The sequence below is a fragment of the Aquila chrysaetos genome, chromosome 17 (assembly GCF_900496995.4).
Source record: "Aquila chrysaetos chrysaetos chromosome 17, bAquChr1.4, whole genome shotgun sequence".
In the NCBI taxonomy this organism is placed as follows: domain Eukaryota; kingdom Metazoa; phylum Chordata; class Aves; order Accipitriformes; family Accipitridae; genus Aquila; species Aquila chrysaetos.
Window position 1 is genome coordinate 395,606 of NC_044020.1, and position 269,351 is coordinate 664,956.

Here is a 269,351-nt window from a genome sequence, read left to right on the forward strand (position 1 = left end):
GCAGCCCAGCATTGGGAAGACCCCCTTGGTCCCTGTACCCAACCCGGCGGTCAGTCAAGGGCTGCGGAGCAATCCAGCAGCAAGCCTTGCAAGATATGTCAAGCTGGCCCACTGCAGAACCAGCAACCACCTTTTCCACGGCAGCTCTCAGCCAAGGCATGGGAGCTGTGCTCATCACTCCGTGGCAAATTCCACCACCATCACCTCCCACGCTGACAGCCAGTTCGCCCACCCACTCTCTGCTGGTGGTGGGTGCTGGGAGAATGGAGAGGATGAGTCCCAGACCACAGGGTCTCATCCTGCACCCATGCACCTGGGACAGCCTGGCTCATCTCCCTGAGTGGATCAGGTCACAATGCATTTCACAGGGTGTCTTGCTGAAAGGCGCTGGTGGGCTAAGAATAGCTCTGCCCGGAGGCAAAGGAAATTCAGGTGTGTTTTCCCCTGAGATGACAGCATGGCACCTGGAGCAGCTCAGACCAGGGAGGTGAGCGGAGCCCCAGGATCTGTCCCTCTGGCCACCACAGCCCACGCAGGGATGCAGCCCCAACAGGGTGAGCAGCATGGTCACAGGCATTTTGGCAGCAGCACGGTGACCTGCACGGCCAGGGTCTGTGGGGAACATGTCCTTGTGTGATGCTTTCCTGCTTTTTTTGGCAGTAAAGGAGAGCCACCGCTTTTGGGGGGGATTTTCCGATTGCTCCATCCCCAGGGAAGGAAAGGAAGGGCATAAGGGAGCCAGCTCTTGGGATTGCACATGGCAGGAGACTCTGAGCCCCTGATGTTCTTGTGTTTGCTGTGAGAGGCACTGGGGGACTCCACCTTTGGGATTGCAAAACACTGGGTGACCCCAACGGCTCACTGGAGAGGTGGTAGCACCCCTACTTCTGTCCTTGGCCTCCTAAGGAACATGTGGGAGGTATTTTTATCCTCCTGCCGGCTCCCTTAGTCACCGGTGCTTGCTTTAAATGGGTCAAGAGGGAATAAAGATGCTGCAGCCCTTGCTCCCTGTCTAGGAGCACATTTACCAGCAGCACCAACACTCCCTCCTCTTGTTCTCCATCCCCGCCAAAAGTGCCGTTGTGGACTTGGAGATCCAGGATAGGTCTCCTCCACTTGGGCAGTGCCACCTGCAATTAACTCCTCATTAAAAGCCTGGTGGCAAGGCAGCCCCGCTGCAGAGGTGCCACACATCAGGACAACATGGGCTCTCTCCCGGGATGGCGGAGAGGAAAGTGGCCACCCTGATGGTGGCAGAGACAGCATGCTGGGGTGGAGGCATGCATGGAGGAAAGGGGCAGCAGGAGAGAATCCAGAGAGTCCCAGACATGTGGGTACAGGGCAGCAGGGCTGGCCCTGGAGCATCAGGGGCAAGTATAGCCCCACTGAGTTGTTTCAGGAAGGGGATGAGGTACACTGGGAGAGCCCACAAGATTTGCATCTGTTACCAGCAAGGCCGTAACAGCATTTGACACCAATGACCCCAAAACGACGGCGATCTTCCTGGGACATGGTGCCACTCACTGCTGCAAGTCCCAGTGTGCTCTGCTGCATGCTTTTGCACATCTCGTGATCGTCGTGCTGGCATGGCTTGGGCGAGCCTGCCTGAGCACGGCGTTTCATGGGCTTGTGTCCGGATACACCTCCCGCTTCCACCTGGGAACCACAGGAAACCTCGGAGGGTTTGGAGCCAGGGCTCTGCCTGAGCATCTCCCCCTGCCCTGGCTCCAGCCCCGCTGCCCTGGCACAGCCCCGCTGGCCCGGCGAGCAGTGCATCCCTCTTCTAGCGGCGACGCTAGCTGGCTGCTGGGCCAGGACATTTTAAAGGGTTTGCTCATGAAGGGTGACAGCAGAGCTGCATGTCCGCCTGCACCCGGCATTTCGAGGGTGTGATTTCCACTACGGTCGCCTTTGCAGCTGACACCCGGTTTGGAGGGGACAGAGCGAGTCTCCAAGGTGACCTCAAGAGATGAGCAGGGGGTGAGCCGCAGCACCCAGGGGAGATTTGGGCCTAATCCTTGTGACATCTTATACCCAGAGAGAGAGAAAAACAGCAGAAGACAAGCTGGGTGCGGGGGGCGGGAGCGATGGCTGACAGAACCAGGCAGTCGTCTCCATCACATTTAAGGGAGTTCGTTTTCCTCCTGTCTCCTCAGATCTGTCCTCCCGCCGCACTTGCACGGAGACACACGGCACGGCCGCCCCGGGGAAAAGGCGAGAGGAGGGGGATCAGCTCATCAGGAGACATCCCGGACAGGAGCTGCAGCTCCAGGCAGGCCGTGCAGATGGGGATGCATCCCCTGGTGTGAGCCAGATGGAGAGCGGGGGGGCAACAGCCTGCCCGGGACCCCCGCCACACGCAGGGAGGGTGGGATGGGTGCTGGCAGCCTGGCTCGCCCACTCAGGTGGGAAAGCATCTTTGATGCAGGAGGAGACTGCAAACTCCTCCCAGGCCACCAGCATCTGTCCCGGGGGGGCCTGGCATAGTGCTACCCTCGGACACCTCGAGGCAGGAGCCCAGACTGTGGAAAGCCAAAAGCTGGCATAAAGATGGTGAGTTAAAAAAAAAAAAAATAAGGAAAAAAGTGAAGTTCAGGGACTTTTCTTATTTCATCTCCAGCTCCTGAGCCTCCAGGCTACACTCATTTTACCTTTGCAAGGCTTTTCTCTCTGAGCCAGGGGACTAGAAACCCACGTCTTGCTTATGAAGGCAGAGCTCCACAGGCACTTGTGTGGGTGGGGAACCTGGCAGGGCTTTTGGAGCTCCAGCCCCTTCAGTTTCTAAAGCCACTGAGCCCCCCTCACACAGCTGGGGAGGGGTGGAGTGGCACGAGAGCAGCAGTGAGGACAGCGTGGCTGGCGGAGGTAGACCTGGCACAATGGGAAAATGTCTCTGGCTATGATGTGGAAGACAGCGGAAGGGCCGCTCAGGTGTTGCTAATTTTTAAGACTGAGCTTTTTTTGCCTTTGCAGTTTGGCTGCTCGGCAAGGCATGACATTTCGCCGCCGCTGCTGTCCCGGCCACCCTTCTCCCACTGGTCCTGCTGCCTGCCGAGGGCAGGCTGGTGGTGGCCGCTGTCACCATGCAGCCAGCAAGCTCCTGTTCAGAGCTGAAGGACAACCTGGAAATGTGAGCTAAACATCTAAACATGAGCTCAGTGCTAAAACGTCCCCTGCCCTTCCAAAGAGCCCTTTGGTACGAGGCATCTCTGATGCATGTACCACTTTCCTGCTGCAGGATGGTGCAAGTGTCTGCGATTTTTCTCCTTCACCTAGAGTATTGAAAACACTTTAGCTAGAGCAGCCTCGAGCTATCAGCCCTCCCCATGAAACGGGGGCTCCAACCTTCACTAAGAGGGGCAAACTGGAGCAAGAGAGCTCCCACATTTCTAAACGCTTAGCACTCTGCATCCTCCATGCCTCCCAAAATCAGGGGCCTAAGGTCTTGTCTCAGGCTCCTAAACACCAAGGGAGCAGAAATGAAGAGATGCTTCTGGCTGTGCTGTGCTCAGCAACATGCCTGTGATACCGTGGCAGCTCTGGGGCACACCGGGGAGCAGCTTCCTGAGCCAGCTTTGCTCTGCCCAGGGTCCGCTTCCCCCTTCCCACACTCCAGGCAGGACGCTGGCGAAGGGACCCTCCGGCCGAGCTCTTCTCCCAGCGCCCAGCTTGGCACGTGGCAGCCTCCCCTTCCCCAGCGGTGCAGGAGCCAGCTGCTCCATCCTTAAAAAGGATGGCAGACGGGAGTTTTTACACCTATTTCGGACCTGGCCCAAGACTGCTGGGCTCTCCGTGCTACTGGCGGTACAGGGGAAACTCATTGCTGGTGGATGCCAAGTGCTTATTTTTCTCCTTGCGTTTGCAATTACCTCTGTTGGTTGTGACAAATATTGGCAAGCTTTAAAAATTAGCAGGGCAGCTGCAACCCTGCATTTACACCCCTTGCTCCGGCAGCCACAGCCCTGCCTTTAAGCCCATTGCCAGCCAGGGCGTGAGCATCATCCCTCCGCCTGCAAAAGGCCGATGGCACGTCGTGAAACACAGCGCGGGGACAGAAAAAGGGCGAGACCAACGGCAGCACCAGCGGGCGACTGCGCGGGGTGGCCGTGGGCTCTCGTCACACGATGGACATCCATCAGCGAGAGCCCCGTTTGGGGGGGACGTCAGGGACTTGTCTCTCCGCAGCACCCATTAGACTCTGAACTAGTCCTCCAAGAGGAGCGATGGGCGAGGGTTAGCACCTGCCCCGCGCAGGGCCTGGGAGGCTCGGAGGCAGCTCTCCCTGCCGGGTCGCGCGCCTTCCCTGCCCGCGGTACATGAGCCGGCACGCGGGCGGCTTCAGCGTCCCCTCCGCCACACCCCGCCGGCGGGATCCCACGTGCGTGGGCGCGTGCCCCGGCCGATGCGCTCGGGCGGTTGCAGAAGTGAGAGCAGACCTGTCACATCCTCCTCCCTGAGTCCGCTCTGCTGCTTTGGCACGTTTTTAATGTTGCATGGCTTGCTCCAGCCTGAGAGGATCCTGTAGCCGCATATGTCTCGCTGTCTGGATTTTCAGGTTTTCTGCTGTTCTTAATTTAGTCCTAGTCCTCCCATTGCACATTTGCCCTCTTACCCTGTCCTTCATGGAGCTGCAGGTAGTTACCGAGCCCCTCATCTGGCCTCAGCACTTCACAAACCTCACATAGATCTTCAGAACAGTATCTTGCCTTCCTTTCCTTCCCTTCTTTTCTCCAAGATTTTCCACGGATCCTCCTGCATCCCTGGTCACAGGAGTTTCTGCTGTCACCTGTCTCCCAGTCCCTTGCCTCCCCGGGGTGGGTGCACCCACCCGATGCCCTTCTGTTTGTCTCAAAGCCACTTGCTAATTCGCTCTTCTCACCTCTAGACCGCACTGAGCCATGCCAGCCTCCCCCCTTCCTCACATTATACAGGATTTTTTTATCCCCAGAAATATTTGCTTAAGCTGAATCTCATCCCTCCACCTTGCAATGGCCTTATGCTCTATGTGGTGGCTTCACAAGTGTCAAGGGACAGTCCCTCACCTCCTGATGAGACAGGGAGGCAGGAGGGGTGCGAGATCTCTGAGGCACAGGGACAACCCAGCCCCCATGCCGAGGCTCTTCTGCTGTCATTCTGTTAGAAATAGTGGCAATGCCGGCAGCAAGCAAATTGCATTTTTAAATGAGTATCAGGAAGTAGAGTGAATATTTTGCATTTTCCTGGGCTGCAGCCATGAGGAGTGGGATGGAGCGGGTGTCTGAGGCTCAGCAGCAGAGACTTTACACCCCTAACTATCGCAGGTGATGAGCACTTACTTGGGTTCAAGGGAAACCCAGACAAGCTCAAGAAGTAGAAACCCTTTGAGACATACCAAACCCAAGAAACGACCCCTGCATCAGGAGTCCCCCAGGCTGCTGGAGGCGAGGAGATGGCCTGGGGAAAGTCTCATTAAATACTTGCCCTCCTACTATCTCCTCAGCATCTCCCTTTGGTTGGTGTCAGAGATGCTTCCCAGGGCTGGACAACCCCTTGGTCTGACGCTGCCTGCTCTTACCCTTCCTCCTGAGGGGCTCAAAGCCACAATGGCTTTGGCTGGCATCCCTGGGTGACAAACACAGGACTCGTTTCACCCAGAGCCCTGCTGCTGCTGGCATCTGTCCTGTCCCTGGGCTGGGATTTGGGAGGCGGAAGGAAAATGCCGTATCTGGTGGGAACACCAAGGTGACTCCCAACTGCCGCAGCAAGGCTCCTGCCGGTACGGTGCAGGGACGGTTCCTACAGGGAAAAGCAGCACACTTGATTTTTATTCTCCCAAAAGACAGAGGCTTATTGCCCAGCAAAATGTCATTGGGTTAATGACAGTAGACCTGAAGCAAATCCCTGATGCTAATAGGATTGGGCCATCTTCAGCAGGTCTCACTCACAAAGGCGGATCAGGCCAAAAAGAAGCTGGCTCGAGAGCCCGTAGGGTCCCAGTGGGCGAGGGAGCTCTGCCCGCAGCCAGCCCTCTGATAGCAAAGCCTTCTCCCTCCGCTCTAATCTGGGGAAAAGAGACATCAAAGGGCAAGTTCATCCGCCCTGGGACCGCTCTTGGGAAGCCAAGGGCAAACAGAGCCTACCGTCTGCCGACAGAGAGGGGAAGAACTCGGCACATGCCCAGGGAAGGGCCACCAGGGAAGGTGATGGTCCCAAAGGCAGCACGCTGCTCCGTGTGGAGGCGATGCAAGGGGGCAACACGTCCGCACCTCCACGTTTTCTTTAGCTTCTCGTTCACCCTCGTCCTCTGCTATGTGAAAAGCAAACCTGATCTGCTGAGAGCCTCTTCCCTTCCCTGGTATTGGTGAAGGACCTTCCCTGCCCAGTTCTGTTCATGAGCCTTCCCCAATGCCTGCCTGAAGTCCCTCTTTCTCAGGACACATCCGATTGCTTTTTCACCCCTTTGCACCTCAAGCAAGGGCAGGAGTGGGAAATCTGGGGCCAGCCTTTGCTGGAAAAGGGTTATTATAAGAGAAGGGAGGTGCTAAGCCCCTCCACGTCCCTGCTGGAGGAGCCCATACCCCAGCACGGGGCAGAGCAGGTGGAGGAGGAGGTGGATGCTCTCCTGCTGCCAATGTCCCCCTAGCCAGCCTCTGTTTCTATGTTGAAACGTTGTCCTTGTAGAAGAAAAGGAGATTTCATCCATTTGCTGTGAGGTTTGAGGCACCGGGCAGCCCTGCTCGGATGCCTGCCGGCTGCCCTGGCCAGCCTGCCCGGCACGCAGACTCTAGCGGTAAATTGGCCGCTCCGGCTGCTCCGGCTGCCTCACTCCCCAGGGCTGCCCTGGCCATGGCATGTCCACCGACCCTCCCAGAGATGGCCGCCAGCACGGGGCTGCACAGCACACACCTGCACCCTTCCGCCACACATTGATACACGCACGCACCGCTACACCGGGCACTTATATGTATGCACGTGCCCACACATGTGCAGCCTCCCACCATGCATACACATGCACATACGTGCACACCCCCCCACATACATGTGCACCCACATCCCTTACCACACGCTCGGACACGCACCCCCCCACACACACATTTACATGGCTGTGTCCCCGCTTCCACGGCCTGTATTCCCTGTGCCCATCCGGCTCATCGGCACTTACACCGCGCGACAACCGCACGCACGGTTATACCTGCCTGGCCCAAACCCGTGCCGGGCAGGGGGTGATGAGCCCCCACACGTCCCCTGGTGCCCCGGGGATGAGGAGGGGCAGCCGGTTTGCATGGAGGCGTCCCACCGTGCCGCCCCGTGGGCTCTAAGCCTCCTGCAGCACCTGAGCATACCTGGCAGCCGGCCGGTGCCTGTGCCAGAGCCCGCGCTTGGCACGGCCACCCTTCCCGAGGAGAGGCTCTGCCGGCTGCTGCCGGTCTGCTGCCGGGATGGCACACCGCACGCTGCTCCCGGCCATATGGCCGCCTCCCGCCAACCCTGCCTTGGCCACCGGAACAGGCGCCCTAAATCCACCCGCCCCGGCAAACGCCAACAGCTCGCTCTGCCACCACGGCCATCTCGGGTCCTGAAGCGCGGGAGGGAAAGCTTTGGGTCCCTTTTGCTGGCGCAGCCTGGTTTTTATTGCTCCACAGCTGGAAAAAGCAGCCCGGGGCTGGCCCCTCTGCCTCCCGCCCGCTCTGCGGCGGACCCCCCCTTTACACACAGCAGTGTCCCCCAGCCCCGGGGATGGCCTGCATGGGGACGGCTGCTCTCATCCCTTTTCCGTTTGGGTGTGTTTTGCCCTAAATGATTGCGGTTTGAATCAGCGCCTTGCATAGGGGTGGTCAGGGATGAGAGCGTCCAGGGGAGGGGGGGGGGGGAGGGGGAACGCAGCCAGGGATGCTGCAGCACTGCGGGGTAAGCTGGGCTGTGCACCACCACCTCTGGGTGTGCTTATATGGCCTTTTAACGCTCGAAAACACTGGTGGAAACTTGCTTTGAACAGGAAAGCAGAGGATGCTCGGGCTCCCGCCAGGATAGAGGCAGGGACTGGCCGCACAAGCCCGGCATGGGAGGGAGGTTTGGGGCTGGGCTGTCCCTGCTCTGCTTGCAGGCACCGGTGAGAGGATGGGTTTGGATCCAATGTCCTGCCAGCTGCCCTGAAGCTCAGATAAGTGTAAAGGGGGCTGCAAAGACCCCGCACCCATCCACAACATGAGCTCCAGGCCACGCCAGCAAAGCCCCTGGGGCCAGCAAGCTGCTGGGTACCAAGTGTCTGCACAGAGGGAGCATTTACCAGCATGGCCCCCGTCACCAGCACGGTCTCCGGGATTAATCCTAAATGCAAAGTCCATATGCAGCCAGCCCCACCGGCACCCTGGGGGTCACAGCTGATGCTTGGGGGCCTCTGCGGCTGTATCTAGGGGCACAGCTGCCCTCTACCAGCGGCAGCTGGGGGAGCTCGGGCTGCCAGCCTGGATCCTGCTTGCCCATACCGCAGTGTAAATTACAAATAAGCCCTTGCTTTTTGCTGATTTTCCCCTGATTCCTCTGGATGTCATTTGGGTTCGAATCCAGCCACCTTTGGGAAGCTGGGAGCTTGCAAATCTCGACTTTTGAATGTTTGCAATTATGATCGTAATGGTAAAGGCACATATGCTTCTGTGTTCTCTATAAGCCATTACGAGGCACAGTTGCTCTTTTACAGCCGTTTTACAGCCAGAGCATCAAGCACAGGCAGGGCAATAAAACCCGTGTGCACATTGGGCTGGAAGTAGAGTGGCTGGGGGCTGCTCTGGGCTCTGCCACTGTGTCTCTGTGCCCCTCCAGTGCATTTAACTTCCCCCTGCTTTAGCTCTCCATCACCAACACCAGACACCCAAGATCTCCTTTGGGTTCCCTTATCTGCTGAGCCCATGAGGACATGTGGAGGGGAGCAGCATCTTACTGTGTGTTAGCCCAGCACCCAACCCCGCGGATCCCTTATCCCAGTCCTAGACAGTGGGTCCAGGAAAACTCAAGACTTGCCAGTGGAATGCTGATGTCCAAAGAAATTTCCTCCATAGTGAAGACAAATGCAAGGAAAGCCTCTTCCCTGGTTCTATGCCTGGCTGGAACAGCATCAGCTTCAGTAGCTGAAGTTTTGGAGGGGAGCAAGTTTTTTTGGGGTGTCCTGGGGAATGGTGGGAGGTGTGGGGGAGTGCTCCTGCCCTGGCACAGCCCTTCGGTGTGGGGCATCCACCCCACAGCAGCATCCTTTTCTCCCTTCACCTCTTGGCCCAGGGGCCAGCTTGGTCCTGCATGGCAAAAATCACTTTTTGGGGCAAATGTCTCAAATAATCCCTGGCTCTAGGAGGGGCTCCCTGAGTAGCTTTGGTGCTCTGACCACCAACCGCCAGCTTTCCCCAGGAGCTGATTGCACCCCAAAGCCTCCTGCGCTCAGGGAGGCTCCCGTGGCTTTGCTTCACATTGGTGATGGCTCCCTCCTTCTCCTCCTCCTCCTTTGGCAGGGGCCTGGCAGCTCTGCCTGGCTTGCACCTCCATGATCAGCAGGGACCTGGGTCTGTTGGGCTCTCTGGCTGCGACAGAGAGGATCTCCTCCAGATCACCATGCCGTGCCAGAAACAATCTGTTTATAGTATCAGCACTCAGCGTATCTCTCCCCTCTCGGTGTTGAACCGCCTGTATCCTATTTCTGCAGGTGCAGAGACACCCTTACACCCTTCTGTAGTCCGGGTGGTGTTGTCACTGCAGGGGATATTTCTGTGACATCCTCCAAGGCTCGTGGCCAAAGCCTACCGGAGCTCCCCTCCCAAATCCCCATCCCCAGAAGTGCCTGCGGATGTTGCAAGCACATCCTTTGCTTTTTCTCCGGAGGTCCCTGCTGACCTCAATTTTCCTATGGGTCCTGCTGCTCATTCCCGGGGATGTGAGAGGTGTGGGTGCCAGGCTACAGGATTTCCCTCCCACAGCCCCCTCCCTTTTGTGATGCAGCTAGTGGCTGGGTTGCTTATTTGACGAAGACGAGCTGACGGCTCAGCGGGGCTGTGGGCTGCAGCCCCTGGTGCCAGCACCGCACGGAGCCAGCCCCTGCAGGGTCTTGCCCTGCGCACCAGGGACATGCCGGGGGCAGGGGGTGGGTGGTCCTCCACACCGTGCCCTTGGGTTTGCTTTCCTTCTGGGTTGATGCACGCAGCTAACACCTGCTAATGAGCGGCTCTCCCTCCCTCCCTCCCTCTCGCTCCGAGAGACCCTTTAAATTGGCTGCTTCACACTTGGTGAACATCTTCTCCCCCTTAAAACGATTCCCTTTCTCCCAGGTCATGCCAGGCAACCATTTTCCAGCAAACTCCCTGGTTTTGGCCAGTTTTTCACTCTGCCTGCTAACAGCCTGCTAAAGCCTCCGGGCCCCCGGGGCAGCTTTGTGTGCACACACGTCGGGACCGATCGCCCGGCGCCTGGGAAATGATTGCTGGCACTACCTGGGCAGCCAGCAAACTTTGCTTGCGCAGCTTCTGCTGTCGGCTATTAGCGCTAACGACCCCCACGTCTGCAACTTCCAGCTGATGGGGCCTTTCATGAGAGAGCCCCTCTGAGATTCGGGGAAAGCGAGGCTTTTGGAGATGCACGGTTTTCTTCCACCTCACTGGCTTTTTATCTCTTTCGTGAAGCTCTGGAGGCTGTAAGCTACCTTACCTAATGGATCTCTATTAGGTTGCGGCAGTGGAGGCCGATTGGACATGTCCCGGGCTCCAGCTGCTCTCCTTAGCCACGTTTTCAAAGACTTTGGCTTTTGCCAGCTTCCAGATGGGAAGTGGTTGGGGGCCTGCCAGGGTCCAGGCTTGGTGACCAGGGAGAGGCTATTTTATCCCTTAAATTCCTCCCGCAGCAAAACACAGCAGCGTTTCACCCTCGCTGTGGGGGAAGCTGTTTGCGCAAAGCTCTGGCCCGAAACATCATGTCGCCATGATGTGCGGGGAGGATGACGGTGTGTTTCCTCCCCCTGTGCGGCACATAGCGCGGCGTTCTCCCACCTGAGCAGCTCGCGATGGTGTCACGTCCCACCTATGGCGAGGGGGGAGTGACTCACTCAGATTCGCAAATCCCCTCAGTGTGGATTAAAGTGAAATAGCACTCAAGGTTCGTGCATAAACATCAACTTTAATGGGAAACTTCTATAGCAACAAATATTCCACAAACGATGGCACTTTCACAACTAGATCTACCTAAGCTATGCCACTTTATGGGAGATCAAGGTCGGCCTTTCATTACTTAACCATTTAAACTATAACTTAGAGACTATTTAGAAGAGGGGCGAGAGAGAGACAGAGACAGAGAGAGAGATCATCAGTCCTGGATCCAGCGTTGGACCTGCCAATGGGGGTGTTCGCTGGGGAGAGCCCCCCCGAGAACTCGTCCTTCCTTCTTTTATACCTAAAGTGTCTGCCCCTGTAGATGGGGATTTTTCATCATTGAGCAGGCGCAGTGTGTGCTCAGGAATGTTCCAGAAATGAGTCGGTGGTCTTGACATGCACAGTTCATGTCTCTGGAAATGGGTCGATGGGTTGTCAGGGAGTTGCTTCTCCTTCCCTGTAGGCATGACTGCTACCTGAGCCTTCTTCCTGGCACGTGCGTCATGCCTCTTCTCATGGTTGCTTAAAGTAGGGAAGTGTGACTTTGGAGAAGCGCGGTCCCACCCCCGTGGGGCCCTCTCCTCCAGACATATCCTCCTGTTTACGCAACTCCAGTGCTTTTACAGAGGCCATTTTTCTCCGCCAAAGTTTTTTAATGAATGTTTGAGACATTGGCTATAATTTGTCAGACTGTCACAGATGGCCAGCTCTGGCGCTGCGTGCCCATGGGAGGCTGCCCAAGCCCCCAGCCGGGGCAGTTGTCTCTGCAGGAGCTCCACGTCAGTGTGAGACCCTCAGCCTGCCACCCATGGTGGGGCAGGTAAGGGATGGGTCCTGGGGACAGGCTGGGCCATGGGCATTCAGCGCTGGCCTGAAGGAGGCACCCATTGGAGGGAGCTGAGCCTCCCTGACCCATTTAATCCCACCTCCATCATTACAATGTCTTTTTGTACCACCACTTGCCTGGGGGCTGGGGTCTCCTGTGCAGGCACTGTGCAGCCCAGAGGCAGCCCCATCCCCCAGGTCAGGGTACCAACAAGGCAAGGCAGGATGAGGCAGAATCCAGCCTCTCTTTCCTGGAACATGGAGGGAACAATTGCCCGAGGAGACCCTGGTGGTTCTGGATTTGCTGCCCTTCCCTGGGGCAGGACGCGGGACTGTCCGGAGAGGACGAGGCTGCAGCCGCAGCTCCCACATGTCGCTGCCCCTCGCCCCAGCCGCCCTTGTCCCAGGCTGCACAGCATGCCAGTGCTGGGCAAGGGGCTCGATGGCGCCTCAGTTTCCCCCACCCTGCTCTTGCCACAACAGCCCCCGAGCGGGGAAAGCAAATCCTGCCCTTCTGGGGAGAGGACCCGGCAGTGAGGATTAATATCATCTTTATGGGCGGCACCGGCCAGAGCGCAGAGCGGGGGGGGCACGTCACCCAGAGAAACCCAGACTTTGAAGCCCGAACAAGGGGCCGTTTAGCAGCTTGCTAAAAATCACCATGGCTCTGAGGAGGACGTGTTTCTGGGGGTGCCCCAGCAGCCCCCTGCTTCACCCATCTGGCATCTCCCCTGTGCACGTCTCCCCTCGGGGGGTGCCCCGATGCTGAAACAGGGCTGGGGCTGCCGCTCCTCTCCCTCCCCAGCTGTGGGGCTGCCGGGGGGGGGCATCCCACCGCCCCGGGGGCCGTGTCGTCCCCCCCCAGCACCCCGAAGGGCCAGCCTGCTGCCCCGCAGCTCCCTCCCGGGAGGGGGGGGGGGTCTCGCAGCGGGGGCGGGGGTTCGCTCAGGGGGCGGGCGGGTGCCCGCGGCGGCAGCCCGACGGGGAGGGCGGGCGTCCTGCCGCCCGGTGCTGGCGGGGGAGCCTGGCAGAGGACTCGGTGAAGGACCTTCTCCGGTTTCCTCGGGAGGCTGTCAGGCGGCGAGGGAGCCGAGCCCCCCGCGCCTCGCTGGCCGCGCCGGCTCCCTCCCCCCGCCCTCCTCCTCCTCCTCCTGCTGCTCCTGCTCCCGCTCCTCCCGCCCGGGTGCGAAGGGCTTTCGCTGCTTTTCCCTTTCCTTCCCCCCCCCTCCCCTCCGCCGAGCGCGGTGCCGGCAGCCGCGGGGATGGGGCGGCCGCCGCTCCCCCGCCCGCCCGCCCGCTCCCGCCCGCCGCCGCCCGCCCTCCCCGGCCGGCGGGAGGTGGCGGCTCTGCCCGGCCGCCCGCCTCGCCCCCTGCTCTGAATCGCTGCCCCTCGGCCGAGCTGGGGAGAGGCGGGGAGGGGGTACGTCCCCTCGCACTTCCCCCCCACCTTTCTCTTCCCCCCCTTTTTTGCCCTCCCCCCCCATCACCCCCTCCCCAGCCCGTTTCTCCTCCGCCGGGGCTCTTCGGCGGCCATGCGGCCGGTCCCGGGCGGGCGGCTCTAACTCGCCCCCTCGCCCGGATGGCCCCCCGGAGCCGCGGGCGGATGGAGCCGAGCTACGTCGTGGGCATCTGCTGCCTGGTGCTGCTGGAGCCGGGCCGGGTGTGGAGCGGCGAGCGCAGCACCGGGCGGCCCGGCGAGAGCGGGAACGGCAGCCAGGCACCGGCGGCGGAGCCCACGGCCCCCGCGCCCACCGGGGCGGCACCGCCGGCGGGGGACCGCTGCCGCGGTTACTACGACGTGATGGGGCAGTGGGACCCGCCGTTCAACTGCAACGCCGGCATCTACCAGTACTGCTGCGGGACCTGCGGGTACCGCTTCTGCTGCCAGTTCAAGCCCGGGCGGCTGGACCAGAGCGGCTGCTCCAACTACGACACCCCCAACTGGGTCAACACGGGCCAGCCGCCCGCCCGGGTGGACGAGACCCCCGAGGACCCCACTCGCGACAAGACCAACATGATCGTCTACATCATCTGCGGCGTGGTGGCCATCATGGTGCTGGTGGGCATCTTCACCAAGCTGGGCCTGGAGAAGGCGCAGGGTCCCCAGACGGAGATGACTGTCTCCAGGTAAAGGGGTCCGGTCCCCCCCACCTGCCCCGCTCGATTCCCCCGTGGGTGGCAGCCCACATCCCCAGCCCCTTGCATAGGGCGAGCCCCCGCTTCACCCTAGGGCTGCCAGGAGGGTGAGGTGATCCCCAAAACCCCCGTCCTGGCATGCTGAGACACCAGGGGGGTGGGTTGGCTGCAGCCCCCCAACCTGTCCCGGCAGGGAGGGCTGCCAGCCAGGACAGCCTCCATGAGAAGGGGTGATCGTACACCCATCCCCTCTCAAAGTGACCTGCTCCGTCCCTTGGGGAAGCCTGTCCCTGCCTCCCGAGGGCCATCCCCATCGGCCAGCAGGGTGGGCAACATGTGAGCTGTAGGATGTGGCTTCTGTCCCCCCCAAAACAAAGCCGTGGTTCCCAATGTGCAAGGGAGGCAAGACTGGGTCTGACTGTGCGTGGGGTGACTCGGGACCGCAGTCCCCTTGGGCTCAGCCTCGCTGGCAGTGCGGGGGGAGAGGAGACGGCAAAGACAGCTCGGCTGTAGCTGCCTCGTTGTGCGTGTGCATACGCGTGTGTGTGTACATGGGTGTGCACAGGTGCCTGCCTCTGTGCACTGGGGTGGGACATCACCCTTGCGGGGGGGGGGGGACTGTGCTGTGCACCCCTGGGGCGCAGCCTCCAGCGTAAAGTTGGGCAGCCTCCCCCTGGCCGCCGCGCCCTGTGGCTCCAGCCCCTGGCTTTTCAGCCCACTCCTGGGGCTGAGTGTGGGGCTGGTGGGTGGGAGGTTGGGGTGTCATGCACACTTCAGCATCGGGGACCCCTTGCGCGTCCCCCTGCTCCCGCGGCTGTTGGTGCATCTTCCCCTCTCCCTCCCGTACCAGTCTTGGCTCCAGATACACGCTTCTCACCCGTTTTGGCCCACCCCCCCCTTGCCACACAGCCTCCCCCCCATCTCCCAGCACTGAGGTGTCACGAGCGGCCCGGCCTCAGCCCCGCCAGCTTCCCTGGGGGCAGCGGGGTCCTGTGCCTGATGCTGGCGCACGTGGGGACAGGCAGGAGCGGCAGGTGACACCCCCACCCCGGCGTGGGGTGGGGCAGGGCGAGGCAGGGCAGGGCAGGATGCGCAGGCAAGGCCAGGCAGGGCTGGTGGCCCCAGCCCCAGCCACGGCTCTGTGGCCTCGCTTTCCCGTCAGTGTTGGGTTGTACAGCTCCTTCACTTAAGTAGGTTTTTTTCCTCCCTCCTTTTTTTTTAATGTATTTCTTTTTTTTTTTTTACCAATCACATTCAATGAGTTTAACACTTCGAAGCGGCTGCCGGCAGTTCCAGCCTCCCTGGCACAGCTCTGCCCCTGCGGCTCTGACTCAGAGCTGGCCCTCCTCAGCCTCCCCCCCCCCAGCGCACATGCGATGCACACATGTGCACACACACGTGTGTGCACACACACACACAGAGGAGCAGAGCCGGGGCAGGTTCACCAAGGTGGCTGTGCCGTGGTCATACCATGGGTGCCCTGAATCAAAGAGGGAGGGATGGAGATGGGACCCAGCAAGGGCTGCAAGTGCAGAGAGAGGGGCTGGCGGCTGAGCCAAATCCAGCACCTTGTCGAGCAGCGGGATGCACGCGCTACTTCGCGTCTTCCCAGTGAGGACATTGAGCCTGGCGATAAACCTGTTTTTATGCCATTTTGTTCAGGGATTTTAGCTTTTTAAAAAAAAAAAAAAAGGCAGGGCTGGAGGAAATTATTTCACCAGGACAATCAGGGAGCCGCCCTGATTGTACCTCCCCAGCACAGGCACCCTCTCTCCTTCCCCTGGGGCACCAACCTCCCCCTGCCCGCCTGGGGCTTGGGCAGCCACTGGGTGCTACACCCCAACTCCGAACCTGCTGCACCCCATCCCCAGACCCACCCTGCTCCTTGCACCCACCCGGGGGAGCAGAGGCTGACCCCCCTGCTTGGAGGAGGGTCGTATCCGGGCATGGGTGGGGGTCACAGGGCCCTACTGAGCCACGCGAGGCAGTTTTGGGGGGATCCATGCTGCAGTTCCCCCGCCTTGGCAGGGAGCCTGGCTGGGTGCTGCTGCGAGCCCATGCCTCCCCACCCCGCATCGCCTGAGGAAGCGCTGGCACCTTGACAGGATCAATACAGCCTCTGCCAGCCTCCCTGCCTCTCGACTCCCTTTCCACTTGCCCGCCGCTGCATCTTTTTTTGGTCTCCCCCCCACCTCCTGGGAAGGAGATACTGTGCTTGGGGAGGGGTTGGCCCCCGGGACGCCAGGACCTGGGTCCTCATGCCCTGCCGGTGGGTCTTGCCTTCTCCCATCACCAGCAGCTGGCAGGACTGCTGCCACTCACCGGGCGGTGTTTTCTGTGGTTAGCCTCAATTCTGTGCCGCTGGAGCCTTGTGTTTCCCCAAAGCTGCACATCTTTTGGGCATTGACATATGGACTGGGAGAAGGCAAGTTTTCCTTGCCTGCCTTTGTGGGACAAAATCAGAAGGGCACCTACATCACTGCAGAAGTCAGGAAAGGTCTCACCATCTCCCATGCCCTGTGTCCTTCTGCATAAGCCATGAGCAGCTCCCGGTCCACGGGGATGGTGACCACCAAGCCACGGCAGGGCAGGAGCAGCGCATCGGGTACAGAGCCCCGGGCAACAGGCAAGGCACCAGGCCGGCGCAGCCTTTTGGGTGCCGGGCTGATGGAGACAGTGCCAGGGGCTGGGTACATGGCACGGGCATCTGAAAAGGGATGCTGTCACCTCCATCCCGCTGTGCGCCCCGTCAGCCTGGGCAATACGTTTCGTCACGGTGCCTCTGAGAGAGCAGGGCTATTTCTAGCTGCCTTGCCCCCATACCCACGCATGGCCCGAGGCATGGGCAGTGCCACCTCGCCTCCCTCCCGGCGCCTCAGGTAGGAGCTTCTCATTTGCTCCTCGGGCACCGCATCGTGGCCTCAGGCCAGCTCCCTGTTGCACGGCTGACTTGGTTTCCATTCCCATCCCTCCCTCCCCCCAGGGTTTTTCCGCTCCTGGGGAGCGCTGCCTGCTGCCCCGGGATGGCTCCTGCTGCCGCTGCTTGCAAGCTTCCCCCTTGCAGGGGGGGGAGGTCAACCACTTCTGCACTTCCAGGCATCGTTTGTCATGGTCATGGTCCTGGTCCTGGTCCGAGCCCAGGAAGAGCTACCAGGCACAGAAACCTCACCAGCTCCTCCCAGATGGAGATACCTGAGCTGCCCGCTCAGTCCTGGCTCGCTGCAGCCCTCGTCCAGCTTGTCCTGAGACCCCCACGCCACAGCCACATCCAACACGGCTTCTCCTCCCAGCTTTGCCTGCTGGTCCACCCAGGGCAGCGGGCGCACAAGCGGCTGCAGCTACCTGGCGTGTCCCCCCTCCCCATCCGCCTTCTTCCCGCAGGGCCTTATGGCAGCTCCCGCAAACCCCTCTCCTTCCTGCTCGGCTCACGCTTGGCAGCCATCCCTGGCACTTGCTCAGCCTGGCCAAACCCCGCATTGAGTCAGGAACACCTGCCCATGTTTTTCTTCAGGGCCCGGATCTCCGGGGACGTCGGGTCCTCGGGGGCCGCCGGGATCTGGCTGTGCCCATTGCACGAGAGCACGCACGCGCCCCGGACCTCTTCCCAAAACCTCCTGGGGGGGCGTTGCGGGTTATGGCTGGGGTGACCATCCTTATGGGACGAGTTGGGTGAGGAGCAGCCTCCTGGGGGGCAGCGAGGATGCTGGAGGGGGCAAAACAGCCAGTGGGAGTGGGTGCCCTGGCAGCCACAGTAGCCGAGCCCCTGATGCTGGCTTTTCACTCTCTGGGTCCCCCCGTGCTATTTGAGATCCCAAAACCCAGCCCTGCTGTGCATTCAACCGCCCCGGGTGTTTGGCAATGCTCCAGTCTGCGGCCAGGCCTGCGGTCAATGCCCATGGTACCAGGTGGCTAGACCTGAAATGGTGTTTGCAGGCAGCATGGCGAGTCGTCATGTGCCACCCTGGCTCTCCAGGGGACGAGAGAGGAGACCCAGCTCTTTCAGGGAGTGACATCCAGACCCCTGTCCCCAGACCGGACGCGATGTCCAGCCAGGCTCACTCCCACCGCCCAGTGCTTTGCCCAAGCTCCGTTACCCCTTGCTGCAACTCCAGTTTTGCAAAGGTGCCTTGCTAACCCCAAGCCTTCCTGAGCATCCCTGAGTGTCCCAGCCCTGCTGGGCGGGTGTCCCACGCTGCCCGCACTGCTCAGTTGCACGGATGGGCACCCCCTGCCCTGAGCAGATGCACCATAAGCAGTGGGAAATGTCCCCCCCCGGGATGCAAAGGTGACACTCTCGCTGGGCGTGGAGGGGGCATGGCCGGCCACGGTGCCAGCCCACCTGCAGCCGCAGTATGCCCTGTGCCTCCTTCACCACCGTGCCTCTGCTCCAAACTTCACTGTCCCGCTCAGCAGGCAGCTGCCACCTTCTGTGTCCCCTCCAAGGGTTATTCACTCCAGCTCGGGGCAATGTCGCTTTGCCTGTCACTCCATCATCTCTCCTCTCCTCTGGAGGCTGTGCTCCTGTCTCCTCCCCGTCCCCTTGCCCAGGACTTGCAGCCGCTCTCCTGTTGGGCTTGCCGGGTGTGGGGCTTGGGCCTCCCAAAAGTGGGTCACCACCCCTGGGCTGGGGTGCTCTGCCAGGCCCTGGGTCCCGCTCCCACATGGGCACCTCCATTTCACGTGGCGGTGGCTCCCCTGAGGATGGCTTGGGAGCACGGAGCACTGCGTACAGCTCCTGCCGTGGAGCTGTCTTGGCCTCTGTCATCACTGCTCCTGGATCTGCCTCTCTGCTTGGTCTCAGGGCTTGCGCCAAGCTGGTTTGGGGAACCTTGGTTGCACCCATTGGCAGAACCAGGCTTGCTGCGGAGGTGGCTGCACGCCTGGTCTGTCAGCGGCTGTGCTCGGGCAAGCTGGCGGGCAAGCGACCACACGTGGCCTCAAGCGCTCAGCATCCATGGCCATGGTGGTGGATGGAGGCCTCGGTGGTGCTGCTCCTTAGCGTTTTGTTGCAGATGAGCAGTGCAGGTTTAAAGGTGCATCTGCCCCGTGTACCCCACTTCCATCTGCACCCTGGAGCCGTCTTGGTGCCACAGACCGCCAGGTGACCTAGGGAGATGTGGCCTGACCTTCCCCAAGCTCCCCAGCCATGGGACTAGGCTGGAGCTCATAAAACCCCCCAAAACATGTACAATGAGACAGCAGCTCCTCAGCACGGTGTCACCCTTCAGATCCACCTCCCCTGCACTGCACTGCCTGGGGACAGGGACAGGAGGGGGGTGCAGCCCCCGGGGCCCTGCTGGCAGCCCCGGCCGGCGGCATGATACAAGGTGGGGGGGTGGGTCCGGGTATTGCCGGCACTGAGGGCTCGTGCATGCTTCTCACCTTAGCAAAATAGCTCGTTAAGAGCTGCTCCTGCCATTATTGTTAATTGTTATCGTCCACACACCCCGGGCAGTCAGCACGGAGGGCAGGCTTATGAGAAAGAGCAGTGATGGATTTATGTGGAGAGGAAGTCACAGATAAAGGATTGCTCAAGCTTCATAAACAGACCCGAGGAAAAAAAAAAACCCCAGAATTTAAAAAAATAGGTCAAATCACATTGAACTTCCTGGTGAAACGCCTGTTTGAGCGCTGGGCCCCAGGGACAGGCGAGAGCAGGCAGTGGCCAGTGGGGAGGGGGCTGGCGAGCAGTGCACCCCGGGGAAGGTGGGAGCTGATGGGGCGGCAGCTCCCCGGGTTGACAGCCCGTGCCCACGGCCTCGGGGGACCTGCCTCCCCCCTGCCCTGCCCGGCCACAGCCCGCTGCCCCCCCCCCCGGCTTGTGCCCAGAGCTTTTCTGGGTGCAGCACCCGTGGCCAAAGGAGCCTGGCTGGGCCCAGAGCTGGGGTCAAGTCGGCTGCAGGAGGGCTCCCGGGGAGGTGTGGGGTTTGAATAGCTGCAGGATGGAGGTGCCACAGCCTCCCCAGGCAGCCTGGCCCAGCGTTTGACCACCCTCACCAGCAAGTTGTTTATTCTGTTTAAACAGAATTTCCTGCGTTTTGGTTTGCGCCCGTTGCCTCTTGTGAGCCTGGCGCTGTCCTCATTGCATCCTCCCTTTGGATATTCACATGCATTGATAAGATCCCCCTGAGCCTTCTCTTCACACTGAACAGTCCTGGCTCTCTCAGCCTCTCCTTGCAAGAGAGATGCTTCACTCCCTTCATCGTCTTTGTGGCCTTTTGCTGGACCCTCTCCAGTATGTCCATGTCTCTCCTGTACTGGGGAGCCCGGAGCCAGAGCCAGCACTCCAGGTGTGGCCTCCCCAGTGCCGAGCAGAGGGGAAGGATCACCTCCCTCGGACCTGCTGGCAATGCTTTGCTTAATGCAGCCTAGGAGACCATTTTGACGCCTTTGCCCCAAGGGCACATTGCTGGCTCATCTCCAACTTGGTGTTCACCAGGAGCCTCAGGCCCTTTTCTGCCAAGCTGCCTTCCAGCTGGTCAGCCCCCAGTATATACTGGTGCCAGGTGTTATTCCTCCCTCATTTCAATTTCTTCAGCTCCATGAGGGTCCTGTTGGCCCATTTGGAGATTAAGTGATCCCGGTGGGGGGAGTGTTACCCAAAGCTCCCCAAGAAGAATGTGAAACGAACCCAAAGGGCAAGCAGCCCTCCCTTGTAGCTTTGCTCTTGCCATCGCCCTGTGATTGTGACTGGATCCAAACTGGGAGGGAAAATGTCCCAGGAACAGCCCTTGGGGCCCCTGGAGCATGCACACCCCGAGGCATAACATATTGCTTTCGCTGTTGTTCTTGCTGCCTTCCCTGGCAATTCCCTGCACCGGGTTCACTAGGCTTTTGAGTGCTCCAGCGCCATGAGCTGACATATCCACCAAGCCAGGATTATTCCCCCCTTCCTCTCCAATTTGCATTTATGCACATTGAGTTTAATCTGCTGTTTTATCGTCCAGCCACTTGCTAACCATGAACTCCTGCTGCAGCTCCCGGTGTGTGTCTATGAGCCAGCCAGAGCCTTCGAGGCGCGAGGCATGCTGACAGTGAGCCGGGGATTAGGGAGCCAAAAAAAGCCCCGAGTGGACACCCCTGCACCCTTGCAGTCATGCAGGGCCGGTCTCTGCAGGGGGAATGGTGGGTCCTTTCATGGTGAAGCACCACGCCAGCAGGAGCATCCCATCCTGCCCTGGGACTTGCTGCCGAAGGCTGCAACGCCACAGGGGCATGCCCTGCTCCGGCACTGCTGATGTGCCCCGCTCTGGCACTGATGGTGTGCCCTGCTCCGGCACTGCCGGTGTGCCCCGCTCTGGCACTGATGGTGTGCCCTGCTCCGGCACTGCTGGTGTGCCCTGCTGTGGCACTGCTGTTGTGCCATAGTGGGACTGCGGCATCTCTGTCCATGAATGTTAAACACAATAGGGCTTTATCTTATGTAATGGTGTTTAATGTTTAATGCTGTTACTTATAAGGAGGGCGTTATGCAGGGACAGCGTGTGTGCCAGTGGCTGCTGCTAGTTCATCCTCCTCCCCAAAGAGGTGCAAGCGGCCTCTCTAATCCCTTCCTCGGGGTCTCCTCTGCTTTGAAGGAACTCGAGTGGAAGTGTTGCCTCCTGTGTCGTCCCCCCCGCCATCAGGCTCTCACTCCGGGGGAGCATCCCCGAGGTGTTGCTCCAGCTGCCGGCAGTTTGGGTTCCTCCAGCTCAGTGGGTCGTACCCTTGCAGCCTGCTCAGAGCCTGCATCTCCCTCGCTGCCCTCACCCGCTGACGCTCCCAGCCCTGGGAGGGCTCAGACCCAAATTCACTGCTGGCAGGGGCTCGCCAGCCCCCTTGCAAAAGCTGCGTTGGGAGTCTGGGTGCGCTCCTTGCTCCCAGCAGCCATTTCCTAGCCACAGGCTGCCTGGCTCTGCCTCCAAAGAGGGGGGGGGTTCAGGGCTGGGACGCATTGGTGGGGCCAGGGGAGCGGGGTATCGCCCTAATGGCCCTTTGCCCCCTCCCCAGGACACTGACGGACCTGCTGAAGCAGCCGGGCCATGGCCCCTCTGAGCACATGGATGGCCTCATGGGGGGTGTGCAGGTCCCTGTGGGTGAGGGGCTGGCCCGGGGGCCCCCCAGGAACGGCACAGGTAAGGCGCTGGCGCGGTGGGGAAGAATAAGCTCCCTCGGGTGAATAAAGGTGGCTGGAGGGCGCTGCCCGTGGCTGAGCCCCCCTGCCCGCCTGCCTCTGCCCCCCCAGACAAGCCGCCCCTGAACAACATGGTGGCCATCGCCCCCCCGCTGGGGCGGCCCCACAGCCACAGCAAGCGCCTGCCGCTGGCCAGCAGCCTGGCCCTGCCGACCCCTGCCTACACCGCCTACGCCGCCCTCAAGGCTGGAGGTGAGTGCTGCTGCCGCGTGGGCCGGGATGGCGGCCGTGGTGGGATGCGCTCCGTGGAGCCCGCGGGCGGGTGGGGAGGGGCGGTGGGCTCGCAGAGGGGCACGGGCAGGACCAGCACCCCGTCCCCCAGGGCGGCTGCTCACGGCAGAGGCTCTGCACTGCCCCGCCGGCCAGCTGCACTGCTCAGCCAACCAGCAACCAGGATCCCCCGTGGACCCGCTGCACTCCCCAGCCAATCAGAGCTCAGGATACCCCCACGGATCTGCTGTACTCCCCAGCCAGTCAGAGCTCAGGATCCCCCTGTGGACCCGCTGCACTCCCCAGCCAATCAGAGCTCAGGATCCCCCTGTGGACCCGCTGCACTCCCCAGCCAATCAGAGCTCAGGATACCCCCACGGATCTGCTGTACTCCCCAGCCAGTCAGAGCTCAGGATCCCCCTGTGGATCCACTGTACTCCCCGGCCAATCAGAGCTCAGGATCCCCCCACAGACCCGCTGTACTCCCCAGCCAGTCAGAGCTCAGGATCCTGCACGGACACACTGCATCGATCTCCCCAAACCCTACGGCACTGCCCATCCGATCGGTGCCCAGGATCTCCCCGAACCCTACGGCACTGCCCGGCCAACCCGCGGCCGAGATCCCCCCCTGCTCCCCAGCCAATCGGCACCCGGGATCCCCCCACGCCGGTGTCCCCGGGGGGTGACGCCCCACCCCTGTCCCCACAGAACGTGGCCCCGAGGACGCCTGCAGGCGGTTCGGGGGGCCGGAGGTGCCCCCCGCCGGCACCCTGCCCTTCCCGCCCGCCGAGCCCCCCGAGGGCTGCCCCCCGCCCGCCGCCAAGGCCAAGGGCCCCAAGCTGCCGGGGGGCCCGGCCTTCCCGGGGGGCTGGGAGGGGGGCCCCCCCCGCGGCCCCCGCCGGCCCGGCCTGGCCGCCCTGCGCCCTGAGGGGCCGCCCGAGGCCTTCGGCCCTGCCGCCCCGCTGTACGGCCAGCCCGTCCGGCACCTCGCCACCAACAGCAAGACCGAGGTCACCGTCTGACGGCCGGCGCCATCGGGGGACAGGGGCCGTCCACTCGCCCGAGCGTCGCTGACGGCCTCCCCCCGGAGCAAAGCATCGAGACGGATGGCCGTGGCTGGAGACGCGCCGTCCTTCCTCTCCCGGGGATGGGGGCTGCTGGCTACGCTCCGCCGTCAAGGAGGCACCGTGGGCCAGGCCGTCCCTCTCATCTGGGCAACAAGTTTCAGCCGTTCTCGGCCCATCCCGTGGTAGAGGCTGAGCCGGGGGCATGTCGGCTGAGCAGCACGCTGCTCGGGGGACGGGGGCCGACGCTGGACAGACTACAGCTCCCAGGGATGGGGGAAACATCCTGCTGGGGCCAGGCACCCCCACCTAGCTCCCGGGACCAGGTGGGGGAAGAGCAACAGACTCAAAGCACCGTCCGGGCGCTGCCGGCAGAGTCCCAGCAGCCTCTTTCCCTCCCCAGCCTCCCTTTCCCCACTGCCCCGGCCTCCACCTTGTCAATAAATAATACGTTAAACTGTACGGCCTGGGTATGGATTGGCTGGGGGACCCCACGCTGCTCCCAAAACCCCAGCTGCTTCCCCGGGCAGCAGAGCCCGTTCCCACAGGGCCCGGGGAACCCCCCCAATGGGGGAAGTGGTGGGAACACAGCTTCCAGGGCCAACGGCAGACCCCTTGGAGCAGCTACGCAAAAACCAAACAGATCTCCTCTGTCTGAGGTTTAATGGTTCTGACAGTTTTACCAGGGGGAGCAGAGAAACAAAGAGATGGAACGAAAGGACATTGTTCCGAGCAAGGTCGGGTAAAAGTTTTCCTCCCGTATAGATGCTCCTAAAATTGCAGGCTTCTGGCCCAGCTCTGCCTCGCTTGGCTCTGCTTGAGCCATCAGCCCCTTGAGTTGCTTCCAAAGGAGCACAGAGACACCGCACACGCTCCACCAAGGTACCATCTTCCATTACCAGCCATACAGCTCCATTTTCCAGGTTATCTGGACAAAGCACTGACAGCTTCCTGAGGCGCTTGCAGGGTTGGATGTCTCCAAAAGACGTTTCAGGCTCACCTATGCGTAAGAGCAGCTGCTGGGTGGGATGGAGAGGGCTGAGAAAGAGGGCAGGCAGGAGGTGGTGGCAACGTTCGCCTTTATTAGGTAACAGATGCTCAGGAGCCCTGGAACAGGGTTTTCAGACAGCAGATATGTTCCCTGGGGAACCTCCCCACCACCAGCTGCACCTCGTATCACAAAGCACCCCTACTCCAAACTCCATGGGGATAAATAGACTTTCTTCACATAATCCATAAAACAATTTCCTCCAACCCGCAAACAAAAAAAAGTTACAGTATATACACACACATATAAAAAAAGTTGTAGGGACAGATGGGCAGCAAATTTATAAACAGTGTAGAAAAAAACAGGGCAAAGATCCCTTGCCCTGGAAGGGAGAGAAGTACCATCCGTGGGTGATGCCGTTAGCTACCAGGGTTTCAGCCCAGCAGCCTCCCACCCCCAGCCCAGCCTGTACTCCCTGCAGCCTATCCCCCAGGACTTGGTCCACCGTTAGTGACAAAGTGAAGCCTCAGCATCTCCCTTTTCCAATTACTAAAGCACAAAACTTCCCACGCGTTGGACGCGACGCACATCTGGGGAAACGCAAAATAACTCTGAGGTTGTCACAGGTAAGGAGTTTCTGTGTTTTAGGAAAAACCCATGAGCAGGAAGACAGTGTGAGAGCCACTTAAGAGGAGAAAAAATAGGAGGGTGTGATCACACCACCACCCCCCCACTCCCCCCCCAAATAGGATCCCCGATAAGCTCGGAAACTTGGGATGGGCAATCCAAACCCCCCAAACCCAAGAGCTGTTCTGCACACTTGGGATCCCTGCTCAAAGCAGACGTGGCTGCCACCAGAGCATCCCCTAGGCTGATCGAAGACAGGCAAGAGCATCCTCAGAGGATGAGCTCGCCTCCAACTGGCAGCGGGAAGCAAGGGACCCCCCCCTGCCTGCCAGTGGGGCGAGCAGCACAGGCTGCCGGCCATCGCGGCTGGGTGTGCACCAGCTATTTCCCAAATAAAGCGGGGGAGAGAGGGAAGCATCTTCTGGTCCCCACGCTGTTGTTTGCAGCTATAGCCCACGGCTGCTGGGAATGGGCTTTGCTGAGAGACAGGTTTCTCCTGGCCCCTGTTTCCATCTTGTTGAAGCCAGGCAACTCCAGGACTAGCACTGTGTTCAATTCCCACAGCACATGAAATCCCCCTCCCAGATGCCAAAAGACCCCACGCAAAGTGAGGCAACAAGCCCCCATCTTTTTCCCCTCATTTTGGAAGGAGCTCAAGCTCCCATGCTCCTCTGCAAAGCCAGATACATGTAGAAGCTTCTTGCAAAACAGCCTGAATTCTGATTTTGCGGGAGTCAGGCTGCAAGGGCCTGACTGGGACAGGATAGGATTGGGCTGCTGCCCTTATCTAAATGCTTCTAGCTGCCGACACGGAGCACACGCCAGTTATGCACAGGGAGAAGCAGTGATGCCCGCCTGCCAAGGGCTGGTTTCCACATTTGCATGAGGGGGCAACTGCTTTGCACTTCTTTGGAGAGATGCAACAGGAAAGGCAGAGAGAAAGAGGGCAAACTGTTCCCTCCCTGTCCCCAATCCGCCTCCCCCTCTTTAAAAGTCACAGGCAATTCAACACCTGCAAGTCAAACTGCTCTGAATAGCAATGGTAACAGAGCTGGGAGACTCACACCCTGAACCAGTGCCTCCCAGTCCCTGGAGCTGCTCAGGAGCTGTTGAGCAGTTGGAGAAGGGAAGGAGAAACACCTGAAGACAAGTTCTGGGACTGGGAGTTGAGTAAAATAAAAAACTGTTTCTAAAAAATTGTTTCTGCATCAACAACAAGGCACCAGAGCAGCATTCACCCTTCGCGCCGAGTGCAGGGTGCTGCACGTCCACCTCTGCTGCCACCCAGCACCGGATGACCAGGGATGCCCTGGCCTTCTATGAGGCTCCGCTTGTTGTAGGCTGCCACAAACCCAGCCCCCTGCCAAAAACCAGAGGCAGCTATCACAGAAAGGAGGCGCATAAAGTGGAGAGAAAGGGAAATCTGCTGCATCGTTCTCTATGTTTTTGTAAAGCCACAAACACTCCTATAAAAAAACCTGTATAAAAACCGTAGAGAAATTTGCCGGGCAGTATTGGCCCCACGTAATACTCCCAGAGCACCTCTGTAAGTTGGGTCTAGGGGCCTTCGGTTTCCTGACACACAGCTCAAGGAAAGCTGGTGCCTTCCTCCCCCTCACCTCGGGAACAGCCCCAGAGCCCAGTAGCCCCATGGGGCAAGGCTTGAGCAGATCCTCTGTCCCCCCAAAGGTTCCTTTCCGCAGAGGTGTTTGGGAAGAGAACAAGAGGCCCCTGAGGACAGACACAGGGTGTGCCACTTCTCTATGCCTTGGGCTTGTGGGCTTCTCCCCTAGCAGGGATGGGGGCTCCAGGTCAGGGCAGCGCTTCCCAACAGCCCCGGGCACGGTCGCAAAAACCACAACTAGACAGATTCCTGCTGCAGTGCCTGAGAACAAGCAAGGGGGCTAATTAAGCTAAACCTGGGGCAAGGTAAAAAAAAAAACAAAACCAAAACACAACCAAAACCCTCCCTCCCTCTCCCACCCCATCGCGATCCCACCGGCACGGCCCTAACCTAGCACTTTTTTTTTTTTTTTTTTTTTTTTTTTTCCCCTTTTAAGCTCCAGAAGGGAAGTCTAGGCTGACGGTCAGCCAGGCTGCCTTTAAATGAGGCAGCCCCACGCTGGCGTTAGGAGGCAGCGATGGCCGTGCCCCCGCTCAGCTTGACAATCATCTGCTGGCAGTCGTTGCAGGAGCGCTTGTCCCCGACCTTCTCCAAGGTGCGGGCGGCCTCAGCCAGCAGCACCGCTCGCTGGCCTGGGGAGGAGAGGAAGGAGAGGGGGAGATGGCGGCAGGCCAACAGGATGGCTGTGGCTCGCTCCCTCTGGCCCGGCAGGGTGTCCAGTTCACCTACATGCAAAGAGGAGGGAAAAAGCTCACCGTGAAGCTACCACCTGCATGACAAAACCCCGCCATGCAGGCCCTCGACTGGCACCAGGTAGCACAGGCATCCCTGGCTGGCATCCCCCAGCTGTGCCAAGATTGAGGGGCTCCCTGCAGATCCCCAGGCAGCTGCTTTAGGCTGGCAGGGGAGAACAGTCTGAGCTGGAGTCAGGCAGGGACTGGCAATCCTGTCTTCTACAGAGACAGTCCCTTTCACTTCACTTCCTAGGGCTCATCCCAGCACTGGCACACACATCTGCCCATTTCCTTAAACCCCCAAGGAATTTTATAACCAGCAGCATGTCTCTTGGCTCTCCCCTTTAGGATTCCTGGCTTCTGCCTGTCCACTGACCGCCCTGAACTTTGCCAAGTTTTGTGCATGCGTGGCTGCATGAAAGTGAATGTTTTCTAGCCTGTTCGCCGACACCTCCAGCCAAGGGGTTGGCAGCTCACATTAGCCGGCTTGTAGAGAGCACGGCAGAAGCATTGCCGTGAGCCGCAGGGAGCTCGTTATCCTGAGCCTCAGACATGGGGAAGACGCTGCGCATCGCAGCCATGCCCCCCCACCTTGCCCGAGTGCTGCCCCCTCCCAGCCCCACAGGCAGTGGGTTGCTGCCGCGGCCCCAGAGCCCACCTTGCTTGCTGCTCTGGGGGGTGCGTCGCCTCAAGCTGTGCTCCAGCAGCTGGTGGGTGCGGGTAGGGCTGGCACCCGCCATCAGGCGCACGGTGGCCTCGTGGAGGAAGACCTGGAAGGGAAGGCGGGATAGCGGGGAGAGGTGGGCTGGCACGGCTCGCGCTGCGGCTGAACTCGCGTCATCCGTCAGCCACTGCCATGTCAAGAGCGGAGCACTGACAGCTTGACAACAACAGAGACCCACTTCCCTGCTTCTCCCTGATCTTCCCACCTGTCTCTGGGGAATTTGCAGGTCAGGGCAACTGCGAAAAGGGGGAAAAAAGCTTTTGACACGTAACTAAGTGGCCTGGAAAGGGGGAAGAATGAGAGCAGGGAACAGGGCGGAAAACAGGAGAGCAAACCCTGGCACTGTGGCCTAGGTGGGCGTCTCACACCAGGCTGCTAGTGCAGCACTCTGACAACAACATCAAACTTTGATATCCAGAGTTTGGACAATACCAGGACAACTCTCTTGTCCAAGTATTAGACTACACTTCCTCCACAGAGGCTTAAAGCTAGATGGTCTAAACAGAAGGGGGGAAACCCCCCAAAGAATCACCTGGTACTCTACAGGTGCAGAAGGCGTCTGACCCCCCAGCTACCTGCAGAGCCAACATGGCCAAGGAAGCCTCCTTCCACACTCCCTGGAGGGACTGACCAGGTCTGAAGCCACATTAAAGGACAGGACACCATAGTATTTGCTTGGCAATACACCCCTGCTGATGGTTTTCTAGGCAGAAACTAAAGCGGGCACCTCCCCACACACACCGGGGTCCCACGGGAGCCCCCTTATCACCCACCAAGAGAAAGTATGGAGGTCGCTGGTGGCAGACCATCCCACCCCAGGTGTCCAAACTGCTCAAGCCCATGCACACCCCATGTTTCCAAGGGCTGCTTCCCTGTTGCCCCCCAGGAAGGGCTATAGCTAAGCTGAAGCAGGCAAAGGATGCAAGCCGTCACCTTGCGATAGGCGGGCCTGAAGCCATGGGCCAGCTTGCGCAGGCTGCCGAGGTCTCGCTGGAAGCCTGTCAGCTCGGGGGCCGAGGCGTGGTAGGTCTCACCCAGGGCCTGGCTGGCGTTCGCCTGCTTCTGCCACAGGCTGGTGCGGAGAGAGAGCAGCAAGTCACAGGCCAGCAGCTGGATCATCTGCAAGAGCCAGGGGGCCCAGGCACACATGCCAATTAACACAACCCATCAGGTGAGTAACAGGTCATTTGCTACGCAGCTGCTGACATGGCCCACGGTAGGACGGCTGCAGCACCCCTGGCCCTCCCAGCCAAGTCGCCCCACCATGACACACCAAAAGGCACAGGACTTTGCCTTTTGCCCAAGAAGCATCTCTGGGGCTCGGCACCGAGAAGTCTAGCCTAAGGAACAAGTGCCAGGCTGTCCCCTCCAGGAGGGATGGTATCTCCAAAGGCTGACACCGACCCCACTCCAGACAAGGCGTGCCAAGGCGATATCGCACCAGCAATGCCCCAGCTTTCTGCAAAGGCTTTCCTGCCCAAACGACGATACTAACTAATGGGAAAGAGCAAAGACAGCCTTGCTACCTGCAGAGGAGGAAAAAAAAAAAAAAAAAAAAAAGAAAAAAGGCAAAAAAAAAAAGGCAGCCCTGATACAGCCCACAGCAGCTGCCCAAATCCCTTCTCCCCATTTGCTGCTGCCCCCCAGCACCACTCGCTGTCCTGGCTGTTCTTAGCAGACCCTACCCGCACTGGCGAAGCGGCGAGTGCCTCTGTACTGCACTGCAGAAACATTGCACAGTTACTGCCACAACATGCAATGCAACTACAATGCACGACAGCTGCCACCCAGGAGCAACAGAAGGGACCAGAACAGTGTCCCATACACTGTGAAGGGAAGCTCCAGCTCTAGGCAATCCTGGAAAGAAGAGAAACAAGCCCCATACAAACTCAGGAATAGCATGGCAGTCCCACTTCTGCAGTAGAGGGTTCAAACACTCATGAGTGCTGCCTGAAACAGAGCAGACTCGACTTAATGATGTCCTGCTTTACAGGTGTCAGCAACTTTCTTTGGAGGATGGAGATGGATGCTTTCCATGGGCCAAATTTGAAGTGGTCAAAGCACCAGAAGGGGGTGACAGCTACTGGCAGGAGAGGAGCGAGAGCTCAGCTATCTGAGATCATGCCCAGGGAAACGATGTTGTACTTGCAGCTCTGCTCCTCCAGACAGCAGAGGCAGAAAGATGTTAATGCCCTTTGCAAGGAAAGAGAGGAAGTTTCCCCTCTGCTCCCATGAGACAGAGGCTGGATGGAGAATGCAGATACAAGGAGGAAGTGATATACCTGCAGCAAGACCAACCTTACAACCAAGACAGACCATGTGTTATCCTGGGGCTTATAGCTCTTACATTGCTGAGGACAGTGCTGGAGACGCCACTGCTCATGTTGAGGCTGTTCCATAAGTGACTGCTGGCCCTCTCACAGTGACCCAGGGAGCTCTGCTGTCCATCTGCCTTCCCAGACAGTGAGGCCTGCATGGCTTTACAGACGTAGAAGGTGGCTTTCACTAGGGCATTCCTGAAAGAGAAAGAGCGCGCTGCTTTCGAGCAGTACCATGTCATGCTGCCACAGGGCAGCCCCAGGAGCTGAGCTCAAGCAGCAACCAGCATCAGCTTTCACCCTCCCATCTTCAAGAGCAGAGATATTGTCATTTCTTAGACAGAAAAAAGATGGAAATTGTTCCTCACCTACACAGACTGCACAGAGAAATGGAAGGAAACTGGCAAAGATGCTTTAGTGCATAAGAACCAAGATGATGACACCAGCCTTTCCGTCAGTGCGTGAGTATTGTTTGATTTTGGAAGGCGGGAGGCTGTGCAATTAGAACAAAGCCAGAAGACATCTCTAAACAAGCAATTCTGACACTTCCAGTCCACAGCTCTAATATCAGCCTGCAAGCCTTGACCTACACATGAACCGCTGAGCACATTCACACGTCATGTTTTTGTGTCCCAGAGCACAAGAGGCATACGACTCCAAAGCACAGGTCGGGGTAGCCCTACAGGACAGCGTTAGGGGAAGAGCCACCCCCGTTTAGAAGGAGCAAGTACGTGAAAGTCATACAAGGCCTACGCACTCTGACATCTCCAGGGATTTTGGCATGCGCTCCACTTCTGCAAAATGTGACCTCACAGCCGTGTCGTCCCCTCTGAGCCAACCGATCGCCATAGCCACCGCTGCTGACCACCATCTGCACACCACATCAGGGCCTGTGAAACAGAATCATAAGCTGCAGCCCAGGAGAGGACACCCGGCTCCTTCCCCCTCAGAGAAGCGAGCAGGTGTCACATGCCCTTGCCAGTGCCTTCCGCTGAGATCAATGCTAACAAGCCCAAACTGATCCCACGGGAACGCAGCCATCCAGGTAAATGCTGAAATGTGCTGTAGGAACACAAAGGAACTTGGCAGCAGGCAAACCCCCTACATCTGACTGCAAGCAGAATTTTGGATGCCGAGTTTGTATTTTGTCAACAGGAACTTACCCCATCTACTTGTCTAGAAATCTGTTGACTTCCTTCTCAACAAGGATCTCCACTCACCACCCCAAAATAACAACTCCACTCGTATACACTGTGCCTTGACACTAATCACCATCAAGCCAGTAAATCAGGTTACCTATGTAATTTTCTTCATCACTTTACATCCCCTCAAAAACTTCCCAAAGCCTACCTAGGGCCAAAGGACATATGCTCTGCTACTCTGACCTGCTTTTAAATTTCATGACAATATTGACCCAAGTATAGACTTCCCTTTATAACAAAACATAATCCCTAGAAAAAGAAATATCTAGTTTTCCTTCTATGTTTGCTCTACACATTTTAGGTACAGCACAGTTAGTCTGTGTCTAAAACTCCAGCAGCAGTCCGGTCAGCTGCCAGGTGCTGCCTGTACCAACACCAAGCAAGATGAATGCTCCAGCAGCCTGCTACCACCCAAGCCCAGATGAGCACACCGCTCAGAGGGAGTCTACAGCTCTCGTTGTCCCACTAAATATACACCAAGGGACCAAACCAAGCGCCTCCCAATATATGCCTAGAGCTTGCCTACAGCAGGGGCTTCAGGTCTCTGGAGATTGAGGAATATGTGACAGCTGCTGTGAAATTGAGGTCAACCTGTATTTGGTACAATAGGTAATTAAGTGGAAAAAACCTTCCTGTACCTCAACTGCAACACTGCTATGCTTGTTTATACGCTACACCCTTCCTCTTGCTTTGCATTGCCAGGAGGAAGCTCTCAGGTGAGGGCATGGGGTTCAGCTTGGAATGTGCCCGGCAATATAAACAACAGCAGTCCCACCTGGGCACGCAGCATTATGATACACAGCCAAATTTACAAGCCTTCCCAACCACCCTCTTCCAGTCTGAGCTGCTGTACCACATTGTGGTGTGCTGCTGCTCAGCAATCGAGTCTCGCTCCAACGACTGCATTTCTCCTTGCCTGCAGTTTGAGAGGTGGTGGGGAGAGAGAGAACTCATATCAGCAGTAGTTCCTGCAGCTGGGAGAGCTTCGGTTCTGCAGACTTACCCAGGGCAGACTTGAGTACAGAATTGCTGGCAAAGGGTGGGGCTCCGCTCCCCATCGAGTCCAAGAAAGAGTTGAGCAATTTCAGGTACTCCATGGCACCGGAGAACTCACTGAAACAAGAAGTAAGGCAGACCTTCACTATGCTGTCAAACAGGAGATACCAAAGCCTGAAGGCATTTCTCATCAGTCACAAGGCATTTTTAAACAACATTGACCCCTTAAGCCAGCAGTAAGTTCAAGCTCTACAAGTAACACAACTCTGCCGGACTGAAGAGACGGCCCCGAGAGTGGAAGCGCACAGACAGATGCTCAGGGAGGAGCAGCCTCACATCTCCCCATGCAAGGAGACCAGCACAGAACTAGAGACGACCTGGGAGTCTCAGCTCAACTACAGAGATGCTGGACATGACATACATTACAAGTTGATGACAGGCTCTTTTTCAATCACTGCCTCCAAAAGAGGCTGAACTACACTGGTGCAAGTGACTATTTGCATATATGCAAATATGCATGAATACAAGTGACAACACGTTCATAGCATTGGTCAGAGAAAGTCACATGTGCAGCAATGATCTAATTTCCTGGGACATGCTACAGAGGAAGATCTTGAGCTCCTACCCCTAGAGGGGGACAAAAAGGCTTGCTCTATTACTCAAGCTAATCCTTCCCATGAGGAGACAGGACTCCCACAAGTATACTGACAGTCCACCTTACACAAATCCTGCTACCTTCTCTCATCAACAGCAGCATCTGATCACAAGCATTTTTGTATTGTGCAAGCAATTAGATGGAACTGCTGCTCATTCTCTGCAACGATGCTAGAAAACAGACACGAGATTGAAAAAAAAAAAAAAAGGCTGAACATGCAATATTTCCCCTACACAGGTAGGGAAACTGGGTTACCTTCCCACTTGAGGTTTTTACCCACACTTTTTGGGGACAGGATCCTTACAGAGCTTCCCATATATTTATGTACCTTTTGCCTGGCACCAGCACATGTGGAGATCAACTAGAAACAGTGCAGAATTGCTGGCAAAGGCTGGGGGTCCACTTCTTGTGGAGTCCAGGAAAGAGCTGGGCATGGGTGAGTACAAAAAGCTGCTCCGACTCCCACCTATCAGTCCCTTTCATTTGGTCACAGAGCTTAGAGGCAATGACAATTTTGGCTGACATCATCTCTCACCCTCTTGCCACACGTCAGTTTGATTTTTCACTGCTGGTAAATGCGGCACTTCAGGAGAATACTCACACACAAGGTAGCGAGCTGGTGCGGTCACTCTCTGACATGCCAGACCTTCACGCTCTCAGGGCCCTGAACATATGTTCTGGTCTATAGAAGTGGTAGGTGCATGCTACTTTTAGTGCTCCTGAACATTAAACTTTGTCACAGCAGAGAAAGTGCCATCCATCCAGTCCAGGAATCAACCAGTACTATGCCAGCCAACACCAGAAATCCTTACCACACCTGGGTTCACCTGTGACTTCAGAGGTTTTAACATGAAGAGGCAGAGCTCGCCCTTCTAATAAGCTGCGGTGGTCAGACTTAACGTTGTCATTTCAAGTCTTTAATAAGGACTAACCACTCAATTTGCCCCAGAGCGCTCAGTCAACAGTTATGAGCTCTGCCTCAGAGCCTGCAGCTGCAGTGAGCAGTTCCCAACGCAGCACACAAGCTTACCATGGCTCCTCCTCCTCTTGTCCCACTATCTCTTTCCTGGTCTGAGGCTTCATGAGTGAATCCACTGCTCGCTCTAGTAGGTTCTCACAAAACGCTTGATGAACTTGTGCAATAGGATCCGCTAGAGAGGAAGAAAAAAACCAAACCATTTCACTTGCATACTGTGATAGCCACCTCCCAATACAACCAAAAAGAAGAATCAAATTGCAGGAGCAAGAGGAAGAACAACAGAGGGAAATTCTTGAGGAATTAATTCTAAGTTCTAAATAAGTTCTAAAGACTAAGTTTTGAGGGCTTTTTTAATCCTTTAATCCATTTATAAAGCTGCAGCCCTTGGCCAAACATCCCTCTGGCACTTCAGCCACTCAGCAAAACGGTGATGACACTGCTCTAAGCAGGATAAACCTTGGTCACCCCAAAGTCACCCCTGACATTCAGGGCCACATCCAGGTTGTGTTCCAGCATATAAAGACACAAGCAGGATGACACAGCACAGTATCCAAAGGGAACAGAACCAGCTCCTGCAGGCTGAGGAGACGTTTCTTAGCTCCACAGCCCCTCTCGCCCATCAAGACCACAAGCAGGGCACCCATACAAGAGCACACTCTCAAACAAGACACCTGCTTTTGTCCCAGAGGTGCACAGACTTCCAAGCACTCAGGACACATGTGGCTCTCACCGGGGTTTCTTTGGGTGCAGTACAGGCTCTCCTTCGCAGCAGACTTCACCGTCCAGCTTCGCTCCACAAAAAACTTCTGTCCCAGGGGGTGGCACAGCCAACGCAACGAGTCAGGAATGGCGCTCCGCTCTGAGCTGCACAGGCTTTGAGCCTGGCTTAGAAAGTAGCTCTGGGGAAAGGAGAGGCTAAGATTGAGAACAGCATCCAGGGAAAGAGACACACCACTGAGGACAACGGTCATATCATAATTACAGCTCATATCATAATTGCAGGCCACAGTGTAATCGTAGTGCTAGCAGATGCCCTGAGCTACGGCAATGCCAGCTTGCAGGTCTTCCTAGAGCTCTGCTTGGAGGTGTGATAGGAGAGGAGACAACTCACCGCTAGGAAGCCAAGCTTGCCTCCACAGCGGGTTTTCAAGCCAACCGCAGCCGTCAGGTGGATTTCTGCCATTGTGCTGGGTGGGATCTTTTCTTCTGCGCACTCGGCCAGATTCACTGCACACAGGGCCATGTGCAAGCCTGAGTAAGCTGAGCTGGAGGGAAGTTTACCTGCACCAGGAGGGAAAGGAAAAGTGTTCAACTTTTAATGCAGTAGTACCAGCTACTAAACCACTACCGTGATTTGCAGGGCTGCTATCCTAAAGAGACAATGAGAACCTGCTGACGTGAGTTTACAACATCGTATGCCTACTTTGTATTCAGACAACAGAACAACCATAACCGAGCGTTCCCTCCACAGATACCAAGGTTGGCATCCACAGCTTCGCTTCTGTGAGAAAGCCCTGTGTAGCTAAACCAGTTAGGATAAAGTCATCAGCAAATTTTGTCTTGCTATATTCATCACCATCTTAAAACTAAACTCCTTTGCAGTCCACACCTGTACCTACACAGATAATATTAAGGACAAGTACTTATCCCTGGTGGCATGGCTGCAATTCACACAGCATGATTAGGCAGAAGGAAGTTGAGCTTGGATTTCTGATGTGCTCAGAGCCTATTAACATTGCAAATTGGCTTGCCAAGGAAACGGCAAAAACAACCGTTCACAAGGAACATTCAAGCACTTCCTCAGTACATGTGCACACACCCAGGTTTTCAAAGCATATCAACACCAAGTGGCAATCTGCACTCTACACAGATTCAGAAATTTAAATTCTTCCAGCAATTAACCCCAGCCCCTGCTTCCACATCACGTTCCCAAGTGATAGGGATGAAACAAGCCCTTAACAGCAGCAAAAAGGGACTGCACTCAATCAACGGCTCCTTGGGACAGACTCTCAGCCACCTCTGCAGACTCAGGAACACGTTACTCAAGGCACTGCTGTTGCTTTGGTCATTCTTACAGAATTTTTTAACTTTATTGCATGAACCTGTTGTGTTTTAGTAAGTGGCTCCTGGAATTTGTCAGGCTCATTCCCAACAGCAGCCCTCCCAGAGGAGGGAGGCTGTAGTGCTCTGCCTGTATCCCCCAGGATTGGCCCTGAGCCTCCTCATTTGGCAAAACAAGGACAGCAGATCTGCCACCTCAGCTCCTACCTGTTATGTGGAGCTGATGGAGCTTATGATATGCTAGAGCTGCATCCCGAGCGCTGGTCTTGGCCTCGTCCTCAAAGCCTGCAGTGGCCTCCCTTGCCCGCCACTGGTGAGAAGTCCTCTTCAGCAGCCACCGCACCAGTGCCAGCTTCTGCAGGCTATAGCGGATCACGTTCCAGGACAGGCTGCAGGCCAAGTCCAGGCGGGAAGTCGGCAGCGCTCGGCCGAGTACTGACAGGCAAGTCTGCAGGTTTGACGCAGCTGCAGCAAAATCCCCCTGCAAATAACATGACAAAAGGTTCGACGACCAAAAGCACCATCACAGAGACACTTTGGGATCTCCTTGGCATTGGGAGGAAGACAAACTGACGTGCAAGCTAGGACAAGATCTTTAGCTGAGGGAAGTCAACACAGTCCCAGTAAACACGAAGACAATTTACACCAGCTTCAAATCTGGCCCTACACGTCTCTTTGCACACATGGCTCTGATCCTGCACTGCCTGCAAGACATCGGCACTAGGCGAAAGGAGCTTCCTGCCTTCTCAAACAACCTGGAAGTTTCAGAGTCCCCATATCAAAAGCCAAATGCTGCCTCAACAATGGAGAAGACTTCCAAGAGGCTGGAGGACAGCAGACAGACAGACACAGCAGAGGCCAGATTATGGACAAAACCCAAGACCTTGCTGCCAGAGATTGCTACAAGATGCAGCAGCAAGGAACAAGGACAGAAGTTAAGAGCCTCTTCCAATGCTGACGTTCATGCGTCACTAATTTAGGCTGAGGGAGGAGGGCAATCCACTCAAGACAACCTAGCACCGCCTTCTCTGAAATCAGACAGGATAATCCGCTCGAGTGATACCATGCTCTTGCAAGTGCCAAGCCACTGCCTCACTAGGCCGCATCCCTCCCCAGAAGACGCATTTGATGCAAAACAACAAGTCAACTTTACCCGTGCCAAATCCAGGTCCGCTTGCTTGCGATGCCTCCAGAACGTGACCGATGACCTTGAGTGCAGACGGGTCACTGGCTCTCCATGCACAAGGAGCTTTACGAACACACTCAGTACAATCACTCCATTCACGAGCCACAGGATCAGCGTGGGCATCATCCAGCCGAACCAGCTACCCGCATCTGCGATGGACATCCCAAAAGGAAAGTTAAAAGTTAATCTGGACACCAAAAGCCTAGCAACAGGATGAGCACAGACCCAGAAATATGTCTTGCTATGCTTGCCACATGTGGTATCAACTTTTGCAAAGACTAAATTTTAATCAGGAAACACCTGTATCAACAGCTCTTCATCCAAACTCCAAGCCACAATATTCCCAACTAAATCAAAATAGTTATTTTTACAAGACTGATCTATACAAAAATACGAGTCAGCACTTAGTTTTCATTGAGTACCTTGTATTCTGATTTTTCTATCGGATACACCCATGGGTACACTCATTACTTCAGTGTCATTTTCTGGTCACAAAGCAACTCCGAGGAAGCGTATTTACCAGTCACGGAAATGACAGCATGCCTACAGAATGCCCTGCCCTCCCCTAAGCTGCTGTACTCTAAACTGTAAATATTATGGAATAAGTGTATTGAACAAGCCAGTTGCAAGACCCTACAGCAACAGTGTTTCTGAAGTAACTCTTCACCTATTATTTATTACTAAGTTACAAAAATCAGTTACCTTAAAAACAAATATAAAGTGACCATGCCTCTAAGACTGGTGAGGACAGGAGGACGCCCCTTACTCTGAACTCCTTTTCAAGGGTCTATCCCGAGAGCTCAGGCTGCTGGGCTACAAACGGGTGCCCCCTCTACCTCACCACGCTGAGCAACAGCTGGTTTTGCGCAAGAATGCTGGATGTGGATGTAAACTGGAACCGTGTCCAAGCACTCTCGCCTGGCTCTCCTTCCATGCCCAGCCCTGCAGTTACTACCCCTCCCCAACCATTAAACAAAGGTTGTACAACTCCCTGAACACACAAAACCATCCTACTGAATCACACCCACAGTCCACCTTGTGACCTGCAGCAGCCACAGATAGAGATGGTTTTTAGGGAGACCATGTGTAAGCCTGGCCACTTTCTGTGGTCCAAACTACTCTAGTTGTTACCTGACTCAATGGTCAGCACGTTCCTGCCAGAGCCGTGGCGCACCAGGCTGTCAGACTCCGGCGTTCCTCGGGCATCCAGGAGGGATGTCAGAGGATTGAAGGAAAGGCAAAGGAACGTGAGAGCACAGAGGAGTATTCGAGAGCGATCCACCATACCAAGGGCCACAGGAGGAGAGTCAGGCTCATCTTTAACCTTTAAAAGGAAGAGAAGTGGAGAGAAAAGTAAGAGGAGAAAAAAAAACCTGCTTACCATTCTGTAGAATAAAACCACTTTCTGCCAAGGGAGGTGTAGGGAAGGAGAAACAGAACACATTTTAAAATTTGCTTTTAAGATCAAGATCAGCAAGAACGCCAGTGAAGCTTTCCCTAGCTTAGTAAGATAAGGCTGAAGTATTTGAGTGCCTCCACCTTCCTTCTGTTCCCAGTCATTTCAGTTATCATTAACTGGATTCCTGGTTTATGCTAGGATTAACCTTTGCTGCCCTTACTCTTTTGAGGATCTCCCAGAAGACCCACTTCTTCTGTGATATCCACAGAACAAACCTGTCAGCCAAAGACAGCTAACAGCCTTCTGTTGCTGTGGTTACTTACTGTCTCATTAATCACAGCTGATGTCATCATCTGTTTCCAAGTTCTCCTGCTTTATTCACTGGACATGCATATCCCTGGAAAGCCAGGGGCTCTTTGGGTCATAAACATTCACTGTAAGTCCACAGAGACTCTACAGGGGGTGAAGGCTACATACAGTTCTTCTAGCAGCTGGGGTATGGCTCAGATAAACTATTGAGACTACTTCCTGAGCTGTATTAAGAAAAAAACACAACACACCCATGCACCTTCCTCATCCTTACAAAGGATCTGCGACCCCTACGGACCTGCTTGCCAGACATCCGCGGGTTCCACTCTTGAGAATTAGGAGAATTTAAATTCTGGCCCTTACGTACCCCTGAAACAGATGCCTTCAATTTGACAACTGAAGTCACAAATACCTTTGCATCATCAAGGAGTGGGCTTCCTGGCTCTGAATCAATGGAATAGGGAGAGAAGCCAGCCTGGGATCCTGAGTCAGAGGCTGGAGGAGACATCAGCAGCACGTTCTGGTTGAAGTCATCTATCTTCAGATCCACATCGTTGTCAACCAGACTGCTTAGGTCAATGCCCTTCAACAGCTCTGCAAAAAATCAGAGTGCACTATGTACATGCTTCTCGATCCTGCACCCTGCCAGTGTCGCTCAGGTTGGCTCTGTCACCTGCAGTAACACTGGCCACTATCGATGCCACGTGCATGTTACCTACCTCTGTCAAGGATAACAAACTGCAAGAGGCATCCTACGTTCCTGCTGACTGCCTCCCCCCTGCCGCACAGCCTCCACAACTTACTGTTTTTTTGGTTAGCCAGCTTCAGAACCATGTTCTCCTGCCTCAGTTTATGATTGGCCTGCTGCAGGTATTTAATGTAATCAATGGCTTTCCTCAGGACTCCAGACTTGTGCATCTGCGAGGAATTAAGACATACAGAAAGCAGTTTGTTTGAAGAGTGTCAAAGGGTCACTCCTGCTTGTAGGGATACCACAACCCATTGTATCGTGCAGCAGCAGAAAGAAAAGTGTGTAAAGGACCACTCAGCAGCTCCAAAGACACTAATAGTGGGGCATGCTCTGTGGGCAAGGTATCAGACTTTGAAAGACACACAAGGACTGGTGTCTCTCAAAGATCTTATAAAAATAGTACAAGGGAAACAGAATAACATCCAAATTACAACAGAGTTCACATCTGGGTTTCAGCCAGAAATAGTCCTTTGAAAGTACCATAGTTTTGAAATGAAGTGGCTCTCTTCTGGGATGGAACAAGCTGCTGTCTGTTAACCATCATTCACTGTTTAATTCCTAGATAAGTGGTTCTCTCCTTGCCTCACTCCCTTGGCCATCCCCATGAAAACACTTGCTTCCAGCAGCAGCAGACAAGTTTAGCTTGTAAACACAAGCCCAAAGTACTATGAAGCCACTGCACATGTAAGCTTCCAATTCCACCCAGCAATAGGACGTGACTTCACTAGTGCACGTATTTGTACAGACCATGCAAGGTATCAAGAATACTACTCCCTGCTCTGCCAGCATGAGGCAAAGTGAATAGGACAACCCTGAACACATGGTGCGAGAAAGCTTCTAATACTTGAGAAAGCAGGAGTTTTTACAACTCAGTATCTAAAGGAAACAAATTGGAAAGCTCTGTAAACCCTCATCCCTCCTGCAGTCACATGGAAGAGGAAACTTAAATTAAGCAAGCTCTGGTTTGGCAGTTATCAAAACATCCCCTTGGATATTCTACCTAGAGGGCCTATTTAAGTTAGACCTAAGAACAAACGCATAAGGTATAGCTTATTTTCAAGAAACAGTACCACTAGCATAGTAAAATAAACATCTTACAGGTGACCCTTCCTGAGTACAATTATCAAGCTTTCCATCGCACAAGTGTTTCTCACCAGTCTTAAGCCAATACACACATGCATACTACTAACAGTCGTATGTACCCAACTAATTCATTTGGTAGAGCAACAAGCACCTGAAGAGAAAGTGTTTATGATGCTATATTTGCTCTTATTCCACATCTTTACCTTGGCATCTGTCCCCATGACAAGGTCCTTCAGCTCAATGATCTTGTCATTTATGGATGACCGGTAACGCTTTTCAATGATGTTGTGAGTTGTTCTTCTCTCTCCTTCTTTAGGTGGTTCTGGTTGCTTGACACCCCCAGGAACTTGTTTGATAGGCACCTTTTCTTGTCCCACCATCACTGGCATTGTGGTCAAAATGGTCCCATTGCTCCCAACAAGGGTCTACAAAGACCGTGCGTAACAAGCGTCACGAGCAATCAGCCAATTTAGATAAGGTTTATGATGGTAAAAGAAAAAGGAATAAACAAAAAAAGCATCAGGAGAAGTTTGTACAGGTCAGAAAAGAAGATATGCCAGTTCCTCCCGTCTTCCTTAGCTGGCACGAGCATTGGCACAGCAGCACAGGAAGAATCTGCCACTCTGCCTCCCACACTGGTCACCGTGGAGTAAGAACATCTCTTGTTCTCCAAGAGCACCAACACTCTTCCGCCAATACCATGATCTGTTCATCCACTAAATAGAGGAACGGACCAAGGCTCCTCCTTGCTCCTACAATCCTTATGCCCCAAGTGTCCAAATCCACCTTTTCTGTGGACAAATAAAGTCATCACATCAGCAACAGGCAATGCTGCTTCCAAACTGGTAATGGCAATGTTAGAAAGGACCCAACTATGGAAAAAACAAACCTTGGCTTGAGCAATGCAGTTGATCTGAATTCGATTAAATGGAAAAAAATAGCTCCATAAGCTATAAAAATGCCTTAAGATGAGGAACTAAGGCAATGAGTGATATACACTGGCGTGAAATGCTCCAACTTGGACATCTAGATTTAGGACAGACCACCTACACCAAATTAAAGCAGTACCTACTCTGCGATAAAAGATGATGAATCCCACAGAACAGTTGCACAGAGGGGCTTCTAGGACAGTGGGAGTAAAGAAAGCTTAGACTGCTTAACCCAGCAAAACAAGAATAAGAAGGGTACACATGTTCTCTGAAGTACCCCAAGGATCAGAGAAGTGGTTATGGAGAGGAAGAGTTATTTCTGTCAAAAGACAGGCTAGCATAAATGAGAATAAACTAGCCGTGAGCAAGTTCAGGAACAATTTCAACTCTGAAATAGTCTTCTAATTGGGATATTAGAAACTAATTTAGTTTCATTTCAAGCTGGAACTTGACAAATAAGTGAATTTAAGTCCTACACCTTCCCTTGGCTAATTTTCACCTATTTTCAATGTATTCAAAATGCTTTACGGATTGCGTCTCAGACGGACACAATCACATAAACCTCACCTCTGTGTGAAAAGGTCACCTAAAAGCAAGCAGGCTAAAATATTCAACTAACCTGGCTGCTAACAAGTACGTAAGAAGCCTACCATGCTATGTAAAAGAAGTCAAAACTTAAGTCCCGACTTGCAAGTTTATCTCCCCCAGTAAATATCTGAACAGAGATATCTGTTCAGAATGTACAAGATCGTAATAAACACGTCTTTGGGGCCACAAGTTTCTCAGAGTTGATAAGAAGTGGAGCCCATGAAGCACAGCTGCCACCTCCAATCCGTGTACTGAATCCTCACTGCAAATGCCCCCCGAAAAGTAGCTTAATTAGTTTTCACATTCAACATACTGCTATTAGACACTACTGAGGGGGAAAAGAAAGTTCCACAGGTATTCTGAGTGAGCTAGCTTTCAGTTTCAAGTACCTTCCAAAGGTTAAAAACTGGATGGAATTTTTAGGTCATATTCCTCTCCTTGTAATACCAAAAAAAGGTAAACAGAAACATGCCCTTGGTCTTTGCTTACTGGCCATGGGAGGCTGCCAAAAAAGTACAATCTGTGTGTTTAGCCTTGGCAGAAACAGGGCATTACTCACTGCGGACGTGTCTAGAGCAGCCCTCAAACCCCCTCCCGTTCGCACCACTGCAGAATACTAAAGCCCAAATCTCTTCCTCGGGTTAAGAGGAAAGGACGTCAGTGAGGAGCGGGAAGGAAGAATGTCATCCGTGTGGTACCTGCAGAGCTGTGGTCTGAATGGGAGCAGCAAGTGCTGTCAGCGCTGGGTTCTGTACTGCGGCCATAACAGGATTACCGTCCGCTTTCAGGGTAGTCAAGACAAGGGAGTCCGTTTTTATGATCTGAGGCTGGACCAGAACCTAGGTGGAAGAGAGTTACAGGTGAAGGGGAGAGCAGGCACATATTTCTCTGCCGATCTCAGTAGCCAGACATAAGCGATGACATAGTTGTAACTTTACATCTCAGTTGATGGCAAAAGAGCAGGGTGAGTATTTCTTTCACCTTGTGCCCTGCATCACCTGGATGGTTTTTGTCGGCCCCGGATGCAAACTCTGACCATGAGACAGTCTGAACAGCACTGGAGGGAGGGGAGCAGAGGAACCACCAGGATGTTGGTTTCCAAATCAGTCACCAGAGCTAAACGAGTATGTCAAAACACAAAAGAGCTGATGGAAAAGCTCCCTTCCCCTCTCCAATTACACCTATAATTAGCTCGCTCCATTAACTGGTTGAGTACTCAGAGTCTAACATGGCTAGGACAGCCTGCTTTGGCAGATACCTGTAGTAGCTTCCCCCCCTCCAATTTCACCACAAGGATCTGTACCATGAATATCAAGCAGATCAAAACCAACTGTAAGTTATTTTGCCATAACACAGCTTGCTCTTATTTTTTGAAATACCTTGTTGACTCTCAGAGAGCACTACAGATGGCACAGTACAACTGAACCAGAGCAACCTTGTCATATTGAGAGAGTCCCCTAGCCATAAACATTTTTATATAATACAAAGACACACAAGACTTTCACTCTTGTGTATGTTTTAAAACAAAATCACATGACACTGTAGCAGGAAAAAGATCAAAGAAACTGTGACAGAAGAATTGGAAGAAAACATTCCAGTATCAGCTGGCCCTTACAAGACATGGTAGAGATGGTGGACTTGCAAAGAAGCAGGCAAAAGTCAAAGCAAGCTTGTTCAAGTAAGGTTTCAAATCCAGTTTGGCAGCACCAAGTTACAAAAATATTTCAGACCAAGCTTAGTTATGCAGGTGTTTTAGTGAAAACTGTTTCTGAACATTGCCCACTACTTGAAGTCACATCACGGCTCACAACAGGGACTCACACATGACTTCCATGAAGTAAAAAGCTTCTGGAACACGGCTTGGCTAGAAATACCTCTCAAGGAAGACTTGCCTTTCCCCTGGCAAGCCAGGAGACCAGACCCTCAAAAGCAATTTCTTCTTCTGCCGGATCCCTGGATCACTCCACATTTTTACTTACCGGAACTTGCTGGACCTGTGGTGCAGCAACCGTCTGGACCGTGGCTGGTGTTAATGTCTGGATGGTGCCGTTGGCAGCCTGCGTCAGCACTCGCTGGGCCTGCACAGTCTGCACTTGCTGCTGAATGGTAACCGGCTGAACCTGGGAGGACGTCACCAGGCTCTGGACTTGAGGCTGGAGAACTGAAAAGCAGAAGAGATGTCAGGAATAGTCCAGAGACGCAGGTCTCCATTCTGGAGCCTGCAGATGCTCCTAGCTTGACTCCTTCCCAGAGCTTCTCAGTAGGCAGTGTTCATCTAACACATCCCACACGTTGGGAAGATTCCAGCTCCTTTGGTGCCTCATGCAAGAGGACACTGCACCTAGAATAGCAGCTTTCCAGGAGGCACAGAGGATCAGCTAAGAGAACAAAGTCAAAAACCTTTGGTCTGATAGCACAGGACTCATGACTTCAGCGACATTACGCAGGACACCCAATCAGCACCTGCCCACTCCTGTTGAGCATGGTGGGCCCTAGGATCCTATCTATCATGTAAGGAATCAACACCTACTGAAGAGGATCAAGACAACTGGCATTCACAAAGGAAGATCCAGTCATCATTAAATATCCCTAGAAGTGTCTCTGCTCAACACAAACTCAAGAGTTTGGTAGTTAAAAGGCACCTTCATTCCGGACTGCCACGTGGGACAGACTGGAGCTTCAGGGCTGGATCTGCCTCCTGCACCCATCAGTGGGAGGACAGGGTTGCCAACAACCATTTTTTTAGACATGTTTTTCTCAAGCCTCCTAAGAGCCGTAGGAGAGAAGGCCATAACAGAGGAGAGCAGCAAGACGACAAGTATTGCTGGAAGTCACACAAAAAGACTTAAGATTTCATTTATGATGGTTTCTCATGCTCCCCCAACTCCAAAGCAACGTAGGCAGAAGGGACGCCACACAGGCAGCACCGTAAGAAAAGGATTGTCAGGCTTGTTGTGGCTGAGGATGCTTTTGGAGTTTGAACACCGACACCATTTATTGGGAGTGCACCAGGCACACCCATAGCCCGAGCACCCCAAAACGGTGATCTCGCCAGGCACACCCATAGCCCGAGCACCCCAAAACGGCAACCGCACCAGGCACACCCGTAGCCCGAGCACCCCAAAACGGCAACAGCACCAGGCACACCCGTAGCCCGAGCACCCCAAAACGGCGACCGCACCAGGCACACCCGTAGCCCGAGCACCCCAAAACGGCGACCGCACCAGGCACACCCGTAGCCCGAGCACCCCAAAACGGCAACCGCACCAGGCACACCCGTAGCCCGAGCACCCCAAAACGGCAACCGCACCAGGCACACCCGTAGCCCGAGCACCCCAAAACGGCGACCGCACCAGGCACACCCGTAGCCCGAGCACCCCAACCGCTACCTTGGAAACTCGTGGCTGCGTTCTGGTAGATCACCGGCTGCTGGATAATCCTGGTCTGGGGAGCAGAGCTGAACGTCGGCGTAATCATCACGGCCTGCTGCTGGAGCTGCGGCTGGAGCGGGGGCCGGGGCTGAAGGAGCGGGGCCGACCGCGGAGGGGCCGGCGGTGCTGCCTGCGCCCCTTTGACCGGCAGGCTCTGGAGCTGGGGGGACGCGGCGGGCGGCGGGAAGGGCTGGAGCTGCACCTGGCTGTACGGCCGCTGCAACTGCGGCTCCAGGGTCCCACTGCTGCCGCCACCGCTGCCGCTGCCCTGGAAGGTGCCACACAGGTGATCCGAAAACAGATCCGGAAAGTCTCCCGCCTGGTTACTGACGAACTGCAGCATCTCTGTAAAACAGAGGAAAACGCGTTCAATGCCGCTTTATTGCCCGGGCACTTTGAGGCCCGCCGTTAAGTCAGGATCGAAGAACGGTGTGCGTGCACAGAAGGGAGCTCTGGGTCCTTCAAAACCTCCAGAGAACATACCACACCAACCTAACACCTCCAGAGAGAAACCAAGAGGTGGCCAGCAGTGGGGCACTGCTGCCGCTGTTCAGGGGAAAGGCAGGACTCTCCGACAACACTTTCCCAGGCTACAGGGTCCGAGCGCAGACTAGAACTTAAAGCCATCTCCAATACATCTAAAACATTAGAGTCTTGTTCCATCACTGCTTCAGTCTAGTCCTTGCAGAAGGAAGAAACCAAGCACCTCCGCAATTCCAGCACTAACCGTTCTCCCACCCAACTTCTAGGGTGCTTTCAAGCCCCCTATCCCTCCTGCCCCACTGAGTTATCTGGAAAATGAAGAAATGGGATAAGCATTCACTTTAACTTTGCTGTATTTTCAAACGTACTGGAAATTGGGGAAAAAACACTAGGGGAAACAACACTTTATAGAACTGTAGTAGGAGAAATCCATGCATGGGCTTAAACCACCAGAATAACTTTTTGCTGCTGTTTTTTCGCCTATTTATCCCCTGCCTGCAATCACTGCACAGCAGTTTCTCTCCATCCCACCTTCTCCAGGATTTTATCAGCCCACATCACGAGGCTCCTACCGCAACGCTATAGCTCTCCCTCACAGAGGAAAAAATTTCACAACCAAGAGATCATTGTTCATAAGTGAAGCTTCCTCTTCCATCTAATCCAACTTAATGCAATTATGCATCCTAAGCTACCTGAACGCTTCCCCTGGTCTGTGTGTGGGCGGTGGCATGAGGAGTCAGACATCCTTCCCCACCCCAGGATCTGCCCGTGCTGCTCTGGCTCTTCCACAGCTTTCTGAAAGTAGGAAGAAAGGGAGGGGACCCACAAACATAACAGAGAGTTTATAACTAAATAATAAATCTGGGTTTAGAAAGTAGAAAATAGATTTCTGATTTATAGGAAAAAATACGGCAAAGGGCCCCTTACACCAGGAGCTTTCTCGTCCACAAACCTGAAGGACGTTGCTGCTGTGGTTTATGAAGGGGGTTCAAAGAAGTAAACTTTTCACAAAATGTTTCCGTGGAAATTGTCCCAGCAATAAGAGGGCTATTAATTTGCTTCTCCAAAATGCTACCCACACACATTATCCCATTAATCTGTCTGACACTCCTGAGACAGAGCAAAGGGATCATCCCCCAAGCTTCTTGCTCCCTCAACAAATGTTTTGCCATATTTCTATATTTCTACAATACTACTCTTCTTCCCCTCCGACAGCAATCACTCCGCATCCTTATACACATTTAAGCATTGCCCACGACCATTGCTCTTCAGAGCTCGAGTCTGTTGGATGGAGGAGATGTGTCCTCCTGACCTATTTACAACCTGACACTAAGTGGGGACACGCAGTTCCCTCGGCACGGAGTGGCAGCTGCCCTCCGGGACCGGCCGGACCAAACCTTTGTCTCCAATTTTAACTAGAAGAATGAAAGTTTTTTTTTATGCAATGCCTCAGTAAACTTTCACAAAACATTACCGGAGCAAGGAGGGCTGTTTAAAGATTAACACTTCTGCATAACATCTAGATGGACATTAAGCAGCTTTTCACCCTCCAACCGACCGCAGCTAAGACCATCGCAAATAACCCTCAATGTGATAAACTTGATAATCCAACTACGTACTTCTCAAACTTTTCATTTGATGGCACTGCTATTTCACTATCAGCACTACTGCAATAAACATAAATCGGACACGATTTGCTCTGGAAGAGTAAATTCCAGTGCGAGAGCCAAATTTCAAGTACTGTGTTTTAAAGAACATTGTGTTCAACACCGCAGATTTAATATCTTATTAAAAAAACCCACTCTTGCTCTCACAAGTTAAATCACATCTTTATCACAGACATAACTTTGACTAAACGCAAAAGGTCTAAAGATTAATTTTAAAGAATTAGACTGCCAGGGGATCCAACCCACCTCTTTTAAAGTGCCCAAGAGCTTTCCTAGTAGCAACACAAGAAAAATAAAAAGCAGGAGAGACAGCAACATCCAAAATCCAAACCTCTGCCTTTTAAAACATCTTTACCCACACAGAGAACAGAGTGAGTGTCCACACTAACTGTTAGGAAGCTCGGGTGCTTTTGGAGGACAGCTATGGGTGCTAAACACATCACTGCCAGATCACCCACACCCTCTGCGCCGAAGCATTCTCGGCCCCTAACGCAGAGCAAGATGTTTCTGCAAAAAACCATCCCAGCCCAACCCAAGGCTAACCAACACAAAGGAGGTATTACAAAACCGAGCCCACCGACAACTTCTGCTGTTCTCACGCGCCCAGCGCCCGAATACCTGGCCGAGAGGCAAGGGCTGGGCTTTGGCTGCCTCTCCCAGGCGGTGGCTCGGCTCTGCCGCACGCTCCTGGAGACGCCGTGCTTTGAGGAACGGAAAGCAGTGGAGATCCCAACCTTGACGGAAACAACCCCTCTGCCCCAAACCCAGACCTGCTTCGCGTCCACGACCGACTCAGGCCTCGCTCTCCGGCGTTATCCAGCGGCACCCCGCTAGCAGGAAGGTGCCCGCGTCCAGCGGAGGAGCTTGCGCCAGGGCAGGAGGCAGAACCAGAAGCCTTCGGCTCAGTGCCGGGACCCCCCCACCTGGAGCACGACCCCGGTGAATGCCAACATCCCAGAGCAGTCGCCACACCTGCCTGACCGACCGGCATTGTCCCTCCTCCACCGCCGAAGCCGTGCAGCCGGCAGTGAGGGTCCCTCAGCCTGAACGGGAGAGGAACGCCGAGACCTGCCAACAAGATGACTTTGAAACCAAACCAAAACCCTTGCAGAACTTCCAACCCTGAGCTGAACCCATGTCAGAGCACAACAAAAGCAGGGTTGTCGTACGCTCTCCCCTCCGCCAGAAAATCCAGACCAAGAGCTGGGGAGGAAGGTGAAGCTCTTTCTCCAAAGTTACTCATCGCTCTGAATCACACTTCCCCGGGCACACTGCAGTTCAGAGCTGGCTCCAGGTTCATCGGGATTCATCTCTGTTTCCGTACGGATCCTGAGAAATCATTACGAGGTGCCAAAACAAGAGCAAACATCACCTTCGATTTGCACCGGCAGCTTTATGAGGAATAGCTAAGCCCCTTACATTCACATAAGGTATAGTCTTCTTTTACATGCGATAAAGAAAAAAAACAAAAGGGGGCTATAAATTTTGCTCCTAGGTACACTGCAAATCAATCGCAATTATAAGCTTAAAAGCACTCGTTTAATTTTATCCCCCAGCTGCTAAACAAGAACACTTTAGGCATCACCCCCCAGAGCCGAGCCCTGTTCGGGATTACAGCCGAGCAGAGCGGGGCAGCCCAGCCAGGTCCCCGTCACCAGCCGACAGCAGAGCTCATCCAGAAATCATATTTTTAAAGGCTTTTTCAGGAGCTGTTTGGGAAGCACTAAAGGCAGTGTCGCACGCAGGTGCTTCCTTTTGCTGCACTTGGGTGGAAAACGGGGATTTTCTCGTGGGTCTGAGCTCTGGCCTCGATGCGGTGAAGTTTTAGGATGACACGGGGGGGGGGGGGGGGGAAGCTGAAGCGGTTGGAGCCTTTCGGCGGAGGAGGCCTCGGCGGCACGGCCCCCCCCCCCGGCAGGTAGCCCCGGGGACACGCGAGGGGAGCCCCGGCAGCCCCCCCAGCCCGCGCAGAGAGGCCAGGCCGCTACTTTCTCCAGCCCCCCCCCGCCCCGCGCCGGCAGCGGCCACGGGTGGGAGGAAGGGCCCGGCGGCTGCGGGGGCTCGGACACCCCCCCCCCCGGGGGCTCCTCGCGGTGACCGCCCCGGCGTGGCTCAGCCCCACGGCAGCCCTCCCCAGGCGGGGCTGGCCAGCGGCTGCCGCCCCCCCCCCCCCCCCGCCGCCGCCTCTACCCACGCGGGACGGGGGGCTCCCGCGCGCTGGAAGCCCACACCGCGTGGGACGCGCACCCCACGCGGCGGGGCAAGGCGGTGCGGCCCCCCACGCACCGAGACCCGAGAACCACCCCACCCACGCACCCTACCCCCCCCCCCCGCCCCGGGCGGCACCAGCAGCCCCGGACCCTCGCGGACACGCGGGGAGGCAGGAGAGCCCCCCACCACCCCGCGTGGGGGAGCCCACGCGCGCCGCCTTCCCCCCCCCCCCTTTTCCCCGGCACCCACCGTCGATGTCGCCCAGGGTGAGCTCGTCGCCCAGCTCGGTCAGGCTCTCCATGTTCTCCACGCCCAGCTCGCCGCCCTCCATCGCGCAGGGGCCCGCCGCGGCCGGGCACACCGGCGCATGAACCCCGCCGCCGCCCCGGCCGCTCAAGCGGAGGCTACCGGCGAGCGCCGCCGACCCCGCGCCATCTTGGGCCGCCCCGGCCGGCCGGCGGCCCCGCCCACCCCCCCGCCCCGGCACGCCCCGCCCGCCGCCACGGCGGCGGCGCGCGCGCCCCCCGCGGTTTGTTGTCAATGAGACCAGGTCGCCCCCGACCAATCGGCGGCCGCGGCGGCGCGTGGTGTGATGGCGCGTCAGCGATCAGCAGCTGCGATTAGCATAGGCCGCCCCGCCCCGCGCTCCCCCGCCCTCCTGATTAGAATATGCATAGCGGGGGGGCGGGGCCGGCGGACACGCGTGGGAGCGGGCGGAGTGCTGGCGGCTCCCCCACCCGCTCCAGCAAGGGCGGCAGGGGCACAGCCGGCAGCCCCGGGCCCCCAGGCCGGCCGAGGTGGGGGGAAAGGCCGGGCGGAGGGCGGCGGTGGAGGCCAGAGGAAGGGGTTTGTGTCCATCCCCCCGCAGCTCCCCACGGACCCTCGCCTCCTGAGGGGCCAGACCCGACGCCCGTTCCCCCCAGGAACAGGAGCAAGAGCCAGGCTTCTTTTACGTAAAAAAAAAAAAAAAAAAAGAAAAAAGTCAATTTTATTCCAGAAAAACAAAACGTGCCCATTGCCACCCCCACCCCCCCCCACCCCCGCCCAGACAGACCTGGCTCTGCAGTGAAAAATTCAGGACATTTCCCCTTGCCCGAAGGCCACAGTGCTCCCAGCCCGGCACAGAGACCCCGCTCCTGGCAACGGTCCCTCCACAAGAGCCTCCTCTAGTCTGAGTCCGGCAGCAGCCATGACAAAAAGCAGGGTGGTTGTGCCGGGGCCGCAGCCGGCCCCTCGCCTCCGCTCCCGCTGCAGCCCAGAGGCCCCACAGAGGGTCGCGGCACCCCCCCGAGGATCATGGCACCCACGGAGGGTCACAGCACCCGCAGAGGGTCACGGCGTGTCGGCTGTCTCCCTCCCTGCTTCAGGCCCGCTGTCCCCACGTGCCTGTAGCTGGCTGTCCCCCTGAGGAGGGGTTTTGGGGGACTAAACTAGAGGGGATCAGCCCCACACCAGAGGGATGGGGGCAGGACGGTATGGGGTGCAGGACCCCCTCACAGGGGCTCAGGGCTGGCTCCCCAGCACCTTCAGTGCTTGCATTGCGGGCCCATCGGCTCCAAAGAGGGCCAAGAGCCGAAATCCTGCCTTCCCAAAAACTGACTGCGTGTGTGCCTGCCTGCGGCAGCTGCCCAGGAGATCGGGACGCGGTCGGGCCGGGAACCGGCACCGTCGGCCTTTTCAGCTACGGCTGACCGATGAAACTCACACATGCTGCTTGGTAAAACAGCCGCTGGAAAGAGGGGAGAGCTGATCCAGCAGAGGTAGCGGCTGGGCAGAGACCGGGTCTAGCCAGGCAGGGGGTGCCAATGAGATCACCGGCTTAAAACAGAAAGAAAAAACAACCCCAAAACTGAGAGAAGCAGCATTGCTCATGAGGCTGTTTGGCGTGACACGCTCCCCAGCCCACCCACGACGGAGGAGGCACGTTCAGCGTGGGGCACGCTGTGCTGCGGAGGGGAGGGCTCCCGGGGCTCTCCACGGGGCTCAGCAGCAGCATGTCCCCCTTGCCCGCCCCCACCACGGGTGACAGCCCCCCACCAGCCCAGGGGACAGCCCCGCTGCCTTCCCGTCTGTGCTTTGGCTCTGGGGAAGGGGTACCCCACTTCAGCTCCCCCCAGCCCCGTTGGGGCAGCCCACCGGCACCGCCGCCCGGCCCCCGCCGAACGAAAGGGAAAGGCAACAAAACAAAACCCACGGCACAAACGGAAAGGGGACCGCCGGGCACCGGCCCGAGGCCGCCGAGAGGGAGCGAGCCGCTCCCCGTCCCGTCGGCATCGCCCCCGCCGCGAGGCGCGAGCCCCGGCACGCTACAGCTCCGACTGCGAGCGGGAGATGCGCGGGCCCTTGCGGATCTCCTTCCGCTTCTCCTCCTTCTTCCTCCGCTTCTCCTCCTCCCGCAGCGCCTTCTGGAAGGTGTCGGCACTGGGGAAAAACTGCGGGGTGACGGCAGGGGGTCAGCATGGGGGAGCCCCCGCAGCCTCCCAGAGGCACGACCTCCCCCAAACCCATCGCACAAGCCCCGCGATGCCAGAGGGCTGGAGGCTGGATGCGGCACCAGGCGAATGGGGTCCCGATGCTTCCATGGGGCAGGTGGCCACAGGCGGGGGGAGATGGCACCAGGCACCCAAAACCAACTGCAGCCCAGCTGGGGAATTCAATGCACACGTTTTGGCCAAGCTCCCTCTGTGCTGGGGGGGGTTGGCCGCTCCCCACCAAGCCACTCATTCCCTTTCCCAGCCAGCTGCCTGGAGCCACAACGGGGATGGGGAAGCCCACGGGGTGAGCCGGCGGCATTACCATCTTACCTCAGAGTGGTCCGTTTTAAAGGGATTGCGGTAATCGGGTGATTTCTCGCTGATTCCCAGCTCCTGAGCCATCTGTGGAGCAGAGCGGAGACCGCGTCGGGGAGCGGTGCCTCTCCCCTGTGACCAGGGTCCCCTCCTCCCCACCAGCCCCCTTCATGCTCTTCCCCCACCCCTCAGCCCAAGGACACCCCTCAGAGATGGGGTACACTCCCCCTGCCCTCCTTTTACCCCCAAAACCTCACTCCCCAACCCCAGCAGCAGAGTGGGGATGCGGCAGGGGGGAACCGGGAGCCGTACCAGCCCCAGGACCTGGGAGTGGGGTCCCTGCTCGAACACGCCTGTCAGGTTGCAGAAGCCGATGCCCCAGCGGATGAGGCTGTTCCAGTTGGAGTTGCGGTCGAAGTAGTGGTGCACGATCTTGGGGAAGCGCAGGACGACGTCCCCGAAGAAGGCGGTGTTCTCCACCACGTGGGAGTATGCTGTGGGGACAGCCACCAGCCCCGTCAGCACACATGCCCCATTCCTCTGGCGCCTACGTCCCCACCGGGAGGTGGAGAGGCTGAGGGCGAATGGGTAGGCTCCCCAGTACAAACTGGTCAGAGAGGCAGCAACAGGATCCCTGACAGACAGGGACCAGCCCAGGTCTGGTCTGGGTACATGGGGGTTTTGGACCTACCCCAGTGCCGGTCCCGGGAGGAACGCTGGCGATGCCCCAGAGCACTAGGAAAGGGAGGGGGTAAGGACCGGAGAGGACTCACCATCCTTTATCTTCTCGTCCCGAGGGAAAGGCCCGTCTGGAGGCACATCGGCAGCGATGAGCACAGCACGGGAGTCCTCCAGCACCTGCCAGAGCCCTCGGTTACTGCCCCGTCCTGCTGGCCCTTCCCCGAACCCCGGGGGTGCTGCCCCAGCCGCCCCGTGTTGAAGCCCCACGGCGTCCCACCCTCAAGTCCTAAAGCCCACTGCCCACCCAGCTCTTCTCTTTGACCCCATGGAGGCCCCTCGGCCCTCCCTGCTTCTCCTGCCCACCCTCCCCAGCCCCACGGCACACCGAGCCCGGAGGGTGGCCCGTGCCGTGGCTCACTTTGAAGAGTCCCTTGAGCATGATGTCAATGATTTTGTACTGCTGGTTGATGTCATTGAGCTCGATCAGGTTCTTCAGCGCGTTCATCTGGTCCTTGCGCTTCACCTCAAACAGCTTCTTATCTGCACCACCGTCAAGGACGCTGTCGGTACGCTCCCACCACGCTCCTGCTCTCCCTCTCCGCCGGGCACCCGGCACCATGCCAGCCCCCCCAGGTCTCCACAGGGTGCCTGAGGGCTGGGGGGCAGCGCCTAAGCCAGGATGACACATGGGTTTCCAGCGAGCCCCTTTGCCCAGACACCCCAGCGGGGCACTTAAGGATGCTGGGCACTTGTAGGGAGCTTTCTACCTGCCAGCCCCTGCTCCAGCTGACGGGCTGGAGGATGAGCGTGAACTCCCACCTTCCCCATACACGTCTCCACAAGCACACATATTAAATACCTTTTAATAATTTGCCTGTTCACTAGGGCATGCTGCTGTGTGCTAGGAAGGGCTTGCATTAGCCCACTTCCTTGTGGGTGATAAATGCCCACGGCACAGAGGAGACCGAGTGCCTCTCCCATCATCCCAGCCAGCAATCCCAAAGCACTGCGACCCACAGGCGTGCTCTGCCACCCGGGTGACCACACCGCTCCCGAGAGCAGACTGGGAGACGTGCTCGACGCCCAGCATGCTGGAGCAGAAAGGAAAAGCACCACGCTTGGGAGGATGCCAGGCACTGCTGGAAAACCCACCTCCACTCCTGCACCGAGCTGGGCGCTTGGTTAGCAAACCTGGGAGCTCGGCTAAAACCCTTCTGCAGAAGAGCAGAGAGGCAACTGCCCAGCGGTTCTGGGTCCTCTCTCTTCCACCCCCCTGCGCCCCTTTCCGTGGTCTCTGACCCTTTCCCTGCGCGCGAGCTCCTTCCAGCCTCAGCAGGCGTGGGTGCGTACGCCGGGACACGAGGGGCAGGCTGCAGAGAAGGATACAGATTTCCAAGCCGGAGTCCACCCTCTGTCTTTCCAGGTCTGCGAAGCTGCCCCGGGACAGCAGCAGCGCCAGCAGAACGGGGCAGATGAAGAGAAAATCCATGTTGGCCGCCACAGCCTGGAACAAAATGGACCAACAAAACCAATTACCAGCGAGGAGACTTACCAAAGGGAAAAGTCACAGGAGCCTCTCAGGACCGACAGCACATCGCCCTCAGCAGCAGGGTCCTTGCCCGCCTCTCCCTTGTCCCCACGAGGGGTTTGCGGGAGATGGTGGCCAGAGCAGGGCCATGGGGCGATGCTGCAGCCGGCCCGCTCTCCCCTGCGAGGGAAGCCCTGGTCTCCCCCTCCTCTCTACCTGCCTCCACTGCTGGCTGGGCACCGGCTAGGCCCCCAGGGATCTGACTGAGCACTGACCCAGCAGAAAAAATTAAGTCCTACCCCTTCTCCCAAAAATAACAGCTAGCTTTTTGCTGGGTATGCGAGTTAGAGCAGCCAGCAACCGAAGCAGCAGGGCCGAAGGGAGGAGGAGGATGGCCAAGGGGATGAAGTCCACCTCTCCTTCGAGCACCAGGCTCGACCATCTCACTTCACCTCTTGGGGTGCTGCTGGTACCTGGACCCTTCCCCTGGCTACAAGCCGAGTGCCAGCTGTGTGCCCCATGCTGAAAAGCAGCAGCTGGGTGACCTGGTGGTAACTCCCCCCTCGCCCCAAGCGCGTCCCTCCCCAGATGGTGCCTGAGGCTCTGCAGGGACGTGGTCAGGCTGCTCCTGGCCACGAGGGTCCCTCAGACAGAGCCAACGTGGAGAAGAGAGGCTGGAGGAGGTGGTCCTTGAGAACGAGGACCCTGGCCCCTGGGACAGCCTAGACCTCGGACAAGGAGAGCAGTACCTCGGCCTCCAGGCACCGGGATTCAAGGTGGCCTGTCCGCAGGGATGAGGTTTCTGCAGGACTGAGCAGCGGCCCGCGGCAATTACGGAAGCAGCAGCTGCTTCAGAGGCATCCCCTGAGCCGCCTCCTGCTCCGGAGGGAAAGGCAGATGTGTGAGGCCACCAGAGCTGCCCTCACCCCGTCCCCCCGCTCTCCCCCTGCGTCTGAGCTCGCCCGCCCAGCCGAGCCTCTCCCTGCAATGCCCTAACTGGAACAGAAACAAATCTCTTCTTTGCACCAAATCTAGGGTTGGTTTTTTTCTTGTTGTTTTTCTTTTTTAAACAAATACAATTTGTTCAAGCTCAGGCCCATGAGCAAGGCAAAGCGGGCAGCACCGGCAGCTCTCCCAGCCCTGCAAGGAGCAGCAGCAGCTCCCACGGAGGCTGAGCCAAGTGCCCTCGCACCCCCGGCACGGGCAGGGAAACAGCATCAGGCAAACTCGAGAAACCCTCTGCATCATTTTCCTGTTGTGCTTCGCAAAAGGCAGCACCCCTGGAAGGGAACGGATCAGAGTAACTACAACCAGCGTTACAGAGGAAGAGACGGCTGCCCCCGGTGTGGGCTCAGCATCACGCTCTGCATTTCGGATGCGATGCAGAGCCAGGACAGCAGCACAAGCCTCCCACGCAGGGCCCGGGGTCAGTCCCCTCTGCCCGCTGTGGCATGAGGCTTAAGGCATATTCCAGCCACCCTGAAAGGCCACAAAGGACACCAATAAGCTGAGGCTATAAGGAGAAATTCTCCAGCCCAGGCAAGCAGATGCTCTGCTGGACCCGCCAGCCTGGTGGGCTTCCAAGAGACTGCTTCACCCTGCCAAAAACCACGACCCAAGGACCCCAGGCCTGGTTCAGTGAGGGGGTGTGGGTCCACCCTCTGCAGAGCCCTCCGCAGATGCTCCCTCCCTCCCAGGCTCTCGGGGAGGCGGAAGAGCAGCAACTCAAAAGCACAAACTGTGACTGCCCTGGGACCCGGGCCCTTGTTTGCCCCTCGGATCAGACGTGCAGCCGTAAGGACCAGGCTGGCTATTTGCCGTGCTTGTGGAGAATCAGAGAGAAACCTTGGAGGCAGCCGGTGGCCCCCAGACCAGGCTGAAAGGCAAAGAGCAGAAATGCTCCCCACAACAGCTCTGCCACGCTGCCCACAGCAGTCCCGGCACTCCTGGTCAGGGCAGGGGCTCCCACATCCCCCCTTTCCGACACGGGAGCCGGGTGGCTGGTGGATGCCCCGCGGCCGCTCCAAGGAGGAAGACATTGAGCTGCAAAAAAACCCGCTCAGGCAGCAGCAGAGCAAGGCACGGCTCTCGGCCGAAGCAGTTGCCGGCCAGCTGGTTGCTGCAGCAGAGAGCCCACCAGCCTGCCTGGCTGCCCCCGAGTCTCAGAACGGAGATGGGCTTTTCCACAGACACGACAGCAGATGCTGCAGCATAGATGGCTAGTGTTTTCAATGAAAACGTTTTCAATGACTTTACAAATCCTCCTGCAGCAGTTCTACAGATTGTGCCATGGGACAAGGTCAGAAGAGGACTGGAGAACCACGCCATACCAGAAGCCCATCACCTTTTCATCTGACCCCTTCCCTGCTGACACTCATTCTCACATCGAAGCTACTGACCGTTGTTGTCCATCAGGCTGAAACACCCCCGTGAAAATGAAGCAGGAGCCAGTTGTTGCCCTCACCCGCAGGGAAAGTGAGGCTGCTGGTGCCACGTGGGACCAGCCTGAGCTTATTTCCCTTTGCTGCCCTGCCCTTTTCACCCCGTTTTAATAGCAGAGGACATTCCCTCCTCTCCAGGCCGGACTGTGTAAGCGCAGGGATGCCAAAGCTTCTTGCAGATGTTCCTCCATGCTTTCCCCACGAACCCTCCCTCGTGTCTTCACACCCACTGAGGGACGAGATGAGACAGAAACACCGCAGAGCTGCTCCTCTCTTCCCTCCCTGCTCCTCCCTGAACTGATCCTTGCCAAAGCCAGCTCTGCCCGGCGCTCCCAGAGCGGTCCGGGGAGCCAGGGCCTGGCCTGATGCTACAGATGGGAAGGAGTTTCCACCAACATTCCCTTGCAGCCCCGGCCAGCTGGTTGTTTCAGCAGAAAGCCCACCAGTCTGTCTCGCTGTCTCCCGTTCTCTTAATTTAGACATGTTTTTCCAAAGACACGACAACAGATGCTGTGTTATAGATGGTTAGTACTTTCCATTAAAATGTTTTTAATGACTTTATAAATTCTCCTGCAAGAGCCCCATCTGAACTGAGCATCCCCGGGATTTATGCGCTTAATGAGCTCGCGAGGCAGAGCCACGCTGCCACGCTTCGGTTCCCAGGAGGGACTTTCGCAGGACCCCCCTTCCCCTCCGCAGGGCACTGAAACGCAGGGGCAGAGCATCACCAGCCCGTTTGCCCCGAAACAAGGAACGAAAACTCCCCGCCCCACGAATCCATCCCCGAGCCGCTCCTCCGACAACCAGATGAGGATTAATCTCTTGTCGCAGCTGAACCAAAAGCTTCTGAAGCAAAACACAGGCTGCTCAGACTTCTTCTGCCAGGACGTTTCTCCACAGGGCTGACATGATCAGTGGCACGGCAAGGGCCGTTCGCACCAGCTTGCCTCCGAAGTCCCTCAACCCCCAAACCCAGAGCTGGCCCACCGCGGGGACGGACAGCCCTGACGGAAGGCAGGGAGCTGCTGCGACTTCCAGCAGGAACGGGTCCGTCCCAGCCCACCCCCGTGGCTCCCATCCTGCGGGAGGGGGTCGGCAGCCCCCCGAGGGGCTGGGGCGGCGGCGGGCACGGAGAGAGAGGCGGAGGGGTGGGGGGGGTGTCTCCCTCAAGCACCGCCGAAAGTGATGGCAGGCGCAGGGGGACCGCAACAGCCGAGACCAGCCCGGCCACGCCGCGGGAAACCCACGCAGAGCCGCGGGCGCGGCAGGCAGCACCGGGGGGTGCGCACCCACGGCTGCCGGGCCGGTGCTGCCGGCGGGCGGCTCCCCACACGGCTCCCACGGGGGGGGTGGCCCCTCGGGCAAAACCCCTGTAACCGAAGCTCCAGCCAGGCAGCCCCGGGGCCGCGCCGCCCGCCCCGCTCACCGGCCACCCCGGCTGCGGGGGCTTCCCTCCGTCCCGGGTCTCCCTCGGGGGGGGGGGGGCGCAGCGGCCACCCGCTCCCCGCCACGACCCCCCGGGGAGGGGAAGGGAGGGCTCCCAGGTCCCCGTCCCCGTCCCCCCCCCGGCCCGTCTCCCGCAGGCTGCCCCCTCACCTGCGGGCCGGGTACCGGGTACCGGGGTGGGCGCTCACTCCCGCCGCGCTGCCATGCCGCCGCCGCCGCCGCTTCCCCGCCCCGCCGTGTCACTTCCTGAGCTACCGCCCCGCCCCGGGCCCGGCCCGGCCCCGCCGGCGCTGACCGCGCTCCCGCGGCCGGGGGGGACCGGTCCCCGCGATCCCCACCACCACCCCCGGCCCGGGGGTCTGCTCCCGCCGCGGGCGGGCTTCCCCCGGCTCCGCGAACGGCGCTCGGGGAGAAGCGGCAGGCGGAGGGGTCGGGGCCGCAGCCCACGGGCTCACTCTGCCACCGCGGAGAAGCCGCCTCTGCCCGGTGGGCCCAGCGGCACCGCTGCTTCCCCGGGGGTCCCGGCCGAGCCCCCCCCCCGCACCCCGCCGGCCCCGAGGAAAGGGCCAGCCCGCAGCACGGCCAGCTAAGGCGGGGGAGCAGAGCCGCCTCCGCAGCCCCGGCCCGCCCGGGGCGACGGCGTCCCCGCCAGGCAGGGCTGTTCGTGAGAACCGAGGAGCATCAACCGGGCTTCGCCCCACACAGAAAAGGAAAGGAGCCCCGTCTCAGTAACCAGGCTTTATAAACGATTCTCAACAAACCTTTCTCCGAAAATGAGCTACAGACGACTTCCTTCGCCCTTCTTCCCTCTACTACTCACTGGGAATAAAGGGCAGGATGGGTTCTCCTGATCCATCCCCGCTCCTCTGCTGCGTGCACCCCATCTTCTCATTTCAGTCTCCAATGTGCGAGAGGGACACTGCCACGCTTCCCAGACATCTGTCGTGGCTGGCATGAGTGGAAACCGCAGGGAAGGCATGGCTGACACTCCAGCGCGCTACGGGAATTCCCACATTTGACACACTGCTGGCGGGAGGTTTTCATTACTGAACCAGCCCTCCCCCAAGCCGTGGAAACCCCACCAACAGATGTAAAAAACACCAGCGTGGGCAAACCTGAAGAAAGTTCTTTTTTGACAAAACTGATGTCAAAACTTGGTTTTGACCAGAGGGTTTTGTCTTCTGCGTTCATGACTCTCCCATTCAGGCAGCCACCACTGCTGCTCTTTGAGTGTACCCAAAGCCTTCCTAACAACCAAGATTTGAAGGCTTCTTTGTATGTGGAAAAGCCAGAAATGAGGAGCCACTTCAGCAATGTAACAAGACCTCCTGTCCCCCTTCCCTCGCCCCTGTACAGACGGGCAAAGGCAGTGCAGAGGAACTTCATGGGGCTGGGTGGTCTCCACCCGGACAACTTGCGCTCCAAGCGTCCCACCACAGCGCAGTAGTATCACAGTGGGGGCAAGCACGAGGACAGGCTACTTCTCAGAGGTAGCAAACGCCTCACCCAGGCCATGCCCTGCACGTGGCCGATGACAGTGTCCCACAATGGAGGAAGTCCCCACCCCAACAGGAAATCACTGCTGGGGCCGCTTCCATCACTGCTACCTGTCTGAGGCAATGCGGCGTGATGAAAACAGGAAGGCAAAAGCAGTTGGTTTGAGAAATAAACAAACACTGCGTCAGGCTCCCTCCTTCTCCACAAGTAATCTGGGAGCGGCCCCCACCTCCCGTCCATGAAGAGGAGGATTCAGCTCTCAGGAAGGGACTCTAAGGCCGAGCAGAACAAAATTCAGTAACTCCACTCGGCAGCTTCCGAATGCTCACTGCACTCTGAAAGTGCTCGAGTCATCTTCGGGTTTCCACGACTTCATGGGCGTACTGGTGCTAGTTAGCACGCAGACAGAGGTTAAGTGATTTCTCATCCTCCAGGGAGACCAATACAGGGATCATTACTGCTTTGAAGTCACAGGCTCCCCGGCCTGCTCCCCTTTCATCAGACCACCCCTGCCATATAGATGAATGCAACCCCAGCACAGAGACCCACCCATCTTTCGTCCCAAATGTCTCCTCATTTCCCAAATGTCTTCTCAAATTTGGGGATGACAAAGCCTTTCATCCCAAAGTTAGCCAAGTGTAGCAACCACTCCGAGTTTTTGCAATTGTGTTCGCCTTCAGCTGGAACAAGGGAAGGAGTATCCCTTCCACCTCTGTTACACCTACCACTCTCAACATCACCTATCAAAGGCGTCTGCCCAGCAAAGGATACACAATGTCCTGATGTTTTACACATGCGGTCCTCTGTCCCACGAGGCGCTCCAGCAAGGTCTGAATGGTCCTCAACTGCACTGGCTCCACCTGGCAATGACTGCTCTGAATCTGAGCAGTCAGAAGAAAGAACGATTTCCAGACCAGCAGGAAACTGTTGGGCTTGCTCCTCATAACCTCCCTCCCTCATCTCCACACAGAGCAATGGGACGTTCAAACTTTGATCCAGGAGGGAATCAAGGGCATGCCCAATATGACGACACAGTTTAGGCAGCTGCTGGCATCACTCCCTTTCTGATTTCAGTGTACACCCCTCAAGGCAGTAGGCCAAGCTAGCAGCTGTGGGATTCCTCTTCATCTTACTATAACCGCCTCAAAGGAAGTTTACGGCTCCCCATCAAAGGCTAAAGCAAACCCCTAGGGATTCCATTCCCATTCTCCTAGGCAGTCACCATGCTCTTACCTGACAAAGGAAGAGGTGAAGAGCACGAGAGGTGGCCTCAGGCAGCTCTGCTAAGTTGGCTTCTGCTGCCTCCTGGAGAATCTGGCTAATTTCTTTTTGAGAAATAATATTGCTGCTCTGATATTTCAGAAACTTGACCAAAGGAAAAAAATAGAGGCATTAAATAGTGAAAGACCCACAGACTCCAACAGTGACTCATCTCCTGGAAAGGCCTCTTCTATGTAACGGCATGCTGCAGCACCTTAAGCACAGGCCTGATTTTTATACCACTTCTAATAGAACCAGTGCAAATATCTGTGTTGATGGTGCTCTGGTTTATAACCAGACTTATTTTGGTTTAGGTCAGAGGGAACTAAAATAAACCAGGTAACCTTTTAAAAGTGAAGTAAGAATAGCAAATATTCACAGACACATCTTGTATTTGGAGGAGGAAGGTTCACATTAAACGCCTTCCTCTCATCCACTGCCACGAGGGCTTTGTCTGCAGTGTTTCTGCTGGGTAGGACCACATCCCCTCTCTTGCTCGCAGGGCCCACCTACAGCAGGGCAGGAGGTTGCAGTAACTCCCCCCCCCCCCGAAAAGTCAGGTCTGTAAGGTCAAAGACAGGGAGACAAGCTGTGATGCCAAGCAGAGCTCTGTTCTCCAGAGCACTGCAGCACGCTCCCTGACTGGTAACAGCAGTTGCATGTTCTCTGCAGGTTTCCCCTCTCCTCCCCAGCGGTCCTAGATGATGTAAATAAATGCTACGAACACCAGAAGAACAGGAGGTGCTCACTAACAGCAGTCAGTTTCTGCAGGGTGTGGAAGGGAAGTTCACTTGAAAGTATCATTATTATAGGGCACAAATATAGTGCCAGACGAAGCCACGGCAGTATCTGAGATTGTGTGTGCATAGGGTGTAAGTTCCAATAACTGCACTGTACCAACATACTGGTAAACATGGCCAACAGCCTGCCCTTCCCCTGCTCACCAAAGTCACCAGCCTGAGAACTCCTGGCTGCAGAAGGGACTTCTGGCCCCCATTGAGTAGTGCGAAGAGCAGGAATCGGTGCCAGGGCTGTGAAGCAACATGTAGAGCTGGGAGAGAAGGAGAAGCCAATCAAAGACAGCTTTAAAACTGGCCAAGTGACAGGCTGGACCCGGATAAGGACAGTCTTCAATACTGACCCCAAGTTTTCTCTTCTAGACCCCACGCTGTGAAACACTAAGGGGATATTTTGCTCTGTTCTTACTTGCTTTTTAATCTGTCACTCTTTGGGCAAGAGTTTAGTCATGAGGACAAAAGCTTAATAGCTTTTTAAAGCAGAAAATACATTTTGTCCATCTTTGTGCTGGTACAGGAAGAGAAACCTTCTCCTGGGGTGCGCGTCATAAAATAGTAAGGGGATATCTTTAGCTCAGGGTTTTAAAAATAATACCCTCTGGTTTCAATATGAGGACAAGTTTCCTAACCACAGTTTTATTCAGCTGCAGAATACCCTTTGGGGAATGAAGAAAGCCCTATAACATAAGCTGCAGAAACCAAGCCTGGATCTGCAGCAGAGAGCGTACTATGGGGACCAGCCAGGCTGGTGGCAGCAATGCAAACAATCAGTAGAGAACATTTTCTTAGTAAGGAACATATACGATAAACAAAGTTAAGGCTCAAGGTCACTGTCTGTGACAGCATGAAGTCTCTCACTGAATGCTGAAGGTAAGTGTTGTTACCTGGTATTTATTGCAGGTTAGGAGCATGGGATGGACAACTACAACAGGTCAGCTGATATAACTTGTTACAGCATGGTAACTCACCAGAGTTTTAGAAAGGTCCCTTTTCCACTGGCAGTCATGTAACCTCCCTATTGCCACTACAAGAATCTTTTCTATGGGAAAACAACACTAAAAAATCATGTGAAAATGTTTGGGGGGCATCTTTTAGCTGGTGGAAATGAGAAAGTACCAGCACTGTGCACTGAGCCTGCTCTGCGCATCTGGAAAACCCTCTGGATCAAGAGAGAGTTTTAGAAAGCCTCAAATGAGACAACTCCTGGAGTCAGAGTCCAGGCCACACTCTTGGCAGTGTTCTCACATCTTTCAGTCTAACATAGCTATGACTCTCATTCTGCCTGGAATAAGGAGACTCCTGTTATCGCTGTTGTGAACTTCTGCACCACAGCAAGAATTCGGGCAGCCAAAGTGACAGGTTCAGCTGTTGCTGAAGCAGCATTTCATTAGCTTAATCCCAAATCAGCGGAACCTCCCCATAACATGCCACCTTTTTTTTTGGTTAACCTAGCCTTTTAATAGTCTCCCTTCAGCTACTGGCTGTCATTTATCTGCAGTATTACATCTTCATTCAACCGCTTCCTTTCTCCCACCAGCGTCCCTTTTGTCTGGTGTTCATTCACTCCATCCCCTTCTCTTAAGTGTTTAAATGACTGAATTGAACAGGTCAGGGTACAGAGAACTTTGTGTCTGTTGTAAGATCAGAGCCAGCACCTGGACTTTGTGGCAGGAGGCTGACAAGAAGCAGAAGGGTCTGTTCTTCCCCCCAACTGTACAACACTGTCGTATTAGGTTATATTGCTAACATGGTATACATAAGGTCTGACATGGACTCTGGAAACCAAGGTCTGCGTTCGCCCCTGGAAATCTAGAATTTCCAGCTTCCATTCCCTAAGGCTGCCTAGTACCCTGTTCTCCCTTTCCCTCCCTCAGGGCCAAACTGTGACCAATGCTGTCCGTGTGGAAGACATCATATTCAGATCCTCCCTCCCCTATATTTATGGTCTAAAGGTTTGCTACAAATTGGCCTGGAAGTGAAAGACTATTGCTACACTCCTTCCACTCCTAAACCTCTCACTCTAACCATATGGGGGGGTGGGGAATGACTTTTTTCCTTCTGGAAAGCATCTTGGTGTCCAGAGCCAAAGTGAGGGCTCATGCCTGCAGGGGAGCCTGGCACTGTGATTTCATCCCATAAAGCACATGATTAACTTTAGGCATACAAATAATTTTTCTTATTGGGCATAAACTCATTAAGCATCTGCTCCAGGGCGCTACTGGATGGAGATCAAAGAGCTCAAAATCACTGCAGGAGGGAAACCCAGGAGAAGAAAGAGCAGGAAGACTTTACCAACATCCTGGTTCTTCACATACAGGTATTCCACTAAGGTTTCCAGGCAGGCAGCCACGGCTTGAGAGAGCAGCAAGTCTTTCTGGAATACCAAGAGGGGGAAGAAAAGAAGAAAAAAAACCCCAACCCAGTCAACAGCTATTACAAGAGGAAAATTCATAAAGTGGCAGGATCTGAAGAGCATGCAGGACAGGAAAATAACACCCTTCATCTCCTTCACAGGATGCAACGTGCTGCAAATTATCTGTCACGTCAAGGAGCCAGACAAAGGCACGACTACTTATTCTGAAACTAAAAAAAAATTAAGTAACAGCCTCCAAAGAATAAAGATGGGAGCCCAATGTCACTTGAGAGAGTTAAATGTAAACCAACGTACCACCCCTGGAGCCCAACATCACTTGAGCAAGTTAAATGTACACTGATGTATTACGCCCCAAAGCACCTTGCCAGGGGCCCTGGGGGAGGGACTGGGATTTGTTACACTTGTCCCACCTCTGTCCCTATGCATGTGGCATCCCTGCAGAGCAGGAGATGGGAAAACGGAGATCATCATTAGCGCGCAGAATTTCAGCTATCCAGTTCAGCGGCAGGGAGTACCGCATAGCTTGATTTACCTTCTTTCTCACTGCGCCATGCTGCAGCAAGAGCATTTTCCCTCCTCCTTATCACATGTCTGTAAGGGGTGGAAAATGCAGGCAGAAGGAAAAAAAAAAGGCAGCCCCTTAGGTCCTGCAACAGGGTAGTTTCTCCTCAGGTTAGTGTACCTGCTTGAAGCCCAACACTTGTGTTGTTCCAAAAGTCGTATTTTATATACCTGCAACTCGATGTGCACCATAAGGTTCTGCAGACTGACAACGAGCGAGAAGACCTGCCACGTGGCAAGGGGGTGCAAGGCAGCATCCTGCAGTGATGATGGCTGTGGTGGCGTAGCACCTTGGGCTGTGTTTTGGCCAACGATCACCAACAGAGAGGAGGAGAAGTTCTGTCGCAGGACAGCTCTCAGGAACTGCATGATGCTTACTAGACAGGGAGTCACTTATTAGTGTGCGTCAGTGTTTTCCTCTCCCCTGCCCTGTGTGTTGGTGCGTGTGCAATAGCATGGGAGAGGGTGAGGAGAGAAAATTTGGGCTTAAGGGCCCGCTGGAGTTGCCCACCAGCTGCTGACAGCTGCAGGCAGGAATGGCAACACAAGTTCCCTTGTTCATCTCCTCTCTGTGAGACACTATCCCAGTTCACGCTCAGTTCCAGATGTCACTACCAACCCCCAAGGAAGATTTGCCCAAACACAGCAGAACTCCAGACAGTTCCCTTTTGCCCTTTCTCACTCCCAGTTACGTACTCCCAAAGCCAAATGGACCAAAGCTTCCAGATTCCCACCAGCACCTCCACCATCCCTCTCCATAGTCACCAGTTCTCCCTTGTTGCCTGTAACATGGTAGTAGCAGCTGCTTCCAGTCAAATCCCTGTAACAGATGCAAAATACCTAACAGCAGGACTGGCTGCTTCTTCCTGAAGATGACTGCATTCAGGACTGCCGTTAAGTCTAGAGAGAGTGTCTGGTGAACCTAGAGGAGAATGAAATAGAAGAGAAAAAACGGTGCTGGTTCAGACCAGGTAAAAAGCTCACTTACATACTTTCAGTCCTTAGACACTACCCCACAACGACCACTGAAAAACAAGGGAACAGCAACAGGGTTTCAGGAGTCTGACCCAGAAGGGAGAGTCACATCACTGGGCCCTCAGGTTTCACTCACCACCAGCTGCCAGCCTCGCACAGCTTCCAAACCACGGTGCAGCTCGTTCGCCTGTCTCGCTCTCACCACTCCCTGCGGGCCCTCCGGCACATGGCTGTCAGAGTGCTGAGCACAGGGAGCAGCAAGAACAGCCATTGCCAAACACGGCTCTACCTTTGCCACACAGCTGGTCAGCAAGACTGGAGCCAGGCAGCCAAAAGCCAGCAGTGGCAAGAATCCGTCCCTGACTGCTGGAGCTGGGAAGCCTGCAGAGAGCCCGGGGCTAGGAACTACGGCATGGGTGAAGGAGGCAGAGGAGGTTAGGGACTTGGGAACCAGGGGAAGCAGGAAAGGTGGGCTTGAGAGGGCAGCCAGCAACACTCCGTTTCCCTCACGGAGCAGCCACCCAGCAGCGATGGCATGAAGCCTCACAGAGCCCCAGAAGGGTTCAAGCTCTTCAGTAAGGCAGAGAGTTGGCATGGGAGGGCAGGCATGAGGACCACAAGACTGATTCCTTCAAACCGTCTTCTGAAGAGAGAAATGTTCAACAGGAGAGTTAGGAGTACCTCCTGCAACAGGGTGGCAGTGGTCACTTGCCTAATAAACTGACAAGCCAAAGCCTTTAACAGCCCACCATCCATGACCCATGTTTATCCACAGGCTTCTGCTAAAGCCAGTTAAATAATCTTAACACAGTTAAGATGCAAGCTTGCTATGGCCAGACAAGTCCTCACTATTAACATCAGCCCAAGATGAATGTGGCCATTTCTCGGAGCCATTGCTCCCCTCTAAAAAGCTGCAAGCTTAGGGAGACAGCCTGGCATCAGCTCACATCCACAGCCACAAAGGCTCTCTTACAAGGGTCCCCAGGATGCTTTGTGCAGCTTCAGCTATACTGAGCAGCAGAAAGCAGCAAGAGAGGTGAGTCTTCCTCTTATCCCCTCTCCATCCCCCTCAGCAGAAGATTAGAAAACCTGAAGCTTAGAAATGCTGAAGATTAGAAACACTGAAACAGCCTTGAACCACTTCCATTTGCCACCTGTTTCTGTAGTTTCTTTCCCCATCTCTGGTGTGAGAAGGATTCTGGATTGCACGTCATAGCACATCAAGCCAATAAAGTATCGATGAAGCCAAACAACAGGTTTATAAGCCACTAAATGATTGTACTTCAAGGATCAATGCGAGCTGAGAGAGTCACTCCCAGAAGATGAAGCTCAACACTAGCCACTAGAATTGAATCCCTTTTGGGACTGGCAGAACACCAGAACACTGACCACCCAGACACAGCCCTGACTTGGAAACTGAGAAGGTAAATTGTGCTCAGCAGTTAACAGAGCAGGGACAGGCGGGTCTTGCTATGCATTCACACAGCTGACAGTCCATACAAGTCCCATGCTGTAAGACCTAGGCAGAGGCAGTACACCCGTGAAGTAACAGCTGCAGATGTGGTCTGGGTTGGCCTTTTGGAAAACATCTTCCCTCAGCATTAGAAAACCAACCCTTGCTTCTCTGTTTAGATGCACGCATGCCCTTAATGTGATTTTACCATCTGCGAATAGGTGCACCGAATCCCAAACAACATATTCTGCTGGGCATAACTGCAAGAGCAGAGCTCACAACTCACGACATGCTGTTTAACTCCCTATCAAGAGAGGAAGAGAGGCCTGGGCAGATACTTCAAAAGGAAACATTATCCCCTTGTGTTGGCATTAGAAAGTGCTTTCCTTGAAGCTGTAATTCCAGTATCAGCTGACAACTCCAGCTTAGCTCTCTTGTCAGACCGCAAAGCATCAAATACAATGACAACTGCCCACATTCGTATGAGCTTGCTAATATTGAACACTTACTTGCCAGTAATAGGTTTGGATTTTGTGCAGGTTCCATTATTGATCATTTTAGTATCAAAAAAGCAGTTTACAGCATGGGAGCTGTGTCTCCCACCCCCAGCCTTCCCCTGAGAAAGGCCTTAAAATGTGTTTTACTCTGTCCTGAAGAGGAAAGTGATTTGGACCAGGAGGGCTGGATATGCATTTTTTCCCCCAGGATTTCTGCCGCTCTCTACCTCTCCAATGATTCGTGTCTCAGCCTTCAGCAACATGCTAGCTTCCAGTCCTGCTGGAGAAGTGCAGCAGCAAATAACTTGTGGACAATAACAAAAGAGCAACCAAGGCAAGCAGATTCCAGGCCAGAGCAAATCACTTTCCTCTGCTAATGAAGATTTTTTTTTTTTTCAATTTTTCTTTTTTAAGGTTTAGCCATTCCCTGGATCTGAACACTAGAGTGGTTCTAACCTCAGTATTGTAGCGATCCTGATAAAGTAAGAGGGATGCAACCAGCAGCCATCCAGAGCAGAGCAATGCATCCTCAGATGATAGGTAAGCAGGTTCAGAAGGAGGGGACCGCAACCAGGTGTATTCCAAAACCTTCTGCAGGAGCTCTAGCAAGGACACGTTGGAAAGCAGCACAGCCACTGCTGTGTGGGAGAAACATAATCGGAGAGGCTGATGGGATGGCACAGGTTAAACCAGCTTGACAAGCAGAAGAGAAGTGCAGAGCACACCTCTGCTGCAGTGAGGCAGCCCCCGCTGCCACGGCTCATCAGAGTAAGGCTGTCCAGCTACGCTAGTATTCATCTCCCACAGTGCAAGCGACCATTCAGCCAGCTAATAAAATGACCAGCCTTCAGCTAACACAGCTGGAAGGTTGGTTAGAGCTGTTCTCTATTATTGTTTAATTTTTTGAACCATGGCAATACCAGGACATTTCAAACAAGGCACCAGAGCCCCACTGCTGTGTTTTATGAACAAGAAAAATACAGTGGTTCTGACTCTCAGCAGCCAATTCCTGCATCATCAGAAGGCAGCAAAACCAAACCAAACCAAACCCCTCAACCTAAAAAAACTCATCCCAAATACAAAATGGTCTTTGTTAACTGTAATGCTGCGTCTGGAAGGGGAAAAATCCACCTTACCTGCTGAGACAGTTAGAATACCATCTCTAATGGCCAAGCTACAACCTCGCTGAGACTAACTTAGCAATCAATACAATCTTGCCTCACCTCTCTGTTGACTACAAGGTGTTGTCTGATGAAGGCTCCAGTACAGAAAATTCAAGGATGGCTGCAGGAGGTCACTGTCCCTCGGCCTGCATTTCCCGCAGAGATTACTGACTGGAAACAAAAGAACTTGCGTAACACAGACACCAATAGAACAGAGCACCTCAGCACAAGAGAGAAGTCAGCCAGTGGAGAGAGAATTCGGACAAGAGCGACACAACCTGAAGTGAAAATAAACAGAGCATCGTACAGACAAAGCAATAGACACCTGCCCTAGAGTGTTTGCTTTAGACCGGACAGTGCAGTGGAGGACGATAATGGGGAGGGGGGAATAGAAAAGGGTATATTAAAGGGCATGTATCACATTGGGCAGTAATGAATCCAAGAGCAACAGACTTAAGCGACCTGTTTCCACAGAGTGAGTTTGATCCTAATACCATGAACAGCCATGTGCCTGTCTCACATGGTGACCAGACTGGGGAATGGCACGGAGAGCTGTGCTCCTCCACTCTCACCAACTCTGTTCACACAAGGAATAAACACGCCACGTTTGTTGTAAGCACCAAACCCTGAGGAACAATGTTTAGCAAGAGTTTGGGAGGGAAATCCAGGACTGCAGGGCCCAGCAAAACTGTCACAGAAGATCTTCTAGAACAGCTTAAAGTCTGAGTAAGCACTTCTCAAAAAACACACATCAACACGCCTCCCCACACACCGTCCATCTATGAGCTGACTTCACGTAGGCCTCGTCAGAGGAGAGTGCCCTGCACACCCACCCCTAAAGAACATAGCCTGGGGAGCCAAGCAGGGAATGAAGGGGGTGGCTGGGGCAGGGAGAGAGCTGTGTTGAAAAATACAGAGCAGAAAGCAAGAGCAGAAGGAGCTTGTGACTCCTGGGAGCAGCTGAGCTGTGCTCTGAAACCACAGCAGCTAAAAAAGGGCTGGCATAAAGAGGACATGCTTCTTCCACACCCCTGGTTCCCTGGGCTAATGAATGTCTTGAGAAACGCTGCTTCTTTACAAGGGCAACACAGGCAGCCCCGAGACATGCAACCTTTCAAATTGAAGGGGATAGTCCTTCAAAGTCTGCTGGAGAGATCAATTTGTCAGAGCAGGGAAGAGATGACAGGATGGATCAGCTGAACTTCCCTCTAGTATCTATTCTTTTTTCACAGCCTGCATGAACCTCCAAGAGCCAAGCAAGAAGGGAGAAGTCGCCAAGTAAGGATGACCAGCCAAGAGAGCAGGTCACGGTATGGTGAGCGAACAAACACAGCCTGCTCTTCTGTGTCTCTGGGGTGCAGTGGGCAAGTCCCACAGCTGGCTGGGACTCGTACACTCTGGACTCACGCTCCAGGGAGAGCCCAGGTTCACTAGGCTGCTGGTCCCTGATGGCTGGTTCGTCACAGGGCACCCCTGTGGCCTGAACCCCACAGGAGTGTTTTAGCAAGTGTGGATGGGGAAGGATGTTTCAGGAGGCTCATCAGCAATACTGTCACGTGCCAAGTCCACAACAGTCACAGACCCTGAAATCATGTCACGGCCAGGAGAATACTTTGGCCACCTTGTGAGGTTTCAGACAACAAACATATTGTAAAAGCAAGAGGCAGAGAACCTGGGTTTTGTTGACTGAACTGATAACCAGGGGTCTTTACCACGCTCTGGCTATGAAAGTATCTCAAAGCAACCATAACTGTAATGCAAGGCACACCTTCTCTCAAAGGACAAAGAGACAGCCCCTAATCATCTTATGGAACAATTATCAAGCACAAATCAAAGTCCCCCGGGGAGAAGATGGATGCATGGACTCACCCTGATGAAGCAGCTTGAAGTCTGTGCTGTCCAGCTCCCTCACACCTTTGCTCCGCAGCTGCACCAGGAAAAGGAGGCTCAGCAAAACAGGCAGGTTCCTGTTAGCTAAGAAAGGCGCAGACAGCTTAGCTTGTCAGTGAACTCTAAACTGTTGTACCTTAAAGCATGCCAAAAATTGTTGATTTTCCGACTCAGGAATGAGGGTGGGTGAGGGGACAAAGTATTCCCCCTTTACATACACACACACACGCTCCTAACTTAATTCTCATCTCTACAATCCCCGCTGGATCTGGCTCCCTTTCTGCCACTGTGGGTTGGCCTGAGTTACACGCCAGATCCTGCCAACACCATTCTAGGAACAACTAGAAAAGAGGGCGAAAAAGGAGGCTAGGGTCTTTTACACTCTTAGTGAACCATCTAAGGGGCATGGTCACTGCACATTCAAACTGAAACCTCATAAGCCCTTTGCAGACTGCCCTTTTCCCATCTACTGGGCCACCACTGGCAGCCTGCACTTTGACAGCAGCCCAGCACCTCAGAGCGCTTGGCTGCACAGCATTTGTTCTCCTCCACCTTGTGAGGCCGGGAAATGCTGTCCATCCCACCCCATAGGGCAGAGCAGAGACAGTAGAAGTGAGAGGCCCACACGGCAGATCTATACGTAAGGAGAATGGAGCTGCTTAGACCACCAACTCCCCAGGGCAACCCCCTCCCTCATATACTCACTCTTCTGCAGCGCTGTGAAGAGGTAAAGATTTTGTATTGTATACAGCCATACCCACAGCAAGCAACTATCGCCTCCAGGAAATGTCTTCACAAAGGCTCAGGAGTTTTCAGTTTTGAGGAGGAAACATTTATGGGTGTCTTTAATGTTCATGTAGTCTTGACAAACTCCCACTGTTGGGCCGCCTTCTTGTCTGAGAGCAGGCTACTGTTTGAACAGGGATGCAGATCCCCTGGACTTATCTGCCCCAGACCTCACAGAGAGCTGCCTGCGTGCTGGGAGACAAGTCGTGTCTCCAGAGTACATCTGGTGTTTGACTTTCTGGATGGGGCTGCCAGGAACTCAGTTAATGAGTTCAAGATGCAGTATGAAGAGGAGCTGGGGATATTAGTGGCAGCAGAAGGGCTGGAATCTTGCAAAAGCCTCTCTAGCCCAGTGTCCTGTCTCCATCACCAGCGGTTTGGAGGAACAGGTCTGACTCCCACAATAGGAAATGGACAATCTGCCTCCCCACAGCCGCTAGCACCCCTGGATCAGCAACAGAGGGACACCACAAGTCCAAATGTGCACAGTTCCAAACAAGATCAGATCTAGCAGATGCCAACATTGCCTTCTTTATCCATAATCTTGCAGCCTCGTGCTCCCCCATGCTCCTGCTTTCAGCACCCCCCCTTCTCCAGCCTACTGACTTTGCTGGAGGTAAGGCAAAAACACTTTCCCTCTTGTTGCTTCCATCCCAACTGCTGCACAGAAAAAGACCCCAAACAGAGCAGGGCTGTTACCAGTGTCAGCGACCCCTCAGGAACAAGTAAAAGCTGTGCTGGGCCCCTATCCTAGGGGAGCCAAGGACATCCTAGCACTGCTCCCTCTTTCAGTTCAAGCTCACAGGCTGCTTTGCACAGCGACTTTCATGATGGGACAACGGTCCCAACTCCACAGCCAGGGCTAGTAAGGAAAACAGAAGGATATCCCCCAGTCACAACCCTGCTAAATCTTTGAGAGATTTAATAGAATTATGAGATCTGGTGATACCACAGTTCCTGTTTGGGGATCAGTATCATGAATTATTCGGATGACCTCTGCTCCCAGATTCTGTGCCCTGGGAACTGAGGGTACTCAGGCACACCAAGCTGTTCTGCACAGAGAAGAGGCAAAAAGGAGGATGTCTTTCAGTCACCAGTGCTCAACCGGTTCAAGCTGGAAGATTTACCAGCACAGCTCTCCACTTGAACACTTACGGCAGCGTAAGAGAACCTTGCCTTGGTTTAACAACCACAGTTTGAAGCCAGAACAACCTAAAATAGAAAGAGACTCTCTCACTTCAAAACAAGAATCTCTGGAGAAGGAAACTAAATCAGCACGGTTCTGTCTGTAAATTTCCTCATGCAGGTAAGTACTGAAGCTACATCAGCAGTTCAAAAACACTTTATCCCAGATTGCACCCCCTCAGCCATCTACCCTGCCAGTTATCTTATGGCAAGACCAAGTCACAGCGGGGAGTCACCTTGTATGGAGGCTGAGCTGCTCTCTACCAGCAGCTGCTGCAGAATCTGTAGGAACTGACTCCGGAGGAGGTCACAGACAAGGACATCCCCATTTCTTTCCAGGAAGGTCCTTAGAGTCATCAACACCTTCCAAGCCACCTCCACAGAGCTTGAGCAGACCAGGTCCTGCAAGGGAAGAAGCACACACATTACCTTTCTGCCCTGATTAGGCAGAAGTCACTGCTATTTAATACCATTATGCTAATCTGGTGCCTTGGGAAACAGCCTAATAAAGCACTGTTCAGATTAAGTATGTCCTGATTATATAGAAAACTGTATAAAGCAGACGGACCCTCGTTTGATAGGCACCTCTGAGTAATATCCCGTTTAAAGAATGCATTTGGCTAAGTAACTCCCATCCAGCACACAAGTGTAGGGGTAACATACATTTAAGGTCAAGGTTTTAGACAAGTGAGATCCTAAAGCCCGGGCCCTGCTTCTAAGAGCACAGAGCCTCTGACACTTCTGCTCTCCTTGTTGTTTTGAAAAATCAGGTTGCATATTAAGGATGCTTACCTAAAAATCAAGCTTATGAGTCAGTCCATAGTTACTCATTTTCAAAAGGCTGGCAGCCTTGTATCTGCAGCAGCAACATAACAGCTAAACTGCATCAAACGTACATAAACCAGACAAACAATCACTCAATCACGGAAAATGGAAGAGTCGTGTACACAGCATTCAGCCCACAAGCTTGTTCCTTGAATATAGATCTCTGTCTGGAGTCTCTGAGCTGAATCCCACAGCCAGTAGCCTTAATTTGGGTGTAGTTTTGTTGTTAAGGTGTCTAACATTAAATTCACCTGCACAGCATGTACAGATGCAGTTCCATAAAGACCAGGCAGAAAATGCCTGGTAGTGTTGACATAATATGATCATCTCAACACGTATTATGTCAGCACTGCCTTTCCTCTCCTCCTGCAGTAGTCCTAACTACTGCATTGCAAACGGTACAGCTGAAAGAGGTAAAGAGAAAACTGGTCTCAGCAACCCAGCCTACAGCCTGCCAGGACAGCCTACTGCCTTTTCCAGCTGCCTTCCCCTATCACACTGTAGTCGTGCATCCAGACTGGGGTGATGGAGAGGAAACAGCTGTGGGACCCCATACCCAAGGAAAGCAGTTAAGGTAAGAACAGGCTGCCTGAGCCAGAGAAACCTCTCTAGTTCTGAGCCTGATTCCTGCCCCTATCTGAGGCCTTCAGGAACAAGGGGCTGGGAGCTGTCTGCACAATCAGCTCTGCTGACATAGATCTGCTCCATATGACATTCAGGAATGTAATCTAACATCAGTCAGCCTATCTCCATTCTCTGAGAGAGCAGCTCAGATCTGGAGCATGGAGAAGACAAGTGGGACACAGTGTGTGATCACGACCAGGTTCACCCCCAGATGAACACACGCAGCACAAAAAGGCACTAACCAAGGACCACAGCCTTCCTGGTCCTGGTAAATGCATCACTGTGTGAACATCTTCCTACTCAGGAGCTCAAGGTCTCAGATGAAGCCACTAACCATCTGTTCTATCTAATGCAGACAATTATTAAAAGCTGATAAGCAAATAAATCATCCTTGGAAGGACATTCATTTTTGTTTCACTGTACCATGCAAAGGCCTTTCCATTTCAGTAGTGCATTCTCAGGCTAAGGTTATTCACCTCATAAGTTTTGTTTACATCTGACAGTATATTTACCCCAGGATATTGCACTGTTTTATTAGCCCATCTAAATTCAGATTGATTATGCTTTTCCCCAACTGAAAGGTGCATTGTCAAAGCCTATGATTTATTACAACTCACTTTTAAGACCAGGGCAGAGCTAAATTAATTTATTTCTGCAAGAGCACATGGCAAGACTGAAAAGGGACAGCAGGAACATAGTACCATTCAGGGAAGGAGCCGCTGTTTCTCTTTTGCTTATTGATAGAACTGTGATGTATACATCTGCTTTAGTTTATGGAGTGATAGGTTCCAGAACTACTGCTAACAGCGTAGGCAAGTCTCATGGGACACTTCTCCTTAATTTGTACTGATATGTCAACTCATTTATCACTTTTACTAATGCTCTGCAATGGTATCAAATGTCTGGATGTTGCTACCTACCCTGCAATACCACCCTAACTGTGAAAGAACTGCCCTACGCGACAGTCCTCCTGTCAGTCGTTTCAGTAACGTGTGATATTAAAATTTACTTCATAGCCTCTTAGATCAGAATAAATACACGCCAGTCTGCAATGCCCAATAGGTGCCCACTCAGAATCAAACCTTGCTTCTTCACTGTCTGCTGACATGGGTTTCTATTCTCAATGATACATACTTTTAATGTCTCTAACAGGCGGGAGAAGAAACATCACAGCTCTTAGCTTTTGGCCTTACAGGCAAATCTCATGTTCTTGTGTGGAAATGTTAGCAAGTATTTACTATGTGACTGGCTGAACAGTCATGGGACAAGTGGTCACTTGATGGGGAGGGGTGACAGGGCAGGTGGGAGAGGTGGAGGTGAGAGAAGGCTTCTGAGCAGCCATCAGGACCTGGATTCTGTCGTGATTACATAGGTTAACAGAGCTCATTATGCCAGCTAAAGACAAACACACTAGTCCTGCTACTTCAAGGCCTCTTTCACCTCTGCACCGATTTATTTTCCCTGTCCCAAGATTTTTATTTTATCTTTTAAAAGCAATAACACATACTATTTGCAGTCCTGAAAACTCAAGAGTACTGCAAAATTCTCTGACAAAGACTCTCCAGTTAAAAACAAACAAAATTAAACCCCCAAGCAAACAGAAAGCCATGCCCTCAAGACCTGTTCTCTGCACCACTGCTTTTTCAAAGTTCTTTGTCCCTCATACCTTTCTCATCTATCAGTAGCAAACCATTGCTCCTAAATTAGCAAAACAGCTTCTTGAAAGGCTGCCACAGAAGAATCTGGAGTACCCAGCTGTATATCTGGATAGAGATGGGAATGGGGTTTTTCATGGCATACATCGGCGGCACCCTTCAGATCCCATCCTAGCCAGCTCCCAAAAGATGCCCTTCCATCACAGTGGAGGGATGACAGAGAAAGAGCTAACGTGCGTACACACTCCCATTTTCCATATCAGGCTTTCCTGGGAGGTGGAAGCCTGTGTATACACACAGGGGCCCTTCCAGCAGAATCCTTGGCCTCATAACAGCACTAAGAGCTTTAACAACCAAAGAGCCCCCTAAATCAGGGCCAGGATAGCAGCCTGACCTTGCCAAAGTCACATACCAGTAAAATAAGTAAAATGCTGGAATTGCTCTTCAGAATGGGAAGTAACGGGTTAGCACTGTTCAGCTGATCAGACATGCCAAAACCAGCTTCTGCAGTCTCAGTTTGCTTGCAGTCTCTCCAGGAAAACCAGAGTTGGAGGACTTGGTGTCCAAATCTCCCCATAAGTTCAGGGTAGCGCAGGAAGAATTTCAGCAGGAGAGGACAATGGACATAGACCAAGCTCAGATCTGGAAGATTATCCAGGATCTTCTTTATGGTAGACAATGACCTCTGGTAAGTGTGTAGGAGGGAGAGGGGGAAGGGGAGAGAGAACAAAATAATCACTAGATACTGAATATCGAAAAGCTGAAGGGATGAGAGTTTACTGTGAGAAACAGTCACACTGCCTTTTAAGTAGACAATCAAATATATCAGTTAAACATCATTCTCTGAAGCCCATTTGCATCACAAAGGCTAAGAAACTTGTAGGATTTATACAGTGCTCAAAGCTGTGCAGCAGCAAAGAGCCATATGGGAACACTAGAAAGCCTGCTGCAGAGGCTGTAGATGTGTTCAGGAGACTGAAGCTATGAAATTTATTATATTCCATATGTGAGTTCACAGCCTATCCAACGCATTTACACATCCCACACATACACAAGTTTATTCAGTCAAATCTATATTCCCTAGTGGCTTTTCACAGTTAACTTTCCAGAGTGTAGATGCACTGCACACTCTTCACTCACTCACCGCTCACCACCTATGTCAAAAGACTTTCTGCAAGAGGGTTGATGAGAGTGGGGAGAAACCTTAGTTTCAACAAAAAGGGTCCAAGAGGTAGGAATGAAATATTCTTTTACCAAGTCCAGGGCTTTGCCTTTGTCCTGACAGACAGCAAGGAGGTAAAGTGCAGCTCTGAGTATGTATGGAGGGGGACAGTCTCCATGGTCCTGTGCTGATACGAGGAAATTTCTTACAGCTAAAAACAATTCTGCTTCTGGGACAAACCTGCATTCAAGGAGATTGGAATGGAAACAATAATATTCAACATGGCTTACCGACCAATACATGGTATGTAATGGCCAAAAAAACACTTGCCTTGTATACTCTTGGCTTACCTGTCCCCAAGGGTGTAGGCAAAGTATAAGAGTAGTATGAGGCAGTGTTGGTGGCTGCAAAGAGACTGATCCAAAGAGAAAGGCTCAGGGGTTTCAGCCAGGAGGAGAAGGCTTTCAGCAGTGGTGTAGTTTAATTGAGGCAGACCCTTCTGCAGGAGCTCAGACATCTCTTGCTCTAGAAATAAAACTAATATGAGCAGGCAGGCAGTGATGAGGAATGTCTGCGATGAAGCAGAGTGGCATAGGGGGATGGAAGCATCTGCCTGCCCTAACTCAAGCACATTAAATTAGGGAAGCTCCTGATGTAAGAAATATCAAAGCCAACCTACTACCCCACAGCCTGCATACAGCAAGCACACTTCTATGATTTGGCACGAATAGAGGTGTGAGACCCGATTTAATGGAGCTGGCTTTGAGGATGAAAAGACACTTCTGTTTGAGGTGCCCAGCTCTTTGCTGATGCCGCCTGTATGGTGACCAACCACTGCCTGTGGGAAAAGTGGCTTTTGTGATGTGGAAACTTTCGTCTCATTTATTTGGGACTTACCTATTACGGAAAGTTACTGTATAGACAGGAAAAGCTTTACAGAATATACCAGAGGAAAAAATGACCTTAATCTGCAGATATGGGTGACTATGTGGCAAGTAATATTGTTTCAATTAAGCCATGCACAGTTGTGCTAATAAACGTCATCATGAAAACAAAACCATAGGCAGATGAAACGCATTCTTTCAGGTAGGGTTCCAAACTCTTCAAAAGGCGTTCTCTGACTGTTATCCCCTTGCTGGACCAGCTTAAAAAAAAAGCAGGGGAAAAAAAAAAATATCTCTGAATAGAGCTTATATGTGTCCTCCCTTCCCTCCTCCTTTGTATTTTTTATTATTATTGTTGTTGTTGTTGTTATTACACCTATTGCCTAAATAGAGGGTAGCAGGGCCTCAAACTAAATGAAGCAATTTGTCTCTTTCCCCAAACTTGCCGTCCTGAGAAGAAGTTCTCTCCTTCTCTGTGGCAGAGTAAAGGCTTAGGCACAAGCTGCAGAGGAAGCTGGAACAAGCCTGATTCAAGGCAGGATTACTGTGAAGAAGAGCAGAAAGACACAGTGAAGAAGGCTAGAAACATCCCCTTCATGCTTCTAATACCACATGTTGCCTGCCAGAACCTCAGCTTACTGAATGATGACATACAAGCACCTGCCCCATTCACAACAGGACTCCAGGAGCCAACCTGGGCTTCCAGGAAAATGAGGAGTTCCCAAAGGACAGTCAGCTCACAGATGTGGCGGGTGTGCATGGTGACAACAGTGAACGTGGTCACATACCTTGGGACAACATGAATGCAGTGGGGTACTCTCACAATCATCATACCTGGTATACACAGGGAGTCCTGTAAGGACAGGACCCCTAACACAGAGAACAGTGGGAGGTGTTTGAGAGTGGCTCCTGATTCCACTGGCAAACACCAATAAGGAGATTTTGTAGCAATGCTCTTTCCAGGGATGAACAATGAAGAATGCCAAAATGTTAACTAAAAGGATGAGAACAGCTCTATTTCCAGGTATTTCTCTCTCTCCAATTATTCCCTTGCAGAATAGGACATAACCAAACATCTTTGCACTGTAACGCACCATCCTTGGTGCCCCACACTACTGTTATTCAGGGGCTTAGATCACTCCCCGCTCACACCATTCACAGGCACAAACATCCTCACTCTAAGTTCCACAGTGGTAACCTGGACTAGGGGTGCAGTGTATTTTGTTTACTCTTTTAATGAGATGCAGTCACAGGAAAGAGGATGTAAAACATCTCTGCAGATCCACAGAGAGTCTGCCCAAGTGCTCCTTAACCTAGAAATCATAGCCTCTGCTACAGAAGACCCTTTGTGATGTCTGCTGTTGAAGTCTTCCTCCTCCCTCCCATTTCATATACATTATCACACCACGAGGAACAAAGATATTGGTAGTATGTGCCTAGGAAGCCAGAGCTCCGATGGAACTGATCCTACTGTTACTTTTTTTCAAAACACCCACTGATTTGACTACTCCAAAGTCAGGCTGCTTTACCTCTATCTGCGCAGCTCACAACGGAGCACAGAATTCTCACAACAGTGTGTAAATCCATCCGCTCCCTACCTGGCTGCTTCTCCCCTCTCCCACATCCAGCTTTTCCATTGTCAGTTACCATTTACATTTTCCAATAAGATACAACCACTCTTGAGGCTTTCAGCCTCCCGTCTTGCCTAATCAGATGCATTAGATTAGGCATGATCTGCTTTCCCATCCAGAAATTTTTGACTTGCTCACAATACACACATCACAATACCTTTGTACAGAGCAAAATCTGGCCTTCAGCTCCAGTGTCAGTCGGATGAAGGAGGAGGATGCTAGACAGAAAGCAAGACAAAAATGTCGAAGGAGTACAGAACGTGTACAATAAGGGAAAAGATTAGGCAGGTCCCATAACCATCCCCACATCTCCACGCAAACCTGGTGAACAGGGCAGGCCATCGCAGTAAGAATACATTTGTTAGGCTTTCTCTCCCAAAGCAAACTACTCCAAGTTTGGTTTGGAGGGAAGTATCTGAGATTCATTTGTTTTCTCAGGAGAAGAAGGGAAGATTTTCCAGCTTCACATGTTTAGAAAAGAGGAATTCTCTACATCACCTCTCTGATGTGCAAAGAGTAAGGAATATACTGAGTAAATAGGATTTCTACATAGTAAAATCCCACCAACAATTCCAGCATAATCCCTGCCTACAGGAACAGCCAATTCTGAATATTCCAGAGGAAAGGCTAAAGCTGACACAACTTACTTATCTAAAATAAAATCTGTCCCATCATCATTGCTAGACCAAATAACTTTTTCATCCTGCTGAACATGACTGCACACTCTGTTCTTACTCATATAAACATGTAATATAATCCTCCACATAAAGTCTCGTTAAGCTCATTGCCTCAGTAATATGCAGTAGCAGCAAGTTCCATCAGTTAAGTTAAGAGCACAGAGAACATGATCCCACACTACCCCCATACCCAGCTTTTTGGAGAACTTATTCTGCATGTTTGGCACCACTGTAAAGAGGGTATTAAGTGTTGAGATGAAAACTTCCATCACTGACGGGCTGACAGGCCCTTCCAGGTAGTTCTGCGGAAAGAAGAAAAGATCAGGTGCATGATATGCAATAAACACTGAAAGCAGCAGCTTTCCTCCTGCCTCCCGCCCACCCAGAAAGTTAGATTTCTAAATCCAAACAAGTGGAGTAACAGTTCTTCTACCAAAATGCCTGGCAGCAAGTACACAGGCCTACAAAGCACTTTGAAAGCAACTAACGCTCCCCTCTGCCAACGTTACGAGCTGCTAACTCTGCAAGACATTACATCAAACAAGAAACTTCTTCCCGATTCCAGCTGGCAACCAGTTAGGCCTTAATGCACAGCAACTGACATTACTGCCCATACTGCCCTGGAAGTAACTGCTCTTACAGGTCAGATGGCTATTCTCCAGCGTGGCATACAACATAGGACATATGCTTAAGAGCAGCTGACTTCAGTAATACTTAACACCTGTGCTTCAGCACTTTATTGAGTAGTGGCAAACACAGGCTTTTAAGCTCTCTACAGAGTCCAGTCCTAAACTGTTTAGAACAGAATGACTCGACTTACTCTTGTAGAAGGTCACTGGACAATTTTCTCACAGTCCGTTGATTTTTACCCAAGTTCAGTGAGCAAGAAAGTGAGCACACTGACTCCAGCTTTGCCAAAATGCGCATGCACTGCACCCTCCCTTCACGGAGGGGAACAGCAATGCCACTACAGCTGCCTACCAAGAGATTGGTTAAAAAAATGCAAAACAAAACACCTCCAAGCTCCCAACAACGGCAAGAATCCATACAGCTGAACCTGTGACCTTTGCACAAGCAAAATGTACTCAACATTTAGAACCACAAGCAGAGTCCCATTGCTTTGACAACTCTCCTCAAAGTGTCTTAGTAACAGGTCTGTATGGAGCACTAAAGCACACATGACCCTCCACGGCTGCTTTTTAAACCATGTCCCTGGCCTTACTAAAGGACAATGCTTAGTACTGCCTTTGCTGTGTAGACAGTGCAGCCTCCTCAATACCTTCTGGAAAGAAGTGTGAAAATGAAACTGCAGGTGCAAAATACCACTGCTTTCCAGGACACAGGCAAGTTTTGAAAAAGTGGCAGAAGGAGAAACAACAGTTCAAGCACTCTTTCATTTTCTGCAACATCAAGAGCTGCCATGGATTAGACAGCATGGCAGGTAGGCTATGGTGATTGCACAGTCTGAAGAAAGGCACTGCCACCTACATGGAAGCTTTATGAATTTCTCCACCCTCTGAGACGGTAAGCTCCCATTTTGCATGAACTGTACAATGCCACATTTGGCTCTGGAGAGGTGGCATGCTCTCTTCCCCCAAAACCACTTGTGCAACCCATTCTTGGTGCTTTCAAGCACCTTTCTAGGTACCCAAGGAATAGACCAAGTTCAAAAGAAACCAAACCATGACCATGGGGATGCAGAGACTGTCACAAATCCTTAACAGGAACTCAGAGAAGTTGCTCAGCGTGTCCTTGCTCTTGGAGTTGGGGGCAGTGAAAGCGTTCTCCTGGGCCATGGGGTCACTCTGGAATTCCACTGCTAACCTACAAACACACAGCAGATACCAGAGGAAAGAGGAATCCTCCTCGCTCTGTAAAGGAAGTCAAGAGATACTACATTTCCATCACAACTTTCACCATTAAGGACCGCACAAACACTTGATGGGTTGGAAATACAGGAATCTGGCGATCGCACAGAGTTACCTTTTGAGTGAAGCTATTAAAAGTCAGCAATGTTGCACAACAGTACAAGTTGGGAAAGGAAGACTTAGCTTCTGTGAAGAAAATATCTGCTGTGGGAAGCCCTAGCGTGGCAAGATTAAAGATTATCAGCCAGGCCAGAATGCTTGGAGCACCACAGAGCAAACCTTGTGAAAATCAGCCGGGGACCATTCAGCTGATCTAAAAACAATGACAGAATCTGAGTGCCCTCTAACACCACCCCAAAACACTGGGTCAGTGCAGACAGGGACACCTGCTTCTGACTGAATTATCTCAGCCAAGCCAAATACAAGTGATGCAAGGCAAAATAACTAAGCTGGCCAGACTTCCCTAACAACAGATGCAGACTCATACACAAACTCATCTACCACAGTCTGCTGTGCAGCTAAGGGCGACAGGTAGCTCTCATCCAGCAAAACAGGAAAAGTTGGTGCCTATAAACCGACTTGCAGTAACAGGTCACAGACATAAGCAAATCCAAGGCCAGCATCTGGAGCAGATATACATTTGTTAAATGGTTAATCCCCTCCAGCAGTGAGACCACATACCCCAAGGCACAGGAATATGGTTTCACACATACCTTCCAACCGTTCTTGCATGGTCAGTAGTTTTGGCCAATTTTCAAGCAGTTCCTCAAAGGCCAAAGACATTAAATAAACTGATAGGTCCCAGGCAAATTTCTTGGGAGACACATACAGGTGTCACAAAATTTTCACTATCACTACATATCCCTCCTTCTGTTGTTTCACTGACAAGTGCCATGCATTGAACTCCCCTGTGATATTTCAGTGGTGGGGTTGGGTAGAAGAACTCAGTTACATGGACAGAAGGATGGAAGGACATGGACACACACACCACCACCCCGCCCACGCCCCCCAACTTGTCCTCACCTGCAAGCATTTCTGAAACTTTCCAGGGTGTTTAGCAACAACTGGCCCTGCCTCTGAGGAACTCTGCTAAGATGTCTGTTTGCTGGGTGACTTTGAGACACTGAGAATAGGAGATCACCCTGTTAAAGGAGAGAAGTCTTTAAAAGCTTATGTTCACTGTCTGAAAAAATAGCTTTCTTCTCTGATACCAGCAGCTGGAGGAACAACAGATTGCATTTCACTCACTTCTTTCACATAACTGTTTTTTTTACTATTGTGCTTTCCCCAGGGAGGGCAGAGCCTTTGTGCTCTTCATAGGGAGGACAGAGTTACAGAGCTACTAGTTCTGCACTGCCCTGTCTTTACAGTCTGTATTGCCAAGGTTTGGTCTAATCTGAGTTTTAAACAGCTCAGCTAATGGAGCTTCAAAAACTTCTGGGAAAACTTGGTATTTTTCTACATTTTGTTTCTTCCAATTATTCTTCAGACAACGCTGAACATTTCCTCTCCTTGGTCAGCAGTGAAATCTTAGAAGTTCTCCACCTTGGCTCAGATTTGTAAGCAACTACCCACGTACTAGCTCTTGCTCCCACACAGCATCCTACCAAGTTCAGCCAGAAGCCAACTGCAGCATCAGAGTTAATCATTTGCCCAAACTTGGAACCACTTGGAACTTGAAATCTGCCTTTAAGCCTTAACCTGTTGTGGTGGTGTTCTCCGAAAACTACCAGAGGAGGGCACAGCAACACACTGGTGCCTGGCAGTTAAGAACTCCTCCTCCTTCTCCAACTGAGGCTGAGATACCTTAGTACAGGTACAATCATTTCCTCTTTTCTCCCTTTAAAGACAGCCTGGATATCCTTACGATCTGCCTAATTTCCTTCCTGTGAAGCTCCTTATTCTGAATGGGACACCAAGCTCCGTGTGTGTGTAAATGACTGACCAACATCTGCCTATGGGGCAGAAAGGAGTTCTGCCTTCTCCAGGCAGAGAAGACAGACATCTGATAGCACAGAACTTGGGCCTAAAGATAGTTCATCAGGCACTTGGAGTGCTGGTGCTCCAGCAAGATGCTCTTGCCACTACAGACATGCAATCTAAAGCTACATGGCTCTAAGCCTAGAGCACGAAGGCTCAGCCCCTGTCTTTTCACTACCCATCTGTAATGGGGGCTCTCCTCAGAAGTGCGTAGGTCCCAGCAGCGCATCACACTAACTACGTATTCCAGGAACAGGAAAGGATTTGCAGTTCAAAGAGTGGCTAACAGCTCCCTTGCTGAGGGATCACAGTGCATATATGTTGTCCCTCTTGGTCTGAAGGCACAGCAAGAGATGTTCATTGGCGAAAAACATACATTGACCGACGCAGCCTACAAGGTGGGGGCCTGAAGAAGGGGAAGTTCAAATGACTTTGGAGTACTGGACTTGTTAAGAGAGCAGCGTGCTCAGGTGGTGCCCCGCAAATCTTCATTGATTTAGAAAGACAACATTCACCAGCATCCATCTTCAGCTACTTCAAAGACAAAGATTGGTACCATCTCGAGGCACGAGGATCAAAAGAAACACCAGAGAACCCAACAGCCATAGGGCAACGGGACAACAAAGATTGGTACCGTCTCGAGGCACGAAGATCAAAAGAAACACCAGAGAACCCAACAGCCATAGGGCAACGGGACAACAAAGATTGGTACCGTCTCGAGGCACGAGGATCAAAAGAAACACCAGAGAACCCAACAGCCATAGGGCAACAGGACAAAACATATATACAACAGCCACACAGTGTGCTAGGAGGATCACTCCTGTCCTGCTTGGTCCTACCAACAAGCAACAACAACTTTTGACTTACTGCATGCCTCTTGCTACCCTGTGGTGGGGAAAGGTCAGCACATCGTTTCAGCACTGCCTCCAGCAGCTTCTGCAGCTCTTCGTATGGGACTGGAGGGGAGCTCAGATGGTCCTTCCTGGACAAGCAGAGAGAAAGACAGCATGCACATTCCCTGCTGGGGACATTCCACCTGGGAAGGCAACACCAGCAGAAAAACTGGTCTTCTGACAGCAATATGCCATTGCCACTTCTCTCTAGCACACCATACTAAGGTCACAATATCTGAACAGTGCCTTCATCCACATGCACGCCCAAATACAGCCTCACTGCATTCACTGCCCGCTCCCACTACAGTCAGGAAGCATATGACTGTACAGTCTTATGCTTGCTCTTACCTATCTGGATGGGGCACAGAGTGACGAAGCCACAGCAGCCACAGTCCAAGCCTGCCTGGGATGCTAGGTCCTTGCTGCAGCGACTTGCTGCCTACCACAGCAGCCTTGTGAGCCGGGTGGGAAGCTCTGCTGTACCCACGCCTGTCTCAGCCAGAAGTCCCACTGCAGAGCACACTCACCCACACAGCCACAGGGGAGGCACAGAGACCAACATGATATCAGCAGATCTATCTGAAGAAAAGCCTGCAAATACTTTCCTGCCTACCTCAGGAAAGCTGCCACCGCTCTCGCAGCCTCCACTACCACCTCCAGCACCGGGCAGTTCACTGTCTCCATCAAAACATCAATGGCTTCTATACATACACCTCGGTTTGTGAATAATTTGATTTCCACTGGTTGCCTGTGAAGAGGAAACAGTAAGCAAGGGGCATATTGTCAGTTAAGTAACTGTAGTGCCTTCTTCTCATTTCACCAAATGGACAGCTGAGCCGTGTGGTTCCAGCCATGCTTCAGCATTCAGAGCCAGCTGCTCTCAAGGAGGTAGTCTCAGACTTGAGCAGGTGGAGGGTTTGCTACAAAGAGTGAACTTCAGCAGGTCTGGAGCCCTACTATGATGAAAAAAACCCACAGCCTGGATAACCGTGTGACTGCACCAGTGAACACTGACACGAAAAGCACAAGAAAAACAGGCTTTGCAAAATATGGTGATTCCTCTGCCTAGGACTTTATGCTGAGGCCATCTGCTCTGGCATTTGCGGGTTCATCTGGCAAATCATATTTCTGTGTAAACAAGCAAACACCACCATCCTAGAACAAGGATGATGCCATGAGAATAGCTTCTTTCACAGTCCTATAGCACTTCTAAGGCCAGATGCTGTCAGAAGGACAGGGACTTCTGTGAACCTGAAAAGCAATCAGGAAAATAAACACAATCCAACTGTTTTGACAATTCTTGACAGTGAGCATTTTGGTCATCTGATTACCTTGTGGCCCAGCACCTTTGAGCATTCAGCACAACAGCACGGAGGGATGACAAGCCATTAATCCCATTATCGGACAGAGCTGTGTAAATGGCAGACTGTGCTCATTTGGCTCCTGGCAAGTCAGGTACAGGCAGGCAGCTACATGCGGACAAGAGGCACTAACAGCCTGCCAGAGGGCCTCTCCGAAGTGAAGCAAGAAAAGCAGCACAGCATGACAGGAGCCAGACTTGGGAGCCAAAAGTATTCCCTGTTACTCAGTTTTCACAGACATGCCCGACTAAAGCAAGCCAGGAGCACATGCTTCCATGCACAAAGAGGAGAGGAAAGTGAACTTCCGCAAAAATTACACCAGTAGCCCAGCTACAGGGCAAAAAGTGAGCAGAGGCAGAACCACTCTTTTTAGCCACTCAGTGGAATGAAACCCACCTTGGCAACCACCTCACGTTCTGCTGCTGTGAGAAAAAGCTGTGAGGTGGGCAAGGTGAGGAAAAGGCTTTGTGGAACTTGGGCACCAGCAGCAGCCTCTCTCCCAAGCCTTAAGCGATGTGCTGAACTGCCAAATTGTTTCTACTTATACTGTAATTCTATTAATGCTCCATATTCCCTTTCTCTAATCACTGACCTTCTGCAGTAAACCACATCAGGAAAAAAAAAAAGTCTTCACTGACTCATGCAGGGAGGAAGGGATGGAGGAGTATTGCTGACTCATTCAAGAGGCACAAACCCACTTGCAATATGGTGCACTATGAAGTCTTCAGGGCCTGGGAGAAAAGTGTGAAGGACAGCACTCTTGCAGCTTCCTGCAGCCTCTCTCTTGTCTTTGGGCCCCAAACTGTGCCTGCCACTCTGTCTGTGCTGGGAGAGACAAGGGGCACTCCAGGGACAGCTACCCACCATTCCTGACAGGCTGCCAAGGGGACCAATATGTCCTGCTTGGACAACACCAGAGTATGGGGCTCGCTTACACAAGAGAATCCAGCTGCAAGGGAGAACCAAGAGGAGAGGTTCCAGGGTGAGACCCTTTTCCCCACTATGAGATAGTTTTAAATTAAACATAATTGCTAAGGCAAAGCTCAGAGAAACAGAATGGGTGTGCTAGTAAATGAGAGTAATTGCACAGAGCGTTCTCTTTGTTTTACAAGCATAAAAGCTGTAATTAGTGTTTCCCGCATCCTGGTTTCTCTTTTTGACAGATACCACACTGGCATCATCACACTGTTCTAGCGCTGCTGCTTTTCCTTCTCCATTTTACCCTGCCACTTGCTACAGAATTGACTACGACATTTCCAAAAATCAGCTCAAGGGCTTTCTCGGGGGAACTAAGTGGCAAAAACAAGACCCTGTCACTAGCATGACAGGATGGGAACGAGATCATAGAGGCAAGAACAGGAAGCACAGAAGAGAAACAAGCCAGGGTATGTTATTCCTTAGCAGAAAACAAGAGCGAAAAAGTGATAGAAGACATCAGTATTTCAGCCTAGAATTTGTTTCTGCTGTTTGAATTTAGCTTAGGTGACAATACAAGACTAGAAGCCATGGAATTTGCACGCTCTTTTGTCACAGAAGCCCAGTTAGCAGGAGCTGGCCTGCTCACATACACCTGAACCTTCCTAGCCTTCCCTCCTGCTCGATCTACAGCTGAAAGGAGATTTCACCTCCCAGACTGGCAAGGAAGCAGGAAGAGGCAGATATACTGGTGGATGCATGCACAAAGAGGACAAGCTGGGAGGTTTGGAAACAACCATCTGGCTCTTCTTCACAAGAATAAGGGAGGTGCATTTGTTCAGCAACATCTTTCAAACACGAAGGCTCTGGGGGTGTAGATATTTGGTCTCGGGCAAAAACCTTAGAACACAAAAGCACCGCAGCCTCCATTTTGGGGCACCAAACTCCGCCTGTGCAAGCCTGATGGGGGTACTCCCTTACCGTTTCAGTATTTCAGTGAAGAGCAGGAGCCCTTGTTTGTGCAACTCCACATTGTTCAGCTGCAGGACATCTTGGAGACTCCTCACCAGAGATTCAATGCCTGCACATGTTCAAGACAAGTCACAGAGAGGGCTTTTAACACCCCAAATTCAAGGATGGAAGCAAAATTAATTTTTAAAAGGAAGGAAGATTTAAACAATTATTCTTCTGAGCCACTGACAGAAACAACTGCCCCAAACTACTTAGCATTCACCCAGCTCCCTGAAAACAGGCCCCAGCCTCCACTGCTGCAGGTAAGTCCAGAAGAACAGAAGGGAATTAGCCTTTCTTCCTAGATCCACTCTTGGCACGTGCACAGAAACACCTAATAGTAACTTAGGTAGTGTCAGTCAGGATAACTAGTTATTATAATGAATGCATACTCACCAGGAACTCATTAGAACAGTGACACTGTAATTCAAGCTATGTTGGACATCACAAACGTGTCTGATGGTTACTCATTTTCAGTCCTTCATCCACCCTGACTGGAAATTGTGATTGTGTGTAAAGTGCTGAAAATTCAGCTAGAGACACAGCAAATGCCCACCATATTACTGCAGTCGCTCTGTCAGAAAGGTTGATGACTCACCATAGACTGTGTGACACTTGGAGAAGAAAAGGCGCTCTTCAGTTAGGAGGAGCAGGCAGCAATACACTGACCAGATGAGAATTTCACTGTTGCACGAGAGACACTCAAACAGGAATTCTGCAAACACACATACACACACAAATAAGGTCACCCCGGTTTGAGGCAGTTCTGCTCACAGCATGGCACAGCTGCTCCTAAAACAGAGCAGAGGGAGGAGGAGGAAACGAGGAAGCATAGCAACAGCCACAGGGAGAACGGCTGTATTATGAAATGGCAGGAATGGAGAACAGAGCAGATCCTTGGGGGTACGCTAGTCTTCAAAACAAGGTGACAGGAGAGCAGAGTCCCGCAGGCAGGCATCTTCCCAGCACAAACTCAGCAGGCAGGAGCTGAATTGTGGCTCTAGCCTTTGGCACAAACGAAAAGCCACAAAACAAGCTTTACCACAGAGGCAGTGATCTTTTTTTTCCCTCAGAACTTTTACATCTCCCAAAGAATTTGTAAAATGAAAGCATTTCTGTCTTTTGGGATTACAGAGAAATAACAAACCATCTCCTACAGCCATATTCTAAACCTAAATCCTAGACCAAATTCTGTGCAAACTCACAATACTTAGTGGGATAAGATGGAATCCCAGTCTGTTTAGGCTTGTATCTAAGGTCCTGCACAAAGGGCCTTGACCTCAAGGACTTGTCCAAATTCTTGCTGTGGAAACTCCATTCTGCCTGCTGAGATCTGCTTCTACACTTTCTTTCGAAAACTTACTCCCTCCTTCTATTCCTAAAATCACACTAGCCATTTTTACTGGTATAAAATGGTCAGCGCACACATTGTGCCATCTGTGGATTTCATGGAGCCAGACTGATTCCTAAAACAAACAGCCAGGGAGTGCTTTGATACTGGGAGATCATTTCTTCACCTGGGACATCTGCGTGGATAAAAGCAGGAGCATATCTGTTGGGAGAGTGAACCAGCACTGCAGCCACACAGTGAGAACTTGCTGCCTGTAACATCTCATCTCTAGTCAACAAAAGCTGTTGGGAAACAAAAGTCAAAATGAGAGAGGAAGTCAACCATGCAGATATGAGTAGGAAACAGTTTCCTCTATATTTTAAAATTAAAACATAAATGAAGATCTCACGTTTAGCATGTATTCCACAGATTAAACTTGCTAAGGCAAGATAAAACACTGGACCAAACACACTCAAAAAAAACGCAAAATGAGAACCATAACAGAGCAAACTATGAGTAAGAATAGCTCTGCCCCTGTGCTTAGTCATGCCGGCACTACGAGCACTGTATCAGACCTCAAGTGTGAGTGAGTAAAATCAACTGAGGCCAGGAGTAAAACTTCCCTCCCGCCCTCGACCCCCAGGATGCAGGAATGAACAATGAGGCGATCTGCGGGGGTGCCCCCATTTCCCACTGCAGCCTCTATTGCTGCTGTTGGCAACAGCATACTCCAAGTGCCTCAGATAAAAGGTTCAATACAGGGCAGCAAATTCTTTACGTTTACCGACGGCTCACTACTACTTCAGCAGTCACCTTTTTGAGAACAAGTGGCAGTGGATTTTCCCCTTCTAAAAAGTCAGGGTTCTCAGACTCCTCCTCTGCTTTTGAATTATTCATAAGAATGGATACAAAATGGTCAGATTTCAGCAGCTCCTTTAGCAAACCTGCAAAAGGGTGAGCAAGAGTGAGCACCATACTGGGGATAGCAAGGATTACGTTAACACAGGAGTATTTACAGCCTAAGACTTGTTGCCAGCTTCCTTCCCTTTCCTGCACTCCTAACAAAGCCCTCACCTCCAGTTTAGGGAGCTTCTTCTCACTGTATCCCCAGATACTGCCATGAGCCCCATGTCTTGCAACCCCTTGGTTGCTGATGCTTTTTGCGGGGTCTGATCTGCTCCCTGTTCCTTCTCAAGAGCTGTGCATGTGCACTGGTATATGCTCTCAGGAGCTCTCAACTCCCATCATCTTCTGTGCGCTAGTACCCACCCCTTAAGCTGTTTCTCAAGAGAGCTCTTGACTCACATTCTCCTCCAAGCTACAGTCAGTGACCCAACAATAACTAGACATTTTCCGTGGAACACTTCCTCGAGAACTGGCATTTATCTTCCCCTTCTACTTTCACAGGCTCTTACTGAAACAGCTGTGTTTAGCTAAAGGATATCCACACACACACACAAAAGCCCTCAGTATAAAAGTATAGAGTACTGCTACAGGTATTGATGCAAGTCATCAGTACATGTCAGTACAAATTCACAAGGGGCATCATCTGAGCTAAAGAATTCTATTTTCAAAGGAATCATCACCCATTTCTAGTAGCCGAGTAGATGATCTGAGGAGCAATCCAGTTCCTGCATACCTCCTACAAGAAAAAGGAATTCCCCAGGTGGTTTACAAACAAGCAATGTCAGAAAGGCTGAAACTGTGCTCCTCAGCAACAGCTGATACATGTGGTTGGAAACATAAATGCAAGAAAGCACCACTTACACATTAGCTTTCCAACCTAAATAACAGGATGCCCCACATCTGAAGACCATATTTGTTAGACTCCATCCCACTGCTCTACAAAACCTGCCTGTCCGTGCATAGTGTTTGCATTCAGACACCTTGAGGGATGGTCTGTTCCTAGGATGAAACATCAAATTGAGACAGGACAGGCCACAGTGCAAGTTCTGAGGAGACTCCAAAGATTTATCAGTGCTAGGCAAATGTGGGGCTCGAGGGACAATGGAGGGCTGGGGGACATCAGCAACAGGTCTGGGCCATTTGATTGCAATGGAGCAATGGAAAGGATTGACTGCTTCACAGGAGCAGCAAAAACCTCCTCTGGGGAACAACCCACACGAGAGCGTCTAAACCAGCCAAGGATTTCTTCCTCATTCTAAGCCTTCCCTTGCACCTTGCAGTTTCTCTCAGCAATGCCTTACCCAAACAATTAAGCTGCAGCTCCTTTGTCTGCGCACGCCCCAAGGTATTCAAGAAGAGACCACACAGCCTTTCTTCGAAGTGTGCCGAGAGCCGTTCTGTGCCAACAGGAGAGGAGTACAGCTTGCCATACAAGTAGCAGACAGCAGCCTTTATACCTTCATTTGGGTATGCCAATCCCATCAGCAGATGATCCACCAAATTACCTCATGTGAGGAACAGAAACCGCAAACATTCACACCAATGAACTGACTTTTTAAACACACCGACCTGTTTCCCTTGAAAACTTGCAAAAGCCCACTGGACCAAACGTTGTATGCAGATTAATGAATGCCACAATTAGGTGATGTGCTCACCACCATCTGTCCCTCTGAGCAGAGGTACAGTAATAAATGGCTAGAGAAGCTTGCTGTTCACCATATGAAGATCCATCATCCCAACTACTTCCACAAACAGCTAAGCTTGCTCACCAGACCTGCAGGGGCTGGACCAAGGAAAGAAAAACTGAATGTATGTTGCCTGTGAGGCAGACCCACAAACCCCAGTTCACAGAGGCGGGTTTTGCCAGGCTGGCTAAGAGCACAATGACAAGCCTGCCACGAAGGTACTGACCTGCAACCCCGGAGGCCTGAATGCCACTCCGACTTCTGCACAGGCTTCTTGTGTGACCTTCGTGAATTCACACAGGGGACGGGAGCGCATGCATGCCTACGTGTACTAGGGCTGCGAATACTACCCTTCAGTGGGGCACGACACATTACTCACTGTGCTCTACTACCAGTATATCAGCAAAGCCCGGGATGGCATCTGCCAGCTTGCCCAAGAGAGTGAATGTAGGCAGGCTGCCTCTCATGGTAGTTGCTTTGCACAGCTGTAGAGGAGACAGAGAAAGCAAATGCTTCACTGGTGAGGACACAGTCCAGAGGCAGAAATGCACCCAAACCAGCAAGCTCTCGGTGATGCATAACCCCCCGGAATAGGATCTTTTCCTAAGCTGGGTCCTCTTCACCACTTAGGATAAACCACAGGAAAACCCTGAACACACTGCTAAGTCTCCAAAATGTCTTTTAATTAATCCAAGAAATCTCTTGCTTGTTGCTCCTTTTCCTCTCTCTCCCCTCCAGCTCTTACATGAGCAGATGAACCAGCTGAATTTCTCCCCACTTTTGCTACTTCCCAATTTTTTGTACCCCATGGGATCGTCACAAACTTAGGAATGAAGAGAGCAAGAACCCATGGCACAGGCTGGGAAAGCTCCTCATATCACTGAAACAGGAAAGTAGGAAAAGAAGAATCTGAAGAAGCCACACAGCTTCACAAGAGCACCACGAAGCCATATGGCTGCAAGGCACCATGGGAGCAAGAGGAAAACTCCAGGGTAGACACCAACACTGCCAAAATCACAGCTGGGGAGCTGGCACTAGGACACCCCGCTTGCAGCAGAGGCTGCATCCCAGCGCAGCAGCTGCAGTCTTGCAGGGCCCCTCGTTCCCAGCTCTTCAACCTCTGAAGGATTGAAAGGAAGGGCAGGGAATTCATCTTCACTGACCTCTTTCTGGCTTTCATCCAAAATGCAGCATAAGTACTGTTCTGACTTCAGCTCCACTACAAGCTGCACCAGAACTAGGCAGAAGAAACAGAATCAGTAATTCACACCCAACAGCACTCACAATCCATCAACCACGGGGCTTCAGCAGACCAGTGAGCAAAGAGCTTAGAAATTAAATGAGCACAGAGGTGCTGAGAGAGCAGGGTAGCATCGGCATTCCCAGTGCTATTACTTCTGATAGCCCAGCCCGAGCTCTCTGCAGCAACATTACAGCAGTCCTGTTCCAGCTGCACTACAAACCATGCATAGAAATGAACTGCAAGCAACAACCTGAGCATCAGGACACCAAGTAAAGGCAAGGAACCAGGAAGGGAAGGAAACAAAGCCCTAGCTTAAAAGCATAAAAATTTCTGGTAATTGAATAGAATTTCCTACAGTATGAAAATTTGCCTTTAAAAACACATCTTTCCAGAGAAGATATCAGAACTGAAACTGCTGAGTGTCCTTAGATGCAGACTGAGAGCTCTTCCTCCAGCTCGTGCTGTCCCTGAGGTAACATTGCAGTCTATCAGCCATTCCTCCCCACTGCAGTCATCCCACACACCTTGGCAGAAAGCAAAGCCTCAGTCACCTTTGTGGTACCATTCACCTCCTCAGCCCTGAGGAAGCGCTGTTATTCTGGGTTCACTGCAACTTTAAGAACTCTGCCCGCCCTGTCCAAGTAAGAGGAATCAACAAGAAACCACGCTTACCAGGCACTGGCTGCACATCACCTGGGGTTTCCCTAACAAAATCACAAGGGAGCTGCCTGATGCTGGCAGGTTGCCTCTGCCTCCACACATACACCAGTGGACCAGTTTCAGGAAGCAAAGTTCCTCTTCTGGTATTTTTTAGAACTTGGGCACCTGAATGTTCAGCAGATAAAGTTTTGACAATAGCCCCCTTACCGAGACACTGTGCAGAGCATTGTTCCACAGGATTTGCTAAGGCTGTCTTGGATGTATCTTCCTGTCATGGCATGACTCATTTGAAAAACACACTCTTTTGATTTGTATTCTAGGAAAGCATCATTAAAAAAAAAAATACCAGAGACTTCTAGGTTCACCATCTCTTGGTATATCCAGGGCAATACTGGAGGTTTATCTAGGAGACCTACGTTAGCTGAAGAGCTACGCATCTCAGCAGAGGCGTATCTTGAGGCAGGCGATTTATAGATGTTTTAATGGCCCTTTCTTGCCCTGAACTCTCAGAATCTCTAAAAACTTTCAAGAGTTAGGTAACACTAAGTTAAAATTCCTCTGTTCGAGAGCATCCATCTCTCAACAGTCTGGTAACATGTCAGAAAGACTTCTCACCTTTTCAAGACCATTCCAAGCAAGTGCCTGAAAACCAAAACACCTCTGGAAGGAGCTGGTCAAACCTCCCTTCATCTTCCTTGGCTGGACAGGAGGAAATCGTTCCATTGCTAATACCACTAGACTCAGCAGAGACGCCCAAGGTTAACTGGCCTGCTGCTTTGTCAGCCCTGCAGGTGTTTCCTTCAGATTTCAAATGAAGGACTGCTCACAAAGAGAATCTGCAGCCTGTGCAGGTAAATCCCAAATACTGTCTGTCCTGAGGAGAAAGCAGTGGATCCCAAAGCTCACTGAAGCCTATGGGAAGATTGCCATTTGCTTTGAGACTTCGGTCAGGTCCCAAGATGAGGCATTGTTTACCACTGTTACCCATCTGACACTAAATTCATGGCACACACAGAACCTGTGAGAGAAATGCTAAATATTTAAATCTGCATGCACTGCCCTGCCCCCAAATATTGGAACAGTCTGCTCGTCACCGTTGCATTTACAGAAAATAGATGCTCTTTCCAATTCGAGCTGTGTAGAAACTGAGCATCTCACTATAGTTATCAGACAAGACAGAGCCTCCATTCACAAACTGTCAGTAATTGAGACGTGGTATCTGCCTCTCACCTTCTATGAATAAGTCCAGGGTACTGCTGTCCTCCACAGTATGCAACATTCCTAAAAGATAAACAACAATCAGTTATGGAACCCACTCCTGCTTGTGCTCATCAGTGCTGTAATGCCTTCTAAAAAGAGCTGCAAATTTTTTTCAGAACTGTTTTGTTTTCCCCACTTCACATGACACCAGTCTGACGTTGTCAGAGGAAGGTGGATGCTCTCAGGGAGTATCGCAAAAGGCGCCTCCATAAGCAGGATGCAGGGACATGAAGGCATTCGGTTCTTTTGCAAATTTTTTAGGTACTTTACAGTTTAAGTCAATGGCTCCACCTATGTAAGTAAATATGTAACTGCTACCGTCGCTACATCTCGCTGCCTGTATCCAATGTTATATATCTGAAACAACACTCCAGAATGACAGAAGTTAGAGCCCAGCTGTGAGTTGTCCCTTCTGTCTTCCATTCATACCCAATACCATGAACAGTCTTCTCCATAGTACTGAAAATCTCGAGACCAAATCTGAACACCAGGTTTAAAGCATCTGGAAACTATTCCAACATTAAACTGAACCTGAAGGCACCACTTCACAAGTCATTTGTACAATGAGAGCGTAGGATTTGATATATTAAAATAAGCCACTGTCTCACTCCACTACACCATGGCAGATGAGAAACTCTACCTACCAGCTCCTTCCGACTTCAGGTACCTACAGCATCAGGCATCTGGTTCAGACCCCCACTTCTGCCACACCAAACCACTTGTTTCAACATATCCAATCCAATTACCTCCTCTCTGGAGACTCCACGACCCCTCAGAAATTTGACCAACTAAAGCAATGTTATGACATTGCAGGTGAAGAAATTACTTATTTCCTCCCTCATCTGCCCAGTCTTCAGTAAATTCCTTACCCTTTGGAAAAGATTTGCATACAGCACTAGTGAACATTGCAACATAAGCTGCATGAAATTCTGGCTTACCTGAAATTCACCATCTCGTCATATGCAACACGCCACACTACACCTCTGTTCTCTTAACCCTCTTTCTTCTATCTGTGCTTACCCTAATATTCTCCCTCCGAAAAATGAATGTATTTTCCTGAATTTACTATTAATTCTTCCTCCACAGCACTGCTCAAACCTTTGGGGGGGTCCCTCTTACTCTCTTGCACCAGACGAGCCCCAGTTCATCCAAGTTCTATCCAAAACGTACATGTCATTGCTTGTAGCCCCAAGCTTAGACTGGGATTCCAACTGCTCTAGGGGTTACACCAAGTACAGTAAAATCCCAAAGCTGTCCTCAAACCACCCAAATGTGAAGTTTCTCAAAGAGAGGGAGAATTATTATTTAAAAGCAGACAAGAGCATTGAAATACAAGCACAGCTCCCCTGTCTTCTGGGGTATTTTGTGTTAGTGTCATACAGCGTAGGACTGAACTGGCCCTAAGGACCACTCCCTCCACATCTGTATAGGATTATGTGCGCAGATGGCACTCAATAAAAATTTGTGCAACAGAGAGAACTAAACCTGCACAAAGTTCCATTTCTAACAAAGCTGCTTCCAAAACATGCACAATGCAGTTTGTGCTAGGAAATCAACTGGGAAAACGCTGTTTGAATTATTCAGGCATGGAAAGGGGCTTGTAAGTCACTTTCCCCCAAAGAACAAGAATTATCTGTGATGTGCAAATGAGATCATGGAATTAAAGGAATCCAGTATATTTGCTCTTTGAAGGCACTCGCATTCATACCCTCCACCCTTCTCTTTCTGCCTTGCTGTTCCCTCATTTAGACCCTTGTTTCTTCTCCATCAAGATTTTAGACGACGTTTCAGAGACCTTTCCCATGGCAAACAGCAAACCAGTAAGAGATGCTCAAGATCACCGAGGCCGTTACTGGAAAGGCACCTTCTGGCGTCCTGCAGAACACTCTCCTGCTGTGAGGCTGACCCACCAGTAAGAAGCAGGTATTACAGTCCTACGCCTACAAGGATTTCTACAAATGTAAAGCAACGGTGTGAAAAAACCGCTATGTATCTTGCACCTTTGGTCTTAAATCCTGCAGCACCTTCTCATGGTCACGCTTCCATTTCTGCGTGAGTCTCCCTGTAAGGCCACAGCCCAGCCGGAGCAGAAAGCACTGATGCAGGCGAGCAGAAGGGGGGGTGTTCAGGGGAGGGCCGTACACCAGCGCTCCCTGTTCTCCAGAGAGGCTTTACAGATATGCCGAGATACTCTGGGAGATTGCAAGAGCTTTCAGAACATGCCAGTCCCGCTCCTTGGGGGATACGGAGATTAATTAACCGATTCCTAATCAAATGTCAGGCGGTTCTCCACAGGGAGTGAAACCGCACCTAGCGCAGAACGCTGGAAGTACGGCATTAGGCACCTCGGTGTTCTTTTGCTGGCTTTTTTTTTTTTTTTTTGGCTTCCCAGGCAGAGAAGCTTCACGGGTACACGTCTGCCGGGGAGAAGGACCCGTCCTTCCCCCCGCGGCTGCACCGGGCCGCGGCAGAGCTCTTACCGGAGAGAGCCGCCACCAAAGGCGCGCACAGCCTCTCCTCGGCCGCCAGCAGCTGCACGGCGGGCCCCGCCGGCCGGGCCAGGGCGTCGCGGAGCCGGGCGAGGACGTGCCTCCTGCGCACCAGCTGCGGGGCGGACAGAGGGACAAAGAACCCGTCAGCGCTCCGCTGCGCGCCGGGATCGGGGCGGGGGTCTGGGGGGACCGCCGCGGGGCCCGGCGGCGGAGGCCGGCCCTCCCCGGCAGGCGCTGCCCACCGAGGCGCCGCCGTCGCCCAGGGTCTCCACAGCGCAGGCGAGGCAGAGCGGCGGGCGGAGCGGCAGGACCCAGCGCGGCCCGTGCCCGCCGCCGGGCACCGCGCACCCACCCGCCGCCGCCGCCGCCGCCATCGCCCGCCCCGTCCTGCGCATGCGCGGGGCCGCCACAGCCTAGGGGGCGGGGCGGCAACTCCTCGTGCTCCCTCCGCACACACGTCACACTCTGCGCAGCAGCCCCGGGGAAGCGGCTTCGCGCCGATACTCCCCGCCGGGGCGGGCCCAGAGCCGGGCCCCGCCTCCGCGCCCCGCCCCCTGACTTCCGGCGGCGCGGCGCGCAGCAGCGCTCTCGCCTCCTCCCTCCCTCCCCTTGAAGGCGATCGGGCCGGGAGCGGCGACCGGGCCGGGCCAGGCCGCGGCCATGGTGAGCGGGGCCGGCCGCCGCCACTTCCTTCTCCTCGGGGCGCGCCGGGGGGGCCCTGGGGCGGGGGGACGCTTCCCTGCCCTCCCCGGCCCAGGCTGCGGGGGAGCACGTGGAGGCCGGGCGCCGCGGCCGAGTCGCGGAGCTGGGGGGGGGAATGCCCGGGGTTGGGAGGGGTCCGGCGGTCCTGGGGGCACCTAACGGCGGGGGGACTGGGCGGCCTGGCCCCGTAGCGGGGAGCGGGAGCACGTGCTGGCAGCGCTGCCGTTCGGCCGGCGCCGGTCGTTAACGCCGGTCGTGACCTCGTCGGTGTTCCGGTACGCCATTGCCGTTAACAGCCGAGAAGCCACTCGTGATTCGCAGAAGAGGAGCTGGCGGGGATTGCCGTACCGTTCCTGCCTGAGCGCGGAAACGCTTCCTTTGGCGGAGAGTCCCTGCAGCGAGCTCCCAGCCCGCTTGCTGCTGCTAGTTTGTAGGGCGTTAATTGGCCATCTGCGCGAGCAGAGGTCCTCTTGACTTCGAAGAACACGAGAGAATCCCTCTTCAGAAATAAAATGCAGTGGGATTTCTAGGAGACGTGCAGACGAGAATAGCGATGTGACGAGAATAGCAGTTGTCAGTATGTGTGGTGATCCCGGCGTGATGCTGCTCAGAACAAAGCCCGCTTTGCTCCTGTTGTAATGCTCTTTACTTTTTCCTCTCTCTAGAGCGAGGCAGAAGTGAATCCCAAAGCTTACCCCCTGGCTGATGCGCAGCTCACCAAAACGCTACTCGATCTCGTGCAGCAGTCCTGCAATTATAAGCAGCTACGCAAGGGAGCCAACGAAGGTGAGACCTGTGCGTTGCAAAGTGTCCTAGAAATCATAGTGAGGACTTTGTGAGAAGCTGTGCCTAGAGAGTGTCTTTTCCCTCTAGCTGTGGGCTGCTAACTTCATATAGATCTGGCTATTGCAAGTGTCTCCTTCCTCCTCCTTCTAGCCTTCTTAAGCAATATTCAGGGACAGAACTAAGCTGTAATCTTTTCAACACGTATATGCAGTTCTGGTGGATGCCCAAGCTGCGCTCCTGGTGCGTGTCCTGTGATCACATGCGCTTTAGTGGTGTGGCACTGGGATTACTAGATGCCTAGCCAGTTCAGAATCATTAAAAGATTTGGGTCTGAGGGTACCTCTAGTGCAGCCCACTGAGACAGCGGCTCCCTCCGCAGTTGGATCAGGTTGCTCGGGGCTTTGCCTAGTCAAGCTTTTAAAAAAAAAAACAATCCCTAAGGATAGAAACTCCACAGTCTCCCAGGGTCCAGTTCCCATGGCTTAAACGCGTCTCATAATGGTGAGGGTGGAATATAAAATACCAGCACGTCCCCAGAATCTCACTGAGGCAACAGTCACAGTCTGCAACCTGTCCTTCCCGTGCACTCACGAGGATGGTCTGGCTCCATCTTCTCTGCCATCCCGCTGAAGTAGTAGAAGGCAGCAGCCACACACCTCCCCTCCCACCTCGGCCCTCTCTTCTCCAGGCTAAACCAACCCAGCTGCCCCAGCCTCTTCTCATCTGTGGTGCACCCCAGCCCCTGCCCAGCAGCAGCCCTGGGCTAGCCTCGCTCCTCAGGGAATCTCTCCGCTGTGCTCGAGGGCAGCGCTGGGCACAGTACCCTGGGTGCAGCCCTCTGAAACACCCTCCCTGCCCCTATAGCTGCCATTTTCCTTTGGCCTCTCCTCACGCTACGACTAGATCTCCTTCTTGCTCATGCCAACTTCAGCATCTCCTAAAGGTGTTTTTCATTAGATGGGCTGTCCAGAAGGACCTAGACTTACTCTTCAGTTTCTCTTACAGCCACCAAAACACTGAACCGAGGGATAGCGGAGTTCATTGTGATGGCGGCAGACGCGGAGCCCTTGGAGATCATCCTGCACCTCCCTCTTCTCTGTGAAGACAAGAATGTACCTTACGTGTTTGTGCGCTCCAAGCAAGCCCTGGGCCGAGCCTGTGGTGTTTCCCGGCCTGTCATTGCCTGCTCCATCACCATCAAGGAGGGGTCACAGCTAAAGCCTCAGATCCAGTCTGTCCAGCAAGCAATAGAAAGATTGTTGGTCTAAATGCCCGTGAGTTTAAGTCTATGTGGAATAGGAAAGCTGAAGTCAGGGGGAATTAATGTCCAGCTTCAGTTGAGATTATAGTTTTGATGTCAGTGTTCCGTTTCAAAGCACCACGTTTTTGTTTAATAATGGCTTAATTCTTAGTGTTTCTGCCTCTCCTCCCCCCTCTTTTCTATTATTCCACTCCAACACATTCATTCTCATTGTATTACTTCTTGAAAAGTGATTGTACAACTGTATTTCCTGTTTGGTGTTTAAAAGAGAGGGGAAAAAAAAAAAAAAAAACCCTTATCTCCATGTTTGCCTGCTCAGGGCTTTTTTTTAACCCACCCAGGGGCTTCCTCTGTGTTGGAGTATTTTGGTGAAGCTTCAGCCTCTAACAGGCATAAGTAACTCTGTGTTCCTGAATGGTTTAGTCTACTGAGGATAAAGCATGTTGGTTCCCCGCACAGCGTGTGCATGCAGACTGCTGGAGTTGTTGCTTTAAGTGATGGAGCAGCACAGACCACATATAGGGCAGGCAGCGGCTACCATGTAGCAGCGGACAGAACCAAGATCAGTACTCATAGCACAACCTTTTTTCTTGAAACCAGACAAGGGACTTCCATAAGAGGTGTACAGGGAGCAGAAATCTTATGGCAGTGCACAAGGGGAAATCTCTTGTCTCGCTTATTTTTAAATACTGACTTTTTAAGAAAAATAAAATTGCTGACAAAGCTAAACATAATTGTCATTCCCTCGGGGAAAGCATTTGCAACTAACAGAAGTGTTCTGCTTGTAAAGCTAGACTGCTCAGAGATTGCCTAAAGGCTATTGCAGTGCAGTAGTTCATACTCCTCAAGTTTTCTTTGTGTGGACTGTACCAATGAGCTTGGGCTACCTAGGGAATTTAAGCGCAAAACACATGGTAGAGAGCAGCCTGCTGTGACTTACAAGTACCCTACATCTGGCTGATAACTATAAAAAGTATCTCATGCTTTTAGGGAAGCTACTGTACTGTAGTCACCTGACTGAAGATGAGTGCTTTAAGTCATGGCCAAGACAAGAGACCAAGTACTTTTTCAGGTAAATCAAGCTGTGTCTCAAGAATGCTAGATAATCATGTGCTCTGGAAAAGCGTGAAGCACCACCAGCATTCTGAATTAGTGGTGGGTTTATGGAGCTAGCTTTAGTTAAATGCATATTGTATAATTAATCCAGTTACTGCTCTGAGCAGAATCTAAACCTTTGTGTTGGAATGGGTCATATCAAACCTGTCTTCTACTGCAGGATGCCAAAGCAAAGCTAGTGTGGAAAGACCCAACAGGTACAACAGCAGAAGGGAAAATAAGTTCTGTAATGTTTCCACAGAGGCACTAACTTCATACCTTTAGTAAGTACATCCCCAAGCAGATGAAATCAGCTTATGAAAGACTGAAGACAAATCATGTCTATTTTTGTAAATGGCTGATAACAGTAATATCCTTGCTGAGGTGAGCTTAATACAAAGATTTTGTAGAGTCCTTTCACTTCTGTGAGGTTTAGAAAGGCTGCTGTTCCCTTCTGCTGATGCTGCCTGTTGAGGTACTTGTGTTTAAAACCACAGTTTTGCAAAGGATTTGTGCTATTGTACCATGCCAAGACAGCTGATGTAAGACAAAGCACATAAGGAGCAGAAATAAAGGATTCTTGAGCAAGCAAAACCGTCTAATTTTCTGCTCTGAAGCCTTCCATCACCATCCCTTTTAAACTTCCACTTAATGCAATAGCCTGCTATTAAAAAAAAGCCAAAAGGAAGATCTAATAACCTAGAACAAACATGCCACGATCATACAAAGCCTGGAACATATTGTGCCTGGGGGTTAGCAAGCCAAGAGAGAAGTTAACAAGGGCATTTGGGGAATGGAAAATTCACAGAATGAAGGACAGGATCGTATCACTATTTTATTGCGTTCAGTTCGAATCTTGCTAAGAGAAGCGTTTGCAGTAACTTTGCTGAAGGGCAAAATAAATTGATTGCTTAGACAAATATTCATTAAAAGTCACTATAATGCAGGCTGATTGAAAGTATCTGAGACTATGTAGCTTCAATACTGCAGAGCTCAACATGGGCTAGCTGCTCTTTTGAGAGGAGCTGTGGAGGTGGAAGCAAGCAGCCTGCTGGCACAGCTAGGGTGGTCACAGCTGGCTCCGATGTACATGCCACATGACAGCACTGCCACAACCTTAATGTATGACTTAATTCTTCAATAAGTTGCCTAATAGTTTGCATGCCAAACACAGGAATCCCTGAACGCTAAAAACACCACACCGACCAAAATGGACACCTCATGTATCCTATCCTATGTTTGCCTCCCGTAGAAAGTTACAGTTTAGCTAAACAATTAGTGTTTCCTAGAGCAAGGGCAATGACTATTAGTTTAGTCATCTTGCACTGCAAGACAGGTAGGGCATGCCAGGGGTGGAAGTTTAAGAACCAAAACACAGCCTGAGATGCAGTCTCTGTAAGTGTGATTAAAAAAAATTAAAATACTGGACATAGCAAGGGCTACTCTCCACAACTTGCTATTTTTCTGTTTCTAAAGCACAGATTTGAGTACAGAAGCCTGCACAATAGTCTGACTCATGCTTGCTACAGAGGTGGAAAAGCTCTATGCCATCGCAGTAATTTAACTGGGGTAAGTGCTTGCAGCCTTCCAGGGACCATGACTTTTTTTTTTTTTTTTCCTCTCCTTTTTTAAACCAGCTTTTGCTATTACCATTTAAAAATGGAAAACCTGGCTGCACAGCTTTGTGAAGTGCTAGCTTTTTGCCCAAAGGCTTGGCTACTGCTTCCCAGTCATGATTTTCTCCTTTATGATCTGCTGGTAATGTTTACAACGCCGATGGTGGCAAAGAACCCAATTTGATCACAAGTACTGATACTGACTGGCTGTTTTGGAGAGTAGGAGAGTAGCACCACATTTATACCCTCTGTTAGCACACAGACTTGACCTGCTGCTTGGATTCACATGGTGCCATTAACACAGATCATTCTGTTTTCTTACATTGAAGTGAGTTTTGCTGTCTTTATGATGCAAAGACGGTACAGCCAGTGTTGCAAAATAAGAAGTCAAAAATAACTTTTATTAAGAAACCAGGAAGGCACAACTGTGTTCACTTGCAGTGGGTGACCTGAGTTAGCAGGGAATTTCATTCTGCCTTTGGCTACTGTGAACAGAATCCAACTTTGCAGAGGTGTTTCACAACTAAGAGTAAAAAGTTTCTCCACTGCTAGATGCAGCAACATTTAGCCGCCTTCTGCTCCACAGCAAGATTAAACAGACACAGCATCTGCATAAGACAACTAAAATTTTAAGCAGATGGAAGTCAGCCAGGGCCTTTCACTCCTGCTTAGTGCTCACTGAAGTATTCAGTTAACGCATCCATGAGCTCCTGCTTCTTCCCTCCACCCTTCAGCCCATAAAGCCGGCATGCATCCTTCAGAACAGGTACAGTGAGCTTGCCTAGAGTGCCCTTCTGCACATGACTCCGCAGCTCATCCTTTGAGATTTCTACCTTGGGCCTCTTCTCAGTTTGACTATCAGAAGCTAGAAAGATAAATTTTAGATCACCAAGATTTTAATCAATTTCTTAATAGAAAGACATCAACATTTCTTAGACATACAACAGTTCGTGGCCATTAGCACATGGTACTTTAACAGCTACCTACACACTCACAGACCTAGTTTACACATTTTGTTTTAAGAAGTAGGTGTCACTCACCACGTAAGTCATGTAGTATTTCATTGATAGGAGTGATCTCAAGCTCAAGTATGAAACTTTGTGTTCTGATAGAAAGACCACCCCCAAATGAAACTTTTAAGGGATTCTCATTGAGACAGCAGAATGCAATGATTCCACAGGGAGCTCAGCTAACTGACACTCCCACTTTATGCAGTTTCATAGACTCCCAAACTACACAAGTACTTCAGCATTACTTAGACATTTAGCCCTAAAGACGCCCATCTTCGACTTGCCAAACAGCCCATGCATAAAAGTCTGCTTCCTCACCAACTGAAAGCATGAACGATTTTACTACTCTGTCATAAAAACCAAAATTATTTAAAAAAAAAATTAAACTATATTTTACAATCATTTACCCACATTGCTTCCTATACTTCACTATGCAGTTTCTCATTCCAGCAGCTCTCCAACTGGATACCACAATATCCTCTAATTCCTAAGAATCACCACTGGATATAAATCCACTTTGTTGTGGAGATGAGTAAAGAGAGTTCTTGCACAAGCAGCTTCTTTAAACTATGAGACAAACTGAAAACACAGAAACTTCTAAAGAGAATACAGACACCATGTTGTGTGTCTGCACCATCATTACTTACCTTGTTTTCGCTTTACAGCTTTCCCATCCGGATTGTAGTCAGGGGGATAAACCAGCTGCTTAAACTCCTGCACCAGGTTGCCCAGCCTGCGGTTCATCTCTTCAGCCTTTGGCACTGGGAAAAGAGAAAGATTTGCCCTCTCAACAAGAGAGTGATCACAGGGAAGTCTAAACGAGGCCATCACCAGATACAATTGTGCTTCTGTAATAACTAGCATGCGAGCATCTTGCAAGCATGCAAAATGCAAAGACATATGTTATGGTATTCCCAAATGAGAAATTTACAGCTCTTGGTAATGTTGAGAGTTTGTATTATACAGATGTAATGGACCTGCACATATCCCTCAACAGGAAATATATATGCAGAACAAAACGGACACGGTGGAAGTGATGTAGAAGATCGCCTGCCTGCTCGCACTGTTACCCAGGTCTAATCTCAGACATTGAAAATACAACAGGTTACTATCTAACGTTGCGAGTAGTTTGAGGCAGAACAGTTTGTTTCTGTCATGTATTTGTATGGTATCTAGCACAGGGGCCTAGATTACTTGTTAGGTATCACTTCAGAAGAGACAAATAGTTACTCTAACACTATTTCTGGATTACAACATAGTTTTAAAAAAGGAACTTCCCCTCCAGGAGTAGGTTTCTATCCTTTGACAAGATATTCTTCTATAGAAACTCTCACAGCCACAAGGCAGCATCATTGCCTCCTAGCAGAATCATTCTCTGAGTAACTCTGCCCATTTATCAGACTGAAATATTAATTAGACACTTGAAGAGAGAAATTTCAGAGAAAGCATTTGTCACCATAGAAAAAGGTGATTCAATTTTAATTTTGGAGGGTAAAGTGAACGATTTTTCCTTTTTTCCTTATCTTAAAAGTGACAGCATTAGAAAGTAAGGTGTCAATATTTCAGAATGGACACATCCAGAATTCTACATCTTGGAAGTGCACACAACTGAAATATTTTTTAAAAGACATTTGGGTTTGTAGTAGCGTATCTCTGACTTAGAACAAAGTCAAGAGCCCTCTACCCCACCCCCCTTCGCACCCACCAATAATTCTCACTTGTAAGATCCTCAGCTTGTTCTGGTTCCATCATATCCAGTGCCAAAGCCTCCAGATTCCTGAAGTGCTGCTGCAAAACTGGGTTCTCAAAGCTGTCAGCCCTGTCAAGAATCCCCCAAAATGTCAATGCATGCTCCCCAGAAGACAGACAAGACACATAAGATCTACCACCAACTTATTTCAAAGTAAAACTTCCCTCCTTCCCACACAACAATCCATCTCATCAGAGGAACTGCTTTTCCTCTTTTCAGTTCACCTGCTGAATCACTATCCTGTCATGCATCAACCACATTAGAAAGCTGTGCAAGACAAATGGAGACAGTGGCATTCTACTTTAATAACAGTTAATTCTACTTTAATAACAGTTATGTTACTTTCCACATACCTAGGAAAACATGTCCTGTAAAAGCACTTCATAAAATTTATCCTAGCTATAATGAAAAAGACCTAACCATTCTCTCTAAAGTGCTCTAATTTAAACGATCCAGGTCTGATCTGCAATAGATTGGCAGAACCACAATAAAATGTGATACCTCTGCAACAAATGACAACAGCCCAGAGAACAAGAGCAATTCTATGAAGAACTCCAGAACATGCTACACAAAGCCTGTGGTGCCTGGGTATTCAGAATGATTAAGAATAAAGTTTAGACAAAGCTACTGCAAAGGGAAGCAATTTGCATCAAAATCTCACCTCATGGACACCACAACTCAACAATGTGTGCAACAGAGCAAGCAACAGGGTTGCGCTTTCTTCCCTATGTCACATCCCGCACACAGTTTATCTCCCTGTACCTGTATTTGAACCGAAGTTTTTGAATTATTTCCTTCATTTTGTCCACCTGCTCTCGACTGGCTGGCACCTTTTCTGTAAAATCAACATTCCGTTTGTCATCTGCGTATGGTAGGAAAATTATGTGGAAACCTACATGGAAGAGAGGGAGCAAGAGAACAGTTATACAGAACCACGGCCTCAGAACAATGATTTATGGGAAAGACCAAGATGCTTATTATCTAGGTCTGATGTCTCCAAACTAGCTAGCTATTTTGTTGTAAACAACAGCAATCCATAACACCTCCTAGTACTACAGCACTACACTGAATCCCAATCTCAGTGTGTACAAGCAACATCACTAATGGCTTTTTGAAAGAGATTCGAACTAAATGCATAGCTAAGAGCTGGATGTTTGTGACTTGCTTTTTATGCAGGAGGTCAGCTTGTCCACCTTCCCCATCTCTCCCTGGATATGAGCTTGAAAAAGGCTTGTTTGAAAATTAAGTTAATGCCCACATGTTATTTCTGAAATGCTTTACTTTGTACACAAGCAGTGTTATTACCCTACTTCACATCCTCCCAGAAGAGGATTTTCCAGTTAAAGAGGTGAGAAAATGCAAAAGAGCAACAGCCTGCCTTTGCTCCCTCATCATTCCACACTCAGCTGATAAGGTGTGAGGCTCAATATGCACGATTATTTATTTAACACTTTAAAATGTATCCGAGCAGACAATAAAATTCAGGGAAAGACATTCTGTCTAGTCAGCAAACAGAAAAAAAGAGCTTTTAATTTTTAGGTCAGTTACTTGAGACCGCTAAAAAGAGGCAGCAGGCAGGGAAAATACAGTAGCCGTGTGATACCTGAGCAAGCACTGATGCAACTGGGGTTTTAAAAATAGATTCAACATCAGATGCTTACAATGACAAAACTGAAGAAAAGGGATGTTGGAAAGCACTCTCCTCAGTTTTAAGGGGAACAGCACTAAGAACATTTTCACACAATACAGGAGGCTATTATGCTGACTGCACCTGATCATGCAGGGAAAGGCAGCATCTCTTCCCATACCTGGAGGGGCTATCTGCACTTTCTGCTCATCCACCTCTTCCTCCTGGGGAACCAGGGCCACGAAGCGAGGGGGAGTGTTCCGGCGGGCAGTGTATCTGCACAGTGCCATCACCTGCTTCTCCAAGCATTTCATCAGTAAGGCATTAAATAGCGTTGTACTCCCTGAAAAGACAAGACAGTATTGGTCAGATTGACAGCTTTGCTCCTTTCTTCAGGAACGTAACCCTAGATATTACAGTTTCAGAACCTGTGACTTCTTTTGAGTTGCTTGTAATATTCCAGAGGTAAAAAGCAACTTTTGGAAGGGGCAGCCCTCAAAAATAACAATGTTAGTGTCTCTCCTGACCAGAGCAGCAGGAGTTCTGGTGAGAGAAATTATATCGATAACACCCGAGCAATGAAATACGGTTGAAAATTGGAAACAAGTACCTACAAAGCCTCCTCCTGGTCTGGCAGCACATCGTAGTAGTAGCACATCGTAGTAGCAGCACATCATAGCAACTTTTGCAGAACATGCTAAGAATTCAGCTTGCAATGTTCCTCTTGAGGCACACATTTGCTTTGTATTTTACTAGATTCAGTGGTCAGGAACAGACTGACATACAAGTAAGGTGTTTGATTCAGGAAACTGCTAAGCTGGAGAAGGTACTGTAAAGGTTCTTCTTTAGTCAGACACGGCAAAGCATCTGGTCATAACTCAGCCCTCTTTATCCACTGATAGATTGAGGAGCTGGAGTTTTTTCTTTACTATTGCAGCTTGGGATGGATTAATACTGTATTTCTAGATAAGCAGACTTACATATACATATAAAAAGGGGAGAAAAAGCAGTCCTAAGCTTCCTCTCCTCTCTTTACAAGCCTGTAAAGTGCTGTTAATTCAACCGTACTTCCCGAGTATTGTGTTTCCACTCCTAGCTGATATAGACTTTGTCATGGTTTAAGCCCAGCCAGCAACTAAGCACCATGCAGCCGCTCATTCACTCCCCCCCCCCACCCAGTGGGATGGAGGAAAGAATCGGAAGTAGAAAGGTAAAACTCGTGGGTTGAGATAAGAACAGTGTAATAGAACAGAAAGGAAGAAACTAATAATGATAATAATAACAATAATAAAAAGGCAATAATAATAAAAGGATTGGAACATACAAAACAAGTGATGCACAATGCAATTGCTCACCACTCGCCAACCGATGCCCAGTTAGTTCCCAAGCAGCGATCCTCCCCAAGCTCACTCCCCCCATTTTATATACTGGGCATGACATCACATGGTATGGATTAGTCCTCTGGCCAGTTTGGGTCAGCTGTCCTGGCTGTGTCCCCTCCCAACTTCTTGTCCCCCTCCAGCCTTCTTGCTGGCTGGCCATGAGAAGCTGAAAAATCCTTGACGTAGTAGAAAAACTACTCAGCGACAACTGAAAACATCAGCGTGTTATCAACATTCTTCTCATACTGAATCCAAGACATAACACTATACCAGCTACTAGAAAGAAAATTAACTCTATCCCAGCTGAAACCAGGACAGACTTAAAACTGGCAGTTATCTTCACTGGTTTGGGGTTTGGTTTTTGTTTGTTTGTTTTTTAACCACCTTTGCCTTCTTGTCAGGTACTAGGATCCTTCACTTTCATGAATGACAAAACCAAATATTTTGGGACTACATCTGCATAGTTTGATTAGCTGATTGTCATGATGGGTGAAACATTAAGCCCAATTGGCTCTTCTGCTATTGAAGAAAACAAGAATTAACTGTAGCTGAGAGGGGCTGTAACAGTTAATTCTATACTTTTTAACATTAGCAAGTTTTTAAGTCAGACAAAGATTTTACACTCAGTGATCCCCACTCAAACACACTATGAATCAGCTGGTTACCATAATGCAAGGTGGTGAATCTTCTCTTGCCATCTTTACTTACCACTTACTAAGGACTCCTCAGGATAGATGAACTGGGAGGGCTTGACATGGTGGTGCTGTTTTAGCATTGAAAGTGGTTTGAAGCCAATCAGATACAAGCCCAGAGAATCAAACCGCTTTAATTCTTCTGTTTCCTCTTTCTCCATCACAATCTGGCGGTTTCCATATGTCTAAACCAGGGAAGAGCAGATAGTAATGCTGCCAGCATAAAAAAAAATTGCAGGGGAGCAGGGGGGGTAGGAAGAGAATGCAATTGCTGTTTTCCACTACTGAAAAGAGGGTTATAGACAAGACAGAGTAAACTGTCACCATGAGGGCAGACTGAAATGGCAAGTCACAGTCCGTGACCACTACCCCAAGGGAAATGCCACCTGGACATTAGCAAAATGCACTTTCCTAAGACAACGGTTAAGCCCTAGCACAGATTCACATCTCATCCTTGGAGTTCTTCAGAGCTGACCCAAACAAACCCTGGAGCGACCTGATCTGGTTTTGTGAGTCTTGCTCTCGGCTGGGTTGGACCAGACGTTTTCAGAGGTCCTGTCTGATTCTAAACTTGCTTGAGCAGATGCACGTCAGCTACATACTGCTGGCAGAAACAGTGACCAAGAAACAACGCTTTTGAAGCATCGCTCATAAGTCACAAAAACATATTGTAGTCCAGCTGCTGAAGTTAGACATCAGGGCTTAATGCTCAGCTTTCTGTTCATGTCCTGTACTTCATTTCAAGAAACTAATGTCCGGTACAAATAAACTTAAATATTTAATCTTAAGACAACAACTTTAAGAGCCTTTGGCATGGAAGGACACACAAACTGCTCTTGTGACAATACACCTAGCAACTGCATATCCTGCTTTGAAATAAGGCTGTGCCTGAACAGAATGTGACATTCAATCTACATCAGCCAAACTATCAAGCAGGAAGGCAAAGCAAAGAACAAAATAACAAAAAACGAAGGTAATATACCTATTTTTCTGTTTGGAAAAGAGCTCCAACCCCCCCATTATTCACACTTGTATGTTTAATAAAATGGACAAAATCTTTTCCTAATGAATCAAAAGATAACACCAGCAGCAATAGCACAAGGCCGCGTAAGGTCAGGTTCTGACAACCTGGTTCTGCCATACAGAAAGAAATGACCTGTGTTCCTGAGTGCCCTTCCACGCGTGGCTATGCTTTCCCTTGACAGTCATGCCAGAGAAACAACCCACTCTCACTCTGCAGGGCTTACAAAGTGACCAGGCTATCCCTAGGGGCATACAGATGTAAATATTTCTGCATCTGATCTTGCAAATGAAATACAAACAAACACAGCAAGAGAATCAGCATCTCCACCACACACATCACAGAGCCAGGAAAAAGCAGGCACATAATCAATACGTTACCTGAGCCCTTTTTGTGTCACTCGGCAGGAGCAAGCTGCCTGTTTTTCCATTAAACATCCTTGTTTTTGTTTTAACCGGTTCGTTAGTTTCCCGATAAAGCTTCACCGGATATGGCTTATAAGCTTTTTGAATGAGGTTGAAAACACCAACAGAAAGTGACAGATCTTTGTTCAGATACAGATTTAACCTGTGTAAAAAAAGCAGATACAGACTTGAGCCTTCCAAAAGATCACTTTTGCAAAAGAAAGTCATCTCCTCAGATAACTTATTTTCTCTGACCTCCTCCTATTCTCCTCCCCCAAAATCACATGTATCTCTGGAAACATACTATTACTTGAGTCACAATCTCACTTGTGTAAAAACACTCTTGCAATGCTGGCACTTTTGGTCATAAAAATGATTTAAACACAAATGCTTTACCATATTTCTTTCACCTGCTTTCACTCTGAAGGGCAGCTATGCTCAAGCAGAGCACAGGACAAGTTCACATTTGGGCACCCCACTTGTGCTTAATGCAATGTGACCTCTGAATTCACACAGCTGTTCACACAAAAGGCAAAATTCCCCAAAAGAACCCCATCAAGACAAACAATACCACGATTTAAGAAAAAAAATAATCCAAAGTTACAGAAAAATTCAGAAGTAAAGGTTTAAAATTGGAGGTAATCTTCAAGTTCTGAGAGCAGAACAGTGAATGTTACTTCCTCTCCTCTAAAAGGTATCACTGGTACGGGATTCTTCCTCCTCAACTATTAGAAAGCTTGAGGAACATTCCCAGAAGAGGCAAATAAAGCTGAGAGCAGGAGCAAGAATGCCAGTGACAACAGCTCAGGTTGGGATTTTTTTTTTTTTTTTTAAAAATACCTTAAAAAAACCACTAGGCTGTGAAGTTCTTTCCCTTACTGTGCTTCCATATCATTCTGCTATGAACTCACTCATTAAAAAACCCAACTGTTACGGAGCATGTGATTCCAAAAATACTTTCTCTCTGCTTCATCAAGATCCTTTTAATCTCTCTGTAAGTATCTCTAATCTTTCAGTAGGAGATCAGAAATACCAAGGCTGTGTGAATCCACACCAACTCCCTAGACAGACTGGCCACATACAACTATTTAGTAACAGGCCAAAATACCTACCAGTCACATTGAAATGAAATTTTTCTAAGTTAACACTAGTAAGAAAAGCCTCATTTCAATCAGATTTCACTATAAACTAACCATATTACATGTTACAGATTTTTTTGTAAGTATTTTACTTGGCAATGATGTCATTTTTTGAAAAAGGATCATTTCTGGCCAAGCTCAATACAGGAGATGTCACAGAGAGCAAAAAAGGAGGCCTAGCTTCCCTCTCGACTCTTCTCATCCACCAAGGACAATATCCTTGGAAGCTACAGAAGAAACACCAATCTTGGACTAAGGAATTAAGATGGAGGAATGTAAGCACTGATGCCTTTGTAGACAAATCATTCCAGAAGAGGGAAGTGAGATGCAGTCTAAAAATAACATCAGGTGCCTCCACTGAATGAAATATCATAACTAGGCACAAACCTGACTAAAGCCCGTTTGTTTGTCTCCTTTGCTCGTACTTTCTTCATGAGATGTTCCAGTTTCCCTGACTCCTCAGGCTGGATCCCAAGGTCCTCATCCTCTGCTGTGTTTATGATATCCCTGTAGAACAAAGAGATATCGAACCCTCCAGGCTTCTTCAAGTGCATCAAATCCAGGATGATACCTAGAAACAAAGAAAGAGATAGGAGGAGGATCACACAAACTGCCTTTTTCTTACATCGGCATGTTTCTCAGCACTCTCAGATTTCTCTAAGCGAAGAATTTAAGCAAGAGTAAGCTCCAGATTGTCACCTGCATCAGATGTGAAAGCTTCCAGGGAAAGAGGCAAAAGACATTCTTCAACTTCAGTCAAAACAACATGGCACAGAAAATGTTTCCTCCCTAATTAAGCTCCTATAAAACATAATCTTAGCTCAGGCATAGAGGGAAGTAATGAGTTCAGAAATTCCCCTTTCCCGGTTATAAGGGCTAATGGATTAAGGAAGCCTCACAGCTTCTAGATCCAGCACATCTGCTGAACTCCAAAAACACTGGTGATCTCAGCTACATAGCTGAACTAACGAAGCATTTGCTCTCTAGTCTCTGAGCTCAGGTTGCTGTTCTTCAGCTAATTCAAAATGGAGCCATTAAAGTAATTTTCCTTTTGTGTTAACTTAGTGTTATTGTTTCCTTCCTGGAAAACGGCAGAACAACGAAAAAAAGTGGAGTTTGTTTTCCACGGCCCTCTCAAGTCCTGATTTATGCTACCAGAGTAGAAAAAGAGATCCTAGAAAATAAGTGTTAGTTGTTGCATACCAGATTGGATAATAGATTTTCTAATTTAGATTAGATACCAAATTTCTCCTTTGGAAAGCTTCAGAAAGATTCCCCAGTTCTGATGATTTTACATTCTTTTTCCGTCACAGACTTGCAATGCAGTCAACATCTGCTGTGAGGATACATCACTTTTATTCTGCCCGAAATTAAAGGGGAAAATAATGACCTGTGTCTCTCAGATCACCAGCTCTGGTCCTGGCCAGCTTGGCTTTGGCACTGTCATTGGCATGAGGGTCATCCTCGTTGGTGAAGAGCATGATCCTTTTGTGGCTCAGTCTGACTTGGACATCGCTGAAGAGATTAGAGCAGGCCCAGAGTGCTTCACCCAGTGAATAGTCAGCATTGTGGCCAAAGGTCTCACAGAAAAGTACTCGTCCTTCGTCTCCCCTGTATTGGTCCAGCTCTAGAACACGCTTTGCACCTAAGGGGGATAACAGCATTCACATGCATTAGAAATGCTGAAAGAAGTACCATAAACTCTTCTAAATATGCAACCAGGGTCCCTCGCAGCTCATGTCCAAGTAAGGTCTCCTAGCACCTCTGTGGCAGTGCCCTTCCAACACCTAGCTGAGAAAATGGTTCAGCATAGCCTAACATTTGCAACATTGCAAGCCAATTACCACTTGAAAGCACATACCAGGGCCACAAGGACACAAAGTGCCCTGGCACCGATGCGGGGCTCTTCCTCTTGGAGGAGGAAAACAGGCTGGGATCGAAGTATCGCAAACCCTCTACACTGAAAGGACAAGTGCTCAGCAGGAAAGGCAACAATTGCACCGCAGAGGCATGGCACACTGCTGCGCCACCAGAGGAAGGAGAGGAGCCTGAAACACATCCTGCATCTCCACCGCACGTTGGGAAGGTAGAGAATTCCTCCTGCTCTCTTGCCCCTCGTGCCAGATAGACTCAACCTAGAGGTCAGATGCAGCCCGTAGATCACCACACGGAACACAGCAACATCCAGGGCAGGTGCCGATGGCCTTTCTAAAGCTCTGCAGATTACTCCAGCCCAACTATGACTCCTTTTCCCACCTGTCTACAGCAGACTCTGTTTCCTCCCATAACTCTACAAAGGGAGACAAGCTTTCATTTTTCAGCTAGTGCATTCTGCAGAGCTTCTTCCTTTGTCCTTCACTCAAATTATATAGCACTTTTGAAATCTCATCTGAGAATGTCTTCCCTCTCCCCCATTTACTATTTTATTTTCATCTCCTCAGCTGCCATTGAATTAACAGCAAAAGTGTTCACCATTATGTACTAACTATAGCATTTCTTCCTTCTCCAGAGCACGCTGCTCTTCAGGGGCAGCAAATACACAATTCTCTTCCTTTTTAACAACACTGACCTTTCACCTGCACTGTCTTTATCAGCATGGTGAAGCTACTGCCTCTAACACAGGGAAAAGGGCAAGCAGGGAAGGAGGAGGAAAAAGGATGAGCGAGGAGCCTAAGGCGCTTGCTGCCAGAAAAGGAAGAAGAACCTAAGGCAGTCTTGTCAGGTCCCCATCATAATTAATTCTGAAACTAGGACAAGGCACAGTTGTTTCAGGAGAACCCCATGTGTCACTAAACCTGCACCTCCTAGTTAAGAAAATGAAATCCAACCTCCTCAGAGATAAAGGCTGCTATCAAAAGCTAGTAGACACCCCCCACCCCCCCCCCACAAGACTCTGTGCTGTCAGAGAATCTGTCACCAGTAGCATACATTCTTTGCAGTCCTCGTACTACCTTTTCCAATTCTGCAACTGGCGCTCAAGCAGATGCTATGTAATTCTAAGAAATTATAAGAAAATGGAAGAGCTACATTCAAGAACTGCAAAACTTATTATGAAAATAAGAGATGGAACACCCCAAACAGGTCAATGTATCGGACAACCTGTTCTAGCTGACCCTGCTTGAGCAGGAGGGTTGGACAAGAGGACCTCCAGAAATCCCATCCAACCTCAGCCATTCTGTGATATTCTCCATCAGCTGGAATCCATGGTGCCTTAGCATGTACATGCACTTTTCTGAAGCGCGGCAGACACATGATGGGCTTTCAAGAGTTCTGTTGAGGTTTAGCGGACAGCAAGCGAACCACCACATTAAAATAGAAGAAAAGACAGAGGAAAGGGATCTAAACTAACTATAACAGAAAAAGCCAAGCTCCCACTAAGTTTCTAAGCTTTCAGTAAATTTCTAAATCTATGCCTCCACCACCACCAATGCATCTCAGCAACAGGAACCTTTTTGTTTATCTGATAGCTCTCTGTTTTCAGAGAGACAAGTTACTGACAATGCTACTACACAGATTTCCTTAGTCCATCTTTCTACATAACCTTCATATCACTTTACTGCCTTTACCTGGATTGTCCAGCTCCTGGAGAACATAGACGTGCTTGAAGTCTGCCAAGTTCTTGTTCTTTTCTGTACCATAGAAGACGACACCTAACAGGTCCCTGTGACTACTAATAATTTTGCTTGTATACACGTTCCGGATGCACTGAAAAAAAACCGCACGCAGGTCAAAATACGATGAAAATCAGTTGCAGTAAGGGTGCAAAAGTTTTGTCTTTGGCAGTTAGCAGTTTATACAAGCAGGCTCTAGCAAACAGAAGAACCGTGATGCATGGCTTCAGCTAAATTTCACCAGGAGAAAGAATTTCGGAGCTTGTTTTTCGAGGGACTATTTTCCCAGTACACAGCCTTCCATATTTTTCATTACCGTTCCCTTTCTGCGAGCAAGGGTGAGGAAATAAACATTTATCGAGCACACCACGACGACGGCGGACCGACCTCATCCTGCAGACACTTCCCCCCGCCCAGCGCCGGACGCGGCCCAGCAGGCCACAGCCCTTCCCAACCCCGAGCCGCTCCAGTTCCACAGCCACCGCGGACACCCGGGGGTCAGGCAGGGGGACGAGCCGCGGCCGTCCCCGCGGCGGAGCAGAGCGGAGGAGGATGGGGATCGGTCCCCGGCGGCGGCCCCCTCAGCAGCCTTACCTGGACGGTCATGTCGAAGGGAGTCACTCCTTCCCCGTCGGACTCGAACATGGCCTTGGAGGCATCCACTAAGAAAATGAGGCTGTCCCGACCCGAGAACCTGTAGTCCGCTACCGAAGCGGGGGGGGAAACGGTTTTAGCTGCGGGCCACCCCCCGCCCGCTCACCCCACGAGGGCGGCGGGCCCCGGGCTGCCCTCCGTGAGGGGGCGGTGGGCCCTTACCGACCGCCTCGGTCCCCTCCTGCTGCTCGTCCTCCTCCTCCTCCTCCTCCGGCCCCGGCCCCTCGCTCCGGTAGTACGAGACCCACTCCGACATGGCTGCCCGCGCGGCGCGAGCCTCACCGGCAGGGGAGGGGCGGCCCGTGCCCCCACCGGCCGCGCGAGCCGGCCCCGCCCGCTCGTACCTGCGCTCAACGCCGCGCCAACCGCCGCGGCCGCGCGCCGCTGACTGCCACTCGCCAGGAGACCCGCCTCCTTTCGTAACTCCGACCAATGGCGAGAGAGGCAGGGCGTCGCGCACGGCCCCTCTCTGCGGGAAGCCGCGCCTCCCCCCGCGCGGATTGGTTGCGGAGGGGAAAGGAAGGCGGGAGCTCTGCCCGCCCTTGCGCGCTGCTCCGGCTCGCGAGCCTCAGCCAATGACAGGAGGGACTTCGCCACCCCCGCCCACCGCCCCTAGCTCCGCCCCCGCGGCCACCCCCGCCCCAGGCCGGAACCGCCGCGCTGCATAACGGCGCAGTGACGGGGCTGCCCGGCCGGTCGCCGGCTGCCGCGCATGCGCAGAGGCGTTGCCGCCCCTTCCATTCCGTTCCGCCTGTCACCTCACAACCGTACGGCGGCGGGACCGGCACCGGGGCCGCCCTTTCCCCTTCCCCTCCGCCCGCCAGGGCTCCGGCTGCCGCCCGGCGGCCGTGCCCGCGCCCCCATGGAGGAGCCGCTGGCCCTGCACCCGGTGAAGCTCTATGTGTACGATCTGTCCAAGGGCATGGCCCGGCGCCTCAGCCCCCTCATGCTGGGTAAGAGCGCGGCGGGGACACCGACACCGGTACCGGCCCGTCCCACCCAGGGGCTCGTGTGCCCCCACCGACCGCCGCGGCCCGGCCACGCCGCGCCGGGAAAGGCGGCCGGAATCAGCCCCGGGGGTGGTCTTGTCCCCACCACCCCCGCCCCGGTATCGCTCTCCCGAGGGCGCGGGCAGCGCTCGGCAGCGGCGGGCAGGGGGCTGGAGCAGGAGTTGCGGGTGTGGGGGCCTGGCTCGGGGCCCGGTGCCTGGGAGCAGCGTGGGGCTTAGCTGCGGCATCCCTGCCGCCGTCCGGCGTCGTCGGTAAGGCCGCCTCAGGTGAAGACGGTCCTGCCTCCCTTCCCCCTGCTGCCCTTTGCCGCTTCGTTGGCGTTGTTTACTGAAGGCTAATTAAAACTGTTCCTTAGCCCCTGAAGCGAGGGAAGGCTCTGCCGCGATGCCTCGGCAGCGAGGCCGAAGTGGAAGAAAGCCTTCGGCTGTTGACAAGGTCACTGAGCTCGAGCGGCTCCCTGTTGTGGCGAGGCTGGCTTGGGCGAGGCATCGCAGGGCTCGCTGTGTGCAGCTAGCCACCTTCTCCTTCCAGAGAGGTCCTAAAAGTTTGTGGTATGTCTTACCAAGAATGTGTGCATTTCCAGCTGAACCTTGGACTGGGGAGGCGAAGGAAGCTTAGGTTTTGCTTGAAGTTTTGGAAGCATGAATTAGGAACGCGATGAGAGAGTGGTTTATACCTGTTACGCGTAGACTCTGGCCCGTGTCAGACCAGCAGCCTGTGTGAGATGAGAGGCTTCTCGGCAGGCTCAGTGTCTGAACAGATGGCTCTGTGTAATCTTGTTTTATAGTTTGTTGGCATTCGCTTCGCTCGTCTGTCCCATGAGGAGATTCTGTGCTTTCCTGCAAGCTTAAAATGAAAGTCCAAATAATTCTTAGCATGAGGTTTCATACACATCAACGGAAGGCTTGCAAAGTTGAGAAGAAAATACTATAGAGATCATATGTGATGCCCTCTGTTAGCCAGACAGCAACAGTGACTTTGGGAGACGTGTTTCCCGCACTGGATAACCTCAGAACTTTTTGTGTGGTCAGAGTTGCTTCTGTTGTAGCCCTCAGGGAAGTAACTTTTCACCTGTCAGTTCATAATAGCCATGTTTTATCTCGTGCTAAGAGTTATAAATCTTAAGATATGGGTTACATGTGTGCATGATTTACTTGTGTTTGAGGTGAGCAGATTTTAACCAGTCTTATTTCAAAGTGTTGGTCCAAGCAAAGACTTGTTCAGAAATAGGTTGTCACTATATGTATCTCCATGCCAATCTTCACACAGATCGAATGAAGGCTTTTTAGCTGTCGTCTTACCCACAAAGTCAATCTTGGGATCTTGTCACTTTCTGAATTTCCACGTAAAAACACTTAGTGCATTACTTCATTTTTGGTGCTTTTTATGCTATCCAAACAACAACTTAAAAACTTTGTGCTTGCAATACAGTTTGGTGCTAAATTTCTAGGAGTCTGAGTAATGAAAAAGAAAACTTAAAAATCTGAACGTGTCTCATGGTAGTGTGGGAAGTGTTGCTAGTACTGCCTGGTAACCAGCTGAGTTCAGACGTGTTCATGGAACAGGGCCAACTAGGCCTGCGTGGTCACAGTGACAACGCAAACTGCAGAGTATTTGGGGTTATGTGGATCCAGCGACTGGATTGTCTGTAAAACAAATCATTGTTTGTTCCTTTTTTCCTTCAAATTAAGTATCTTCTCTGTGTTTACACTCAGCTCTGTCATACCTCCAGATTATTTTAGAAACCTCCCCAAGAGCAAAGTGATGGAGAGAGTACTCCTCTTGCCTCACGTACACACCTTTTTTTTTCTTGAAGAACAACAAAAACTGTTGCTGCTTCTCTGTGCATCAACTTTCAGGTGGTCAATAGCTATTTTTCCATTTTTTTTGTCAGTGATGTTCACAAACTGTACATCACCAGGGAAAGTCATAGAAATTGAAGAGGAAAGGATTTTTTAGATGATTTAGTGCTAAACATTTGTCATCTCTACCTATGGTATTCTTTCCGTAGATGCCAAGTTTGATGGAAACAATGCTTTTGCTTTGAATGATCATTCTGTAACATCACTTATAGTGAAATACGTGTGTTTTAGAGAGAAGAAACAAATACGGTAATTGATTGTGCTAAAATCAATTCCTAGCATCCTCAAAAACAGAAGCTGAGATCCCCCTGCCAGAGGGAAATTAATCCCTTCTTACGGGGCTGACCACTGTGAGAGCATCACCACATGGTGTCTTCAGCTGTGCTAATAAGATCCAGAGGTATTACGGATTATGTCAGTACAGCATTCAAGGATCAGCTCTCACTACTAAGTGTTTTCCTAACTTTTTCAGTATCAGTTCTCTCCATTGTCATTGAATGATGAACCTGGAAGGCAGAGCTATACAGCACTGTTCATAGCAGGCTTTAGAGTGACTTAGTTGTGTCCCTTGGGCACTTCTTCACTTTTCTTGGCAAGTTTACTCTTTTTCTACCCAGCCTGCTTTTGTTGTTCTTGTTCTTCTGTGAGCTTCCTGTAGTTTTTCAGTGATATTTCTGTTCTAAAGTATACATGACCAAATACTGTAGTTCAATTGCCTTTGGTATCAGAAGCAGCATATTTAATTTTTGTGTGCTGTTGCTCTACATGCATCTTCTCTACAGGTACTGTTCCCCCTCTCTACCCCATTCTCAGTCTGTGAGACTACATTTGTCTGTCCAGCTACATGTTAACCTGAATCCAATGAGATTTCTGTTTCCAAGGCTGAAAACATAATCCAGCTGATTCTGTGGAGGGTAGAGAGGAAAACAGAATAGTTCAGCTTGCAGTGCTGATTTTGAAGTAGATGTCCAAAGGCAGAGAACTCTTTAAGGAAGATTCAAATCCTATTGCATCATGGGTTTAAAGAACAATGTCTTGCAGCTCTCAAAGTTCCCCTGTCCTGTAACTGAGGTTATTGCTCATGTGACTCACAGAATGGGCAGGAGCTTAGTTTACCACAGCAGCTTTGGCTCAGTGTAGTGTAAATTAACAGTGAGTTGACTGGGAGTATGTATCCATTGAAATTTTTAAGTGGTACATTGAGCTGTAGGGACTTAACAGCCCAGAAGGAATGGGCGCAAAAGGTAACTGCTAGAAGGAGGTACCTTCTGCTTTGTTCCTCTTTTCTAGACCCAGTCCATTACTCTGCCTCTCCTCCACCCATACTGAAGAGTTTTGAATTGCTCCAGTGTGAGATTCCATCAGCTTTGCTCCAGAGCATTTGCTAGGGATTTCATGAAAATCAAGTGCATTACCCTCCCCCAATCTAGCCTACTTCTTGGTCTTTCCAGGCACTTCAGGGAGAAGGGAACTGAAGCAGGCTCTTCCCTCTCCATTAGTTTTCTTGCTTCAGTTGAGCACCCTGGGTAGCACATAGGAGAAAGTGCTTGACTAATTAGGATAATTTTCAATTCAAAAAGGGCAGGAGTCTTAATGGGTTGGCCTAAGGAAATTACGACAGTATGCAAAGCAACACCCTGCTAGAAATATCCACGCTAGTTGACCAAATTGTATTGCTTCCAGTTCCACAGGAGACCAGTTCACTACTTTTGGGGGGTCTTTTAGGGTCTTCTGGGGCTTGCATGTCCATTCCAGAGCATAGATATGTGGTTAAAAATACTAAGCTTCCTATTACGTCTTTACTTCACAGCTGAGGAACAGCTGTTTTTCTTGTGCTGAGGGGTGGATGGCCTAAGCTCTGAATGGGGTAAACAAAGTACCTGTCTCCTTATATAATTACTTCATCTCTCAGAACTCTTCTGCCCTTCAGTCTAATAATTTGATGAATATACAAACACCACTTTCATTTGATATTTAAAATGCACAGGAATAAACTACATTGCGTGGCCCTCAAGATTAACAAATTAACTGTGCCAGTAAAATAGATTGGTGAACGTCTAATCTCCCTTCTGCTTGGCCTTCCAGATAAATCTAAGCATGGAAGTAATCCCATTTGATTGTATTCTAAAATTATAGGGGCGGGCTTGCTTCTTTCAAAATGCCCTTGTATTTTAACAATGACAGTCTCCTGAATCAGTTGTACAACAAACAAATCTAGCTACTTCATTCTCCGCATTCCTGTGACTAAGCTGAGGGTCCTGGAATTGTTTAATGCATTTGAATGTTGTATTTTTCTCATAGGTTTCTGGCTCATGTAAACACCATGAAAGTATTTGAGCTATGAATGTTACAAAGAAAAATAACAGCAAATAAAAAAAACTTGTTTACTTGCCAGATGATACTCTGCCTCATTCAAACAATTTGAATCTTTGAGATACTTAAACACAGGGATCAGTGCTGAACTGGCATCCCATCCTGAGTTCTAGTGAGTATTTTCAGGAAAGATCCATATAAGCACCTTAGCAATTGAAAAAAAAAAAAATAAATTTAAAGATCAGGTATGTGATCAGGTTTCCAAAGACTTAACAAGCTATCACCCTAAACTCTCACAGATATGACGCAGTAACTTTCATGTCCATGTTTGTGGTCTATGACAAACACAAGGTACCTTGACTTGCATTAGCTCATAATGGAAGCAGATCAAATTAAGCTGAATTGCTTCACATTTACTTCAGACTGAGCTTGCACACAGGCAGTCAGGGTGGGACAACTGATAGCTGGTAACCTGATCCTGGGCACTAATTGTTGTATGATTAAGTGCGTACATCTAAATTTGCGACACCCTTTCCTGCTCAACAGCCCTCTGTCCCTTGAAATATTTAAACTCTTTAGGCATCTTGTTGTTTCTCTGTTTTACCTGGATGAACATTAGATGCGCAAAAGAGTATCATCCCATCAGGATGTTCCTATTCCGCATTATATGAGTGTGCATCGTTTGGGTTAGCTTTGCTGTAGGTATTGAGTGAAGGGTAGTGCCTGCAATTTAAAGGCTTTTGCAGCTCAAATGGAAATTACTGGGGAATCAGACTTTTCTATATAGTTATAGACAGCCTCAGGTTCTGAGTAATGTGTTGGTTTTGGTGGCAGTACCAGCATATAGTTCTGCCCACGTTGCAGCATGCCATGGGAGTTTGGAGTGTTGTGGCAAGGAGTGGAAGAACATGAAACATGATGATGTCTGCCAGTATCCCAGATGGTATTTGCAATCCCTTCTTCTAGACCACTCGGTTGACTAAGGGATGTAAGCTCTATTGCACTGTAGGAGTATTTGGGGAGGCTCCCTGGCAAGCCTGACCTATTTTTTTAAGCTGGACAGTGTTGCCAGAAGCAGCTTTATTGGAAACTGTCACTGCAAGACCTGGATACAACTTGTGCCTTAGCACTGCTACAGCAATACCATACTCATGCTCTCACTTGGTCAGCTGGCTGTGGAAACAGGGCAGTGCTGATCCTTGCTTGATCGTACTGTTGGGGCTGGTATGTGTATCAAGTCTTCAGAGGCTGCAAGCAATGTATTTTGTGTATAGTGGACAATGTCCAGCAGAAGGCAAGACATACCTCCTTAGTGCAGGCTGCTCTGATTGCTTTACGTGAATTTGTCAGGAGTGACAGTGGTTGTGAGCTGTCACCTGTTCTGTGCAACGTCTCAAGAGAAAGGCAAGAAGAGTCATATAGGAGGATCACCAAGAGAGGCAAAACTTCAGGAGGAAGATGATGGTGTCCATGAAGGTCTGTACAGAACCTCTTACATGATGCAACAGACAAAAAACATTGAGATTCTTGCTGAGCAGCAGGAAAAGGAGCTGCCCAAGTTCCTCAGAAGCTGGTGGCCATTGACTTATTCCTCTGTCAGTCAGTTCAGAACTGAGGTGACAACAGCCAGCTGTGCAGCATGGGAAACTGCAGCAGCATACCAGAAGTTCTTGGTCTTGGATGTCTCTGGGTGATACGTATGTGGCCAATAATAAGTTTCTTAGGCGTGGGATTTCTCCATTGGTGGTGTCATTGGAGAGGCTTGCACTGCCTCTGACCAAGCATAGTCCACCAGTGGCAGAAAGGGATTTTATTTTGTCTACAGCAGGCTGGAGAGCTACCATGGATGCCTTATTGTTATCAGTGCTGCAGATCTGGCATGTGTTTTCCACAATGCCAGCCTGGTTAATGTCTTACAAGAGCTAAGCAAAACTAGCAGGTCAGCAGCTCCATTAAGATCATCAAACCAGTGCTTGGCACAAACTGACCTAGCTGAGCAGCCTCAGACAGACCTGCCTTGGGAAGATAGGCAGCTTTACTTGCCAAGAGCTGTTCTGTTATTGCCCTGGTAGCTGCTGCCTGTTGTTGGCTACAGATTTCGTGTGTAGCAGCCAGAGAGGAGCCCCCCAGGGTTGGACTGCAGTCTGGTACAAAGTCCATTTCCTGAATTCAGTTTGGGTTTTGTTCATACAATCAGAGAATTGCGATGGTGGAAAGGGACCTCTGGAGGTCCTGCTCAAGGTAAATCTGGCAAGAGCAGATTCTTCAGGGCCCTGGACAGCTGAGGTCTGAGTATCTCCATGGATGGAAATCCCACATGTTTTCTGGACCCCTGCCCCAGTGTTTGACCACCTTCATGGTAATTTTTTTTCTACTCTTACTGAGTTGGGAATTTCCCATTTTCCAGCTAGCACCTGTTGCCTTTCACTGTGCACCTCTGAGTAGAACAAGGCTCCCTTTCCTCCATCGCCATTAAGTTGTTGTAGACAGCAGTAAGGACTTTTGGCCTTCTCTTCTTGAGGCTGAACAGACCAGTTCTCTCAGCCACTTTTCAATACAGCAAATGTTCCAGCCCAGTATGTCAGTGTCTTTTGTACTGGCGGGATCCAAAAGTGGACATGGCACTCCAGATGTGGTCTCACAAATGTCAAATAGGGGGAAAGAGTCACCTCCCTTGAGCTGCTGGCTGCAGTCTTGCTAGAGCAGCCCAGTGTGTGGTAGCCTTGGTTGCAATGGTCTTTTCAAGTAGGTATTGTAATTGCATGAGCAGGTTCCTGGCAGCACCTGTAACATTGTCAGCATCTGCTGTAACTCTTTCACCTGCACACAGAATCTAGGTGCAAAGTGGCAACTTTGTGGAAAGCCTTTCATCATTGTTTGCTGGAAATGTGTGTGAAAGTAAATATTAAGATGTTCTTTTTCCATTTAGCATGCAAAAGGACAGGTACAATTCTAGTAAGTGCTGCCTTTGAAACAGTTTGTTTCTCAGCCCTGAAGGATAAAGTTCAAGTTTCTAGTGGAAAACAGTGACTTATTCTGAACAAATGTGTAATAATTTATTAACAGCTATGCAGAACGTTAACTATGCAAAGCCAAGCAGTAGAGCCTATTGTAGGCCAGCTGCTAAAGTTATGGCAGTGTGCTATACCCTACCTTGCGTGTTACTGGTGAGCCTGCAGTGTCACTGGTTTCTGGCAGCTCTAGAGCACAAGGTGAAAGCTCTGATGGGGAAGTTGTAGAACAAGGGCCATGAGGATCGAAGAGCACAACAGCGTGGGCCATGCAAAAGGGGCAGCAAATGCTTCTGAGATGTTGCAACACACTGCCCTGCTTCTGTCATCATTGCTGCTATCTTTTGGCCTTCATCCTACTCCATGCCTACGTTTCTGTGCACGGGTTGACAGTGAATATGCTTGCTGCCTGGCTGTGTTCCATGGCAGTGACAGATCAGTCCACCTACTTCAAAACTGTGTGTGCTCACTTCGACTGATGTCTCTATTGTCACAATCGCCTTTTCCCTGCCTCCATTCTTATATGACCCTGGTCTGAAGCACATATCTATCTCTGTGTCGAATTCCCTTCAGACTTGAGCAGAAAAAGTGTGGTAGTGACTTTTTATTCCTTACTTGGACACATAAACATCTTTTTCCCCAGAACTCTTGAATGATTAGCCTCATCAGTTTTGTTCTTCTGTTTTACCCAGTCCTGATGATGACAGAAAGTTGGTTTTGCCCAAGAGAAAGAACTCGTGAAGAACTACTGCTTCTTCGAAGTAGCATATTCACTCCTGGCACTCACAGACCAAAGCAGCTGTGACAGAGGAGTAGGAAAGGATGAATACCCTAAGAACCTCTGCCTACAGAAAGGGAAAGGCAATGGCAATGCCTCTGCCTCCCTATAGGCCATTGATGCTGTGGCACTGATCTAAGTAAGGACAATCAGAGAATGTCTTTCCACAGAACAAGTGGGACTGGGACAAGGTACCCCATCACTGCTGCTGTACCAGATACCTTAGAAGAAGCTGGACACCAACAGAAGAGTGACCGTTAAAGTTTCAGCAGAGCAGCCAGCATCCTGGAGGCTGAGGGATGAAACATTGCTTGGTCAAACTATCGTTTAGCTTTAGGCCCCTGATAAGCTACCTGGCACCCAGTGTGTAACATTCTGCCTCCTCTTTGGGAATCGTGGGTGAAGAGCAGGGGAATGCAACTGAGCCGAGCTTCGTTTTTACCAAACTTTTTTTTAATGAGTGGAATAATTTATTGTTAAGCATCTGATTCCAGCCTTTGAAAAGCAGTCGCAGTGCACTTTCAGCATCATAAGCTGTGGGAATACAAGCAGGGTGCCTGGTGGAATAGTTGCTAGGGAGAGGCAAGGCTGGCAGTGTGCTGAAGGATGCAGCCAAATCCTCAGTTAAGGTCAGTTAAGGCAGTGGTCCTCAAGATAGCTAAGAAAAGCCTGAATGTCATAAGCATTTGAATAAAACATTTAAAAAAAAAAAAAAAACACCACAGTTCTGAGGCTGCGTTTAAAGGAGGAGGATAATATCTAGACATAATGGCCCAGAACTCGGGAAGCAAGAACTGTGGCTAGCTTTGGGAGGCCTGAGGCTGGTGTGATACAGACAGATGGTGTCCAAACCAGAGCAAAGCCTGTTGGCCAAAAGTTGACCCATCAGTGCTTTCTGAACAAACTTTCACTAGAACAGTGCCTGTCCTGTTCAGGTGGCTTTTTTTATCATGACCACAGTGGGTTTTATCTAGCTCTGGGAAACCTGCAGATGACTTCAGCAGATCATCACATCACATTCTGGTATCTAAAAGTTGAACAATAACAATAAAACATCTTGAAAGAGGTGCTGCTTGGGTATAAAGGATAGTGGTGTGGGAAGTGGTCTGCTGGGGGAGAGCACTTACACATGGAGGCTGACTAAAAGGGTCAGGAGCCTGCTGCAAGCAAGCAGAAGCTAGGGAAGAGGAGCACTCAGTCTACTGCTTGGGTTCAGGAGAATACCAAATGTTGGTATGCACACAGTTTTTCTGTTCTAAATCCACTTTTCTGGGTCTTGTGGACCTTGTTTGGCAAAATAAAATTATAGCGCATCTGTCATAGCATGCTGTTGTTGCCTGCAAGTTTGCAAAGGGGCACGATGCCAGGGACCAAGCCTTTAGGTTATGATAGATAAAATAATTGAGCCTAGAGCAGTAACAGCTGGTGACCCTTTGAAGAGAGGTTTGATCTTGAGACCCTACCATGAACACGGAGAGGTTTAGGTTTCCCACTTCCAGGGAACTGGAAAAGCATTTCAGAAGGGACTTTTTCTCTAAGACGCAATGATATTATCAGTTTAGTGGTGCCTGAAGCAAGTCTTTGCTGCTGTGTTCCATAAAACACAATTTTATAACTTGTATAAATTTCAACCCTGCACTTCTCTGCCCCAACTCCCACTTAAACTGTTAATTTTTAAGGACAGGGAGAGGGAGGAAAAGGAGGAAACCATGGAATAGTTTATAGAGGCTATCACTACACATCATATGTTCAAGTCGGATCTCTCATCAGTTACTGAAAAAGAAAACTGAATACTCAGTGCTGGCTAACTGCCTGCAATTATGAAATCAGTGTAAAATTCAACTCTTCTGGTCCTGTCTGAAGACTCTAATTTTAGGAAAAGGTTTCTTTTCTTCATCTGTAGACAAAAGCCCAAGGAATGTAAGCACTGACAGGACAGGATAGCATTGCCACCTCTGCATGCAGGAGGAAAAAAGTACAGCAGTAGTGTGGATGAAGTAGTTCATTTGAAAGAAAGACATTCTGTTTCTTTAGAAGCAACTCTGGGATGAAATCTGTGGTATTACTGTCATGGTGAAATAATAAGCATGGTTCCTAAATGATTGACAGAAAATAGGCTGGAATCTGGAAAATACGTTGCTAATAACTGTTCTTTTCTCTGCATACAGGGAAACAGCTGGATGGCATCTGGTAAGTGACTAGATTTAAATTATATAATGTGTGTTAAACACTGTGTGGTGTAGGAGGTATTTTCAATATGAGATTATATATGCTTCAGATCTTAAGAACATTTTGATGCTGAAGAAAGACCAAGGCACTTTTTGTTCCTGAATACAGATTGACAGTAAGATGATGTAGAGTCAGGTGCTGGTTAAACTTCTCCATTCAAAGCTCAGTGGACCCCATGAAAGAAGTGTTGGTAGTAGTTGCATTTTAGTGCACTTGTACACTTTTTCAAGGGTAGGATGTTGTCCTTGTCCCAAGCACTTTGTCTTCTAATTGCAGGCATGACTAAACATGAGAGTAAAACAGTAGGTAGGAAGAAGGTATTACAGAATCAGGCCTTCTGGCACATAAGAGTAGTGGCTACATTTGGTTGCAAAACACCCATCAATTTGCTATAATTCATATCAAGGCCTTTTTTTAAAAAAAGGCAAAAAACCCCCAAACCCTTGTCCATCCATTTTCCTCTCTATTGATCCATCTCCAGTGATTGTCTGGCCTTCTCAGTCAGCAGGGTCCAGAGTGTCTCTCTATCTCTGTGACTTCACCCTCAACCCTTTAGTTGAAAGAGGCTGCCGGAGATCTCATGCTGGTGCAAAAGTCCCTCTCTTCCTATGTTCCTTCATGCTTGGGCACCTAGCTAAGCCTGTTCTTTCCCAACTGCTTACAGAGTTACAGTAGGCTTGATAATCATTGCTTCCATATCCATTCATGTCCCAGCAGATCCTGTTCCTACTCACAGAAACACATTGACCTTTTCTTTCAGTTATTCACTTCATTATGTCCTTGAGCACATAAATTTACCAGTGACTTATGTGCTAGGTTAAATATTTCCTTTGTTTCACCTGGCTTTTGTTCTCTGTGGCAGGCATACCTCCATAATAGTCCATAAGGATGAGTTCTTCTATGGCAGTGGAGGAATCTCCAGCTGTGCACCTGTAAGTTAAACTTATTTTTCTGGTAAGATAATTTTGTGATAGGGTTACCTGATCAGAATTGCTTGTGTCACTGTCCTTTAGGAAAGCAGCAAGAGGCTTCTGAATTCAGCCAGATGTGACTGCTTGCCATGGTTGCCCAGGGCATCTGAGGAAAAGGGAGCATAGGCAGTAGGTTTAAGCCCAACTAAGTACAGGTTGGGGGTTGCTTCTGCTGGTAGAGTCTATCTATCCAAGACATCTTCTGCAGCTGCATTGCCAGAGTGACACCTTGTCTAATTCTGTATTGATAGGTTTTATATGCAGACTTGGCAACTTAAGGCATCCTTTTTAAGATTTAAAAAAAAAAAAAAAAAAAAAAAAATCACGGTGCTTTGTCAGACCTCTCTGTTCTTGGGAGAGGCAAAACTGATGGGCCATTCTTCTAAAGTAGAATTTTGCCATAACTTGGAGCTTTCAGCACAAAGAGCCAAGTATGCAAGCTGAAATGTAAGTTGCATGTTACTTCTCATTCTCTGAGTGCAGAACAGGGGAGGCCAGTAGGGCTTTTTCCTTGACAAACATACCAAAAGTTCCTCCTTTTGTGCCTGGACAAGTCACAATAGCTATATTCAGTAGAGTCCTCCAAAAGCATTCAGTCTGTCCATTTAACATTGTCTTCTGGCTGTTAATTTTTACAGGGAGGGACACTTCTTGGCCCCCCAGACTCAGTTGTTGACCTGGGGAACACTGAAGTCACAGAAGAAATTTTTCTGGAATATCTTTCCTCATTGGGGGAATCTATGTTCCGGTAAGTAGCAACTTGTACTATAAAATCTGTATAACAAAAAAAGCCTTTAAGGGGAGGGGTGCAGAATGGACGAAGGTATTATGAAACCAATCCTGCCCACATTACTGTATTATTCGGTACTGTCCAAATATAAGACTGGAACTGATGCACCAATACACAAGGAGGTACCAGCTAGGCAACCGTCTGTGTCAGCCTTGAGCTAGGCTGGGAAAGCATTTTGCCAGGAAGTCTTTCACACTGGTTTTTGTAAGATGGAGTAATGCTTGAAATGCCTTTGAGAGAATCACCAGGGAAAATGAAGGCACTATATGAAATATTTCAGTAAATAGTGCTTTGCCCCATGAGTCATAGGTGAAGTGTTTTAGTAAAGCTGCCAATTTTCAGATGAGTAAAAGCAAGGCCTTGACTGTTAAAGAGTCTAGTCTACTTCTCACAAGAATAGGAAACAGCAGCATTTAGCGTTCTGGCTATATTTTGATGTCAATAATTCCTGTGATTTCTTGTTATTCCTTCTGTGGTTTTAATTGAAGAAACCTGACCTCACTTATCCTCCAAAAAAACATTGTATAAAGTCAGTGATGCAGAGCGATGTCATTTTCCACGCTGATTCAATTGAATTTGAAGGTGAATTGATGTCTGTATTTACCTATTTGCCTTAGAATTCTTTGTGGGGAAAAAAGTGTTAATGTAAGGAGATGTTCCTCACAAGGGGTCTAAGTTTTTCTGCTTGTTAGATTTATTGCTGAGACTGTCTTTTTATGTTTCAATTCCTTTCCTGTGGCACAGAGGAGAGTCTTATAACCTCTTTGAACATAACTGCAACACCTTCAGTAATGAAGTGGCACAGTTCCTGACAGGAAGAAAAATCCCTTCCTACATCACTGACCTTCCAGCTGAAGTTCTTGCCACGTGAGTATGCATGCCGCTTCTCTCTGTAGGATATTGCTTCCTGCTAATGCTTAAACACTTGACGGAGCCAGCTGTACCAGTTTCTGCTAGGTCTCTCTGAGAACCAGCATAAGATTAAGGGGAGGATGCTATTTGCTTTACTTCAACACTTACAACACTACAAGTGTTGACTGGCACTGACGTTACTAAGAAAACAGAAGGTTGTTCTTCTACATTTAAGTTATTTTGTGATGGTCTCTTGCATGTGACCAGAAAAGCATAGAAAGTTTCAGAAAATGGTGCAAGTTTTTCTGCCTTAGGAAACCAGGATCTGTTAAAGGTCACTTCTCTTACTCTAAGCACCATAATTGCAGTGGAGGTGGCAGCTTTGCTTGTGAAGAGGCAGGGGAGATGTAATTTTAAAATTAATGCCTCAGTTTTAAAGCTAGGACTGGATGGAAAAAGAGGAAATGAAGAATTCCTGCCTGGTAGTTTAGCTCAACATTTTTTTTTTTTTTAAACTCTCAGCTAGTGAGAATCCCAGTGGGATGATTTGAGCTCCATCATTTAGGTCTTATTTCTCCTAACAATGGTATACCACATTATTTGGGAGACACATGTCTTCTACCCTGGGCTCTTATCGCTTCAGATCTCTCAAAATCAGATAAAGTCTATAACAGAGTGAGTCAAAGTGAAAGATAAACCAGGTGCTACAGATTGCAGCAGAAATTATTCTGTGAGTGGTGAACCATTGTCTTATCAGGGAGCGAGAGGCTATTCTTCTAGCAGTCTTTAATATTGATGTGGTACTTAATGGAGCACTGCAGTTGCATAACAGGGATTTCGTTTGCACACTTAAGTAGAATGAATTACTAAAAGCCAGTTTCAGACACAGTATTACCACATTAGCAGTCTGGGCGTGTTAGGACTCAGAACTAGCTTGTATGAAATCATGTTTAAGATTCTTAGTTATTGAACAGTAAACTCTCTTTAATAGGTTAAATTACTTTGCTTTAGTTTGTAGTGGAAGTCTGTTCTTCAAATTTGGTTCTACAATGTTGGTTTGATTCCACTCTAGGAAGTGAGGGCACTTCAGTAGTAAATGGGAAAAGTTGTTCATCGAGTAAGTTGTTTGAGATGTTTATTTCTTTCCCTTCTCAGACCTTTTGGACAAGCTTTAAGGCCCCTCCTGGACTCCGTCCAGATCCAGCCACCCGGAGGAAATACCTTCAGCAGACATAACGGACAGAGCTAACAGGAGTGACCCAGTGTGCCCAGCCTCACCAGGCCTCTTCCTTTTTAAACGTGAATCTACCAGATTTCTATTTTATAACTTCCCATCAGAATTAACTCTACAGAAGTTACAAGACAAGTTTTAAAATTTCCTAGGGAGAGGATTTATCAGGGTGCATGTAAGACAATGCTACCAAAAAGATTGCCATAATTTCTAATAGTATTATACTAATTTATAAAGGCTGTCTTGTCCAAGTAGGCTGACACTTTCTAAGTAACTCCCGTGCTGGTAAGTGGGAATTCATTCCATAAGCATTCAAGGGCCCATTACACAATTTGGAGTAAACAAGGGGATGTCCTAGCCATCCCTTGCAGGCTTGCATCTCTTTCTCCTGTCACTGTCTATATTATGGCGGTATTTGCTGAAGTCTGTAGCAAAAAGACAAAGGAAGTATTGGTAGCCTAGGAAGTGAAGGTGTCCCAGGATTAGTCTTCGGCGTATTTCATTGACATAATGTTATTTGCTCAGGGGAAAAGCTGAACTCATCTGATTAGCATATTTGCAGTGGCACGGCTGTGTGGGAAAGGTGATCAAGCTGAACTGCGTGTCAGTGTCACACTCCAAAGTTGAAACTTTCAATGGGACTAGCTGTGTGTGGGAGGGAGGCTGGAACCGAAGGTTACAAAGAGCCTCATAATGCTAGATCTAGGAGTTACGGGAAACAACCAGCTGAAAGAACAGAATCTCATGAGTAGAAGTGGTAGAAACAAATTTCACGTGAAAGTAAAATGAAGTAAAATGTTCCTTTTCTCACATGTAAGCTTATCCACAGATAGACAGATCCTTGATAACTATTTATTTACCTTTGCATAAGAGCTGGCTTTTTGGTTTACCAAGCCAGAGTTACAGTACAGCAAGGCAGGAATAGCATGGCAACTGCACGATAATACAAGGTGGACCAATTCTGCCTTCAGTATCTAGTTGCAGACACAGTAGGAGTTCCAACTTTCTTTGATATTGCTGTCTTTTCCAAAGCAGTCAAGCACATCACAGAGGGCTCTGCCTAAGTATAAGAGAAATAGGTGGCAGGTCTCCCCAAATGTAAAGAAAATGAGGAAGAGTAAAATTAAGCTTTTCTATGGAACAATGGAGTTTATTGGGATACATGCAGAAGCAGTCCTGTCCTTAGATTGACATTAGATTGTATCAATACTGCATCTTCTCGTTTAAGATTCTTATAGCTTTGCAGTGGAAGAAGATCAGGGGAATGAAAGAATAGGCATGCTGATTTCTTTCCATGCATGTAAATACACTATTTTCCTGAAAATTTCTGTAGCAGTTACATTTAGAAAGGAACATAAAGACATCGGACAAACCCCAGAATATTTCTGATGCTCCATAAATGGGGATTGCATGTCCCAGATGCTGCTGAAAAAGCATCTATGCAAATGTATAGCCCTTTGTCCAGTGCTTTGGTGTGAAGAGTATTGCTGCAAGTTCAGTCCTGCATCTCAAACTTCCTGCACTGGAAACTTCCGGCATACCTAAAGGAGATGTCTTTCCCCTGCTGGGCTCTTTCTCCCAGAATAATACAGTTTGATAAGTTTCTCACGCTTTTACTCAGTGTGGACTGTAATGGTTCATATTTTTGAGGGGTTGCAATGGAGGAAAACTGCAGTTCAGTCACCCTGTCAAATACTCTGTTGCCCTCCACCTTGTGGAGTCACTACACAGGTGGAAATAGGGTACTGTCAGTCCATTTTGCAGTTTTGTGTGTACCTGCTCTCAATGCACAGCAGTGGCCCTTGCAGCCTAGATTTTTTTTTTTTTTTTTTTTTTTTTTCATTCTCTGCTTGCACCATCAACTTCTCCTTAAGCATTTCATTTGATGGGCTGGACTTGGAGACAGCTGTAGCAGTTAGTACAGATCGGTTTATTACAAAAGCTTTCAATCTTTCCCCATCAAAATGTCCTGTTTGCAGAAAGCATTCTGTAATAAGTCATTTATGAATGCCTTTTGGTGCTTCTGGAGGAAGGATTGGTAAGTGTTTGTTTTCTGCTAAGCCGTAGCTTAGTTTTCCTGTTCTGTATGTATATCCTCTGCAGTCTTTTCTCATACCAGTTCTGTGAAGAGTAACCAGCCTCTAATCTTAACACACACACACAAGACTGTCTGACAAAATGCTGTAGCATGTTAGAGATCTTGGAGCTTCCTCAGTTGAACAGGTATACTTGAGCTGATAAAGTGCAGCCCAACATCTAGGTATGCTGGTTTGGTACCTGCAACCAGCACAGCTGTGGTTGCTTGTCTTTCAGCAAACTATCACTTCAGGCACAGCTGCCTGCGGTGGAAGCACTGGTGCCACAGTTTCTGCCCCACACTCTTGCACAATGAGGATATCCCCTGTATGTCCACCACTTTAGAGGTCCTGAGCCTGGTTTCTGCTTGGCTGCCTACTTCAGGACTTTTTACATCCTCTTGGGAGGCAGGAAAGAAAAGGAAGATGTTCACCCTGTGCATTTTGCAGTCTGCCTTTTCCCCTCCTGAGCAGCCTCTTTGCAGAGATAATGCTGCTACTTTAAGGTCACTGGGTAAAATTTCACTCGGCCATATACTGTTTGCAATAGCCAAGGAGCTCTGAGAGGGTCTCCTGGGCTTGGGACCTACTCTGTGTCTCGTGGCAAAAGAACTGTAGGAGGGACTCCTGTTTACCTGGTCTTACTGGGTAATGAGACCTCTGTACCCTGTGGGCCTCTTAGGAAACCCACTTTCTCCAAAGATGGTTATGTGTAAATTGCAGGACTGTGCCCCCAACATTCCACCCAGCCATACCTACCCATAGGAATATAAACTAGACTGAGAAGTGTATGTAAGTGTATATAGATGACGAACTTCAGCCAGCTGATTGACAAAGGGGCAGGGAGACTGAACTCCTGAAAAGGAACAGAACCCTTTTGCCCACACTTACTATTCTGTCTTGTATTGCTGGCGTTCCCCCGTGCCATTTAAAAAATGTTAATAACGTCTTTAGACAGAAAGTGATGTTTTGATTTTATTTGTGTTTTTTTTCTATTACAATAAAAAGAAATACAGCAAGTTTTCCGGTTCGAATGTGTGTGTCCACACAGCTGCCCAGCGAATGCAGCTGACCAGAAGTTGTCATCTTCACTCAGATCCCAGCTGGAAAGTGCAAGATGAGAAACTGTCTGAGCAGTTTGTGTCAGGTGCTGCTACTGGAAGTAGCAGTGACTACTGCCCTTTGCTAGAACTGGTCACAGGCAATGTTCTTATTTAAGTTTGGGAAAATTTTCCTTCTGTAAGCACCGTGGTATCTTACCAAGACCACACTCCTGGGGCTTGACACGGCTTGGATGATGTGAATGAAGGCTGGACAGTAGGCGTTCTGTCAGCATGGGGTTTGTGCAGCCCTTGCTCATCTCAGCGTGCAAGAATGAATTGTCTAATGCCTGCTGTTGAAGAATAGGCCCAATAGAGCTTAAACACAGGAAAAGGCTCTAAGCTTTTCCTGATTGTCTTGATGCTACTACTTTCAAAAGGAAAAAAGCAGCTTTAAGAAGTAGACTTCATGCCTGGGTTCCTCTGGAGCTGCAGAGGGGATAGTGGTGAGGATTATGTAGCACTACCCGTCATGCTTCTGCTGGTGGGCTGGTAAGGAGCAGGGGAAATACCTGGCTCTGGGGAAGAAATGAATTCTGCTTGGTTCAGCCTTTTGAATGCTTATAGATGGCATCCAAATGATAAACCACACAGTTTGCTGTTTGTGTAACAGTCTGTATCAGTGTAATACAGAAGAGGTCTTGTAACTGAAGGGGGCTTTAACAGAAGATTCATGATTGCGGTTATTTTGGGCTGTGTTACTCAGGTGTGGTGCTGGTTTGCTATTGTCATGGCTTAACCCCAGCGGGCAGCTAAGCCCCACACAGCCGCTTGCTCACTCCCCTGCCCCAGTGGGATGGGGGAGAGAATCGGAAGGGTAAAAGTGAGAAAACTCATGGGTTGAGATAAAGACGGTTTAATAGGTAAAGCAAAAGCTGCGCACACAAGCAAAGCAAAACAGGGAATTCATTCCCCACTTCCCACTGGCAGGCAGGTGTTCAGCCATCTCCAGGAAAGCAGGGCTCCATCACATATAACAGTGACTTGGGAAGACAAATGTCATCACTCCAAACGTCCCCCCCTTCCTCCTTCTTCCCCCAGTTTTGTATGCTGAGCATGACATCATACAGTCTGGAATATCCCTTGGGTCAGCTGTGTACCCTCCCAACTTTTTTTGTACCCCCAGCCTACTTGCTGGTGGGGTGGTGTGAGGAGCAGAAAAGGCCTTGACTCTGTGTAAGCACTGCTCAGCAATAACTAACACATCCCTGTGTTATCAACACGGTTTTCAGCACAAATGGAAAATGTAGCCCCATACCAGCTACTGTGAAGAAAATCAACTCTATCCCAGCCAAAATCAGCACAGCTATCAAATACCAGTACTCGCCCCACATAATAATACCTGGGAACACATAGAAAAGGAAAACCTTGACCTTAATGGCAGCCCTAGACAGAGTGTAAGCCAGCACTCACAGCGCTTGAAACTTCAAACAAAATACTTGCCCTTGCTGCTAGTAACAGATTTTATTCATGTTGACATCTGCTGCCTATCTGAGCAGCAATCAAGGGAACACATCAAGAGCGGTTATATGTATTAAATAACCGAAACAACCGCAGCAGCCCTGTTCTCAGAGCTAACCCAGATGAAGGAGTAAGCACAGCTGTCTGCAGCTGTGCACTTCACCAAAATGCAGACTAGACTCATTCTGGGGAAACCAAGTCCTCACCAGCCGATACCCAATGGCCATCAGGGCACTGGGAGAGGTGTTTTGACTTGAGCAGAGTTTCTAAAGCAGTGTGACAAATAAGCTGGAGAAAGCACCGCAGGTAGCTCAAGTTTTGGAAAGCCCTCCTGGCAGCATAAACCCGATGGCACTGTAGGAGTGCAAAAATGTTAACGCTGACCCGTATCTTAGCAGCCTTCCCAATTCTGGGAAGTGCCCCGAGGTGGCACTGCTGCCTTGCAGCACAGGGATGCACCTGAGCCGGGGAGAGCAGCTCCTGCTTTTGGGATGTCCAAGAGTAATGTCAATGCAAGAGGCAAGGAGGGTCTGATCTGGAGGAGAAGGCTGCAGGTGGGAGCAGCCAGGAGACTGGACTATAGGGCAGCCTGGGCTACGACAAGAAGCGAGTGCTGCTGCAGCGCCCGGGCTGGAACAAGAGCGAGCTGGCAGGTTTTCCTAACACCATGCCTCTGCCACCCAGGCATGGGAAGTCTTGTCCTCGTACCATGTCGTGGCTTATGAAAACTAAAGGCTTGCGTTCCTGAACCTCTGGGAGCTGAGCGTGTGTCTGACCCCACGGCTGTCTTGTGAGAGTCCTGGGCGTTGGCTCACAGCTCTGCGCACGGGAGAGCAGCTCTTTGGCTTCTGGTAGCCAAGCATCCTGAATCCACGAAGGCATCTCTACTCGCTCTTCAGCACGCTGTGGTAGACACACTTCGAAGTACTCATATTCTGGAGTAAGCGTCCACACATTAACTGGTGAGGGATATACGTAATTACACCTTGACAAGCCCTGTAAATGAGCATAAACCTAAACTGAACTAAACATTCAGCACCCAATTGCATACTAAGCAGCTGGGTACTGAGAAACCGTTCTGGGAGCTTCAGTGCACCTGAGAAAAGAGTCCAGCTTTCAGAGGTGGGAGCTTATAACCAGGGGCTGATCTGGAAGGCCCCAGAGGCTGTGATTTTGCAGCAACACCAATGCCAGGGCAAATACCACTTGTAATACCCATCCAAGACTGCCTGACTCACTATGTTATGGAGGTAACTCGCAGCAGCAGTGTGGAAATAGCTATCCTGGTGACATTAACTGGTGGACACAATGAATGCCTCCCCCCAGCGAGTAGCTGAGGATGTTTTGGTAAACATTATCCAAGGCAATGGCACAGAGGTAAATTATTAACACTCTTTCTGTACATCCCCCTTTCATTGAGTGGGAGCAGGAAAATCAAAACCATGAGCAAAAAACAGAATCTGTGAAGCCACCTGAATGCTTCATTTTGAGAGGAATCTGGCAGGGAACTGGGAAAAGGGGTTGTACAATGTCCTGGAAGGAAATAATACTGAGAAAAAACAATCAGACCGTAACCCCCCGCCCCCCGCGCACCGTTCCAACTTAGCTCAGCACACTGAGCACCGTCTGGGGAGAGAAGGCAAGCTAACGGCTGAGCAAAAAGCATTGAATGTTCCATGGAGGTTGTTTTTGATGTCAGAAAATAGTTCAGGAAATTATTGTAGGAGGCGGCAGCCGGGCAGGCTGTCTACCATTACCTGATACAGGCCAGCATAACAGGGAGCCGTATGAATATGATCTGACCAAATGGTCTGATTAAATCCTAAATGACTCGTGGGGTAACTGCTAAGCGGGTCAAAGCAGAAGTTACTGCAAGAAATAGGTTTGGGTTTGTGCAGAGGGGTGGAGGCTGAAAACTGCATTTCTTCAGTGAAAATATTAGCTATTAACAGCAGCCTGTTAGAAATGCAAGGTGAGGCACGGGGACTGACCAGGTGAATGCACGCTGCTCCTCTTCCCTTCCTTAGGACACAGAAACCCCCAGAGCTTACCAGGTAGCTCAGTCCAGAACCCCCGACCCTATATGCAGGGGGGGGGCACTGCAGTAATAACAGCAAACGTGAAGACCCCCGCCCCAGACTCCCCGGTCCTCCGTTAGGGCTCTAAAGCAGAGGATTTAACGGAAGAGCTGAAGCGGGGGAGCTGTTCAAGACCTGCACGTTAAGGCGTTGCTGGAGGGGCCTTCGGAGGCATGGGGGTACGGATGGTGGGTTGGCGGAGGGGTCCTCCGTGGCCGTGCCGGCCTGCCATGCCGCGTCCGTGCGGCCGCTGCTCGGGGAGGGCGGCGCGGCCGCCATCGCCTCCTCGGCACAGTCCCGCCTCCCGCTCGCAGAGGCCGGGTCGGTGGCGGGGATGGCGGCGGCGGCACGGGGTCGGGTGCTGTGCCTCTTCGATGTGGACGGGACCCTGACGCCGGCTCGGCAGGTAGCGAGGCACGGGGGCGTTGAGCGTTGCGGGGGGGAGACCGAGGTCGGCATGGCGGAGCTCGTCCCGCCGGCCGCGGCCTCACCCGCCGCTTCCCCTCCAGAAAATCGAGCCGGAGGTGGACGCGTTCCTGCGAGAGCTGCGCGAGAGGGTGCACATCGGCGTGGTGGGAGGCTCCGACTACGCCAAGATAGCCGAGCAGCTGGGGGACGGGGACGAAGGTGAGACGCGGACGACGAGGTCTCCTGGGGGGTCACCCGTGTCCTAAACCCGACGCCGAGCCAGCCCGTGGCGTGGTTGGCCGTGCCCAGGCGGGAGCCGGCGCTCGGCTCCTGCTCCCTCTGGGGCGAGCAGGCAGGGATGCTCCGACCGACGCCGCCGGCTCCGGCATCGGGTTTGTGTGAGCTTCATCTGGGCCCTGACAGCCTCCCCCCTCCCTGCTCGAGGAGCCCCTTGCAGATTTTGCTGCCCTGCTGCTCCGCGGTGGGGTCTCCGAGGGGTTCCTCTTCGCGTTCAAAGAGGGACATGGGGTAGAGGAGGGAGCGGGAGGGCGAGGGGCAGCCCCCGCTCCCTCCGCCGAGTTTCCCTTCTCTGGCATGGATGCCAAGTGCGGCTGGGCTCTGAGCTCTGCCTCCTGCCTCATTAGCGGAGGGAGGCCGAGAAATTCCCGGCTGAGGCTGATTGCTGAGTCGGCAGTGCTGCGTGTCGGGGTTGCAGGAGGGTCTGGAGTTAGATAACCAGTAACTGCATCGCCACAGCACCCTGGCAGTGGGGAGGGGAGGGGGGCGAGCGGAGGAACTCGCACGTGGTGGAAAGCCTGACATTTCGGAGCCCTTATCTTCGTCCTGCCACTGATTCAGCCTGTGACCTCAGTCAGGTCGTTTCCCCCTGCGTGCGTCAGCTCCCCACCTGTGAGCAGGAGATAATCTCCTCGCCCACTTTGTGGGGAGCGAGGAGGGTCGGTGGCCCTTTGCAGAGCACGGGACACATGGAAAGTGCGATACTAAGGAACCGGGAGGATGGCTCGCTCAGTCCTGAGCCCAGTCCTTTTGGCCCCTTTTCCCAGGCACTACTCATGTTTCCTCTTTTGTTTCCTCCCCCCTCAGTCATCGATAAGTTTGACTACGTCTTCGCAGAGAACGGCACAGTGCAATACAAGAACGGGCAGCTGGTCTCCAAGCAGGTAAGTCCAGCTCTCTTGCAGCCACGGCTCTGCTTCCCCATCCCCATGCAGCCCCTGCGCCCTGTGTGCGCAGGGCCCCGTGCGGCGCCTGGCCCCGGACAGATGGGCAGCCTGTTCTCGTCTCCCCAAGAACTAGGTCTGAATGTCCCACTCCTCCCAGTCATGTTCTCGGGTGGGCTTCCAGGGAGGTCTAGCTTCTTCCTCACTCCACCTTTTCCTCCCACAGGCCATTCAGGACCACTTGGGGGAAGAGCTGCTGCAGGATCTCATCAACTTCTGTCTCAACTACATGGCACTGCTGAAGCTGCCCAAGAAACGGTAATGGCCCAAGCCTGTGCAAATGGCAGTCACATCACTGATTTCTAGGGAGCTCTGGGCTCCAGAGTCCTCCTAAGAACAGCTGTGCTACTGAGCTTGTCTTGCTCCAGGTTTTACCTTAGCATCTAGAGGCCTTGTGTAGGATCACTGTCCCACCGAGCTGGGCACTGTGGGCAAATAACAGAGGAGGGTCTTTGTTCTGGAGAGTCTGCACAATTTTTTAGCATGATGCCTGCTCTTTTGCCCCTCGGATTTCCTTCCCTGGGAAGCAGGGTACAGCCACCGCGTGCGTCTCATTTAGGACAATGGTACCAGCTCGTTACTGGTCAGGGCATCGGGCAGCATTGGCCGTATGAGTTTCCAAACAGACGAACAATGGCTCTTAAGATGGGAGGTCCAGTGCCTGAGCACAGTTTCACACTGTTTCTAACCCCGTGTCACTTGGCCCCACTGGTAATAGGGATGGCCCTGCTCTGCCCCGTGCCATGCGTTCCTGCCTGCTTCCACCCAGGAGATTCGCAAGCCACAGGGCGAGGTGGGTTGGTACACCTCCTCTGAAGGAAGACTAGGCCACTGCCAGGAAAGAAAAGGGTCATTTTCCATTGGTTCGGCTCGCCCTGTTATCACAGAAAGGAGAGGGAACAGATAGCAAGAAGGTAGAAGGGGAGAGCAGGCGGACCTGTTTCAGAGGCAGCCCGCAGTTAAAGCAGCCCGGGTGCAGTGTCAAACCACCCCTCAGACCAAGGTTTCACAAACGCTTGAAGGCGGCGTGAGCCAGCAGAACTGTTGAAAGCAGCGGCTCTGCCCTACCCTTGCCCCGGCTGCTTTGCTCCTGCTCTCCCCTTGCGCTTGTACAGTGAACCCAAGTGAGCGAGCTGTCTGGTCGAAATTAAGCTGGTAAAAGTTGCTAAACTGTGATCCAGATTAGTTGCCTGATGTGAGTCACCATGTGGCAATACAAGGACTGGTGAGAGGGGCCAGGGTGGCTCCTTGCGACAGGACTGCCGGCTGAACGTGTCCCTGAAAGCATGGGCTGGGACCCAGAACCCTCAAGGCTGTTTGGTTGCCTCATTGCTGTCTGGTTGCCCAACAGCCTGGCAAAGTGTCAGCTCCCAAGTGCCTCTGTGGATTTAGGCTTGTGGGATTTCTAGCAAAGCAAGGACTTTAACCCACATCTCCTGAGTCTTGTCCTGGGACATGAGTCACCAAACCCTGCGTGCTTGCAGAGACGCTGCTCCCAGGCTGCAGGCATGGCTGCCCCTGTGTCCGTTCCCCACGATGTTCTTCACTGTGTTACGAGGCAGGAGGTGGAGAGTTTTTCCCCCAGACTCAGAGTGGTAAGCTCTTCATCACAGAGGAACAGTGGGCAGGGCTGGGAGGTCCATCAGAGGGTTAATGAGCTCCTCAGCTGGAGAGGGAAGGGGATCTCCCTGCTCCAGCTAGGTTTCCACGAGAGTTTCAATCTCTTTCCAAACTGGCAGTGCTGCCGTCCCCTGTTGTTTCTGCCCCACCAGTGCTGGTACCTGTCTGACCCCTCGGTGAGCTATTCCAAGGTGATAAGCAAACAGAAGTGGTTGGGTTTATAGCAAAGAGAAAAGGAGGGAGCAGTTTTCTGCTGGCTTAGTGCTTCAAACCAGCCCACCGAGGAAGCGGCAGAGTAGTGATCCCAGTGCAAAGTGAGGCTGGCACACAGGAGCTGGGTCCTGCCCCTGCAAGCTTAGGTAAGAGTTGCAAGGGTGCAGGGGACAAATGGGAGATACAAAGGCCCTGTGGGTCCTACCTGATTTGTGTCCCACAAGGAGGTCCTGATTGCTCATCAGTGTGCAGCCAGACATCAGCAGTGAGTTACACTGACCTGTTCCATCCCACTGCCCTAAAGGTACTGCCAGCTTCACCCAACCCAGCCAACGTTTCTTAAAAGCCTCCAGGGGTGGAGATGCCACAGTCTCGTCAGGCAGTTGGTCCAGTCCAGGCAATAGCTGTCCTTGCAGTTATTACAACATTAAAAAATGTTTCCTATCATCTCACCCAAGCTCAATGCTTCCAGCCTGTCCCCAGGGCACACAGGAACTGTTTATTCCTCTTCTCTTACAGTCTCTTTTTATAAAACTGAGAGCCCCTTGGAGACCTTAAGCAGAGTTGTTGATGCCTGGTCTCTGCCTGGCATGAAGCACCCATGAATGGGCATGGCTTCTCTCCTGCTTGCCCCTGCAGAGACTGCGTGCCTCACTCAGCATCCATTCCCCTGGAAAGGTCTGTTTTTCTCTCCCTGCCCCAGTAACCTTGTGCCCTTGCCCACCCACAGAGGAACCTTCATTGAGTTTCGCAACGGGATGCTGAACATCTCCCCCATCGGACGGAGCTGCACCCCAGAGGAGCGAATCGAGTTCTCTGAGCTGGACAAGGTACACGGGCCAGACTTGGACTCACCCTCCCCTTTGCTGGTTTTACACCACCACAAGTCTTGGGTCTTACCTGCTTCCCCCCTTCCCAAGGAGGGGAACCAAGCCAACGCATGCAGTGAGGTGGAGACAGGACTGGGGGTCAGAGAACCCAAGGAGAGACATAGATGAATGGAAGAATTTGACTTCATTAGGGACCACTGGTGCAATGGGATGGCCAGCAGGATTCCTTGTGGGATAGAGCCCCTGGGAATAGGGCACTGACTTAACAGGGTGTCTCCTCGTTTACAGTAACCAAAGACAGAATTGCTCTGAAAACCTCAGAGAGACCTAAACTTCTCAGGCTGCACCATCCCTCCAGGCTGGCCCAGCAGCAGTCTTCTCTCTCCTGCTCCCCCAGCCCCAACAGAGCTGGAACTAATGGGCTTTCCAGCCCAGGAGGGCCACAGCGGGCAGATCTCTGGAGCCCTTGGCCCATGGCCCAGCCAGTTTCTGCCTGGGTGGAGGAGTCTTGGGGTCGAGAGACTTTTCAAGACTTTGCAAGACTTTTTAAGCAAAGCTGGAGACTTTGAGTTATGAACTGGGCTTCTGGGAAATTGAAGCATTGCATTTCATTGCCAAGGAAGGGCTGGCATCTGCTCTTCCCAGGAGCCTCCTGCAGCTGCCCTGAGCTGGTGGCTTTTTACGGAGACACTGGGCAGGACTGGTGAAAGCTGGCTAAATGACATTACGCTGGGGGCAGGTGGGAAGGGGGAAACACGATAAGCCAGAGTTGTCCAGCAAACAGCTATATGGTGGCTTTTGGTAGACTGTCAAGATCTAATCACTCAAACCCTCTTTCCTCTTTCCTCCTTCTCCTCCGCAGAAAGAGCGGATCCGGGAGAAGTTTGTGGCAGCCTTGCAGAGGGAGTTTGCTGGCAAAGGCCTGCGTTTCTCTCGAGGTGAGCGAAGGGGGCTTCCCTGGCTTGGCCCTGGCCTCTTTATCATGTTTCCCATAAAATGCAGGGAAGGGGAGCGGGAAACCTGGCTGTTCCCTCCAGGGGCCTGGAGACCCCAGTAAGAACACAAGGAGCTTCTGTTCCTGAAGAGCCACCGCAGGGGTGTCACTTTGGCATTCACAGCAGGGTGACAGTGGAGAATAAACCAAGCTGCAGATTTGCCTCCCTGGGAATCAGCCAGACAGGCGGGTTTCTGTCCCGTGACGTTATCCCTGCCTTAATTCCAGTTAGCTCTGCAGAGCCCACCCCTGCCCAGGGTGTCTGTCCGGGCTCACGGATAGCAGCAAGGTGGCCAGCAGAGCTGCAGGCACACACAGTCCTCTCTGGGAACGCCACGGCGTAAGGGAGACAGGAGTCTCACGCATGTCTCGGCCCTGGGGTTTTGTTGGGAGGGTTGGCTCCGAGGGGAACGTCTTTCTTCCTGGAGGAAGAGCTGCCGAGAGGCAGGGAGCTTGCAGCTCCATGCCACGGCCTTCTGCAGGGCCATTTCGTGGGGTGGAGGTAGGCTCTTACAGCCAGCTTACCGAAGGCGAGGAACCGGAGGAGGGGCTTGAGCAATCCGGGGGTTTGGAACCCGGGGTTTGGACGGGGAGGAATATAAGGGTGCGTAAGTGGTGGGGCTGAAGTGGAGCGGTGGGTACGTGTGAGATAAGAAGGTGCCACGGGGCAGCCTAGCCAGAGGGCGAGGGGGTGACGAGGGTGGGAGGCAGCCGGTGACACCCCGCTCTTGCACCCAGTGTGGGCCAGTACCGAGGGTCTGGCCCTCTGGTCCTCCACGGGTTTTCCTCCCGAGAGCCTCCCCTTGCCTTCAGCGTCCTGCCAGGGGCATCCCGTGCTGCCCGCAGCACTGACACACACCGTTTGTCACAGCAGAGAAAGACAAGGTCCCCGCCGCCGTGTCCCCGCAGGCACAGGGGACGAGAGCAGAACAATGGGCCTTTCTCCTCTGACTTTGGGAAGCCGCCATGAAGAGCCCGGGCCTGTTGTGTAAAAGCATGAAGACAAGGGGAGCTGCGGGCCCCCCCGCAACTCCTCCACAAAGAAAACGCGGGGTGTCTCAGGTCAGGCATCCAAAAACAGGGACACGCGGAAACGGGGCTCATCTGCCAAGCTGGCTCCGTGTGCCTTGTCCCAGGCTGTGGAGGACGCAAGCCCCAGAGGTGGTAGGAGACCTCCCTGCAGCCCCCCAGACCCATGCTCTGCCTAGGCGAGGGACAGTGCTGGCTGTCCTCCACGCCACCTCTTCTCCCTTTGATTTTTTGCCCTCTCCAGCTGGCATCAGGAGCCCCTTCTTGCTGTCCAGCTCTCTTTAAAAGGCCAGAATGCAGTGAAATGCAGCGTTTTTCACAGGTAAATGGCTTTGGATGCAAAAACCAGGAAGGATTTTAATGAGGTCAGCCAAGTTTAGCTCCTGCTCTGATGCTGGCTTCTGCTGCGAGACCAGGGGCATCCCCATCCCTGAGCTCCTAGGGCACTTGCTCCCGTCCGTATCCCAGTGCCCTGCCCGGGGCATCCTCTCCGGTAGTGAATCCTCTGCCCCAAGCTGGACACACAGGCTCCATCCCCAGCTCCTCAGGCTCCAAGGAGGGTTGGTTTGGGATCTCCAAACCAACGGGGACACCTCAACCAGCCAGGGAGGAAAGGAGCACAGCACCAGGACACACACGTTTGAACAGCCTGGGGGATCGGTGCCTCTCCTGCAGCAGGGACTGTCCCCTGAGGGTACCTGTCTACTCAACACCTTCCTAAGAGGGCTTCGGTTATGATTTATGAAGAAGGAGAGGGTGAAACTCAAGATTGCTGGTGGTGCAGTAAATTGCCTGGAGAAGCAGGGGGGCCCCCTTGAAACCAAGAGGAGCAGAGACCTGATCTGGCAGGGAGAGGCACATCCCAGCTCAAATCCCCGTTCCTCCGGGCTCTGAGCGAGACCCAAACATACGTGTGCCCTAAGTTGCTGGCTTTGTTTTGGGAGGAGTGTGTCACCTGTGTCAGTAATGGGACAAGGGACTGGCTCTGCAGCCCATGCACGCAGCAGGGCAGCTCGAGAGGACGGGAGGGTGCTGCTTCCATGCACCCCCAAAAGGCAGCTCAGTGCTGGGGTAAACTCTGCCTGGTCTAAGAGCAAGGGCTAGGAAGTTTGTTAACCCTTGGTGGCTGTGGGTGTCCATGTGCACGCGTATGCACGCTCTCTGGGAAAGCTCCCTTACCTCAGTACGTTTGCCCCGTCTGCCTTGGTGTCCCTCCAGATGCTGGCAACCCGCACTTGACTCTTGTGGTGAGAGGTGACAGGCCAGCGTCGTGCCCCGATTATGTCAACGGGTTCGTGGTACCTCCACAGCAAGATCCTCGGTCCGTGATCAGCGTGCAGAGCCTGCTCGGGGCCCCTGAGCTGTGCGGTGCACGGGGTTTGCTTTGCGTGTGCAGGGTGCTGGGAGCCCCTGGTCCCCGCAGGGTTAAGGAGTGTCGGAGCAGTGGTTGTGGAAGGGCCAGCGATGTCCACGCAGGAGCCTAGGAGAGAGAGTGGGGCCAGTCTCTGAGGGCTTTGTCCCCTCTTGGGACACAGAACCTGCTGATGCTCTCTGCAAGGCGTGACTCCAAATCTCCCTCGACAGATCCATCTCTTGGGACCTCCCGCCCCAGCATCCCCCCCCCCCGCAGCCCGCTGGTTCCCGCTTGCCTGCCTGCCTGCAGTCAGGGGAGCCCTGCTGATGTCACGCCAGCACTGCTGATGTCACTCCAGCCTGTTGTCATAGGAACAGCATCTGCCACTATCCTAGCCACATGCCTGAGAGGCACACCAAGGCAGAGCTGGTGCCCGGCTGCTGTTTGGGGTGGGGGCTCCCCACAGATACCCAGCCCCTCTCCCCTCCTCCTGCCCGTCCCAGGGTGGGGGGGAAACCCTGCCGGCTCCCACCAATGTTGCCCGATGCCCTCCCTTCTGCTGGCAGGTGGCATGATCAGCTTTGATGTCTTCCCGGAGGGCTGGGACAAGCGCTACTGCCTCAACGTGCTCGATGACGAGAGATTTGACGCCATCCACTTCTTTGGAAACGAGACGACCCCTGTGAGTATGCCCCGCTCGCCCTACACACGGCTGCTTTTCCTCCTTCGGGCTGGCAAGCCTGCGTGGAGCCGCTCCATCACAGGACCTGTGGCCTGAGTCCCACCGGTGGCCGACAGACCTCCGGCAGTGCGAGGGGGAGAGATGCTTGCGCGGGTTTGCACGGGGCTTGTGGTGGTGGCAGGCCCGCTGGGTGGCAGGGATATCGCCTTGGATTCACTGGGCTGGGGAGCAGGTCCACCTCGGCATCACCTTCCTCCCCCCGGCAGCCTCGGGATGGGGGGCAGCCGCTCCTGCGGCTTGCAGGACCCAAAACACGAGCCCCCCAGCACTTAGGAGAGGGCTTTTCAACAGCAGGAACAGCTTCGCCTTCCCTTTGGAGTGGTGGAGGGTGATGCTTCCTTGCTGCTGTAGACCAGTGTGGCCATCCACTCGGCTCTTTCCAGAGCTCTGCCCCCCTAACCGTGCCCACCACACCTTCTGCTAGCCCCCCCACAGGCAGGGCAGGGGGCATCCCCATGCTCCTGGACAAGCTTTGCTGGTCTAGGACCTTCCCCTTCCTTTCTATACTCCTCCGCAGGCACTGAAGATGGGAGGCAAGAGGGAGGGAGCAGGGCTCCCAGCCCAGCCCCTTCTGCCTCCCTGGGCCAGCAAAGCCCTGACAGCCCCTTCCCAGCAGGTCCCTGCCTGCCCAGCCGCTGGCTCCCACCCCAGCTCCTCACAGGACAGAGCAAGACGTGGATTCAGGGATGAGGATGCTCTGGCGAGACCCTGCTAATGCCTTCCCTATTTTCTATTCCCCTGCAGGGAGGGAACGATTATGAAATCTATGACGATCCCCGCACAGTGGGACACAGCGTCCAGTCCCCCCAGGACACGGTCCAGCGATGCCGTGAAATCTTCTTTCCAGAGAGAGCAAATGAGTGCTGACTGCCAGGTTCCCGCAGCCCTGCCCCGACCCCACCTTCTCCCCCCACCAGGAAAAGCACCTTCATTTGAGGAATCTGCTCAGGGTAGGCTGAAAAAAAACCACTTTCCAGAGCTGGTCGGGATGCAACGCGTGAGTGCGGGCGGGTGTGCAGGAGGCGGCCTTCGCTGAGCAGCCCTTCGGCATTCGCCCTCTACAGCTGGGGCTCGTGGGACCAGACCCTCCTCACCTCCAGCAAAACTTCTCTCTTGACAGTTGGGGCCGTGGTGGGCAGCGATGCAGATGCTTTCATGGTCAGAAAGCGTTTGAAAAGGCCAGTCACAAAAGCGTGTGTGTGTCCATCCCATGCTCCCTCCCCTCTTTTCTATTTCGCTCTGTTTCTCTTAACACTTCTGCATGAGGGAACATGCATCTCACCTTTCTCTCCCCCTTGCGCCTTGGCTGGGGAGGATGGGGCTGTTGAGGCCCCAGGCACTCTCACCAAGAGCTGCTCTGAAGCAAGAGCCGGGAAGGCTGTTTGCTGCAAGCCCGTGATAGGAAGGGGTAGCTGCGACCCTGTCTCATTGCAGCGTTGTGCATCCTAATGGAGAGGATCACCATGTCCCTCACCTTGATGCCACACCGTGCCAGTCCCTACAGGTGACCTGGGAATGACAGTTAAAATGACTCTGCTCCTGCTCTCAGCTTTGCTCAGGTGCATGAAGAAATTCATTCTCTTTAGCTTGCAAAAAAAAATGGCTACCGTGGGTTTATTTTCCATGTTCTGCAGAAGTTGTCAAGTCAGACCTTGCCTGGCATGGCTGGAGGACCCTGGGTGCCTGGCGTGTGCAGAGCACCCTGCAGAGCTGTTGGGGGGCAGAAGGCTTCCCAACAGTCTTCCCACCTGCATGTCCGTTAGGCATCACAGATGTGTCAGTGTAAAACCTTAGCCGGGGCATTCATAACAGACCAAGTCCCCTTCCTTCCCAGTGCTCAGCTTTCCATCATGCTGCCAGAGACCTTTTCAGAGAGGGCCAACACAGGCCAGACCTGGTTTCTAGTGCCAGTGGTGGTACACACTCAACAGTGCCCTCCAGGCTTGCTTTGCCACCCTATCTCATCCCACATGCTTGGTTTACGTGGTCACCTTTAGGGACCCGAGTTCTCCAGTGCAGCTGGCACGTGTCCTCCTGCTCCTCTCTTCTCCTGGGTCTTCGTGGGTTGCAAAACCGCATCTCTCCTTTGGCCCTTGACCTCCTCCCTCACGTTGCCCCTCTATTCCTGGCCATTATGCTGGGGGATGTGACTGCAGCAGTGATGCTAGTCACAACTTGGTGCTCAAGAGGAGCTCAGGGATCCCCTCCAGGGAGATGTCCTGCTTAGAGCTCCCCAGGGTAGACACGTCTGGTATCTGACATGGAGGGTGCCAGAGGTTCCTGCAAAAGCTCCCCACATTGCTCCCTGGGAGCCTTTCTCAGCACATCCCCGCTGCTATGGCACTGCCCCATCTCTTGGACTTGTTTTCTCTCCTCTTTTTCTCCTGTTCCTACTTTCCTCACCATTGCTCTTCATCTCCCACCTAGCAGCTGGACTGCAGAGAGAAGTTTCTCAGCTGGCTATTGCCAGTTAACCACGGGGCCAAGTTCCTCAGGCGAGATACGTTGGTGCTTTTAGACCCCGGGCAGGGCTCCCACGATGCCACGGGCAGAGTCCTGAGCGGACCTTGGCACTGCTGCCTGGGGCAGGAGCAGGGGTGCTGCGTGACCAGCGCTGGCAGGGTGCTGTCTTCTCCACCTGACTGCACCTCTTAACTCTACAGTACATCAGGTCTGTAACGCATTGCATTCGCATGAGCGCAGCAGTCTGCCCAGCATCCAGAAATCCCCAACAAATGCACAAATTCCTCTTTCTACCCAGAGAAAATTTCTGCGTGGGAGAAGAGGACCTGTTGGGGAAGCCTGGATGCAGGGTAACCTTTTCACAGGCCACTGGTTTTGGCCTTCCACTGCAACCTTCACGGAGGAATCGTGTGTTTTGTGGTTCCTCCTTCTCTGTTTCACTGTGGATCAGGTTACGTGCAGGTTTGGGGGGTTTATTTTTCCTGTGGGGCTATTCAAAGTCAGCAGGCTTTCTAGAGAGCTTGGTGGTGGGTGAAGAGCAGGGCCTGGCACGAGGCACCACAGTGGCCTTGGGGCTGAGATGCCTTGAATATTTGAAGGGGAGGGCAGGCTGTGTCCAAGGCTGCTCCTGATGGCAGCACATCCCATGCTCAGGCTGGGGGGAGCTGCAGGGCAGAGGCAGGGATGACCTTCAAGACACCAGCCATCGCGTTCTCCACTCAGGAGCTCATGTGTGCATGGGTGAGATCAAGTTCAAGAACCTTCCCCGTTCTTGTCTCTGTCTTACACCAAGCTCAGGCTAGCTGAGGGCACCTCCTGCCAGGAGACTCTGTCCTGCTGGAAGGATGAGGAGGAGGATGGCATCAGAAGCAGCCCCAGGCTCTCAGAGCCACAGAATGGTTGAGGTTGAAGGGACCTCGGGAGGTGACCTGGTCCCCCTTCCCTGCTCAAGCAGGGCCACCGAGAGCCCCGGCTGCATGCCCTTTTTTTGCGGGCAGGGATGAGGCACGGCGCTGGGGTGGGAGCCCTACACCTAGGGAAGGGTGCACGCCTGTCCCCCAGACCCCTTTGCCACGATGCTCCTCTCCCGGTGGGTGCCCACGGCGTGCGTGGGGGTTTCTCCCCGCGTGTGCGTGAGCGAGCGGATGTGGCGAGCCCCGTGTTGGGGACCGTCGTGCCATATGGCTCTGTACCTGTGCGAGATGGGCAGCTCCTGCCTGGCTGATACCAAGTGTTAAATAAGAAATATATTTAAATACATATATATATATATATGTATATTTAAAAAAAATAAAATCAATCATATTAAAGCTACAACACGCAGTGGTTGGAGGCAGCGTGTGCTTTGTGCCAGGTTCTGCTGGAATGAAACGGCAGGCAGATGCACTTTGAAATCCACGCAGCAGCGGGGGACCAGCCCCGGTCCCAGTCACCCCTCCTGGTGGGCAGCAGCCTCCCGTCCCAGGCTCAGGGTCTGCTTCCCGAGCAAGGCTGGAGCACCCTGGGACATGCTGTGTGGAGGTGCGTGAGTCCATCCTGCCATCTGGATAAATCCCTGGGTGCTCCAGGTCCTCTACAAGGGAGAGCCATCAGTGTCCCTGCTGCAACACACGCACGCAGGACAAAGAGCCGGGACATGCAGGGGAAAGTCACTTTTAATGGTTTATTGCCAATGTTACAAAGGTCGACACATGGTCAGACAGGCGGGAACTACACCGGAGTTGTAAAAACACCAACAAGTCTAGGGTTTTAGTTTATTTCCCAAAAAAAAAAGAGAGAAAAAGAAAAAAGAATCAAACAAAGTTTCCCTTGGCCAAGCTGACTGCGTGTCCCAGGGATGCTTGGGGCCTGAGCTGATGTCGCCGCAGCCCCTGGGTGAGCTGGGCTTTGGGTTGGCAGTGAGATGGGCTGTGGGGTCCTGGGGCGGTCCCCACGCCAGCCTGGGCTGGGGCAGCTCACGGTGGTCCTCCCGAATCCACGGGGCCTCAGCTGTCCTGCGTGGCACCAGTCTCGCCCCCTCCCTCTCCCCTGTCCCCACTGCAACGGTGGCAGCAAGAAAGGTGGAAAACGGCCCTCTCCATCAGTGCCGAGGACCGGCAGTGCTGGCAGTTCCCACCGAGTGGGTGCCCGGGGAGTCAGCCGTCGTCACCCGCCCCGCTCCGGGGGCTGTTTGCCCTGCTTTGAAATAAACCCCTTAAGATGCCGATAGTCTCTGGAGCGTTGGTGCAGGCACCATTTCCCTGGGGTCAGTTCAGGACGAGCTGGGTGCATGCCGCTCCTGTCCCACCGCCCTCTGCCCTGTCCCTCCCCGTGGGAGCCCGCCTGGCCAGGGTATGGCGGAGAAGACCAAAAACTAAGTTTGTGCTTTTATACAAGACCCTGCCTATACCGAGGGGCTGGGGAGGAGGTGGATGCACTTGCCCTGTGGCCGAGGCTACCCAAACCCCTCAGCCCCCCCAGCAAGCTACAGACGTGCACACACACACACACACACGCGTGTGCACATGAGAAGGGGGGTCCCCAGGGGGCTGGGGGGGCAAGGGGAGGAGGAGGAGGAGGAGGCGGCCATCGCCCCCAAACGATGTCAGCACTGAGCCAAGAAAAGTGCATAACTGGCCCGGCGGCAGCGGGGAGCACGGAGGTGCTGAGCACACCCCTGCCCCACGCCCGGGCACAGCCCCCCCCACTCCGGCGCCCTGCCAGCAGCCGTTTGCCCCTTAAAACTAAATTTTTTCTTTCTGTAAGCCACTCACCTCCCCGCGGCACCGCTGACCTGAGATCTTTTGATGGAGGGACGTGGCTCAGGCGGGTGCCGTGAGCTGCCGGCGATGGGGATGGGTCTCAGCCGCCCGGTCCCCGCACAGTGATATGCCGCCCCACACCACCCCGTTTCCCCCCAGCCCCACGGCATGCCCTGTGGCTGCCGTGCTGCAGGCAGCGGGACCAAGTGGGGTGCCTATCTCCCCGGAGCGGGGTTCAGGAGGACAAGCCGAGGCCCTCCAGCTTCCCCCCGGCCCCCTCCTGCTCTCAGCACCTTCTTCAGCCCAGGGCAGCTGGGGGGGCCGGGGGGCAGGACTGGTTCCCCTGCTCCCCATGGCCTCGGGGACAAGGAAGGGGACATGGGGCTTGGCACTGCCCCCAGAGCTGGGGGGTGGCAGGGGAGGGCTCTGCTTCCCCCGTCCCCCTCGACAGACACTTACAAACACATACAGAGAAAGGAAACTGTAACCTTATAAAAGACACTGAACGCAAACGCCTGCATGTTTGGGGGCAGCCCCGGCCCCAACGCCGCCTCGGCTCCCCCCGTGAGCAGCCGGGCAGGCTTGCTCCGTGGGGCCGAGTGGCCGGCGGCCCCCCCCAGGCGCCTAGGAGCCGATGATCTGGCCGGACCACGTCTCGTGCTTCGTGTGGGGCGCCAGGTTGGTGAGGACCACCTCCACCGCTTGGAACTTCTGGTTCTTGGGAGGGATGGGGCAGACCTTGTACGTCACCTCGTCCCCCTCCACTGGGACGTACTCCCCCTCGATGCTGCAGGAGAGGAGAGGAGAGATGGTGGAGCTGGGGGCCAAGAGCCGGACCCCCACCCCGGACCACCCAGCACCAAGGAAGGCACCTGACCCACCAGCTGTGCCTTGGGGAAAGAAAATCCACCAGCGATGGGGGGGTAGAGGACAGGCAGACCCCCATCCCCACCCCAAGAAGACATCCCGAACCCAGCCCACAGGTCCCCAGCCCCACGCTGATGGCACGGCTCCCCCAGGGTGTCCCGGCACTGCACAACCCCCGGACTTACTCAGACACATGGACGAAAATGTCCTCTGTGCCATTCTCGGGGGTGATGAACCCGTGGCCCTGGGAGCGAGAGAACTGCTTGCAGACACCCTTGAAGATGGGGCCGGCGGAGGCACGTGCTGTCCTGTGGGAGGAAAGGGACGGAGATATCTCACCGGCGGCACGGGGTTTGCTATGAAAACGTGGCGTTCCCTGGGAGAACGCGTGGCACCCACCCGCAGTACCCGGGGCAGGTGGGTGCGGTGACGCCGGGTGCTGCGATGGCGACGTGCACCGGGCGTAAAGGGCTCTGCAGGCACCGCTGCCGACCACGGTCCCTGCTCGGCTCAGCCGGACAGTCCCAAGCCCGCTCGCCGTGTGCCGGGTACTTACGCCGAGTAGGTCCTGGTCCTCTTGGTGGGGAGGGGGCTCGGCAGGTCCCGCAGCAGGAGGTTGCCCCGCTCCCAGATGCGGCTGCCCTCCCGCTGGAAGGGGAAGGTGGGCCACACCGGTGACTTGGGGGAGTGCAGGGGCGGCACCACCGGCGGGGCGCTGGGGTCCGACGACATGGTGGGGCCGGCGGGCTCCTCCGTTTTGGGGACGGGCAGGCAGGCGGCAGGAGAAAGGGCACCCGGGCGCGCGGGTCCGCTCCCTGTGACCTGGGGAGCAAAGCGGGGGGCGGTTACAGACCCCCCCGGGGGGGGCTTTTGGCGGGGACAAGTTGCTGTCAGGAATTGCTCCCTCTGTTCCCGGCCCCCACATCTGTGGGGCAGGCAGCATGACACGGGCCTTCGGTACTGGGCACCAGTCCCCAGCACTGGGAATCACCCGGGGAAGCCCATCCTGGCTTGGAGCAAGCCAGGATGTTCCAGCAGATCAATCCCATGGGAAGGAAAGAGCCTGGTTTGTGGCTTCGTCTTTCATTTTCCAGGATAATCCCAATATATTAGAGACGAAGTCGCTAAAAAGCACACCCTGTGAGAAGAAGCAGCTGAGCGTGGGCTGCCACGGGCAGGGACCATTTTGGGAAGGATGCCCACGCAGTGCCAGCACGCCCAGGCCCCCAGCCCTGGCCTCTGAGCTCTCTCCCCAGCCCGAGATTTCTGCTAAAAGGGTGAAGGACAAAGGCTGAGACAAAAGGTAGGTCAAAGTCAGGGGTCTGAGGTCTCCCCACCGCTGGAGATTGCCTCAGTGCTACGGGATTTAGGACCCAACCCCAGCCCCAGCCAGCAGCTCGCTGCCTGCCCCGGGCTCATCCCTACGGGGAAGGGACACCGAGAGGCTATTTCGGGGCCACCGGCAGCACACGTGCCCCTCGGGCACCTCAGATGATGAGCCACGACACAAACACAACCTCCTGCCACTGCAGTCATCGGGCTCCAGTTTTTGGTTGGTGTCATGCCGATTGCAAGGAGTTAAAGCCCCAAGGGGCAGAAACCCTGCAACCTGACATCTGAAGAGCAGGAGCCAGAGCAAGCGTGGGCACGGCTGTCCTCGCTGAACCACCCCAAGCATGAAATTGCGGGGGGGGGGGTTGTGCATTTTTAAGCCTCCTGGCGAGATGCTCCAGTGCATGATCAGCACTGCGGCCACTTGCCCAGAAAGCCTTTGCTCTGCTGATTTCTCTTGCTGTCAGTTGCTGCATCTGATGTTGGGTGCCTCCGTCTCGGGGTGCCCTGTGCCAGCGGCTGCTTGGGGGCACCGCTCTTTGGGGGTGCTGGGTGGGGGCTCACCCATCTCCATCACCCCTCAGGCTCGGGGGTTTCCCCCATCACCCGGAGCGGAGGAGCCTGACATCTCACCGCGTTACCGTTCCCTTCCCCGCCACCCCCTCCAGCCCCTTCCGCCCCACTGGGGTGTGCGGAGTCTTTTGGGATGACACCTGCACACACCGGGAAACCCGGAGAATATTTAATTTGGTTTCTGACTCATCTGCAGCCCCTTGAGACGCAGAGGCCCTAGGGGGATGTGCAAAAGGGGGTCACCTCCACTCTGAAATTAGCAGGCACCAAGGACATGGGAGAAGGTTTCTAGAGCAGCTGAAGTTTCGGGGAATCCTGTTCCCCTCACCCACCTCCACTTGCTTCCCCTGCCAGGGGGTCTGCCTGCCACTGGGTCCCGACTGCTGCCAGTCCAGCTCTGGAGCCCCTCCACGCCTCGGCTGGTGTCCTAACAGCTGCCCCCTCGCAGCCCTGCAGAGCTTCACCCCAAGGTCCAGGCGGCAGAGGCCACCCTGATGGCCCACCTGTCTTGGTTTCAGCTGGGATAGAGTTAATTGTCTTCCTAGTAGTCAATTTATTAGTGTTATCATTATCATTATTAGTTTCTTCTTTTCTGTTCTATTAAACCATTCTTATCTCAACCCACGAGTTTTACTTCTTTTTCCTGATTTTCTCCCCCATCCCACTGGGTGGGGAGGGGAGTGAGTGAGTGGCTGTGTGGTGCTTAGCTGCTGGCTGGGGGTTAAACCACGACACCACCCCAAGGCAGAAGCCACCGCTTTCCTCCTGCCCACTGAGATGACTTCCAGCCACGGCCGCAAACCCCTCCAAAACGTCTTTCCCCTCGCTGGCTTCCCATCTGCTCCCGCACCAAACCCTTCGTGCACTTCAGCGGCTCTTCTCCACCACGAAGCAACTGCAGCACGCGCGCCTGCCGCCTTCTCCGCAGCCCATCCTGCTCCGGGGCTGCTCGGCTCCCGGCCCGCCGGGCTCAGCATCTCCTTCTCCCACACCCGAGGAGCTGGGGGAGGCTCAGGGAGCACCCGAGCGAGACACCCAAAAGTCGGGGCAGCCACCAAGCGTCCTCACTGCTCCCATCTGTGCAATGGGAGCCCTGGCAAGCTGCTTTTGGGCAGCAAAAAGCGATGCGGTCCCCGAGCGTCGCTGCAGGATCCGTCGCCTTCCCAGAAGGTGTCAGGGCTGGACGAGTGCGACAGTTTGGGGGAAGGGGCCCTCGGTTCTCTGCCACATCATGGAGCCGCCGCTATGAAAATGGCTTCACCGCGGCGCGCCTCCTCTGTGCCCGCTTTCGCTGACGAGGCCTTTCGGTTCCCCCACCAGATTAGGGACAATGGAGGGTATTTAACCTGAATAACGATGCTTGGAGCAAACTATTAGTATGCTGAGGGGGTTGGTTGGCGCCAGGAGAAAGAGCTTCCTCCGGCGGGTCCACAAGGGGCTGGAAAAATGGAAGTTTCCCAGAGGCAAAAGAAAAATAAGAGGCAAAGGGGAAGGCGCGTGCAAGAGGGGGAGCCTTGCAGTGACAAAACGGCGTGGGCTGATGAAGTGGCAACCTAGAGTGGGTTTGTCCCAGGTTCACCTGTGGGACCAGCCCAGGCTGGGGTGCCCTGGAAGGCTCCCTGGTTTGGGGGACGAGGGGTGGTGGGGAGCAGGAGCATGCTGGGCATCACTGGGGGAGAGGAGGCAGACCACCTGCTCCTGTGGCCCAAGGGCACGATTGCCCACAGGCACTTTGGGGGGCTCCAGCTGGCCCACGGGGATGTGGGGGAGAGCCCTGGCATGGGGCAGCAGCTCACCGGGATGAGCACGGGGACAGGGCACAGCGAGGCTGCGAGATCCCCGTCCTCGGGGGTGTGCAACCCCCCCCAGACACGTCCCTGAGCAGCCTGCTCTAACCGAGGCATTGCACCTAACTCCTGCTCGGAGCGGGGGGCTGGAGCAGAGACCCCCATCCTGCAGCCATGCCAAGGCTGGCTCCCACGGCCAGCAGCGCTCTGCCTTTCTCCAGCACCTGGCTCGAGAAGCCCAAATTTGTGGGTCAGCCTTGGGGCCCGGCAGCTGAACGCCCGGGTTTGCCGGTGCCGGTGAAGTTGAGGCTGAGCGGGAGCTTTGGCACCACGGGGGGCTCCGGGGCAGTATCCTGCCTCCCACCTCATTTAAATCCCCGCAGCAAACAAAGGGATGGAGGAAATTAAACTCACGGCAAAGGTGGGCTGAGAGAAGCAGGGAGACCCAAGCATGTCCTCACCGGTGTCTCCCCTCCCAGCCCAGCCGGAGAGCAAGGGAAGCCTCTCCGGTCCTTCTCCTTCCCTCTCTGTGCTCCACCCCACCATCCTCTCCCCAGCCCCTTCCCCACGCTGCAGCCCCAGCAGGCGAAAAGGAGGGGGCACCTGGGGCACGGGAGGCATTTTCCCCCTCTCCTCCATCGCCAGTGGTCATGCTAACCTCCACCAGGGCCGAGAGCATCTCTCCCCACCCCGGGTCTCTCCTGGCCTGGCAGACACCACCCATCACACCGTATCCACGCCACGCACGTATACGGTGCAGGGACGAAATCCGGGTCACTCGAGAAGGCGAGCAGAGGCTGCAGCAGCCCGGCTCTGCCGCGGGGCACGGGAAGCCTTTCCAGCGTAACCCCCCTCCGCTGCTGCCGCCGGACCCCCACCTCTCTCCTCCCTGTCTCCCCTCGGTGGCTTTGCTCCGAGGGTCCCCAGGGTGACAGTCCTCCAAGCCAATCCCTGGAAGGATGCTCTTCGTTAAAAAAAACACCCCACCCCGTCCGTCTTCCCCCCCTCCCCAAAGAAACCATCTCGGAGCGAAAACCCAGAGCCCTCTGGTGACAGGGCTTCCTTCGGCAGCGGCAGCCAGCTTTGTTTTTATATTTTTCGGAGGGCAGGCTTCTGAGCGGAGCTGACAGTCGGGAGCACTCGCAGGCGAACGCAGGAAACCCAGGCCAATTAAGGCAGACAGGCAGTAGACACATCAGCTTTTATCTCGAGATCCAAGTACCCCATTCATCACCAGCGACTGAAAGGTCTGCGGTTTATCAAATAAAATCACTGTCTCTCTCCCTCTCTTTAAAGCCAAACACATTGACTTGCGTGCTGGCTGCGACCTTGTTTAACTAAACAGCCTTTCAAGGTCCCCCAGAAGGGGGGAAGGAGCCTTTTGAAGAGGCACCAGCTTCTGTCTGCCACTCCCCGTTCATTAGCGGCAGCGAAGAAAAACCCCTCACGTGTCCCTCGGCCGGGTGGGGGAATACATATTTAATTGGCTTAATCGCCCTCGGCGAGTCGGCCCTCCCGCGCGGCACTTCTTTGTGCTTCTTCCCATCCACCGGCACCCCCAGAGTGCCCAGGACGGACAGACGGATGACGGACGGAGCGGCGGCCGCTCTGCCGGCGGCTGTCACGCTCCGGCTCTGGACGTGACCCTTCGGCTGGCCCGCCGTCGCCTTTACGGGCCGCCTCCTTTCACGCCGCTGTGTCCCTTCGCAAGTCCCCGCCTTGGATGCCGTCTGCCACCGCGCTCGGGTCTCCCGAGTGCCGCCGCTCCCCCCGCCCCAGCCGAGGAGCCGGAGGTTATTTTCCCTCCGCTGCCTTTTCCAGCGAGCTCCCGCACAGGCTTTTTCCCTGCCGCTCGCCATCACGGTTCTTTCCTCCACCCCAGTTTAGGAGTCAGGTTTACCTCCCCGCTCCTTCTGCCGCAGTGACAGAAAGGTCTCTGTACGTCAAAAAGACACCCCATCTCCGCAGCCGGCTGCCGGCAGCCATCGCCTCACCCCACGGAGCAGGGGAAGCGATGTTCTGGCCCGCCGCCATCCTCGGGGAGGCTGATGCCCCCCCAGACCCAGCCTGTCTAGACACGGGCTGAAACAGAGAAGAGCTACACCCCTCCAGACACGGCAGCGTGTCCCCAGAGCTTGATGCAAAAACAAAAATCCCATTTTTCAGCTGCTTGGCACAGTCACGCGCCAAGGGACCCACCAACAATGCGGTGGCCAGCAGAGACCCCGAATCGGCATCTCCCGGGGGGGGGGGGCTGCCATGAAGGGCAGGAACCAGCTGGGGAACCGGGATGGCTCCGGGCAGGGGTTACCACAAGCAGGACCACCGCAGTGCTCGCCGGGCTGCATTTCTCCATCCTCCCTTCCTCGGAGGAGGCTCACAGCCTCGGCGTCTGGCAGGTTTTTATAAATGCTGTCTCTGTCCGATGCTAATGAAAGCCTTTCAGCACCCCCCCCTCCCTTTTTTGGTTACCAGATCATGCCGCTAAGAGTTAAACACCGAGCAAAGCGATCTCCTTGCCTACCCTGCATGTTAAAAACCCGTTTGCCGAGACAAATTACTATAGGAAAAATAAACTAGGCGGTTTTTGGGGAATACACACTGACAGCGTCCCCTCCCTAGCTAAGCCAATCACACTCACAACTCCAAGGATCTTTGCTGAGATAGTCTCGCCTACGATACAGCCTGCTTAGCGCTAAAATATGAATGTCACCTTTATGGATTGATTATAAAAAGCTCCCTTAGTCAGTGCTGGGCTGCCCAATTCTTGGGGAGGCCATGGGGGAGAGCAAGCAGGCTGCCAGATGCAAAGGGGAAGCAAAGGGAGAAGCCATCATGGAGGCTTGATTTACCTTTTAAGCATATATGCATAATCATCACTCCCAGATACCAAGTTTGTGGGATTTGGTTGCTTTGTTTTGTTGTGGTGGTTTTTTTTTTTTTTAATTAGAATAGTGTCTGTTCAAAGACCTGGCGCAAATGTCCTCATCTGTGTCCTTCCTTCCTCCTTTGTGGCTCTAACTTGCCGTCTGCAGGAATGAATAGTGCAGCCAGTCCCAGAGAAACCCCAATTCAAGCCCCCGTCATTATCAGCCCGCTTTAACAAGACGGATTTTTTTACAAATTGCCTCCCCCTCAGCCGGCGATCGGGGACCTGGGTCCCAGCTGATCTCAGCCCTCCGTGGCAAAGCCCCGGCTATTTGCCCCCCCCAGCCAAAGCAGGCGTGCGACGCCGACGCCGCCACCCCCAGAGGAGTTATTGTTCCTGAGGCTGGCGGGGAATAACCAAACCGGAGGAGGCAAGTCACGCTTCACCCTCGCACCTCTCTGCCGCCAAAAGGCAAAAGCAGGTTTGAAAGATAAAAGGCGGTGCGCGAAGTTTTAACCTCCAGCTACAATAGCCCAGGCAAGCTGGGTGGATGGCCATTGTGCCTCCCCTTACCTCCTCAGCAGCGACGCGCTCCCTGGAGCCGCGCTCCGCAAAGCATCGGTGCTCGCCGAGGCCGAAGGCTCCTCCGCTACCTTGCGAGGAGCAGCGGTCTCGCCTGCAGCCCAGCTCTGGGGGGGCTTTCTCCGGCTGCCTGCCCGCCGGCTGCCTGCTGATGGATCCGCGGTGTCTGATGTGTGTATGATGTGCGCCTCGCACACACACGCACACGCATCCGCACGCCTTCCCCTGACGTCAGGGCCAGGCCAGGGGGAGCGGGCAGGTGGGAGGGATCAGCCTGGTCATTTCTGAGCCAGGCTTAAAGGAGCAAGTCTGTACGGGGGGCTGGAGAGGCCGGGGGTCGGCCCCGGGGGGCTGCGTCGCTCCGGTTACGCAAAGTGACGTGCATCGGTGGCAGAGCCGGACGCGATGGGGCAGCCCCACGGACTGCGGGGACAGCGGGACGGGGGACCGGGTGGGAAAGCACCGGAGGGGGAGATGGTGCCATGAGGCCAGGTCTGGACCAGGAGGGGTCCCCCACGACGGGTCAAAACTCCCCCCCGTCACCCCGAGTCCCACCGCTGCAGCCACTCTCCCTGCCTGCCCAAGCCTGCAGCCCCCCCCAGCACCCACGGGTGCCGCGGTCACAAATCCACCCTGCCGCCCCGCTCCCCGGCTCCGGGCTCGCAGCCGTCACAAACCCAGGTGCTTTCTAAGGATGTCATTTCTAGCAGGGCACTATGCCAACCCCCCGACCCCAAAAGATGTTTCTTTTCTGTTTTCCCCTGCGCTGGCGTGCTCAGGAGAGCCAGCTCCGCAGGCAGAGGCAACGCCATAAATTGTCCCGAGACTTTCTCTCTTGGGGGTGCGGGCCGATGCGACGAGGACAGGAATCAATCGTTCGCTGCGTCCGCTGGGGAATAGGCCGAGCAGTAATGGGGTTTAAATTGCAAGGAGCAAGACTGATGCTAGACATTAGGAAACGCTTTCTAACAGAACAGACAGTTAATTACTCAAGTAGATTGCCTGGGGAAGCACCAGAATCTCCATCACTGGAGGTTTTTAAGAACAGGCTGGGTAGGCATCCTTTGGGGGGAATTTAGGTGATATCAGACTCATTTTGGAGCAGAAGGGTGGACCAAACTGGCACCTCACCACGCAGGCCCCCGTGATCCTGCAATAAAATTTACAAGAAACCCGAGCAAGCGTGGAGCAGTGTGAGTGCTGCAGGGAGCCATCACAGGTGTCTTGTGACACAGGGTGGATGTGGGTTGGTTTTGGTTTCTCAAACATGACCCTTGCCTTGACTCCTTTCTCTTCTAGGTGGCTGAACACGATGACACGAACCAGACCTTTTCCATCGACAACCCCCGGGGCTGCAGGATGGCACACAAGTTGTGGGAAGCCATGAGGCATGGCACAGTCAGGAGACAGGGTCACGATTGCTCCACCTGGCTGTATCCATCCACCCAGGTAGCTGGGTGTTGATCCGTGGCTGTCCCAGGGGCTTTGGCAGAGGGACCGGATCATAAGCAGTTGTGTCTTTCCTGTCAGTGAACTATAGTGCAGAAAAAGGCTCCGTAGACAGAAGAGACCAGCCCACGGCAAGACCACCAAGAAGCACTGAAACCCCAAGTGCTGGTGGGTTCTGCCATTGCCCATCACCCTCTGCTTGTGGCTTTTCAAGCAGTTTTCCATGGCAAAACAGGAGCCCCATCCACCCCCTACAGACACCACAAGGCTCATCTCCCCTGTGTACCCTTCAAAACCTTGCAAAAGAAGGGGAGGAGAAACCCAGCCAGCTCTCAGTCTCCTCTCCAAGTTTCTCCTGAGATGGCACATCCTCTCCTGGGGGACAGCTCTACACATCCAGACCAGGAGGGTCCTGAGCTGGCAACAGCTGGAGGCCAGAAGAGTGCTGGAGACATACGGTACAGGCATGCCCCTTCTTCCCCAGGCACTCATTTAATGTTTGTACATTGAATATCATAAATACCTGTACTTCCCCGCCTGATTTGTGGTACACCAGGGTTAGCCATGTGCCCAGCTGCACGTGTTAAACAATATAAACTGAACAGAGAAGACGAGCATCAGAACCTGACTCTCCCACGTAGTCACTAAAGGCTCTTGACGGCAAAGGCATGGGGAACTCAAAGCACATTTGACTGGAAGGTGGCTCTGGGCACGCGCGGCAGCAGAGGAGGCAGAGAGTCTAAAGCATGCAAAAATGATAAAAGGAGAAGAGGGGAAGCTTTGATCAAACAGAGAGTGGGAGTGGGGGTGCCAGAGATGCCTGCAGAGACGGAAGCAAAGGCAGGAGCGTGGAGGACTTTGTACGTGAGAAGATACATAATTCCTTTGGAGTCAATCAAAGGAGGGCCAAAACAGTCTAGATGCAAATTACCACTCACCTCCTCCAACGTCCCTGAGCCAGTTTTCCCCAACAGCCATGGGGATGTGGGGGCAGAGGAGATCTTAAACAAAATAATTCGGGGGTTCCTTTCATTTTCCTCCCGGTTTCTGAGCCTTCAGGTAACTTCAAATAGTATTTTCCAGTTGTTGTGGTTTAACCCCAGCCAGCAACTAACCACCATGCAGCCGCTCACTCACTCCCCCCTCACCCAGTGGGATGGGGGAGAGAATCAGAAAAAAAAGTAAAACTTGTGGGCTGAGACAAGAACAGTTTAATAGAACAGAAAGGAAGAAACTAATTAATAATAACAATAATAAAATGACAATAATAATAATAAAAGGATTGGAATATACAAAAAAAGTGATGGACAATGCAATTGCTCACCACCTGCCAACTGGCTGTGTCCCCTCCCAACTTCTTGTCCCCCTCCAGCCTTCTTGCTGGCTGGGCATGAGAAGCTGAAAAATCCTTGACTTTTAGTCTAAACACTACTTAGCGACAACTGAAAACATCAGTGTGTTATCAACATTCTTCTCATACTGAACCCAAAACATAACACTATACCAGCTACTAGGAAGACAATTAACTCTATCCCAGCCGAAACCAGGACACCTGTACAATCGTGAGAACGAGAAATGTCTGGGATTTTCTCTTGAGTGACAGAAAGATCCTTGTGCAATCCCTGGATTCCAGCAGCTGAAGCTTCAAAAAAACCAGCAACGAAGAACCATGCTCCCAAACATTGGAAAAGCCACAATACTGCTGAGAGAGACTCTAGAGACTTTACGGTTATGTATGAAAAGGTGTGTACAGGCGCTGCGGATTTGTGGATATTCATTGTGTCAGTACTACTGGGACAAAAAGAGACCACCCAGCAAAATCAGGCTGTTCACACAATCTTCAACATCAAGATACCTTAGCTGCAGCATTAAATGTAACATAACTCTGAGCGCTATCAATAGCTGAGTTGCGACAACACCCACTTTTTACAGGGCAAAGTGTGGCTTTCGTTTATATTTTTACATTCGAGATGGTGCTTATGAAATACGGAATTCCTCCAGGGAGAAAACCTAGGTGGTAACAGAGCAACATCTGTCACTTTTTGTACAAAGGCCCAGGCACACTCTGCTTGGGATCAGGGGGGTTACCTGCAGAGGGTGAGACTGGAAATCATTTCCCACAGCCTGTGATGTTACTGGTGGAGGCTGAGAAGTTGCCAGTTCGACTCAGCTTGGTGGTGTTTGTAGCCTGGTATCTAAGGCAATGAAGCTCATCTGACGCTGCCATCGCCATCTTTCTCTGCACACATTTCAATTCAGTTTCCCCAGAGTAGTATCAAAGTACCTGCAAGTTTCACTTGCCTGCCCGCCACGCTCCGCCAAGCTCCCTCAAATATGTAGCTGCATAGAGAAGAGGAATCCTGTCATCCTTACCGGGGAACAGTCTGCAGCGTTCAGCCCTTGCTGGCGATCAGAGAGCTGATACAGGAGAGAGACATTCTGCACGTCCTCACCCTAGAAGAGCTTGCTTGGTGCCTGCACTTTACAAGACACCAAAGACCCAACCGTAAGACACAAACCAATATGAAGTGAGGCCTCGCAGACCCACTGCTCACAGCTGTTTTTGGGGGGCTGTGGACCAGGCTGAAGGGAGAAGCATCTGCTTTGTATTGGGCACCCAAAAGCCCACAATGGGGCACGGCTTTTGGAAGTGTGAAAAATGTTAGCTCAAGGATGGGCTAGAAACAGAAGTGTGATATGACTCTGTCCAAATCCACTTCTCTCCATCTCCCATGTTCTCCCGAGCATTCAGCCTACTATTCCCCTGAGCCCCTGTCCCTATTTAACCTTACAGTTCTTACATACAAAAGCATCCAGAGATACCTTGCCAGTATCAACAGTGTCTAACTTCTACCTCCTCGTGTGATACCAAGGCTACTTCTTCCCCTGCCATCAAGAAGAGGGACAGGGTCAGGAACTATAGTCTCTTCTGAAAAAGTAGCTGCAGATACCTGCAAAACTGGCACTCCAGCTAAAGGTCAAACCTCGCACTGCCAGACCTGTGTGAGGCCAGGACAGAACAGCAAGGGATGCGGCACGTGTGCCAGCAAAACTGTGCCGTGCCGAGATTAGCACAGCCGTGACTGCAGCACAGGAAAAAGGAACCTTTGTAAGGCTCCCTGAAGTAGGACGAGAAGAGCAAGAAACGCTGGGGATTTGGGTTGAGGTGTTCTGATAGAGCGGTGTCTGCTGCGTTGGCGGCAGAGCTCCTTGCTGAGATGGTAGATGCTGCTCCAAGAAAAATGCTGCTCTTCTCAGGTGACGGGTAAACTCATTTCAGGGCCCCCCATTTAATACAAACACAGCAAACACGCACAGCCCAGCCATGTTTGTTTAAAAAAAAAAACAACCCACAACCCAGCAGATCCTGGTGAAAGAGGAGTAATTGCAAAGAAATCAGAAACTCCTTGGCCAGGACACATATCTTGTTAATGAGGTCTAGCCACAGTATTTACAACCTCGTTTTCCCCTTCCCGTTCCACGACAGCTCAACATTTAATGATTTCTTATCTGAAACACTCATTACTGTCCCACTATGCGCTGCTGGGGGGTGTGGGGAATGACATACTTAGGCTCTGCATCAAAGCCTTTATGCTGACAGTGCAGTTTTCACTGTCAGCCAGAGATGTTTGGTTTTCCTGGCAAATCTTTTTTTTGAACACACTTCAAACAACCTCCTTTCATTTTTCCCCAGAAATGTCAGACATTAGCACACCCCCTTGTTTTCTACCATCCTTCATGCTGCTTACCTCGCTGCAGAATGCACCAAGGCCTGCAAAATCATACCACAGGGATATTTTTTTGCAGCTAACATTCAGAATAAACTATTCTGGCAATACATGATGCCAATGTGTACCTGATAATAACCTTGACCTAAGCATTGGGCGGTTGCTGCTGTGAAGAATACTTTCTAGGTGCAAGAGGGCTATAAACCCCCTGGTTTTGCTGTACAGGTAGGCAAACAGCCAAGGCATTGGCTTCTGGAGAGGCGCAAACTTTGCTCTCTGCTGCTCTGTCGGGATGGAAGCTTACGAAAGCGATAAATGGCATTACAGTAACTGCAACTGTGGATTATTCCAGGTGAAACAGCTGCAGCACGGGGACCGCCGCACCGGGAGACACCCGCGGGGGGCGGCAGGCAGGTACAGAGCAGCCCCGCGCAGGGCTCCCGGTTGCCGAGGGCCCTTCCACGTTTATATGGACCGAAACCTCACACGGGGACCACCGCAAACCCCCGCACCGGGGCCCGACCCCGCACCGCTAACGGCAGGAAAGTGCCCTGCACTGAGGAGGGACAAAATGGCCGCCGCGGGGCGGGGCGCGACAGGGCTCCGCCCCCACACCCCGTGAGCGCTCCGCCCCGCGTCAATCAAGGCGCGGGCTCGCCCGCTGAGGGCGATTGGCTGAGGCGCCGGAAGCGTGCTGAGGCCGGGGAGCTGTGCGGCGGAGCTCTGCGTGTGGCAGGTGGGTGGGGGAGAAGGAGCGGCCGCGGTCCGGCGGGCCCCGCCGGCCCCGGCCCCGGCCCCGGCCTGCCCAGCCCTCTCCGGCCTGCCCGCCGCGCTCCCTCCCGGCTGCCGAGCTGTTGGTGCGCTCCCCCCGCTCTCTACAACGGCGGCTGCCCGGCCGCCTTCGACACTCCCCCCCCCCCCGCCCCGTTTCTGGGCTAGCCGGGGTGCTGCCCCACGAAGCTCCGTGCAAGACGTTGTGGGGGTTTCCTCGGGCCGCCCCCGGTCAGGTGTTGGGGGTCTCGGTGTCCCCGCAGGGCTCCGGTTCCTGAGGCTGTTGGTGTCTTCTGGCTCTCTTCAGAGGTGCTCCCCGCCGCCATGTTTGTCCTGGTAGAGATGACTGACACAGTGAGAATTCCTCCCTGGCAGTTTGAAAGGAAACTGAACGAATCCATTGCTGAAGAGCTAAACAAGAAGTTGGCCAATAAGGTAAAGCGTGGGCCATGTGTAGGTTGGTGCAGGCGTCATAACATCCCTGAGCGTTTCTTCCTTTTATCTGTTCCTGATAAGATGTGTGGGTGAGGCATCAGAATGGCTTAGATGTGAAGGCCATCCCCAGTGACTGAAATATCAGAGTGTGTAAACAAAGAGATGGCCATGTATCGTCTCAAGGGGGATTTTTTTCTAATGGTTAGTGCTGTCATGGGAAGATACTGAGACGGCAGATGGGGCAGAGAAGCATGGAAGAGAAGCGTGAGTAACTGCTGGTTTGTGTTCAGAGTAGCAATCCGAAACACAGTCTGAAAAGCGGATGTGAACAAATCCACCCAGTGCGGGAATTTTAAAAAAGGTGTTGGAAATAAATGTAGAACAGTAATACTGGAAGAGAACTGAAGGTGTTAATAGCTGACTTGATCTGTGCTTAGTACTTGAAATACAGTGTGGCAGTAACAAGTTGGTCTTTGGCGCAGGATATAAAAAAGTGTTCTTTTGTAGACCAGGAGATCACGGTTTCCCTGTGCAGCTCCCGGGACTGTGTTTAGCCTATGGTTCTCAGCACAAGATGGGTGCAAAACTCAAAACGCGGCTTGTGAACATGAAGGGAGCTCAAAATCACAACCTGAAGTGATCAAGGGTTGTGAATAGCAGATTATACAGACAGGTTATGAAAAGCAAAAGTCTTCCCTCATCCACTGATGACTGGTAGGTGCCTCAAATTCTGTAGGCTATAAAGCCATCTCAGAAGTAGCAGAGAAACCAAGAGTTCTCCTTATCTCTCCCCAGAGCTAATATAAAGACAAAGGCAAGCCTAGAGGCTTCTGAGAGTGTAACTCTAGTGAAAAGTACATTTAGCCTTTGGACAAGCTGTGGGGCTGCTGAATGATATCTGTGGGCAACTGTTTACTATCCTGGCAGGTCAAGTTCTCTCACCGCTGACAGTTACCCCAAGGGTTTCTCTTTGTAGCAGTGCTCTTGCCAGTGCCAGTGAAAACACATGCTCCCATAACACTTGAATAAGTTAGGGGTTTCCCTACAATGCAGTGTGGTTAGGGATGGGGCTGTTGAAGGGAGTGTACCAAAACAGCCTCCCTTCCATGTTGCCACCCTTCTGTTGCCTTTTGAAAAGGTGTATAAATTTGATGGTTTGTCTGATTTAACCTGGTAGGTTGCTTGATTTATTGCTTTTTAATTTCTTTTTTTTTTCTTTGAGCAGGTTGTATACAACGTCGGCCTCTGCATCTGTCTGTATGATATCATGAAGCTGGAAGATTCATACATATTCCCTGGAGATGGTGCATCACATACCAAAGGTATATGCTTGTCCTCACTCATATAGTTTTGCAGAAGGTTGGTGATCTGGAAATGTAAACTGAGTTCCGTTGTTAGGGACAGTAAATTTAGGGGAACTCTACTGAAGTTCATAGCATTAAATCTGTGCCTGTTAGAAGGGCAAGAGGAACATGGCAAAAGTCTCTTCTCTGCGTTTTTTGGGTACAAATACAGCTGTAAATAGCCAGTGTTGTTTGCCTTCTCTAGCAGTCCATCTCTGCTTTACAATTAGAGCCATAGGCATGGGGTAAGGAAGAGGTTAAATTAATTCAAAATGATTGGAAATCTGTACGTAGAAAGTAAGTTGTATTAATTGTTCTGTGTTTCTCTAGTATTTTTTCTTTTTGAAGCTTATTTTCCCTAGCTAGAATGTTGAAACAGGTTTCTGCATATAACATTTGCACAGCATTTGATGCTCTTTTCCTAGCTGGAAGTTTTGCTACGTTTTTGTATGAGACTTCGACAAATCTGGTTCAGCATACATTTCCAGTGACTTTTTTTTTTTTTAAATAAGAAATGATTAATTTCTTTACTTTGAGTTTTGGCAAATCTGTCTGAGTAAAAACCGGAAGTAAATGCATAAAAGCAAATTTCACATCTTTTTTTGAGTTAAAATAAGTTTCTTTAAGCTGGAAAGAGATGCATTTTTCTAGTTTCAATTTTCAATGTGGAAGCATAGCTTGAGCAAATGAAATGTTTCCTGTTAGAAGGGAACTGGACTGACTGTATGTGGCTCCCCTTGTCTAAATTTTAACTCCAATAGAACTCGCTGCCTGCGAATAAAAGCTTCTCTTAATACTGAAGGAGGATGGCAGGCTTTCCTGCTTGCTTTAATCTCCATTCAGCTTCTTAACTTTGAAATACTCCTTGAACTGAAACAAGAGAATATATTCTCTCTGAGCTTGGAAAAAAGTCTGCTCTCAGAATTTGGGATGGCACTTTGATAAATCCCGCTGTGTCTGGTAATAACTCTTTCTTTAATGTACTGCCTGATTTTATGTAAAAGAGGAGCACTAAGTATGGACAGCTAAAATGATGTTAAATTGCTCATACACTGTTTGGCCAAGATTGTCTTAGTATAGCATTCTTGTAAGTATAAATGCAAAATGCCTAGTTAGAAACATTTTATTTAACCTGGATGAAAAATCCAGTTATGCTAGAGATTCTTATTTACTCTGATAATATTTGATATCAAATATTTCATTTAAAGAAAATACAGCATTGCTGACAAACATAAAAGGAGCAGAAGCATTACAAGAAAGTATAATTTCTTGGCCTTTTAGCATTGTGCAGGAATGCTCACATTGTAACTTAAGCAGAGGCCCTGGTCCATGTTCTTCATCTTACAGTTTCACTCTGTGAACTTAAACTCTTGCAAGATTGAAGAGCAGAGAACAGGACACTGCTGATCAACTGCTGTCAGAATTTGTACAAAACAGGAATCAGAACTCTTATTCCTGTTTTTCTATCAAATCAGTGCCTGTAAGGAAATTGTAAAAGAAACTGGGCAAGCATTTTAGAGGGCATATAGGATGTGGGATTTTGTTTTAATGGCTGCCACCCTGTGGAAGGAGTATAGTTCACCAACATGGGCATAACATTAATGATCTGTTTTCTTTTAAGTGCATTTCCGCTACGTGGTCTTCCATCCCTTCCTGGATGAGATTCTGATCGGACAGATTAAAAGCTGCAGTCAGGATGGCGTTCACGGTAAACCGCAACTTCTAATGTTAGGGGACCCATGAGCTGCAGAGCTCTTGAGTCTTCTGAGATACTGTGATTTCAGGTTGTGTAGTGCTGTGTGTAGGCTGGTTAAAGACTATTAACTGGCCTCTGGCGCTGCTCTGACCTGAGAGTGGTTGGTAGCTTGAGCCTGGCAGCTTCCCCTGCCCTTGATGGTTTTGTCTGCACTCCCCTTTCCTTTTGTCACTTATGTGCATGCCCAAGAAGTACAGGCAAGGCCATCTGGAGCGTAGACTGGATTCATTTTCTCGCTTCAGTTAACAGCGCTTGTTTTTTTGTAAAGTGGTAGTATCGGCTTGTGTTGGTCTGATACATCTTCCCTATAGTTCTGTGCAAATTTGTGATCGTTTCCTGTACCTGAAAACATGGCGGGGAAACGTCTGTGTGAGCACCGAGTGCTGTCAGATTCATGGAATACATAATTGATGAGTTGTTTTCCTTTCTTGTAGGAGCCTTCCATGCAAGTGAGCTCCTCTGCCCTGTTGTTAAGTTAGGACAGTAAGATTATCTTGGGTGGATTTGTTGCTGAATTTGGGCATGTCCACTCTGATAAAATTCAACATCATGAAAGCTCAAGAGGGAGGTGGGGGTTGTTCTAGCATTATATTGGTCTTTATTTCACATGTTACATCTGTGATTTCTAAGCTCTTTTCTGTCACAGACCTCTATAGCATCTGACTCATTTCTTGGAACACTTTCATTTCCAATCCTGCTCCAAACAGCCTTTTCCTTTCCCAGTGGGCATGAAGACTGTGCCCTCTGTTGCTCTATGTACTTTCAGCTGGGTGGTTGCTTTGCTGCCAACTGAAATTGAGCGTAGTGGCTCAAAGAATAATTCCTGCATGATCTCAGATGTCCTTCCTAACAGAGGAAGGAGAATGAGTCTAGAAATGGATTTTAGGAATCGCTGCAGTACATCGTTTGCAAAGAATCGTTTCAGTCTTAATCAAATTCTTTTCTCCACAGTTTCTATTGGATTCTTTGATGATATTGTCATCCCACCAGAATCCCTGCAGCAGCCAGCTAAGTTGTATCCTTTGATCACCTTTGATAACTTTACTACTTCATTTCAAAAGATTGTGCAGTGCTGGCCCAACAGGCATTCACTACTGCAACAATGAAGGTGCTCAGTGGCAGAAGCTAAGCCGTTGTGTCGGGCAAGTCCCGCAGACTGTTATCACAGCTAGACAGGCCTCATGCTTATTAGGTTTTGCAGGACCATTGTGCCCGCTGATAGAAATGAATGGCCGTGTCCCCCGAACAGCCGCATTGTAATCCCTGCTGCTAGTCTTGGCTGCTGCTGAAGACAGAATGCCGGTTTTACCACATCATGTAATGTCTAGATATGTGGTATGACTAACATACTTAATTGTGGTAGGCAAGGTCTTCTTGGGTTTGGGGTGGGGCTTTTGCTTGTTTTGGGGTGTTTTTTGTTGTTGGGTTTTTTGGGGGGTGGGCGTAGGCCCAACTCTGCCCAGCAGCATACACCTTGAAGGAGGAAAACCAGAAACAAGATGGGGCTCCTGGGCTGTGCAGATGATAACCTGGGACAGTGCATTGGGGTTTGAGAAAAGATTGTGAAAAGGCTTTGATTGAGTCTGTTCTCAAAACTGTCAGGAAGTGATCTGTCAGGCAGAATACTGATTGTTCCCATCCTTAACCCTTGGCTTGGCCAGTGATGAAGCAGAGCAGGTGTGGGTGTGGGAATATGAGACGGAAGAAGGGGCTCACGACCTTTACATGGACATTGGGGAGGAGATCCGCTTCCGAGTCGTGGATGAAACGTTTGTTGATACATCACCAACAGGTCCCAGCTCTGTGGAGGCTTCCACTTCAAATGCCACAGAAGAAGTCCAGAAGAAAGAGGCACCCTACACTCTTGTGGTAACTATGTGCATAATTCATACAGCTTTGTGAACATTGTGGTTTATTCTATGTCTAAAATAGCATCCCTTTCCCAAGGAACTGATTGCTTTAAGCTGACTGTGAAGGAAACAGAGTCACAAAATGAAAGGAGTGGCAAAGGGGAGAAAGGAGATTGTTCTTGTGGTCGCTCTGTGTTTGCTGTGAACACTTTGTGGTTGTTGGTGGAGTTCCCCCTGGGAGGCCGATTGAAAGCAGAGTGTGGATGCAGGATGGAGCGTATGAGGAGCGCAGAGCTGGGCGAACCACACCAAGGTTTACACAGCAGCTGAGCGGTCTTTCCTGTGCAGTGTTTAGACCCACCTGAGTACAATGCAAGAGGGATCTAAGCCAGTGAAAGCTGTGTTTTCTCACAGCTGGAGTATGTTGGGACCGTTGGGAGGTGGAACGGGGAAGTGCTTGATTTTCAAGTGTTGAAGGTTTGGTGTAGTGTTGACAAGGTTTAAAGGAGCCTGGGCAAGTGCAGGGCAGGCTCTGATAGGGAAAAAAGTGAGTACCTCATCTGTAACTTGGGGGAGAGATTTCATATTTTTACGCATTTACTCCTGTATTCTCCATGCAGTTTACAATTGCACGTTCTCTTCGTCTCTCTCTGAGCAGGGATCAATCAGCGAGCCAGGCCTGGGCCTCCTGTCGTGGTGGACAAACAGCTAGCTGCAATCAGAGCCTGCTCCACAGAAAGTCTTTCTGGTGGCTGTTCGGGGGGTAACAGGATCCTGCTGGTGCTCACAGCTGCTCTGAAGCTGAATAAGAAATTAGACCTGCCATTCTGTTTCCCTTTCAGCTTCCAACCTGCCAGATCGAGACAGTCGCTTTCAAGAAATGTCTTCGCTGAGCTGTAGAAGTGAATTTACAGGCACAAAAAGCCTTGAGCGCAGCAGCAACAAACTCAGCTGGAGCTTTGGTCTCCTGCCCTGGAGGGAAAACTGGGGAGGTCTTTACTTGCCTGAATTAAGAAGGGAGTTGACTTCAGCGAGCGAAAGCAGGAGAGAATGCCTGTCAAGAAGTATTGCTTCCTTGGGCTGAGAGCTTGATCTCAGAGGGGTAAAAACCTGCCCTTCTTTTGACAGGAAAAGGAGGAGAAACAGCAGAAAGACTGGAGTTCATAGAGGTGTGGTACTCTGGAGAACTCCACTGCTGGCAGGGCAGGGGAGGTGGTGGTAACGTTCTGCTAAGAATGGGAACTTAACCCATGGGATGAAGTCAGCCAAAAAGAACTGGAATGACAGTAGTTTACCCAAAAGTAACTAGGCTCTGTGAAGATGACCACAGTAGAAAGCTACAGGCTACTCATTGCGCTGAATGGAAATACTTTATTGGGTGGGCTGTATTTATGTAGAATGAGCTAAACTTTGCAGGAGTTTGACTGAAAATATGTAATTATGAACTGAAATGGACCAAGGCTGCTTTGAGCAAGCTAAATACTTGTTTTCAGGGGTGTGTTAATACCAGGAATGGAATAAATAGTAAAAACTGCACAGCCTGCCTTCCTGTACAATTTGTGGGGAAACTATTAGCTTCCTGCCTAGCAGGAAGAAAAAAGTTGCCTCCTGCAGTTTAGCTACTTGGATTTCAAGGCAGACACCGTTGAGACCAACACTTTGCTCTGCTCTAACAGCCAATAGCAAACAATTGCCATCACCCTCCTTGACAGCAGTGAAAGGAAAGGGGGGACAAAACCATGAGTAAAATCTATGCAGGGCCCATTGCCAGGAGAGTGATGTTGTGCATAATTACAAAGCCAGCCACATTTGGCAGGAAGGGGCTGTAATTCCCTGGGATGGAGGGTCTGCTTAACCTCCAACTGTGAAAACAAAGCCTGAGTCACCAGCGCCCTCCCTGCAGCGTCGTTAGAAGCCCTTAATTCTGAACTGTTATTCCTGGTGCATTGCCCTAATTAAAAGGGAGCCTAGAACTTGGTAGGTTCACATAGTAACTGAGCTCCATCTGCTCAGACAATAAGCTCACTGAATGCTGTCTATAGAGCAGTAGTGCTCAGATGTGCCGAGTTGGAAACAAACTGTTTGCAGAACCCCCCCAGCTGTTTGTCTAGGTGGAAATTTGGGTGAAGCAAGTTAGAGCCTCAACAGCCAGTGAGGCTTCCCTACAGGCTGTTCTGGTGGGGAGGAAACAGCCCAGGTACCTCCTGGTACTGCTGTTGTGCTCAGCTCCTGCTTCAGAGGGTCAGAGCTCCCAGGAGTGCCACGAGGTGGTAGCTGTATGGCTCTACACACTGTGCTAACAAGATACTCCTCAACCTCAGTCTCCCATTGTGAAGAAAGCAAGCTGTGCTTGAGGAAACAAGTTTACTGCACAATGCTGGGAAAGCATATAAATCACTTGTTCCTTGCAAATTTGTCATTGCTGCAGTAGTGGCACTGTTGCCCAGGGCAGGAATGTAGTTGGAAAGGCAGTGACAGCCATGAGCACAGCCTGCAGTAGGTTAGTGTCAAGGGATAAACAGTGCAAGACAGCTGTGAGGGGCTCTTTTTTTACCCTGTGTTTTTGTGCACAGCAAGGATTTGCAGAGTAAGAACGGGGCAGGTACCATCTTGCATCTCCAAGAAGTTCTTTTTCCCCCTCCCCGTGACAGGGGAAGCAGGGGCTGAAGAGCAGGATTATGAATATAACACCACAAGGCAGAAGAAATGGTCACATTCTTTATTTTCATTTTATTTCTTTACTGATGGCTAAAGTGAATGGACAGAAAACAACCAACTGAGCAGACAAACCCACCTTAGCTGGTTATTTCCAAATATAAATAACTGTGGGACAACTGAAATTGAGCCAAAATAGAAAAAGGGAGCTGGGGCATTTAAAAGACAAAAGTAAGCCTAGCTGCACTCCCTTTTCATAGTGTCAGTGAAGAGGAAGTACCATAACAAAAAGGAAGCTATGGTTACATTTGATCAGACATTTATTCCAACAGGAGGCATGGAATTGCACTTTCATGAAAATGCCAAAGCTGAATCGAGTCCAGTGTGCTGGGGGCATTGTGCGTACTTAGCTTGATTTTTGCTGCAGCTCCTTCATTCTGTTCAGGGCACTGCCAGCTTGAAACCACTCAATCTGTGACTCGTTGAAGGTGTGGTTCAGCATGATTGTTTCTTGGCTCCCATTGGGATGCTTGATGATGCATTTCAGAGGCTAAAGGAAGACAACAGTTTTTATTCCCCCCCCTTCTCTTTCAAGGAAGCAAGTTAATTGAAGCTCTTCTCACAGGACAACTCCTACATGTTTTTAAAGGGTTGAAAATGAAGAATGATAGCTCAGGGGGGTCGTAACAGAGAAGTGTGGATGCAGTTCCTTCTAGGGAGCACTCGTGCTTAAGGCAACAAGTCCAGGAATTCAGAATATTGTATGAGGGTTTCTCATAACCGCTCAGAATAACACAACCTGATTCTGGCTTGCGCTCTCACCCCCCAGACCACTGGTGCAAAGTGTCTCATCTGGCTGGCAGACCGTGCTGCCCATCAGTGCCTGTGCTGCTCCAGGCCCCAAGCACACAGCGCAACGCCGTTCCCCATCAGTGGCACATCCCTGCCCCCGCAGTGCGATGACAAGACACCCAGACCCAGTTACCTTTCCAGGTGCAAAGTCTGCCAGCCCCACAATGCTTAGCTTGTCCACAGGATGAATCTTGTTATAGTCTGCTGGATCAGCAAAAGTGAGAGGCAGTAAACCTTGCTTCTTCAGATTGGTTTCTGTGGAGAGCAAACCACCAAGCATGCTTGTAACGACACACTGCAGGGGATCAGGATTACCTTCTGGCTGCCTAGTGCTTCTCATGAGTAGTACTGCAGCAACAATTCCTATCTTTGTAGAAAAATCAGCATACCCACTGTTTGTGGCATATCTAACTAGATACGCAACAGGATTCCTGACAAGAGGGACCTTGTGATCTGTCAGCAGATAGGGTTCATGCCCATAGGCAAGGTGAACACCGCTGCCACCCAACCAAATATATCCTGTTTACACACTTCACAGGGGAAGCAGGACTCACCGTGGATCCTGGCAAAACTCTTGGTGATGATGACCCTGCCCCCCAAGTGACGTGGCTCCAATGCTGCGTGCTCCCGGCTTGATCCCTCACCGTAGTTTTCATCCCCAATAACTGCCCATTTGACACCCATTTTCTGTGACAAAAGAAACAGATTTACATTTCTGCAGTCACTCAAGTGAGGAATTAACAATAAATGTCCACCCACACATCTAATTTCAGTCCTACACTGCTGACATTGTTGTGCTATGCTACCTTCTCCCAGAAGGCTCCCCTTGGTTCTGAGGAAGGATAGAAAGGAATTAAGTTCTTCATGGCAGTTAGGCACTGCCATCCTTTGCTAATGAGGGCTGAGGAGGATTACCCTTAAGACCCAGAGCAAATCCTTGCTGCCACCTCTCCTTCCATGGTCCTGTGCCAGAGCAGTGTTCACACCAGCCATGATCCCTGCTCTACTTCTGGAAGTGATACCACAAAACTTTAACCTCTGTCTGCTAGAAGAACCAATCTGAGACCACTGCCAAGCTGTCCAGAGGGTGAAAGGACATTTCCTGAGGTTCTAAGCCAAGTTTTAAAGAATGAAGGGGACAAGATTAGAATTTATTTAAACATTAGACTAGTCACAGGTGAAACCCTCCAGGAGGTGAGATTTTATTGCAGTCTGATGACACCCGTGCCTTGTAAGGTGTGCAGTGCCTAAAGGAGTTCTTCCCCTTTCATCTACGATTTCTGGTTCCCTCTGGGTCACAAGATCCTTCTCCATCTTCCCCATAGCAGGCAAGGAGAGAATCTCCTATAGGAACTGCCATCATCAGAGGAAGTCCCAAGAAAAAGCCTCAACACTGAGTGAATTCCCAGCTGCTGTTACTTGAGAGCAGGAGGGTGAGATCCTCAGTCTAGGCACAGACTGCCCAAAGTGTAAACATCCTCTTAAAATAGATGTGTCAGGGGAAAGTCTCACCTTGTAGTAACGGGCTGTGTCTGGGACTGGCCCAAACTCCTGGGTTAATGCATTCCTCACAGAGTTGGCTTTGCCGTTTTCAATGTTGATGGCACCAATGAGCAGGTTGTTAGAGATGTTGTCCAGATGGCCACGGAATTTGAGCCATGGTCCAGCTGCAGAAATGTGGTCAGTGGTGCATTTCCCTTTTACCTGAAGGGCAGTAGAAGAGAAGAATGTCTTAGATGGATCAGTGACTTGACCCCTCCTCAACACTTTTTATTCTGAAGGATCCTCACATCTCTTTTTAAGGGCACGAACCCAATACAATTGCATCTGTTACAGAATCAACACACTCTAAGGCAGAGCACAATGGTCATTCTGCATGCGTTGGGCAGGAAGAACATCCCTGTTCCAAAGAGTAAATTACAAAAATGAACTTAGCCATGACACCTCCTGCCATGTCCTCACTTCCCTTAGCAGCAGGTTCTTCAGGTACAAAAAGCAATTAAGCTCTTCCTGCTACAGCTCAGCCTCCCTGCTGGGGGAGTTCAGCAAGATGCCAAGTGTTTCCTCTAACTTTCCAATCTGCATGTAAACCTTCTCAGCTTGTAAGAATAGAGTCCCCAACCAGAGATAATGGCCTTTCTTCCAATCAGGAAGTCCCAAAGTGCTTGCAAAGGAATTGCCTATGTCAAAAACTCAAGCACAGCTCAGTATGGCCCTTGGGAGTACCTGCAACTCTCTGCCACTGAGAATCAGCAATGTTCCTGAAGGTCATGTCCTAAGCGACTGCATTTCAGAACCCATCAATATTAACTGAAGTTTTCATCCTGTTACCACAGGCAGTGAGCAGAAACCCACGTCTTCATTAAGAGACCGAAATGCAATGTTTAACTATTGTCAAGTAATTTCTCTTTTTATAAAATGGGAACACACATACTGATGGATGAGAAGCTCCTAACGACCTCATTTTAGACAAAATGCATCTCAGACCAGTCAGGCATTAGAGATGCTAATTAAAGAACCATCCACTCTTCCACTGCAGGCTGTAACTGGGATGAATTCTGCAAACTGCATGGTGTGGGTAGGATTGTATTACATGGTATAACAAGCTTCATTTTTCATGGTATTAGCTAACCACTAGCCCAAAGGAGAAAAGTCTCTTAGTTGTAATAGAAAGAAGTATCAGAAGGAAACAGCTAGAAGACACTTGCTTCACTTTCTGTAACAATGTGGTTGCAGGGGAGGGAATCACAGATAGCTCAAAGGCATATCTGAAGCTTCTAGCAATTGACATGCAAACCCCTGTTCGAGCAGTCCTGTCGCAGCTGGTGTTCCCCCATTTCACTCCTGACCTTGATGAGGATCAGCATGTCTTCTAGATCCTTGCCATCCCACTTATCAAAGGGCTCAAGCAGCTGGAGGCGCTGGCTGGTGGGGCTCACGTCCACATGCTGCCCACTGCCATCCTTGGGAGGGTACTGATACGTGTCCTGGCCTGGGTCAAACTCCTTCCAAAGAAGAAAGGAAAATCATCAGCCTCAGCCACCCCGAACAGCACATGAACAGAACAAGCCAATACAGGCAACTGCACCCATTCTAGCTCTAACGCTAAGGAAGAGGTCAGTGCATGAAAGTTCCCATATACATATAAAACACTACTAGTGACAGGCCTTCCCTCCCTCCATCTCCAGACCGAGCAGTTACCAGCTTGGGCAGCTCATCTGCATCAGGTGCTTCTAGTTTAAACTTTTTCCCATCTGCTCCTGTCAAATAATCTGTTTCAGGGTTAAATTTTAGAGTGCCAGCAATGGACAGGGCTGTGACAATCTGAAAGAAAAAAAAAAGGTGACAAATTTAAAGGCATATTCTACCCCCCATCTCTTAATTTGAAAATCCTACGCCTAAGTCAAAGCCAGCAGCCAAGCTACAAACCAAGCTACACTGGGTCTCTTCTGCAGGCAGAGAAATTAGCTCCCAAGACACCCTGAACTATTCCACAGCCCCCGTTTGGCTGTTTCTTACCTCCGGAGAGGTCACAAATGCATGAGTCTCTGGATTGGCATCATTGCGACCTGTGAAATTCCGGTTGTAGGACGTAACTATTGTGTTTTTCTCTCCTTTCTTGATGTCCTTCCTGTGAAAGAAACAAACGTGCTCATTGAATCCAAAAGGAATAATATTGCTTCTAGATGTCTCGCTGCTAAAATCCCCCAGCTTGGTTTTGGTAGCCATCACTATCTTTTGGAAACATGCATTGGTGCCTGGACATGTTTTCCTCCCTTAGGCACAGACTCAAAAGCAAGAACAGTACAAAACCAAGTCAGACACTGATTCCTGAAGTAGTTTTCATAGCTTGTGTTGCACACTGTTGAACTGTCTAAACAATAATCATCTAAGTACATTGCCTTTGGACACCCCACCATTAGCAATGACAAAGCCACATGAGAATATGTCTCCCACCCCTCCTTCCTATGCGGACTTTTCCTCCCTGCCACTCCAATGATTGAAGTTGGACCAAATCACTTTTCTTATTTTAAAAGGACCATACAAACACCAGTCCACTCTCTCACAGATAAGAAATCACTCTCCCCATTTTTTGCCTACTGTAAGTCTCCAGGTGTGGCCACACTTGTGGCCATTCTGCAGCTTCTTTCACCTGAAGCTTAATATAAATCTGCAGCCTTTCATTCCTTCTCCTCCAGTGCATATCAGACAGCTATGGCCAATGGGGTTTTAAGCATTTATTTTTAATTCCCAGTGTATTATATTTACAATCAAATTTTGCTTCACAGAGCACTTCAGGAGCTAAAAGATACAAAGCTAGAGTGAGGTCCATCTTTCACTTTACCTGTCCCACTGGCCAATGCATGGCCCACAAGCGTTGGCCAGAACCAGCCCTCCAACATCTCGCAGGATTTGTGCCTGGGGGCAGAGAACAACTTTGTTACTAGTAGAAAGGCTGGAATACGTTTCTGGGGTTGCTCTTTCAGGGGAAGAGGACACCTGTCTTCTAACAGAAAGCACCAAGCCTGAGAAAATTCTCCTCCTTGTTTCACTTGCAAGTTTTGAGTCACTTTTATAAATACATGGGGTTCGATCCCAGTAAAGTTATAAGTTAACACTGAGGTAGAACACAGGATGACTTGCCATGATGTTCCCATTCTCTACCTGCTTCAAATTGAGCGATCCAGCTACTCGCAGATATTTGACTGCAGGGCAGTGTCTGGTCTGATTAATATCCTACACGCCTCCTGTCCATGTAAGGAGAGAATTGGCAACGGCGCAGGCAAGTGTGTGTGCCTGCTCAGTCTGTTCAGCGAACGATTCAATTAAGTGGGCAGGTATTAAGGAAAGGTATGACTGTGGACTTTGTTGGAGGAGGCATTAAGCATTGGCTGGACATATCCACATGTAAAGACTTGGTCCCCATGCTGTGACAGCATCTAACGTTTACTAAATATTAGAACTAATTAAAACATCATTTTCTGCACAGAAAAGGGGAGAAAGCAGGCCATGGTTCCTCTACAGAAACATTCCTTTTAAATCAGAGTTTTGCTGTAAGTTTAGTCTAAAATAGGAACCACCTTCTGACAAAGGGCTTGCTCACCTAAATGGTTCTTAAAGGAGAAAACTGGATTGCAGGTGGATACTAGCCCTTCGTCAGTCATGGCCATCCACAGAATCCCAGGAGGGTGAGCCATCCCTTGCTATGCATACTTTCATCTCCGCAGGACCCTGGTTCCCAGTAACTGTCTCAGCTCTGTCCAGTTCCAATCCCATTCTTATACACCCAGGCAGTAAAGGTAGCAGGTCAAAACACTGTCAAGGTGACAGCAGGACCCACAGGCACACTAACACAAGGCTGGCTACCACCTCAGCAATTGCACCTCTAGTGATAAGTGAAGACAAAGTTTAAGAGTTTTCTATTAGTCACCTTTGGACTCCTGAGTATTGTCTGGAAGAGAGTTTAACACTGTTTGGAAGTGTAAAGAGCAGCCATACTCACATAACCGTCTCTTTCAATGGTGGCACGGATCTGCTCTGAGCCTGGTGTGATTGTGAACTTAGATTTGCACTTCAATCCATGTGCTAGTGCCTGTTTTGCCACTGCTGCAGAGCGTCCCATGTCCTCGTAGCTGGAGTTGGTGCAGCTGCCAATCAAGCCTGTGGCATTTGACAGAAACAGGGAAGTGGTTACTGCAGCCCTAGTTCTAGGAAGCTTCTCCTTGACCCATCTCTCACCAGAAAAAACAAGGGACAACCACCTTCTCTGCTGACAAGGAATCTGAAATGGTTTCAGGTACTAACACCGCCAAGCCTCCCAGCAATATACTGTGGTCACAAGCAATCCCTTGTCCAGCTTTGGAGGTTGCACAGTTAGATCACACTACCTGGTCACTAGTCTGTTTTTGGGGTTTTTTTATAAGATCTGAGTGTCACCTACTTGCACTTTGGTTAAGCAAATCGCTACAGAGAGGTATTGTTCCGCAAAGACAGAAAAGGCTTCAAATCAAGATGGCAAGAAATGGAGGAAATGATGAAAAGAAAGCATCCTTTATTACAGTATGAAGGCCACATGAGGACATACTGTACCATCCTGACAGCAAAAAAATAAATTCTTTCAGTTACAGCTGCTCTTGATCCTACTTGTAACACTATTGAATAATACATTTCCCACCTGGAATGTGGCCTTTACAACATATCTGCATTCTTTTTATTCCCCCAGTGAGCAACGCTTGAGAAGCCAGCCAACAGGTTACCATCCCACAAGTGAGTATATAAATATCCAAGCCTGCTCTTTAGGACACCAAGTACTAACTTTACTTAATGTCCCGAGAGCTCAACAGCCAACTGCTGGGAGGACTGACAGTCATGCTCCTGACAGATCTTTGCAACAGACAAATCCACGCAACAGACTTTTAACAAAGGTGCTCTTTAACAGGTAACATTCCTGGCAGCCCAATCATTCAAAAGTTTCCAAGAAGGAAAAAAAACTTGTCTGCCTCTTGAGATTAAAATCACTCCAACTATCCCAGATCTCATCCCACACACCTGGCCCCAGTGGTCACTACTCTTCCCAGCAAATTCATATGGCCATGAAGAGATGACACTTCAGCAAAATCAAAGGACATACAGCAGTAATTAAAGGATTGGATCCCAAGCTATGTGACCAACTGCTTATCCCAAGACAGCAACATTTATGTCACAAGGATGAAGGCAGAGGAAAGAGCAAATGCTACCCACCAACTCTGATATCAACAGGCCAGCCCTCCTTTTCTGCCACAGCACCAATATCTGACACAGGGTGCGCCAGGTCTGGTGTGAAAGGTCCATTGATATGCGGTTTCAGCTTTAAGAAACAGTGACAAAGTCAGAAATTTCAGTAGCCAAGAAAAAAAAACCCCAAACACAGCAGCAAATCAATTCCTTTCATAGCTCTATCTGGAAGATGTTTAAACAGGATTCTTCTACATGAACACCAGAGCAGGAGCTGTCAGTGAAGCAGACCCGAGTGTTTTTTATATGTTCTAGCACAGCACCAGGGATGTCACATCAAACCCCCAGCTTGGTCCTCATTCACACAAAGCAGAGTCACATCACAACATCCAAGATGGCAAGCAGGAAGGAAGCCTTACCTCACTGAGGTTGATTTCTATCACCTGGTCATACTGACAACCAGAATCCGGTACCAAGTGTTGCTGGAATTCATCTGCCAGTGCAGCTATGTCTGGAATAAGCAAGAAGAGAGATCTGAAAAGTGCAGCAAATATGAGGGAAAAGAAGAAGCCTGGAAGAACTAAACACAGGGGGTCCACCATATACTTCCCCAGCCACTTCATCTACGGACTCCCCACTTGTATCAGATGACCTACAGGACCATGCAAGGTCAGGAGCCGCATCAGACACCATTGTAGGAGGATGCTGCTCCCAGAATACGCCTTCAGTTGAACCCACACTTCTACCCACTTCAACCCCCAAACCCTTACCAGCTCGCCCAGTCTTGCCCAAGTACTTCTTCATCCGTGCATTGTAAGGGAAGATCGATGTTGTAGCTCCGATTTCAGCCCCCATGTTACAGATTGTTGCCATTCCTAGAGAAGGAGTGGGAGAAGAGACCACAGGGTCAATGAGAAAGTCCAAGGCCATTCAATTCTTCAAAAGTCAGTCCACAGGAAAGACAGCAAAACCAAGAGAGATCAGGGCATTAGCCACTGAAACCAAATTCCACAGCAGAGCAGACACACTGACTACACAATGGCTGGCTCAGCCCCTAACTTTTCTGATCGATACCGTGCCTGCAACCAGACTTTTCTGCAAGGAAGGAGCTGAAAGCTGCATTGATTCTTGCAGATACTGGAAGGGATGACAGGGAACCCCCTGTCTGCACTGAGCACCAAATATATTTACAGCAGTAATCAGTGTCTCTGCTACCTGCAATGAGCATCCTGTCCATCCCTAGCATCTCATTTATCTTTACTGTAAGAGCCAGAAATTTGTGAGAAATTCAATGGGTTGAATAAAAAGCTTCCAGTGATGGAACACAATATAAAACAAAACCACATTTGCTTGTGGCACTGGGATCACCCATGCCTTTCAAGGACACAGCAATGAAGCTGTAGAAGCTGCTGTTTTACATTTAGCAAGCTAGAAGCAGATATCACAGGTCAAGTTCCTCTGATTTCACAGAAGAAAAATCCCAAATTGCTCTCAGTTTGTAAAACCCAATATTCCAAGTTGCAGCCAAGCCATGCAAATGGAGAGAAGCCCAGCTTGAAGGCTGCAATTCAAGCCAAAGGAAAGGACACTTCTTGTAATTTGGTCCTAACTAGCATCATTACAGACAACTGCCATTTTTGCTCGTTCAAATTCAGCACCCAGGACCCCCACAATTAGCTAATGTAAGACTGCATGTTAGAAACTGCTGCTGCCTTCTGGTCTCCCCTCTGCCCTGCTTTTCTAAAAAGCTTTTTCTTTAGCAGCTGTCACCCATATACCCCCTTCAGCCTGTTTCTTTCCTCTATCCACAGCCTATTTTAGGCTGAAATGAAAATGTCATCCTTTCTCTCTGACATCTTCACCCTTTAAGCATATGCCAGAATACCTCCACCCTTACTCTTATCCTGACACACCATCTTACAGGATTCTTCACAATTAACCACTCAGTGTTCTCAAAGTCACAAGAAGATTTAACGGAGAGGTCACTTTTTCACCAAGAGGGAGTGCTATCTTGAGTACTCTCACCCACTCTCCCAGTTTGCCATGTACTTATCACCCAGCCAGGCTAAAGGAGAACATTCAGTACTTCTTGCCCAATTCCCTTCCCAGCCTCCACAGACAACTCAACACCCAGCTCCAACAACAATCCACTCAGATAAGAGATCAGTGTTGTCTTACCAGTGCAAGAGATTGAATCCACACCAGGCCCATGGTATTCGATGATGGCTCCTGTTCCACCCTTGACAGTGAGGATGCCAGCCACTTTCAGGATCACATCTTTAGGAGAACTCCAGCCTGAAAGCTTGCCAGTCAGTTTTACACCAATAACCTGAGCAACATTAATGGGAAAAAAAAAAAAAAAAAAAAAAAAAAAAAAACAAAAACAAAAACTGACACCATTTCCTTTCAGCAGCCAAAACAACTCCTCAGAATTTTTCCAAAGAACCTAGGTGGTCATAGTACCAAAAAGGAGAAAATCCTGAAGTATCAGAACATGTGCAGAAGGGCTGACACCACTGACAGGGACAACTGAAGGGAGATCAATAGTCATCTATCACTATCAGTCCCTGAATAAAAAAAGCTGGAAATGGAAACTCAAAGCTACCAATACATCATAGAGGAGCTGTTTAAGCCAGTGTGCAATTACAAACAAGACTGTAATGATATATAGTGCCTTATATAAGTAGTGCCTGAAAGTAAACGTTTCTTACATAACTTATATCTCACTCTTCACAACCGAGGATTAGTACTCCTTTTGCTCCTACCTTTGGGCATTTGAGTTCCCAGGGGATTCCTGCCATGACATCTACAGCATCGGCTCCACCCACACCAATGCAGATTCCTCCCAAGCCACCTCCGTTGGGGGTGTGCGAATCTGTGCCAATCAGCATAACCCCAGGGTAGGAGTAGTTCTCCAGAATAATCTGAAAATAAAAATGGATTGTTTGCTTGCTTGTTTGTTGGGAAAAGAGGGGGAAGACAGCAAGAAAGAAGACAAGAACAAGAATTTAGATCAGTTTGTATTTGCAGATTTCAGTAGCAAGAAAGTAATTGAGTTTGGTTTGGATTGGAAATTCACTTCTGTTTCAAACTCCTTGTGCAGGATGTAATGATAGAACGAGGTACCAGTCTCAGCCCCAGGATCCTTGCTCCTTAGAAAGTGATCTCCATTTTCTCACTGGAAGACTCTTTCCTTCCAGTTTAGGCTTTTGCTAAGCTGCCACCTTTGTTAGGGTTCATGAGTCTGTTCCTTAGTCTCCACACCCTTAATCAACTGCTGAGCAAGTCAGTTCACCTATCCAATGCTAGCAAGACCTTTCATAGTCTCTATGCTCCTGTAGCAGTAGAATACCAGCAGGCTCCTCCAACCCATGCTGTTAGCCAAAACCTAATCACATAGAAGAATCCCTCACAAATACACCAAGAGGCTGCCCTTCACTTACTGCTGCTACTGATTCCACACAAGACTCTTCAACTACTACCAAAGCCACAAAACAGTTCTTTAATGAAAAATGATGAGTCTTCTCTGGCAGCAAAACAGTAGAGAACCCAAGCCAATGAACTTCTCACTGCATATGTGCCATACCAACATTATGGACCGCCTTCCTGGGAAGCACAGAACTCACAGCACATGCATTACAGAACAGTGTGGAAAGAACTAAGGTGGTCCTTTATCGAGAAGACCCAAGGTTTTGCCTCCAGTACTTCCAGCTGTATCTGCTTGTAGCTCACATTAATATACTTGTGCAAGAAAGGTCACTCTCAAGGCCCCATTTTGCCAGAGTTGGACTCTGAAGCTATACAACACAACCAATTTTCTCCAGCTGGAGAAAGTCAGCCCCAGGAAAGCTGGTAACCCCGGCACTGAGCTATGTTGCCATGTGACAGATGTTATGAGTGGTTTCTGAGCACAAATGACCTGAGGTGTTCCCATAACCTTTTGGAGAGTTCACCTGTTCTATTTCCTTTCTCTGTTGTGACACACCAAGTTAAAGTAACCTTAGTAATTCATTTTGTAGCTAAGAAAACATAGCAGAGAGCTCTTGACCGCACTGGTCACATATTCCCTCCTGACAGGATGCTTACCAGTCATCCATTCTCCTCTCCGCTCCTTTTGCTTCATGTTGCACTTCAATTTTTACTGCCTGCCACCCAGAGGAACAATGAAAGATCTCTACTGGACCCACAAAGCAAATCAACCAAGAGCAAGTTAGAGAAATCCTGCCACAGGTGGTGGTTTTAAAGAACAAAAAGCCTCATTAAGTGCCAAGTTATCTTGGGACAGTCATATTCTTTTAAGGTGCAAGTGCTATAACAAGGGAATCTCATACTTGGAAACTGTTGGAAACTGTTTTGCATTTTATTCAGTTCACATAGCAACTCATTATGTGTTGCCATTCTTGAGTACTTACTTAAAGCAAGCTGCTCTGTTTGGTGTCCTTATATACTCTCCTGTTTTTTATGGAACCAAACACATATAAAACAACCCTAAAAAAAAGTATGTTCCCAAAGCAGCTTTCCTTACCACCAAAAGCAATTCACATTAGCCCTATGTAGCCAGCTTCATGGCATCACCTTACTGTCCCAATCATAGCAAGAGAAGCCAGCCCACAAGCAGTTAAAGATATTTCAAGCTTCTGTGATTCACGTGGCATGCTCTTGGCACTACCTAATCATGCATCAGGTTACAGTTTGACCAAAATAACCTTTAAGAAAAACCACTGTTGTCAAGATAACTGAGAGAGAGCAAGCAAGAAACCTCACCCGCCTCAAGGAAAGCCAGTTGTTGCCCTAAGCTGGTGAAATTCTCCAGTGGTTTGCACTTGAGCTCTCTCTTCACCATAAGGTAAAAGAGCCACTGCCATGTTCAAAGAGTGCAAACACACATACACACTTTACCTGGTGAATGATTCCCGACCCAGGTTTCCAGAACCCCACTCCATACTTGGCACCAGCCGTTGCTAGAAAGTTGTACACCTCCTGGTTTATGTCCTATTCACACAAGGAAACGCACAGCATTAGTAACACATTTTGTTCTTCCATACATCAAGAGCTCATTCAAACACATTCCCTTCCCTCCCATGCCTGTCTGTAGTTTGCTCCACAGTTTTGTAGCAGCTAGGGGGAGGTGCACATCACTCTTAAAACAAAAAGGGATCAAGACTGTTTGCCAGTCAGTTGTAACAGGTCATTTAATTTCATCCAACTTGTAGCTCTACTAAAGCATCTTTTTTAGTTTCCAATTCCAAACAGCACAAGGGAAATAGCACAATTAAAGGAAAACCCTGCCAATAAGGCATTTAAAAATGCTCTGCTCATTTCTTGTATTCTCAGGGTTGGTTTTTTTTTTTTTAACCTGTTTTCCTCTCTTCTTCTAGCCCCTCCTTTCTTCTCTACCAGCTGTTCCTTTTGCTTTACAGATGCTTTGCAGACATTTCAAACCCCTTAGATAAGCATTTTGGCTTTATTTTTACTGATTAAGAAATGGAACTGGAAGTTGCTCGCTGCCAGGGGAGTTGGTGGGTGTCATTTCTCATTCTACCAAGTCCCCTGTTTAAGACTCGCACAATGCTGCCTTTCTTGCCGCACAATTATTGGTGGAGGTCACACCGTGAAAACTGCTTGTGAGAATAACCACAGTTGCCAAGGAAGTATGACACTATTATGTCCTGATAGTTCTTGGCAGAGGAGTGGCAGAGTAGATAAGATAAGCACTAGGAGGAGAGAGTTTCTTAAAGACCGTTCTCATACAGCTAGGCTTCAGAATAAAGAGAAAGGGGAAACTGGAGATAATGGAAGACTTGTCTCAGCATACATTTGCTGAAGTTTCCCATGAGGCAGCAGCAGTTCTTTAAGCCCCGTTTTCCACTGGGAGTCCAGTCACTTCACTCTGTTTGTGCATCCTTCCCCCAATAAAGCATGCTGATGTGCCAGGAGCAGATCCAAACCACCCTCTGGCCTGCCAGCATTCATTGTGTGCCAACTGGCAGCAGCAGAACCCAGTCAGAAGAAGGCAGGACCTTTACTTGCTCTGCTCAGAGTGGATGGCAAAGGAGGGACTTGACTCAGCTCAGGGCTGCAGCAAATATAACTGCACTACAGAGAACAAATGCAGGAATAGGGGGAAGGGGAAAACAGAAGGTGAAGGGAAGAAAAGAAACTGTCTTATTTAGTAACTCCCAAATTCTTAATTGCACAACTTGTGACTGAGACAAGCAGAGCAAGAACTCCCAAATTCACTCCTGAGTGGTATAAGTTGCTTTAGTGTGGCCTAAAGGAGGAAGCCAGAAGCAGTTACTTCAACATCAGGAGTTTCTGAGAATAGATATGGACTAAAATCTTAAAATGCAGCTGAGCCCCCACAAACTGTTTACTGTTTTTAAATTCTGATATCAACATCCAAGGCACAATTCCTCCTGGCTCGGACAGTGGACTTAGGCTAGGTCCACTTGGAGTAACAAGATTTCCCCCACCTCCCTGCTATGCTAAGAGCATGTTCTTCCTTGGCAGATGCATTGTGGTATGCAGGACAGAGGTGACTGTGTCTCTATTTAACAGAAGCCCCTAGAGAGGAATAAGCAGTAAAACAGTGAGCGGGAAATTTAAAAAAGGCAGTGGATCAGCAGTTGGACAAACACCACGTTGAAATTCCCAAATAAAACCCAACATTCTCCATGCTTCTGTACACATTTATACCTGCCCTCACTAGCCCTGAAAGCTGCACATGCTTCAGTTAGTGTTCTTCAGCTAATCACTACCAAATGGTTTGGGAAACAAAAGTAGTTATTTGCTCCCCCCTCACACGATACACCAGCGCAATGCAGACACATGTTCAGGAAGTTTTTCATGCTGCCATACTGCGGCATAAACAGCATAACTCTCTAGAGTAATCTGTCTTCCTTTCTTTCCCTTCAAAATAGATTATTCCTCTTCCCTTAGCTGAAATAGCTTCTCACTCTCCAGAACACATATATGACCTGGGCTTCCATCATTAACAGATTAAGACTAGCTTTTCCTACATTTATGGTCCTTTAAACCATGTAACAGATCACTCTCAGCTGAAAAACTCCCAAAGACGTGTTTACTCTGTTTCTTTGCTGCATCTGACCTCTCTCTACAGCATCTGACAGCTCTCTACAGAGCTGACCACCACAGGCAATCTGTTACCCTATCTGATTCATGGCTGTCCTTCTGGGGAAAAAAAATAATAAAATCTCTTCCTTCAACTGGAAAGAGGCTTTCAAACAGACAGAATTTAAGTCTCTGCAGTAGTGACCTTGGCTCTTCGAAGGTCCTTTTCACCACCTAACTGGGCTTCGATGAGGTGATCACAGTGGATGGTGGAAGGCACAGCCACTTTTGGCAGTCCGCTGCTGATGAACTGTAGCATTGCCATCTGAGCAGTGGCATCCTGCATGGCCACGCGGTCTGGCCGTAAGCGCAGATAGGTCTTGCCCCGCTCAATCTCCTGTTTTGCTGGGTCATCCAGGTGTCCATATACAATCTTCTCAGACAAGGTCAGGGGACGGTCAAGCCTGGGGAGAAGAATTTTAGTATCTCCATCTTGTGTAGTACCTCAACATTTGCCTTTTTAAGCATGTAACAGAACACTTCCCTATATCACTCAGACTTTTAAGACCTATGAACACACAGAAACCTGCATGCTCTTCTTACAGCACTAAAATATCAACTGGCAGTCAGCTAAAACAAGGGCTCAGTCCAGAAAGTTCAAAAGTATATGGATTGATGTCACTTTATGCTTTCTTTTATAATCTTCCTATACAGTAAAACAAACACTGACTCTGCTCATTTCTTCAGTCATACCTCCGGACAGCAAATGTGGAGGTGAGACAGAGGTCAGACTCAATTCACAAATACCAGATCCCACAGCAAGCAAGTACAACTAAGTGGAGTTCTACAACCTCAGACCTTTCATCCTGCAGGTGTATCAGTTGAGGAACCCATTTATGTCAGCGGTGAGATCTTCTGAGAAGTAACTAAGTAGACACAATGACTTGAAATGAGAGCTACCGCATTTAACAAAGGACGCAAAGACTGAAGGACATGTCATACAAACCACTGCCAAGGTAAGTGGAGCAGGAATGACAACTAAGCAGGCACACAAGCCTATCAGCAGATTAAGGTCACTGTGTTTACATATGCTACGAATTCCTAGCCTTCCTTCCCATGCCTAACGCCTACAGTGGAACACAGGAGAACATTCACTGTCGAAACACAGTGCAAAGGAGCATTAGCCTATAATGACCACTGCCCTCACGCTGCTTCCCCAGAAAGGAGCAAGGGCCAATATGAAGGCTCCTCAAGGTGGGCATTAAACAAAGAGGACAGAGCCCTTTCTAGCACCTCCTCTGCACTGGCCTGGTTCTCTGCATGTCACAGTGCTTCACCGTAACCTTCAACCCTTCCCACAGTGCCCCACCACTATGTGGAGACACTACGTCTCATGCTTCACTACATCTGCAGCTGCCACTGCTCAAAGCTGCTCTCCCCAGTAAATACACCCTATGCCAGGGCCCCATGACATTTTTTTTCCTCCTCTCCCATCAATGCAGAGCTAAATTCTGCATATTGAGCCCCCCCTTCCCTCCTCCACTCTTACCTCTTACGGACAATGTTGATGTTCTTTTCCAGCTTTTCATAATTTATGTGTTCATTAGGCTCAAAGTGGCTCATGGCCACCTTGGCCCGCTGGCACAGGACAGGAGCAACATGGTAGCGTCGTATCCCACTATTCAAGGCATGCTGGAAAAAGAAGAGTATTAGCATCGGAACCTTGCAGAGTGAGTTCCTATAGCATACCAATAAACCAATTGTTTTTCAGTTGTTATTCCTGGGATTGTACAGGCTGAGGAATAGAAAAATTGCAAAGGTTTTTAAAGGCACCCAGTGAACTTTTGATAATACAATACTGTGTATTATGTTAAACAGTGAGACAGCAGGTTACCCAGAACAGGTAGCATCTACCAAATTATTTTACATTTCTATTTATAGCACCAGGTGCCTTACACTTTCAGTGAGAAATCTGCTTTCAGGCAATGCTGAACTAATTCCGAAGCAAACATCAGTTTGCTATACTCCTGGCATACTACAGCCATGGTAGAGAAGAACCTACACAGTTTCCAGAGCAAGCTAACCCTAGGTTTGTATTTGCTCACTGGTATTGAGTTTATATTGAAGGACTTGCAGGTGACACAGTATGGGACTGAGTAGATACCTGTCTGTTCCACCATCACATACCAAGTTCCCTATGCAGGGTCCCTGCATACCATTACAAAGCTTATTACATTTCCACATAAGATGAGCCGTATTTCAACGCGAGCTAGAGTGACTTCGATGTACATGCCTGGTCTACGATGTAACGCAGAGCAGGAGAGAGGCAAGATGTGGAACAAACGCATCAGCTTCACCAACCTGGCTGCACAGATCCACGTGCTATTTATCTTCAATCTCACAAAGGCATCCTCACCTTTCCCCTAAGAAAAGCCTCGCACATGCCCTACAGGTGAGTTAACAGCAAGACAGATACTGCGAACTGAACACATCAGAAGAAAATGCCACAGAAAAAAAAGCCCAAATTTTGCTTGGCAGCCTCCACAGTGAGACAGTTCCCTGGAACACAGAAGAAGGGCAGGCTATGGTGAGCACCTTTACAGCACCTGACCTGAAAGAGACAGGTCAGTGCCCAGTGTTAAAAGGCTCTCACGCAGCTTTGCAAACTGAGTCAGAGGGCAACCTCCATAAAAACTTCCAAGGATTTGGCACATGCACTTCTTACATCCTTTGAAAGTCTCACTCATCAGCACTGGAAGTCTGGAAACAGACTGAAGACAAGAGTTCAGAGTTCTTCCTCCTCCAGTATTACACTTTAATCTTAATCCTGTTTTTTGTATTCATCCTCTACTTCAGCGTTACAAAGTTTTGATAAGTACAGGTTAATAAACATAGCATTATTGCACTAAATATCCCTTTTGTATGTATGATTGTAAATCAGCAAATATTCCTCACACAGAACACAATCACAGTACCTACCACTGTTTTTGCACTGTCAAAAATGCTAGTCAATTCTTTAGATCTGTTCAATGATTTTTAGTTTTTCCTTGTGAATATTTTTCCAGTCTTCTTGTTACCAGCACTGAAAACATCGCCTGAAATAATCATGATCAATGAGACATCACCAATTTTTATCCAAATCTCTTGCTTTATTGTCCTTTTGATAACATTTGTTAGTATCTTACACAATAAAAAGTTCAGGAAATCTAGACGAGATCATAATAGCCAGCACACTAGCAATAAGGGTGTAGTTTGCTTTTTTACCAAACAATCCTCAGCTATTAGTTATGCAGCTTTTGATAGGAGCAATACAGACCTACAGCAGCTGCTCACCGCTTCTGTTAAATATCTGAAGTAAGTGAACATGGGGGTACAAGAGAGGGCACTGCTCCTCCAGGAGTGCAAATGAAACCAAGTCATCAAATTTCACTGTGCTGCACTTTAAGCTTAGAACTTCCAGAATGTATCACAGGTGTCAGAGTTGAGACTTCTTCCACCAGCAAAAAAACAAAAAAAACCAACCCAAAACAAACCAAACACCACCCAGCCTCTCATTGTTTAACATACATAAGCTGCTCTTTACCTAGTAGCCACATAACTTCTGTGTTTGTTTTGTTCTGGTCCCCCCTTTTTTGTTTTTAATTAAGCATTTATCCAGCACAATTAGTGCTGTGGAAATGTCTTTATTTCACAAGATATCCATTATCTTGTGAAAGTCTCCAGCTGCTGGAGTGGCTGGAAAAAACATTGAGGGATTTCATCAATGTTCATGGAAAAATAATCTCTTCCCCAGACCAGGAATGGTATTTTGGTTTAATGTAGTAATTCCTTCTTCCCACCCCCCACCCCCGCAACTAACCCTGCAACACAACTGATTAGCAGTGTTACTCCTTGTCACCCAGTAAACTGAAAGCTAAATTTCACTGTAATTCAGCATACAGAAGAATGGATTTGCACATTAAGGTAATGGCAGAAGCTTCATAGCATTCTAGTCTTGCCTGGGACCAAAGCTGATTATTATAAAAATCTGAGGCAGGGCTCTTCAAAGAGAGGTACAAAGAAACTTTCCAGATAAAATTCAGACAAAATCTTTTCCGTTTGAACATACATGTCTATGTATCTTGTTACTTCATGAAATGGCTCGATGAAATGTAGTATTTATTCAAATCATAATCACAGAAGTAGCAATATAAAGTAGTTGACTCCTGCTTGACCACAACTTCAGGCTACCAGAAGTGGGAAGGGAGCATGTCTGAGGTGAAGGATCCTGTCTGGACATGGAGACTGGCAAGAGAAGGCTGGAAAACTGAAGGTCCGTTTCAGTGATGGCCAGTAAGACTGGGAAAAATAACCACCTGGGCCAATCTGTTTCAGAAGACTAGAAAATAATTTTTGTCTACATAAGACTTTTAAAAGGCACCTATTAAAAAAGTGCTACCTTCATTTTACTGGGATCTAAATCTCATCCCACATCTCTGCTCTGTTAGAAATTAATTTGATTCCACATGATTGTTCTCATGTGGGCGCACAGCAAGCCTAAGGATCCACCACCACCAATGAGCAACAGCGTACACTGCTTGGTTCAAAAGCCTGATCTCTCCTCATAAAGAATCTACAACATATCACTCATCACACTTGTCGATTCTCCGTGCCTGTCCTTCTTCCACTGCATCCTCAGAAACAGCATGGCAGAACTACAAGATTAAGGAAAAGCCACAAGCCTAACAGTTTCCCGCTTCATTCCCCCCACTCTTCCCTGAAATAGTAGGTGGTGTGGGGGGCTTCTGTGGCAGTTTTTTTACTGAGTACTGAGAGGTGCCTGGAGACCCACAGCCAAGGGAAGTAGGCAGCCAGCAATCTACACATTTTCCCTTTTATCTGGGAAATATTCATGTCCAGACCAACCACCCAGCAAACAGCTGCCAAGTGATCTCCTCTCATCTAGCATTGAATTTATTACCCCAGCACCTGACTGTCCTTATTCAGATTTCAGTAAAAGAAATGGCAGTAATCGTTACAGGGCTCCTAAGTCTATCAGTATGTTGGCAGGTGAAAAGCTTCCTTAAAAGACACAAAAAAGCCAGCCTAGTAAATGGGTCCTTATTTTTTGAAATCTCTGTAAGGAAGCCAACACTTACCTCTACAGATTTTAAAAGCTCATCTTGAAAAGCTAGCTGTCTTGCATTTAGCTCACTACAGTGAATGGTCCAGATGCAAGGGGAATCTGAATTCAGAAACTAACTCACATTTTGGCAGCAGATATGGTAGACAAGTCCAGTAAGCAAAAGCTTATGTTCAAAAGAGTAGCAACTGTGTTACATGCACTCCTATCTGGGAAATCAGTCCTAGAAATCCTAGCTGAAACCCAAAATACCATCTTTCCTCATCCTCCCTGATGCAAGAACACTGGCCAACTTTCCAACATTCACCACGATTCAGCCTAAAAAAAGCAGTGTGGTATAATCAAATTGTAAATGCCGTCTAATTTTCTAGACCCACCTCCAAAGAGCAACCAAAATTAGGGTTCTGAAGATCAGTTTAGCTCTAGCCAGCACTGCTTTTTGCCAGCATACACAAAGATTCCCATACATAATTTCAGTACTTACCTACCAGGCCTTCAATAAACCCCTGATACTTCAGATGGTTTAGAGTCTTATAGTACTACTCTTTCAGTCAATCCTCAGCCAACGTGGCTTGAGAAACAGGATGCTACTAAAAGCATATCTCTCAGATAGGCAGGAAAAAGATCTTGACTATTCGAGGCTATTAGAAGAATTGTACTTTAAATAGGACAGTCAGGCCAAACCAGGCTAATTCCAATTTACTTCCCTCAGAGGTAAGCTTCCTATGCAGTTCCAATTCCAAAACAGTTCTAGGTCGGGAGGTGAGTAGAACCAACATTAATAACATGTGCCATGGTCAATGCTGGCACTGTCACAGTGATTGGCAAGGTGATTCTCATATTCATTAAACTCTAGGCTGCTACGCATGGGCAAAAATTGTTTGCCTCCTAAAGAGATCACCTAGAAGCATGTTTGATTACCATCACAGATTTAGTCCTTGAGAGAAGAAAGAAAACATGTATCCTGAGCCTACTAATAGAAGACAGCCTCCTAGAATACTAAATTCCCCATATTCACTGTGCTAGCACAGCCTTTGTTTTACATTATACAAATTTTAGCAAACAGCTGCTTGTTCTCATGCAATGACACACCACAAAACGAGAACCAATTCATTATCCTAATAAGGCATTTGCCTTCATTTTATGAGTAGTCATTTCTGTTCAAAGTACAAATTAAAAACTGTTTAATAATTAAGAATGAATATACAAAGTTAACTGAAATGGTGCTATGCTGTAACTTTTGCTTAAATTAAAAAAGCTATACTTTACTAAAATACCTACCTCTAAGGTAGGGAAGTAATACAAAACATGAATTGAGCTTCACAAAGTACTGTCTGAATACTAGAAGCCAAGTTCTCACTTTGGCTCCCTAAGAAAACGGAACATGTTGGCCAAGGTCACAAATGGCAAACTGAGAAGTTAAATTGCCTGACTTCATCACATGCTTTATTAAGGGGAGCACAGGCTTCCTCATCCCTGTTAGCAGCCCTAAAAAAAAAGAGAATTGCATCCCAACATTTGCCTTCCAGGCTTTAAAGGCTCATGAAATCTTTATTACAGAGGACAGGTTAAAGACAATAACGTCTAGAGTGAGCAAATCTCTGGCGAGCTCATATTACAGGCAGATGTGATTTTTAGAGGTCACGATAGACAAGACTACAAGAATCGCTATCGCTGCCTTGGAAATAAAAGGGCGGTTTGTGTGCCTGTCCTGGCTGCTTTTTCAGCCTTCCGAGGTCCCATTTACATAGAGACCCTAGCATCTTTTTCACCCAGAGGCCTCCCGTCACATTAAAAAGCGGGATTTTCGAAGTAAAGTCACCAAAAGACAGCCTTTGCACTCGCTTACACAACGAGGAGTCGGTCACCTTGTGCTGCTGTGCGCTGAGAAGGACAAGAAACCGAAGACGAGAGGACGAAAGAAGCACGTCCCCAGGAAAGGCCTTTTATTTCCCCCTGGGGCCCCTGCCCTGCGGTTCACCGCCCCGCCGGGCCCGCGGTTTGACAGCGAGCCCGGCCCAGCGAGGCGAGCTCCGGCCGGGGCCGGGGGGGGGGGGGGGGGGGGGGGGGCGCCTCCCCGTTCACCTTGCGCTCACCTTGAGGGCCGGCCGGGCCCGGCGGCGGCAGACACCCTGCCCCGGGCCCCGGGAGGCGGCCGCGCTGCCGCCGCGGCCCTCCCCGCCATCACCATGGAAACGGGGCGCTAGGCCGCGCCGGGGACACGCTGACCTACACGCGGAGGCGGGGACGGCCCGGGACGGCCCGGACCGGAGGCTGCGGCCGCCCGCCCGCCGGGCGGGTAACGGTCCTCGCCCCGCCGCAGCTCCCGCCCCGCCGCCGCCGCCGCCGCCCGTTTCCCCGGCCCGCCGCCCGCCGCCGCCTCGCTCACCCGCAGCCGAGCCGCCAGGACGCAGTACGGCGCCATTTTGTTCACTGACAAAGATGAAGTCGCACCCCGATGGCGTCACGCGGCCCCTTTCAGGCCTCCGGCGCGCGGGCGGGGGCGCCGCGGGGAGGGGCCGCGCAGGTCCTGGCAGGGAGGTACGGGCGCCAAGAAGAGCACCACGGGCCGCGACGCGGGTCTCCCCCGGGCGGGGGGAAGATTAACGGTGGAGCGACTCCGCGGAGAGAGCTTTCCCGGCAGCCCTCCGCCCCACCGCGCTCCGGCGTTCCCCCGTTCGGGGCCGTGCTTTGTCAGGCGCCGTCCTCACCCCAGCCAGGACCGGGGGCGGCGGGGAGCGCGGGTCGGAGGTGAGGGAGCGCGGCGGCAGCGGCGGCGGCAGGCGGGTGTCGCCTCGCCATGGCCAAGCACCACCCGGACCTCATCTTCTGCCGCAAGCAGGCGGGCGTGGGTGAGTCCCGGGTGGGGGGGTTCACCCCCTCACCCTCTCTCCGCTGCGGGGCGAGGCGGGGGGAGGCGCGTGTGCCGTTAGCGGTCGGGAGGCGCGCGCGGCCGATAGGCCTGGAGGGGGGAGGGGCGGCCGCCTGGCTCCTCCCTCCCTCCCTCCCAGTTTTATTTCTCTTGTATTTTGACGTTCTGCCGTGTTTTATGGGTTCTTTCCCCCGCGGTGGGAGAGGAGGCTCTGTGAGGAAGGCCCCGGGTGCTTCCCCCGGGGGTCCGCCCTGACGTGTGGGGGCTCCTGGGCCCGCTCCCAGCAGAGCTGCATGGCGCTGGGGCGGGCCTGGCAGCGGCCTCCCCTTCCTCAGGGGCTGGGGAGGGTGATGGCCGTGCAGAGAAAAGTACGCTTTTGAGGTACTTTACTCCTGTTGCGTTGGCCGTGCCGGTGCGGCCAGGAGAATGAGCTGAAGGCTTCAGCCAGCACTGGGAGCACCTTCCTGACTGCGAGATAAAATTACCTTCCGGGTCATACCTGTATACGGATAATGAGCTTTTATTCTTGCCGCTTGGGTCAGAATTTGCCCTGCTAAGTCTTAAAGAAGTCTTGTACAAGATTAGAAGTCGAGCTCTCTCTTCAGATTTTTTTCACTCCTTGGAAAAGCAAATTTAACTTGTGATTTTCTGAAAGAAATGTGAACAAAATATTCAGCTGCACTGTCCATAGGAAGCTTCTTTTTAGAAGAGTTAATGCAGCTAACAGTCTACTATGTTGAAAATTCATTTCCAGCCTGATGAATCCCTTGACCTCAAACTTCAATTGAATCACTCTTTAGTCTTTCTGAATGTGGACATCCTATCTTTAGAACTTGATATTTATGGCGTTTATCCAAGTTACTAACATTGTTGTGAGTTTCCTAGACAAGTGGCAAGACTTCTAAGATATATTTAACTACCTTCATGTTCCGAAGTGAGGAAGGTATTTGGGCTGCCTTAAATCAAATAAACACTTGATTTTTTTTTTTTTTTTTTTTTTTTTTTTGTCTCATTAAAACCAGTGTAAAAGCTGTGCCAAGACTTGTATATAGGATTTTGTTCAGTCAGGTACCTAGGCTACGTTTGAAATGGAATAATGAACGTAGGTTTTCTTACTGTCGATGGGTGTCATTGCGCATCCACAGTGCATCTAAACTTTGATCTTGGTAAATGTCTCCAGGAGGATATGTATTGTTTATCATAAATACCCTTGTATTTAGGCTCAATCTGTTTCTGTGGTTTACTTTTTTTTTTTAAAGACTGCTCACTGCAGAAGATAATTACTTGACATTCAAGCTTGTAGTTAGTTATATTTTTCTCCTGCTTCTGCCTCAAATATTTTTTTTTCTTCTTTTTCTTCTTACAGCAATCGGAAGACTTTGCGAGAAATGTAAGTATAGCTTCTACATATAGTTGCTTGAGAACATGGTGTTGTGGGTAGAGCCATACAGTTTGGATTTGGGGATTGGATTCTATTTCACTTTAACCACGAACTTGATGTCACTCTTTGAGATGGGAACAGTTACTTGTGTGTTGCAAGTGTAAATTGATGAACATTTACAAAGTTACATGCTTAAATAGATTGTCACCATATGCAGGCTGTTCTAGAGTGTATGCTGCCAGCATTTTCAGTAGCTGAGGCTACAGTGACTTCTTGATTGTTTCCTTGTAATCTGTAATACAAAATGATCAGCCTGATCATTTCAAAGCAGGAAAAAGAGAATGTATTTTTGGAATCTGACTTCACACCTTGAGAAAGGTTCCCTTCAGCATCTAGAAGAATAAGAAATGGGGGGAACATCTAGAGTTAGAGCAGAAAAACCCCTACAGAATCAAATGCCAGTGCTCAACTGTACAAGGGAAGAAAGAGTGTGATCTGTCATTAGATCGTTGTAGGTGAACAGAACAAATAAGATGACTGGTTCATGACTCAAAAATAGTATGAAAATAAGCAAAGTGGGGAGAAGCACAGTCTGAAGCAACAAGATTGTTTTCAAGAGCACTCAGCAGTGAAACAGTTTCCCATTGGTAGTAGTTGAGAACTGTCGTGCTGGAGATTTAAGAGCAGGTTAGATGAGCTGTTTGTGGGAGTCAGGATTAGATGCCTTGGGAACTGGTAATAGGATATAAAGCCTTTCATCCCTAGGTCAGTGTTTTGGATAAGGTCCAGCACAGCACAGACTGTCAATGGCATCTGATGGCTGCTTTCCTGTATGATATGAGTACTTGAATTTCACTCAGTTCCTTGTGAGAAAGGAAGAGCAACTTTTGTGAAATTGCTGTTTATGCCAGTTTGCCCTTTCTTTGGCCTTCTCACAGATGAAGGATTAAAGGGACCACGAGTACAATCTCTTATCTCATCTCTTTGAGGATAGTAACTCCAGACTTCTGTTGATGTGGCACTGTGGGAGAAGCTTACACTGCTGCTTCTGTGTAGGTGAGGACACTAGTCCTGTCAGTCCAGCATTTTTTTCACAAGTGAAAAATTCAAGAAACGTTCTGGAGTAAAAGTAATGGCACGATCTAAGCAGGTGTTGGCAAATCACAGAAGAAGTGACTTTGGGTTTCTTCTCTGTGAATGAATGAATGAATAAATAAAAAACCTCAGATATTGCAGGCTACTGACCCTTGTTCCTCTCAAGTCTGTGTGCAAATACAAAGTTGCACCCTGTGCCTGCAGGGTAAATTTCTGCAGTTCAATTGTATTGTCTTTGAGTGTACAGGCAAGTTCTTTGACTAGGAAGCTTTTCCTCTTCGATGTGGGGGTGGAGAGAAGGATATTCTGTAACCAAAGGCTCTGCTGTACTTGCAGGTGATGGCAAATGCGTGATCTGTGACTCCTATGTGCGGCCCTGCACTCTTGTGCGCATATGTGATGAGTGTAACTACGGCTCCTACCAAGGGCGCTGTGTGATCTGCGGGGGTCCAGGAGTGTCTGATGCCTACTACTGCAAGGAGTGTACCATCCAGGAAAAAGATGTATGTTGTCATCCAGTCTCCTGTTGAATTGAATTTAGTAGCCGTGCTTACCTTTAAGGGGCTTGGAGCTACTGGAATTAGTGTTGAGACGTGGGACGCTTGGGTTCCTCTACCAATATTGGCACTGGTTTTCATTACCTCGTACCTTCTTCCCCTGGTGGTAGTTCCCTGTGTTCGCAAAGCATTTTGAGATATTGTAGCATTTTGAGGTACTGTAACTCTCTTCATCCCAAAGGATCTTTGACTACTTTGCACTGTACACTCATGGTTCGCTTCTTCCACATGCTGCAAGTTACCACTTTAAGTTGTTACCTTACTAGATCTCTCAGCCTGCATTTTATCAGGGTCAGAGATATTCCAGACACTGCAGAGGCAGTGGTAGGAGCAGCTCCTCACTAGAAGTCCATTATCAGCCACTGACCAAGGGCATGTACGGTACTGTAAGGCCTATGGAATCACCACCTGTGTTTTCCTTTGGATTACAACATAAAGTTAGATCTTAGTATCCAGTGTCTGCACTACTAATTCTGTTTTACAAGTTTAAAGTTTCTTACACAATTTCAGTGGGATACGATTTTTTTTTTTTTTTTAAATTCTGTTCTGGAACGGCCTATATTGTAGACATCTCTTTTTCTGCTAACACTTTTTGGTGTAATGATCCTGTATTTCTATAGTCAGCACTATAATCTTTTTGTAATCTTCTTGTGCTGAAAGATAGCCGCTGCGTGTGTGAAATGAGGCAGCTGTTCACCCCCTGTAAGGTATTTGTTAATATCCAACATGATTAGTGCAGGACATGAAGAACTGCAAATCAAGTGGTAGAAAGACCTCGGGGAGAAGCAAGAACATGATGCTTGCAGTTGCAATATCCCCAGAATACAGACCTGATAGCTGTGAGATTGTCCGTTAAAGGTTGTTTGGGCTTTGGTGCTTTGCAAATGCCATCTCTGGCACACCCTAATGACAGTGGAGAACATGCTGAGAGAATGGTTCAGATTGATTTAGAGGAACATGCTCAGCTGAGTGAGTTACTGGTTTAATTCTCTGCAGTGCCTATGTTTTCTCTAGAGGCCTGCAGCTAAATTCAGGACAGGGGCAGGTCCTCATATGAATTTAGTCATTAGATCTGATGGGACCATAATCTTTCTTAGTATCTAAATATGGATATAAGTGCTGTGATGGTGGTGCTGCCTCCTACTTTAGAAATACTGTGAGAAACAGTAGTTTTGTTCACTTACCTTCGGAATCAAGACACCTGGCTTGGTAAGTCAGGAGTAAATAGGCTTGGTTTTATTTTTACCAATTCATATTGAATACCAACAGGTATTTTTCATAACCTAAGCTCACCTATGGCTTATCATATCTGGTTCAGGTGCAAAATAGCCAGCTGCTCTGCAAGGAAGGGTTGTAGAAAACATAGAGCTGGAGGAACAGGAGAATGACAAGTCAGAACTGAGGTATTTTGAGAGTTGGGTGAAGGCTGCTGTGGGTGAAGACAGTTGTTCTGTACCAGCAAACTCAAATGTTAGGGATTATTGCAGATGTGAAGTTGCAGATCGGAAACAGCAGATTTGACATGACCGACTTGCAGGACTGAAAAGTGCTGGCACAGGTATAGGGTGCCCGGAACAAGAAAAGTTAAGTGTGCTGCCTGTCACAACTACGGTAGCTGGTGCTGATGTGAATAAGAAAAGCAGATGAACAGAGCTCTGTACCTGAAGCTCTAACACTCCAAGGTTTCAGTCACAGCACTTCCATCGTCCTCAGAGAAAGACTGGAAAAGATCGTGAAGCAAGAAAGCAAATACTAAAATGGAGGGAGGAGGTGGAATGCTGTTGGGCACGAGGCAAAGGGCCTGGTTACTCTTGGTTCATTTGTTCTGATGGAGGGAGGAATGAGGTATTGTTTCACCCCACTTCAATCTGTGGGTAAGGGCCAAAATCCCACCTTGTCACCCTGGACAGCTCCGAGTTGCAAAAAGTAATCTTTTCTTGGGGACAGGAGTGTGCTCATGTGCTGCCTGCCTAGGAGGAGGTGGAAGAATGAACAGAGCCCTGCAATAATGCTGTCAAGATTGTCACAGACTCCCTGGATCGTGGGAGGCAAGGCTTCGAAGAGTCCTACTATTGAGGTTCAAAATCAAATAAGGAGACAGTAGCTAGAAATCGGTTGTGGCAGGTGTATGGGGGAGGGATGATTTCTCCCCCCCCACCCCGCCCCGTTATTTCTACCATGCAGACCCTCCCCACTGGCTTGCATCTCCTGCACCGGAGCGGGCATCAGTGCGGCAGCTTGGGTGCAGTTTCCACAGCAGCTGACATCTGCCCAGAGGCTTTCTAAATCTAATCCACTTGGGCTTACACAACAGCCAAGGACATGTGTTCCTCTGCCTGCATGTGTTCCTCACAGCTTCTGTTGCCAGCCACAACATTTTGCCCTCGAGAGTTATGCAGATGTTGGGCTTAGGTGGCCCACGGACAAATGTTCCCTGGTACACCAAGAGGTGCATGTCTGGTTTGTCTTTGCAACCACACCTCTGAGGTGGGTCTCCCCTGCTCCCCTTCTTGCTTTTCTTGTGGCTTTTTTCTCACTGTCTACTGGAATTCAGGTACAAGAATTTATCCGTGTAGCTGCTGTGAATAGCTGTCCTTTCCCAAGATGACCATACAGCCTCTGCAGTCATCAATCCAGGATGCAGGAAATCTGAGATTCAGTTCTGCCATCACAGCTGAGAGGGGTCCCTAAACATGAGAATGGCTTGGTGACATCTAAAGCAACAAGACTCTTTTTGGCTAAGGAGGGGAAAGGTTATTCTGCTGGGCCCTCTAAATCCTGCGTAGCCAAATTTACAAAGAATCCAGTCTTGAGGCATTGAGCATCCTTTTCGTTAAACTGCTGATGTTATACGAGCTGTTTCCCGTCTTCACCCCGAGGAAGAGAATGTCCTTAAGTAATGTTAAAAAGGCATCCATCCTCTTCTCTGTTCCAGTGTCTTGCTGGCAGTAACCAGAATTGGAGGGCAGTTTGTTTGCACAGGCATTGAGAATGTGTGTTGAGGACAGAGTGAGGACCGTGGGAACTGGGAACCTACTAGAACTGTGTAAGCAATGATGTTGTTCTGTTTGCCCATCTCCTAACTTACATCCTCTTTCCTTCTTACAGAGAGATGGTTGCCCTAAAATTGTCAACCTGGGCAGTTCCAAGACAGATCTCTTCTACGAAAGGAAAAAGTATGGCTTCAAGAAGAGGTGATCCTATCTGTACGTGGCTACGCCTCCTGTCAGGTTGGCAAGAGGGTCTTGGAACATCTCTGGACTTTACTATTACTGGAAACCGGTTGATTATTTTTTTCTAAAGCAGTACAAATTCAGTAGTATACTTGGGGTTGGAGAAGTAACGGACTGAGTGGGGACTGAAACCTGATCAGAACTGACTATCAGAAAGAGCAAATGAGGATTACTGTCTCTTGCCTTTTCAGAAGCTCTGCTAGTAGCTGCCCCAGCTCACTATAAAAATCTTGGTGGGCAAGTATTTGCACATGGAGGAGACCAGCTCAGTAAAAAGCAAGTGCCATTTCTGGTGTGGGGAAACACCTTGCGGTTGTTCTTACCAGGCCTCCTCTCAACTGCGTGAAATTGCCCCATGCGTCAGTATTGAGGAACAGAGCACCGATCCCATATGTCCGCTCCCCCCCTCCCTTCCTCCAGTATATTTCCATGCTGCCCTGTTTTGTAAGGAACCTGCTCATGGCTGGTGCCTTCCTAGGGAGAGCACAGCTGTTCCATGTTTTCTTTGACAGATTAATCCAAGGCCCTTTCTTGTAACCATTTCTGTAGGATGCATACCAATAAAGCTTCTTCTTTTGGTTTTTTTTTGTATAACAAGGATTTCTCTCCAGTTCGTTCTGTGCTTAGCCTCTCTGGAGCTTTCTGGGGACATGCAGGATTAGCCCAGCTAGAACTGCACAATGGGTTATCTGGTTTCTGACAGTGTCTGCTTATGGCCGTGTGACCTTGCTGCAAGGAGCTTCAGGGAATGGCTATCGCTTTTGTCTGCCTGTGATCCCAGCCACTGATCATTTTGTCCCATAGCGTGAGGATCGCTGAGCTTGTAACCCTTATCCTAGCTAATACGGCTGTGGATGTTGTTTCACCATGCAAACATCCAATCCCTTTCTAAAACCTACTAAGCTATTTGACTCGCTATCCTGTTCTTGTGAATAAGTTAAAGCCTTCCCTGCTGTAACTGGAAACCAACTATTGTGTTCTAGGCTATTAGCCATATGCATGCTGAAAACCAGAGGCTGCTTGTTTGTCAAATACCAGTAGAGGCTAAAAGCAGTCTGTTGGCTCAGCAGAGATCTGGGAACAGGCGCCTTTATGTAGAGGCAGAACTGAGTTCCCTGCTAGTGCGTGCACTCCTCAGATGGTTAAAGTAGGGTCGTAGCTCAGCGTGCCTTGCAGTCCTTAAAGTCTTCATAGTCTGAGCAGAGCGTGTGCTACAGTAACGGGATTCTCTTTGTGCGGTCTTGGAGTGCAGAGCCTGTTTTATGCTCCTTACAGGATTTCAGTTGTTCCCCTGAGGTTACGACTGATTCCTCTAACTCCTCTCTGGCTTAAACACCTCTTCTACCTGCTCCAGCCATTTAGGTGTTTTGGATAAGAGTGAAAACAAGCAGACAGGTTGTGATCACCCTTCCCTTAAAAGTCATTTCTTCCTGTTGCAGCTGGCTGTAGCTATGACTGGTGTGTGTCCCCGCCCCAGCTATTAATTCTGTCAGGTTTCTCTTCCAAGCTTTTTGCAGTCTTGAGAGTATCTGTATGTCTTATTCCCTGCACCATGGTTCCCTTACACAGCTTTTGGTTAATTTTTACTAACGTGGATGCTATTTGCCAAGATGTTCAGAGCAAACTGGTTCTTTGGTTCCCGGAAACCCACTCTCTCAAAGGAATTCTACCTGAATAAGCAGCTGCCTCTTGTTTCTGACTGGGAAGCCCATGTCAGCGCCAGTATTAGCCATGTTAAATTCTGTATTTCCTTAAAAGCAGGGCAGGGTGTGACATGCAGATTTTTTTGTACCTGGAACTTTATCACTTCAACCAGCATTTATCACTTGCTCTCAGTCAGGCCACCCAAATTATCGCACTAGGAGTGCAGAAAGTTTATACGTATTTTTTTCTTTCCTGGAAGTTTCTAAGATAACAAAAGTTGTTCAGTGAAGGTAGAGGGAAATGAAGTTTGAATTACTTCTTTTGTCTCGGAGTTATTGGCCCTGGTGCAGGGACCCCTAGAAGATCTAATTTTAGAGCAGCCCTTGTTCCTGATCATTTAGCAAAGGAGCGGCCAGGCAGGGGTTGCTGTAGAGATACGAGTGTCCCCATCCCTTCCCCCACCCCCAAAAATGGCTGAGCATACTTACTTTCTTGGCACTCCTGGTGCCCTCACTCTGACTGCTGGGTATATCGGTCTGCGTTCTGGCAGCAATGAGAGTTAAGCTGCCATTTCTAGTTGTTCTGAGTCACTGGGCAGGTGGAGAGAGGGAGGGACAGGCTTTTTCCCCTTTGCCTTGTTTGCTCAGACAGCTCTGGGGAGAATGCCAAATGCTGCTGGTGCTCAGATCAGTTCAGTGCCGCTGCCTTTCTGGCACTTTCAGAGCACGGACGGGACATTGCCCTGAAGCTGCTAATTCAGACAAGGGTAATGGATACAGTTGGGTAGCCCAGAAAAACTCAGCCTCGCTTGTGTGGTAACGATTTCTGTTCACCAGCAAACGAAACCCAGGCGGGGCCCCTGGAAAAGTATTTCTTCCTAAATAGATTTTAAAGTACTTGTCCGGTACAAGGAGATTTCCTGGCAGTACTGGAGACCAGAGAACATGCTAAAAGGGCGAGCTTCCCTGCAGGGGGGAATGAGACAAGACGTGTCCTGCCACTGTGCGCCTGCCAAGCTCTGGAAGGGCTTCGTCAGACCTTGGAGTCTTAAGCAGCCTGACTGAGGGGCTCCCTGGCTGCCAGCTGTGAAGCACTTGCATGACAACTGCAAGGAAGGGTGGAAGGGACAGCTGCGTCTCTGTGGCAGCTGAACCCCCGGGGTGCTGCCTGCAAATCCTAATTACATGGAGCTAAATGTCTCTTCCTGCCATTACTATTCTAGGTAGGGTTATCGCTTTTTTTTTTCTTTTTTAGTCAAAAGGATGTTATGTAATAAGTAAAAAAAATCCCTTTATTTCAAATATTTACATTGCGGGGGGGGAACATGGGACCTCTTGGCCTATTAAGTAATTGGCTGCTTTGTTGCCAGTACTAACAAGGCATCGCTGCGTTTTGAAATGTCGATGTTCTCTGTTACACACCTCTTCAGAGCAACTGCCACCCACGGCTACAACCGAGCTCAGCAAATAGCTCCGTAAGACACCTCTGGTCCTTTGAATCATCTATACCTTGTCTTGACAAAGCCCTTAAGCCCGAACCATCACCTTTCTTTAAAAAAAACCCAAAGGTAGGCAAAGGCCTCAAGCCTGCCTGTGAACTTTCCCTGCGGGAGTTGCATAGACAAAGTCCTGCTTCTGAAACCTTATCTGCGCAGGAGCTATTATTTTCTCATTACAGGGATCAGCTGGAGATGTTGTTTGCCTGTTTCAGTAGCAGGAAAGACATTTTTCATTTCCTTGGGGTTGTCATGGGACTTGAACGTAAAGAGGATTTGGGGTATGGCGGTGTTAATTACGCCTGATTATAACCTGACTGCCCTTCCTTGGCATTAAATAACCCAGCAAAACGAGCTCTGTCCTGGCAGCCTGGCGATTCCTTCCCTCCCCGCCCGCACGTGATTCGGTAGCTTTCCTTTGACGTAATAGCCAAATGGCCGAGAATGCGTGAGCGGATACTGTGACAGAATTCCTCTGCCTGCATGTGTGCTGGGGCGACGCGATAATTAAAGGAGCATGGTCAAGGCACAAGTATTTTAAAGAGCCCTAATGTGTAACACCCTCTTAGTAACACCTTATTAAAACAACAATAGAATTTTAGACATTTCATTGCCTTTTTTTCTTAATGATGCTAAAAATAGCGCAGTCATTTTCATTTCCTGATCTCTGGCTGACAGTGTGATTTTGTTTCCAGCAAAGCAAGGGAGTATTAGGAAAAAAAAAAAGGGTTCTTTTGTAACCAAATTCCTTTCAAACTAGGAGTGATGAAAATAAGGCTGCTCATAATAGCTCTCATAAATCTTCCCCTTCTCTTCCTCCCCCTTCCACTGCAGAAAAAATAACACCAGCTTCCAAAGTTGTTGGGTTTTGGTTTTTTTAATCAGTGGAAAAATGAGCAAGGGTGGCTGCTGTAGCGCTGTGGCTAGGGAGGAGAGCATTAACAGATTTCTCAAGGCATGGTGTTGGCTGGCTTTGAAAGAAGTCCTCTTCAGTGGCAAAGGCACCACCAAAGGTAAAGGGTTCCTAAGCAAGGGAGGGCAAAACCAAACCGAGAAAGATGCTGAGGATCTTTGTGGAAACGGGGCAAGAGAGGAACTTGGTATTTTTGCACTTCAGGGACAGTTGCTACGGAGAATTATTTAACCAGAGGGACACGGAGCAGCTCAGGAAGCGTCTGTGGTCTTTGTCCCTTTTGGAAACGGGCAATAAACATTCAACTGTAACTCTGTATTATTGAGAAGATCTGACTCCAAGATGGAATGTGAGCCTGCGATGAGGTTTTTTTCTCGGGAATTCTTCAGAACCAAGACAAACAGGACATTTCACAGGCCAGGCAAGCTACCCCTGCTGCAACAGGGACTGCAGTAGCGCTTTGGTCACCAAGACCGGTTCTCCGTCCCTGGTCTGCGTGTGTCGACTCTGAGAAAGATGCCTGACACGTGGCTGGGAGAGCCTGGAAACACTGTTCTTGGTGTCCTTTCCACTCGTTTGGAGCTTTACTCTCCTTGAAAGCTGCCTTACGTGTGGATGGCGAGAGCCCTTTGCGAGTGGTGTCTGTCCGAGGTGATGGCCCTGGAGCATAAAACCTGTGGCCTGCGGGTGCCCAGAGCGGTTTTCTTCATTTTCCTCAGAACTAGTAATTGGTCTGGTTTAAAATACAGAGCGCAGAGCTGTGTGCGCTGGCAGCTGCCGCCCTTCAAACACCTACGGTGAGAAATCCGCTTCTGTGTGCGGGGCTGCTTTTGGGGATGACTTGTTACGGCGCCCGGCTATCCCCGCCTACCCCAAAGCAAGCCCACTGGGTTCTTCTCCGCGGTTGAGTTTTATTCTCAGAATAAAAAGCTGTGTGGCGCTAGGCGAGCGCCTTCACCTTGCTAGCGGGCGGCTGAGGCTCGGCCTTTGCGGGTGCAGGTGCCCGCCATCCGCCCGTCACCCGGGGAGGCGGCCGGGCGGCCCCGGGGACCGTCATCTCCACAAGCCGTCCTTCCCCAGGGCGGCACGCAACCCCCGCCTGGCATTGGCCGAGGCGCCGACTTGTGTAACGGCTCTCCTGGCCGCTACGGCGGGCGAGCCCGGCCCGGACGGAGCCCTCGAACACCCCGGGCGGCGGGACCGGGACCGGGACCGGGACCGGGGCGGCCAAGGCGGGTCAGGCCGCGGGGCCTCAACCCCGGCGACTACAACTCCCGGCAGCCCCCGCGCCGCGCCCGGCACCGCCCCCTCTGCGCACACCCCCTTCGGCTCACTGGCTGAGGCAGCGCACCAATCCGAAGGCGACGCCGGGCCCGGCCAGCCAATGGGAAGGCTGTTGCTAACACGCCGCAGTTATTTTTAGCACGGCCGCCGCTCGCGCACCTTGCGGGCTCCTCGTCTCCGCCGCTGCCGGGCCGGCCTTCAGCTGAAGGCGCACAAGCGTAAGAAGACAAAGTAGTCCGCGGGTTGTGTGCCGAGGGGCGGGGAGCGGTGGGGCTGAGGCGGCCTCGGGGCGCTGGGGCCCCGGGCGGTGGTTGTGCCTTGCGCCTGCCCTCCCCGGGGTGACACCGGCAGGCCCCGCTTGGCCTGGCCCCGTTGTCCCCTGAGGGGATGCGCCTGCCGGCCCGGGGGTCCCCGGGGGTTTGCAGTGAGGGAAGGAGCCGGGCTCGCCTGTTCCCCTCACGCCCTTCTGGGCGCCTCACCCCCAAAACTCTCCCGCCCGCGCCCTGAGCGGGGCTTGGCGGTTCCAGCACGGGAGTTCTTGGGGACTTCGCCGGGGTCGTGCAGGGAGCTCGTCCCCTCGGGAGCCCCGACTCCCCAGGGTCCCCCGAGCCCCGGGGTCGGCCCTGCCGCCGAGCCGCGGCCCGACAGCACCGCACACACACCCACCCACCCCTTCCCCGCTCTGGCACCCGTCCTTGGCCGAGGCGAGGAAAATGCCGGCCGGTCCCTTCCCTCCCCGCTCCCGTTCGATCACCTCGCTGGGCGCCCCCGTTCGTCCGTCCCCGTCGTCCCCCCGCCCCCCCAAGGCTAAGCCGCTTGGGGAAATCCTCAGGTCAATCCTCATCCCAGCTAAACCCCCGGCCCCTTCCTTCCCCTGGAGCCCAGAGCCGGGGCAGCCCCGGTGCCACACGGCTGCCAGCACCCCTCCGCTGCGGCTGCTGCGCCGGGGGGGGGGGGCGGCAAGGGGCGTCCAAGTGTCCCGATCTGGTCCCCCCCCCCCGCCCAGTCCCCGGGGCGCTGACGGGCGGCTGGGCCGGGCGGGCGGTGAGGGGAGGGGGAAGTAGTCCCGTCCCGCCCTCCACGGCCGCATCACACTCTGGGCGGGAGCGCGGATCCCTGCGCGGGGTTGCTAAGGGTGAAAGTTTGCCGTGAGTTGGCTCACTTGGGGCCAGGGCGCGGGCGGCTCCGGGCCGGCGGGGCGAGGAGAAGGCAGCGGCGACGACACCGGCACCCGCTACCCCCCACCACCATACAGACCTCCGGGCGTCCCAGCACCGCAGCTTTCTCCCCCGCCCCCCCTCCCCGGGCCCGCCCCGCGGAGGAACCGCACACGCCGGGGATAAGGCGAGGGAGGGGACGGGACGGGGCAGAGACCCGCACGCAGCGACCGGGCTCCGCCGGCAGCGCCCACGGCCCCCGACAGCCGCCGGCCCTGGAGCCGAGGACGAAGTAAGTGGGGCCGGGGGTGCTTAGCATTCCCCCCTCAGCTTCTCGGGCCGGGTCCAGCCGGGCCCGCATCCCCTTTGTGGGCTCGGCCTGAGGGGGCTCATCGCCCCCCTCCCCGCCCGGGGGGAGGTCATTGATCCGTCCGTGGAGCCGCCGTGCGGCTGCCGGTCCCCGGGGGAGGGGGATTAGTGGGGCTTGAAGGGAAGGGGGGGGGGGTGTGTGTGAAAGTCACTGGGTCGGTGACGCTCTGCAATGCCCCTTCACCGTTTTGTTCGGGGTCCGTGTGTCCCCCCAGCCTGATGGGGGTACGGGGGCGGGGGGCGGCTCAGCCCCGCGAAGGGCAGGCTGCGCCCGCGGGCGGCGGCGGGGGGCACCGGCGGGGGGGGGGACGGGACGGGACACGGCCACGGCACACGGACGGACGAGCGGTGTCGCCAGGGTCTCTTCCCTTCCCGCACGGCGGATCCAGCCCCCGGGGGGGCGGGGGGGAGAAGCCCGGCGACAACAAAGGCGCTGCTGGGGCTGGGCTGGGCTGCACACCCACCCCCCACCCCACCGATCCTGCAGGCCTCGGCGGGCATGTGGGGCCCGCAGCTCGCCCTTGGGGGGGGGGGGGGGAACCTTTCCCCCCTCCGTCGAAGGGCTCTTTTGGGGACCTTGGTTGCCCCCCTCCGGGGGGCCGGGGACACGCGGGGCTCCTGGGCTCCGGGGGGCGGGGGGAGGCCGCCGTGGGGTGGGGATGCGCCTCCCCCCCCTCCCCCCGTCTCTGCCGAGAGGGAGGGGAAGGGGAGAAGGGGGCGGCTGCCCGGCGGGCCGGGCCGCGGGGCGTGTTTCCCCCGCGCCGGGGGGCAGCGGCAGGGCGCATGTGCCGTGGAAAATTTCGTGCCCTGCCCCGCCGAGGGGAGCGGAGCGGAGCGGCGGGCCGGGCCGGCCGCGGGGCGCGGCGGGAGGCGTAGTCCGGGGGAGAAGTAGGTCGCGGGGCGGGGAGGGGGGGCGAGGACTACCACTCCCGGCGTGCCCCGCGGCAGCTGGAGCCGGGAAGGCGGGGGGTAAGGCTGTCCGGCCGGGTCACCAGAAATGGCCGCTCTCCCGGGGAGGGGGCGGCCGGGCGCCTGCCTCGGGTGCGTGTCCGCGGGGCCTCGAGTCGGGGGGAGCCCCTCCGCCGCCCGTGGGTGGGATGGGGGGGTAGAAAGGGGGCCCTTGTTCGGACGGGTGTGGCCTGCTGTGGGACCGCAGGTCGTCGTGGCAGCCGCCTTCTGAAGGCCGCCGGTGAGGCGGTTCCCGGGGGCTCGGGGGGATACTCGCAAGGTCACCCGGCGTGTTTGCGTAGCGAGGAGGAGAGGGCATCGCTCCCGTGTTTGCTCTCCTCTGATGCAAGTTGATGATTTGGCCTCTCTCCCTCGGCGCGTCGGTGTGCTGACGAACGGGGGGTCCGAGGGGGCTCCCGCTCGCCCTCCGCAGAGCAGAGGAACGGCCCTTTGTTCCCTGCCGGCACCTCGGCGCTCTGCCCCTGGTGCAGCACGCCTTTACTTCGGAAAGGCTGGCGACGTGGGCAAGCCTCTCTTCGTGGAGGACTTGTCAGAATACCTTTTACAGTTGGTATTTAGCTGTTTCTTGTCTTGGAGCTGTGCCTCTTCGGCGGGGTTGTTTTTTTCTTTTATTTTGTTACTATGTTACCACATTTTGGTGCGGTAGGAAGAGACTGAGGGGGTCCTGCTGGAGCACGTCTTACCGTGTCAACAACCTGAGAAGTCCGTGGCATCTCTGACTTTTTGTGCCTTCTGCAAGTATCGGCTATATGCAGCTACCTTGGCAGCTGTTGGTATTATTAGGCTAATTAACTTATTTTCATAGTGGAGGTACAGAGTATTCACCTTTTAGGAAGGGGGAGTACTTAAGGAAAAAAAAGGCAATGATTTATAATTGTATCGCCTCGCTGTCTGCTGCAGAAGGCCAATGAGGATGTGGGCTCCTCAAAGTATATTGAGGCATTTGTGTTGCAAACAGGGTGGTAGCAAATTTTGGCCTTTGCTGCTTTCCCAATCTGTAATTTCTGTTTTCTTAATAGATTTTGGGGTCTGGATTAGAATTTATCACATGAGATTAAAAGATTTACAAGCTGGCTGTTCTCTTCCCGCTTAATTTGCGGGGATCCCAAGCTGTCCTCTCCCTCAGATGGCTTGAAGCTGGAGGAGCGAGAAGGCTCTGTGTAATCTCTCCTGGAGGTAGTATGGGCCATATAAGCTCTTGTTAACATTTAGGTGTGCTCTCTCAGGGGTTTGCTTCGTGCTGTTTTCTCTGGAAAGGGCTCCGTCTCCATGCCGAGACTCTTGCCTTCTGAAAATGGCTTCTCCTTGCTGTTCTTCGAAAAACTCTGGTTGCTTATTTCTTTGGTGTTCTTATTTGAACTTGGTCAGGTCTTGGTGACCTACCAGAAGTTGTTACACTACAGTAATTCCTTAAAGCAGGTTTTAAAGGCAAGACTTCTTTCTTCCTTTTCCATCCCCTCATTCCTGTGGTTGTTTTTTTTTTCTTGTTGCTGAGACAAACCCAAAGGGGATTCCTTCCAGAACTGACCACCTGCTTGGCAGACTTGAGGTGTGGGATCTGCTTCTGGTTACCATAGTCCTGAAGTCAAGCCTCTCTGAACTCAGACTAGTACAGAAAAAGCAGAGAATCCGCACCACCTTTTTTTGTAATAAAGCTTTAAAATACTTGAGGGTTTCTTTAAAATTTATTTAATCCTTCTTGTCCACTGAACTAGACCAAGCAAACAAGTCTGGTCAGTTTTTTCTTCCTCCTGACCTAGGCCAGCCTGGATACCTGGTTGAGCTGCTGGGATTCCCAGTTTTTCAGGGGAATGCTGACACCGTATGTTTGTACTTCATCCCCACCCCCAAATAATTGGCACAAGTCATAAACATTGGCTTGCTTGAGTGCTGCGTGAGAGCATCCCCAAAGCCCATTTTAGGAAGACAGTTGAACACGGTGTGTCTGTTTGAGCAAGGTGAGGGCAGCTGAAGGCAGAGTGGCCTCTGACTAAGCTGCCAATTAAAAACTGGATATTCTGCTTCCCCCTGGAGAGGCGTGGAGGCTGCTGGAAGTGTGCTTCCTCTTAAAATATCTGTGGGATTCGTTTTCTTTGGATGGGTGACAGAGCACAGAGCTGACCTACCTGGGGGTTTTTTGTACCCAGACAAATGTTGTTTGCAAATCTGCGTATAATGGGAGTGTTGAGTGTTGTGGTTTTACACTGTGCTTTTGTGGGTTCTCTCTGTTTCAGAAACTTCCTCACAAGGGAGGGAAGGACGATTACTTCAGTCTTTGGCAAGCAATTTCAGTTTTTATTAAGTAGGTACCTGATCCTGGCAGAGCTCGTCTTCCCTCCGTGCAGGGATAAGCGATGTGAACTGTATTGGACAGACTGTTGGCACGCCTGTCTTTTGTGACCCTGCGCACGTTTCCTGCCCCCCTTGGCCCCCCCCCCCCCCCCCCCCCAACTGAATTAAACTGGGATTTTAGGCTTGTAGCTAGACAGAGCCCCAACTGGGTACACTTAATAAGATATGTGCCTGCCAGTCAAGGGGATAGTAAACACAGGCTGGCAGCTGGTGCCTCAGCACCCTCCCTCGCTGCTTCTCCTCCCTTCTGTGCTTGTGCCAGCAGAACGCGGCAGCCGGCATGACAACCCGGCCTTCCGGAGGAGAGGCTGGCCCTGCTGTCCTGAGCAGGAGCGGGTCTCCGCACAAGTCACGAGGCTGTTCGGGTGGTGTGCTTGTGTTCTGGAGAGGCTGGTGCAGGTGAGCTGTGCTGGAAGCAGTTGAGTGCCAGGGCAGAGAGGGGTGTGTTAGATGTGCTGAAATAGCTCTGCCAGAGCAGACGGTTGGCCTGCTGGGTTTCAGCAGCGGCACTTGGCAGCGAGGTGAGTATAATGTACGTACCTGTGTGCGGGTAGTAGCTAAACCCTTATTTCTTCTGTAGAGGAGCAGGGAGACTCCTCCCTACCAGCATCTCTCTGTTTTGAGGGACAGTAGATTTGGGGTGATTCTCCTAGAGATCATCACTGCTTGTTAGTGTTTGTGCAGACTGCTCGTTCCGCTTTTGTTAATAAAAAAGCGCGGCTGTTTATCTTAACAGGTGGAGAGTTGTTGTGTTCTCTCGTCTTCATCCATCCTTTTCTCTCTTTCCCTAGGTCTGTTTGGAGCCAAATCTTGTCTATGTGTGTGTCATTTTGTCTCTTTTAATACACTGCCCTGACTTGCTTGCTGCGAAGGGAGTATGCATCTGGAGATCAAAGTTGCTCTTAACTTCATCATCTCATACCTGTACAACAAGCTTCCTCGGAGGCGGGCAGACCTGTTTGGTGAGGAGCTAGAGCGCCTGCTGAAGAAGAAATATGAGGGTCACTGGTACCCGGAGAAGCCTCTGAAGGGATCTGGCTATCGCTGTGTTCATATAGGGGAGACGGTGGATCCAGTGGTGGAGCTGGCGGCCAAGCGGAGCGGGCTGGCCGTGGAGGATGTGCGCGCCAATGTGCCGGAAGAGCTGAGCGTCTGGATCGATCCTTTTGAGGTTTCCTACCAGATTGGCGAGAAGGGCTCTGTTAAGGTTCTCTACCTGGACGACAGCGAGGGCTGCAGCGCCGCAGAGCTGGACAAAGAAATCAAGAGCAGCTTCAACCCTGACGCCCAGGTATTTGTCCCCATCGGCAGCCAGGACAACTCACTGTCCAACTCTCCGTCCCCCTCCTTCGGCCAGTCGCCTAGCCCCACCTTTATCCCTCGCTCTGCCCAGCCCATCACTTTCACCACTGCCACCTTTGCTGCCACAAAGTTCGGCTCTACCAAGATGAAGAAGGGCGGAGGAGCCGGAGGAGGGGGCGGTGGAGCTGGGGCTGGGCAACAGCCAAGGATGGTCAGGTCTCCCACCACCAACCTGCTGAAGCACAAGGGCCTCTCCCTGTCTATGCACTCTCTGAACTTCGTCGGGAGCGCTGGGAGCCAAGCCCCGCAGTCGCAGCTCTCCCCCAACGCCAAGGAGTTCGTTTACAGCGGTGGGTCGCCGGGAGCCAGCAGTCTCTTCTTCGATGGTGTTGCCAGTGAGAGCCAGGCCAGCAGCATCCCGCCGGCGGCATCGCAGTTCAACACTGGCACGGGTGGTACCTTTGATATGGCTCAGGTCTTTGGTGGCAGCACCAACAGCCTCTTTTTGGAGAAGTCTCCCTTTGTGGAAGGACTCAGCTACAACCTGAACGCCATGCAGTATCCCAGCCAGTCCTTCCAGCCTGTCGTCCTGGCCAACTGAACACAAGGAAGGAGAGTATTTTGGGGAGGGGGGGGGGGGGAGGGGGGGAAACAAGAACAAAACAAACAAACAAGAGGGAGAGAAAAGAAAAATAGAAATATACAGAAAATATTCAAATCTTATAAATATAGCTTCTTGGGAAAAGAGAGAGCCCAGTGTTGTTGCGCTGTGCTGGCAACGCTCCTGAAGCACTGACTTGTTTTTTAACTCAGTCTCTGTGCTTTTTTCCTACTCACTTTTTTACTCCTTAAATAAGTGTTGGGATTTTTTCGGTTTGTGTTCCCCCTTTCCCCAGCCCAGCCCAGGACTGGTGCAACCATAGGTCACGATGCTTCTGATTCCCTGCACCCCTCCCAGCGCTGGACACAGGGGCCTTCCACCTGGGTGTAGGGATGTCTTCTTCGTACCACCTCGCTGGAGGAGGGACGGGGAGAGAAAGAGTCGATGTCGGTGGAGATACACACGCTCTTGTTGTGTGCTAGCCAGAAATGGGCGGGTGAGCTTGCTTTTTCTGTTACGGCTCTGCGTGTAGACGGAGAGCATCTACTGTGCCCACGGGCGTAGACCGATGTGCTGTTGTTGCTCCAGCCCGGGCTGGCGTCAGCTGTTCTGTCTGTGCTGAAAAGCACTATTCTCCTTGACTGCCTCCCAGCACGCAGCAGGGAGGGCAGAGCGTTACTGTGAAATGGCTTCTTCCTGCTCCCTTCCTCATCTGCACTTCCAGCCACAGCTACAGGAGGACAGCGCTTTAAACTGAGTGACTCTGGTTATCGTCCCCTTCCGCATGTGAGCGAGGGGGCCCTTCCATGCCCTCTGGGGGCTGGCCGGTCTGGGTGACAGCCCTGTGGGGTAGAAACACCACCTGCTTGTCCCTGCGGCTGGGGGAGGTGGTGCTGAGCCAGGCGGCCCCACTTGGATCCTGCCCCCACTTCCCAGACGTTGTCCCCAGCAGCAGGGGCCAGCATCCACCTGGGGCGGCCTCTGAGGTCTGATTTCTCGTTCCCTGCTGGGAATTCATCTTCTTGCCTCGGAGAGAGAATTCCTTCTTTTTTAGTTAGCGAGGCAGCACTACTTTTGAGGAGGAGAAAGGGCTATGTTGTTGAAGCTGCTCTCTGGAGTGGTAGCGTAAGGGTTTGTGCTTTCAGCCAGGTATGCGCCTGACTAAATCCCCTCCTCTGCCCGTCTGGAGGAACGGGAGGAGGTGGCTGATCTGGTGCGGAAAGGAAGCACCTAGAGTAAACTCATCATTCTAGCTAGATTCTGTCTGGCAGGCAGCAGGTTTAGAGCAGAGTGGGGGGACGGGCGCTCTGATGGTGAGCAGCCATCCTGGGGTGTGAATGTGCGGTGCCTCCCGGCTGCAGGGCTGGGATCTGGGAATGCCCCTGCAGCTTTCCCCAGGATGACGTGCTGCAGTCGGGCTGTAGTGGCTTTTCAGTAGGTCACTTCTGTGTCAGGGACTCCAAAACCCACCTTCACAGAAGCCAAAGGAGGGCTGGTTCTTGCCAGGCAGAGTGGAGGCTCTCTAGGTGGGAAGGAGGTGTCCTTGGAGGCTCTTGTGGGAGTATGGAAGCGTGCGAAGAGGAGAGAGATGGAGATGATGAGACTCCAGTCTTTGAAGTTCTCAGTTTAAAAGAAAAGTAAGAGTTTTTTGCTGCCTCCCAAACTTGAGGTTTGGTTTTCTTTTTATGATGTCTCTGGAGCACCCTCTGAAACCCACTTCTCCTGTATCTGTTGAACCAGTGTGCTCTTTCAAGACATCCCTGTTTCAGGGGAGATGGGCTTGAATTCGTGCTTTTCCCGCTCCCTTCCCTCAAGCTGAGATGAAGGCACTCCAGCCCTCTTGTAGTTGTGTTGCCAATGAGCCTTTGTAGAGGTAACGGGCTGTCCCAGGGAGACTGCCACTGCCTGGAGCTCTTTAAGGAGAGTTTTCAGCGCACCCTTCCCCTCGCTGGGTGACGGGGAGGCATGGTCCCGACCTCGCGCCCAGCGTGGGTTCCTGAGCAGGCTGCTTGCCGTCGAGCTATGACCAACATGGTAGGTGGATGAGGAGAGTGGAGCCTGGCTAGCTTCCCCCAAACCGGCGCCCGCAGCCTCAGCCCTGCAGGTTTCCAGACTAGGACAAGTTGCTGAGGAACAGCTGAGCTGTTGGGTTTCCCTTTTTTCTTTGTTTTTTTGAACCCCCCCACTTGCAGACGTTACCACTGCCACCCCGTCCTTCTCCCCGGGAGTGTGCTGCTGAGTGCCAGCCCACTTGCCATACTGGACTTAGGGGTGCTCGGCCCCGGATGGTGGGACCTGGTCCAGTTGCCCCCCACTGTCCCCGCATCTGGCAAAGCCACCTGTGAGCCGCTGCTGCGGGACAGCGTGCTCTCCTACAGCACCGGGAGGGAGGGGAGAGGTGGGGATGCCCCCCGGCCACCCGCTTGTGTGCGTGAAGCTTTGATACCGCTTTGCCCTGCCACACGTATTATACCTGCTTTAAAAATAGTGGTGTGAGTGGAAGGAGGAAAAGAGGAGGGACCAACCTCTTTGTAGCTTAAAAGGAAAAAAGCGTGCTTCAGAAACGTTCCTCCAGCGTCAGGCAGCAATGGAAACTAATGGCCTTTTCGGGTCTTTTCTAGTCTTGGATGTAGGCGTTCAGCTTCGATTTTATTTTTTAAAAACCTGCACTAATTTACCTGGTTTCTTAGGAAGAGAAGAGAGAAATTTTTTTTTTTTAACTTTTATTTTTTATGGGTTTGTGTTCTTTTTGTTGATGTCCGTTTGTATTGAATAATTTGCTACATTTGTAAAATGTAAGAGGTATATATAATATATGTATATTTCTAACGTAAAAAAAAACTGTAATTTTTTTCTTTTCAAGATTTTTTCTTAAGAGGAGAGAAAAAAATATTTTTTCAGGAAAAAAACTTTAAAAAAAAAAAGTGGTGAAGATTCCTTTCTCCCCACTCAGCCTCCCTCCTTTCCCTCCTGCCCCTCTCCGAGGAGTGAATCAACAGTTGCCTTGTGGGAGAGAATGAGTGAAAGAGGACAGAAGTCTGTATGTCTCCGAGCGGAGGGTTTCCGTGTGTGCTCTGCTTGGGTTTCTTTCTGAGAAGGGGGCTACTGAGCGGGGGAACCTGGGGGTTGCTGTCTTTTTTTTTTTTTTTTTCTTTTTCTTTTTTTTTTCTTTAGCGAAGGAGGAATACAATCAGAGTTTTGTATTCAGAATGTTGTGCAATATTTTGGAACGGGACATTGGTGTGTCTAGAGATTTAGTTAAAAACAAAAAAACAAAAAGGTTGATCAAATCTGTACAGTTTCTATTGTTCCAGATTTTTTTAAGTTTGTATTAAAAGCATGATATAATAACCGGTTGTTGTGTGGTGTGTGCTCAGTGGGGAGAGAACAACTCTGCCATGCCTGTTCCTGGGTGAGGAGGGACGCGGCCGCCTTCCCTGCTGGCCTTTGGACGAACCGGCGCTTGGCGTCTTCCTCTCGCAGGCAGGCTCCCCGGTTTGCGACGTGCTCGGCGGAGGTTTCGTTGCATGAGGAGTAGCCTGGTGATGCCCAGGCTTGTGCAACGCGGTGAGGGCAGCTGTCTCCCTGACCTCTGGCTCTGCCAAGAATAGCAGTGGCATAGGAAAAAGCGGCGGTGTGCCTGGCCTTCCCGGGTCCTGCGGTGATTCAGCTCCCTGGGGAGGGGGGAGCAGGACGCTTTGCCTTTGGCATGTGGTGCCTCGGGCCCCTTCAGTCAATCAGCAGAGTTCCTAAAATGCCCTAGAAGCTTCTGCCGCGGCTTCTGCTGTGGCTCATCAGGGCCATCACCTGCGGGGCCAGGCTGGGATCTGTCTGGTGTCATCGCATGGGGTAGATGAAGCCTTCCCACGCAGTGGTTTCTGGATTGATCTTTGGCTTGATTTATTTTCTCTCTGTGCCCCTTGCTGGGGCTGCAAACCAGTTTGGGTTTATTCTGGGGAATCTGGGGTAATTGCTAAGCAAAGGAAGCCTCAAGGTGTGTGTGCAGGCTCTGCCCCCCCCTGCCGTGAATGTTGATCCAAGGTGACTTCTCATAGCAGGGTGGGCTTGAGGCTGGATATGAGAACAAGCAGTGATGGTGAAAGTCTGATTTTGTTTCTCTTTCTGACCCCTCCTTGCTCAGCTTTAATCAGAATTGCTGTCAGAGGGAACTGCTCCTTTTTAGCAAAATGAGATGACGTGACCCCTCTGTCCTGAGGAAGATGCTGAAATGCCTGTCCCACCCCACGTGTGCCGGATGGCTGTGTGACCCAGCTTCCCCAGCCCCTCCGCGCTCCTGCTGCCTCCTGCTCAAGGGGCGGCTCGCAGCTCCCCGTGCCACCTCCTTAAAAAGCTGTTGAAGGGAGCTGCTCTGAATGTATGTGAGGAAACCGAATGTGGAGCTGGTACTGGCTGCTGGCTCCCGCTAGCATCCTTACCCATGCCCCCTCAGCCCCTCCAGCCCGAATTTCGTCCTGGAAGAGCTTGGGCTGCTTTGCCCTTGGCTTTGCAAGCCCTGGGAGCTGGGCTGCTGCTTGTGCCTGCTGCGCGCCACGTGACTGTCACACTCTGCTAAGCAACAAAACTATTTTTTCCCCTTTGTGTCTCAAATCCCTTGTAATCATTTATCTAAAGCACGCACAAACTCTTGCCCTTAGACTTGTTTCTGGAAATGGAAAATCGAGGGCCAGTATGTGCCTTCCTGATCCTTGCCCTGCATTTGCTCAGCTGTGACGCAGGGAGGCACGGAGCCTTTCCCTTTTTGGGCACAGGTAGGGCCTGGAGTTAGTTTACAGCCGATAGCTGTGCAGCCGGGGCAGGGATTAGGGAAAAGGCTTAGCATTGCCTCGTTCCTCCCGAGGTATTTGCCCCTCTTCTCTCTCGGGGAGCCTGAAGGGTGTGGGGAGGTGAAACACCCGCCTGGAAGCGGTGCGCGGGGATGGGGATCTGCCCTCCCTCCGCTCTCGGAGGGGACAGGAGGTGCTGGAGCCCCGCGTTCGGCCGGTGCGGGGTGGTGTCTGGGTGTGGGAATATTTGCCGGGTGTTTGGGCAGTGACTGAGTCGGTCCCCACACAGGGTGCTCCAGCAAGGCACGGCAACAAGATGGGGCTTGTCTCCCGAAACCTCCGAAGCGAGGGGCGTGGGGGTGTTGTTTAGACACTTGTCACAGGGGACTCCGTTATTAAGAAGGAAACTTGCAACTTGAGTCACGGAGCGGGCGGGCTCCCACCTGAAAGGAGGAGACAGCTTGGGCAGAAAATGCCACGCTTCAGCCTTGGGCTTTTCAGTCTGTGACAGCAGCAGTTTCTGACACGAATCCGGCTGTTCTGGGAGAGGGAGGGGGCTGGCGCCTGGAGGAAAGCCTTATGCAAGCACGCAAAAGCTGTCTGTAAGGCAGCCATGCCCTGGACTGTGTTTTAAAACACAGGCCCAGCAAAACAGCCAGAGTTTGCTCCAGCAGGAGAGCGTCTCCCGCTGCCCCAGAGCCTCCCGGAGACGTGGGATTATTGGGATTGAATAACACATGGCGCAGGCGCTGCCGACAGCGGGTGCCTCCCTCTGCCCCGGCGCTTGCCGACGTGCCAGGACCGGGAGGTGGAAAAACACCGCTGGTGGGGGGGCCGGGACCCGCCGAGTCCTTGGCATCCCTGAGGAGCACTCCTGCCAATGCCACCTGCTCCCCGCTCACGTGGCTGCGGACCCGGGGGGTGCGAGGCTGACGCCACGGTCGTGGGGGGACGGCCAGGTCTTCCCACCCCGCGTGCGTCCTCTGCCAGAGCTCAGGCACCAGCCGAGCGGCAGGCGGTGGCCGAGGTTAGCCACCTCCCGAACCTTGTGCTTTTTCCTTCGGTTTCTATGGCCGGGCTCCAATTCAAACACGGCCGGGAACACGCTCGCCCTGGTCCTCGCAGAGCTGTTCTTCCACTGTCCTCCCCTGCCGCCGCCTGCGTCGTCGCCGCCGGAAACCTGGTCTGCTTTTTATAAAGCTGCTAAAGAGCGAAGCTCTCACCCCCCGGCCCCAAGACGCCTCGGCGAGGGCTAAGCCCCAACCAGCACACGTGGTGCTTTTGTATCGGTCAGTGAAGGGCCCATTTGCGTGACAGCCAATTTATGTGTGGCCATTGCCAGCAGCAAAAGTGACTCCAGCACGGTAAGTGCGTGTGCTGGGGAGGAACACAGGATTTTTATTCCCCCCCAAGAAGCCCTCAGAGGCACGGCAGCAGGGTCAGGAAAAGGACATCTCTGTGAAGAAGGTTCAGGGCCAGTTTTTGCCGCTTTGCCTTGAGGAAGAGGCACAGGGAATGGTGCAGGTGGAGGCATGGGGGAACACGCTCCCTCTTCACTGAATGCCGAGGAGGCGAGTGTGGTCCCTGTGTTATTCTGCAGTTGCTGAGACCTAGTTGAGGGGGGTTTTTGCTTATTTTTGTTGGCCTCGCGCAGCCTGCCGCACTGCTGGCGCAGCCCGACTGCTGAAGGAAGCAGGTCCGCAGGAGGGAGTGTGTCCCTCCCACTTGGCAGGGTGTTTCCACCAAGGACAAAGTTTTCCTTCAAGTGAATCAGCCAGGAATTGCTTGCAGAAGGTGCAGCTGGGTCTTTCATCAGGGAAAAAAAAAAAAAAAAAAAAAAAAAAAAGACAAAAAAAAAAAAAAACCCCAATGACCCACACAAGGTGATGTATAGGGAGGGCAATGGGTGATGTTGCTGCAGCAGGAAATGCTTCTCTCACGGGACTCAGTTGCAGAGCTCGGCGAATTCACTCAAGGGCCGAGTCCAGCTTCCCTCAGCAACAGGCGCTTCTGCGTTTCTTGATCTTCCTGCGGTCAGGTTCAGTGTCAACACGTGCTGCTCCGGGCTCCTGCAGAGGCCTGAGTGACACCGCAGCAGGCCTCAGGCGCCTTTCCAAAACCTACCGAGGTCACCCTCCGTCGCTGCCTCTGCCCAGCATCGCTGGGCGGCGTCCAGCTGCAGCCAAGAGGACGAACCGGCCTCACCCGTGGAGCCCGCTGCCGGCCAAAGCAGCGGTGCTTGTGCAATGCACGGGGCAAGCGAGGGGCCGTGGGCATGCACAAAAAGCAGGGGGGCAACCAAAGAGAGCTCATCTGCTGGGGGAGCACTGGGGTTTGCATCCCTGGGGGGGGGGAACGGACTGGCAGCATGGTGGAGAACACGGGGGGAAGGAGCAGCAGAGGCGTCTGGAAGACCACAAACACGAGCCAGGGAAGGATTGAGGAGCAGAGAGAAGGAGGACAGCACCCTGGGGACATCCGAGGTGTTTACACACATGTGCAAATAGCGCAGGGAGGTCAGGGAGGCTGGAACTCCCCCCCCCTTCCCTTCACCACCCAGTGAAACGGTGCGTGTTCTTGGTGACCCAACATGGGCAGCAGCTGCATAGTCCTCCTTCCCGGCCGGCACAGCCCGGTGTAACCTCCCCGTCCCCGCCTGGCTCCCTGCTTGTCACACTCTCGCACGATCACCCTTCGGCTCTCCCTCTGGGCTGGTCCTGACACGGTGGTTCCCCTCTGGGGACACTGCCAGCTCTCGCAGGGTGCCCGTGAGTCACAGCACTGTCATCGCCTCCAGCACAGCCGTGGAGACACCGAGGCTCGGGGAAGGGCCGCAGCTCCACCACGCTCGCGGGGAGCAGAGGCGCCGGGGCCAGCACCCATTGGTCTCTCCTGCTGCCTCACGCTGATCCCGCCAGCGCTGGGAGCTGCTCCCAATGGGAAAGGAGATGATGCAGAGGGATGGGGTGGACACACGTCAGGGGAGGACAGCTTATCCCTTGCAGCCACACCATTGCCAGCTGTCCACCAAGGAAGGGAAAGGGCTTGACAAACCCAGACAAAAATAGGATCCAACAAAATAAACCCAGAAAGGGTGCAGGTGGGCTGTGATGCTCCGAGGCAGAGGCCAAGGTGTCCAGCGCTGCCGAGGAGAGTAGTCTTGCTGCATAAGCAGTCGCTGTTGGACAGGACACCGAATGCTAGAACCTACAGCCTAAGTGCTAACACGTCAGCACAGGGAACCACAAATTGCTGATTTTTGGAAACATAAGCAAAGAAACTTTCCTATATTCCAGGTTCTAACACACAGCACAAAGCAAGGGTACAAAACCATGCAAAAGAGACCTCACTTGGTTCTTCAAACTAGAAACTTGGCCATTAAGACTAACTGGTTGGTACAAAGCCAGCTAAGAAAGATTGTTTTATTCTGATAAGACTTTATTTTTAATCTTGGAGTCATTCTCTTCACCAAAGGCACAGTGCTCTTTGAAAAATATTATTTTCCTCCATAGAGATACTTGCTCTGGGAATTTTTTGACTAACTAGTAGTCAAAAGTAATAGAAACCTTCTCAAAAAGTCATTGATTACACAGGTGATAGCGGGGACTTCAATAGCCCCATAGCAAGTAGAGAATAACACAACACCTAAACAACACACACTCTATTAGTGTCATATTAGACTGGTATTTATTGCAGGAGAAAGCCACTGACCACATCTCCTTGTCATACAGATATTCAGCACACAGACAACATCACGGCTGAGGAGATTTTCCTACTTTATATTTTTGAGAAAAAACTCCAGCCTTCCCAATGTACACCTTAAAATGCTATGAAAGGACCCGAGTCCATCCAACCTCAGCCCCACTGTTTTATATCGTGGGATGCCTCAGACCGAAGCGCTGACTCCGTGAGTGCATGGAGTAACTGTGAAGAGCTGCTGCGGGGACCTGCGGGTCTTCCAGCAGCACCTGAGCTCTCTGCCCCGTCACTGAGCTGTCCTGGAAAGCGGGATGAACTGGTTGAATGAGGTCATCTGAGGACCACAACAGTAATCTGCAAAGCATCACGATGAAGTGGAAGTCTGTGTTAGTAACTGCGTGCTGACCCTTCCCTTGCCTGGCCAGAAGAGCTTCATAGTCCAGAACCGGTTGGGGCTGGGCATCCTTCTTTAACACACCTGGAGTGTCCTGCAAAGTTGCACAAGTGTCTTCCCCAGCACTGGGCTGCAAGAGCTGGTGGGAGCTGCCCATTACCATGAGGAAGCCACAAAAGTGAGACCACAGCACCCCACTGGAGAAGCCCATGTTGCCTCAGTGGTGTGGCAAAGCTTCCTGGAAATGGCCAAAGGCACCTTTTGGCTTCCACAGCCTGGGAGGTAAAGTGGGGGGGACGACGCTGTGTCTGCCTCGTTGAAAAACCCCACTGATTTTTATCCAGTGTGACCTCAACAGAATTGGGTACAGGGTGCTGGCTACAACATCACAAAAAAACCTCAAACACCTCCCCAGGTATTTTTCTGTGATACAACTCTGTTGAGGAAGGTACAGTTAGTAAGGGGACCCCCATTTACTTCACTGCCTTCAATTTTGCCCCCTCTCCCTGTAAGGTCTGCAGACAGTAAAGGGTCTCCATCGCAGGCTGTGCCAGCCAAATACACAGAGAGCTTTTCCTCTCCTCCTGTGCCTGGCAAGGCTGTTGGCCACCCTCTTCTTCACCTGAAGGTATCGGTGGGGGAATTAGTAACTGCTGCTCCTGGAGGGAGCCATGTTTCCTCCTGGAGGTAATTGTCACTTGGCAGGATCTTAGTCATCTTCAGGTGGCCATGGCTGGCTTTCCAGGCTCTGCCGCAGGCTGCAGGGCCATGGCTCTCCACCTCGCAGTCACTCAAAAGCCTCCTACCCAGAAGCACAGCTGGCTTCACTCCTGCCTGGAGCCTGCCCTGCCAAAGTATTTGCTTGTGCTGGGTGAATGCTGACCTCTTCACGCCTTGCCAAGCAAAGCAGGTTGGACCTCAGGGAGTTAAACGCTCATGCTGGCCCACAGCTGAGCCTGCTGCTCTCCCTTACTGATGCTCTTCACCAAGCAGACCAGACAGGAAGGTGAATGGATGCAACGGCATCTCTATGTTTGCTGTTACCTGCACCTGCTGCTAGAGGCTATGGGAAGACCCCAAGAGTGTGGAAGGGTTTCTCAGCTCTCTAGCTGTGAGACCGGCTAATGCCACCATGGGTGCTGGTATTCCCCAGGTGGGAACTTGTCCGCCTCGGGAACTTGGGAAGCATCCTTCTCTAGAGCCCCAGCCCTCTCCTCTCTCTTGCCTCTTTATCTTCCTTGCTCCAATGGATTTTTTTCCCTGAATGCTGTGGTCTGATCCTGGGAGCAAACAGCAGCCAGCAGCAGGGTGCAAGGGAAAGTTCTGCCACCAGTGAACAGCCATCTCTCTCCCCGTAGTACCTTTGCCTCCTGCTGGACACATCCCCCTGTGCCATTCACCTGTGGTCGGCTGTTTCCCTTTTTTCCCCCTCCACAGCTCCTCCTGGTCTTCCCCACTTCCCACACACGCCCTGCCTGGCTGGCAACGGCTGCCCTCCGTGCAGCGAAACAGCATTTGCAAAAATATCGTCATGGCACGTAGCTGCGGGAGCTCGTCGCTGCATTGTAGCCCAGGGGTCTTCAAGCACAGCGAGAGCGCTGGCTGCACACAGGCGCGTCTTGGAGCAGTTGGCTTGGCTGGCAGAGGCGTCCCAGCTCTGTTAGCGCTGCTGCAATAGCCCAATTAGTAGTTCAGGTGTTGCCACAGTCTTTGGCAACGGCCCAAGAGCTAATGACAGAGCAGGTGGCAGATGCGAGGATGGCAGAAGCGTGGTTGGAGATGAGGGGAGCTCATTCCGAACAGCTTGTTGAGACCAGTCTCTGCTGACCAGCTGGGACAATGGGTTTTGCAAGGTGGATTCTTGCTTTGTGGAAGTCTCCAAGACACCCTTCAGCCTTTGAAGGATGCTGCAGCTGCATGTGGCACTGCCACTCCTCCCAGGATGTCCAAAATTATCTTGGGATTACTGGAGTGACCATACACATGACCACTGGTTTACAGCAGGAGGAAAACTCATTAAACCCCAGAGGTGTTTAATCAGAAGCAAAGTGGCAATGGGTCATTGACACACCGTGTGTGTTGATGCAATATGATGATAGAGGGGCATAAATGTCATTATCTGATGAAAGACGGGTTTGTCATACCAATTCCTGTGCTGCGTCTCGAACACAAATGGCCTGAGGCACTTGGGAACTACTGACCCCAAAGCAAAGCTATGGAGGGAAGCTGGGAGGAAGGAGAGGAAAGGCTGAAGAGTGGCAGTGGAAACTAGAAGTGTATGGGCAGCGCAGCAAAGAACGTGCAACTTCACACGCAGCAAGAGCTTGAGGAGATTTTTTTCCAAGCAGGTTGAAGAACTGGTTAAAAAGAGGCTTAGAGCTATGACCAAAGAAGCCGTTGATGGAGTTTGACTCCTGCTGTGCTTACAGAAGCAGGAGTTTGTATATTCTCTGTAGGCAAACAGGATTATGTCAAACTACCTAATGCCATCATTCAGTTCGCTTACTAATGGAAACATTGAGTACGGGCTAATTGCTCAAGCCAAAAGGGAGGGAGGTTTTTTGTGATCACCACGCTGTGTTATCTACAAGTACAAACCACTCCTGCGGTGCTCTATACAAAGCAGGAGTATAGATGCAACTCTGCTTGCTTACGCACACAGAGGAGTCAGGATACACGGACCCTCCGAATCTTTTCCATCCCAAGCTCTTGTCATTGCCATCCTTCCCCAGGGCCAGCTTCTGCTTCTGTTGCACTCACTATCAGAGTTGACTTCAGTGGGAGCATTACAGCCCCTGGGTGTCAGCCACCAAGTAGGCTGCAAAGAAAAGGGTTTAAAAGGTCTGCTCTGGGGTCTGTGTCCACTCTGTTGATGCTTTTTTTCCCCCCAATGGCTCCAAAACCACCTTCAAGACCACCCATTGCTGCTGAAATACAGCCCCAACTTGAAAAGAGCTGTCTGACAGTGGGTGTCAGGGCAGCCATTTTGTATGAATAACAATAATTTTGTACTAATACCATGTCACAGTAGGGAAGACAGAAATGACTAATTAAAATGTTGGGGAGATAGTCAAGTCATGAGAGCATTACTCAAGTGCAATTTAGCTGGGAAGCTGCAATTCACAGCTCTGCTATTACAAAAATACCACAGGACTTAATTCACCAGATATTGTCGTCAAGGTATCAGGTTATCATCCCAGCCAAAAGCAGCTCCAGGCTACCCACCACCCAACCCGGGCACCGGTTCAGAGCCATCCACAGAGCATGGCCCTGGCTCCCGAGTGGTCGGTGCCACTTCCAGCAACCGTAATTTTTTCTGGCCTAATACCAGGCAGGCCCAAGATGTCTTAGCTCGCAAACAGGCTCGTAGCTTGGTGTGGCTTTGCTCGAGATCAGGGTAACACTACCATCAACGGGAAGCAAAATCCTGAAGCCCCACCGTTCCTCACGTAAATACTTCTTCATGCCCTCTATCATTTTGCAACTGTTGCTCTCTGTCCTGAGCCCTCTCCAGATCCTCTAATGAAGATGATGAAGAAACTACTTCACAGTGAAGGGAGACACTCAAGAGAACAGCTTGGTGCTTGTTAGCTGGGGGTCAGGCCAGGCTCAGAGTGGACTCTCCGTAGCCCCCGAGTGTGTCCCATCACTGCAGTGAAGGTCCCAAGGTGTGCAGGGGCGTGTGGCACACGGACTTCAGGCAGCGTAGAGAAGAGAGGCGATAAACACCAGCCTCTACGGGCCCGATGTGGATTAACGGGAGAGCTGGTGCGTGAAGCATGTGTTTCAGCAGCTACGGTCCCTCCCCTGCTGTGTCAGTCCCTGCTTTTACAGCTGGAGCAACAAGTAGCGGAGGTCTAGTGCGGTGGAGGTGCGTAGGAAGAGGGCTTAGCTGAGAGAGGTTTGAGCTGCAGATGGGCTTGGAGCCCGCAGTCTCGGGTAGAAATGGTGTTTGGGGCTGTGATACGGTTTGTAGGAGTTGGAGGGCTCTTTTACTGACAGCTCCTGCGCTGCTTTGGCTAGTGGCCACCACTGACTGGTGAATGAAGGGGGAGAGAGATGAGGCCCCGGGGGGGGAGAGGGAAAAGGACGAGAAGAGGACAGAGCAAAAGAAATGCAAAGATCAAAGTCTAGCCAAGAGAAAAATTAAGCGTAGAAAGCAAAGGAGGTGGAAGGAGGGAAAATCAAGGAGTAACACAGAGGGAGGGATAGAAGAGAGACGGCAGCCCTCCAACAGGCCAGGAAAGGGAGGTAGGAAGGAGCTGGGTGTGGAGAGGACAACAGCTCCTGTACCTGGCACATTTCTCTCCTGCTGTTGCTGTCTTGGAAAAGATGAGCCTGGCTTTGTCTGGAAATGCTTAATGAGCAATTAGCACAAATACCTTTTGTGACGCTTTGAAGCTAAATGACGTATTTTACAGGAGAGAAAAGGGATCTTGGGTCTGGAGGAGGCATCGTATCCCTGTGAAAAGACCCTCCCTGAGATGCTAATGCAGGGGCAGGCCGGTGCAAGAGGCAGCAGAAGCAGCCGGCCGTGGGGAAGGGCTGTTTCGGTCCCGGGGGCCCAGTCCAAAGGAAGGGAAAGTTGTGGACGCATCCTGGCAGCTCGGTGCCCTGCAAGCAGGGAGAGCAGCCCTGTGCTTTTGCTGCCCCAGATCGGGAGACCGCAGGCACTTCCCCTGCTCCAGGCCAGAGAAAATGACTTTTGCGAGGAAACACAGCTGAGATCTTCCGTCTAGCTGGCCTGTATGTGGTCACCCCGCAAAACTCTGCTCTGCTCTTTCAGCTCCTCACGCTGACTGCCAATGCAGACGTCACACTCACCAGTGATGCCGCCTTTTCCGTATGCTAGAAATGCCCGGTCTCACCTCAGCCTGGCCAGCAGCGACCCCTCAAACCTCCTGCCAGGGCACGAGGCGAAGGGCTGGCGGTCGTTACTGCCTCTCTCCTCAGTGGGGCAGGACGGGGTGGGTGGGTGCTGAGGCTCAGCCTAAGTACGGTGTGTGCCCAGGACCTCAGTCGGTGCCAGCGGGACGCAGAGGGAGAATGATCTTCCCCAAGCCTGGACTCATTCATAGACCAGCAGCCGCGCAGCAGGTCCGGCTGACTGATGCGGAGCTAGGAAGGACATACACTGGGACTTACTCATTGCTCTGGGATGTCAGTCCTAATGGAAAACAGCAGGGAGTAGTTAGAATATGCCATAAATATTTACTAGCTGACATCCATTTCCCCAACAGTTGTTAGAAGTCCGTAGCTGCCTGAAGTTTCGGAGTTGGACTCCGGCTCCTGCTCCAGCACCGGGAGAACCCAAGCACCATCCCAGCGGCTCCAGGTCATGCCTCCTGTGGAGTGGGTGGCTGCACAGCTGCCAAACCAGCTGCAGGCCTGCCGAGCCCCCAGGCGACAACACAGTCACCTCCTGTGCAGCATGGTTGGTTTGTGGTTATAGAAATAGCTTGGCATTGTTTGAGATGGGGATGAGCTGCATTGTTCTCCCCACCACGGCAGGGCTGCTGAGAAATGCCAGGGTCTCAGCTTTTCTTTCGGCAGCCGGCCCTCCGCGTGTAAACCCGGGGCTCCGACTGCGCTTTCCTTCCCAGCCTGCGCAGCACAGGCACGTGGCTCGCGCTCAGAAGACACACTTTAAATAACCGCACCACAGTGACTCATGCCTTACCCAAGGCAGTCTGGCTGCTGGCGTATAAAGCATGAAAGCCGGTGATCTTTGGAAGAAGAGAGGCTCCTACAGCGAGCAGACATATGGCTCAGTTCCTGGCCAGAAGGTGGGAGGGGTGGAGGTGTTTCTAGATGAGATAGGCTGGGAGGCAGAAGCTCACAGGCACAGAGCCGTGACCTCCCCACCGCTGCCCAGCTCTGGCCTCCTGACCTGCTGCCACATGTGCAGCCCCTTGTCTCTGGAATTTCCCTGAGTCAGCAGTTTTCAGAGCTCGGGGTGTCTCAGAGAGGTAGGGAAAAGGCATGTGGGAACGGTGCCCAAGCCCCGTGTAGCTGGAGGGGGGGAACGTGGAGTGCTCTTTTGCCCTTTGCAGCGTTTGACCTGTAGCATCGAGGAGGCAGACAAGAACAGGCAGTCCTGATGGACCTTCACCTTGTCCTCAGGCTTTTTAATCACCTTCCATTTCCCCAGCCTCCACTGGTCCCAGCACTGCCCTTCTCACCCTGCCTCTCTCTCAAAAGCCTTCCAACCACTCAGCCCCCTTCTCACACCAGCTCCCCTCAGCACTGTCCCTCCCTGCACCGTCTGTCCCTCTCCTCCCCCAGACCAGTCCTCCCACGCCTCCCGCTCTCCCCCTCCCAGTTCCTAATCCTCCTGGGATGCTGCTCCCCAAATCCTGTCCTCCTCCACGTCCCGGTGTCATCTCTGCACCCCTCCTCCTCCACTGCCTCCGGCCACGTCTTCCTCTCTGGCAAACAGTCATCCCTCGGGACCTGGCGTGGCCTTTCCCCCAGCCCTCCCCAGAGCCCCCGGCCCCTTCCCGCAGCCGTTTGCCCCAGAAGCACCGCAGCGGCTCGGCAGCCCCTGCCTGCTTTCTGCCAGCAGCCCATTCTGAGAGGCCAGCCTTCGCCTTCGGGCTGCACCCCGCTCTCCCTCGCCTCCTCCCCAGCCCATGGCTGCGGCTGGGTTGCCCCTGCCAGCCACGCGAGCTGCTTTCCCTGGCCCGCAGGCTGTTTCCAGGGCCCAGGCTCCCGGGAGCTGCTCATCGGCTTTGGCAGGGCAGCGTAAACGTCACGTCCCTGCCTGTTCCCGGCCCGAAGCGATGCCCGCGTGTCTCCCATTATGTAAGGCGTAGTGTGTACGGGAGCTGGGAGGCCTCGGGCTCGCTTACGCACTGTGAGTGACAGCTGCAAAAATGAGACGGGGACTATTTTTAAATCTCCCCCCCCTCCTCCCTCCTTTGCCAGCTCTTCCCCGCAGCCCCAGCCAGGCTGTGTGGATGACCAGTCCATGGGGGCAACTGGTACTGCTGGGCTCTGCCAAACTGGTCCTGAGCAATGCTTTGCACTGCCGCAGAGGGACACGCAGCGCCTCAGGACGGGGCTGGCAGTACCCGGAGGACACGTCCTCTTCCAGCCCTCCTTGCCCATCAGCAGTCCCCTGACGTCCTCTCCTTCACCTCTCATGGCCCTGCTCGCCAGCAGGACCTGCAGTGCCCTTTCCTCCCCCCAGCCTCTCCCTGTAACTTTAGAAAGGTCATTCTCTCCTCCTTGAGCCGCGGGGTTATTGCAATTCCTCGGAGCAGAGCGGAAGGGATCTCGAGGGGGAAAAAACTACCTTCTCCTGCGGAAACGTGATACCCCAGAACCACTCTGTCCCTCAGAGTGAGGGCAAGAGACAGATGGTCTGGAGCAGGGGGACTCCGTAACATCTTGTCTCCCACTGAACGCTGCCGGCACGGGGACCGGCAGGGGAGAGACAAGGCGGGTGAGGAGCTGGCTAAGAGAGAGGTGGTGTTGATCACAGGGAAAGGATAGTTGTCAAAAACAGCACTGTTTTGCCCCAGAGTGCTGTAAGACGTGTGCCCTCAAGCCGGAGTGATGGAAGAAGACAGGCAGTGGGTCGATGCTGCCCATGTGCTGCCAGTTTGGCTCTGAATAAAGACACTCAGTTCAAGGATGTGCCCATCAAAGAATTGTCTGGAGAGACCAACAAGTATGATGTACCCCTTCACCTGGCATTGTAGATGCTGCTGTAGACATCCCTCCTCAGGAAGGATGGAGCTGACCTGCAGCAGGTACAGAGCAGGCTTGTGAGTGGCCATTGTGAGTGTGCAGCTTATTTGATCTAAAACAGGAGAGGCTGAGGGGAGACAGGATCCATGCATCATAAATACATGCTAGGGCAAAAGTCTAATTCGTTCTCCTAGAAGCTCATCTGGAACACAAATATATTTAGACTTAAAATTAGAAAGAAGTTTCTAGCCAGCCATGGTATAAACTTCTGCGACAGCCTGTCAGGCTGGAAGGTGGGCAGAAGCAGCCTAATTTGGTAAGAGATCCAGCCGGCTGGTAGTCACTGCAATGGCAGGAGAGGAGGGAGCCCAGAATGAGCCATACACACGTCTGAAATAAAGCTTGCAATCAGGTCCCCCAAGCTGGTCCCCAGAGGGATTGGTACAGAGCTGAAACCTCAGTGGATTGCATCTTCTTTAGGTTACATGTTACTAATCGTCTGCTTGAGGGTCCCCCCAGATCTTTGAAGAGGCAAGGAAGAGGTCGCCTCTATTCACCTGGGTTTTTAGGAAATTCTTTCATTTCCTTCATCTCTGTAACCTCTCTGGCCAGGGCTAGCCACAGGGTTGGGGTGAGGCAGGGAGGAGGAACGGGGCCACTCCTGCTGCTCTTAGTCATGCTTTGGGTGTGTTGGTTTGCCTTCCTCACAGGCTCAAGACAAAGCCAGCTCTAGGGCCAGGAAGGCATTTCCCTCTGGCTGGGTGTGCTGGGGCAACCGGGGGAGCTGGAGCTGGAGTTCACTGCGGGAAGCAGTGCCCTTCTGGGCGTCCTTGGCTGCGTTTTTCCCTGTTGCAGGAGCTCGGGGACGCTAGAGACGCCTTTGCTCTCTCCCACTTTCTCCCTCCACTCTGTTTGTATCTTTAGGCTTCCGTGGAGCCGCACCACGGGAATTGAGAGGGTGCCTTCAGGCTGAGGTGGTCAGGACCTTCCCTGGGTGGTCCCTACGTGTCCCGACTCAGGCACTACGCTACGGCGCGTGCAGGTCGGAAGGACAGGAGTCAAAAGTCCCGGGCCTTCGTTTCTGCACGGCATAGGAGCCCCCGTTACCACGGCAGGCTCCTCAGCCTTGCGACCAGCCGCCCCAGCTATTTTTGCCCCCTCCAAGCCCTCCTCGGTGCCAGGGGCGGCTGGGCACAGCCAGCCTGAGGCGGGAGCCTTCGCTCGGGCTGCGGCGGGCTCACTTGGGGAGGCTGCGGAGAGCTGTCAGCGGACAGCAGGTCCCTCAAGCAGGAGGGTGAAGGCTGCCGCCTCCAGACCCCAGATCTCGGAGGTTGCTCCCAGCCGTCCCTCCCAAACCCCTCGGCGCGCCCCGATCCCTGCCCCGCTTCTGGCCCCCCAGCGAATCCTCGCTGTTCTCCCTCCCCACTGCAGAGCTTCTCCCGGTTCGCCGTCGGGCTGCAGGGACCGGGAAGGAGCCGTGGCCTGGCGCCGGGCCGGAGGAGGGAGGCAGCCGGCCGCTTCCCGCGGCGGCGGGACGAGGGGCAGCCGGCCGGCCGGCCCGCCGGGGCGCTGAGGCGGCGGGCGCTGAGGCGGCGGGCGCTGCCCGGCGCGGTGCGCGCTGCCGCAGCGCCTCCTGGCGGCGGCTCTCGGAACGGCGGGAGGCCCCCGCCGCCATTTGGGGCGTCGCGGCGGGGAGCGGGGTTCGCTGGGCGGCCGCCGGCCGGGCTGGCGAAAGCCCTGCGGGGGCTGCTCGGACGGCGGGCGGGCGAGCTCGCCCGGCGGCGCGGGGCCGCCTGCGCCAGCCTCCCTGCTGCCTTCCGCCGGAGGCAGGCTGGGCCACGCCGAGTGGGCACCGGCAGCGCCCCGCTCGTGAGCCGCTGCGCGTTTCTTCGCGACTGGGCGTAGGCGTCGGGGCTGGGATTAACTGGGGGGACACACACAAAGGGCTTGAAAGGCCTCCCTTTCCCCACGAGCAGCCCTGTCCGTAGCACGCACGTCTCCTGAAGGCTCAGGACGCCAGCGATGCTGGGCAAGGGGCAGCGATGCACCCCTCCTTGAGCTGCGGCGAGCAAACACGCAGCCACGCCGTGCCCGCGTGGACGGGAGAGCCGGTTCCCAGTGCCCGCAGCCACGGGCTGGCGTTAGTTTGATCCCACCAGGACTCGAAGGCATCATAAACGCAGAGCAATTTCTCCCCTCAAAAACACGGGGACCGCAAACAGCCAAACCCTCCAGCAGCGCCGCTCGAACGAGCGTCCTGGCCAGCCACCTGCTCCCCAGACACCGGGGAGGTCCAGCCTGTTGCATTGGCCCAGCCTGAGGGCACGGGCCAGTGCCTTGGCCACGCTGTTGGGAACCGTACGGATCCCTCCTCGCCCCGGCAGCAGCACCCAGGGGCTCTCCCCAGGCCCAGGCTCTGATGGAGACCGGCTTTCTGCCCAACTATGAGGCCGCCTCCCCTCCCAGCGGTGCCACACCGCAACAACAGGACGTTCATCCCTTCTCAGGAGCCATTTGAGGTCAGCAGGCCTCGGTAGTACAAATAGTGAGATCTCCTCGGGGTGAAGCTACTTGTAGGTCCTGTGTCCTCAGCTCTGTGAAAGTCCCAGATTCACCGATTCTGATGGGACTTGTGCCGCACGAGGCAGTGAGCGTACGTGACAGCTCCTAGTTGCCAAGAAGGGACCTGCAGCAAGTCCCCACACCTCTTGTCCTGCCGTAGGCCTGCAGTCTTGTAGCTTTGGTGAAGGCAGCCTGACCTTCAGGATGGGAAGGAGTTGGAAATGGCACCTCTTCCAGGGCTGCAGCAGTGTCCCAAGCACCCTTTGCTTGATAGATCGAGGAAGTACATGTATCTAGGAGAATGGGAGGAGGCTACTTCTCCTTAAGTTACGTGTTTTACGTTTAGAGATAGCATATAGAGCCTTAGGAGCAAAGCAGCCAGCAGGATAAAATGAATGCAGTGGCTGACTGACGACGAAGACTGAAGCTGGCTGAAGCAGCTGCTGTTCGGGAGCCACAGGCAACCTTCTCAAGCACAAGCGGGTTGAGAAGCACTGCGGCGCGGGGTGCACCCACAGCACAAAGTCTGGGGCAGGGCAGTGCAGGTGCGTGGTCTATTGCCACCACGCTGCCACGATGGAACGCACACATGGATCTGGCTCACAGGCTTGCTGCTTCAGGGCCCAACCGCGGCCGGGGTGGTGAGCCTGCTCTCACAGGCTGAAAGCAAATTTCAGGCTTAAAGCATTCAAGAGCCAGTTTTGACCATAAACTTGCAATCAAGCACAGGAGGGAAAAGGTACTTGAACTCACCTCTTGCCACATCTGGAATACTACCAGCACCTTTCCTCTCTGCTCTGCCTAACTACCTCCCAGCCCAGCCTCTTCTGCCTCCTCCACTTTCCAGAGGGGAGGAAGGCTGGTCCCATCTTGCCCTTTTGCAATTACCTAAACCACCAGCTTCTGGCTTGACTCCCTCACAGTCAGTTTGCCCCTAGTTTCCTTCCACTGCCCTCTCACTCCTCAAAAGCCTGTTCAGATCTCATGTAGGAGCACTGATCTTCCTTCCCACCTCCCCTCCCAGCATCACACGCTAGACATCTGGGGCAGGTCAGAAGACAGCCTCTTACTCTAAGGCCTCTACACAACTGCATCTCTAGCCCTTCTGTGTCCCCCCCTTCCAGGGCAGCAGAGGGGCTCCAGTGTCATACCGCAGGCAGAGGCTGTGTTGGCTGGTGGGTCTGGTATATACACAGGGTCTCCAGCAATGTTTCACCCACATTCATGAGCTGGGACTCCCATCCTGTTGCAGGTCTTGCTACTTACTTCTCCAGGCACACAGTGGGCTGCATCTCAGCTTTGCACATCAGCAGAGAAGGTGTTAGCCTGCTCTTCAGTCATCTCCATTCCTTCTCACTTGAAGAATCACACAGGGCTGCAATGCCATGTGATGCCTGAAGGGGAATTCAGGGGCAAGTGGAAGTTGAAACCACTTTTGCACCCCACAGATTTAGCCTCTCCAAGCCCAACAGTCTCCCCAGCTCTAACGGAATTGTATCATCTGAAAGCCACATAAGACACTTAAAATATTTTCTCAATGGCCATGTCTAGCCAACAACCACAACCAACAGCAAGCAAAAACCGAGAAGAGCTTGGTGGATGCAGCTCTTGCGCATTTCTCAACCAAGGCATTCCAGTTGCCACTAAAGAACACTACAAACAGAACAGGAGCCAGATCCTTTCCCCACTCCTTTGCAGATCTGGTGTAGCCAGGAGGAGAGAAAACAAGTACAAATGCATTTGAAGTCCTGAGGTCAGCAGATCCCCCCAACACACAACAGGAAGGAGGTTGAGTAAGAGGTTGCCATTTTTTCCATTGCCATCTTTCAGATCACTAATGGCTGCAAATAGGAGAATTTCCTGAAGGGAAGTAGCAATATAAAGTGCAGAGTTGGCACATTTATAAACTCGCTTCCCACCCACCCAAGAGAACGCACGATCTCCCTGAAAAGACGACACTGTATAATAAACATCCGTGCTGCTGCCAGCTGCCATCACAACAGGGAAAAGATACCAAATATCCTCCACTGGTTCTACCTTAAGGCCATGTAACACCGGAATGATAAATCCAAGACATCCTTGTATCCACTCACTTTCTACTGCAATTCCTTGTTTCAGCCACATCAAGTCCTCGACCTTCAGTACATGGTACAGGTCAGGCCCCTCCCTCTAAACAGGTCAGGTTTTAGGTTTTATACACAAATTGCCTGGGTCACTCATCATGCCATGGCTCTGGAAGACAGCCAGAGAAAAACAACTAATTGACACAATTTCTTCCTTCTGCAAAACCATATGAGTATTTCATAATCTGCTATGGTAGGTTGCAGGTAGTCATTTTCATACATACATTTCAAAATTATACTGCTGAACACCCACATGAGATGCCAATCCAGTCTTCATAGACCTACTAATGCCTGGACTAGATACCTCTTCCTCAAATGTCAGGAAATGGTCATCAAGTGTCCGTGTAGAAGAAAGCCCTACCTGCAGAGTTGGATCAGAAATCCTGTCTTCCCCGCTTCCTCCTGTTTAGAATTTGACTTCCTTCCTACCACCCCCCATTACTAATGATACAAGATACCTTTTACAAAAGCAAAGAACCAACAGACTCCACCTTACTGCAGTTTCCAGATACTCTAAAATATTCCAGATAAACTAAAATACCAGCAATCTCATCTTCCTTGAGAGCATGCGTCTCAGGTAGAAATATCACAGACTGTAAGAGGCCAAGGAAACTGAACACATCCTTTTCTGGAAGCTGTCCTTTCTGGTCAGAAGCAGAGAATGTATAGAAGACATACATTTCTTACCAGGTTGATCTTCACCTACCAGCCCTTGGGGGAAAAAAAAAAAAAAACCAACAACCAACAACAAAAAAAAACCCCCACCAACCCAAAAAACCCCAACCAAATCAAACAATCAAGGTTTAGGTCAAAAAAAAAATGGAAAGGAATGGAGAAATCTGCCTTCGTGGTCAAAACTTATTTACTCTAGACTCTGCATCTTCCCATGAAAGGAAGAAAACTAAATTCTGATTATTTTGTGGTTGTTGTCAGCCCCAAAGTAACAGACAAAGCAAGGTCCGAGTGTCTGTGGCTGACTAGTAGTTCTCAGGATTTCTCCCCCTACCTGAAAGGGTTCAACCTAGAGTCACTACAGGACAAATGCAAAACCTTGCAAAGTTTTTGAAATAAATTAATCCAGAAAATAAAAGTGGGGAATTGTATACCTGTTACCAGCACATCTAACAGTTAACACGAGGGAAATGCACATCAAGAACCTAACTCTAAAAGGTGATCAGCTGCTTTAGTGTCTACCAACTTCAGCGCAAATTGCAGGTGTAATGCTGGCAGTTGAGGTGTACAGCACACAGCATGCTCTCTAGAGAACAAAATTACTGGATCTCAGCATAGTGGAATATACATTTTATTTCTTAAAAAGGAAGGGTACTAACAGAATTTAATACAGTCAAAATTTTACATTTTAAACAAAAGCTTTTCTTTTTCTTAAAAACCAGTTACGAGCAGAGAGGTGAGAGGATTTAAACTACTCACAAAATCCAAGCTGAAGACTTCGAGAATTCAAATCTGTGGTTTATACATTTAAAAAAGTGTAATAAATGGAAATATAAAATAATACCAACTCTGCAACAGTGAAATGCCCTTTCCTCATTAGATTGCTGTTTAAGCACCTTTATTTTCACCCATCAGCTGCCAGGAGTGTGTAGGTTTATGTACAAAATAAGCAGTTTGGGACAAAAGATTCATATATAAATTAAAACCATTTATGGCAATACAGTTTTACCCAGCTGCTTTACAAACTTTATTAACTCTTTCATTTCTACAGAATCTTTCAGTCAGGATGATCTCAAATGCACTTGATGGACTGCTTCAAAAAGCAGCTACATGTACAAGAATTATATACACAACCTCAAGAAGCAGACACCCAAGAGATTAAACAACTTAATACGCAGTAAAACCAAGATCAGATTTATATCTTCTATAAATACTGTGCAGATTTATCATCCATCCCACAGAATGAATGGGACAGATCAGCGTCACATCTGAAGCCAAAAAAATACTTTTATCCAGGAGGCAACAGAATTTCAGGCCAAATATAGCAGATAGGAGTCCCCTCAAACTATTTAGTTAAAAACTGTGTATCTCTGAAAAAGCTTTGCAGGAACAGAGTTCTCTGAATAACTTGCACATATGCTTAGCTTTCATAGCTATTTTACAGCCTAGAGACACTGAGAGGGGAAGAAAAAAAGAAGGGGGGGGGGGGGGGAAGAGATGCCACCATCTCTGCCCACTACAAAAGATGTTGTGGCTTTGTCATTTATGGAACACTGCAGATGCAGCCCTTACCAGAGAGGAGACTGCTCCAGTACAGCATTAAAGACAAAGAAGTTATGTTATGGCTGGAGAAGGTGTCATCACAGGCTAATCTCTTTAGATGAAGGCTGATGGATCAATCTCTCCTCCTCCTCAAAACCCAAGCGTTCATATTTCCTAGCAGACTGCTCATGATTCTCACTCCACTGTTTTGGTTTTTTTTCTTCTAACACAAGATAGAAAAGATCATGAAAGCTGATGAAATTTCCAGCTAAGCAGCATCCAGTGAACACATACTCAGCAAAACCTCAAGTCATTAATCACTTTCTCTCTCTCCACACCACAACAGGATACCTGTGTCATCTATGTACATAACAGTACTAATAAAGATGTAGACTATCTAGGTTACAAATGAGCTTCAGTAACAGTCACTCACTGTTTCATTGCAACTTGCTGCAGTCTGGCTGAAGGGTGGAGACAGATCTGTTTGAGCCAAAAGAGAGAACAGTTTAAAAAAAAAAAAAAAAAAAAAAAAGGCAAACAAACCAAAACCAACAAACTTTAGTTTTCCTCAATCACTAAGCTTTACAAATAATTTAATATTGCCACTTTCCAAATGCTAGTCACAAACAACAAATCAACTGTCCAGCTAATGGGATGGGAAGTGTACAATTATGAATGTAATCAGTGACTACTGTGAAAGAAAGACTGGAAGAGAATCAATTCCCTCAAATTCTCAGTTTCTCTGCTTACGTAGCTCATTATTATTTGTAAAACATTTTTTGTTGATAGAAAGCATCACAACTAGACTAGAATTCCACAACATCAATCTTTGTTTTGATTTCCGTAGTTCCCTAGGAAAAAAATAATCCCAAATCAAGCTACATGAAGCATTAACAATATTCAGATATTACAATGGAAGCACTTATTTATTACTTCATAGAACAGATTAGTTTTAAAAGTGTATTTACATGTTCTAAGTTATACAAAATACAGTATTCCAATAATCATGTTAATCACCATATTTCAGACAACTTCACATAAGAGTGCAGAGGATGCATCCATCCATGATCCTGGCCAGTAGCAAGCAGTCACCTGCAGCATGACAGATGAGAGCTGCTATTGTGCCCCCTCGGGAAAACAAATCCCACCATACCTTCTCACTGAGACATAGCTGCAGATCTAAGAAAACATTCAGGCAGGTACACGAGCAAAGTTTGTTGAGACCCACAGACCAAAATCACATGCCTTAATTTACTAGATGTATGTGAAGTACTTTTTTTTTTTTTTTTTTTTTTTTTTTTTAAAAAAACAGATGTTGTACAGCAAAAGGTTTCTGCTCATGCCTTAGTTGGGAAAATGAAGTATCAAGGGTTTTTGCTATGTAACAGGCACCCAAATTATACTTAATATCAACAGCCTTGTAACTACAACTGATTGTGTGTTAAGGACACAATTCTGCAGCTGACTGCCTGGGCAGAGCTTCACATTCAAGAACAGATCCTGTGAAGTCCACATGGTTCTCTACAGATACAGGGCTCATCCCATGTGGAAATGACAGAAGAATTGAGGCCTTAAAATATCGGGGCCTTAGATAGTAATTTCCTAACGACACAGCATTATCAGTTCACATCAGCAGGTCAAGTCCCAGCGCGACAGCACGCTTAGTTAAAGCAACAGCTATTTTTTCATGCCTTTCAGCAGTAACTCTCCTCCCTCTCTGTATATTCCTTTCACTTTCTTCTGGACTGTGGAAATAAGATCAAGAAAAGGAGATTACCAAAACCTAAACAAGTACATATTTTCTGTATGATGCTAAACTGAGGGGATCCAAATTGTCCTAAAATTGTAAAGAGTGAGGCTTCAGTTTTAACAGTCCGGCTCAGGTCATACTCTTGCATTACTCTTCTCTTCCTGCTTTCATTCTTTACTCTCCTTGCCAAGTATCTGTATGTTTATCTATACATGTATCTTCCTCAAAGGATTTCCTTTCTCCTGTAGCTGCTTGAAATTTAAGGAGTTTGCATTCCAAAAGTGACTCACTAGGGGGATAGCACACTATCAAACTAATAAATTACATTCTATATGACAAATCTGCATTATCATTAATTAAATCATTGTAATTGCTCTATTAGTGTTATGTTAGCATCTCCACAGAACTTTAGTTAAGCCTATTCTTTCTACCTTTTTCCCAGTCTTTCATTGTGAGTTTGTCTATCTTCACCATGTTACAGTGGCAGATATACAGATCAAGTAATTATCTGAACATCTAGAAAGCCAGCCAGTGTCTTGGAGTGCTGCAAAGACAAAACACTAGGACTGACAAATGACTTTGCTGTTTATGGATTTAGATGTAGTTTGCCAAAAATAAGAGATTTATGCATGAAGACAAGTTTGCATCTCTCATCTTGTGCTTAGTGGCTAAAACCATAAGGGTGAACAAAAGCCTATCTGGATTTTACAAAGGTCCGAGATACCTCCACTCTCACTAAAAAGGCAGGCATCTGATCACAAGGAACAAAGCCCTGTCATGCTGAGACGGCTCACAAGGCTGAAGCATCAATATTCTTTTCTGTGCAAGTCCATTATTTCTGCTATCTACACAAAAATATTTTTCCACACAAGTGGTTTTATTACAGTATTCCCAAGGCTGCTGGCCTTCCACTGCATCTCCCAACTTGAAATGAATTTGGCACAATTAGTAGCAGTCCTGCAGATAACGCTGAAAGGTATTTCTATAGCTAGAACACCTTGGGCTTTCAAACAGCACAGCAGGGAAATGGAGAGTTGTCAGAAAAGACATAAAATGTTACTAGAAGAACTGCAAAAAGCCACATTTAACTTTTTTTTTTTTTAAATTCTTCTCCCAGCACAAGTTTATAGTACACTACTTTTTTACCCTGTCCATGCAGGGCAACTACAACAACAACAAAAAAAGCAGAATTCAGATTATCCAAATATCAACACTATCACTAACTGTGTAAATGAACAAGTGATAGGACCACTTTACCAACATTACACCTGCAATCTGAGATATATCCACCTGATCCCAGCACAGAATGCTCCAGAGTGAAGCAGACACCCATGACTCCAATGCTTGCTAAAACTTTACGATAACCAGGTGAGAGCAAAGACTTTTTCCTGTGGGAGTTAACGAGACCTTTGTTACTGGCTTCAGTGGGAGCGGATCTTGGCAACAGGTGAAAGATTAAGCTTATAGGAAATTTTTAAATACAAAACTGTATTATTATAAGGAGATATAACTGTGTAGATTAGACAACCACATATGAAAGCAATACTGTATTAAATGTTGCGCACCATTTATTCAGTCTTTCTTCTGTAGAGTAAGACAACATTCATTGCCCACAAATCTCATCAATAGTTTATATATTTTCAAAGTTAGTACTGCAAAATGGCCATTTGGTGTCAATCCACTTCCTAATGAATGTACAGCTGTGTCAAAAACTGCTCCCTTTACTGGCAATCCCTGCAGTGATGCTGAAAGGTGCACTCCCTTTATTCTCTCCCCTTGGAAATGGTCCCTTTACGGCTGGAATGGGGTACATTGGCATCAGGCACGCTTATGGCCTCTACAGAGCATGTTCCAGACTCTCAACAGTGTCAATTCAGCATCTTTTAATGTCCAAATTGAGCTAAAAGAATATTGGTCGTCTTAAGACCACTATGAAAACATACCCAAGTCATCACTTACGGATAGGATTGTCATCCTAGTCAAAGTAACAAGATTATATAGTTAACCATTCTGAGAGAAGCAGAGGGCTCTGAAGCAGTAAGCTTAACTTCCTGAGACTGCAAAAACTGAGAAAGGAATTTCAGCATTGCACATCATTTTTTGTCTGGCAATACCTACACTCCTTAGATAGTTACCACGTTCTCATCTATCTTCAAAGATCTTGCTTCTTAACAAAAAAAATTCTCCAACTACAAAAGTTAAGCTGCACTCACCCTAAAGTGCGATTTTCCAGTTTTGCAACCCATAGACACATGAATCACAGTGTGCAAATGTGCACTGTCCTACAGGGGAGCACAGGAGTTTGCTAACAGTCTTCTCTGAAAGAAAGATCTAATGAACATTCACTGTTAGTTTCCACTGTGTAAGCTTTTAATACAACAGAAAAAGCTAATAGAATTGCACATACTAATCTCACTGACAGAATATTTTGCTGTTAAAATAGCATGACATACTGCAAAATCAAATCCTGTATACAATATGTATGTCTTAAAAAGATACTCCTAAAGCAGTAAGACAGCAAGACCCAAATGAAGGACTTGCAACTCCTTGCCCAGTTACAATACCCTTTAGCTTTGTGATTTAAACAGGAAGCATGACCTTCAAGAACAGCCATTCAAAGCTAACTGAAAATTTAGAAACAATAAATGCAAAAAGAGTTGCTACATTTACATGCTGTCAGGCTTGTTTGTTTTGTTTTGTTTTTTAAATCCATGGTTTGGCCTTTATCACCAAAATAAAACAACAACAAAACCCAGCACATACCAAAAATATCGGTCCAAATCAGCAATACTTGATACAGATAGAGATATATGCTGACATTTCAGCAACACGGAGCTAAACTATTCATCTATTTGAAGAGAATACCCCAAGATTATCTCAGAGCTTTAGAATCCTGAATTACAATAATACACTTGTAAGTATACTTTTGTAACCAGCAAAAAAAGTTAAAAGCACTTTCTTGACTTCACAACATGGTCCATTAAAAATAATAGGTCAATAACTACATTTAACGTATATGCTCTTTACAAAGGTTACGCCTTCAAAAAACAAGTTACGAGTTTTGGGGTTTGAGATTTTTGTTATTTTTTTAAATGAAGTTTACAACACTAGCTGCTGCTTTGCACCTTTTTCTCTTTGCCTTTCTGCTCTGAAATTAGGGGTGGAATCTCTTGGGTAAACGCAAAGTCAAAATACTTGTTCAATATGGTAGTGTTGAGCTTTGCTAGTAATTAGTCGTGCCTCAATTTTGGCAACTGTGCTTCTGAAAGCTTTTGAGATTATTTTTCTTGAGGTGTATGCTGTTCATCAAACTCCAGGCATGAAGACACTCCTGTCTTAAAATCGCCATTTTGGCTACAAGCATGGCCCTGTACTACTTTCCCAGAAATTAAGTAGTCTCTCTCTTCCTACACAAATGTAGCTCTTAAGCTTCCTTAATATAAGAGTAGATTCTTGTTACGCTGATGAAACTCTTACAAAGCAACTTCCACCTACTTCCTCCATCTTCTACACACAATAAACATCCCCGCAATCTGTCCAAGCTTTCATCTATTCTCCCACACCAGCACAAGGGTCTTGATACTTAAGCTGGCTCTTCTAACTGTGGGAAATCATTGGCAATTGTTTCAGTTTTATAAAACAGATGAACAAAGTACTCTTTCACCACCACAGTTCTCATGTAGTCAAGAGACAGAAAATTGTAATACGGCAGCTAATAGCCATTGTTTTACTGGAGCCAATACTCATTTGATAGTTTCAGACTGCCAAAAGACATGGGGATCAGCAGCTCAGACTAGCACCTTTTCCATGATTGCTAAATCGTTAACAGAAGAATAGATCTTGTTTCAGCAAGATACCATAAAAGAAAGTGAGCCTCATAAAAGAAACAAAGAAAAAGGCAGGTTACAGCAGTGTAGTGTGGAACAGGAAAGCAACCAAAGTGTTTTACTATTACATGGGTCATTTGATAGAGTTTTAGTACAACTCTTTGTATGGCACACTGTGGTGCTTTCTGGATTGTTTCAATACATCTGCTGTACTTTTCTGCACTGGAAGTCTCACACATCACAGACAGCTGTTGTCCTGGTGTCTTTAATTCTGCACTCACAGTACTTCACAAGATGCCACCAGAAGTAAGCTGCAGTATTAAATAAAATTCATTCTACTGCAGGGAAAAGAGTCTTAAAATATAGCAGTTCTTAATATATACAGACACATCCATTTTAAACTCCCTATTTTCTTCCACTCAAGTGCCAAAACAAAAGAGTCACTATTCACACAGGCTGTCAACAGACTTTGAGACATGAACTTTGAGTGTCTTGACAAAACCCCAATAAGTAAGCTTATCGTAGTCCATAGTTACAGTGAGAAAGACAGATAAGAAAGCCATATACAGAATTAAGGAGACTTTGCACTTTTCATCATGCCCAGCCCTGGGTAGTTCAGATGGGGTACTTGCAGGCAAGCAGGCAGGCAGGGTCATCGTCAGTTGTTTGTGTTGGGACACCTCATAGATTTCACTGCTCACTCTGAAGACTGGCGATTCATGTGTGCTTTTTAGTTTCTTTGTTTTTAAAAGTCTTTAAAGTTGCATCACTCGGAATCAGATAAGTCACTTTAAACAAAGCAAAGTATTAAGTGTGACAATTTATTTATAACATACTTCCCACCATCACCACCACACACCACCCTGTGAAAGAAAAACCCCTGCTGAAAGGGTGACAATTTTTAATATGTTTGAAAGAAATTAGACCAACGCTGCATCAAGAGCCACTCTAGTCAAATTAAGAGCGGAACAGAGGGGGAGATAGTTCAAAGCATACATTTACTTTAAGCATCCTGGATTAGCCTGCTTCTCCACTTCCTTAAGAAGTCAACACACAATTGGTCTAAACTCACACCGATTTCCACATTATTTTTAAAAGACAAGCTAGGCAAAAAAGTCTTTAGCATAGAAAAGAAACCCCAATGGTTTTTTTAATATACTTTTCAGATTTCAGTAGGGAAACTGGAAATCAGCCTAAACATCTTCTATCCCACATTTACTCCCTGATACAAATACTAGCCCAGGAAGTGTAGCCTAAGAGTTCTGACACAGCCACTATCTTAAGATAGCTTCTCTTGTTAAGAGGACTTCTAGACATACACTTCTGTTAAAGCTTCTGGTTCTTGCAGTTGTAGGTCATGTAGAAGGTCCCAACATCACACACAACATATTTTTTCTTTTAACACCACATACTGTTGAAGCAGCACTTGGTGCTGAGAATGGATTACTTCCAAGAGGGCAAGTCTTGTGTGCTAATTTTGTAACAGGAAACATGCTGGAGAGAGAACCAGCAGGCATGGAGAGACCCGATATGCTGCTACACAGGAGATAGTGAGGTAAACTGTTCATGTTTAGAGTGGGTGTAGCTTGTTCCATAGAGTGTTCATGAGGCAAAGGACCAAAACTCTTTCTCAAGCTCTTGTACAACAGGTAAGGTGCAGTAAAGTAACAGTGGCTTGTTTGCTTCTTAAAAAAAAACAACGCTTCTTCCAAAGCATAAGGTACTGGCAATTCCTTAACAGATAGGACTCAAGGTTCAGCCCAATGAGCCAGACCACTTTTTCTAAATCTCCCTTACTTCTCCTTTAGGTGTAACATGCTGCTTTATCAGCAGTTCAAGAGGGAAGTCCCTCTAAGGAAAAAAAGGAGGGGTGGTGGTAGAAATACAGCCTAAAACACACAGCACATTATTTTGTCCATATCTGTAAAGCGAGAGATCCCCTAGTGTTCTCTCTCCTTCATTTCTGGAAGTTATCCAGGATTAAAACCTACCAAGATGTTTGAGCAGTATTTTAATCAACACTGCACTGACTCTGGTCTGCATAACACTTGTGCATTAACCTCGAGATACCTCAGTTTTTACAAGAGATTGATATTACAAGATATTTTCCCATCTTCCCGTCCTAAAGGTTCCCCCGTTCCTCTTTAACAGGAACAGAGTTCTATACAACAGGTACTTTCTAGTGCCTCTGAATGTGAAAGGAAATAATTTTATGATGCTGCTCAGCAACATCTACTTATATCTTAAAATTATGTTTTACAATTTGACTGGGATGGGTGGGTGGGGTGGAGAGGGAGCAAAGAACAGGAGTTTAAAAAGAAGAAAAAAAAAAAAAGCAAGGAGAGCTTCCTAGGCTCTTTCTCCACTTAAAATGGGAGATTCGAACAGACAGCAAAAGCCCTGTCCAGTCAGGAGGGATCCACATCTATTCCTCCAGACAGGTGAATCTGTTCTATTGTATGACATCAGAAAATGCTCTATCAGTGTTAAAAACAAAGTTGTAAATACGGACACTAAGATTTTGGGCAACACAATGATCAGGAAAGGGCCTGAACAAGTTGTGCCAACAGAAACAGGGTTTGGGGTTTTGTGTAGATGCAGAATGGCAAAGCCTCCACAAACTTTATTTCTGGGAGTCTCTACAGAAGGCAGAGAAGTCTAAGAGGCTAAAACAAGGAGCCCTAACAAGGAAAAGGGGTGTGCTTACAAGGGTCCGTATCTGGTCTCGTATTTAGAAACAATGTTCTTGCATCGTCCCACTTCCTTGCGCAGCTCTGCAACCTCCGTCCTCAGGGCTGTATTCTCTTTCTCAAGAAAGGCTGCCCGAATTGTGATCTGATTCTCCTTTAATCGCCGAGCATCACGGGAACGCTTTGCTGCCACATTATTCTTCTTTCGCCTTGTCCAATATTTCTCATCCTGTAGCAAAAAAGGCGGGGGGGGGGGGGGGGGGGGGGGGGGAAGGAAGAAAGATGGCAACCTGACAACTGTATCAAATAGACACTTCCTTAGTGTATAATGACATTCACACTGACTGCTATATTGAAGAATGTCCTTCCTTGGTTTGCAGGGCTCCAACATCAAAATGCAGGCAACACAGTACTGTAAGATTTCATCCTCACACAAGTCTTGTTTTAGGATAAACCAAGTGCACTGCTAGAACTAGGGAGAGTAAGAGACTTGGCTACTAAGAGGCTAACTGAAATGCTCCCTTTACTTCGTTTCAATTTGGGAATGAACTTCCACAGAAAACAACTGGTTCTGTTGTCTGAGCTGCGTAAAGCCAGATCAGACATAATGCTGGGCAAATATACACAATGGCCTTCAAAAGTGCAGTTGATGAGGATGTGACTTGATAGTTCTTCTAATTTCTGTGTATAGCATAAGCTGCTCCTGCCCAGTAATTATCTCATGATACCAAACCAGCAAAACAGCAAGAGCAGCAGGTGACTTGCCAATTCTGTTCTTGGCAGTGCTTCTGCCCAATCACGTAGGTATGGCACATTAGCTTTATATGTCAAAATGTTTGGACAGAGTCAGAAACTTCGATCAAGGCCTAGAGAAGTTTGCAGCAATAAATCTGTTACCTTTTGCTCATCTGGGACAAAAACCTTCTTGGCTTTTTTAATCATTGGTTGTGGTTTCAGGTCCTCTTCAGTAAACTTGTGCTTGCGAGGATTGAAGAGCTCACCACCAGGCACACTGGACAGCACTAAATCAGCAGGGTCAGGGTTAAAATTCACCTCAACTTCTACGCAGTCAGGATCAATGGGGCTGGGAGTATTTCTCTCATTTTGTGGTGGGGACTCTGGCAACAACAGAAGTTACAATACATTCAGCAGGATGAAGAGAATTAACTAAGCCAACCTGGGTATCTCTGTTTATTGCCCTACTGTGGGCAGTATTTAATAGTAGTATTTATTATTTCCCTAAGGTGTGCTTGGTGCTGTACAGCTGCTGGTACAGAGAGAAGCCACACAGTCCAGTCTGTAATACAAACTCTAGGAACATATGCCAAACTAACAGACAAGAGTAGATAGATGCAGGACAAGAGTTAATACTTCCTTGGCAAAAAATACACGCTTTGCACACTCAAGAAGTGCCTTCCACAGCAGTAAGAAGTGAGAAACTTGTATCAGCCTGAGTTTTGTACCATAGAAAGCCTTATGGAAACAAGCCTGCCCAAAGACCGCAGTCCCTGGGACCTTCAAAGATCAAACAATTGTATTTCCAAACAAAGGACTAAATAAAGGTGGGTTTGTTACAAACGCAACAGTATTCTACTTCTTTGCCACATGGTAAGGTGGTCCCAACAGATTGTCTGACACTGACAGTGTTGATATAAACTTTGTCATATTTATCTATTGTTTACAAACTTCATACACATGAATTGCAAATGAGTAAGTTTTTCAATACAACACCTAGAAAAAAGCCACACCCTATGCCTTATTGAAGGGGTTCTACATTTTGCCTTTCTCTCACAGATTCACAGAAGGGGCCTTGAGCGAAACACTGTCTGTAAAGTCTGCTCATAAAATAGTACGGTGAAAGTTTAGTAGCTATCATGTTTAAACTCCAAATCTAGGGCAAACTGAGCTGCTGAATTCTTTAATAGAGAAGATCTCCATACTACAAATGAAGAGTAGAAGTTTCCTAGTACCATTTAAGTACAGTTCTGTTTTGTTGTTCCTCCATTCCCACTTCAAAGCACCACAGAACATCAAACTGCATCATTAACACACCTTTTCCAAGTGTCTGTTCTCACATTTCACAGGCTAGCACGAAGGGATTGCTTCATTGTTTTGCTATTAAGCATTGTTATTTGAGGTGCATTAAGTTAGCATAAGTTCACCCAACCAGACCAAGCCACCAAGGTAGCACAAATGACTTGTCATAAACTATCAAATCTGTTGTAAAATAACCTGAGAAACTATCTTCTCAACATGTCTAGCTTCTCACTAGATTAGCAATACCAAGAAAGCAAATACTTTCTGTTGTTTTTTCAGCTCTTCTAATTTCAAAAGAGAAACAGACTGCACACTGAGAAACACTCACTCTTTTTTTCCAGGAGGGGGGAGAGGGGAAGAAAAGGAGTGGCAGCATCTTCATGAATTGACACGTGGAATAAAGCTCTACATTGAGCATGTTTGTGCTACTTAACCTGCCACAGCTAACACTGACAGGTTAGCATGTCTCCTCTTTGATCTAAAGAGGCACCTTTTAATATGAGAACAACAAAAGTCCCTCAGAGCCCCGCATTATTCCATCTACCTGTGCTGGAGGCTGCTTCAGATTGCTGGTAAACTGCAGTGGAAGAGGATGATGCAGGAGAACCAGTGGAAGCACTGGCAGACTCCTTTCCTTCCAGCTCAGCCACAGGCAAGAGTGGATTTTGGTTCAAATCCAGGTGAGTAGGGCTGGAAGGAATTCCATTCTCCAGCAGGAACTCATCCAGATCCATGTACTCCAGGTGGAAAGACTCGCCATCGTAAGGAATAGTTTTGTCCCAAATGGGTGGCATAAGGGAAGCCGAGACTGCCATAGTGCTGGCAGCTGCTGCCTCATCTTCCTCAAGCTTTATCTTCTCCTTCTCTTTATCTGAAAGATACAAGTAGGTCACTGTACAAGCTGCAACACAGGAGAGACTCAAGGTTTAAGAGTCTAACAAAATCCCCATGAAAGGAAATTCAGTAAGCTATAGTTCTGCCTCATGACATGATCTGAAAAATCAGATGTTGAAAGGCAACATTCATACATTCATACGTAAATCAGCATGGAATGCTCTGACTCCCTGTGATGGCTGGATCACAGACATCTGAGTAGCCTTGAAGACCAACATCTTTGCTGTGATAACTTACCAAACGTGATATAATACTGCATCTAGCTTATCGTTAACTAGTCACTGCCTGGGTTTCACAGCCTCATCTTGGAAGACAGCAAAAGTGAGTGTCCGTAAGCAGGATTACATGGGAAGCCATTAAGAAAACTCCAAGGAAGTAGTTTATTCTATGCACAAAGAAAGAAGGTGCAGAAGAATAATCTAGATACAAACAAGAAAGGGATATGGGTTTTCAGATTACACTTGAAAAATTAGTCAAAAGGTCCACAGGACACCAGAGACCTGGATGTCTGTTGTTCAGTGTTTTAGAAGCATTTATTTCTGAAATGACTCAGCATGTCCACACAAAGCAATAGCTCCAAATGCTGTTCACTATAGATAGCTCAGAGTACCTACACACAATTTTCACTCTTTGGGGAGATGTCTAATAAGGCAGACTCCCACACCCCACCCCCAAGCCACAAAAGACTGATGAAATTTTCTCCATTTACTGTGCTACACTGCACCTATTACAGAAAAATGGCTGTTTCCATGTTCCCCATAGCTGCTGAATCTTAACAATTGTCTGGGACAGAATCCAAGCAGAAAACTCAAGTTATGGAATAATTACATAATTTAAGAGATAAAAATAAGCTGGCAGAAAAAGAAAAAAAAAAAAAAAATCCAAGTTGTCTTCCTGATCCAGTTCTCCATGTAGCCATGCAGTTGTACCAGCACTGAAGGAGGCATTGCAGAAGCAGTGCTACCACTGCCAGCACTGAGCCAGCACTGCCGTCAAAAGGAACGGTCATCAGTCGTCCCCTAACCAACTGCAAATTGGGTCTTACCATGGAAGCTGACAAATGTTCAGTTCAATGGAACAAGGACTCCAGGGGCATACACTGGACCAGCTTGGATCTCCAATATTCACACAGGTTAGCCCAATAAAACGCACAGGTCTTTCGCATTAGGGTTTTCTAGACTGCCTACGATATGCTAAAGGAGTATTTTTCTTTATCGGGGGTGGGAGTGGGGGTGAAACTCTGCTCTAAATCAGAAAAGCCTATTTATATAAAACCTATTCTGATAGAACTGGCATTCCTTCCGCTGTTGCCTTAGCTGGTGTGGAATTGAGATTGAAAGAGCTTTTTATGGCTTAAAGAACAGTGCTGCCATACAAAGTAAATTACCATTTTAATCTACCATACTCTGAACATTTTATACAAAAGAAGATACCAATTTTAAACTAAACAGCTGAGAAAATATACACCAGCCACTGACTTGGGACTAAGACCAAGTACCTAAAGAACATGTTAACTTCAGACCAGTGGCTCCTGGACCCAAGCTTTCTTAACATCCTCTTGCAGCTTTTGGCTTTCCCCCTTGCCACTTCACACTGCCATCTCTGAATTGCCATCTTCCAACTCCTATCCCTGCTATAAACTCCTTTTTGGAGTGAGTTTTGCAACTTCCCTACCCTTTGCTTGGGCAAAGCCAATGTGCAGGTTAACAGTCATGATGCAAATAACCTGAATGTTTCTAACAGCTGCTCCTTGAACCTAGTAAAGAAACACCATCTACTCTACTTCACATATAAGGATGATTTCACTTATTACTGAAGCACACCCCACCAAATTGGAACCACCATTTTACATCCAACTTGTGAATCAGGGATTGGGTGTTTCCCCAAGGTTTGCACAGTGCCCAGCACAACCAAACCCTCATTTGCATTGGGGGTTTTGGATGATATCCTAGTAAAGACATCACCAAAACAAATGCAAATTACAATAATGAATTCTTTGTAAATCACTTTATTTTTTAATCAACATGATAAAAAAACCTTGTGAATGTTGAGTCAAAATGTCAACAAAAAGAAAAGAAAAAAAATCATTCTTTACTCTTGAAAACAATAGTATTCCATTATAAGTTATGCCGGTTTTAATGCAAGCCAGCAGTGCTTTTGTTTTGCAACATCTAATACAACACCTCCAACAGAGGAGAAAAGAAACCTTAAGTGATCAGTAGACTAAACATAAGGCTTAAAAATACTTTTCAGAAGGTAGATGCCAAAAAGACTATACTACTGGCGTATGTGGCTCTTCTCAGATCTTTTAATGCCTTTTAGGTATGCTGTACTTTTAGATCCTGCTGTACTTCAGTAATCTGAAAAGACTGTGGTCCCTCCAACTTCCGCTCGCTGTTGGCCCTGGCTCACACCAGATTAGATCCTTACTTCACGTGAGAAGACCATCTGAAATTTTTTGCCCTTCTGCTACAAGCTGACAACTGGCAAGCACTGGGCCCCTAGTGCTGTCTTTGTTTAGCTATGCTGTCTGTCTGTCTCTCTCTCCCCCCTCACTTCTAACAGCAATACCTGAAACATATTAAAATAGCAGAAGTTAACACACATATTGGGTGCCCATGATATTTCAAACATGATACGTAAAGAGGTAAAACTGTTGTATGATAATTTTTGCATTGACATTTTCCCACTGGCTTTCTTTCAATTCATTTAACCTTTATTTCAGCTGCACAACATCCTGCTGGGTGCACAATATCTAATGAAACACTAATTAACTTCTTGCATCTTGAGGGGGAAGTTCCCGCCCACCCCAGCACAGGGACCTGAAACATTAAATCTCTGAAGATATTTATAGTGTAAACAGGTATTACCTGACAGCAGAGCTGCAGTATCCTAAGAGGCTCCATTTGCAGTGATTCAAGGTCACCCTGATAAATCTGGACTGTACTTCTGCAGCTGATAGCTCATGTCCGATTTAGCCCCCTCATTCTGCTACTGTGACCTATTAACTAGGCTGTACATCTGCTGTTAACAGAGAGGTCACTAGTTTATGCTAAGTAATTCAGGCAGAGCATTCCAGTTCTTGAACTGTTGGAAATACTGCTGTTTTAGCCAAAAGCAGCAGCCTGGGAAGAGCTTTATTCCACATCCTGGTTTTTCCTCAAAAAAAACCCCAACAAACTAATCAAACCCAGACCAAAAGACATTTTAGCCACAACTGTCAAGTGCAATCCCAGCCACAAACACAACAAACACTTATTTGACAAAGTTCTCCTCATTCATCAAAAAATATTGTCAAATTATACTGAAAACACTATATAGACCAAGGCTGATTGCTCCATAAATCTTTAGTCCCACTTTTGACAATGGAACAAGACAGGTTATGGGGTTCTGTATCCCCGATGCCCATTACTGTGATGTTTGTTGAGGCGTTCCTCTTGCCACAGCAGCACACAACTGGTGATTAAGGCATCCTTTGGAAAGCATGCAGCAGCTCGTTATTAATAGGAGAGACCTACACTCCTGCTCCAGAATATTAATGCTCTTCCCTTACCCCATAGACTTTTTTTATTAAAAGATTATTATTGTTATCTATTTAATCCCTACAATGTACATGACAACAACTTGCAGCAAGGCCAGTCAGATATACTTGGTATATGGCAGGGCATTCAAGATGATGGCATTCAGTTGGAACTGGATGTCCTCCTCTGTTGCTCAGAAGGATTAGAAAGCCTGCTTGCTTACTGGGTAGTCAAATTACCTACAGCAGTTGGAAAACCCACAGGTAGCTTGTGGAGACTATAAATGGACACTGCAGCTAGTTGATACCATTTCTCACAGAGTAACACAGAAAATTGTATTTTTGTCAACAGGCATTCCAGACAAAAGGCATAGGGTCTTTTCTCAAAATCTTGCTGAAAACACCCCACTGTATTAAGTAAATCAGTAATTATTTAACATTTTGGCTGTGCCACTATACTGTAAAGGAACAGAAAATAAACAAGGATCCTCTGAAGTCAGTTGAGTCACAATGCTACTGACAAGTCTTTTGTAAAATTAGGAGTAACTACCTGCTAACACAGAAGGCATTCTTTCTTTTGTCTTGCAAATATGCAAACAAGGAAAGCATCAGAGATCAAAATAAACAGAAAGCAACAAGTTCCACAAAGTGTGAAGTGAAACAGTACAAGGTGGACTAAGGAAATCTATGGAGAAATTTTGAGAACAACCTGAACTTCATCGCAGCATGAATGGAGAGCAGTAATCAAGATGCAATGGACTCACTAGCAAGCTTTAGAGTCAAGCTGAACACCCTCCCAAGCTGGAATGGGGTCATCTAGTAAAAGCAAAAGTATAAAATGTTTCTAATTTTAGAAAAATGCACTACCTCAAAATTGTATTAATTTTAAAATTTTACATCTCCATAGGCCAGATCACATGATTCTGGACAAGAAAACCACCCCTAAGACAAAGTCGCCATATCCCAGTCAGCTACCATCATAGTTTCCACACATGAACTTAAATTGCTCCTGCTGGCACTATCGCCTTTAGAAAGGATCGAGAGAAGAAATATCTTGAGAAATCCCATAATGTTGTAGATTCAAGATTCTATGTACTGCAACATCCTGCACCATGGCAACATAACTAAAACGTTTATCAGGGGCTGACGTATTATTTTTTATTTTTTTTTTACAGAAAGGAGAGAAAAATATTTGCCAGAATCACAAGATGGATACATTTACACAGTATTGTGCAATGTTAGACATACAAAGTAAATGGGTCTTAACTGGGAACCTCAGTGGGAATGATCTTGCCAACCTTGCTTGCACTGTGGTCTACCCTGGATATTGTCCGATGTTCCAAAAATGATTCTGAACCTCAGAATTCCTAAATGTAAGGAATTATTTTATTACATGCCAGTACACTGGGCATTACAGCAGTGTGGATAAACCTGAGCCTTCCTCAGAATCAAACTGATGCTCAGAAAGGCAAAAATACTGCCAGGTGGGGGGGGGGGGGGGGGAGTGTGCCATCAGGAACGAAGACTATAAGCACCAGCACTGTTATTTACACAGCTGCTATCTGCATAATCAGTGGGAGAGCGCCAGCTCCAGCCCGTACAGGATTGCACGGGCGGGCAGTCAGTCATACATACCCTCACGGATTATCACCAAGCCTAATCTGAAGCGCTTTGCTGTTTATGCGTGCCATCGCACAACTTTTCAGCAAATTCGGGTCAAGGAAGACTCGAAACCTTTCCACCGCCGTCCCAACTACGTGCCTAAAGCTCGGGGAGGCCTCAGACGGCTCCAGGCCGTAAACCCGGCGCCTCACGCCCCGACTTCTGCCTGCCCCTCGGCCGTTCTCCTTTGCCCACCTCAGCACGCCCCGACGGACGGCAGCAGACGAGGGTTCCACTCCCTGCGCCGGGGAACCGGCCCGCCTCCAGGCCGCCCCGTGAGGCCCAGGGATCCCGCCCGTGCCGGGGGCGGCGAGGGGCGTACCGGGGGTGAGGGGGGGGGAGGACGAGGACGCCGGGCCGGCCTCTCCCACGGGTGCCCCCCCCTCCCGCAGCCAGTCCCACCGTGACCCGGCGGGTCCCGCCCTCCGAGGGACGGGGAGGGAAGACGGCGGGGGGGGGGGGGGGGGAAGAGCTGAAGGGAGCCGCGCGCTCCCGCCGCCCCCCCCCGCGCTTACCCAGGCGCGCCTCCCGCGGCGGGTTCTCCATCAGCTTCTTCAGCACCAGCGGGAAGGCGCCTGCCAGGCCCCGCTGCTCCTGCTGCGCGGCGGCCCCCGCGCTCCCCCCGGCTGCAGTGGGCTCCGGTCCTCCCGCCGCCGCCGCCTCCTGGTGCGCGGCGCGGCCGGGCATACTCCCCGCGGGCTGGCGGGCGGGCGAGCGGGCTGTCAACGGTCGCCAGCGGCCGCAGCGCCCGGGGCGAGGCTGCGACAGCTCCCCGGGACCCGTCGGCGACCGACGAGCGCGGAGCACGGCAGAGCGCGAGAGGCCGAGGGCGCATGCGCGGCCGCCTGACACCTCACGCGTGTTTCAGTATTCATGAGCGCCGGGGCCTCGCCCACCCAAGGCGTCGAGACCCGCCCCGCCCTCTCCGCCTCGCGGATTGGTCCGCGCCGCTCGGGGGAGGGGGGGCGGTGCCGCGCCGGCAGGTCCCGCCCCTCCGTGGCCGGCGCGGGCACGCGCCCCCCTCCCGCCGGGGCACGTGCAGGGGCAAGGCTCCAGCGGCTCATTAGCATGCCGTGCCCCGCCCCTCCCCCTCCTCCGGGCGCTGCGTCACCGCCAGCTGCTCCTGAATGCGCGCGCGCGGGGGCGGAGCAGGAGCAGGAGCAGGAGCAGGAGCAGCAGCAGCAGCAGCAGCAGCAGCAGCGCCTGCCGCCGGGCGCGCGCCCGCCACTCGCCTCCTGGGCGGGCGGGCGGGCGGGCGGGGGCGGTGCCGCCTCTGCGCCTGCGCGGCAGGCTCTCCCCCGCCGCCGCTGCTCCCTCAGGCGACCGTTACCGGCTGAGGGGGCCGTGTGGGCGGCCCGAGCTGACCGGCGATTAACGAGCCCCTGCTCCCTTGCTGCCCCGGGCACCGGCCGGGCTCGACCGGCAGGGCAGCCGGCCACGGGGCGGGAGGTGGGCCCGGGCTCGGAGGTCGCGTAACCGTGGTGGCCGTGGCGGGGGGGAAGGCGGGAGCCCGCCGCCGGCGCCAGCGCTCCAGCCGCTCCTTAAATATCCTCGTTTAGGATCCCGAGATCACCTTTCCCACATGACCTGGATTTAATCCCGCTCTGTCCTACATCACGCCGCAGCGGCGTGCCCTATATAACGCGAGCAGGGAGAAGGACTTCACTGCGGCTGCTGGCGAAGGGCGGGGGGGTCTCTCCAAGTTTTCATGACCACAAGCAATCCTTGTGATTCCCCAACCAGCCCCCCCTCCCCGTCCAGCAACAGGGATGCCGTGCTGGGATTTAAGCTTCTGAACACACAAAGGGAGCAAATGTTGCCAAGTTCATTCCGGAGAGCAGAGGCAGATACTGAGGAGCTTCTCCTGCAGAATGAATAAGCTCGCAGAAGTGACAGACGGTACAGCCACGGGCTTCTCCTGTCAGCAGTTGCTGCCTCTTGCCACAGAAGGGCCGGCCGCAGCAAACCTACCGCATAGCACCGCGAGCGGGGAAAAGCAAAGGGTGCGCAACCTCCCTGCGATGGCCCCCTCCGCACCCAACAGAGCCACAGGTGCCAGGGCGGAGATGTTCCCCCTCAGTGCCAGCAGAAAAGGGACATCTTCTTCCCGGCTAGACACTCGGGCATCTGCTTGGTTCAGCTGCCCTTCCACAAACCTCAGACATTTCATTTCAGTGGCAAGGCACAATCTGACCTGACCCTGGCTAATAAACCCTGATGGTCTTTGTGACACAAAACCAGTTCCAAGTTCCTCTCCACGCGCCCCAGGAAAAGGAATGGATTGGAAGTCGCATGGGGTAGATGCCTACTGCGACGAGGACCCGGGGATGTCTCCGACCAACCTGGGCAGACAGGCAGCCAGCTGCCCTACCTGCCAGCTATTTCTCTTGTGTAGGCTGGGAGGCAGAATCTGCTCCCTCCTTCACAGGGGACAGGGGTGGGACTCCTGACGCAACTCCTGCGCACATGCTGCCTGACAGGGAGCTTGCAAGGGCCACCTTGTTAATACAGGCTGGAACAGCGCGGGTTAATGCATCATTTATCAAGGCTGATAAATCCAGCTGCAAGAAGCAGGCAGAACAGGTCATGCTCCGCTGCCCAGCGTGCTCCAGGGCTGCTGGTTGCCCTCCACGGACTCCCTCTGCCTTGCCAAGCTCAGATGGCAGAAGGAAAAAGCACATGCGTGAAAGGGAGATGCCACTTCACACGGGGCAATGAAACAGATGTCGGACCACACATGAGAGAGGTGGCACACGCAGCTCGGCAAGGGGCAGCGGGCTCCCAGCGATGCTTTTGCCTGGGAAAGAGCTGGTGGTAGACAGAGAACACAACTTAGTGAGGCCGGGAAGGAGCAGCTTCTAGGAACGGGGTGAGGAGATGTAGCCAAAGTGGGCAGGCTGCAGGCTTCCCATTCAGTTACGGCTCTTATGGTCGCTTTGTTCCTTTGTTGTTGATGCTGGAGGCCCCAGGGGATGATGCTGTGTCTCAGTACTGTACAGCGCTCCTTCAAGGAACAGGCTCTGCTCTGCGTGCATCCCCCCTGCAGATCTCAATGGCAACCGCTTTGCTGGGTAACATCCATATGAATGGAGGTAATTAAAACCACTCACCAGCCTTTACTCCAGGGCTTTTCCCTTTAGATGGGCCATGTTCTTCCTCCAGCACATTTCCACCCACACTGCACTGTGCTAAGGTTTGTTCTGCACCACCACTGGGTTGTGACTTTGCTTGGAGAGGGTTTAGCTTGTATACACTGTTAGCTGCCCGGCCCGCAGGCAGGAGGGAGGGAGGGAGTTCCTGGGGAGCATTCCTGTGGGTTCCCTCTCACATCTCCCTGCTCGGGCATCAGCTCTGCCCTGCCAGCTAGGAGGGAGCCTGCTCCGAGAGAGCTTTTCCTCACCACCTCTGGGGATTAGGGGCTCAAGCCACTGCCAGCAGAAAGTGGGCACTGCACCATCAGCTGTACTTTCTTGGTTAAGCTGGGACCTGCCTGGATTTTTACAATTTCTCTTCTGCTCTGCAGCCGAGAAGGAAGAGAGGAGGACAATGAGATGTGAGGAGAGGAATGCAGCGGCCTTGGCTGTTACTGCTGGGAGTCTTGTCAGGGCCAGATGATGCAGAACAGCCCAGCTCTGATGCAGCAGGGAGACAAGCAAGAAGCAGCCCAGTGCTAGGCACAGGGTGGGGGGGACACGTACAGCAAGCCCCGCTGGGAGGTTTGAATAGCAGAACACATTTCAGACAGAGGCCTGAGACCCAGCAAATCCAGACAAGTGGTGTGTGGGTATGGAGACCCAGGAAGAGAGAACTGAGCTCTGTGGGAAGAGGGCCATGATGGGAACGCTGGCCTGGGGAGGGAGGCGGCATAATAAGGACAATTCTAAGAGTTTCAGGAGGTGCTGCTGAGAGGCAGGGTGGTCCTGGGGCTGAGGAAGAAAGCTGCCACAAAACAGCACCCTCAGCAGCCAAATAAGCCACACTGAGTTAAGACTAAATTATTCCCTCTACAAATCATTGATCTCCCCTCTACCTCCCACTCCAACTCTTGCCAAACAGATAAATCTTGCCAGCACTCCTCCGTTGGATTAATTCAATCCACTTGGCTGTGGAGATCAGAGATCCCAGAGAGGCAGCCAAACTTCAGCTTAGCCATAGCAAGGCTCAGCACCACGTGAGCCTCCCTTGGCCGTTACTGCCTCCTCCCAGCTAGGTCCGCTTTCTACCTGGGTATCAGTCAGCTCGGAAAACATGCCCTGGTCTCCACACGCAGCTTCATAGTGTACGATATGTAAACACACCAGTTAGCAGGCAAAGTCTCAGCAAAGAAGAGAGCCAGCTCACAGGTGGCACCAGCAGGAACAATATGACAAAATGAGTGCCTTGGGGGGTAAGGCAGCTCCCCTTGCCCTATTAACCCCTTTCCCACAGGGAGCTGTGCAGGTGCCACAGGGCTCGCTGTATCCCAGCAGGTGTAGGCACTGCCTTTCCTGCCTTACTGCTGGAGCAGCAGCCTTTTCTCCTGTTGATGCTGGAGCGAGAGCAGGATCCCATGCCACATTGTGCATCTGGCTTTTCTGCTCCCACCTCCTGGATCACGCTGCCCCTCAAGACTGCAGAACCATCTGCGTGTCCTGGTAGCAACTCCCTGCAGAAGAGCGAGCTCTGTGCATGTTTGTTTTTGTGAGTTCAGCTCACTCGTGCCTAGACATGAGCTTGTTGAGCTGAGGTGTTTCCACAAACCTCCCCAGCACTCGGCAGCAAATGTTAAAACACAACAACCAAAAAGCAGCTTGCCAAGGGCATGTGGCATCCTATCCAAAACCAGAGTCTCCGAGTTGTGTGATGGGCACTTGGAGCATGCCCAGCAACAGAAAAGTGATCAGTCCAGCAAGAGCGAAGTGTTCAGCACAGCAGAAGCCCAGGGTAAATAAATAACCTCCTGGGTCCTTTCCGTTTGTTTTCTAGGATGCTGCGCAGAGAGTGGGAAAGCCTAGGAGTAGAGAAGTGCTCTTGCAAAGAAAACACAACATTTTCTGTATTCCCTACCCCAGCTTTCCACTAATAAACAACTGCAGCATCTAACACAAAGTTTGCACAGAGTCAGCCTGCTCCACACAGGCCGGGCTCCCTGAACGGTCTGCATCTGGGAAGAGGCAATGTCTGGCGGCTCAGCAGTTATTAACCGTGGGACAATCTGGATGGCAATCCTGGAAGTTGCTCCTACGTGAACACGGAGATTTGTGCCCAAGCCTTCTCTGTGCACAAAGCTTTGCGGGTTTCCAAGAAGTAGCTGAGCACAGAGATTAAAAGGATCAGGAGCTCAGCGCTCTTGACTGATTTTGTAATCAATCCATTGCTGCCGTTTTTCCTTCTAGCTGCACAACACGCTCGGTGCCAGAACCCCCCATCCGACCTGGACACTTGGGCGAAACAGACCCTTGAAGGGCTTGCAGCAAACAAGGTCTTCTGCCCCCCTCTCGCCTTGCAACTTAAGGAGGGGAAGGAGAAATCAAAACAAAACCCCCAGCATGCATTCCCTCAATCCTACCTGTCATCTTGTTGGTCCAGGGTAAGGAGTACTCCAGCAGGGACTTCAGGACTTCTGGAAAGTCCAGGGCAGCGGGGCCCCCAGGGCTGTTGCAGCTTGACATGTCCTGTCCTGGGACTGCGCTAGCACGGCTAAGGGAGGGCCAGGTGCCTGCCCGCCAACGCTACACCCCACTCGCCTGGGCGTTGCGAGAAGGGCTCGGAGGCACCCGGAGCGGGCTTGCCAAACTACTCCGGCTGAGAAAAAACGAGGAGGAAGGGAAGCAGCCTGGCAGGGATGCAGTTTGCCCGGCTGTCTTCACCTCCCCCTCTCCCACTCTGAAGTGGCCAATTGTGGAAATAGCTTGCAGCCTTGCAGGGCTGGGCTGGGCGGCTGGCCAGCGTGGTTTTACAGGGCCTCTCCCAGCCAATCCGGCAGCAAAGAACTGGGCCAGTTATCTAACTTTGCAAAGGCAGCACCCTTTTCCTTCCCAAGGTGTTATAACAAATACACACACGGGGGTCGGGGGGCGGGAAGCGCGCAGGCTGTCAGGGGTACACCTTGGCTGCAAAAAGGTACAGAAAAGGGATCCTCTGAAGGGCTCTTGAGAGGCTCTGAGGAGCTCTGAGCTGCGCAGGCTGCCCCGTGGAGATACGCGCGCTGTCTGCATCTGCCTGCTAACTTTCCAGCTCTCTGAGATGCAGATAGAGACAGTATTTGTATATGATGCAATGCTTACTGCGTGTCCCTCCTAAGGCAATATAGATAACGGCGTAAGGCATCTTTCTTATCAGGTGTGCATCACCTCCAAAATGCAGAATTTCTCTTCCTAAGTGGCACAGAGTTTTATCAGAAAGCCAACTGACTCCTCTCGGAGCAGTGATGTAAGGCAAGAGAGTTCATGCATCCTGCAAATACTCTGATAACGGCTGGTTAAGTAAGATCTTGAGCATGCAAAGCCCCTCCTCTCCTGTTAGTGAAGTTTTTAGCATGGAAGGATGGGTTGGAGACAGGAGGATAAAGGTTCTGATCTTCTTTATTGGGATCTGGCATGGGAAGGAGCATCTTACATGAGCCAGGGTCTTCTCTTTTGCTCGGTGTGATAATTAGAACAGAAGTGCCCTTATTTCTCAGTTTGCTCTTGTCTGTTTTGCCAGGCTCAGCCTTACAGCGCCAGTGTGAGTTGATAGGAACCAGGTATTCCTACACTGGACTGTGAGCCCCAGCTATCAGGGACAGCCCAGCAAAACTGTCTGTGGCTCTAAGCATGAAAGTAGCCTGAGTGAAGTCATTAGTACTCTTCTTGTGCCTGAAGTGAAGCGTTTCACTGGCCCAGCATTCAGAGTCTTAAAAAGTGCTAGGGTTTTGCTCACTCCCAATAGCATGGTGTTTGGTCCCATAAGGAAATGCATTTGATTTAACCCAATAGAAACCAAAAAGAAAGAATTACCTAGCCAGGTTGGGTGGTTGGGAATTTCAGATTAGCTGGGGAAGTTTCATGATCTAGATCCCAATCTAATCAGGCTCAGAAGTCACACAGCAGATGCTTTGGTAGAATTCTTAATTACGATACAACTACATTACCACCTCTTGGGATTTTCCTTGTGGTTTGCTCCCCCCATTCCCCAGAGAGAATGCAAGAAAACAGCCAGTGATAACCATCGGTGGCGAAACCATTCAGGGAGAATAGTCCCCTACTAACCCCAGGCTGTTACAGTGTCCTCCACCGACCAAGCTGGAGCCAGCAGACAGACCCTACAGATGGTTAGTGCATTCTGGCTGCTGGGAGCAAAAGAAACGATTGCATCTCTCCTTCCTGGAGCACAGCCTGTCAGCCAGGAGGTCCATGGCCTTTCCTGAAATCTTCTGGTCCATTCTGTCTGGGCAAAGCAAGCAGAGTAGGGTCACTCAATCCCACCAGCCATCATTAATGTTTGGGAGAGCTACCATCATATATGCCTAGGTCTGCTTCTCATCAAATGATGGCAAGGTAAAGTGACTGGGAATGTGGTAGCTGCCCAATGCCAGGTGCAGCTGGACCTCCTGGTTTTGCCCCAGGCTCAAACTTGTCCTGAAAGCTGAACAAACATCTGACTGCCTGTCTGGAGGAACCCAAGGATTTCACAGCAGCTGCTGCAGCAATTGACTGACATTTATGGCTTCAGAAAATGAAGAAGTTCATTGAGAGGAAATTCACAGAATCATAGAATGGTTTGGGTTGGAAGGAACCATAAAGATCATCTAAATTATCACTTAGCATTTTAAATTATTAGCCTGCAATGGACATCTGGAAGTTCTTGTCTAGAGATCTGAGAGTGCCTACCTCATCTTGTGTTTGCCATGTCCACAAAGTCTCCTGCCAACACTGTGTGTCCTTCTTGATTCATAATCCCTGAAAAATGAGCTCCCACCCAGGAGAGGAGCTTGGGTAACATCACTAGCAGGATGCATCCACACTGCCCTGACTTTGAGCCCTGGGGAAGCAGAAACCGTACAATGGAGTAGAGCCATAGCAGTGGGGAGTGTCCATCTGCCCTTGCATCCCCACCACGGAGAGCGCTTGAGCTGCTTTAGTGAAGGGAGTTGAAATGTTGGCTCTGGAAAGCTGCAGGCAGGGCCGCAGATTGCATCATTTGTGCTGGCTGCACTGTTATCGGATCAGATCATTATTTATTATTATTGTAATCTCACGTTAGTGGAGGTCTCAGCAGCTCTACTCCATCACTCAGAAGCCCAGCCAGCCCTTAACAGCACACTTTCTTACAAACTCAACCAGCTACAGTCAACTTACACTGGCCGTAAGTGGGTGGCACGCAGAAGGGGGCACCTAATGTGGCAGAGAGGGCCAAACTCCAGAAACATCAGGTGAAATGGCAGAGGCCAGGGCTACCTTCAGTGCCTTTTCTGTAGGTCTCCCGGTGCAGCTACCCACACCGCCCAGCCGTGCTGGCCGGGCCCCTCAGCACATTTGCCTGTGGAGCGTGTTCAGCAGTGCCATGGCCACACGCAGTCCCAAGGAGAGGAGTGGGGGTCCTTCAACGTTTACCTTGGTCCATGCTCTCCTTCCTTTTAGATTTTTCATTTCAAAGAGTTGGGGTTTTTTTTAAGCACAACCACATTCTTGTCTTTTGATTTGCCTCCCCACCCTAACCCCTTTGCCTCTCTGCAGTGCTCAGGTACTTCTGTTGGTACCAGAGCATGAAATGTTGCTCTTAAAACCCCTAATTCTACTCTTGTCTTTAGAGGGATCTCTCTACAGGGGTCTGCCATCAGGCCCAAAGCACACCAGGAACCGCAGAGCACCGCTGTTCAGGTGTTATTGGTAGGTACAGCCTTCCTGGCAGTTTGAGACCCCGAAGAATCGTTTCGGACACTCAGACCTCTGATACAACCCCGTTCATTACAAGGAGCTGGGTGAGGGGGCTCTCTGTGTATCTCTCCAAGTTGTTTCCCTCAGTCCCAGAAGTGCTCCCTCAACTCCTTCACAGGGCTACATCCACGGTGCTTCTGGAGCTGCCTCTCCACTGCCTCCCCTCCTGCCGGTGTCTTGCAGCTACCCTTGGCCCCAGAACAAGAGATGGTGGCACACCTGGGGGCCTCCTCGGTCAGAAACTCCTGGATTGCTGCTGTGGGTCTTGTAGTTGGTGGTGGCACCTGGCTGCACATCGATTTCTGAGGCCACCATTACAGAAGGGAACTTAGTTTTTTTCTTATGGGTATCTGAAAGCACAGCTCGTGGAGAACCCACCAGCAGCAGTGACATTTGACCAAAGAAAGGCACTATCGGTTATAATTACTAATTGCTGTTATCTCAGCTTCCTCCAATGAGATGAAATCTTGGCTTGAAAATCTAATGGAATGTGTCCTCTTAGAAAATAAAAACCATTTTTGTCTGATTTTCTGCGGACACAAAGCTTACACAACAGTATTATCTATCCATCCATCCATCTAACCCTCCCTCCCCAGAACATGCTACTCAGGTTGCCAAAGGGATAAATATATTTAAGTATCTTTTTTCTATTTGAAAGATAAGGTAGGAAGAAGAGAGTCAAATTAATGCCTCCTCAGAGAGAAAACCCGCTGTTATTTGTTCTCTTTGATCTGGGGCGCACACACTGGCAGCCAACACCCCAAAGCACATGCTGCCCCTGGCAGGCAATAGTGAGGGGACAGGCAGAAGCCAGCAGTACTAAGGGGACTTTGTGGTGACAGACAAGGTAGCTTACTCCCCTGAAGTGTATCTGGAAATAAGGACAAAAATCTGTAAAAATCTCTAGAAGCTATACAAATCCTGCTGCTCTCGAAACAGCTTTTTTTCAGTCACCCAAGACCATTCACCTTGGCAGCACAGCCATTATTTTGAAATTTCTGTATCTCCTCATGCAAGATGTCTTCTGCTGCAGGTCCCACACATCAAGCCTACTCCTCATGGTCTGTGTGGAGGCTCCAGGCCCACCCACGGAGTTTGGTTCTTGCACCAAACCCAGCTTGGTAAATGGTTTCCTCTTTCTTCTTTTATCCAAGCAAACCCTTTGCCAGAGGTCAGTCACTGCCTCTTTGCAGACGTCCGTAGTTTTTTTTTTCTTGTACTAGCTCCTAGTATGAGGCAGAGTATCGCACGCATACACGTGCCCATGTATGTGTAGATGCGTGCCTGTCTCCCTCGGTGGAGGAGCAGCGCCGGGATCCCCCAAGCGAGCGGTACAGTTCAGTGGAAGGAACCGCCTGCACCTCCCGCCTAAGGCAAAAGGATTTCTAAAAATTAATTCCCCAAAATGAGTGCCAAAAAGCTAATGAGCTTTGCTTCCCCACCCCCCTGCCAAGACATCTCCCCCTTCTCGGGGTGCTCACGTGGCAGCCGGGCTCACCGCAGCTCTGCTCCTCTGCACGTGGCCTTCCCTTGTGAGGTGCCATTTGCCAGAAAACTAGGTGCTAGGCAGGGAGAAAATGTGAGAAAGGCTCTTGGGATCACCAGAAGTTGTGCTGCCCTGGGCAGGAAGGACACCTAGAGCTGCCTTTCTGCATTTCCCTGCTCCAGAAACGCTCTGGGAGCCTGGGCAGAGCTGGCTTTGGGAGCTCTCCGAACAAGCCTTGGCAGGAGGCAGAGCCCAGGAGGTGCCAAGAGCAGCAATAAACCAAGGCGTTTAAAGCAGGATGGGGAAATCCAAGGACAGCAATTGCTGGGCCTCTGCCAGGGTCTGTGGGAGACTGTTGGGTGGGACAGCAAGGAAGATACATGCTCCTCCGCCTGCTTCCTTCTCAAAACGGAGAGGCTGGCTGTAAGGACCTCGGCTGTCCCTTGGCCATCCCTTCCCTTCCCAGGCTCACTCACCTCCCCCGGGAACGACGTGGCCCCTGCCAGGAGCAGGGATCCTGCAGCACCTTGGCCCAAGAGGTCAGAGCCCAATGGATGGATACGGGAGTCAGCTGAGCCTGGGGAAGGCATGCGGGTTGAAAGATAACAACCGATCCCCTGAGAAGGCTGGGCAGTCTGGCCGCCGCTGATCCCCAAAAGCCAAGATACGAATGGTCTCGATCAGGACAAGATCCAGCCTGCTGAGAGCTTCTTTTGAAACACTGCTTCTGTATTGAATCCCCACCACAGCTCCCAGGGGCAATGTCCAGCCGTGTTGCAGTGATCCTCAAGCCGTTTGGCTAAGGAAAACTGACGCCATCTCGCTCCTGTGGAAGCAGGACTTTCCCTCTCTGCCTCTGAGCTTTGCTGGGGTACAGACAGGGGAGCGTGCCTTGGTTTTCAATTAGAGAAACTATGCAGCTCTTCATCCTTCCCGACCGTCTGCCTGGAGGGCCCCAGCACTACCAAAAGCCCACAGCTAAGGCAGAAAGAGGAAATCCACAGAGAACAAGGGAAATACAACAAAGAGCACCTCCAGCGCTGAGTATTTTTCTCATTCCAAGAAAGCCAAATCTACTCTGGCATCTGGGTTTAGAGATTTCTATCCCAGCCCTGGGTAAATGTCATTTTTGGGAGGATTAATCCAGACGGTAACAAATAACCCTATTTCCTGGAACTCTCTGCTAGGTCTGTGCCTCCTGAGGCTCCCAGGAAAAAGTTTTCGGGGGCACTGCCATCTATAAGCTAAACTGCAGAGAGGAGCACCCCTGAAAGGGGCAGTCTCAGGAGCCTCCAGAGCCAGGACTGTTGCACCATGGGGAAGCAGCCAACTGGAGCTGTCCTCTGGTCTGATCCCTGCTCTCATCCTTGCTGCACCTGGATCTGCTTTCAGAAACCACCAGCCCTGTCCTGGGGGCACCAGGACACGCTGCTTTTGCCTGGAGGGGAACCGCAGAGAAGCGGGAGGTGACAATCCATCTGGGAAGGGAGAGAGGTTATTGGGAATGGATGGGCCCCATCCTGTCCCCTCCCATCCTGGGGAGAAAGGGGGGAGGCTGGATGAGACACGGCGCAGAGCTCCTGAGCAGTGCCCGTGGCTTTCTGGGAAGCCCCAGGAGCTAACTGTCCTCAGGACCTCTGTCCAGAGCCACCCCATAGGCACCCAACCAAGTCTGTTCAGCACCTTCCTCCACCCCCCACCAAATGGCTATCTGCTCCAGCCAGTGCTCCTACAGCCTTTCCCCCCGCACCTCCCTCCCACCCGGGGCTCTTTCACTATTTAGCACACCGCTTTCTGCCCAATGTTTTTCCACCCGAGCACCCTACAGCATTACCTCCTCCGCACCCTCCACCCCAGACCTCCTGTCCGCTGCTCTCCTTGCACAGGACACAACACGGCTCTGTTCTTGGTTGCAACGGCTGCGGCAAAAACAATGAAGAGTGATGACAGCATTTGCATCACCTGCTGTCACTGCCCAGAAATGTTTCCCTAAAGTGTGGGCAGACCGACTCAGTCACAGCATTACTTAGGCATCCCATCTGCAGCGTGCATGCTTTGCAAGGCAAACTCCCTCTGCCAGGCTGCTGTGGGATGGCATTAAAGGTCTTTGGTACGAAGCCTTCCTCCCACTGCTCAGGGTCTCTACCCCTGCTCCTCTCAATCCTGGATCCTTCCTGGCTGACCTGGGGCTCTTCCTCTTGCCTCAATGTCTGCTGAAGTTCCTCGGAGGATGTGAATACTGAAGTCGCCACTCCTTTCCCTGCCTCTCCAACACACAAATTTATTTTCTTCAATGAAGAAACACCGGTGGAGAGGGGTTTACAGCTGGAGGCTCAAACCTGCAAGAAAACGTTGTCGTTTTTCTCCTCATGCTTTGTCTGCCTCGCAATTTGACAGTTTTGGTCCCCATTGTACTGGAGAAGCTACCCTCACTCTTATCAGCATGGCCTCAATAATCTGTGGAGGGTAAAACTAATGCCTCTCTCACGTCGTACACACTCAATACATGCACCTTGAAAGTGCGCTGGTCTCCTCATTCCCTCTGCACTACAGGCTTGTCTTCAGGCCTGTATGAGTTGTCATGTTTGTATCCAGGCGCACTGGGGAGATGCGTAACAAGTCTCCTCTCCTCAGGTCTCACTGGGTATGACCTTCTGGTCACTCTAGCAGTTTAAACAGCAGTAGCAGGGTGTCTCCACAGGTCTCCCTTGTCTTTGCCGCATCTCCAGTTTTGGTGTCATCAAGAATCCCAGACTAATCTGCATCATGATGGATTTAGAAAAATAAAGAAAACAGTTTTATTAATAAATGTTGTCACACTGACCTCTTCCCCCAGGTGCAATCTTCACTACACAGCATCTTCTCCAGGGGGAATCTGCGCAGACACTTCTCACGGCCCAAGCTGCATGCGACTTGGTGAGTAGGGCTAAGGGCATTTTCCCGGGCAGGGTGCATGCTGGCAGGAAAAAGAACTGGCTGACCCAGTTGAACAGAGCAGCCTACACAGCAGAACAACCTCTAGATGAAGGTGATTACGAGACCTGATTACTGGAGGTTTCAAAACACAGGTTACCATAACACCTGAAACAACGTGTTAATGCAGAGCACATAGAGTCTTGGTGCTTGGGGGAAAGAAAAAAAAAAAAAAAAA

General features: G+C 50.9%; 13 protein-coding genes across 31 annotated transcripts; 7 read left to right on the forward strand and 6 right to left on the reverse strand.

Annotated features, from left to right (window-relative positions):
* The first annotated feature begins 12,939 nt into the window (after positions 1-12,939).
* On the forward strand, positions 12,940-23,972 carry SHISA8 (shisa family member 8). Its single transcript, XM_030041099.1, has 4 exons — positions 12,940-14,054; positions 22,053-22,177; positions 22,288-22,428; positions 23,155-23,972. The coding sequence occupies exons 1-4, from the start codon at positions 13,507-13,509 to the stop codon at positions 23,466-23,468; spliced, it is 1,128 nt and encodes a 375-aa protein (XP_029896959.1). The 5' UTR covers positions 12,940-13,506; the 3' UTR covers positions 23,469-23,972.
* Positions 23,973-24,572: 600 nt separating this feature from the next.
* On the reverse strand, positions 24,573-50,907 carry SREBF2 (sterol regulatory element binding transcription factor 2). The gene is made up of 19 exons (XM_030041096.2): positions 50,705-50,907; positions 46,053-46,439; positions 44,643-44,824; positions 43,362-43,502; positions 41,350-41,571; positions 40,116-40,230; positions 39,725-39,906; positions 38,736-38,928; positions 37,572-37,753; positions 36,626-36,899; positions 35,469-35,638; positions 35,088-35,256; positions 34,409-34,529; positions 32,731-32,840; positions 31,283-31,415; positions 30,555-30,723; positions 29,141-29,326; positions 28,142-28,253; positions 24,573-27,474 (listed from the first exon to the last, which is right to left on the reverse strand). Exons 1-19 carry the CDS (start codon positions 50,784-50,786, stop codon positions 27,254-27,256), a joined length of 3,351 nt encoding a protein of 1,116 aa, XP_029896956.1. The 5' UTR covers positions 50,787-50,907; the 3' UTR covers positions 24,573-27,253.
* Positions 50,908-52,305: 1,398 nt separating this feature from the next.
* Positions 52,306-99,214, reverse strand: LOC115352627 (coiled-coil domain-containing protein 134). 7 transcript variants are annotated; one of them, XM_041129555.1, is made up of 35 exons: positions 99,083-99,214; positions 98,829-98,952; positions 96,319-96,369; positions 94,349-94,422; positions 93,565-93,670; positions 92,802-93,005; positions 91,408-91,538; positions 90,782-90,896; positions 89,863-89,979; positions 89,235-89,334; positions 86,591-86,725; positions 85,952-86,066; positions 84,128-84,246; positions 82,919-83,060; positions 81,427-81,538; positions 80,717-80,777; positions 79,375-79,472; positions 78,395-78,569; positions 78,137-78,284; positions 77,295-77,567; positions 74,015-74,180; positions 71,787-71,891; positions 69,978-70,088; positions 69,211-69,392; positions 66,670-66,751; positions 66,001-66,206; positions 65,187-65,268; positions 63,042-63,148; positions 62,071-62,202; positions 55,312-55,429; positions 54,344-54,465; positions 54,018-54,102; positions 53,557-53,738; positions 53,260-53,331; positions 52,306-52,887 (listed from the first exon to the last, which is right to left on the reverse strand). In XM_041129555.1, exons 1-35 carry the CDS (start codon positions 99,212-99,214, stop codon positions 52,762-52,764), a joined length of 4,410 nt encoding a protein of 1,469 aa, XP_040985489.1. In that variant the 3' UTR covers positions 52,306-52,761. The 7 variants fall into 7 exon arrangements, 6 of the variants coding, with proteins under 6 accessions (XP_040985489.1, XP_040985488.1, XP_029896960.1 ...); XR_005934224.1 differs by lacking the exons at positions 52,306-52,887; positions 53,260-53,331; positions 53,557-53,738; ... (1 more) ...; positions 54,344-54,465; positions 55,312-55,429 and adding exons at positions 56,208-56,329; positions 60,161-60,288; positions 61,609-61,718; XM_041129553.1 differs by lacking the exons at positions 52,306-52,887; positions 53,260-53,331; positions 53,557-53,738; ... (1 more) ...; positions 54,344-54,465; positions 55,312-55,429 and adding exons at positions 60,252-61,226; positions 61,609-61,718.
* A 160-nt stretch (positions 99,215-99,374) lies between these two features.
* Positions 99,375-103,278, forward strand: SNU13 (small nuclear ribonucleoprotein 13). Its single transcript, XM_030041103.1, has 3 exons — positions 99,375-99,503; positions 100,208-100,328; positions 101,334-103,278. Exons 1-3 carry the CDS (start codon positions 99,501-99,503, stop codon positions 101,594-101,596), a joined length of 387 nt encoding a protein of 128 aa, XP_029896963.1. The 5' UTR covers positions 99,375-99,500; the 3' UTR covers positions 101,597-103,278.
* A 1,402-nt stretch (positions 103,279-104,680) lies between these two features.
* XRCC6 (X-ray repair cross complementing 6) lies at positions 104,681-117,974 on the reverse strand. Of its 2 annotated transcripts, none has more exons than XR_003927207.2 (12): positions 117,753-117,955; positions 117,531-117,640; positions 116,892-117,030; positions 114,716-114,970; positions 113,713-113,896; positions 112,163-112,349; positions 110,778-110,946; positions 108,869-109,030; positions 107,823-107,952; positions 107,016-107,129; positions 105,958-106,071; positions 104,681-105,165 (listed from the first exon to the last, which is right to left on the reverse strand). XR_003927207.2 is itself a non-coding variant. In XM_030041098.2 (12 exons), the coding sequence occupies exons 1-12, from the start codon at positions 117,844-117,846 to the stop codon at positions 104,969-104,971; spliced, it is 1,842 nt and encodes a 613-aa protein (XP_029896958.1). In that variant the 5' UTR covers positions 117,847-117,974; the 3' UTR covers positions 104,681-104,968. The 2 variants fall into 2 exon arrangements, 1 of the variants encoding a protein (XP_029896958.1); XM_030041098.2 differs by having other exon boundaries at positions 107,029-107,129; positions 117,753-117,974.
* A 260-nt stretch (positions 117,975-118,234) lies between these two features.
* On the forward strand, positions 118,235-135,731 carry DESI1 (desumoylating isopeptidase 1). The gene is made up of 6 exons (XM_030040829.2): positions 118,235-118,543; positions 128,733-128,754; positions 129,656-129,725; positions 130,403-130,512; positions 131,299-131,421; positions 132,562-135,731. Exons 1-6 carry the CDS (start codon positions 118,303-118,305, stop codon positions 132,653-132,655), a joined length of 660 nt encoding a protein of 219 aa, XP_029896689.1. The 5' UTR covers positions 118,235-118,302; the 3' UTR covers positions 132,656-135,731.
* Positions 135,732-139,598: 3,867 nt separating this feature from the next.
* PMM1 (phosphomannomutase 1) lies at positions 139,599-148,739 on the forward strand. The gene is made up of 8 exons (XM_030040786.2): positions 139,599-139,757; positions 139,861-139,978; positions 140,864-140,940; positions 141,167-141,258; positions 143,564-143,663; positions 144,526-144,601; positions 147,607-147,722; positions 148,527-148,739. The coding sequence occupies exons 1-8, from the start codon at positions 139,686-139,688 to the stop codon at positions 148,647-148,649; spliced, it is 774 nt and encodes a 257-aa protein (XP_029896646.1). The 5' UTR covers positions 139,599-139,685; the 3' UTR covers positions 148,650-148,739.
* Positions 148,740-151,894: 3,155 nt separating this feature from the next.
* CSDC2 (cold shock domain containing C2) lies at positions 151,895-161,222 on the reverse strand. The gene is given in 5 exon segments (XM_030040787.2): positions 151,895-153,773; positions 154,039-154,161; positions 154,410-154,675; positions 160,988-161,140; positions 161,142-161,222. Coding segments are annotated over 5 exon segments (771 nt in total). The 5' UTR covers positions 161,208-161,222; the 3' UTR covers positions 151,895-153,610.
* A 5,603-nt stretch (positions 161,223-166,825) lies between these two features.
* Positions 166,826-173,864, forward strand: POLR3H (RNA polymerase III subunit H). Of its 2 annotated transcripts, none has more exons than XM_041118203.1 (7): positions 166,826-166,909; positions 167,208-167,379; positions 168,605-168,701; positions 170,344-170,430; positions 171,430-171,493; positions 172,140-172,347; positions 172,987-173,864. In XM_041118203.1, exons 2-7 carry the CDS (start codon positions 167,269-167,271, stop codon positions 173,038-173,040), a joined length of 621 nt encoding a protein of 206 aa, XP_040974137.1. In that variant the 5' UTR covers positions 166,826-166,909; positions 167,208-167,268; the 3' UTR covers positions 173,041-173,864. The 2 variants fall into 2 exon arrangements, with proteins under 2 accessions (XP_040974137.1, XP_029896977.1); XM_030041117.1 differs by having other exon boundaries at positions 167,252-167,379.
* A 1,168-nt stretch (positions 173,865-175,032) lies between these two features.
* Positions 175,033-197,262, reverse strand: ACO2 (aconitase 2). The gene is made up of 18 exons (XM_030041118.2): positions 197,132-197,262; positions 191,170-191,312; positions 189,826-190,084; positions 187,449-187,541; positions 185,315-185,473; positions 184,728-184,878; positions 183,320-183,424; positions 182,969-183,060; positions 182,577-182,682; positions 181,339-181,496; positions 180,181-180,254; positions 179,355-179,466; positions 179,037-179,159; positions 178,685-178,840; positions 177,348-177,539; positions 176,390-176,522; positions 175,969-176,090; positions 175,033-175,533 (listed from the first exon to the last, which is right to left on the reverse strand). The coding sequence occupies exons 1-18, from the start codon at positions 197,165-197,167 to the stop codon at positions 175,390-175,392; spliced, it is 2,358 nt and encodes a 785-aa protein (XP_029896978.1). The 5' UTR covers positions 197,168-197,262; the 3' UTR covers positions 175,033-175,389.
* Positions 197,263-197,334: 72 nt separating this feature from the next.
* PHF5A (PHD finger protein 5A) lies at positions 197,335-204,474 on the forward strand. Of its 3 annotated transcripts, none has more exons than XM_030041123.2 (4): positions 197,335-197,594; positions 198,981-199,004; positions 200,427-200,593; positions 203,756-204,474. In XM_030041123.2, the coding sequence occupies exons 1-4, from the start codon at positions 197,543-197,545 to the stop codon at positions 203,843-203,845; spliced, it is 333 nt and encodes a 110-aa protein (XP_029896983.1). In that variant the 5' UTR covers positions 197,335-197,542; the 3' UTR covers positions 203,846-204,474. The 3 variants fall into 3 exon arrangements, with proteins under 3 accessions (XP_029896983.1, XP_029896985.1, XP_040974138.1); XM_030041125.2 differs by lacking the exon at positions 197,335-197,594 and adding an exon at positions 198,025-198,557; XM_041118204.1 differs by lacking the exons at positions 197,335-197,594; positions 198,981-199,004 and adding an exon at positions 199,934-200,051.
* Positions 204,475-209,342: 4,868 nt separating this feature from the next.
* On the forward strand, positions 209,343-219,317 carry TOB2 (transducer of ERBB2, 2). Of its 6 annotated transcripts, XM_041118202.1 has the most exons (3): positions 210,283-210,665; positions 214,855-215,025; positions 215,122-219,317. In XM_041118202.1, the coding sequence occupies exons 2-3, from the start codon at positions 214,941-214,943 to the stop codon at positions 215,964-215,966; spliced, it is 930 nt and encodes a 309-aa protein (XP_040974136.1). In that variant the 5' UTR covers positions 210,283-210,665; positions 214,855-214,940; the 3' UTR covers positions 215,967-219,317. The 6 variants fall into 6 exon arrangements, with proteins under 6 accessions (XP_029896980.1, XP_040974136.1, XP_029896979.1 ...); XM_030041120.2 differs by lacking the exon at positions 210,283-210,665 and adding an exon at positions 209,343-209,434 and having other exon boundaries at positions 214,855-219,317; XM_030041119.2 differs by having other exon boundaries at positions 210,290-210,665; positions 214,855-219,317.
* Positions 219,318-238,510: 19,193 nt separating this feature from the next.
* Positions 238,511-261,697, reverse strand: TEF (TEF transcription factor, PAR bZIP family member). Of its 4 annotated transcripts, none has more exons than XM_030040425.2 (5): positions 261,366-261,696; positions 250,286-250,612; positions 248,602-248,822; positions 247,722-247,933; positions 238,511-245,802 (listed from the first exon to the last, which is right to left on the reverse strand). In XM_030040425.2, the coding sequence occupies exons 1-5, from the start codon at positions 261,466-261,468 to the stop codon at positions 245,781-245,783; spliced, it is 885 nt and encodes a 294-aa protein (XP_029896285.1). In that variant the 5' UTR covers positions 261,469-261,696; the 3' UTR covers positions 238,511-245,780. The 4 variants fall into 4 exon arrangements, with proteins under 4 accessions (XP_029896285.1, XP_029896286.1, XP_029896284.1 ...); XM_030040426.2 differs by lacking the exon at positions 261,366-261,696 and adding an exon at positions 256,333-256,640; XM_030040424.2 differs by lacking the exon at positions 238,511-245,802 and adding an exon at positions 245,822-246,696 and having other exon boundaries at positions 261,366-261,697.
* Between the last annotated feature and the right edge of the window lie 7,654 nt (positions 261,698-269,351).

Coding starts and splice junctions, on each gene's coding strand:
- SNU13 (XM_030041103.1), top strand. Junction 100,329..101,333: donor ACGCAAGGGAGCCAACGAAG/GTGAGACCTGTG, acceptor TTTCTCTTACAG/CCACCAAAACACTGAACCGA.
- TEF (XM_030040426.2), bottom strand. CDS start 256,504: ATGCCCGGCCGCGCCGCGCACCAGGAGGCGGCGGCGGCGGGAGGACCG. Junction 250,613..256,332: donor GCCGCGGGAGGCGCGCCTGG/GTAAGCGCGGGG, acceptor TGTATCTTTCAG/ATAAAGAGAAGGAGAAGATA. Junction 248,823..250,285: donor TGAAGCAGCCTCCAGCACAG/GTAGATGGAATA, acceptor TGTTGTTGCCAG/AGTCCCCACCACAAAATGAG.
- ACO2 (XM_030041118.2), bottom strand. CDS start 197,167: ATGGCGCCGTACTGCGTCCTGGCGGCTCGGCTGCGG. Junction 183,425..184,727: donor GGATTCAATCTCTTGCACTG/GTAAGACAACAC, acceptor CTCCTTCTCTAG/GAATGGCAACAATCTGTAAC. Junction 181,497..182,576: donor GCCTGTTGATATCAGAGTTG/GTGGGTAGCATT, acceptor CAAATGCCACAG/GCTTGATTGGCAGCTGCACC.
- LOC115352627 (XM_041129555.1), bottom strand. CDS start 99,214: ATGGCGGCGGCGGCGGCGGCGGGTGGGTGCGCGGTGCCCGGCGGCGGG. Junction 71,892..74,014: donor CAGCTCAGCCTCCATACAAG/GTGACTCCCCGC, acceptor CGCCTTTCTTAG/CTAACAGGAACCTGCCTGTT. Junction 66,207..66,669: donor GCAGCCAGTCCTGCTGTTAG/GTATTTTGCATC, acceptor CTCCCTGTCTAG/TAAGCATCATGCAGTTCCTG.
- XRCC6 (XM_030041098.2), bottom strand. CDS start 117,846: ATGTCGGAGTGGGTCTCGTACTACCGGAGCGAGGGGCCGGGGCCGGAG. Junction 113,897..114,715: donor TGGTGATCTGAGAGACACAG/GTCATTATTTTC, acceptor CTTTGTTTCTAG/GTATCATCCTGGATTTGATG. Junction 110,947..112,162: donor GTGACACAAAAAGGGCTCAG/GTAACGTATTGA, acceptor TCCCTGGTTTAG/ACATATGGAAACCGCCAGAT.
- TOB2 (XM_030041120.2), top strand. CDS start 214,941: ATGCATCTGGAGATCAAAGTTGCTCTTAACTTCATCATCTCATACCTG.
- DESI1 (XM_030040829.2), top strand. CDS start 118,303: ATGCGCAGAGGCGTTGCCGCCCCTTCCATTCCGTTCCGCCTGTCACCT. Junction 128,755..129,655: donor AAACAGCTGGATGGCATCTG/GTAAGTGACTAG, acceptor TCTCTGTGGCAG/GCATACCTCCATAATAGTCC. Junction 129,726..130,402: donor GAATCTCCAGCTGTGCACCT/GTAAGTTAAACT, acceptor TAATTTTTACAG/GGAGGGACACTTCTTGGCCC.
- PMM1 (XM_030040786.2), top strand. CDS start 139,686: ATGGCGGCGGCGGCACGGGGTCGGGTGCTGTGCCTCTTCGATGTGGAC. Junction 140,941..141,166: donor GGCAGCTGGTCTCCAAGCAG/GTAAGTCCAGCT, acceptor TTCCTCCCACAG/GCCATTCAGGACCACTTGGG. Junction 141,259..143,563: donor CTGAAGCTGCCCAAGAAACG/GTAATGGCCCAA, acceptor GCCCACCCACAG/AGGAACCTTCATTGAGTTTC.
- PHF5A (XM_030041123.2), top strand. CDS start 197,543: ATGGCCAAGCACCACCCGGACCTCATCTTCTGCCGCAAGCAGGCGGGC. Junction 197,595..198,980: donor CCGCAAGCAGGCGGGCGTGG/GTGAGTCCCGGG, acceptor TTCTTCTTACAG/CAATCGGAAGACTTTGCGAG. Junction 199,005..200,426: donor CGGAAGACTTTGCGAGAAAT/GTAAGTATAGCT, acceptor CTGTACTTGCAG/GTGATGGCAAATGCGTGATC.
- POLR3H (XM_041118203.1), top strand. CDS start 167,269: ATGTTTGTCCTGGTAGAGATGACTGACACAGTGAGAATTCCTCCCTGG. Junction 167,380..168,604: donor ACAAGAAGTTGGCCAATAAG/GTAAAGCGTGGG, acceptor TTCTTTGAGCAG/GTTGTATACAACGTCGGCCT. Junction 171,494..172,139: donor CTGCAGCAGCCAGCTAAGTT/GTATCCTTTGAT, acceptor TGGCTTGGCCAG/TGATGAAGCAGAGCAGGTGT.
- SREBF2 (XM_030041096.2), bottom strand. CDS start 50,786: ATGGAGGGCGGCGAGCTGGGCGTGGAGAACATGGAGAGCCTGACCGAG. Junction 39,907..40,115: donor GCTGGCTAACCAAAAAAACA/GTAAGTTGTGGA, acceptor GATTTTTTGCAG/AGCTGTTGAAGGGCATTGAC. Junction 35,257..35,468: donor GCAAGCTTGGCTTCCTAGCG/GTGAGTTGTCTC, acceptor TCCTTTCCCCAG/AGCTACTTTCTAAGCCAGGC.
- SHISA8 (XM_030041099.1), top strand. CDS start 13,507: ATGGCCCCCCGGAGCCGCGGGCGGATGGAGCCGAGCTACGTCGTGGGC. Junction 14,055..22,052: donor ACGGAGATGACTGTCTCCAG/GTAAAGGGGTCC, acceptor CCCCCTCCCCAG/GACACTGACGGACCTGCTGA. Junction 22,429..23,154: donor CGCCGCCCTCAAGGCTGGAG/GTGAGTGCTGCT, acceptor CTGTCCCCACAG/AACGTGGCCCCGAGGACGCC.